The following is a 288,358-nucleotide window of genomic DNA, read 5'->3' as shown; positions in this document are numbered from 1 at the left end:
GGCAGATCACGAGGTTGAGAGACTGAGACCATCCTGGCCAACATGGTGAAACCCCGTCTCTATTAAAAAAAAAAAAAGTACAAAAATTAGCTGGGCGTGGTGGTGCACCCCTGTAGTCCCAGCTACTTGGGAGGTTGAGGCAGGAGAATCACTTGAACCCAGGAGTTGGAAGTTGCAGTGAGCCGAGATCACGCCACCGCACTCCAGCTTGGCAACAGAGTGAGACTCCGTCTCAAAAAAAAAAAAAAAAAGAAAAAGGAAAACAGTTCTGTTTGAGATAGTGGTTCTTGTTGGTAGAATGTGGTATGTTTAAGGTGGAAACACACATATCCTGAGGCTATTGCCACAGATAATTAGGACAGTTTAGCATATTCTAAGCTCCTCAGAATCCTTTATAAATATCTATTTCATATTCATGGGCACTTTTTTTTTTTTTTTTTTAATGAGACAGAGTCTCTCTTGCCCAGGCTGGAGTGCAGTGGTGGAAACTTGGTTCACTGTAACCTTCACCTTCTGGGTTCAAGTGATTCTTGTGCCTCAGCCTCTCGAGTAGCTGGGATTACAGGTGTGTGCCACCACGTCTGGCTAATTTTTATATTTTTTGTAGAGACGGGGTTTTGCCATGTTGTCCAGGCTGATCTTGTACTCCTGACCTCAAGTGATCCACCCACCCCAGCCTCTATTACTGGAGTGAGACACCATGCCTGGCCAATAGGCATTTTTTTATGTTTGGTAATTGATAGTTATTTTACTTATTAGACAATGACAATGAAGCATGAGAAAGAAAAATTAGAGCAAACAAAATACAGTAAGATCTTTAAAAAAATAACAACTTCTATATTAATGCTTTCACAGTAGCTGGATTAGAAGTAGAAAAATCTGGCCAGGCATGGTGGCTCACACCTGTAATTCCAGTACTTTGGGAGGCCAAGGCAGGAGGATCACTTGAGGCCAGGAATTTGAAACCAGCCTGGGCAATAAAGTGAGACCCTGTCTCTTAAAAAAAAAAAAAAAAAAAAAAAAAAAAAAAGAAGTAGAAAAAAATCTTTGAAGCAGATAAATATGAACTATAATGAGACTAGGTTAAGATCATGTCTTCAAAACTAATAAAACAATCTAGAAATACTTTATGGTATTTCATTTTTTTAATCTTAGCATGTCTAATGGAATACATTTAAGAATGGATTATGGCTCAAGCCTGTAATCCCAGCACTTTGGGAGGCTGAGATGGGCAGATCACGAGGTCAGGAGATCGAGACCATCCTGGCTAACATGGTGAAACACCGTCTCTACTAAAAAAATACAAAGAACTAGCCGGGCGTGGTGGCGGGCGCCTGTAGTCCCAGCTACTCGGGAGGCTGAGGCAGGAGAATGGCATAAACCCGGGAGGCAGAGCTTGCAGTGAGTGGAGATGGCGCCACTGCACTCCAGCCTGGGCAACAGAGCAAGACTCCATCTCAAAAAAAAAAAAAAAAAAAAAGAAAAAAGAATGGATTAACACCTAAACACTAAAAATAACCCTAAAAACCTTTAATATAAAATAGAGGTATTACTGATATGCCTAATAGAAAAGATTATCAGATACATTTCTTCATCCTTTTCTCCTTAGGTGAAGTATTTTGTCTCATTTACCTGGGTAAAACAAATAAAAACAATGCTGGTTTATATAGAGAGTACTGTACTTAACAATTAAAATAAGTGTGACTCACACATTGGTAATTTAGATCCTCGCTGTGTCCTACTGAGAAAACCTCAAGTAATATAGTTGGTATTACAAAGAATTTTTTGAGGTATTACAGTGATTTACATATCTTAAACAGAACTTTTTCTTTTTATGTCATTTCCCAGTTATGTATATGGTACTAGGTGCTATACAGGTTGACTTTCCCTAATCCAAAAATCTAAAATCTGAAATGCTGCAAAATCTAAAACATTTTGAGCACAGACATGACAACTCAAAGGAAATGATCATTGGAACATTTCGGATTTTGGATTTTTAGATTAGGAGTGCTCAACCAGTAAGTATAATGCAAATATTTCAAAATCCAAAAGGATCTAAAACACTTCTGGTCCCAAACATTTCAGTTAAGGGATACTCAACCTGTATAAATAAAGGATTACATGGTCAAATAAGTTTGGGAAAAGCTGACTTAAGGTTTACTGTGTTGCTTTATTGTAGGACTTCTGAGAGTCCTGGAGTACTTTAATATACTAATGTATGTTGAAAATATGTAAAAGAGCTATACACTATGCAGCGTTTCCCAATCAATTTTGAAAAAGTGTTTCTTTAGGTTGAGTGGTGGCTCACACCTCTAAACCCAGACCTTTGGGAGAACAACATGGGAGAATTGCTTGAACCCAGAAGTTGGAGGCCATGGTGAGCTATGATCATGCCACTGCACTCCAGCCTGGGCAACAGAGCAAGACCCTGTCTCTAACGAAAATGTTTCTACAGACCTTTTTTCCTTAGATGGGGAAGGTGAGGGACAAGGAAGACAGAGCATCTCCTCAGGGCATATGCCTTGGGGTCGGGTGGAGTAGTGAGAATCAGAATTATCCTGGAAAATCCATAATATGCTATCATACATTGACATGGACATGATGCAGACAGACCATAATGGCTCTGGTGCAGCCCTATAAAAGGAGCTACAATTTCAACACAGCAGCTCTGAGCTTACAGAGCCTGAAGTATGAAGCAGAGTTATCACTAGAGCTCAAGGTGACTCTGTGGGCTAAGAATTATTTCTCAATTTTATTTGATCTTAGAACTTTTATGTATTTTATGTATTTTATTTTATGTACTTTTTAAGAGTATCTTATGAGATTACTGTTGCACAGAATAAATTTTGGGAACTACTGTTCTGATATATATGTTTTCTCTAAAACCTGTCATTTGAGTTTTTTTCAAGGATTAAGATGGGTCTTAACCTTTTTTCCCTGGCAGTGGTTAGTCATATAGCTCAGGGTCTTGGAATGGATCAAAACCAAGTGGCCCAAAAAGATTATGGGAAGAAGAAAGTTCCTTATGAAAGGAATGTTAGTACCATTATGTTTAAATGATAATTCTATAAATGGTATCCTAGAGGACTAGTAAATATATGCTGCTTTTATAACAATCTTTTTTCCTTTTAAGAAATAGGATTAGATCTGGGGAGATGTTAGTATCTTTTTTGTTTGAAGTTGGTAGAAGTGGGTTTTGATTCATCTGTTCATTCAGTTGGGGAAAATGATGTTGAGTGACTTACTAACAATACCTAGAAAGCTTGTGTCTATTTTAAGATCCCACTTTGAAGATAGCTGACATCCATTTGATTTATCAGATCATAGACATTCCACGTTCTTTTTTTCTTAGGAATGTGGCATCATCACCTCTATGAAAAAGTAGATTTGTTTAGAATGGGAATACCCTTAAGTATCATATGATCCTCCACCCAAGTGGTTTGTAGTTCCTTTGCACTGGTAGTCAGGGAAAGAAACAGATACCTGAGTTTTGGCTCATATTGTTTTTTTTCTTTTGGGTTCCTAGTGCATTTTTTGTCCTTTGGAGCCAGTTTTTGTTAGATTGGTACTTGTCTGTTTTCCCCAGAAATAAAAATGGAAAATCTGAGTTGGACTTTGATACAGATCAATATGACATCCTGGTATCAGACTTTGACACAGAAGAAAAAATGACTGGCGGTATTACCTCTGAGCTGCCAGAAACAGAATATTCTTTAAGGGTAAGTAAGAATGGTTTTTCAACAATGAGAGGTAAGATTTCCTATAACCTGAAAATATTATAGAACAAGATCTTCTTTTAGTTATTCAAAGATGACAACCCTCCAGCCATGTGCTAGTATTCCTTTTTATTGTCTCAGGTGAGACAGTTTAGATAATATAGTCAACAGTACTTTAGTGTGGTAGTTTACATAGTGTAAGAAGGTATAGAAATGGAGCCAAATCTTTGCCCAGCATAGAATCAGGTGATAGCAGTGTTTTATGGGGATGTCAGCAGAATTGGCAATATCACATAACTTTCCCTTCACCATTCTATTCCACAGGCATTTTGTGGTATTCTATACATGAAGCCACGGATGAAAATTTTTCTGCGTCAAAAGAAGGTGACTACCCAGATGATTGCCAAGAGCCTGGCCAATGTAGAATATGATACATATAAACCTACCTTCACAGTATCCTTACAACTATACCACTACATGAAGTTGACCTCTTTATTTCAGGATTAAGTTTTCAGGTTGACACAGAAAAACAAAAACTTTTCCTTTCCAATTCAAAAACATATGTCATAGTACACATTCTATTATAGTGTACTCTGAGGAAGTCTTTCTTAAATGCCAATCTATGTACCATTTTTATCAGAAATCACCTGGAAACTGTTGAAATAATAGAATCTTGAGACTGGAGATTCTGGTTCAGTAGTGTCTGAAACCTTTTTTTAAAAAAATAAGAAATATTTATTATTTTAAAATCCTCAGCTGATTCTATTGAGCAGCCAGGTTTGAGAATCTCTACTGTAAGGAATAATACACATAATTTGGTTTGTACTGGGATTTTGATATATATTAAATTTACTGAAATAAGCAAAATACTGACTAGAACTTCTTAATCTTGTAGATACACTGCAGTTTTTTATTGTAACAGGTCCAGACTTACATTGATTGAAGTTAGGAAAGTGGAAATTAAAAGTTGATTTTCTAGAGTGAAATAAATCTTCTTAGGGTTTGACATAAATTCCTGGTACTTCTCATAATGGTAGCCACTCAGAGGAGCCATTGCTTTTTACTTCTACCTCTCCCCCGCATTGCATCGAGAATGGATTTCAGAGACTAGAAAAAAATCTTAAGATGAACTGTGGATATTAGGTACAACTTCGTTGATGGCTTTTGGGGCAGAAAATGTTTTTGAAAGGCTGAAAACTTGCAAGGTTATGAAAAATTGTCCTTTTAATTTATTTTCTAGTAACTAAGCACAACTCTTGGCCTGAGAAACATGCTCACACTCTATTTGCTTTATCAAAGGCATTATGTAGCATGCTTTGTCCTTCCCTGACCAAAAATGAGAAATTGTTGGTCTCTTTTTTCTCCTTTTTGGAAACACATATCTTGGCTACTAGGAATGTTTTCTTAAAGCACTAAACAAATCAATTTAATAAAGCCAGAGCTAGCATTGTTTGCTTCTATAGGTGAATTAGTTATAATCTCACCATATGTAGACTAGGATATTAGTACCATAGGTTTAACAGAGCCAGTCTAAAGAAGTGCTTTCCAACTACTGTTTTAGGATATAACACATACCTGTCTCTAGCTTTTTTCTTTTGTGGGTTTCTATCCGGGAAACTTCTATGCATGCATTCTATATGTTACCTCAGCTCTTCTCAGACTCCCTTCTCATTAAACCAAATTACCTTCCAATATTATAGTTTGGACTAAACAGATTTACTTTAGGCATGGGTAAAATGAAAGTCCTAATAAAATTTTCCCCAAGGTCACTGAGGAACAAGATCATTGATACTAACTTACTTACTTCTCAATTATCAAAGTCCACTTCTTTCATCTTTGTTCTGTCTCCTTGCACTAATTTGGCAAGTCTCCTACCCCAGTGTACCCTCACTCCATAATTTGGAATTTTAAAAGTGCACAACAGAAAGAAAAATTTGACAATCTTTATCTTTACAAAGTTAATTTTATGGCATAGGATTTTGGTTTGTTTGCTTGCAGGAGTTTTGTCTTGTTTTGTTTTTGCATTAGAATAGGTCTTATTTGAGGTTTTATGTGAACTGCTAGAGTCCAGAACATTATATATTCTGAGCCAAACATTACTGTGTTATGCACCCACTTGAGTCATGTCTTTGTGTCATATGTGACCCATTTGTTATAGGGTTTTGATGCAAGTAGCTTGTCTTTTAAAGGGGGCATGGAGATCATTTTTTGAATAAGTGACAAAAATAAATTTTCATTTGACTCATTTAGACATGAAGGTTTCTTAGAATTTGTTTTAATGAAAATCTCAGTTTCTCTGTCTCCCCTTTATCTTTCTCACTTACTTACCTCGGTTTTTAAATTAAGTAGGACCTGTTAAAAACTCATCATTATTCATATTTTACTTGTAATAATCAGTTGTCTTCATTTCATTTATCCAAGCTTGTTAACTTCTTCCCATGAGATGTATCACTACAGGACTATTCATTGTTCTTTACCTTTGCTTTTGCTTTCATTGTGTTTGGTATGGTAAGAAGATTTACTTTATTGGATATAATTTTACAGATTCGTATTGGCCCATTTACAGCTCTTATCAGAACCTATGAGCCCTAGGAGCAAATTGAGCAACTAGCAAGGGCTAAAAAATGTTTTGTGATTATTTGTCAATTTTATAATCACTGATGGTATTTAGGTATCTTTTCTTACAGTCTTTCTATGCATGTGTGTGGTGTGTGTGTGGTGTGTGTGCGTGTGTGTGTGATGTTTTTATAATCTGAGCATTTCCTGATATTCTCACATATTTCAAGGGCATAATTTTAAAAGAGCTGCATGTAGCTGTATCAACATTTATTTAATCATTTCTTTATTGTTGAACATTTAAATTATTTCTGTTTTTCTGCTTTTATAACAAATTGAAAAATCTCTGTAATTCCTAAACCTTTGTGGGCCTCCCTGACTGTTTCTGTGGGATAAATTCTTTAAAAGATAATTACTTGGTCGAATATTAAGAATATTCTCAAAGCAATTGCAACAGGTGTTTAAATGCCCTCTCAAAAGGTTGTACCAATTTATGTCCCTTGGTATTTGATGTTTTTTCTATAATATGGTGCAAAATTTATCGTTGAAGTCCCTGGTATGTTTGTCTCCTTAACAATGTTCTTCTCAGAATAAGCAGGTGAGAATCACCTTTGGGTTCTCTTGCAAGAATAGTAACCAGTTTGGAATAATGATGTATCATAACAACCGACTCATAAAATCCTTTGAGAAGGTGGGGTGCCAGGTGAAGGTGAGTGGTTAATATTTCTTTGTCATAGGAGGCTGAAAAGAGTAGGAAGAGAATTTAAAATTTGCAAAGGGGATAGGCTCATTAATGGCTTTTACTCCCATCTTATGATGCTTTTTGAATTCTGATCCTGGAATTGTGTTACCAGTGAGCTGTCTTGTGTTGAAAAACTCTTTCTACCTCTCATTCTTCAGATGTTAATCAACCCAACAACTTTACTGAATACATTTTCTAAGTAGCTGTTACTAAGAGGCAGAATGAGAATACCAGCAAGTTTACCATGTGTCTCAGCTTATTTGTGTTTTAGGTAACTCTTTCCATTTTCTTGGGAAGACAATAAGGCGTAGTGAAAGGCATATAAAATATGGTGGTTGAAGACCAGGATTTGGGTCCTGAATTTTCCATTTACAAGCTGTGTAACATTGGATAAATTGTTTAATTTATCTGAGGATCAATTTCCTGACCTATAAAGTGGAAACAACAATAATAAACATACCTGCTTTGCCTACCTCGCAGCTTACAGGGTTGAGAGATGTAAATGGGATGAATTATGTGAAAATATTTTTAAAACCACTTTATACAAATTTTACCATCATCTTTAATGTCTTAATGATTATTTAAAGTAGCAATGTCTACAAGTATCCCTTTTATTCCTGTTTTACAGATAAGATTGCTAAAGCACAAAAATGATGAACTGCTTCATCATAGTAAGACAGTTATATAAAGCCCAGGATAACTCATTTTCAGCCTATTTTGTTTTTCCTTGTTATAGCACCTTTAGACAACTCATGTTTGTGTGCCAGTCTAATTACACCTTTACTCGGTTTCTTCCGTTAAAGAATTAGAATATGATTTAAATCTATGAAACTCTTGCATCAACTTGTAATTAATAATTGCTGTGTGACTCTCTTTAGTAGTTGTTTGGTGGCCTATGTATGTGGGAAAATTGTTTATTTTAATATAGGATCACATAGCACCCCTAAAATTGTTTTCAGATGAATATTTGTTTCAGTTCCTTAGAACAGTAGTATATAACCTTGGTTTTTTAGCACGGTAATTCTTTATTCAAATGCAGTCTTATGGTAGTCCTGGAATATAAAGCAGATAAAAGTTGAGGTAGTGTGGGTGAAGTAGAGATGGCTACTAATTGCAGAAGACTCCTAGTGATCTATGGATCATATTTTGAAAATCTCTGCCCTAGAATTTGTCAGAATTTCTAGTTCAGTTTAATGCTTGCAGTCTGTTGATGTACATTCTAAGTGTTTCTCTAGATCTTGATGGTCTTTTCTTGCTCATGAACGTTATGTAACCTTTCTATTATTGTTTGGAATCAAAAGGAAATGCCTGCAGGCAGCCAACAGTAATGTAAGTGTTGAAATTAATATTTTCTTCTAAGCCAACTCGTGGAGAAGGTGTAGGAGTAATTGGAGTCATTGAGTGCAATTTCCTAAAACCTGCCTACAACAAACAAGACTTTGAGTATACCAAGGAGTACCGGTGAGTCACTCCCAACCTGAGGTGCTTCCGTTAGTTTGTTCAGATGTGATTCTATTCTCCAAAGCCTCTAAAACCATCTCTAAAAACCTGCTAAATAAGTTAACTGAGAATTACTTCAAATTTGTTTTCCAAGATTAGAGATAAAATGATTTCATTTTAAATTAAAGTTTGCTGAATGATATATGGACTCTTGTTGAGATAAACCTTACCTTTAGAAATTATGCAAAGAGCATAGGAGTAATTTGGTAAAAGATTTCTGGGGAAATGAAAAGCTTTGGAATTGATCTTAATGGAAACAGATGAATGGATCTGAAGTTATGGAATACATTGGGTAAAAAAAAGCAGATTGAAATTTGTTCCAAAAATTTTTCTTGAAGCCAGTGAACAGATTTAGAGCAAAGTGGTGGAACAGCAGGAAAGATGTGCTTTCTTTAAAGCATCTAGATTTAATAGGGCAAGCAAACAGGTAAGATTCTGAAAGGAACTCGACATTATGGCTGGACCAGTAGGGATATTTTTAGAAGAGAAAGAAAGGAGTTTTTAAAGCCAGGTTAGAATAGTTTGTTTTAAAAATGTCGAGAGGGAAATGAGTTTTATTCGTTAAGTATTATGAGACAGCTTCTATGTGCCAGGTACTAAGGATGAAAAATAAGACTCTTCGACACCTATAAACAAATATGTATGCAAATAAGAAACTTAAATACTTATAATTGTTTAATAGGGGATATGGGCAAAGCAGGGAGAACTTTAAATATGCTTAAGGGTGTCAGGGAAGGCTTCACAAAGCAGATTATATTTGAGATTAAACATGAAGGAAAAGTTTTCTAGGTATACAGTAGAGGAAGGACATTCTAAGCAGAGGGAAGTATCTGTAAGCGCAAAATAGGATAAGGGGTATTCTGGGAGTCTGGAGAAAGAAGGCATGAGGACATTTGCTGTCATTTTCCTTGAAGTCTCAGTAGCAAATATTTTTTCTTAGAGTGGGAGAAAAGAAATTTCCGAAATCTCTTTTGTTTTGTGCCCAGACTGTAATGAAGTCAAGTCTTGTATCTTAATTTGTCTGGAACCGCAAGAATTTTAGGTTTATTGTTTGAGAGAGATAACTATTTGAATGGCAACTCAAAATTAATTTCAGGGTAATTGGTTCATGGTCACTTGGGCTACTCAGTGGTTATGACAACTACCTGCCCTCAGTCTAAGTAAAATGGTCATTTAAATATAAATCTGGCCCATAATGGAAATCTTTGGCCAGGACTTGACTCTTAGGAGTGAAAGCTTAGGAATGACATTAGTTGGACAAAAGTATCCGAGTCATGTTTTTATGTTTCAGTTGAATGAAAAGAATAGTGAATTGCTGATGACTACCTAAATAATTAAGATTTGTGAAATTCAAATGTTAGATATTAAAAATTATTTAACATCTTTCTATATCATCTTTGCCACCAACCCCCCAAATCTACCTTTAAAATTTTACAGGCGGCTTTTGATGTCTAGTTTTGGTATAATGAGGTGATTGCAGTGGATTAGATAGAGATAGTCTGTAGACAGTAGATTTATTCAGTTGAACACACAGGATTTCTGACTTAGCATAACATCTGCTACACACTTTATTAAAAACAGAGAACTAGTATACTATTCTGCGTATAGTCTTTTGAGAATAACAAATTTGCATAACTCTTGTGCCAATTCTGGCACCTTTGCCCTTTTTTATTCAATTTATTTTATATAAAATGAAAAGGTATTTAAATTAAAAAAACAGGAATTTAAGAGAGGGATTAGAGAAGGTTGTCTGCTATAACAAACTCATCCTATGAGTATTATAGATATCAAAACCTGCAAATGATAAAAGAGATACCAGCCATTATACTGCTGGAATGTCTACAAATAAATCATCTGTAATATCACTTTTAACAGTTGTGGAGCTTACAGACATTTGTATAAACAGATTGTAACATATATGAAGTAATTTGGTGAGCAATAAAAAAGCTCTTTGATCAATCAAAGCCTAAGTAGCATGTTATGGGGAAAATGCCTTGATAGAGGAGATGGGGAAGGTTTTGGGTAGAAAGTATGACTTGAGATGTGCCTCACATGTTACAAGACATGGAAGAGAGGAAAGGGAATTCTAAGATGGAATTGTAGCATGAGCTAAGGTACTGACAGGAACTCAGAATTGGTAAGAATATGGGGAGGAGAGATAACGGGATATAACTAGAGTGAAGGCAAATCAAGTTAAATGGGTAGAGTAGAGCCATACCCTAGAGGAGCAGTTGGCAAACTTTTTCTGAAAAGGGCTGGAAGGGGTCACAACTACTCAATTTTGCTGTAGTATGAAAGCAGCCATAGACAATAAGTAAAGGAATCGGCATGGCTATGTCTAATATAATTTTGTTTACAAAAACAGGCAGTGGGCTGGATTTGGCTCCAGTTTGCTGACCCCTGTCCTAGAACCATCATTCCTAAATTACATGCTAAGCTACACATAATGAATTCATAGGAGAGCCATGAGGTATTTTACATCTTTGAGGGAAATATAGTGATACTCAACTTCTGTCTATAAACCACAGAAATTGTCTTCTATTGCTGTCATAACAAATTACCACATAACTTAGTGGCTGATAACAATACTAATCTACTGTAGTAGCGTGCTGTAGGTTAGATGTCCTACACAGATCTTACTGGGCTATAATCGAGGTATTGGCAGGGCCGCATTCCTTTCTGGAGGCTCTAGGGAAGAATCCAGTTTCCTGTCTTTTCCAGCTTATAGAGGCTGCCAGCATTTCTTGCCCCTGGCCTTCTTCCTTCACCTTCAAAGCTAGCAGTGACAGGTTGAGTCCTCATATTTGCATCACTCTGATGACCTTACTTTTGTCATCACATCTTCTCTGATTCTGACTCTTCTGCTGCACTCTTCTACTTCTAAGGTCCCTTGTGATTACATTGGATAATTCAGGATATTCTTTCTGTCTTAAGGTCAACTTGATGAGTAACCTAAATTTCCACTTGCTGTGTAAAGATTATGTTTATCACAGTCTTCCCTTTGTTCTCTCAGATTCCACTTACATCTCATATGCAAAATATGTTCACCCCATCCCAACGTTTCCAAAAGTCTCCACCCATTACAGCATCAATGCAGGGTCAAAAATTTCATGTAAATGTCATCAACTAAAAAGTCTCAAATCTCATTATCTTAATCACATAAGGGCGATACTCTGAGTATGGTACATCTTCGGGCAAAACTCCTCTACATCTGAGGATATGTATTTTCTTTTTTTGTATTTTGCTGTTAAAATACAGTGGTGGGACAAGCATAGGATACTAATTATATATATTCTTTTTCAAATGGGGGAGAAACTAAAAGGAAAAAAGGGGTCACAGGTCCCAGGCATTTTCAAAAATCTAGCCATGCACATTCCATTAAATTTCAAGGCCTTCATCCTCTAGTCTTGAGGCTTTGCTCTCTGGGCTTATGATTCCACCCTCAAAGTTGACTTTCCTTTTTCCTGAAGGGTAGCATGTGTTTGCAGCTGAGTAGTTTCATCAGCCTGTTTCCTGACTGTAGAATTTTGAGGGTCCAACAGGCTTCTCTCCATCCCTTTCAATTCAAGCTAGCTTTTTGTTTTGTTTTGTTTGTTTATTTGTTTTTGAGATGGAGTTTTTCTCTTGTTGCCCAGGCTGGAGTGCAGTGGCACTCCACTGCAACCTCCCCGTACTGGGTTCAAGCGATTGTCCTGCCTCAGCCTCCAGAGTAGCCGGGATTACAGGCATGCACCACCACGCCCAGTTAATTTTGTATTTTTAGTAGAGACGGGGTTTCTCCATGTTGGTCAGTCTGGTCTTGAACTCCTGCCTCAGCCTCCCAAAGTGCTGGGATTTCAGGTGCGAGCTACCGCGCCCAGCCTCAAGCTAGCTGTCATGCTAGTATGCCACTCTTAAGAATCTTGTGAGTCTCCCATGTATGTCTTGTATATTCATGTCATCCAACAAGAGGCTCTGGGCAGGTCTTTCCTGGGGAATCCTATACCTGTTTTTTGGCTTCAGCTGAGATGGCTGTGGAGATCTGTGAGTCATATGCTTTATCTTTCTTCTTATTATTATACTTTAAATTCTGGGTTACATGTGCAGAATGTGCAGTTTTGCTACATAGGTATACATGTGCCATGGTGGTTTGCTGCACCCATCAACCCATCACCTACATTAGGTATTTCTCCTAATATTATCCCTGCCCTAACCCCACACCCCCTACAGGCCCTAGTTTGTGATGTTCCCCTCCCTGTGTCCGTGTGTTCTTGTTGTTCAACTCCCACCTGAACATGTGGTGTTTGGTTTTCTGATCTTGTTATAGTTTGCTGAAAATGATGGTTTCCAGCTTCATCCATGTCCCTGCAAAGGACATGAACTCATCCTTTTTTATGACTCCTTAGTATTCCATGGTGTATATGTGCCACATTTTCTTAATCCAGTCTATCATTGATGGACATTTGAGTTGGTTCTAAGTCTTTGCTATTGTGAATAGTGCCGCAATAAACATAATGTGTGCAAGTGTCTATAGCAGCATGATTTATAATCTTTTGGGTATATACCCAGTAATGGGATGGCTGGGTCAAATGGTATTTCTAGTTCTAGATCCTTGAGGAATTGTCACACTGTCTTCCACAATGGTTGAACTAGTTTACACTCCCACCAACAGTGTCAAAGGGTTCCTATTTTCCACAACCTCTCCAGCATCTGTTATTTCCTGACTTTTTAATGATTGCCATTCTAACTGGTGTGAGATGGTACCTCATTGTGGTTTTGATTTGCATTTCTCTAATGACCAGTGATAATGAGCATTTTTTTCATATGTCTGTTGGTTGCATAAATGTCTTCTTTTGCGAAGTGTCTGTTCATATCCTTTGCCCATTTTTTGATGGGGTTGTTGGTTTTTTTCCTTGTAAATTTGTTCAAGTTCTTTGTAGATTCTGGATATTAGCCCTTTGTCAGATGGATAGCTTACAAAATTTTCTCCCATTCTGTAGGTTACCTATTCACTTTGATGGTAGTTTCTTTTGCTGTGCAGAAGCTCTTTAGTTTAATTAGATCCCATTTGTCAATGTTAGCTTTTGTTACCACTACTTTTGGTGTTTTAGACATGAAGTCTTTGCCCATGCCTGTGTCCTGAATGGTATTGCCCAGGTTTTCTTTTAGGATTTTTATGGTCCTAGGTTTTACATTTAAGTTTTTGATCCATCTTGAGTTGATTTTTCTATAAGGTGTAAGGAAGGGGTCCAGTTTCAGTTTTCTGTAGATGGCTAGCCAGTTTTCCTAACACCATTTATTAAATATGGAATATTTTCCCCATTGCTTGTGTGTATCAGGTGTGTTAAAGATCAGATGGTGGTAGATGTGTGGCATTATTTCTGAGGCCTCCGTTCTGTTCCATTAGTCTATATATCTGTTTTGGTACCAGTACCATGCTGTTTTGGTTACTGTAGCCTTGTAGTAAAGTTTGAAGTCAGGTAGCGTGATGCCTCCAGCTTTGTTCTTCTTGCCCAGGATTGTCTTGGCTATGTGGGCTCCTTTTTGGTTCCATATGAAGTTTAAAGTAGGTTTTTCCAATTCTGTGACGAAAGTCAGTGGTAACTTGATGGAGATAGCATTGAATCTATAAATTACTTTGGGCACTAAGGCCATTTTCACGATATTGATTCTTCCTATCCATGAGCATGGAATGTTTTTCCATTTGTTTGTGTCCTCTCTTATTTCCTTGAGCAGTGGTTTGTAGTTCTCCTTGAAGAGCTCCTTCACATCCATTGTAAGTTATATTCCTAGGTATTTTATTCTCTTAGTAGCAATTGTGAAGGGGAGTTCACTCATGATTTGGCTGTTTGTCTGTTATTAGTGTATAGGAATGCTTGTGATTTTTGCACATTGATTTCGTATCCTGAGACTGCTGAAGTTGCTTATCAGCTTAAGGAGATTTTGGGCTGAGACGATGGGGTTTTCTAAATATACAGTCATGTCTTCTGCAAACAGAGACAATTTGACTTTCTCTCTTCCTATTTGAATACGGTTTATTGCTTTCTCTTGCCTGATTGCCCTGGCCAGAACTTCTAGTACTGTGTTGAATAAGAGTGGAGAGAGAGGACATCCTTGTCTTGTGCCGGTTTTCAAAGGGAATACTTCCAGTGTTTGCCCATTCAGTATGATACTGGCTGTGGGCTTGTCATAAATAGCTCTTATAATGTTGAGATACGTTCCATCGATACCTAGTTTATTGAGAGTTTTTAGCGTGAAAGGCTGTTGAATTTCATTGAAGGCTTTTTCTGCATCTATTGAGATAATCATGTGGTTTTTGTCATTGGTTCTGTTTATGTGATGGATTACGTTTATTGATTTGTATATGTTGAACCAGCCTTGCATCCCAGGGATGAAGCCAACTTGATCGCAGAGGATAAGCTTTTTGATGTGCTGCTGGATTCGGTTTGCCAGTGTTATTGAGGATTTTCGCATTGATGTTCATCAGGGATATTGGCCTAAAATTTTCTTTTTTTGTTGTGTCTCTGCCAGACTTTGGTATCAGGATGATGCTGGCCTCATAAAATGAGTTAGGGAGGATTCCCTCTTTTTCTATCGATTGGAATAGTTTCAGAAGGAATGGTGCCATCTCCTCTTTGTAGCTCTGGTAGAATTCATCTGTGAATCCGTCTGGTCCTGGACTTTTTTTGGTTGGTAGGCTATTAATTATTGCCTCAATTTCAGAGCCTGTTATGGGTCTATTCAGATATTCAATTTCTTCCTGCTTTACACTTAGGAGGGTGTATGTGTCCAGGAATTTATCCATTTCTTTTAGATTTTATAGTTTATTTGCTTAGAAGTGTTTATAGTATTCTCTGATGGTAGTTTGTATTTCTGTGGGATTGGTGGTGATATCCCCTTTATCATTTTTCATTGTGTCTATTTGATTCTTCTCTCTTTTCTTCTTTATTAATCTTGCTAGCAGTCTGTCTATTTGGTTGATCTTTTCAAAAAATCAGCTCCTGGATTCATTGAATTTTTGAAGGGTTTTTTGTGTCTCTATCTCCTTCAGTTCTGCTCTGATCTTAGTTATTTCTTGTCTTCTGCTAGCTTTTGAATGTGTTTGCTCTTGCTTCTCTAGTTTTTTTAATTGTAATGTTAGGATGTTGATTTTAGATCTCTCCTGCTTTTGCTTGTGGGCATTTAGTGCTATAAATTTCCCTGTACACACAGCTTTAAACGTGTCCCAGAGATTCTGGTATGTTGTGTCTTTGTTCTCATTAGTTTCAAAGACCATCTTTATTTCTGCCCTCATTTCGTTATTTACCCAGTAGTCATTCAGGAGCAGGTTGTTCAGTTTCCATGTAGTTGTGTGATTTTGAGTGAGATTATTAATCCTGAGTTATAATTTGATTGCACTGTGGTCTGAGAGACAGTTTTTTGTGATTTCTGTTCTTTTACATTTGATGAGTGTTTTACTTCCAATTATGTGGTCAATTTTAGAATAAGTGCTATGTGGTACTGAGAAGAATGTATATTCTGTTGATTTGGGGTGGAGAGTTCTGTAGATGTCTATTAGGTCTAATTGGTCCAGAGCTGAGTTCAAGTCCTGTATATCCTTGTTAATTTTCTGTCTCATTGATCTGTCTAATGTTGACAGTGGGGTGTTAAAGTCTCCCTTTATTATTGTGTGGGAGTCTAAGTCTCTTTGTAGGTTTCCAAGAACTTGCTTTATGAATCTGGATGTTCTTATATTGGGTACATATATATTTAGGATAGTTAGCTCTTCTTGTTGAATTGATCCCTTTACCGTTATGTAATGGCCTTTTTTGTCTCTCTTGATCTTTGTTGGTTTAAAGTCTGTTTTATCAGAGAGTAGAATTGCAACCCCTGCTTTTTTTTGCTTTCCATTTCTGTGGTAGATCTTCCTCCATGCCTTTATTTTGAGCCTATGTGTGTCTTTGCATGTGATATGGGTCTCCTGAATACAACACACCGATGGGTCTTGACTGTTTATCCAGTTTGCCAGTCTGTATCTTTTAATTGGGGCATTTAGCCCATTTATATTTAAGGGTAATATTGTTATGTGTGAATTCGATCCTGTCATTATGATGCTAGCTGATTATTTCGCCTATTAATTCGTGCAGTTTCTTCATAGTGTCGATGGTCTGTACAATTTGGCATGTTTTTGCAGTGACTGGTACCAGTTGTTCCTATCTATGTTTAGTGCTATCTTCAGGAGCTCTTGTAAGGCAGGCCTGGTGGTGACGTAATCTCTCAGCATTTACTTGTCTGTTAAGGATTTTATTTCTCCTTCACGTATGAAGCTTAGTTTGACTGTATATGAAATTCTTATTTGAAAATTCTTTTCTTTAAGAATGTTGAATATTGGCCCCTACTCTATTCTGGCTTGTAGGGTTTCTGCAGAGAGATCCACTGTTAGTCTGATGGGCTTCCGTTTGTGGGTAACCCGCCCTTTCTCTCTGGCTGACCTTAACAGTTTTTTCTTCATTTAATCCTTGGTGAAACTGACAATTATGTGTCTTGGGATTGCTCTTCTCGAGGAGTATCTTTGTGGTGTTCTCTGTATTTCCTGAATTTGAATGTTGGCCTGTCTTTCTAGGTTGAGGAAGTTCTCCTGGATAATATCCTGAAGAGTGTTTTCCAACTTGGTTCCATTTTCCTGTCACTTTCAGGATCACCAGTCAAATGTGGATTTGGTCTTTTCACATAGTCCCATATTTTTTAGAGGCTTTGTTCATTTCTTTTCACTCTTTTTTCTCTAATCTTGTCTTCTTGCTTTATTTCATTAATTTAATCTTCAGTCATTGATTCCTTTCTTCCGCTTCATCAAATTGGCTATTGAAGCTTGTGTATGCTTCACAAAGTTCTCATACTGTGGTTTTCAGCTCTATCAGGTCATTAAAGCTCTTCTCTACACTGGTTATTCTAATTAGCCATTCGTCTAACCTTTTTTCTAGATTTTTAGCTTCCTTGGGATGGGTTAGAACATTTTCCTTTAGCTCAGAGTAGTTTGTTATTACCCACCTTCTGAAGCCTACTTCTGTCAAGTCGTCAAACTCATTCTCCATCCAGTTGTGTTCCCTTGCTGGCGAGGAGTTGTGTTCCTTTGGAGGAGAAGAGGTGTTCTGGTTTTTGGAATTTTCAGCCTTTCTGCTCTGGTTTCTCCCCATCATTGTGGTTTTATCTACCTTTGGTCTTTGATGTTGGGGACCTATGGATGGGGTTTTGGTTTGGATGTCCTTTTTGCTGATGTTGATGCTATTCCTTTCTGTTTGTTAGTTTTCCTTCTAACAGACAGGCCTCTCAGCTGCAGGTCTGTTGGAGTTTGCTGGAGATCCACTCCAGATGCTGTTTGCCTGGGTATCACAAGCGGAGGCTGCAGAACAACAAATATTGCTGCCTGATCCTTCCTCTGGAAGCTTTGTCCCAGAGGGGCACCCGCCTGTTTGAGGTGTCTGTTGGCCCTTACTGGAAGGTGTCTCCCAGTCAGGCTACACGGGGGTCAGGGACTCACTTGAGGAGGCAGTCTGTCCGTTATCGGAGCTTGAACACTGTGCTGAAAGAACCACTGCTCTCTTCAGAGCTGGCAGGCAGGGACTTTTAAGTCTGCAGAAGCTGTCTGCTGCCTTTTGTTCAGATATGCCCTGCCCCCAGAGGTGGAATCTAGAGAGGCAGTAGGCCTTGCTGAGCTGTGGTGGGCTCCGCCCAGTTCGAGCTTCCCTGCCGCTTTGTGTACACTGTGAATATAGAACCGCCTTCTCAAGCCTCAGCAATGGCAATGCCCCTCCCCCTGCCAAGGTCACATGTTCCAGGTCGATTTCAGACTGCTGCACTAGCAGCGAGCAAGGCGCTGTGGGTGTGGCACCCACCAAGCCAGTCACAGGGGGGTTTCTCCTGGTCTGCCAGTTGCAGAGACCATGGGAAAAGTGCAGTATTTGGGCACCAGTGTACTGCTCCTCCAGGTACAGTCACTCACAGCTTCCCTTGGCTGGGGAAGGGAAATCCCCCGACCTCTTGTGTTTCCCGGTGAGGCGATGCACCACCCTGCTTTGGCTCTCCCTCCATGGGCTGCACCCACTCTCCAACCAGTCCCAATGAGATGAACCAGTTACCTCAGTTGGAAATGCAGAAATCACCCGTCTGCTGCGTCAATCTCGCTGGGAGCTGTAGACTGGGGCTGTTACTGTTCAGCCATCTTGGAAACACTCACTTTATCTTTTCAAAGAGTATTTTGTGTGACTGAATGCTCTGACCTTTTGATTTTCTGAGATATTAACAAAAGATTGTCCAGGCCCAGCCTCAACTTTTTCTCTAGAGCATATTTTCCTGACAGTGAATCTCTAAATTTTAGCATATTTTGCAATGTGAATGGGCTGAGAATTTCCCAAGTCATCAAGTCCTGGTTTCTTTTTGTTTAACAGTTCATTCTTCAATTTGTCTCTTTCCTCTTGCATTTTACATAAGCAGCAAGAAGACATCAGGCCATACCTTTAACACTTTTCCTGAAGATCTCCTCAGCTAAATTTCCAGTTTCATCATTTATAAGTTGTGTTTTCCGCATAACTGTAGGACAGTTCTGCTAAACTTTCTGCCACTGTGTAACAAGGATCATCTTCTCTCAAGTTTTCCAATAACATGTTCGTCACTTCCTTCTGAGCCTTCACTAGCAATGCCTTTAACATCCATATTTCTACCAATAGTCTGTTTACAATGATTTGGGTATTTTCTAAGGTAATTTGTGTTTTCTCTGCCATACTTTTCACTTCTTTCTGAGCCCTCACTAGTGAAAGCATGTATTAACATCTATATTTCTACTACATTGAAGGCAATGTAGGTTTTTTCTGTCAAACTTCTCAAAATTGTTGCAGCCTCTGCCAATTACCAATTCTAAAGCCACTTCCATGTTTTTAGGTATTTGTTATAGTAGTACCCCACTTCCAGATACCATCTGCTATATTCTTTTTCATTATATCATATCTTTGTGAATCTGGATTTAATCCATTTACATTTAAAATAATTACTGATGAGGAGAGACTTACTTCTGTCATTTTGTTGTTTGTTTTCTGTGTCCATTGTAGCTTTCTTTGCCCCTCATTTCCTACATTGCCATCTTTTGTGTTTAGGTGATTTTTTTTATATATAGTGAAACATTTAAATTCCTTTCTCATTTCCTCTTGTGTATATTCTATAGCTGTTTTCTTTGTGGTTATCATGGGAATTACATTTAATATCTTTAAGTTATGACACTCTAATTTGGATTTATACCACCTTAACTTCAATTCCTTACAAAAGTTCTGCTCCTTTAACAGCTGCATCACCATTCCTTTCAGTTGTTGATATCACAGAATTACATCTTTGTACATTGTGTGTCCAAAATCATAAACAAATAATTTGTAATGCATTAGCCTTTTAAATTATGTAGAAAACAAAATGTGGAGTTACAAACCAAAGTTACAATAATACTGGCTTGCAGACTTGTAACTTTTATCTTTTCTTTTCTTTTCTTTTCTTTTTTTTTTTTTTGAGATGTAGTTTTGCTCTTGTTGCCTGGGCTGGAGTGCAGTGGTGCCATCTTGGCTCACTACAACCTCCCCTTCCTGGTTCACGCTATTCTCCTGCCTCAGCCTCCCACATAGCTGGGATTACAGGCATGAGCCACTGCACCTGGCCCATTTTTTTCTTTTAAATGTATTCTCTTACATTATATAGAAAATAAAAAGTGGAGTTACAAACTTTAAGGATTCCTTGAATGTAATATGTTGTTTCTCTCTTGGTGTTTTTAAGATTCTCTGTCTTTGACTTTCATGGTTTGATTACAATGTGTCTGGGTCTGAGTCTCTCCGAGTTCATCCTACTTGCAGTTAAGGTTGGATGTTTATATTCGTGTCTTTCATCAAATTTGGGAAGTTTTTGGCAATTATTTGTTCAAATATTCTTTCTGTTCCTTTCTTCTCTTTCTGGGACTCTGCTAATGCATATGTTGGACCAGTTATGATGTCCTATGGGTCCCTTAGTTTTTGTTCACTTTTCTTCAATCTTTGTTCTTTTTGCTCTTAATACTTGATAATTTCCAATTTTTATCTTCGAGTTCACTGATTCTTTTTTCTGTCTGATCAGATCTGCCTTTGAATTCCTGCAGTGGATTTTTTATTTCAGTTTTTAGACTTTTCAGCTTCAGACTTTCTTTTGGATTTCTTTTTAGGTTTGTTACCTCTTTGTTGATTTTCTATTTTGCTTATGCATTGTTTTCTTGACTTTCTGCTCATCTTCATATAGTTTTTGAGTATCTTTAAGACCATTTTAAAATCTTTGTCGAGTTGATCTATCAGTTCTTTTTCAGGGGTGATTTCTTTTTTTTCCTTTGAATGGGCCACCCTGTCTTGTTTGTTTGTATGCCTTGTAACTTTTTGTTGCAAACTGAACATTTGAATCTAATAATGTGGTAACTCTGGAAATAAAATTCTCCTTTCCTATGGTTTGCTGTTTGTTGTTATTGTTGTTGTTGTTGTTATTGTTGTAGGCTTTCTCCGTGCCAAGGAATAACCTGAGAAGTAAGTTTAAGGTCTTTTCACTTCTTTTTTCAGCTTGCATTTTTTTCTGGGCATTCACAGTGGCTTTCTAATTTTCCCCATATGTGGAATTGCTTTTGAATGTCCTTGTCTTTATGTCTGGCTCACGAAAGGGGAAAATAGAGAAATAGAGGAGGAAAAAAAGATGCCAGGACTTTGAATCCTCTGGATGTCACTTCAACTGGAAGAGGAGAGGGTTGAAACAATGGGGGAGGTTCAACAACAATGGTCTCTTGCTTTTTGTTTTCACATCTGTGATCAAAAGCAGCGAGCAGTGATCAGGGGATAGATTTGCAATATTTGGAGGACAGTGTCCTTTTTGCCCACACTGGCTCCTACAAGTTGCTCTTAGAACACATGCAGGGTTGCTTCTATAGGGCTGGGAGTGGGAAATGGGTAGCTATTACTGAGCTAAGAACTGAAATTGACCAAAATTAACCACAATTTACCATCCAAGCTTTCCCCTGGAAGTTGCAAACTTTCCAATAGACTCCAGAGTTTCAAAATAGTTACATCATGCAGCTTTTGCTACTGCAGTTGTTGTATATGTAAGGAGACAGCTTCCACATGCTTCTTATTCTGCCATCTTCCCATAAGCCCATCTAATCTACTTCTTTTTAAAGTAGATTTTAAGTAGATTTTTAAGAGGAAATGAGGAATAGTTCTTCATCTGTGACTTGAGGGAAGGATACAGACATAGAGTAGGAACATTAATAGGTTGAAGGGGAGTAAGAGTTTATAGGGGAGGTCATATATGATTACGTTAATCTTTTCTGTGTAGTGAGAATCTAATTTAATATGAGTAAGGTTGGAGATAAGAGTTTCTCTTAACAAGAGAAGAGCTCTGCAAAAACCTTGGGGAATGATCCAGGGGGCCAAGATATTTAAAATAATTCTGAATTCTAAGTGTACAGTTTTCCAGTTGTGTATAGCTCTACATTAAGTTGTAATCTCAGGTTATGGAATTAAATAGGAATTAGCAATTCGAAAGTTGGAAGTTTTTAAAAGTAAAATTCAGGTTTTGATTTTTACAAATTACACTTTTTGTTGACCCTGAGTCTTCTGTTGTTCCTTTGGGGAGAAAAATAAAAGAGAAAGACCAAGGGCTGGAACTCAGATATAGCCTCCAGTAACGGCTGTGTAGTAGAATGTTGGAGTGCTTGTTCATGGGCACCATAATGCTACTATGATCAGCATTTGGATGAAGAGGGACTATATAGACATACTAGAGTTAATATTTGAGTGATTTATAATAGATAGGGTACAGTATTTGATCCTCTGATTTTTACCTTGTTCTGAATTATCTACCTGTAGTCATCTGACAATCAAATAACTCCCCATCAACTTATTAATATTTAGCTCTATTCTGTCTCTGCAGTCATAGTCTCTAATGTCAGGTTACCCACACACTCCATGATTCAACAAGCCCTGAAAATTTGTAGAACTCTACTTTTTAGCACTTGTGACCATTTCACCTTTTCAACCAAAGTGACTGTTCAGTGTTATGACTTTGTCATCTTGACACATAGCTTGCAAAGGCAATGGATTCCCATCTTGGTTTCTTAAAGTGTAGATGTTCGAAAGTATGCCAGATACTCTAAATTATTGACGTCTGTTAAATGGGAACTTTTCAAAGATCAAAGAATTGTTCAACAAGTGCTAAACTTTGACATACTTCTTGCATTTTCTTTCAGGTTAACAATAAACGCCCTTGCCCAGAAGCTCAATTCTTACTGGAAGGAAAAAACATCTCAATATAATTTTGAGACCTCAGCTGTAGCCAGGCCAATACCGTAAGTAATAGATATAGAATATGAATGTATTAGGGATAATATCCATAGATCAAATGGAAGGAACAAGGGTAATGTGTCCGGAGTTGGTTTCTGCCAGTGGATTCGTGGTCTCACTCACTTCAAGAATAAAGCTGCAAACCTTCCTGGTGAGTGTTACAGCTCTTAAAGATGGCACGGACCCAAAGAGTGAGTGGTAGCAAGGTTTATTGTGAACAGCGAAAGGACAAAGCTGCCACAGCTTGTAAGGGGACCCGGGTGGGTTGCCGCTGCTTGCTGGGGTGGCCAGCTTTTATTCCTTTATTGTTCCCTCCCATGTTCTGTTTCTGTCCTATCAGAGTGCCCTTTTTTCAATCCTCCCCACGATTGGCTACTTTTAGAATCCTGCTGATTGGTGCGTTTTACAGAGCGCTGATTGGTACGTTTTACAATCCTCTTGTAAGACAGGAAAGTTCCCTAAGTCCCCACTTGACCCAGGAAGTCCAGCTGGCCTCACCTCTCAGTAAGATGGTGCTTTTCACATCAGGAAGTTTAATTGATTAAAAATAGGAAGTCACAGGTACTAATTGCTTCATTCTCTAAACCTCTTCATTCTGCTTTAACACATTTACGGTCTGGATCATAAATGTGAAGAGTTGAGTACTGTCAATTTAAAACTGGTAGTGTGATATAGTAGAAGATTATGGCTATTTAAATCAAACATTCCTGGGTTGAAAATCTGGATCTGCTTTTTAATAGTTGAGTGAGCTTGGGTAAGTAAGTTACTTCACCTGTCTGAATATATTAACTTAGGTGACATACATTTTTAGCACAGTGACTGGCATATAGTAGGTGTTCAGACATGTTAGCAAACTTCCCTTTTTTTTAAAATTCCTAGTGAATATTGCTGGGACTGTACCAGTACATGAGAGTAGAAATAGAGAACCCAGTATGTTAAAGAAAAGGTAGAATTTGGGCCGGGCGCGGTGGCCCAAGCCTGTAATCCCAGCACTTTGGGAGGCCGAGACGGGCGGATCACGAGGTCAGGAGATCGAGACCATCCTGGCTAACACGGTGAAACCCCGTCTCTACTAAAAAAATACAAAAAAAAATTAGCCGGGCGAGGTGGTGGGCGCCTGTACTCCCAGCTACTTGGGAGGCTGAGGCAGGAGAATGGCATGAACCCGGGAGGCGGGGCTTGCAGTGAGCTGAGATCCGGCCACTGCACTCCAGCCTGGGCAACAGAGCCAGACTCCGTCTCAAAAAAAAAAAAAAAAGAAAAGGTAGAATTTATTGACTCTAAGACAAGTCAGGTAAGGAGCATAATACAGAGGATCGAATGTGTAGCAACACATACACAGTCAGTTACACTACCATCAAGACAAACATTAGAGTGGTAGAAGTTCTTTTTGGAGTAGGTACCTGTTATTTTAATTATTAGGTAAATATATGATATAAAATTTTATTTCAAATGCAACCTAATGGCTGTATTACCCTCTTCTGTTTTTTAATTTTATTTTAAAATTTTATTTATTTTTAAATTATACTTTAAGTTCTAGGGTACATGTGCACAATGTGCAGGTTCGTTACATATGTGTACATGTGCTGTGTTGGTGTGCTGCACTCGTTAATTCATCATTTACATTAGGTATATCTCCTAATGCTATCCCTCCCCTCTCCCCCCACTCCACAGCAGGCCCTGGTGTGATGTTCCCCTTCCTGTGTCCAAGTGTTCTCATTGTTCAATTCCTACCTATGAGTGAGAACATGCGGTATTTGGCTTTTTGTCCTTGTGATAGTTTGCTGAGAATGATGGTTTCCAGCTTCATCCATGTCCCTACAAAGGACATGAACTCATCCTTTTTTATGGCTGCATGGTATTCCATGGTGTATATGTGTCACATTTTCTTAATCCAGTCTATCATTGATGGACATTTGAGTTGGTTCCGAGTCTTTGCTATTGTGAATAGTGCCACGGTAAACATACGTGTGCATGTGTCTTTATAGCAGCATGATTTATAATCCTTTGGGTATATACCCAGTAATGGGATGGCTGGGTCAAATGGTATTTCTAGTTCTAGATCCTTGAGGAATTGTCACACTGTCTTCCACAATGGTTGAACTAGTTTACAGTCCCACCAACAGTGTAAAAGTGTTCCCATTTCTCCACATCCTCTCCAGCACCTGTTGTTTCCTGACTTTTTAATGATCGCCATTCTAACTGGTGTGAGATGGTATCTCATTGTGGTTTTGATTTGCATTTCTCTGATGGCCAGTGATGATGAGCATTTTTTCATGTGTCTGTTAGCTGCATAAATGTCTTCTTTTGCGAAGTGTCTGTTCATATCCTTTGCCCATTTTTTGATGGGGTTGTTTTTGTCTTGTAAATTTGTTTGAGTTCTTTGTAGATTCTGGATATTAGCCCTTTGTCAGATGAGTAGATTACAAAAATTTTCTCCCATTCTGTAGGTTGCCTGTTCACTCTGATGGTAGTTTCTTTTGCTGTGCAGAAGCTCTTTAGTTTAATTAGATCCCATTTGTCAATTTTGACTTTTGTTGCGATTGCTTTTGGTATTTTAGACATGAAATCCTTGCCCATGCCTATGTCCTGAATGGTATCGCCTAGGTTTTCTTCTAAGGTTTTTATGGTTTTAGGTCTAACATTTAAGTCTTTAATCCATCTTGAATTGATTTTTGTGTAAGGTGTAAGGAAGGGATCCAGTTTCAGCTTTCTACATAGGGCTAGCCAGTTTTCCCAGCACCATTTATTAAATAGGGAATCCTTTCTCCATTTCTTGTTTTTGTCAGGTTTGTCAAAGATCAGATGGTTGTCAGCTCATGGCCATCCTCCATAGTTTTCAAAGAAGTACAAACTAAGATGAGATGCCATTTTTTGTCTTTCAAATTAGCAGTGATTAATGCAGTGAAACCGATGTTAACATACTGCTAGAGAGTGTGTGTGCTGGAAGCAGAACTGTAATAATGGTAATTATTGAACACTTACTTATATGTCAGGCACTGTTCTAAGTTCTTTACATGGAGTGATTTATTTAATCATCACAACAACCCTGTCTGTTAGATATTATTGTTACTTCTTTATATATGCAGAGACTGATATACCAAGAACTTTAGTAACTTGCTTTAGGTGAGGCAAGCAGCAAGTGGTAGACCTAAGGTTTGAATATAGGTTTGAAATCAGGTCCCCCAAACCTAAGTTCTTAACTGCTGCTTTCTTCTGGAGGGATGCAATGAGGGGAATGTAGTACAGCCGCCTCAGCTACCTATTTCCTGTAAGCATGGGCTAAAAGCCTTTCCTATCTGCCTGGATTGAAGGATCTACCATGATCTGCATGGAACCTGAAACAGACGGTTGCTACCTCTAAGCGTGCCTATCCCCGAGAGAGTAATACTGGCACCCTGCAAGAGACTCTCCTGTGCATATGCATGTAGAACCAAAGCTAATATCAGCTTTCTTCTCCCCTCCTACTACTGCTGAAGATGCTTTTTACTGACTCTGGCTCTAAGACAGTGGCTGTCTAGAAATACATAGACACCAGAGGTCAGGCCTGAGCGTACAGCTTAGAGGTTGCAAGGCTGGAACAGCCTGGAGCTAGAAAATAGGAAGCTGTAGATCCAAAAATGTGCACAAACTTTCTTTGTTCAAACAGGGTTTTTAAAAAAAAGAGGGCATTGTATTTCAATGGTAGAATTATGAGTGCCTTTTATTTTCTGTATATATTTCTCTATTTTCTAGCTTTTAATATTGAGCTTATATTACTTTTATATTTAGAAAAAAGCACATTTTAAAGCCGGGCACGGTGGCTCACACCTGTAATCCCAGCACTTTGGGAGGCCGAGGCAGGTGGATTGCTTGATCTCAGGAGTTCAAGACCAGCCTGGGCAACATGTTGAAACCCCATCTCTACCAAAAGTACAAACATTAGCTGGGTGTGGTGGCGCATGCCTGTAGTCCCACAGCTACCTGGGAGGCTGAGGTGGGAGGATTGCTTGAGCCCAGGAGGCAGAGGTTGTAGTGAACTGAAATTGTGCCACAGCACTCTAGCCTGGGAGACAGAGTGAGACCCTGTCTAAAAGGAAACAACAACAACAACAAGAAAAGTAAAAAGCACAATTTAAGATGTTAAGAAAATTATTGAACTAAGACGTAAAAGAACCGCACCAGTCTGTTGAAATATCTAGTATGAGAGCAGTGTAAATATAACATGCATAAATTTCATCCTGGGCTAAATTACATGTTAGTGAAATTGGCTGAGGTGTCCCTCTTCTTGCTTTGTGTGTCTTTTCTCCAGCCTTCTTTGTTCTCACTCTAGCCTGTCTTTTATACCTTAGGTACTGAGTACTTCTGTCATTATAAGGGCCACTTTCTTTCTCAGAGAAACAAATTCACTCTAAAGTGTAGGTAACTGAGGGGAATGGGAGTGGGTATGCATTTTAAGAGTTGAACTCTGGAAGAGTTTTATCTTAGTTTAGCCCCATTGTTGTCTGGAGCCACCATTTCTAGTTATGAAATTTAATCAAATTTATATTACTTTTTAACATTAACTTTGGGAATATCAACCTTGTAAAATTTTGATTGAAGTATTATAAGCAAAGAGTTTTTCTTGAGAGGGAAACAAAAAGGAATAAGGAATCTCTGTAGGGAAATGGGGGAGATGTTTTAATGGCAATGCTTCCATGACTCCCATAAATGCATTTTAAGCCTGTTACGTGATTGGACAAAAGCAAACAAAATGATTCTGTGTTTTATTTCTTGGTAATATAGTAATAAACAGAATTTTTCCAAGTTAATAAATTTTAGAGTTAAAATTATCCTATTGTTTGCTTGGAACAAGTGCTACCAGGATAAAAATTATTTTAAAAATTTTGTTGCAATAGCTTTTGGGGTACAAGTGGTTTTTGGTTACGGGATAAATATTATTGATGTCCATAAAAGTAGCTCACCATGTTAATACTTATTACTATTTTTCATATCCATATTTGCTATAGTTCTATCATTTTATCTGTGAAGTTAAAAATATATACATTTGGGCACTGAGATGATAACATTCCCAACACATTTCATATATGAAATTAGGTTCTTTCTCTTTTAGACTGCACCTTTCTAATTTAAGACAAAGCACAGAGCTAAGATATACACAGTCACCTTTCCATTTTCCTTCATTCAGGAGGGTTCCTGACCAGACATGGGTTCAGTGTGATGAGTGTCTTAAATGGAGGAAGCTTCCTGGCAAGATTGATCCATCCATGTTACCTGCAAGATGGTTTTGTTATTATAATTCCCATCCAAAGTACAGGTAAGGTTCCAGGACTCAATCTTATGCTCGAGGTAACTACTGATTTATCTCTATAGTCTAAAACATTTTTCATCTCAGGTTCACACCCTTCAGCCTGGCATTCAAGGCCCTGTTCTAACTGACCCCACCTTACCTATCTAGCCTTACATTTTGTGGTATCTTAACACAAACTTTGTACTTAAGCCAGACCTGTGGCTTCACTATTCCCTACACATGCCATGCTTACTCTCATGTCCGTGACTTTGATAGTGTCATTCCTCTTGCTTGCAATGACTTTCCGCATTCCATTTGTCTATCCTAATCACATCCATCTGGGGAGGAAGTGTTTTGTGTGATGCTTTTCCTGTTGACCATAGTTTACAGTTATTTTACTCTGCTTTCCTCTGGTATTTGATTCTTGACGTTTGTTCACATATTGTTTTGTACTTTTTGGATGTTTTTCACATATGTATCTTTGAAGAGCTTTGGCTCTTCAAGAGGTTGTAAACTCTTTGAGACCAAGGACTTTACATTTCAGGTCAAGTCGATGATGTTCTTTATATGCTTCGTATTTGGAATCAGTGTTCTACAGTAGTACCTGTACCTGTTGTATATTCAGTGTTGTTTGTGTGTTTGGCTTCCTAATATACCATATGTTCCTTGCAACATCCAACATCTAAATAGCGTCTGGCATATCTGTGGGCATTAACTTTAATTTAAAAGTTTTTAAAAATTTGACTCAGTAGTCATATAGGTTCATAATAATAAGTCAGTGTGCTTCAATTCAGCTGTGACTTTCTTAAAATTCTTCTTGAAGGATAAATACTGATAGAAAGGTTCTAAAATGGGTATGCGTTTTAGGGGAAAATGTCTAAAATTGAAGAAGTTGAATGAACAAAGATTAGGTCTATAAATACAAACATTTCCTCATAGTCTCTAGATATGCATAAGTATCTTTCCATGAGAGTAAATGAGATTATGTAATTAGTATATGGAACTGAGTACTTAGAAGTCTCATTTGTGAATACTTTATCTTTTAGTACAGGAGACATAACCTTGCAGGCCACTTTGCCCTTTTATAAACTGGGTATAATATAGCTGCCAATTATTGTTAAATTTTGTTTGTTTCTAGGATTACTTTTGACCACTGAATGTATTTTCTAGTACTCCTTTCAGTTTTTACTCCTAAAATTCTCTTTCTCATGCTTTACATATAACAAGGTTTTACAATTCGAATGGAATCTGAACTCTATAATGTTAGAGAGTTGTTAACCTGCATAGTTGTAAGGAAATTAAAAGGTAAAAGTGAAGGACCCAGTTTTTTTCCAAAGCATGATTTCTTCTCTATACTGCAGGAGATGCTCTGTTCCAGAGGAACACGAACTCATTGATGAAGACCTGTGCTTGAGCAAAGCTAAGAAACAGTTGAGTATACATGAGTTGGTGTTCTCTATCATAGGGTAGAGTAGCCTGACACTTCCTTATAGGACAGGGGAGTTTTGAGAAGAGAGAATTTTTTTTGGTTCTTAAATAATTTCCCTCTTCACCTCTCGGCTCTCCCAGTTCTTTATTCCTTCTAATCATCTCTTGAATGTCTCAACTAGTGATTGTATTTAGTCTTTCTCCTCTCTTTCTCTCTCTCTCTCTCTCTCTCTGGTGGGGTACTTAAAATCTCACTTCGGTAACCTAGTTCAGAAAGGCACCCTCAGTTACTCAATGAGGCTCACAGTATTTGTTATTTGGAAGGAATATTATAACCTAAATCTACAATTGGCAGTCCATTTCAAACTGAGAAGTTTCATGAGTGAATTAAATAGCATTTTTGTCTTCTCCTAGAGAACAAACTGTTGAGGAGAAGAAGAAGATGCCTATGGAAAATGAGAACCACCAGGTGAGAGGCAATGTACACCCTTATCGTTCTCACACAACATTTTCCCCAGCAGAGAATATAAGTTGAAGGAAGCAGCAATCTTGAAAGCTGCATAGAAATAACAAACCATTTCTTTTGGTGGTCTTTTTTCATTGAATCTTTTGGTTTTGCTTTGCTCTGCTGTCACTGATGTTTAGATCACCAAAAATAGAAGAGTCAAATCGTTTATCTTCCAGATTTGGATTCAGTACTGAATCTGGACAGTATGAATGTCACATTCAATGTTACAGAATATTCAGGGTTGTGTTCCATCCTCATACAGGCTTCTCCTGTTAAGTGTCTGCTTTTCCTGTCTCTTTTCTTCTAGGATTCAGGGGTGATCCCTTCCTCCTTCCTCTTGGGAAGAAGGGGTGGTTCTTTGTACTTCTCCCCGATCCCTGCTTTCAGGCTGGCTGGCTTTATAAAAACTCTGCTGTTTTGAATTTTCAGGAGCACTGTCTCTCGGACATGGTTGCCCAGCTCCGGACGCTGAAGGGTGCAATAAGGTTGGCCGTCCTTTCAGGGACACTCCTTTCCTGACAGCCACCATAGCACCCATATATCTTCCCCTCCCAACCGTGCCTTTCTGCATGATTTCCCTCTTGACCCTCTTTCCCAGAGAGATCTGCTAGTCGCATGTTAGATTCACCTTCCACCCACTCAATCAGGGTAGGTCAGACTGGTGAGGATAGAGGCAATTTAATACTAACTCTTCTTCTGATATCCTGCCAAGACCCAGGCATATGAATAATCAGGTTTCATACCCTAATGCCTTGGTTTAATTGTCTGATGTAGAGATTGGGAGATTTCCTAGGACTGCCCTGTTCTCATTCAGTTTACCTCCCGTATATTTTCCCTCACCTTAATCATTCATAGTATTTTCATGAGCTGGCTCTCCCACAAGATCCAGATGCATGTCTGTGTGTGTGTGTATACTATGAATATATGTTAGTCTGTCGCATGTATTTCTCCCAAACTGGCACAGACACTTGCTGCAGTGCATTTTCCCACCATCCCTACCCTCATCACACATCTCAGAGGAGTGAAAACTCAGCCTTAAACTGGGTCACAAGAGAGAATTAGACAGTGATTGGGGGCCTGGGTTTATATTGGGGATGGGATAATTCTAGGAGCCAGTAAGTAAGTTGGGGGAGGTCTGTTTGGTGTCCAGCTGATAAGGTTGATAACTGAGTATGCCTGGGTTCAGTGTTCTAGTGTACATTACTGTGCACTGTTTGCTTTGTGTAGGAAATGATTTCTTTTTATTTGGCCAAGCATTCTTTCCTAGCATCAAAAGGATTGACTCATCCTTTGACATTTGGTTTGAATTTGAGACTTTTACAAATCATTTCTGTCTTTTCTAGGTATTCAGTAATCCACCAAAGATCCTTACTATTCAAGAAATGGCTGGATTGAATAACAAGACAATTGGATATGAGGGAATTCATAGCCCTAGTGTGCTTCCATCTGGTGGAGAAGAAAGCAGATCACCTTCTCTTCAACTTAAGCCTCTGGATTCCAGTGTTTTTCAGTTTTCCAGGTGACTAAAAAGCATGATCTCTTGTCAATAGTAAGCTTTAGGGTCTGTTTTCCTGTAGAGTATGTTGGTATGTTTTACCTTGTTTCTATTTTTTCTAAGGCCTAGCATGGAATTCAGAAGTAGAAACACAATTTTAAGTTGATAGAATTGTGTGTTGCATGTACCTCCAGTTTTTCAGTATTATAACTGCTGTATCAGGTCTGTAATTTTGAGGTGATCATTTGCTGATGCTCTTTTTATGTATCATGTATTCACATTATATTGGGAATTGTGCAAGTGAAATAATAGGCAAAATTTGAAAAGTGTAAAATACTACACAAATAAGGTAATGTTATTTCGATAAGCATTGTTCCTTTTCTTCAATGTATGGATATTGAAGTTCTCTGGGGCCTCATAGGCCTAGCACATGTTGGCCACATATAAAAATAACTATTATATATTTGTGCCATTAGGTAAGCTTTATCATTTGTTGTTTCCTATAACAAATTATTAATATAAGTTTAGCATTGGACTTTACTTGTTCACCTTCTAGCACCTCATCAGTGTTATTTTGTGTCTTCATAACAAGAAGGAGCATAACTGTTCTTTTTCTTACATATCAGGAGTATTTAAAGCATTGAAGGATGTGACTGCCCGTTTACTGCCATGGGACTGAACTTAGTACTCCTAATTATGACTCTTTGCTTTCTCCTCTCTATTCTGCTTCTCACTCTTATAGGGCCAAGCCATATAGGGCAGGGACAGGGTTGCTCTCTAATAGTAGAAATGTCTATGTTCATCAGTAATGTGACTATTATATAGTGGGATGTTAATTTTTTTTTTTTTTTTTTGAGACGGAGTTTCACTCTTGTTGCCCAGGCTGGAGTGCAATGGCACAATATTGGCTCACCACAACCTCCCCCTCCCAGGTTCAAGCGATTCTCCTGCTTCAGCCTCCCGAGTAGCTAGGATTACAGGCATGCGCCACCATGCCTGGCTAATTTTGTATTTTTAGTAGAGACGGGGTTTCTCCATGTTGGTCAGGCTGGTCTTGAACTCCCGACCTCAGGTGATCCACCCACCTCAGCCTCCCAAAGTGCCAGGATTACAGGAGTGAGCCACCATGCCCAGTTGGGATGTGAACTTTTTAGTGACTATTTTCAGTTTGGATATCTTCTTAACATATTGTAGAATAGTCAGTGGAATACATAATAGGATAAAGTGACTCCTGGTTGGTGGTTTCTTTTTCTCTGTGTTTCTGAGTTCGAGACAAGCCTGGACAACACAGCGAAATCTCATCTCTTAAAAAAAAAAAAGCACAATAGAACAGTGCCTTGGAATATAGTAGGTACTCAATAAGTAATGGTTGAATCTGAGTCATATTTAAGAAGCAGTTTCTAAGATTGAATTTTGTAGCAATGGGATAAGAAATAGAATCCAACCTTAGTCTCAGGAGCTTGAGCCTAATTATACCGTTTCCATGCATACTTTTCCAACTCCCATTTTAGGTTGGGAGGGGTGTACTGTAAATACTAAGTGTTTTTGAAGCACATTGTTACCTTTTTACCCTGGGCTCCTGGAGATGCTCATATATCACCATTGCTGCTGGAGTGTCAGGTGTCTTTGCTTTTGAAGACTATCCTTTCCCTACTGTGACCACTTTTCCTTTTTTTCCAGTGTTTCTTTTGTAACTGTAGTGGTTTTTGGTAACCTCAAGGGGATTACAAATGCTAATTTATATACTTATTTTATGAATGCAGTACAATAGAACTTCCATTGGGTGGCATACTTCATCAGTCTCTGTTGGAATTTTTATATGAGTCCTTATAGATTGCTATATCGAGAGTGAGGTTTTGGCTGTAGAGGACAGGTAAAGTACATTGACCATTCATGTGTAATTTTTATTTATTGAGAATAAAATTATTTTAAGAGAAAGAGATACATAAGAGGTATGTGATAGTTGCTGTTGCTAATGTCAAATATGTTACATAAGATCAGTAAATGATGATTGTGTCATTTCAAGTTACCCTTTTTGAGGGAATCACATTGATTGGGCTGAGACTACCTTTTTATGGGAGAAAATGGAGTTAAGAGTCTAGTAAAATATATAGGATTTCTGATAAAACATTAAGGTTTAATCAAGAGTTACAAAGGTCTTCTGTTATTATCAGCATAGGAAGCTGATAAGGGTCCTTGGGTCATGTAGTTCAGCTTACTAACTCTAGATAAAATAAAGCCTACAGTATCCAAGAAAACACATTTAAGTTCTAGTGGGGTAGTTTAGCAGGAGCTCCACAGGTGTCACTGGAAACAGCTTTGTGAGTCCCACAAATCTAGCAAGGGAAGGAGAGGACCTGCAATAAAGAATAGGTTCCACCAGGCCGGGCGCGGTGGCTCAAGCCTGTAATCCCAGCACTTTGGGAGGTCGAGACGGGCGGATCACGAGGTCAGGAGATTGAGACCATTCTGGCTAACATGGTGAAACCCCGTCTTTACTAAAACAATACAAAAAACTAGCTGGGCGAGGTGGCAGACGCCTGTAGTCCCAGCTACTCGGGAGGCTGAGGCAGGAGAATGGCGTAAACCCGGGAGGCGGAGCTTGCAGTGAGCTGAGATCCGGCCACTGCACTCCAGCCTGGGTGACAGAGCGAGACTCCGTCTCAAAAAAAAAAAAAAAAAAAGAATAGGTTCCACCAGTATGTAAGCAGGTATAACCTTTTAGGGGAAGACAGCTTATTTCTGTTAAAGGAAATAATCCCTTTCTATTCGTTCATTCTACGTGTATAATCATGCCACATAATGACATCTTGTTCAATAACAAGATGTCACATACACAACAGTTATCCCATAAACTTTCAATACTGTATTTTTACTGTACCTTTTGTATATTTAGATATATTTGATATGCAAATACCATTTTGTTACATTGCCTATAGTATTCACTACAGTCACAGGTTTATAGCCTAGGAGCAATAGGCGATTGCCTAGGTGTGTAGTAGGCTATGCCATCTGGGTTTGTGTAAGGACTATGATGTTTGCACAATGAGGAAATTGTCTAACAATGGATTTCTCAGAGCGTATGCCCATCAATAAGTAATGCACGACTGTATTTGAGTGCCTACTTATGAAAGGCCCTGTTCTAGGGTAGTAATAAGGTCAAAGTTTGATATGTAAGGTATCCCCAATATTTACATATAAAATGCATAAGTTTTCTTTCTTTTTTTTTTTTTTTGACAGTCTCGCTCTGTCGCCCAGGCTGGAGTGCAGTGGTGCAATCTTGGCTCACTGCAACATCCGCCTCCTGGGTTCGAGCAATTCTCCTGCCTAAGCCTCCTGAGTAGCTGGGATTACAGGTGCGTGCCACCACGCCTGGCTAATTTTTGTATTTTTAGAAGAGACGGAGTTTCACCATGTTGGTCAGGCCGGTCTCAAACTCCTGACCTTGTGATGTGCCCGCCTTGGCCTCCCAAAGTGCTGGGATTACAGGCATGAGCCACTGCGCCCGGCCAAATACATATAGTTCTCTTATGGGTGATACAAAATAAGATTTAAAGTGGCCGGGTGCCGTAGCTCACACCTCTTATACCAGCACTTGGGAGGCCAAGACAGGAGGGTTGCTTGAGCCTAGGAGTTTGAGACCAGCCTGGGCAACACAGTGAGATCTCTTCTCTACAAATAATAAAAAACATAGCTGGGTGTGGTGACGTGTGCCTGTGGTCCCAGCTACTCTGGAGGCTGAGGTGGGAGAATCACTTGAGTGTAGGCTGCAGTGAGCCAGCTGTGATTGTGCCATTGCACTCCAGTCTGGGCAACAGAGCAAGACCCTGTCTCAAAAAAAAAAAAAAAAAAAAAAAAAAAATCTAAAGTAACCGTAAGCATTTGAATGAAGGGAAGAATTAGTGACTGTAATTTATTTAGATATTTAGATTTGAGTAAGCTATATGTCAAAGGCTAATTAGTTCATATTTTTAAAGGTTAACAAGAAATTCTGAATTGCACTGTAATGGTGGAGGGAGAGAAGTAGAGACATTCTAATGTGTCTAAAGGAATACTTGAAATAACAAACAAGGGGTAGAAATAGAAGAACAATTTTGCAAATGAATAAGATTGATTCAGGGGCCAGTATTAACATTTAAAAATATGATCTGGGGAAACAACTTCCAGAATGGAGAAATGAGCATAGTGGACTCTCTCACCAACAAATAACTGTTTAACTTGTAAAAAGAATCAAATGGAAATTCTGAAGGTGCAAAGTATAATAACTGATATGAAAAAAAGGGACTAAACAGCACATTACAGTTGGAAGGATAAAGAATAAAAAAAAACTTGAAGATAGATCCGTTATAGATTATGAAATTTGAAGAACAGTGCAAAAGAAAAATGAACAGAGCTTCAGAGAAATGTGGAACGCCATGAAATGCACTAACATATGCATAATAGGAGTGCAAGAAGAATAGAAAATGAAGTAGAAAAAATATTTCAAGAAATCATGCCTAAAAACTTCCCAAAGTTGATGAAAAACATTAATGTATACATCTAAGAAGCTCAGCAAACTCAAAATAGGATAAATACAGAGATTCATAGCCAGACACATCATAGTGCAAATACTGAAAGCCAAAAGCAAAGAGAAAATGATTCATCATGTAGAAGAGAACCCCAAGAAGATTAAAGTTGATGACTTCTCGTGAGAAAAAAATGGGAACAAGAAGGCAGCGTGATGACATATTCAAAGTACTGAATGAAAGACTGTCAACCAAGTATCTTAAATACAATAAAATTATCTTTAGGAAATAAAGGTGAACTAAATACATTGCTAGATAAACAAAAGCCGAAGGAATTTGTTGCCAGCAGACCTGCCTTACAAGAAATACTAGAGAGAGTTTTTTAGGATGAAAGCAAGCAATATCAGACAGTAATCTGAATTCACATGAAAAAGCAAAGAATGCTTGTAAAAGTAATTGTGTAGTTAATTATAAAGCACAATACAATAGCATATTTCTTCCTCTTTCTATTCTTAACTGATTTAAATAATAGCAAAGCAATATATATGTATATAATTGCATATATATATTGATTTATCATTGTGCTTATAACATATACACATGTAAAATATTTGACAAGAACAGCATAAAGGAGGTGGATGGGAATAAAGTTACATTGGAGTAAGGAAATGATGCCAGATAGTAAAAAATTGAAAATAAAAAGGTTAATGAAACAAACTCTAAATATGTACTTGCTCTACTTTCTTCTCTTGGTTTCCTGGGAAGATGTAACATTGCATAAAGTAATAATTATAACAATGTATTATTAGATTCGTGAATGTTATACTAGAAGATATATGACGTAAAAAGAGGAACAGTAAAGGTGGGACAAAGGAACAAAGAAGGCATGACACCTGTAGAAAATTTAAAAACTAAATAGCAGATGTAAATTCTGCCTTATCAGTAACATAAAATGTGACTGGATTAAGCAATCCAATCAAAAGACAGATATCAGATTATATATATACATATGTGTGTGTGTGTGTGTGTGTGTGTGTGTATATATATATATATATATATATATATTTTTTTTTTTTTTTTTTTTTTTTTTTTGAGACAGAGTCTTGCTCTGTCACCCAGGTTGGAGTGCAGTGGCGTGATCTCGGCTCACTGCAAGCTCCGCCTCCCAGGTTCACACCATTCTCCTGCCTCAGCCTCCTGAGTAGCTGGGACTACAGGCGCCTGCCACCATGCCTGGCTAATTTTTTGTATTTTTAGTAGAGACGGGGTTTCACCGTGGTCTCGATCTCCTGACCCTGTGATCCGCCTGCCTCGGCCTCCCAAAGTCCTGGGATTACAGACATGAGCCACCACGCCCAGCCTCAGATTATATATTTTTAAAAATGCAAATATACTATTTACAGGAAACACACTTTAGATGCAAAGATACAGATAGGTTGAAAGTAAAAGGATAGAAAAGATTCAACATGCAAACCTGGTTATACTAATATCAGACAAAATAGACTTTTGAATAAAAAATGTTAATGGGTATAAAGAGGGACATTTCATTGATGATAAAGTCCATCAGGAAGATGTAGTAACTACACTCACATATGGACCTAACTACACAGCCCCAGAAATACACAAAGCAAAAATGTAGAGAGAAATAGACAATTTAACAATAATAGTTGGAGACTTTAATGCCCTACTTTCGATAATGGATACAACAACTAGGAAGAAGATCAACAAGAAAATAGAAGACTTGAAGAACATTCTGAACCAACCAGACCTGACATATATACAGAAAACTTCACCCAACAACAACATAGTATGTATTCTTCTCAAATGCACATGAAATATTCTCCAGGATAGACAGACTGTATGTTAGGTTGTAAAACAAACCTCAGTGAATCTTTTAAAAGGATTGATAATCATACAAAGGATGTTCTCCAATCACAATATAATTAAATTAGAAATCAACAACCTAAGGAAATTTGGAAAATGCACAAATATATGGAAATTAAATGACACATGTCTTAATTTCCAAAATGACAAATGGGTAAAAGAAAAAAATCACATTGAAAATGTAAAAATATATTGGAAAGATGAAAATTAAAACAAAATATATGAAAAGAATGGGTTGAAGCTAAAGACATACTCAGAGGGAAAATTATATTTTTAGATGCTTATATTGCAGTTGAAGAAAGAGACTGGGCATGGTGGCTCATGCCTGTAATCCCAGCACTTTGGGAGGCCGAGGTGGGAGAATCATTTGAGCCTAGCAGCTCAAGAGCAGCCTGGGCAACATGGGAAGACCATGTCTCTACAGAAAATACAAAAATTAGCTGGGCGTGTATGTCTGTACTTCCAGCTACTTGGAAGGCTGAGATGGGAGGATCACTTGCTGGTATAAATGCAAAATGTTGCAGCTGCTTTGGAAGACATTCCAGTAGTTTCACAAAATGTTAAATAGAATGCTGTATGACTCAGTAATGCCACCCTTAAGTTTTTACCCAAGAAAACTGAAAACATGTATCTTTACAAAAACTTGTATATTAATGTTTTAATAGCAGCATCATTCATGGTAGCCAAAAAGTGGATGCAATTTAAATAACCATCAAGTGATGAATGTATATAAAATGTGGCCTATTCATACAATGGACTATTATTTAGCTAGGAAAAGGAATGAAATACTGATTATGTGCTGCAACATGGATGAAACTTGAAAACATTATGTTAAATGAAAGAAGCAAGTTAAAAAAGACCATATGTTTTATTCCATTTAGGTGAAAGAAGCAAGTTTTAAAAAGACCATATGTTGTATTATTCCATTTATATTAAATGCCTAGAATAGGCAAATCTACAGAGACAGAAAGTAGAGTAGTGGCCCAGTGGGGGTATGGGGAGTAACTGTTGATGTGTAGGAGGTTTCTTGCGGGGTGGTGCATATTTTCACAACTTAGATTGTGGTGATGGTTACACAACTCTGTGAGAGTACTAAAATTGTTGAATTGTACACCTTAAATGAATTTATATATTTCTGTCCCAGTAAAGATGTTGAAAAATACATCATCTGGAAGGAGTATATATACACTATTACGGGCTGTGATTTTTGGTCCTTATTCTTGCCTATTCCTTAAACATAGTAGGAAACATTTATGAAATGAGTGAGTAAAAAATGAAATATATTAATTTGAATATATCATTCTCTGTCTTGGTTAATGAAAGAATACAAAAACTGATAGTGGTTAATTATAGAAGCCTCTCAGAAAGCATTTTGAAGGAGCAGAAACATGGTGTATGTCAGAAAATGTAAAATACTTAAAGGAGAAAACCAAAAATGCACCATAAATTGACAGACAATGGAGGAATATGACAAAGAGCAGAAAGGAAATAAGAGGGAACTGTGTAGTTGGAGAATTTCTAGTATATAAAACCCATAATTAATTTCTACTCAATGAGTGAATACAAGTCTGGTATGAGAATTGATTCCTAAAAGGACTTGCCAGACTTTCTGGAGAAGTATAGCACCAATAAGTAAAATCTAGTTATTTTCCCTCATTCACATAATAGTTCTTTTTTTGGTTGCCTCTTATGTGAAAGTTTTGTTCCCTCCTCCCCATCTAGCATGGTTAATTAAGCTCCCTTCTGTGTAGGAACTTATACTAGGAGACACACACACACACAGTAGTAAGTGATGCATTTTAATAAGAGTGTTTGAAGTGCTATAGGAATTCGGAAGTAGCATTTGAGATGGATTTACACATGCAGTGTTGGGTAGAAGAAGGGCACTCCAGTCAAAAGGAGCAGCATGAGGAATTACAGGGCATCCAGTTTGACTCATGTTTGTGAAGGGAGTAATGAGAGATAAAGCTAGGGCCAAATTATGTCCCAGCTCTGATACTTACTAGCCATCTTGGGAAAGTTACTTTACTTCTTCCTGAGCATCCCCTTAAAACAATGGAGATAATAATCCCTATGTTTATTGGAAGAATTAGATGAGGCAATACATGTTAAGCACTTCTTACATGATCTGGTACAGAGTAAGTGCTCAGTCAATGTTTACTATGTTTGGGCATGGAAAAGCTTCAATACTGAGCTAAGACATTTAAGCTTTTATGTTGTGGGGAGCAATAAATAAAGATTTTGAATAGAGGAGTAGCATGATCAGAGCAATGCTTTAGGAAGATTAGCTTGGGACAGTGATCTGGAGGTAAGAGAAGGGGAGACTGGAGATAGGAGGAAGCCATTGCAGTAGTCCAGGAAAGGTAGAGGGAGCTTGAACTTGAGTATTGATAATATATAAAACTACTGTATAAATATTACTGACAGTTTGGTGCTGTTGTAACACAAATAGGAAACAGGGAAAAGGAGCAGGTTTGAAGGTGAAAAATGAAAGGTTGGTTTTATACATACTGAGTTTGAGATATCAGTGGGACTCCAGGAAGAAATATGTGACAGGCAGTTGGAAATTCAGTACTGGGGGTCAGGGTTTGGGAGAATATGGGAGTTGTTGCCCAGAGGTTATAGCCAAGAGGTTGTATAAGATTATGAAGGAGAAGAAACACAGGGTCAGAAGAGAAGATAGTTAAGGACAGAACCCTTAGAGGTGGGAAAACGAAGAGAAGGCAAATAATATGACTGTAATTGCTTTTCACAAGGCTTGGTTGTTGCTATTTAGTATTATATATTTTTCCTTTATACCTGCCAACCGATTGTTTGCTGTCTTCTTCAGTAACACAGCTGAATGGGCCATCACTAGTAGTCCTTATACATCTTCAAAGATGGATACAGTTGTTCTTACATAGGTCCTAAGTCCTTTTGCTTTTACCTAAGGCTAACACGACAAGATCTGTTAAGATGGCAGATCAGTTGTATTTCTGAAGAACATATGGGCATTATAAGAAGCTACAGTTTGGTTTGTCTTACAGGTGTTCTCAGAAAATACAGAGAAATATGGGCAGCCTTGAGGTAGTATGAGGTGGCAAATCATATGTCTGATGCTTTCTCATTGAAAATTTGAAAGTTGATTTTATCTTGAAATGTCTTGGTTATCCAGAGAGAGGGCAGAATACTGTAAGGATAAAAATGGGGTTCCCACCCTGCTGCACGATTAAAAATTGCCAATGGATTTCTCTGGTGCCAGTTGTTTCATTAGTTCTTCAACCCCTAGTGCATACAGCAGCCAGAAATGGAAGGTGACTTAAGGCCATCATCATGGGCTTTCCTGCAGAACTCAGGGAGTGTCTGCTTGTGCTTGAGCACGGGAATTCTTTGTTATAAGGGGGAAATGACTTGAATTGGCTGATTCACTTTCTTTGTTTCTGAATAGGCCCCTGTGATTCAATTAACTTTTACAAGTGAACTGGGGGCATTAGCCACAATCCAGTGGGCTGGTGAAAGAATTGTGTGGTTCTGCTGCAATAAAAAAAAAAAAATGTACATAAGTATTTGATACTGGAAGGCATTTGTGACGCTGTAAAATTAATGAGTTGGCACTGTTCTCTGCATACTCCTCTAGGCTTTTTATGGCCTTTTTATTCCATTCTTGTGTTAGGGGATTTGGGGTATGTGTTTTTTGTCTTCCTTCTAGACTTGCATCTTTAGGATACTTCTAAGTCAGGCTGGTCGCAATCTTATTTTTAGAACTCTTACCAAGGTCAACCTAGTCCTATTATACCCAGATGCTGCCCATTCACATCTTTCAACTTCACCTCTCCCTTAATACCAATTGCACTGGTGAAAGGGTTGAGGCTTGTGGGTAAAGTTGTATCCCTAACCTGAACTTGTCTGTGGGTAACATCTAGAGCCGGTCTGAATATGGGAAGTTTGAGTTGGGGCTCCATAGGATCAGAAAATACTTAACTTGTACTGTGACAGCTTACAATTTAATTTCCTCTCCTTGCAGTAAGTACAAATGGATCCTAGGTGAAGAACCAGTAGAGAAACGAAGAAGGCTCCAGAATGAGATGACAACACCTTCTCTAGATTATTCCATGCCTGCTCCTTACAGGAGGGTAGAGGCACCTGTTGCCTACCCAGAAGGGGAGAACAGCCATGATAAATCGAGTTCTGAGAGAAGTACACCACCATACCTTTTCCCAGAATATCCAGAAGCAAGCAAGAATACAGGTCAGAATAGGGAGGTTTCAATTCTGTATCCAGGGACCAAAGACCAACGCCAGGGGTCCCTGCTTCCTGAAGAATTAGAAGATCAGATGCCAAGATTGGTGGCAGAAGAATCTAACAGAAGTAGCACAAGCATAAACAAAGAGGAAGTGAACAAGGGACCTTTTGTAGCTGTTGTTGGTGTTGCCAAAGGTGTTAGAGATTCAGGAGCTCCCATTCAGCTGATCCCTTTTAACAGAGAGGAGCTTGCTGAGAGACGAAAAGCAGTTGAATCCTGGAACCCAGTGCCTTATTCTGTGGCCTCTGCTGCAATCCCTGCTGCAGCCATTGGGGAGAAAGGAAGAGGCTATGAGGAGAATGAAGGTCGTAATACACCAAAGATGAAGAACCAGAGAGAGCTGGAAGAATTGAAGAGAACCACAGAAAAATTGGAACGTGTTTTGGCTGAAAGGAATTTGTTCCAGCAAAAGGTTAGGGTAATACCTCACCACTAGGAATAAGAGACCATTGTAACCAAGAGACCGGGATGTTGGTGCCCTGATTATTTAATGTTCTGAGGCCTTTAAACAAAATACGCCCTTGAACTATTCTGTGGTGTTTCAGATAGAGTAACTGTAGTAGGCTTCCTGCCCATTTTAGGGTATTGAAAAGGTCCCTAAGTAGAGGAATATGTATAGTGGAATCACAGGATGACCATATGAGGAATGGTTTTGGGCATGTTTTTTTGTGGGGTCATTGAATTTCTGTTTCTTGGACTGCAGGTGGAGGAGCTGGAACAGGAGAGGAATCACTGGCAGTCTGAATTCAAGAAAGTCCAACATGAATTGGTGATCTACAGTACCCAGGAGGCGGAAGGCTTGTACTGGAGCAAGAAACACATGGGTTATCGCCAAGCTGAATTCCAGATTCTGAAAGCTGAGCTGGAAAGAACCAAAGAGGAAAAGGAAGAGTTAAAAGAGAAATTGAAGGAAGCAGAGACACACCTGGAAATGCTGCAGAAGGCTCAGGTCTCCTACCGGACCCCAGAGGGAGATGACCTAGAAAGGTTAATTACTAGGGTTTAGTTATCAGCTTGTGAGTGCTAATGGGAAGCATCCCTCAGGACCCCCTGTTATTGGCCATAGACAAAGGAGGAAGCCTTAATTCACAGGCCACCAAGAATTGAGTAATTACTTCTTAGAAAGCTGCAGCCAGTCTCCCTGTGCTTGGTGGTGTTGTGCTTTCTTCTTTCTAGCTAATGAAAACATAACTGTTGAGAAATGTGGTTCCATTTTGAAGGGGCTTCATTTTTTTCTGTTGGTTAATGACTCCATGTCATCTCTTCTCCTGCCCCCTCACTCCTTCATACAGGGCTTTGGCAAAGCTTACGCGGCTACGTATCCACGTCAGCTATCTCCTTACTTCTGTCCTCCCTCACTTGGAGCTTCGTGAGATCGGGTATGACTCAGAACAAGTGGATGGGATCCTGTACACGGTGCTGGAGGCAAATCACATACTGGATTGAGCACCAGACTGTATACCCTTCTCTTCTCTTCTGTCTCTTCTCTTTTCTCTCCCTCCCCCACATCTGTGTCTTTCTTTCTCTCTCTCTCTCACCCTCACCTTTATGCCTTATATAGAGAATCTCTGTGTAAATTCTGGCTCATAATCAGTCTCCTTCTTATCAGTTTTGGTGTGGAGAAAGAGGCCGGTTTAAATAGACTTTAAAGAGTCTAGGAATAGAAAAGCAATAGTCACCAAGCTAGGTGACCTGAAAGCTTTAATTTTCATGACCTGGATATGTGGTCTATTTTATATCTTTTTCTGAAATGGTTTGTATTCATTTAGGTTAAATCAATCAGCAGATATTGGGTCCGGTATACCAGGTGTTTTGGGGGTAAGCTAATAAGTATAACTCATGTTTGCAGCCTTCGAAGATGTAACAATCTCGTTGGAAACATAAGACATACATCACATTATACACAAAAGTGTATGATATGTACAACTGAGTGGTACAGATATGACATGGAAGATCTAGGGGAGGAAGTTCAAGGAAGGCACCACACCAGAAATGGGACCTAAATTAAGGCTTAAAGAATGAGCATGGCCACACTGTCAATGAGTGTTCTTTAGGTGGTAGGACTATGGTTGATAGTTTTCTTCTTCCTATCTTCCTGCCTTTTTCAGATTTTCAGTATTAAACTTGTTATTCTTACATTGGAAAAAATAAATTGTTTTTAAAAAGATCAAGTAGGCTTGGATTTGAATATCAAATGAGAGATTATGTGAAAATATAAGGTAATGTTATATTTCTAATTTATATTAAATTTAGCATTACCTCTGGAAGAAGAAAAGCATAAACAAAGGCGTGGAAAAATTTGGAATGTGAAAAATGTGTTTGATAGAAGTGGTGGGTTAATGTAAAGGGAACTAAGGTTACATCATGATCTGTTCACCTGCTTTGGTATTTGCATTTTAATAAGGGATTCTTGAAAAACAAACCTATAAGGCTCAAATTAAAAAATATATTTATCATCAAATTAATGGGAGGATTTCGGGTAGTTAGGGAAGTATTTTAGAGTGGAATCTATCTGATGTCCCCCAGAATACACCTACTCACTCTTCAGGCTAGTGCTGAGTGAGGGGTAAACCTCATACTATCAGAAATAGTAAAACTTATTATCTTGTAAAAGGAGACATTGTATTCATTTCTTTATTGTGTTTACATAGCACATACTCTCCAAAGAGTTCAGGATACTTTTCAAAAGACATTGAACAATGAACACATAAAAATATACCAACAGTAAAAAGTAGGAAGTAGAGGAGAAACAATCAAAGGAAGGTGAGATCAAGCAGTGGCAAAAGGATTAGCTAGTCCAGAGGAAATGTCTTGGATATTCATTCTGTTTCTCTCCCACAGAGTTACTTCAGAACACTTTTCCAAATTAATTTTACCTCCTTTGAAAGGGGGTTCATAGTAGATATCCCAGTGAGACTGCAGGGAATGAGGGGAGGCCAGATCCAGGCTTCATCATTAGAATGAGTACTGAAAGATATCCCCTGCCCCGTTACCTTCCACCTCACCCCAGCTCTTGCTTGCCATGTGATTAATTTTCATGTTAGACATTTGGATTATGATAGTCAAGGCCACAGTTGTCTAAATAGTACTGAGGGAAGAGTAGCACATTCTGACATTCTCTCAGTGAGACTTATTCATCAGATGGGGGCTGTGAGCGGGTGGGATTTCACACAGATGAATGGGAGTCTGCTGGAGGAAAAAATTCAGAGCATTGAAGGTTCTGCCTATGTGAGTGAGTGTTGGCTGAATGAAGGGACGGAGTAGGAAGGAGGGCAGGCAATGAGGCTTTAAAGGGAAGAAGGTAGGAAATTTGAACTCTTCTTTCCTAGTGCTTACTCTCAGCCCATTCCTTGGTTTGTGGTCCTGACCCCACACTGCTTTTTCCAGTACCACTATCTGTGTGAGTCCATTCACTTCAATACCAAAGCTACCTCTTTGTTTCCTATTTACTATGAAGCCATACTAGCATGAGATCTCGTTGATAGTGTTAAATCCCACTGTGGAAAGATTGAAAAATAACTCCCAGCCTTACCAGAGGTTATGATCTAGTGTGGAGGCAAAAGATACTGAGAAGAAAAAAGCAGGTGCCTCCTCCTGGCTTTCCTGTTAGGTTAACATAATCATAATTCCCCTTTAAAATGTCTCCCACATTTGCATTTAACTTTCCATTGCCATGATCAACATTTAGGTTATTACCTAAATAACTTACTACCTCATGCCTTGATTATCTAAATAAATTCTTAGATGGCCTCCCTTGCCTCCTGTTCTCCTTCCTCAATCCACCCTACTCAGTGTCACCAAATTTTGTTTTTTAACAACTTTGTCAGGTCATGCCTCTGCTCAAAGACTTGCTAGTGCGTTCCCAATTGCCCACCTTGTATAGTACAAATTCCCTAGGATGGTGCTCAAAGCCCTTTGTGATCTGGCTTCAGTCACCCTTTCTAGAGTCATCTAGTAACATTCCAGATACAAGCCACATTCCGTCTAAACTGAGCAATTTTCCAATTTCTGAGCATGCTTTAAGATTTCTCCCGTCTCCACCTTTGCAATTTCATTCCCTTTACCTGGAATGCTTTCCCTCATCATCTTTCCTTTGGCTCAAATGCCAACTTTTTCCTGCAAACTTCTCTGATTAACCCAGCTAGACAAAAAATTTCTCTGTGAACATTTAACTTTTCAAGGCTTGTATCACAAACATCCGTGTCCTGTCTTCCCTATTAGAAAGCTTTAGATTCTCAAATATTCAGCTGCCTACTTGACATGAACACTTAACATTGCCTCATTAAAAATAAGCAGTGATACACCCTGGGGCTGTTCTCTTTCTCCCAGTTTTCCTCATCTTAGAAAATGGCACCTCCACCCATCCAGTTGCTTAAGCTAGAAACCTGGAAGTTATCCCTAATTTTCCTCTTCTCTTACTCCCTACATCCAGCCTGTCAACAAGTCTGTCAGTTCTACCTCCAAAGTGTGTCTTGACTCTCCTCACTTTTACTATAGCTACCTTAGTCCAAACTGCCATGATCTCCCATGGGTTGTTATAACTCCTAGCTGGAGTCCTTCTACTCTTGTTCCTACAGTTGTCTATAGACAGTGATTTTTTAAAAAGTAATAAATTAGATCACGTGATCCCCTGCTTGAAGCCCTTAAATGACTTCTCATGGACACTTAGAATAAAATCCAAACTACTTACAGTATCCTGCAAGGCCCCTGCCTACTTGTACTTTGTCTCTTGTGACCCCTCTTCGTATACCACTTTCCCCCTGGCTCACTGTAGTCTTCCTATGGACACATGCCGAGCTCTTACCTCAGAGACTTCACCCTGCTATTCCCTCTCCCCAAACATACTTTACCCATACTGCTCCCTCCACTAGAATGCTCCCATCTCCAGTATTAGCATATAGCTGACTAGTCCCCATCCTTCAGGTCTTGGTGTGTCACTTCCTCAGACAGGCATTCTCTGGCAGCCTTTTGTCTCTATCTTCCCTATTATGCTATCACTGTTTCCTGTTTTCCTCAATTCATAGCACCTCACAATTTATCATGATATATTTGGTCATTTGCTTTCACTCAATAAATATTGGGTACCGACTATGTGCCTTGTGATACACAGTAGTAAATACAACATACATGCTCCCTGTCTTCCTCTCTCACTAGTAAGTTCCATGAGGGGAAGGGCCATGCCTGTTTTTGCCAACCACTGTATCTTAGAGCTTATCATAGTACCCGGGATCTAGGAGGTAATTAGTTAATGATGGGAACTGTGTTTTGTTCATATCTTCATCTCCCTCAGGGTCCTAAAACAGTACCTTGTTCATAGAAGGGGTTGGATAAATGCAGTATGAGTGAGGTAGATGACAATCCTGGACATTCAACTTGGAAAATGAAAGACAGATATTAAGTGCTATAGGTTAGAAGGGGCGATCAGCACGAGCTGCAGTGGCCTAGTGTTTCTCTTTAGCTGATCTTTGGTATGGGTAGGTAGAAAGGCTACCAAAGGAGAACAGGAATGTGGGTATTCTTTACTACAAACATTCTGAATCTTTTTAGAGGCTCCCTGGCATGCAATTTTTAAATACTGAGAACTATAAAACATAACCAGGAGATGTCTGTAGAGACCAGATCTTGAGAATGAGAACTAAAAGGAGAAAAAAACATTCTGAGGAGGCGTCTGTTCACTTTTTCCGAGAGTGGTGATAGTTTGTATCAAGAGAAGAAAGGAGCTATCCTCAAGCAAAGAACAGAACAAGTCTCTAGGAAACAAGTTCTGGGCACTAGGAGGTCGATGCGTGCTTGTTGGATGAACTAATGGGCACCTGGTAGAGGGTTAGACCAGGTACCTTGTGGCCCCAGGGAACAGGAGAATTTGCTTGCCCAGGTTTAGTGATTGCAAATTATCTGGGCTAACAATTCAGAGGCAGAGGCTTAATTACAAGCTCTTCATTCCCAGAGGCAGTCTCCATATAGAATGTCTTTCAGAATTCTGTATATGAATTCAAACCCTTTTCTATAGTACTGTATTAAGAGTGAAGCACAGGGGTCTACTGAGGAATGCCAGGTGTGAGCTCAGGCTAAGTCAAGTGTAATTTCCTTCAAAGAATGACTTATGCTTTGTGAAATGGACATCTGTAACTCATGACTTCTATTAGGCAAAGGGGGCATTAAGGAACTATACTTTCTGAATCAAAACTTAGAGAACATGTTTGGATAATAAATTAGATAATTGAAAGAAGAGCTGATTTAGTCTTATGTATGTGAAGGCTTTAGTTACCAAAGATACATAAATGGCATTCATTTTCTAATAGAAAATAAAATCTTCCAGAAGAAATTTTTTTTGTTTCTTGCCCCCAACCCTAAGCCCAAAGTTTTGATGTGATTCACCAGAAATTCGCAACCCAATTTTAGATAAAACCGTGCAAATGTTTTGGGTGCTTTCAACATACCAAACACCTTCCATATATCTGTCCATTGTGCCCTCAGGCAGGCAAGATAACTTTAGACAGAGGCTCAGGAAAGTGTTGCAGAAGGTCTGGTCTTCCAGATAGGCCCTGGAAACCTGGAAGGATTGGAAAGCTGAAGATGTGTGGGGAGGGTTTTACAGGTATGGGGAAGAGTAAGCAAAGTCACAAGACTGGATGGAGAGTGAATACAGAAATACCCAAGAGGGTTTGAGAGAGTGGATTATCTAGTGTGAAGCATAAGGAACAGAATCAACCATGGGCTGGGAAATGCCAGCAAGAGGGGCTATGCTAAACCTGCTTAATGAATTAGGATGAAGTAGCTGTTGAAATCTCTCCAATTGTCCCTAAATTTGGTATGTTAACCGCAGTGTGTAGTTACCTTGGACTGACCTTTTCTCTAGCAGTGAGACCTGGTTAATCATGGTTCTGTTCCAATCCACATGGTCACAGATCTGGATGAGAGCCACCATTATCCCTTCCCTCTGTAACTTCTCAGGTCTGCCTTTCCCCTGGCTTCCCACGTTTTATGAGTGGAAACCCATCCAAAGTCTTCAAGATATTTGAACTTTGGGAAGAATCTTGAGAAGTTTTGGCCTGGGAAAGACCATTCCCTTGATAACATGGATTCAGATCTGTGGCAGAAAATACACTTTGTTGTCTGCCTCCGTGCCCTAAAGACACACATTTTGGTGTGGCTGTGACCCTACCTTTAGGTCGCCAGTCTACTTATTTATTACCCATTTGTTAGTACCCACTGTATGCCATGACCACACTGAGAGGCAGCTCTCATCCACATTGTATAGATGAGGAAACTGGATTGTAGAGAATTGAAGTGGCTTTCCCAAGGCCATCCAGCTAGAGTGCAGAGGCAAAATCCAAACCCAGATTCATCTGACTCCAGAGCCCAAACTCACTGCCTATTACACCATCCTGCCTATCTTGAAAATTGATTACTCTTGTCGTCTTCCTTTTAATAGGAAAATGCTAAAACCAGCCCACACTAACAGCAATTTCCAAGGAAGACAGTTTCACAATCCCACACAATGTTTAACGGCCCTCATGATCAGGAAATTGTTCACTTATATAACGAATATCCCTCCAAACAACGTGGAAATTCATTTCCCCTTGACTGGGTTTTTCACTCACAGCTGTCACTTGGCAGCTTTCCTGATATCCACACAGCCATCGAGATCCTATTCTTACACTCCGGGAGGTCTTGGACTTGCTGGCCTCTGCCCATGGGTGTTCTCACTGGCTGCTTTGAATCCCCCTCTCCAGACAGTGCTGAGTTGGACAAGTCTCTTGGGGAGTGAGAAAGTGACACTTAAGAATATATTGGTTTATTATTACACACAGAGAAGTAAAATTAACCATACAAGGTACCTCTGGAATTGCCAATGGGAGGATGGCACCACCTTTCTCATCCTGTCTGCCTTTTCCTTGATTTGTATCTTGCTTCCATTTTTAAGCTATTGAATCATTTTGGTAAAGGGTGTGTTACTCAGAGAAGTCCCCTTCTCCCCCAAATTCCAGTGTCCATTGTTTCTGAATTTTGGTTCTATTTTTTAAACCCACTGAACTCATCTTTTCTGGCTCCTTTTAGGCTAAACTGAGAAACTAGTGCAAATGCTGGTGTTAATACCTGATCTGTGGCTGAACGTGTTTCTTTTCCCAGCCAATATATTTGCTTTTTTAACCAAAGTGTTCAGTGCCTTTAAACCAAGGGAGTAGGGTCTTCACAGTATCATCAGATATATCCCTCTGTGGGGGATGCTGATCCATCCTCTTGTGTTCCATTGGGCATTTCCAGACATAAATATAGGTGAAGAGGCTGCAAAGAGCATCTTCTTTTTGTAGGTGTTTGTTTGTTTGTTTGTTTGTTTGTTTGTTTTGAGACAGAGTCTCGCTCTGTCACCCAGGCTGGAGTGCAGTGGCGTGATCTCGGCTCACTGCAAGCTCCACCTCCTGGGTTCATGCCATTCTCCTGCCTCAGCCTCCTGAGTAGCTGGGAGTACGGGTGCCCACCACCATTCCTGGCTCTTTTTTTTTTTTTTTTTTTTTTTTTTTGTATTTTTAGTAGAGACAGGGTTTCACATGTTAGCCAGGATGGTCTCAATCTCCTGACCTCGTGTCATGATCCCAAAGTGCTGGGATTACAGGCGTGAGCCACTGCGCCCAGCCTCTTCTTTGTAGTTTTTGTTTAACTGGCCTTTCTCCTGAGCAGCCCACACAGAACTTGGTCAAATATCACAGACTCCGAAAGCACTGGTGGAGAATAGGAGCTACCACTCAAATGCTGGCTTGTCCGCCACACTATTCGTACTCGTTTGGCATCTCATTTCACATCCCATTAACCTCTTCAGTATCTTTTTTAAAGCATGTGAGTGTTCTCAGTGTTATCTCCACAAGGTCATGAGAATTTTCAAACAGAAACTTCTTCAAAACTCCCGAGGAGGTGACCCGTAAAGTGGCAAGGCTGCCATTCTGGAGGAATAGGACTTCAGAGAGGACAGGAAAGCAGCAGCTCTCTCCTAAAATGGACCTGATGATGTGCCCTTGCATGGTGGCTTCCTGCTAAATCAAGCTCAAAGGCTGCTGCTTGTCTCGGGGGATGATGAAGCCCAGAGCAGGGAATTTTAGGTGAGAGTTAACAGGAAATTCCTGAGCTGCAGTTCCCAGGAAAGTGGTGGGCTGTGGGTGGGAGGAAGTGGTCAGAATATAGCCTCTGCATTACTGTGTCTGTTAACAGCCTGTTAATATTTTATCAATGATCACATCACAGCATATAGTGAGCCACCACTTAGGGCAGAAGAGAGAGATAACCTGCTAGACTTCCTGTTTGAGGTTCTTTTCCCTCTTGAGATAACAGAATTTCTCATCAAAGCTGGGAGCCGCTTGAGCAGGGAGACCAGTCTGGGTGAAGGCCAGGCTTCAGCCAGCTGAGGAGAAGCACATGCACTTCCCAGCCTGGGCCTCTGTGTCCCAGAGTGGGCTGCTGCAGGCACGAAAGAATCCCCTGTCCGTGGGCCCAGGGCTGAGTGGGAGGGAACAGAGTTGGCCCTGCCAGGCCTCATCACCTTCCTTTAGCACGAGGCTCTTCTCTTGCCTGTCTCCCTTCTCCCACACCTGCATTTCTCCTCTGGTCCATAGACAGAAGGCCCCTGGCTACCTGAATGGGCACTGCTTGTGCTTCCCCCAGCAAGTTCCAAAGTCTTGTGCAAGGGAAGGAGATGAGGGAGGAGAGGTTGAACCCCAGGGTCACTCCTTTTAAAGTCACATAAGGGTCTTGTGAGGCAAACTCAGAAGGATTCCGGATTAGCTGCACAGCATATCCCTGCTACCTCCTTAGCACTGCCTCTCCACCCGATTGCTCAATTTCCCAGAGTCCTTCCATTGCAAGAAGCAGTTTTCATCATGCTTTCCCCAAAAGCTTATGTAGTGGCAGGCCCTCATTTCATATGGATTGTAATTTAAGGGGACTTACAAGACTATTTTTATCAGCCCTTGACACCCCTATTTTATGTCACTTTTGTCATGTCTTTCACAGGACAGCCCATATGCTGCCTTGTACCACAGTTAGGTGTCCATGTCTTATCTCCTGTAGATGAGCTGTCAGTTTCTACAGGGTACAAACTTTACCTTGTTCACTCTCATCACCCTCAAAGCCCTTTGCACATTTCCTGACACAGAGTAAGAGTTCAGTGAGTGTGGGCTGGCCAGCAGATGGCTGTTTGAATAGCTGGACAAAGGTCTTTCCGAAAGTTGGAGCTTGCCTTTCCACTAAGAAGCCAGTTTCAGTCCTTCCCCCATTAATGATCACATAGCAGTGGGTCACTAGGGCTCCAAGGGGGAGAAAATATGAGTCACATTATTATCAGAGGAATGAGAGAGGGCAGAACATCTCTCCTTGTGCAAGGGTCAGAGCCATGAGGCTGGAGCATTAAACATAGTGGCCTTCACTATCCCCTAGGTCTGTGGCTAATCTAAATTACTTTATGAGGGAAGGCAATGGGATGAACTGAAAAGTGTTTGCCCTGGACCCAGGAGTCGGGAATATTTCTAGGAAACTACTTAGAGCAAATCCTTTCTTGCTTAACCAGCTGGAGGGAACAGTTGCTCTTTGTTAGGTCTTCCCTGGCTTTTCTGGTTGAGGATGAACTTCTAACTCCTTCCACTGAAACTTCCCAGATTAACAAATGTAGGAGGATCCCTCAGGCCAGCCTCCTTCTAAGATGAAGGGAAGCTCTGTGCTCTATATCCAGCAAAGGCCCTTATATTCCAGTGACTGACAGGGACACGAAGCCTGCAAGAGTTTGAAGAGCAATATGTCCTCATACACCTTCTGAGACCAGAATGCTGGGCCCATGTTGCTGTGAGAACTTTCTAAGCTTACGTTCAAACTCTGACACTGACCTGAGTGATATTACTCACATATCTGGGCCTCCATTTTGTCTCTTGTAAAAGACCCACTTCACTGGAGTATGTAGAGAATGCAGTAAAATCAGTGGATCTGCAAGTGCTTTAGCAGCCAGATGGTAGGTCATCAGAGCCCATACCAGATTGCTGCCTACTCAGCATAGCAGAGCCAGCAAGGTGGTTTTATCTTCCAACCTCCAGTGGCCCCCAATCAAGAGCTCTGGGGTTCCTGGTGCCAGACCAGAGACATGACTTCTTGTTAAGCTTTTACCCAGGGAGCCTTCTCTCTCTACCCTTATTCCTGCCTGCTGCCATTCCCTCTAAATGGATTTGGTTGCTGACATTCTAGTCTCTGCACCAAAGAAGGCTCACTTCAGAAGTGCAAGGGTAGTGTCTGATACAACAGGCTATGTGCTGAGGCCCTCTAGATCCAGGGGCTGGTTAAGCTGAATCAGGTAGGGCCCCATTATTGTCAGTGTTGCCACAGTGAACACCCTTATGAATGGGGCTTTGTTATTTCCTAGTGAGGGTAGAACAGGGCCAAATCATTGGTCTCCCGAACTGCCACACCTTCAGAGTTAGGGGAATTGGAATTGAGGTATTGTGTCTTACTCAATGTAAGCCTGGCATGCTCCTGGTAGAGCAGCTAGTGGGGCCCAGGCTGGCCAGCATAGCAGGAGAGGGCAGTTCCAGATGGTACACTTGATGATTTGCCAGATTGTCCTCATGGGCGACCAGGATTGCCTGTGTGCCCTCCTTGTTACCTGGCTGGCTGTGAGTTATTTTCCTCAGGCAGCTTAGGGACCTCTAGAAGGCTCTTCTATTGGCTGTGAATAGTGTGGGATCAGCAGGGTCCTATTTTGGCAGTCAGGAGACTGAGGGAACTAACACTATCTTTGTGGCCCTGGGAAAATCTATTTACTTGTGTGGGCCTTAGTTTCCCCATCTGCCAAATGCAGATGATTAGATCCATTTTCCTTCCTCATGATAGTGGTTCAGAGAATGAAAGGAATAAATACATCATCATTTAGCAAACAACTGAAAACAATTGTTATGAAAAGGAAAGAGCTCTGGGGAAGTTGAAGAGGTTGGAGTTGCCTTGGGGAGGAGATTGTCATGCTTTCTAATTATTTCTAGTAAGGTCTAGAATTGTCTATCCACCCTGTGTAAAGAAATGCCAGTTTCCACCCTCCCCTCCCCTTAGGCGAAATCCCTCGAGTTTCACTTGCCCATTCTGGGCCCCTTTTAATCAGTAAGACAGTTACTCAATCAACAAGTGTTTATTGATCACCTAGTGTGTGCCCGGCACTGTTACAGATACTCTGGGGGAAACAGAGAGGTCTAGGATATGGCCCCCACCCACCGAAGGGTTTACAATGTACTTGTGAGATTGGACACACACACACACAAATAATGATCAATCAAAAATTGTGAATACTAAGCATCAAGAATCAATTTATACATTGAGGGTTGGGGGAGGGAGGGGTAGGAGAGGGATGGAGTGATCAGAGAAGGCTCAATGAAGTAGGTGATGCCGAGGAAGTTCTCCAAGCCTGAGGAGGACTTGGCTAAGGGAGAGGGCCTTCCAGGTTGGGAGAGCAGCTGGAACATGGACAAGAAGGTGGACATGTGAAAGGCATGTTACAGACAACAGATGGGCCCTCTCTGCTGACACTGAGGTTCGAGGAGGTGTGCTGAAATTTTTTAGAAGCCAGTCATGCCTAGACTGGTGAGGGAAAATACTTTGGTGTATGACCCCTCACTCCCACTCCAGGGTAAAGGGAACATTTTCAGACCTTAGAGGTGGAACTGTCTTCCTGGGAACCATTCTCCACTCCCACCTCAGCTACAATCCCAGGCAGCAGTGCAGCTGTCACTCAGATCATGGACACAGCACCGTGGGCATGGATATGCCATGTTGGAGCCCTTAGATGCCCTCTAGCCACTCTGGAACATCTTCTGATGGACAGTGGGGGAATCTGAAGGGACTTGCTTGGTGCTGTGGTCTTTCAGAGGCTCTGTAGTGCTCTGTGGGTGGACCCTGGGGGGGCCTGATCTCAGTTGAGCTGATTTTCCATTACGCCTGCAGACTTTCTAGGGGGCTGCCTGTCGCTGTCAGAGTAGAAACACCCACTGGAGCCACTGCACACATCCACCTGGCTTCTTAGATAGCAAGGTTCTTATTCTTTCTTGGCCACCACCAAGGAATGGTGTCTTCCTCAGTACCCCACAGCTCCCACACTGTCATCCCCCAGCCAAGGGCCATCCCTAGAAAAACTGGTTTACTGTTCCTAAGGAAACCATTGTCTATAGCCCTTAGCCTTGTGGTTTAGGCAAGAGGCCAGGTCAGGTGCCCCAGAGTGAGGCAGGGGCTTCAGCAAAAGTTGTGATCGCAGCTTCTGAGGCAGTTCCTCAGTGGAGTCAGAGTCTGCTGCCACCTGAGCTTTCCACCAGATCTTCTTTCCTTTCCTTGTGCTTTCCTCAAGCCGCAGGCTTGATCCCCAGCCCACAAATATGAGAGAATTCTGGAAAGTGCTCTGGGAAATGGGTTCTGTTTTTTTGTTTTTTTTTTTCATTTTTAGTTTTTTAAATGTCCTGGGCTGCCTTCCTGTCCTCCCATCCTGCATCCTGCATCCTGCTTTCTATTCCCTGGATACCGTAGGATGGTTTTATTTCAGTTCATGTACAAATTAGTCTGGACACTGTGGAGTCATAATGAGAGTGGGATGGAGGTTCCAGGGCCAATCAGTTTCTTTGGAGGGAGGCTTGAGAAGTAGGTTAGAGCAATGCCCACAAAAGCCACTGCTTCTCCTTCCCATCCCCAGCAATGAGCTAAGAGCCAACCTCAGCCAGAGAGAGGGTCTTTGATCACAGAGGGTCAGTAAGTGGGATGTGATTAGTGGGTTTGGGGATGGAGTCCCAGGTAAACCAGAAGGCAAAGGGATCCTCTGAGGCCTGGCTTAAGGTAAGGGGATAGGGTTTCAAGTTGAGGGTTGGGGACTCAGGGCAGGGGAGCGGCAAGGTGAGGAAAACAGAAAGGCTGGCATGGCGAGCATCCTTGGCAATTCAACCTGCATGCTGTTACACTAGCCCCCATTTCTGCCTTTGCTCAATCCAATGGCCAAAGTCAGTCTATCAGCAGCACCTTCTGACATGATCCAGTGGTAATGTCCCTCACCTGTGGCCCTTGGGGTGCTGTCCACTGTTTTTCACGGACCCAGCCACCCCCCAGCTCTGGCCCCTGGTTCTTCACACATACCCTGTCAGGCTGTAGGAATTGAACTCACTCTTGACTTTGGGAAGTTGACCAGGCCTTGGAGAGCTCCTTGTGGCAAGAGGTTGGGCTTGGTAGGCATCATAGTAGTTGGAGCGATTTCTCTGGGATGAGCAGGAAAAGCAGAGGATGATTCCAGCTATCAGGGAGAACAGGGAAGAAATAATGCCCAAGTAAAGAGCCTCTCCAATCTCAAATTTCATGCTGTCAGGCACCAGTGGTGAGTAGAAGTCCCGCAGGATCCCATGAAGATTCCAGGCAACAGGAATGAAGCCCAGGAGGCCTCCAAGGATGAAAAACACTCCACCTGCTACCGCCACTCTGTCTTTGGCTCGGGATTCCTGGCAGAAGACTGTACATTTCATGCCCACCACAGAGATAATGCAGGCCAGGGAGGAGATTGCACTGGATGTCACCATCATGGCCTGGGCAGCCTGGATGTCAGCGGGCAGGCCCAGAAGGGTGCTATAGATGTCACACTGGGTGATGCCTGTGCTGTGTGTGGCACACTCCATCCAGAGGCCCTTGGAGAAGCCGACTGCTGTCACAATGCTGGCACCGACGTAAGAACTTGTTTTCCAGCTGGGAAGCAGCATGGCAACCAGTGTTCCCAAAAGCCCCAGAAGGCCTAGGATGTAGCCCACAAGTTGGAGGCCAAGAGAGGCCATGGCAGACCTCTCAGTAGAAGCGTCTTCAGGGACTGCTCCCTTGTCTTCAGGCTGAAGCTCTTGCTCCTTGGACACCTCTAATCCCTCATTTCAGAGTCTCTCTGCCAGGCTGACTTCTTTCCTCCTTACAAGTGTCTGTGGGTGGCCACAGGCAGGCTCAAGAAGGCATCTAGAAGACCTAAAAAAATCCATAAACCAGATTAAATATTGACCAGAAGCTTATGAGAAACCAGAAAACGCTGGATGCCTTTTGACCTTTGTTATCTTTAGAAATAACACATGAGAAAGGAAAAAAAAAAAAAAAAAAAAAAAAAAAAAAACTTTGAACGTGGAGCCAAAATGTCATCGCCTCCTGCGTAGGCACATGCCTTAGGTTGGCAGCTGGACAAAGCCAGGAGCCAGACAGGTGGCTGCCTTCCGGGAAGGTGATGATGGCTGTGGCGGTTGTGGTGGCTGTGTTAACTCAAGTACTAGTCTCTAAGGCCTGCTGTTTAATACATTGCCAAGCAACAGTGCCATAAGGCCCCTCAATTGCAGACTGAGGTCAAACTGCAGACTGCATCCGGAGGAACAGATCCTAGAATGTAGCCTTGGACTCCAGCTTATTAGAGGCCTCTTGAATCTCCAGGGGCCTAGAGAATAGTGGCCTAGCCCTGAATCATTCTGCCCATGTTGAAAATCTACTCCAGGGCAGATGGGGGTAGGCAGCAAAGCCTTCTGTCCATACTCTGAGAGTTCAGATCCTCCCAGCCATGCCCAAATCCCCCTCTGCAGCCTAGTCTAAGGCCTCCTGCATGTATAACATGCCCAGACATTTCCTGTCCAGTCTCCTAAGAGATGCTCCCATCATCAGCCTCTTGGATGATGAGGGAGCACTCTGGAACAAGGGTTCCAGGACTGAGAGGGAGCCTTGAAATTCCCTGGGACATGTGTTAGGGGGACAAGAGTCTGCCACGGAGGAAAGGGAAACTGCTCTAGAATATAGGGCTTTGCATGAGGTGGGTATCTGAGTCAATGCTTTGGAATCTCAGAGCCATATAACATTTTGCAGTGTTCAAGGAGCCCCCAGTGTTGCCAAGATTCAGGACACTAAGGGTCAAGGGTACACTTCCCCATTCTCTATAAGACCCTCTGACCCACTGATTTTTCTTTCTTTCTTTTTGAGACAGGTTCTCACTTTGTCACCCAGGCTGGAGTACAGTGGCATGATCTCGGCTCTGCAGCCTCGACCTGGGCTCAAGCGATCCTCCTGCCTCAGCACCCCAAGTAGCTGGGACTACAGGAGCATAGCACCACACCTGGCTAATTGTGTGTGTGTGTGTGTATGTGTATTTTTTGTAGAGACCGGGTTTTGCTGTGTTGCCCACACTGGTCTTGAACTCTTGAGCTCAAGAAATCTGCCTGCCTCAGCCTCCCAAAGTGCTGGGATTACAGGCATGAGCCACCGTCTGACCTAACCCACTACTTTTTCAACCCACCACAATCTGGCTATTCCATTTTAGCCTTCTTCAAGATTTCTCTTTCCCTACTCATCTTTTAAATGTGAGTATTCCTCAGAAGTCCATCCTTTTCTCAATTAACACTCTGTCCCTGAGCAAACTCATCTTGCCCCCATAACTTAATCTACTACCCATCCACTGACCCTCCAACTCTGAATTGCCAGGATAGACCCTTCTGAGCTTCAAGACTGGCAGAGCAATCACCTAGTCAGAATCTCCACAGGGAAATCTCATAGACATCTCGAATTTGACATGTCCAAAAGAGAACTCATCACCTCCCCCATGCAGCTTTCCTCAAACAGTTCTTCCCTGGGTTCCCTGTGTTCACTGAATGATACTTCTATCCGTCCCCTTGTGCCAGACCAAAATCTGGAAAGTGATCTTTGGCATCTTTCTTGTACTTACCTCCTGCATCCTATAGTCCCTATGTCCCACCAGTTCAACCTTATGAATATACCTCAAATCTATGGTTCCTTTGTCTCCATTTCCACTGCTACTTCCCTAGTTCAGAGTTTCACCATTCTTTTTTTTTTTTTTTTTTTTGAGACAGAATTTTGCTTTTGTTGCCCAGGCTGGAGTGGGGTGGTGTGATCTTAGCTTACTGCAACCTCCACCTCCTGGGTTCAAGCTATTCTTGTGCCTCAGCTTCCTGAGTAGCTGGGACTACAGGTGCATGCCACCACACTCAGCTAATTTTGTATTTTTAGTAGAGACAGGGTTTCACCATGCTGGCCAGGCTGATCTCGAACTCCTGACCACAAATGATCTGCCCATCTCGGCCTCCCAAAGTGCTAGGATTACAGGCGTGAGCCACCATACACGACCTCCTCATTCTCTTTCACCTGGATTATAACTGGTCTTTCTCCCAATTCATTCTCTACATCATTGCCAAGGTGATCTTTCAACACATTAATCTGATCAAGTCACTACTCTACATAAAGCATTCCAATGGCTCCCCATTTGCTAAAAAGTAAAAGTCCAAACTTGCTTGTACTCCATGACCTCTCAAGCTTCATCTCTTGCCCTTTCCCTCCTCATAGTCTATACCATTGTGGAACTAAATTACTTCCAGTCTTCAATCATGCCATGTGGTCTTTTGCTCCCAAATAGAAATAGAACAGAATATTCTATGCAGAGTGTTAATGTATTCTTCTTCCTCTGTTTAGTGCCTTCTCGTCTTTTAGGATTCAGTGCAGATGTCTCTTACTCTAGCCTGGGTCAAGTACCCCTCCTGTCTATTCTTACAGTATCTTGTGTTTACTTCCATCATAGTAATAATAATAGTAATAGTAACACTTATGTAGTGTTTCTTATGGGACCATTATAAGCACTTTTTACGTGCTAACTTATTTAATCATCACAAGTTTTTTTGTGGTAGGCACTAATAATCCCTATTGTATAGATGAAGAAACTGAGGCAGAGATAGTACATTTTGCATTATGTTGCAACTTCCTGTTTAAACCCTTATTCTTCCCTATTAGCCTGTGAGCTACTTGAGGGCAAGACTGTATCTTATTTATCTCTGTATCTCATGTGCCTTACACACTGCTTTACCCAGAGCAGCAATTCAAAAACTATCTTCTTAATGAATGAATGAAGTTGGCAAAGAGGTTTGAGGGGCTCCATATGACTAAAATATAGGGACTTCCCAAATGAGTCAATAACACTTCGGTGTAAGGGTCATTGAAGTGCTGCCCAATGTTGGGAAAGAAGAAGGAGAGAGAGATGGGGGATCAGAGGAAGAAATAGGTAAAGGGGGAGAGAGAGGGCAGAGCTTTGCCATATATATAATGTATATTATATATATATTTATAATATATATATATTTGTGGAATATTTCATCTCTTCAACCAAATCCTAACAATTTGAGGGTGAAAAAATAAATGTCTATCATGCTTCCACAGCATTGGGCACATGATTGATAGTCAATACGATTCATCAGCATTGGAAACACCAATGCCAGTGTTGATGCAAAGCACTGCAGAGCAGGAGCTGATAAACATTTGATGAATGGAGAGAGACATAGTTTGAATCTCACCTCTGTCACTCATTAACAAGTCTTTCTTGACATTGGTTTCTTATTGCTAACCTTGGCACAATTGTACCTGTCCTGATCATGACTGTGCATCTCATTGAGGCCTTCAGTGCTGCTTGGAAATCCTTTTACTTCTCCCTGGTAAGCACCCTTCTGATGACTACTTCAAATATTTACTACTACTTTTTGAGCTCCCTACCCTACCTCCTCCCTGTGCAGCTGTTACTTCTATCTTGATCATTCTTTTTGCAGTCAAGATCCTTAAGCCAAATTCATTATTGATGTCTCCACTTCTTCACCCTCCCGCTCACTGCTCAGCCCTCTGCAGTCTGGCTGCCACCATTAGCCCTCCACTGAAAATATTCTCACCAAAGTTATCAACTCTTTTCTTGTTCCAAAATTCAATGATCATATCTCTGTCATCTCACCTTGTCTCTCTCCTTCATAAAACTATCTTCTCCCTTGTTTTCTGTAGCACCATTCCATTTTACCTACTTCTCAAAATGATTCTTCTAGTTTTCCTTTATAAGTTCCTCTTCTGCTGCTCACTCTTTAAGTCTAACTATCTATCTCTGCCCCTGTAGCCTCCTCAGGGTTTCATCTTGACTTCTAGATGGCTCTTCTTATCCTTCACATTCTTCATGGGTTATCTCATCCACTCTGTCTCCATGCCAGTGACTCCTGAATTCATACCTCTGCCACAGATTTCTCTCCTGAGCTCAAGATTTGTGTAGTTAACTGTTACTTGGAATGGCCCTACCTGAATGTTTTAATGGCCTCAAATTCAACATTTGCAAAGCTGGAATCATCTGCCCTTTCTCTCCCCATGCCCAAACTGCTCCTCATGCAGTGTTCCTTACCTCAGTGGGGCCATCATCCAGTTAATAACCCAAGCCAGTTATCCTTGCTTTTTCACTCTTGTTGACATATAATTAATTGTAACGTACCATCAGGTCTGCCTTCAGAAATAGACCGTGAATCCATCTACTTCTTTCTGTTGCCACTGCCCAAACCATAGTTCAGACTATGCAACCATTGTTGCTTGACCATTTGGAAATCTCATAGACACCTCAAATTGATCTCTCTAATTTCACTTCTGCCCCAATCCTGCATTAATGAATTACCCACCCAGTAGTCAAAGATCTTTGTAAAGTTGAAATCAAATTGTGACTCTCACCTCACCTTTTGCCATGCTTAAAAATCTTCAGGAGCTCAGCGGGCGCGGTGGCTCACGCCTGTAATCTCAGCACTTTGGGAGGCCGAGGTGGGCAGATCATGCGGTCAGGAGTTTGAGACCATCCTGGCCAATGTAGTGAAACCCCGTCTCTACTAAAACTACAAAAATTAGCTGGGCGTGGTGGCGTGTGCCTGTAATCCCAGCTACTTGGGAGGCTGAGGCAGGAGAATCACTTGAACCGGGAGGTGGAGGTTGCAGTGAGCTGAGATTGTGCCACTGCACTCCAGCCTGGGCGACAGAGCAAGACTTTGTCTCAAAAAACAAAACAACAACAACAACAACAACAAAAATCTTCAGGAGCTCTTAAGTATTTCAGGATGAAGTTCAAACTTGCTAGCCCAGGAAACCAGGAAAGCCCTCCATTATTTCACCCCTGCTTTTCTTCACAGCCTCATCTCACACCATTAACCTCCAACCTCATGCTTTATGCATACACATACATACACATATGATCCAGCCAAACTTAAGCACTTGAATTTCTCTGACTTTGCCTTTCTCTGTGTGTCCAAGCCCTTACGCATGCTATTCTACCATCCACCATTTGCTTGGATAATTGCAAATCATCTTTCAGGACGCATCCTTGCCTTGAAACCATCCTTGGGCCCTCCCTGCTGCTCACCCAGGCTGGGCTCAGTACTTTTCTCTTCCTCCTCCTATTTGTATCTGAGCTTTCAGTGAGAATTGGTGAGATACCTTGAGGTTTTCAGGGGGAAGACCTACTTACTGCTTCCCAGAGGAGCAGCTCCTGCTTCAGCCTTCCTGGGATGGCAGCAGAAGAGCCAAGCTTGAGTTTCTCAAGGGAATCAACAGTGTCCCCAAGAGGAAAGCCTCTCCCCAGAGCCTGTCCTAAGTAGTAGTAAGTAGGCAAGTATTTTGGGGTGAGGGAGAGGACAGAGTCAAGAAAATGCCATTACTGAGGCTTAGAATCTCTAGAGTCTGACTTGACATAGCAGCATGCCCAGGCAGGAGGAAGAACAAGTTATTGAAGCTTATTCGAGTGGCAAAAATGGCCCCATGCAGGGGCGGGGGGCGTGGAGTGATGGGTTCAGCTTTCCACCAGGGTTAGGAAGACCAGTTAAATGGCAAATGGTTGGGTGGTGAGCCAGGCTGGATTCAGCCAGGGTTTTGTTTGTCTGATGAGCAGTAGAGGTGAGGGCAGACAGGGTCCTGGTGTTAGAATCACAAGATCTAGCTTCTTGTTGTGTCAGTTCTGCCTGGAACCTGTTGAGGAAGTCCTATAGCTTCTCTAGGCCCTAGTTTGTCATCTCCAAGATTTTGAGTCTCAAATAAAGGCATGGGGACAGGAAGCCACTTTGACAAATATAGAAGACTGAAGAGCTGTTATTAGAAGCAGCCAGCTTTAATAGAAACCTCTCTTTGAGGGATCCTCCTAGAAGTCAAGTACTGGCTGTTCTGGAGGTACAGAAGACTCTAGGCCTTGCCAGCTGAATTTGTCTTCTGGGCATGGGGCCAACATACTCCATGGCCCAAGGACTGGGCAAGAAAGTTTAACTTAGGATCCTTACTTAATCTTCCCTAGTGGGGGGATTGGAGCTGCAGGAGAGGATTAGGAGGGTCAAGATTGACCGCAGCTCCTGACTTAACCCCTTCTCACCTGGGCACTTTCCCTGCTATTCTCCCCATCTCTTGCTCCAAGAGTCTTATGCGTGGTACTCTTTATTTGACAGTACCCTCCTAAGAGTACATGGGACAGGCACTTGGGGTTCCCAGGCTCAAGGAAGGAACTGATGTGGCCTTCTGGGGCTGATGGTGGCCACCACAGCCCTCTTCTGTCAGTCAGCCTCATTTCTCCATCTCTTGATCTCGCTGCCCCTCATAAGAATCTGAGACACTTGCCCCCTTCTCTGAACCTCACTTCCAGCTGCCAAGGGCACTAGTATGTGGCAAAGCCATTCCCTCGAGGCTCTACTTTCTCAAAAGTTTGTCCTTAGTGCAGTTCATCTTTCCTTCTGCATCAATTGATTGATGGCAGTTCAGAGAATTGCAGCTGGATTGAGAGATTTTCTAATTGTTTGAAAAGGAAGTTGATTTTTGTCCTGATTATCAAAGTAAAGCATTCTCACTTTAGAACACTGGAAAACACAAAAAGGCAGAATTTAGAAAACAAAAATCGCCTACAATCTCCCCAGGCAGAAGTGCTGTGAATGTTTTGGTTCCAACTTCATTTTCAGAGAGGGCACTTGAAGAGAGTAATGCCTCAGTCCAAAGAAGGAATTTCTAATGACAGACTTGCAGACCAGTGGGGGAGAGTTATTGAAGGGCTTCATGGGGAAACTTTATGACTTCACTTAGGAACTCACCTTCTGTTACCTCCCTGAGCCTTCATGCCAAGGAGGGCACTGGAACTGGCTGTGAGGGAGTGCCCCTTCTGCCCCTCCTCAGCCCCCTACACTTAGGCAGAGTGTGGCTCCCTTCCTCCAATTTTTATCCCAGTCCTTTTAACCCCCCAAACCAGAAAATATCTGATTTGGAGAGTGCTTTCTCTGGTCCTGAAGTTTTAAAGACTAGAATCTTTGTGATAGCTTTGAGGAAACAAATACCACCAACCCAACCCTCCCATACCCTTCACTCAGAAACCCAAACTGGCCCAGCCTGGCTCCACCATGGGGTGAATGGATAGTGACTAGGAAGGAAGAGTGCCCACCTCGGTGAATTTAAAAGGCAGCAACTATATCAGGATGGAGATACTTACAGGGCAGTTCTTTGCAGATCCTTGGAGGGGGAGATGCCCCTGGAGAGGGAGAAAGGTATCCTGAGGGAGGGGAGCGAAGTACAAGGGGCCACGGGCTGAGGTGATAAAGGATTTCTAATCGTTAACCACAGCTTTGCAAAATCCATCTGCAAATCTGAGCCGTGGGTCAGAGACTTATTACAGATCAGAATTAAACCCCTGGAGGCTGGGAAAGATTGAGGTACTTTAGGAAAAAAAAAAAAAAAAAAGGTTTGGTGGGTTTTGTGTGTGTGTGTGTTTTTTTCTGTCAAAAACTCCACTCCAGCTGGGCTTTTGTGTGGTGACCTCTGTGAACCCAGGAGAGGTCTTGTGGGGAGGGGATTTGGCCCAAGAAGGAATTCAGAACATTCCTGCTTTGAGGGTGGTGAGAGGAGGGGGCTCTGTCCCGCCAATTAGGTGTCCCTGGCTAGCAGCCCTGAAGCCCAGTGGGGAGTAAGCTGCATAAACACAGTCCTGGTGAGCCAGTGCCCAAGCAGCCCTGCATGGCCTGCAGCCGCACAGACTTTTCTACTCAGCATGATTCTCTGGCAGGCCCTCAGCCCTACCCCACCCCTAAGGTTGGTCCCAAGGCTCAAGGGCAAACATGGGTACTGTAACTTCAGACTCTGAGTTCAAAGAGCAGGTCCTACAAGGTGGAACTGAGTAGGCCAGCATAAGGACAGGGCTCTCCTTTTTACCACACACGGCAGTGCCATGCACTATGTCATTTAAACCTCTCAAAAATGCTGTGAAGGCCAGGTGCAGTGGCTCACACCTGTAATCCCAGCACTTTGGGAGGCTGAGGCGGGTGGATCACCTGAGGTCAGGAGTTCGAAAACAGCCTGGCCAACATGGTGAAACCTCGTCTCTACTAAAAATACAAAAATTAGCTGGGCGTGGTGGCACACACCTGTAGTCCCAGCTACTGGGGAGGCTGAGGCAGGAGAATCACTTGAACCCGGGAGGCAGAGGTTGCAATGAGCCGAGATCACACCACTGCACTCCAGCCTGGGTGACAGAGTGAGACTCCGTCTCAAAAAAGCAAAGCAAACAAACAAAAATCCAAACAACAACAATAACAACAAAAACGTGCTGTGGAGTAGTAGAGTGCAGTGACTGGCTTTACTCTCCCAATGCAAAAAAGCTTTCTTGTTTTTTCTAAGTAGAAAAATACTAGGTGCTATTGAAAAGAATTCAGAAAATGAACTATAAAGAAGAAAATAGAGGTCCTCATAATGCCACCAGCCAGAGATAATCATTGCTAACATTTTGATGTAGAAGATATCGATGGGATTTGTTGTATAAAATTGAATCACACTATACCTACAATTTGTGTAACCTTCCATCATTTGTAAATAACATATCATGGACCTATTTCCATGTCCATTAAAACACAGAACTACATCATTATGTCATGGCTGCACTGCATTCTATATATAAAATATGATTTATTTGTTAACTACTAGACATTTTGTTATTTTCATTTTCACTATAACCTAGCATCTTTGCACATAATACTGACAAAGTCTTAAGAATAGAATTGCTAGGTGAAAGAGTGCATGTTTTAAAGGCCAATACAACATATTACAAAAATAGGGCAGCCGTTACTATTTCCAGATGAGGAAACCTAGGCCCAATGAGATGAAAAGAGTTGCCCAACATCCCTAGTTGAGCAGTAATAGACCTGGAATCTAGGTCTGTAGATGTCTAACTTGGCAAACTTTGCGATGTACAACACCAACTCCCTCCCAAGGATTCCCATGTACGAATGATAAGGTCACTGTTCATTGAACACTTGCTAGGTGCCAGGCACTGTCCTGAAGTGTTTCCTATCCATAGTCTCTCTGTGCTAGTGCAGAGCAGAGTGAGGCGTGGGTACCAAACCTGGCCACCTCTAGAGCTTGCCTCATAATCATTATGCTTGACTCTCTTTTTCAAGTCATATCAAAGCAAACAGTCAGATTTGTTGCCTACAGTGAACTCAGTGAAGCAAACCAGAAATCATCCTCCTTCCCAAGGCAGCCCATCCCTACCTTGCAGGTACAAATGGAGCCCTGACCCCCTGGCAGTGCTCCTGAGCAAGGGTCTCTCCAGGTCACTCCCTCTTGGCAGGCTGGGACACGCTAAAAGGGCAGCCATGCCTGAGCTCAGGCCTGGGGAGTCTTTGGGCATGAAGGCAAGCAAGGCTGAAGGGGTGGGAGGGATACCAGGCTAATCCTCTAACCAACTATGTGACCTCAGGCAAGTCTCTCCATTTTCTTTCTTCAGGCTTCACCCAGCCGAATTCCCAAGGCTGGGTGAATGAATGTGAATGCATTTTGACAAGTAGAAAATGCTGATTTAACACAGACTATTAGAATTTGTAGTAGAAGGGCACCTTATCAGTTCGTAGTGACTGTGCAGTTGAGGATAGGAAAAGGCAGAATCTTAGGGGCAGGTGCCAGGGCGGATGAGGAGACTGTGTTGGCAGGATGTGGTTTCCAGATTGGCAATCATTCAAGGAATGGGTTCTAACACTGTGTTTCCTTCAGGTCGGCATTGTCAGATCCTGGTGGAATCATGCCAAATATTATGACTCCTTAGTGTTGAGCCTGGGAGGTTCTTTAGTAATCCTTCTGCCAAGACCCCTGCTGAGATCCAAAGAGCTTAGATGGGTGCGGGAATGGAGAGGGGGCTAAAAGAACAGGAACAAATAGCAGTCTGAGAAAAGCAGCATTTAGTTCAGGAGAAAAGTGAGTGGGGAGAGAATAAAGGGAGGGAAATAAGGGTATGGAGAAGCGGTGGGTTGGGGAAGAGAAAAGGAGAAGAGAGAAAAAGGGTCTTTGAGGAAGAAAATCGAAGAGCGCTCTGTAGAAAGCAAGGTCCCGAAGGAGAGGGAGGAAATGATGCTATGAAAAGAGGAGTCTAGAAGGAGAAATAAGAGATTCTAAGGAAAAGGGTGCAGGGATGGACTCTGGGAGAAGAAGTTAGGGTCTAGGGCAGAGAGAGGCTTAGAGATATTTCACCCTCACTATTCCACCAAAAGAAGTTCTTGTCACAGTTACCAATGACCACATGTCACCAAATCCAATGGCCACTTTTTAGTCCTTAATTTCCATGACGTCTCTGCAACATTCAATCCCCTTGATAACCTTGTCTTTCTTGAAATGCTTTCTCCTCTTGGCCTCTGTGATAACAACACTCCTCTGGTTTTCCTCTTATCTTTCTGGGTACTTCTTCATTGGTACCTCTGCCTCTGCCAGACCCTTAAATATGGGCGCTTCTCAGGAGCCTGACCTAAGTCCTCGTTTCTCACTCTGCATTCCCACTCTGGGAAGTCTCATTTATCCTCTGTGGTTTCAATTATCCTCTATCATCTGATGACTTCCAAATCATCATTTTCAGCCCAGACTTCTCTGGGCTTCAGACCTTTATATACTGGCATCTCCATTTGGATAGCTGAAAGTTGTCTCAAATGCAACATATCCAGGGCCTTGCTCTGTTGCCTGGGCTGGAATGCAGTGGCATGATCACAGCTCACAGTAACCTTGAGCTCCTGGACTGAAGCGATCCTCCTGCCTCAGCCTTCCAAGTAACTGAGACTACAAGCATGTGCCACCACGCCCAGCTAATTTTTATAATTTTTTTTGTAGAGATGGGGTCTCACCATATTGCACAGGTTAGTCTCAAACTCCTAGGCTCAAGCCATCCTCCTGCTTCAGCCCCCCAAAGCGCTGGGATTACAGGTGTGAGTCACCATGCTCAGCCTCAAAATTGTATCCTTGATTTCCCTTTGAACTGAAACCAGTCCTCCCTCAGTCTTCTCCCTTTGAGAAAGCCAGTTGTTTAAGCCAGAAATCTCGGAGTTAGCCTTAATTCCACTGTTTTCTCTTTCTCTGACCCTCATTGTATCAGACCTGTAAGTCTTTCCCATTCTACCTCCAAAATTTAGCTCTTTCGTCCATCTGCTGGTTTCCACTTCCACTCCCCTTAGCATCATCTCTCACTGGGATGTTGCAATACCCTTCTGATTTTCCTACTTTTCCTTTTGACTTTCTACAGTCCATTCTCCACATAGTAGTATGATTTGGCCCCCACCTAGCTCTCCAAACTGGTTTCATACTACTCTCCTCACTCCCCACTCTCCCAACTGGCTTCCTTTCAGTTTCTCAAGCCTACAATGCTCTCCCTCCCCTCTAGGCCTTTACAAGTCCTGTTCCTTCTGCCTGGAACTCTTTCTGGACCCTGACCCTACTCCACCTTCAGCTGGTTTTGTTTGGAAAACTCCTTATCCTTTAGGGCTCAGCTTAAGCATTGCTTCCCTGATTCCTGGGGTCTGTTGGTTGGATGTTTCTCCTCTGTGCTCCCAAAGCATCTTGTTATCCCCCTGGCAATTGTCTCAGATTGCATTTGTTGTTGCTCCTGCATAGGACTGTGAATGCCTGAAGGGTTTGGCTTTCTTTTTTAAAATTTTCTTAATTTAACTTTTATTTTAGGTTCAGGGGTATATGTGCAGGTTTGTTATGTAGGTAAACATGTGTCATGGGGATTTGTTGTGCAAATTGGGTTTGGCTTTCAATTGTTATTTTCATCACTATTCTAGTCTAATACATAGTAGGTGCACCATTGAATTGATGGGATCAGACTGAGAAGAGATTGTGGTAAGAAGGGAAACAGTAGATGGGTCTGGGAAGAAAGGGGTCTGGGAGAAGAGGAAGGAGAGAGAAAATGATTATGTAAGGGAAAGGTGGGTGAAGAAGGTAAGTTCTGGGAAGGGAGGCAGGAGAAGGGCTCATGAAGACATGTCTGGGAGGAAAGAGAGAATAAAGGTTTGAGAGGCGATGGATAAGCAGATCTAGGAGGAGAAATGTTGAGCAAGTGCTTCCTAAGCACTAATGCACAGACTTAAGATGAAAGGAAGGGAGTGGTAGAGGATCACCAATAGGAGGAAACAAAGGCCAATGTAGCAAGATTTGTAAATTATTTAAAGCTTATTCAATTTAAAAGGCTACTTGTCATTCCGGACTTACTCTTTGAAAAGTTGGTATTAAGGTTTCTTTTGTAAAATAAGAGGTGGTAGTATTTTTCAATGCCCTTAATTACAAAATTAAAAAGTTTGACAACCATATGCTGATTCCCCCTCATTTAAAAAAATTTTGTAATTGCACTGATCCACAAAAATCCCAAATTGAGGAGACCTCTGGGAAGAGCACATTCTGTCAATGGGTCTCAACATTTTGGTCTCAGGATCACTTTACACTCTTATTTAGGAAATGATCTAAATGTCTTTCAACTAGTGAATGAATAAACTGGTACATCTGTGTAATAGAATACTACTCCACAATCAAAAGGAATGTACTATTGATACACACAGCTACATGGGTGAAACTCAAATGTGTTATGCTGAATGGAAGAAGCCAGACTCAAAAAGCTGCTTACTGTTACGTTCTATTTATATAACATTCTTGAAATGACACTACTGTAGGGATGGATAATAGATTAGTGGTTGCCAGGGGCTGGGGTGGGAGAAGGGGTTTACTACAATGGTGTAGCATAAGGAAATTATTTGGGGTGTTGAAACTCTTAATTGTTGTTACATAACTCTATGCATTTGTCAGAATTCATGGAGCTGCACACCCAAAAGAGTGAATTTTATACATCCCTCCACATTTTGTCATTCAGAACCTTAATATCTATGCAAATTTAAAAATAAACAAATAAAAGATATTAGTTAACAAATTATTGAGGACTCCAAAGGGCTTTTATTTGCCTAACCTCCAAAGAGTTATAGCTATTGACATTGAATATATTTGAAATTAAAACTTACATTTTAACTATTTATATATTACTTTAAAATAAAAATTATGAACCTATTACATTATAACATAAATAATATATATTTATGACAATTATAGTTTTCAAAACAAAAAAATGGCAAGAAAGTGGCATTATATTCAATTTTTGCAAATCTACTGTCTGGCTGAGCACAAGGCAGCTGGATTCTCATATCTGCTCTTGCATTCCAGCTGTTGCAATATGTGGTTTTTGGTTGAAGTGTGTGAAGAAAATCCAGCCCCACAAAGATAGGGAGGTAGAGAAGGCAGGTATTTAATAGCCTTTATAGGCAGAATTCCAGAATGACCCCCAAATGACCCTCACCTGCTTATACATTCCCTCTCTTTTGGGAGTGTTTCTGATGAGATATCACTCCCATGTTTGTGTTAGTTATATGGCAAAGGGAAATTATCAAGGTTGTACTCACCTAATCACGGGAGTCCTTTGAAAGAGGGTTCGTGGCCGGGTGCAGTGGCTCACGCCTGTAATCCTAGCACTTTGGGAGGCTGAGGTAGGCAAATCACCTGAGCTTAGGAGTTCAAGACTCCCCTGGGCAACATGGCAAAACCCACCTCTATCAAAAATGCAAAAATTAGCTAGACATGGTGGTGCATACCTGTAATCCCAGCTACTCGGGAGCCTGAGGCAGGAGAATCACTTGAGCCCAGGAGATGGAGGTTGCAGTGGGCCGAGATTGCACTGCTGCACTCCAACCTGGGCCACAGAGCGAGACCCTGTCTCAAAAAAAAAAAAAAAAAAAAAAAAGTTTTCTAGTGGCAGAAAAGGAAGTCGGAAGTCAGAGAGATGCAAACTTGACTATGCTGTTGATGGTTTCCAAATGAAGAGAGCTGCTTAAGAAGGAGTGTAGGTAGCCTCTAGGAGCCACGGGCAGCCTCTGGATGATAGCTAACAAGTCAAGGGGGCCTCAGACCCACATCCTGAAGGACCTGGATTCTGCTAACAACCTGAGTAAGCTTGTAAGGGGCCTTTTCCCCAGAGCCTCCAGATAAGAGCCCAGCTCAGCTGACCACTTCACCTCAGCCTTGTGAGATCCTAAGCAGGGAACTCAGGTGAACACACCTGGATTTCTAACCTATATAACTGCGAGATGATAAATGGGTATCATACTAAGTTGTTAAGTTTGTGGTAATTTGTTATGGCAGCAATAGAGAACTAATAAATGGTGTGGGGATTCTTGATAACTACACCTAAACTTCACAAGTGGTTTTTTCTTAATGTTTCTTTGCAATGCTGAATCTGAAACTAAACTGTATCAGTGAACCTTTTGTACTCTGTTACATTAAAATCTACTGGTCCGCCAGGTGCCATGGCTCACACCTGTAATCACAGCACTTTGGGAGGCTGAGGTGGGTGGATTGTTTGAGGTAAGGAGTTCAAAACCAGCCTGGCCAATATGGCAAAACCCTGTCTGTACAAAAAATACAAAAATTAGCCAGGCATGGTGGTGTACGCCTATAGTCTCAGCTACTTGGGAAGTTGAGGCACGGAAATTGCTTGAACCTGGGAGGCGGAGGTTGCAGTGAGCCAAGATTGTGCCATTGTGCTCCAGCCTGGGCGACAGAGTGAGATTCTGTCTCAAAAAAAAAAAAAAAAAAAAAAATCAGTTGCACTTTGAATGGATCTGTTATCCATGCATGATTTTGTAACATCATGCATTAGTCATCTGGAAAATATCTGTCTACCCAGTTATGCAGATCTTCCCATTGTTGACTCGCTTTTTGATTGTACAATATTAAAAAATCACATTCATTAATATCCCTACTAATCTTATTAGAAAGCTCTTTAGGATATTGAGAAGCTCTCAAGTTCACAGTGGCTGATACAGGTTTTCCAAAATTTTGCTTTTTCCTTGAAAGCTTAACTTTTATCATTGACAACAAATAGTAACAGTTTGTTTTCCTTGAGGTGACAGGATCATTTTGTCCATTTTTAACAAAATACTTGCCAAGCACCCAAGTTCGAATAACCACAATTTATCTGTCAATCATTCAAGTAAAAAAATAAAGTGCTCCCCAGCGCTTTGGGAAGCTGAGGCAGGTGGAACGCTTGAGCCCAGGAGCTTGAGACCAGCCTGGGCAACATAGCGACACTATGTCTCTACTAAAAAAATAAAACAATTAGCTTGGCATGGTGGCACAAGCCTATAGTCCCAGCTACTTGGGAGGCTGAAGTGGGAAGATTGCTTGAGGCTGGGAGATCGAGGCTGCAGTGAGCCATGATGGCACCACTGCACTTTAGCCTGCATGACAGAGCCAGACCCCGTCTGAAAAAAAAAAAAAAAAAGAGTTCCATAAAACATTTGCTAGTTTAGCTTGCAAGTCAATTGTGCAAGTGCTTTTCCTCATGACAATTGCACTTCAGTATGCAAAAGTGCTTTATATATCCATATGTACTTCCTATTTTGTCACACAGATGATTACAAAGACATACTCAAAAGTTTGATATTGAATAAAAATTAATAACTTTTGCTGTTTCATTGAGACATTCTTAAATGAACCTGACATTTCTTCTACCAGGAATACATTGGTGACAAAGAAGAACATGAATACAATGTAGTGTCACTGCCTTGATCCATGCTAAGTCGCCAGCACTTTCACCCACCATAGCTTTTTCATCCTCAGTGCAAATGTCAACACAGCAAAAAAAGGCAAATAACGTCTTAGTACTATATGAAACGAGATCTTTTTTTTTTTTTTTTTTTTTTTTTTTGAGACGGAGTCTAGCTCTGTTGCCCAGGCTGGAGTGCAATGGCCGGATCTCAGCTCACTGCAAGCCCCGCCTCCCGGGTTCACACCATTCTCCTGCCTCAGCCTCCCGAGTAGCTGGGAGTACAGGCGCCCGCCACCTCGCCCGGCTAATTTTTTTTGTATTTTAGTAGAGACGGGGTTTCACCGTGTTAGCCAGGATGGTTTCGATCTCCTGAACTCGTGATCCGCCCGTCTCGGCCTCCCAAAGTGCTGGGATTACAGGCTTGAGCCACCGCGCCCGGCCGAAACGAGATCTTTTTTGTTTGTTTGTTTGTTTGTTTTTAGAGACAGGGTCTCACTCTATCGCCCAGGCTGGAGAGCAGTGGTGCAATCGTAGTTCACTACAGCCTTGAAATTCTAGGCTCAAGTGATCCTCCCACCTCAGCCTCCTGGGTAGCTGGGATGACAGTTGTGCACCACCATGCCCAGCTAGTTTTTATTACTTTTTTTGTAGAGACAGGGTCTCATATGTTGCCCAGGCTGGTTTGGAACTCCTGGCTTCAAAAGATCCTACTGCCTTGGACTCCCAAAGTGCTGGGATTACAGGTGTGAGGTACCATGCCTGGCCCCATGAAAGCAGTTTTGACTGAACCTCCTGAATCTTAGGGGCTCCCTGGATCTTTGGACCACATTTTTAGGGCTGCTGGTCTAGGCTGAGGCTGGAAGGGGAGGGAAGAGGCCTGGGAAAGAGTGGAGATGAAATTTTAATAATGCTTAGAAATGTCCTGTCAGTAGAGGAGACAGCTGGGCATGAAGAGGAGGAGAGGATTCCTAGGTTCCTTCCCAAAGGACCTCTGCTGTTGTTGTGCCCTTTCCTACTCCTGACCTGCCTTGTTCATGATCTGTCCCAGCCAAGTCAACAGCGACCCTCTATAACTACTCGTATCCTGGGATCTTGAGTGCTCTGTCTTACAAGGCCCCAATGTCAACAGAGAATCCCACCCTGGCCCATGCACCTGTCATAGCTGTCTGCCACCCTACCGTGGAGCCCCAAGGCTACTTGCTAGACTAAATCTATTAGTCTTCTCAGACCAATTACCTGTGTCAACACCATTCCATTTGCATGAAATGAATGCCTGCCATGTCCCCAGTCCTGAGCCAGGTGCTGATGGGAGGGAGGAGACGAGACTAAGCCACAGCACCTCAATACAAAGGCTTGCTTCCTATCCAAAACAGTGACTGAAAAGAGGGCTGACACCCCTACATGGGGGAAAGCTCAAATGAGAGGCCTGCAGAAGGAGGCAGATGTTAGCGTGGCTTGGAGGCTTCCTGCAGTCAGTGTGAATTCAAGGAGGACCTGGAAGGGAGGGCAGAATTTGTGTCATGGGGAAGAGAGGTGTTCTAGACTTGGAAGGGGTTAGGGGTGTGGAGATGGTCATGTGCAGGGATACTGTAGTAACAAGCCTGCTGGAAGTAAGGGGGAGAACAGGGTGGAGTCAGAGGTGAGGCTTGAAAGAATAGGGAAAATGTGTAAATGCCTTTTATTCCCATCACTCATGAGCTGCCATTGCGGGTGTCTGAGCAGGATGGAAGCTATGTTCTGGGAAGCCAAATCTGGCCCAGTATGCAAAACACCTGAAAGTATGTGGGACAGAAAAGGAACACTAGCTTCCATACAGTATTTTATTTCATCCTCACTCTAGTCCTGGGAGATGGGTACTATTGTTTTCATCCCCAGGAAATTGAGGCTCAGAAATTGGTTCACTTACCCAACATTACCTGCATGGTAAAGGATCGAGGAAGGCTTCCAACCTAGGCCTGCTTCTAAACCCTGTGCTCTATATAGCCACAATGTATGCAATGATGGAGGGGCAAAAGGAATAATCATAATAGTCACCATTTACTGAGTGCTAACTACATGTCAGGTTTTAAGCAAAATTCATGCACTATTTCTTTTGGTCTTCACTGCAACTCTGTGAAGTAGGAACCATTATTTTTTCCCCACACCCAAGTCTAGCTGTAGGGCCCAAGCTTTTTCCACTTTAAGTTTGACTGCAAAAGTACAGGCATTAGACAAGAAGGCCCTGAGTTAGAGTAGCAGACAAACCTCTCAATAGCTCCTTGAGCCTGGGTAAATTACTTAATCTCTCCATGCCTCAGTTTTGTGCTCACCTTTATTTTTATGGCTTTTTTTGTTTTGTTTTTAGATGGAGTTTCGCTCTATCCGCCCAGGCTGGAGTGTAGTGGTGCGATCTCATTTTACTTCAACCTCCACCTCCCGGGGTTCAAGTGATTCTCCTGTTTCAGCCTCCCGAGTAGCCGGGATTACAGGTGCCCCAAGCCACCATGCCCAACTAATTTTTGTGTTTTTAGTAGAGACAGGGTTTCGCCATGTTGGCCAGGAGGGTCTTGAACTCCTGACCTCAGGTGATCCGTCCATCTCGGGCAGATCACCCAAAGTGCTGGGATTACAGGCATGAGCCACTGCGCCCGGCCTCTGCTCACCTTTAAATGGCAGTAATAATAGTAGCTACCTCATAAGATTTTTGTGAGGAGTCAATAATAAAACAATAAATCACTTAGCATGGTGCCTGGCACACAGTAAGCAGTCAATAGATGTGAGCTATTTTTCTTGTCATTGTTTTTGTTAGTTTCTCAGGATCCACATCCCAGGAAAATAGCTGCCACTAGTTACTAGTATCTTTTGCTTACTTAGCCAGGATCATCAGGACACCAAGACTAAAAGGACAAGAGGAAAGACCGCGCTACTGAGAATTCAGCATCGCTTCATCTTCCCAAGGTCTCAGGCCAGGCTGGGAAAAGGGGCTGTCTCAGAGAAGAAAGGATGAAGAGGCTGGCCCAAGGAGCCAGGGGAGGAGCTGGATGGAAGGACAGGACGGAGAAGGGATGGAGTCCAGCTGGGAGTGACGTTTCCAAACACCTCCCTCCTGCCCACCTTCTTCCTCAGAGCTTTGTTTTTCTAGGCTTCTGCAGTCCAAATGAGGAGCAAATGGGGAGCTGCGAGAGGTTCTGCCAAGAGAATCTGCACCACATGGGCCACAGCCCTGGCTCAAATGGTGGACCAAGCGGCGGAGGGTGTAGGAAGAGAGCTGACCCAGGAACAAACTGTTCTCCAGAGGGGACCCCCTGTCCCAGGAACCCAAGGGACTGCATATAAGAGTTGGCACATTTGGGACATTTGGACTGGAGTGCAGAGGCCCCAGGCACCATTTGCTATTTATGATTTGGAGGCGGGCCCAGGTTGGGGAGAGAAACTTCTCCTTTGCTCCTCTTTCAGAGCAGGCCCTGTGTTACTTCGGGCCTCCACCAGGCACCCTCACTGGATGTTTAGGCCTCCTGCCTTCAACCTCAGGAGCCCCAGCTTGCAAGGCAGAGGCCAGAGGGAAAGAGGAAGAGCTCCTTTCTGGAGAGGAGTTCAGAACTTGTTGCTGGAACTTTCAACCTGGCATTCAACGTTCTCCTCCCTCTATTGCCCGCTGGCCTAGGCTCTCGCTTCCCAAGACAGCCCACTCTCCCCACTGTTCCCCAGTGGCAGGGTAGGACTGGGCAGTGGTTAGGAGCACAGAGACTCCCCGAATTTCAAATCCCAATCTTGTCACTTTTAGTTCTGTGACCCTGGGTAAGTTCCCCAGTCTCATCTTTAAAATGCAGCTTTTAATAGTATCTTCCTCACTGGGTTGTTTGTGAGACTTGAATTAATTCACGCAGAGTGCTTAGAACAATGCCTGGCATATAAATGTTTAACAAATGTTCTCTACTTATTATCCACCTCTGTGTCACTTTTCTCTGCCAGAATTGCATTTCCACCTGCTCTCTGCCTCCTTAAACCCAGTCCAGCTCAATCTCCCCCTCCTCCATGAAATCTTTGGGCAGTATCCAGTCTCCTGACCTCTGTTACACCCGGCAATGAGACCAGAACCATTTTGAGAGCAAAGGACAATGACGTGAGCAGCACTAACTAAATTAATCACAGAATAACATCTGTGCTATTCTCCTTAGTGCTATCAAACTTTTTGACTGTGACCCACAGTAAGAAATATATTTTATAGCATGGCCCAGTCCATGCATTTGGTATCAGTGTATTCATTTGATATACAATGCATTTGTATATAAACATTGCTATAGAATATGAAAAAAAATAGCCGTGGGTGTTGGGACATACCTGTGGTCCCAGCTACTTGGGAAGCTGAGGTGGAAGGATCGTTTGAGCCCAGGAAGTCAAGGCTGCAGTGAGCTGTGATCGTGCCACTGCATTCCAGCCTGGGTGACAGGGTGAGACCCTGTCTAAAAAAAAAAAAGAAAGAAAGAAAAAAAAAAATACACTGTCCCAAGAATGATCCTGAGCCTTCCCTCCAGAGGCCCTAAACCCTGAAAAGTTTACAGGTGAATGGCATGTTTGCGGGATGGAGATAGAGTCGAGGGAGGCTGCAGTGGACGGCGTGTGGAAGGCCTTCTGAGGCAGAAGACCAGAGAGCAGGCTGAGCTCAGATGTCAAAGGGCTTTAACTGCCACATGAAGGAGTTTGGACATTTTCTATAGGCACTGGAAGTTTTTAAGGAGAAGAAGACCATACTTGGCTATGTATTTTAGAAAGACCTCTGGGGCAGCTGTGAGGAGAATGGATTGGAAAGGCTAACTCACAGACAGGGAAAACTATGAGGAAGCTCTGGTTGAGCATCCAGGTGAGAGAGGACGGATGAGGCCATAATTTAAGAAACAATTGGGAGAGTGGAGGAGTGCAGAACATGGAGGAGACAAAAGTCAGAAATGGTGAAGACTGAAATCAGCAGCCAAAGTTTTGAGCTTGAGTAACTGGGTCAATATGATGCTGGTTTCCAAGGTAGGTACAGAGGAGATTTGTCCCGGGAGAAAACAGTTCAGTTTTGGAATAAGTTTGAGATACCCATTGGGAAAATGTCAGTGGGAAACATAACTCTCATTCTTTCATTCATTCAATAAACATTTATGAGACTGACATAGATAAACTAACATTTTGTTTTGCCAAAGTAGAAACATTAAAGAAATAAAGTAACTTCCATCATTGCCATCATTTCAAAGAACATTTTACTACCAAAAACTAGGAAGAGCATAATCTCAGAACGAAGGAGAGTCCTTTATAAATTTTTTTTTTTTTTTTTGAGAGGGAGTCTCGCTTTGTTGACCAGGCTGGAGTACAGTGGCACAATCTCGGCTCACTGCAACCTCCACCTCCTGGGTTCAAACAATTCTCCTGCCTTAGCCTCCTGAGTAGCTGGGATTACAGGTGTGTGCCACCATGCCTGGCTAACGTTTGTACTTTTAGTAGAGACGGGGTTTTGCCATGTTGGCCAGGCTGGTCTTGAACTCCTGACCTCAAGAGATCTGACCGCCTCAGCCTCCCAAAGTGCTGGGATTACAGGTGTGAGTCACAGTGCCCAGCCTAATCCTTTATAATTGAAAAGATTTATTTATTGAAAAACTTTCCTAGTAAAGTTTTTTTCATTTTGCCATGAAAACATCGCTGTATAATATCAGCCTGTTTTGTGGACTGTAATTGGAGAACCACTGATTCGAGGAATGGGCAAAGGAAGAGAGGCCAGCAAAAGAGACCATGAGGAATGGTTCCAGAGGCAGGAGGAAAACCAAGAAAGCGTGATCATGCAGGCCAAAAGAGGGGACAGTTTCAGAAATGAGGACTTGGCCAACAGTGTCTTTTGCCACCCAGAGTTCAAAGAAGTAATCAAATTTGGCAATTAGGAGGTCATTGGTGACAGAGCCCTTTCACTGAGATAATGTGGCTGGAGCCAAACTCCTTTTGGTTGAGGTGTGAGTGGGAAGCCAGGAAAAGCGGAAGTCTAGCATGTAGAGTACTTTCAATAAATTTGAGACTGAGGGAAAGAAAATAGAGAGAGGAAAGGAGGGAGGGAGGGAGAGGAAGAGATCAAGAGAGAAAGAGCAAGTTAAAGGAGCAAGAGAACACACAGTGGAGAGGGAGTTCTTGTTTTTTGGGATAACAGAGACAAGCATTTTATAATTAGGAGAGAAAGAGCTGGTATAGAGAAGCTGAACTTTCCCAAAGACAAGAAGCATAACAAATGGCTGGAGGAAGGGCCCAGGAAGGAGGTGGATGAGGCCAAGGCCCAGGCGAAGGGATTAGCCTTTAACTAGAGGGGCACCTTGTCCCCTGAGAAGAGAGGGCTGGAGGGGAAGGAAGTTGGAAAGGCAGGCCAAGTTTGAGGGGGGAGTGGGGCAGGGCACTGAGGTAATTCACGCTTGAAGGCCTCTGTTTTCTCAGGGAAGTAGAAGGAGAGGTTATTCCACGCAGAGAGGGGAGGGGCAGGAACATGGTAAGGAGGTGAAGGAAGCTTGGAATGTGGCCAAAGCGAAATGTGGAGGCTGGAGCTGGGGCCTTGACAAGGGAACATGCTCAAGGATGACTGAGGTGAGCTGAGATTGGTCAAGTCTGTCTTCCCTCTGGTCTTGTCTCCCTCGCTAAGCTTGAGGCAGAGTCCACGGCACTTTCCTTTCCTGTCTGTCCCTTCGTTAGGCAATGCTAACCCCAGTACTCTCAGAAAGGTCTGGAAAAGCAATCACTGGCAAAACCCAGAAGCACTATAGGGCTGTTACGGGGAACAGAGGTAAGATCTTAATTGCTCTGATAGGCAGATCTCCATCTTGGTTGATCCAGACCTTTTCTGCTGCCTTGCTGACCAGTTTACTCCTGTTTTGTGTTAAGTGAAAAGGAGAACAGCCAACTTTTACCCAGCAACACTTGCAGGCCTTAAATCTTACAGGCCAGGGAAAAGCCAACAAGAGGAGCCAGCGGCTTCATGTCCCACAAGCTAAATGAGGCTGAGGCAATTCCTAGGAGGTAGCAAGACACAGCCATTGTGTAGGGAGGACAAAGACCCATGGAAACAGGACTGAAGGCTCCCTGGGCTCCAGGAGAGCATGCTGGGAGCTGAGTGTAAGTGGAACCCTGAGGCCTGCTAGTCAGAGGAGTGAAGGGACTGGACAGCTCCTAATGTGAAGGGAGTGACTGAAGGAACACAAGTTGAAGATGGGAGGTGGCATGATGGGTGGCATGGTTGAGTCTGGTCAGGCATAAGCCCCGAGCTCAGGAGGAATATCTGCCTCTTAGCCCTCTCCCTCCTTCCTTCTGCTGATTCTCGGAGGCCACTTACAAGTGGAAAAGATCCTAGAGTGTGACAACAGGTATTGTGCTTCTTTCTCCTTTGCACGCCATCTCCTTCCAGCCCAGTCTTTTCAGCCTGACTCCTTCTCTGAGCCACAATCCTCCTTTCAGCCAATGATGCAGTCAGTACAAGCAAATGCTCAGCTCATGAAGGTAAATTTAGCAAGAACTCTCAGAGATTGATAGATGCTCTGGCTCCCCAGCAACCCTCTCTTTCCCCACAAGATTTCCCTCTTCAGGACCTGGGATCTAGCTTGCACTTAGAAAATTCAGGGACAGAGAGCTCTCTCCAGTCCAAGGCAGCACATTCCACTGAACTCATTTCATCTCATATAATAAACCTCTGTTTATTGAGGGCTGGGACTGTGCCAGGTCCTTGGGTTAGGTGGTGACTGAGCCATTAGAAAGTTTTCCTTTGATTGAGCCAAAATGTGTCTCCCTGTAGCTTCTAGCCATGGGCCTCAGCCCTGCCCTTTGAAGTCACCCAGAACAAGTGTAATCTCATTGCAGTCTAATCTTCAGATATTTGAAAATATCTGTCATTTCACCCAGCTTTCTCTCCTCCAGGGATAAACATTTCTTTCTTGGTTTATGTTTATTTTTAGTGCCTTTCCTTTTCACTACTCAAATAATATCAGTTCATTGTGGAACTTTTTAGAAAATTCAGAAAAACATAAAGTAAAAATCCACTCCACTGTTACTCCCAGAAATGACAACCCTAGCATTCTTTCTTCTCACCAGTCTTATTTTTTCTCTGCACGCTGTCCATTCTACATCTTTTTTCTTACCAAAATGGGATCATCCTTTAAGTAATATTTTAGACACTTATTTTGTTTTCACTCTTTCAATATGTTAACTTTTCCCTCATTCTTCTACCATGCCAATTTTAATATGAAATTGTGTAACTGCCCAATGATTTATCTAACCAGCTTTTAAAAGTGAGACATTTAGGTTGTTTTCAATTTTCCTTTGCTGAAAAGAACATAGTGAGACTAGAATTGGAAGTGAGGTGAAGATGAGGGGTAGGTGAACAGAGAAATGAGGAGCCCTTAAATTAGTCATGCTATCTTACCATCTGATTTTTTTCCATTGTCTGTGTTGAAAAATTACACTTCCCAGAACATGATCATGAGCACCTGCTTGGTATTCAGTTGCAAGTATTTGCCCTAATTAATGTAACTGGTTTCCTATTATTGGACATTGAGGTTGTTTCTAATTTTCGACCATTACAAACCGGACTGTGATGAACAACCAAGAAGCTAAATCTGTGCTGGGGCTAGACACTGAGGTCAGGAGGAATATTTTTGAGACCTCTGAAGCGTAAGGTCCCTGCCAGTAGTTGTAACTAGAAGCTTTCTGGCAAAGGCCCAGAAGGCTGGCTAAGGCCGAGGACTGTGCTCAAGCCTCTGGGCTTGCCTAGGTTCAGTACCCATTTATGTAGCCCCCGTCAGAGAGTGTTCAGGCTGGCATGGTCCTATGGGACCACTGGGTCAGCACCCTCATCTTTCATGTGAGGGAACTGAGGCCTAGGGCTGGGGCTGGTCCTTCAGCGGCTCTGTAGTCGGGCAGAACTTTGCCTCTCCCCAGCACCCTGGCTCCTGAACTGGAAGCTGAGCTCTGAGGTTTGGAATCTCACCCAGAGGCCCTGTGAAATCCCGCCTGCTCTCCTTCACTGGGCCACTTACTGCTGAGGCTGGAGGGGGCACTTTGGCAAATGAACTGATCAGTAAGGGGCTGAGGGGCATTGAAAGAAGACTTAAGGTTTACTGTACAGGCAACTGGGCCTGCTCTGCCCAGAATGCCCCCTTTTTTCCCTAACCCAGATGATATGCTTAATGGCAGTCACCCTATATTCAGGTCCACCTGGCAAATCTATTTGAGGTTGAGCTGAAATAACAAGTGAGTCCCTCACTCTCCTTAAAGAAGTCAGTTGTCTCTTCTTGCCAGGAATTGGCTTTGTTAAAGGCCTGTCTATTCAGCCCTCTGTCCCTGACAGCTCTATGGTTTCAGAGTGCTAATGAGCTCCTCTCCTTCCCCTCTCAGGCCTTGCTACTGCCTGGGGAATTCACACAAATGGTGTGCGATTTGCCCCTTCTGTGTTTTCCTTTCTGACTTGGAGGCAAAGCAAATCCCTCACCTCCCACTGACACCATGTTTATTCATCTGGGAGAGATTTCACACCCAGGAACCCAGCTCTCCCTCCTTGAGCCCCTTCCCTAAATCTTTGTCCCCCTCCCGAATCATCCCACCCCTGTCCTCCCTGAATAATTTATAAGACCAGGCAGGGCTTATAAAAGGGTGTCCCAGGAAAGGCCAAAAGAGTGCAGAAGGTTCTGGGAAGTAGGGGACCCCACAGTCCGCCTGGCTCTGGTCCCCTAAGAATGGACTCTGCTGCCTGTGTTGCTGCTGCCAGCCCTGTTCCAGCCCTGGCCCTGGCCCTAGCTCCAGACCTAGCACAAGCCCCACTGGCACTCCCTGGCCTGCTAAGCCCATCTCCCCTTCTCTCCTCTGGAAAAGAAGTAGATGGGAGTGAAAGGTAAGTTGAGCGTGGCCTTTGGCAACCTGAACTTAGGCTTGAGGGCTTCCTGAGAGAGGAAGGAAAATGAGATGTCCAGGGCACCCTGTTCTCTGTGAAGGGGAAAAGCAATGGCCTCATAGCCCTCCCTCCTCATCTCTAGCTGGAATATCTCATCTGGCTTTTCACCTCACTAATCCCGCTGGGTGGCAAGAGGGGACTTGGGGACAGTGGCTGTTGCCAAAGCTGAAGGTGAAGCAGCCAGGTCTTCATAGGCCAGGTGGCTTAGTCCCCTGAGGGGGATGGGGAACTGCTATGAAACCTGGGCTTAACACAATCTAGACTGTGGCGGTGCGGAGTATGGGGAAAGAGGACCAAAGTCTAAAGAGGTCCTTGACTGGGACATTGTCTTTTTCCTGACCATGACATAAGATTTCCATTGGCTTTTTTCCTACCTCTGCAAGTACAGTGGGGAAGCAGTGGGCCCAGGAACATTTCTGGCCCTCTTCCTCAGCCCAGGAAGATGGTAGAGCTCTGAGTTCTACTTCTTGGAGCAGGAAGTAGGAGGCAAGATATTTTCCATCTAACCCCTATTCATTACTCCAAACATTTAGCCTTCAACAAACATTTACTGAAACAGCTGCTGTGTACCAGACATTGTACTAGGTGTTGAGGATTCAGATACGATTGAACATATCTTTGAGCTTAAGAAGCCCAAAGACAAGTAAATAGACAATTACAAAACAGGATGATAAAAGCAATAACAACATTGCTGAAGCTGAGAGAAGGGGCATCTGTCCTGGAAGGGGCTCAGGAGCCTTAGGAAAGGCTTCCTGGAGCAGATGGCACCTGAGCCAAGCTTTTGGGAGGCCTGTTGTTATCTCAGGGAGTCCACCTTTCAGTCTCTTCCTCTACCGATTAATCTCTTCTCTTTGTCCCAGAGGAACTTGTCTCTGGAGGCCCTGGCTGTCTTCCACAAATGATTCCCCAAGGCAGATGAGGAAGCTGGTGGATTTGGTGAGTTCGAGCCCTTGTGACGCATGACATGCAGCCACATGCATTAACACTGACCAGGTCACTTCCCAGAGAACCCCTGACCTCAGTCCAAGGGTGCAGATCTGAGATAGCATCCTCACAGTTTTGCCAACATTTGATTCCAACAGAGAGCAGATCCAAGTTTTCTGTGGCAATTGGAAAGATGAGGAGACCAAGGCTCAGAGTGGACAAGAGATCTGGGCAAGCCCCACATCCCGTGTGGGGCAGTGCTGGTGCTTGAGGCCTGGTCTCCTGGCACCTTGCCCCAGTGCTTTCCCACCCACCCCATCTCCTTGAATCTTTGCTGCTCCAGTAGAACTCTGTCCCCTGGAGAGCCTCCAAACAGGTGCTGGAACAGAAGAGGGAAGCAAACAACCCACAGGACTCTGTCTGCTTGTTTTTTAACCAGAAACAAGAGAGACCCCTTGTTGAGGGGCAGGTACTGGGGGTTGCTGGGTCCCAGAGATGTCTAAGGTCTCTTCAAGATCATTTTACCTGCAGCTTTCTGACCTCTGGTACAGACGAGGAAGTTATCTAGCCATGTACTTTGAACCACATGCTAGCTTTTGCTTTGGACAGGCTGCTGGCGGAGCAACAGCTGCTGAGGTCACCAAGGCTGAATCCAAGTTCCATCACCCTGTCAGGTAAGCTTCTGGCATCAAGCTCCAAACTTGACATAGATCCATTAGCTCTTTGAATCTTCACAAAGGTCTTGTAAAGCAGGAGAAGGGAGGGATTGCTATCTATGATCGCTGTTTCATAGAAGAGAAAGTTGGAGCCCAGAGAGGTTAAGGGACTTGGCCAAGGCTGTCTTCCATGGAGGCATTGTTACTGATGCCCAAGAATGATCCCCCATGGATGGGTCAGTGAAATAATCCTCAGTGGAAGGAGATGGGGGCCACAGGGCTGGAGAATTCTTGGCTAGAAGCCTTCTGGGGTAGGTAGCAGATGGGGTCAGAGCCATAGTTGATAGATGCTGGGGCTGGGCCCCCGCCCCCACCACTATAGGTCCATAAGGGGTTACCTTCCTGCGTGGGGCCATTTTGTAACAATTGCAGAAGGTTCTGTTACAAAACTTTCTTTCTTCCTTTCCCTCTGACCTCATTGTTGCAGCCAAGAGAAGGGGTTTAGGGGCCAGCTTCTTTCTTGGCCCTACTGGCCCCTCTGCACATATGAGACCTGTCTAAGTTAGGGGCCATGTTTCTTCTCTGTCCACAGGCTCTTCTGGCCTAAATCCCACTCCTTCGACTATCTGTACAGTGCTGGGGAGATTTTACTGCAGAACTTTCCTGTCCAGGCAACCATCAACCTATATGAGGACTCAGACAACGAAGAAGAAGAGGAAGATGAAGAAGAGGAGGATGAAGAAGAGAAGTAGGAGGCTGATGAAAAGAGGCCAGAAGGGTGTGTGAGGGTACCAGGGTCCATATCCTACAGCGCCACAGCTCATCCCCCTTCCCTACCCCTAACCTATCCAAATGGAGGCAGCCAGAGCTGATTGGGATTCAATTTGTCTGGCAAGTTTCCACAGACATCAATTAGATAGAGCTTTCTGGACTGAAAATTGGGTCCTCTAACTGCCCAGCTCACCCTGGCTCACATGACTGGCCTATAAGCCCAGGCCTCTGGCATCTCATTGTCTGGGCTGCTGTTGTGTTGACCATGGGAGGGTTCTAGGAGCTCTAGAAGAAGGAAGGCTTGCTGAAGCCTCCAGGAAGCAGAACAGGGCAGAGCATGCCCTTGCGGAGGGAAGTAGTCACTCCTCAGGCCCTTTGACTCCCCAGCCTTCCCAGGTGGGCATGTAGTCCCGTCTCTCTGTGGAAAGCCTGACTTCTGGCTTCACCCCCAGGAATACCAACAGCAGATCCATGTAAGGTTGGGGTGCCTTTTTGATGAGTCTTACAGTAAGGGAAGAGGGCGTGTAGAGAATTGGCTTCCTCTGGGGATGACCCCCATTTTGCCTGCTGTCCATTGAAGTCTGTGTGTTGGCATGAGATGAATCAGGAGAAAAATAAACTGGAGGGTGTTTTCCTTTTTCTTGGAACTGTGCTGATTTCTTAACTGAACTCTGCCCATGCTGTGAAGCCATGGGCAGAGGGTCAGAGACCAGCTCAAGGCCAATTCATTGCTTTTCCTACCTGAGGTCAGTTGACAAGTTTTTCTTCATGGGGTTGTAGGGCTGGGGACCCAGCATGGGGCCAGGCCCCCTCCATCAACTTGTGAAATCAGACTTGATTAAACTTCAAGGACAGCTTGGAAAGGAAACAAAAAGGCCCCCAAAAGGCAGCTTGAAAGTTGGGAGTAGGGATGGAGGTGAGAGGGGAAAAGTGACAGGTGCAGCCTCATCTGAGCCTCAGAGATGGCTGTGTGCATGTGGGGAGGAGGGCTTCTAGGTCCTAGCATTTTTTCCCCTCAATTCCCTTTGTATTTACTGCAGCTCAGACCCTCATGCTTACCCTTGCTCCAATTACTCTTCGACTATTTTTTTTTTTTTTTTGGCCTCCAGTTGTCCCTTTGTGATTCATCTTCCACACTGACCACCAGATTAGACCATATCATGCCTTTGCCAACACTTTTGGGCTTTTTTTTTTTTTTTTTTTTGGTCACAGATCCCCTTGAGAACCTGTGGCTTCTCTACTCAGAAAAATATATGTGTTCACACCACACACACATACACACACACACACTCATACACAGTGCTATATCTTCACAAATCAAGTACTTAACTTGATATTCTAGGCCTTTCAATTGTGTGGGTTTTGCCTGTCTCTTCAGACTCATCTCTCAACTCTTGAAGTTTACACTGCCTCTCCTTGAATGTGGCATGCTCTCTAACACCTCTGTGTCCTTAACCCTGTCTGGAATGCCTTTCCACTTTCGCATGCCTGGTAAACTCTCATTCATCCAACAGAACCAGCTCAGACACCCCTGCTGTAGGAAGCCTCCCCAGACCCCTCAGGCACCAGGTTGGGTGCCCCCACACATTCAGAGCCTCCTCTAACATAGCATTTGCCTCCTTTCCTATGTAGTAATCTGGGGCTGTATTTGATATTCCCATATGACTTCATTGCACAGAACACTGCCTGGCACAAAGGAGGTGCTCAGAAAATGCTGAAAGAGAAAAGATTCTCAAGTCTTCTGAAAGCAGCTCTTGGTGGAACCACCATTGTTCCTCAACTTGCCAGCTTCCTGGTTTAGCTACAAAGGGGAGAGGGTAATGTCATCTCTCTCAGGAGCAAAACGATGACCATCTTTCTTTTCCTCCTCCCTCAACATGAGACAGGCTGCTTCGGTTCTGAACCCTAGCTGGGACTTGCCTGCATTGGACAAAACCTTGAGTAGGCCACCATACTCACACACTGGTGCCATCTATTGGTCAAAATTTAACCTTGTTCTTTAATTAAGGCTTCCAGGCAGTTGACCTTTGACTACATTAATTCTTTTAGTCCATTCTGTTTCTGTTTGCAAGTAAAGTGGAATCTACCATGTGCTAGCAGTATGACCTTGGGCCAGTTACTTATCCACTCTGAGTCTCAGTCTCTTCATCTGTAAAATGGGGCCAATAATACTTCCTTTCAGAGTTATTGTGGGGATTAAATGAGATAATATATGTAAAGTACTTAGCATGCCCCCTGTCGTATAGTACAAACCCTCAATAAATGGTAGTAGTCATAATAATAGTAGTCTTAGTAGCTGCTATTACTGATTTTTATAAAGGAAATGATCTTATAGGCCAGAGTCAGCTAATGACGATTTACTCAACTAATAACTGATTTGTCAGTTATCACCACTTGATCTTCCTGGCACCATTTGATGGTTTACCAGTAAAAGCATCTTTTCAGTGTTTATTCCAAAATAAAAAAAAAAGAAAGAAACCCCAAACAATAATAATAATAAAAAAAAACAACAAAAAGCGGAGGCGAAGTGTGGCTCCCTGGACCACTGTCTACATTCAAATGGTAGCCCACAGGTTTCAGTTCCCTTTTTCCAAGGCCAGAGGTTTGTAAACATATTTTTTGTGCTTTAGCAGGAAAACTTTTCTTTTGAATTGAATGCAGAATCCCAATATATAAATCAAATAAAAATGGAGCTACCCAGGTGGAAGCCATAATGCGGGGGAGGGCAGAATTCTTATGCTGGTGTCTTCTCTGGTAAAGTAGCTGTCTCCACCCCTTTCTGTGAGGCACTTTCAGGGATCCCTAGACTGTGGGAAACACAATTTGGAAACCACTGTTCCAAGGGTTAAACCAGGATTGATTTGAAGTAGAAGGGAGATTAATTAGTACTTCAAAATGTCCAGTGTTCTGTTTAAAATCCTTGTTTTGGGTCCTAAGCACCCAGCATTTCATAGCTCAAAAATTGCTCGAATCCTTATACCATAGGTTATAGGGATTTAAAATCCTTGGAATCCCAATATCCTTGGTTTTAAGGTATTATATAGCATAGAATTACAAATCCCTAAATCCTCAGGGATTTAAAGACCCTAAAATCCTTGGAGTAGTAATTCTTAACTCAGAATGGACTCTTCTCATTTCCCAACCCCACCTCCCTTACTGCACACATGCTGTTGTTTACTGGGCAGACATTTTGTCTCACTGTCCTCTCCGTCCCCTGTCTTGAAATGGCTTCCAATCCTCCTCCCCATACGTGGTTGCTAAGTAATTGGAATTCACTGTTCTGACTAATCAGAGCTCAGTATGAGTTACTTTGTTATGGGCGTTTCCAATGTTTGTACCAACTTCAACTCCAGTGCACAAACTCAGGAGAAAAATCTCTGTGCAAAACTCAAGAGTCCTTCCTCCAGCTCCACCCAGCTGGCCCATTCTAGTGTTCCAGTACTTCCCCCATCCTAGCACTGATTTCCTCCTGTTTCTCCCACCTTGTAGCAGCAGTGAGAGGACATATCTGTTGGGGTGAGGCTGCATTTGAACTGGGCTTTGAAGGATGGGCATGAGTAGTAATGGAGGGAGAAAACTTTTCAGAAAGAGGCAGCACTATGAATTCCTTCATTAAACAATACTTATAGAGCACTTACTATGTGCCAGCCCTTAATGTTGTAATGATTAAGAGCATGGGCTTTGGAAGCAGATGTACCTGGGTTCAAATGCCTTATCTGCTGCATGCTGGCTCAATTCATAGGCCCACTCCCCTCAAGTGTCAAGGTCAACTCTCTGCTCTTAACGCTTTCACTACAACCTCTGTATTTTTTTTTCTTTTTCTTTTTCTTTTTTTCTTTTTTTTTTTTTTGAGACAAGGTCTCACTCTGTTGCCCAGACTCGAGTGCAGTGGTGCGATCTTGGCCCACTGCAACCTTCACCTCCCAGGCTCAAGCAATTCTCCTGCCTCAGCCTCCCGAGCAGCTGGAATTACAGGTGTGCACCACCATGCCCGGTTAATTTTTGCATTTTTAGTAGAGAGAGGGTTTTACTATGTTGGCCAGGCTGGTCTTGAACTCTTGACTGTAGTTCTTTATTGTATCACACCTCTTCCCCACACAGAACATGCTCATTAAAATAGTTGCCTATTCTCCTTTGCCTGGTCATGGAAAGCCGTCTGCCTACCCAGTGGGTGTTACAAAACCTCACCTCTCAGCCCCTCCTTGAAACTGTGCCTGTGTGACCCATCTAGTGGGTAGATACATTGTCTCCTTTACTCCCCACTTCCTTTTTGCCAAATGGTGGCCAATCCCCGTCCCAAACAAGGTTGTTAGCGGACCTGAATCCACTGTTTTGGCCTATCAGGAACATGGTGTTGGTTCCTGTGTTTTTCGTTTATCCCCTGGCTGGCAAGGCTCGTGACAACCTCCATGGAAACCCAGAAACCCAGATACAGAAAGCCAACAAGGAATGAGTGCTCTGAAAGCGGGTGCCACAGCACTTGCTACTGACATTACACCCATCGTCTCGTGTGGTACTTGTAATCACAAGAGTCCTAGAGATAGGTCTTATTATTATCCCCACTTATTAATGAGAAAACTAAGAGTTAGTTGGGTTTCTATGCCTGGGTTTGTGTGCCTGCATGGAAGATGCTACAAACCTTGTCAGCGGTGATTAAGTAAAAAAATACAGGAACCAACACCAGGCCATGACAGGTAAAACAGTGAAGTCAGGTAGTTTATGCCAGGAGACTGGAGAGGAGAGGAGATGAACTGTCTCTCCGCTAGAGAGCCATACAGGCACAGTGGGGTGGGGGTGGGTAGGAGGTGGTGACACCCACAAGTGTGGGAGTGGGGCTTTCCCTGTCCAGAGAAGACTAGACAACAGGATACCTAGGAGGATAAGAGAATAGCTGATAATTCTGGAATTCTTGTTACGAACCTTACATGGATTAACTCCTTTAATACAACAACTTTGAAGGATCGGTATAGTTGGGAAAACTGAGGCTTAGACTGGTTTTTAAAATTTGCCCCAAATCACACAGTTGGTAAACTGTGGCACCTTCTAAGTGTCAGGCTCTTTACACATTTTACCTCATTTAATCCTTATGGCAACCCTAAAACTCAAGCACTATTATTTTCCTTGTTTTATGGATGAGGAAACTGAGGTTCAGAGAGGTTAAGGAATCTTAAGGTCACGCAATTAATAAATGACCGACCCAAGATTTGAGAGATGACAGCAATTGCTCCAGGTTACATTAATGGTAAGTGGCAGAACCAGGATTCAGGGCCGCCTGACTCCAGAGCCCTGAGCTTTCAGGAGGTGGAATCAACAGGGTTTGCTGAAGGATTAAATCTGTGGGAGGGCAAGGGAGAAAAGGTTTAAGTTCTGGCTGCAGGGAAGTGAGTCATAGGATATGAAGAACTCTGGGGCAGGTGCCAGGAAAAACTGAGGGCCTCTGAAAGGTGTCACTGAGGGAGGAATGTTTGGGGACCTCCTGCCTGGCAGTGGCAGACTCTCATAGCACCTGGGCTGCGGGCACAGTGCTACCAGAGGTGAGAGGGGGATGAGGGAATTCTGTTCCTGCCCCTCAGTGCTGTGCTGCCTCAGAGTGGAATGGGCCCTGGCTGGGCACGTCTCATTCTGGCTGAAAAGTGGGAGGAACTACCAATTGCTGAGCTCTCCCGTGCTATCCCAGGCACTGTACTTGGCACCACACACGCTTTATCCTGAACTGGGTGGTGGTGGTGGTGGGGCATCCTAATGTTTACAGATAAGAAACCGGGACTCAGATAAGTGAAGTGACCTATTAGTGGCACAGGCAGTGAGTGGGAAGCTGGGGTAGAACAGGACAGTGCGACTACAGAGTCCTGGCTGTTAACTACTAGTCCCCTCCTTCCCTTCTCCTTATTCCCCCAGAGAAGCCCTGAAAGTCCCTTAGGGCAGGCAGCTCACCTTGGCCTCCTGCAGCCTATGGGGAAAGAAGTGTGTAAACTGTCACACAAAGGCATTGCTATCCCCATCACTGGGGACACCTTGAGGCCTGGGACCAACTATGAATTAAAAGAGGTTGAGGGAGAGACCAGGAACCAGCTGGAGTAAGGCTCTGGGTTCTTCTAGAAGTCTTCCACCCAAGGGAGAGAACGGTGGCCTCCAAGTCCCTAGCGATTCAACTTGTGTTCGCTAACAGCAAGACAGGCAACCCCCTCTAGTGGCTGAACTCTAAACCTACAGCACAAGGCCCGGGATGAGGGGGCTCATCCACCCAGAGGATTCTACGGCCAGCACTGTTTTGTGCCTGGTGGCTAAGGAGACAGACTCTGGACTTAAAACTAAACCTGGGTTCAAATACTGGCTCGACTCCTTGTTAGCTAAGTGACCATGAGAAAATGTCTCTAAGCCTTAGTTTCTTCATCTATAAAATAGGAATGATAATAATACCATTTTAACAGGGTTAATGTAAGAATTAAATGAGACAGCATATGTAAGGGACTAGCAGAGTACTTGGCACATTACAGATGTGATAGAGACATACATATATATTTATATATACATGTTCACACACTACTATATATAGTGCATAGGTGTATATATGAATGTATACACATCTAATAATTGTTCTTTTTGACACATGGTATCATAATACTCGTCATCATTTTGACTTCTCTTGCCTTTCCCATCTGATATGGTTTGGCTGTGCCCCTGCCCCCCAATCTCAAATTGAATTGTAGTTCCCATAATCCCCACATGTCATGGGAGGGATATGGTGGGAGGTAACTGAATCATGGCGGTGGTTACCTCATGCTGTTGTTCTCGTGACAGTGAGTTCTCAGAAGAGTTAATGGTTTTACAAGGGGCACTTCTCCTTGCTGCTCCATGTGAACAAAGACTTGTTTGCTTCTCCTTCCACCATGATCCTAAGTTTCCTGAGGCCTCCCCATCCCTGGGGAACTGTGAGTCAATTCCTTTATAAATTACCCAGTCTTGGGTATGTCTCTATTAGCAGCATGAGAACAGACTAATACACTATCTAGCTCTACTAAGCCCTGGTGCCCCAAGTACTGTCAACACACTCCCTTGAAGCTTATGGGAAAGACATGGGCTAAGATACTTGCTTTTCTCCATGTACACTTTCAAGAATCTTGGACTGCACATCTTTGTCCTTCAGTATTCTGGGAATGTTAATAAGCTTGCTTTACACAGGTTCTAGGCTCTTTCTGTGTTTCAAAGCAGCTTTACCTCCGTGATCTCACTTGAATCTCTTAATACTCCCAGTACTCTCATTTTTTTTCATTTTGTTTTAGAGATGGGGTCTCACTGTCACCCAGGCTGGAGTGTAGTGGCTCAATCATAGCTCACTGCAGCCTCAAACTCCTGGGCTCAAACAATACTTCCAATTCAGCCTACTGAGCAACTAGGACTACAGGCGTGTGGCATCATGCCCTGCTGATTTATTTATTTATTTTTGTAGAGACAGTGGTCTCATTTTGTTGTCCAAGCTGGTCTTGAACTCCTGGGCTCAAGCAATCCTTCTACTTCAACCTTCCAAATTGAATTACAGGTATGAGCCACTGTGCCCGGTAACAATTTTTTTAATGAGGATATTAAAGATGATGACAAGGGAAATGACTTGCTCAAGGTTGCACAGCAAGTCAGTGCAGGAGTCAGGACTAACCTCCAGAATCTCGATGTTGAGTCCAGTGCTTTCTACCAACCCTTGCAATCATCCAGGGCCTTGAGCTCTGACTAAATATGAAGCACTTGTAATCCAGGACGGAGCTTACTTTTGAAGGCCACACCACTACACTTTGACACCAATTTCCCGCTTCTACTGAGGCCAAGGTTGTATTTCCAGGAAACTATCAAACTATGATTCTTCACCTAAAAGAAGTGGCACCATGTTGCCAGGACTGGTGACCCAAGACAGCCACATCTCCAAAACATGCCAAGAATACAATTAAATGTTAGATGATGGGTTTGCAGAGAGGTGAACATTATCTTCTCAGCCAAGCTGCATGCACTGCTAAAGAATTAGCTGCTGTCCCGTACTCACAGCCAACTTGACTTAGCCACTCTTTTCGTGTTGGATATAACCATCAGGGCAGGGTCTCAAAAGGGCAGCCTTGTCCCTAGTCAGCACAAAGATTGGGAGGTGTTGATGCATGTCATCAGCATGGGTCCTGATGGCAGCATCTGTTTGTAGGCACTGAGAGAAGCAGTACAATAATAACTCAAAGCTCTCGGTGTCATTTGATATGACTTTGGGGGCAGAGGATGCAGGCTTGACTGTCAATAACAGTGGCCATGTTTTCTCATTCTAACACACTGGTGACAAAATGAGCACTGCTGAGATAACAAATCATAGAGCCCAAACACCCTCTTCCTAGCCCCCATGCGACACTGGCAAGCTTGGTTCTGCTCAGAGGGAAATCTTGTTACTTCCTTCTGGAGTGCTGGATCTCTGGGTGGCACTGAATTTCTCTTTCTGCTATCATTTGTTTTTCACTTGCTCATCACCATGGCAACTCGAGAGCGGGAACCAACATTGAAATCAATCTCTCCCCAATAGACATATGTGAAACAGCAAGTGTACTCCCTCTCTAATACTAGGGAAGCAAAACATTTTTAACCCTCTCTCCGTGCTTCAGCCTTAGTCCATGGTGAGAGAAAATACTTTCACCTGCAAATTCAGGCACCTTTGCTCTTCCTGCATGGGAGTTTCTAATCTCACTGGTCTGAGGCCAATCATTGGGCCACAGCTCACTGGTGAGCTAGGTCATCACGGTGAAAAGAATTATACACATCTGTGACTAGATAGCCAGTTCCACTTGCTGCTGGATGATTAGGTCAGGCCAAATTTGTTCTGAAGACTTTAGCTTCTCAGTTTCAGAGTGAAGGGAGTAGCTTAAGCTGCATTTTCCAATCCATTTTTTTTAAAACCAAAGAACCCTGCAAAGGAAAGAGGAGAACAAGGTTACCAAGCCTATGCTGAATTCTCAGATCAAGCGTTTATTAATAGACACTTTGCTTACTATTGCTTACTATTGCTCCTTGCACATATAGTTTTCTTGGTGGGAAGGGTTAAGGAGAAGGGTGAGATTCAGGAATTCAGGAATAAAAACTCCAACTTGAACCCACAACATCTAGGAAGGTTTGCCCAAGGTCAGAGTCTTGTCCCAGCCTGTGTCTACACTGGGCAGAAAGGATGCACATGTTCAATTTCCTCACCTTCTGCTGGGGATTTTGGGAGCACATTCAATTGAAAATCAAATTTTATATTGAGCTTTCAGTAGTGTGTAACTCTTTCACAGATACCGAGAAGTGACCTGCCCATGTAGTGAAATTGTTAGCCTGGGAGTAGGAGCTTTGCCTTGGACTAACAGTGGAATTTCCCTCTGCTCAAACACAACCATAGAAACTTGAGTACCAAAATATTCTTAGAAAACTGATGACAATTTCCACGTGTAAGAAAGGCCTGAAATAAAAAGCCATTCTTTGCAAACTTAGCAGATTTTTTGAATGGATATTTAATATCTTCTGAGATGGGGGCAGTGTGGTGGGAAGGAAAGGGCACCAAGCATCAGAAGACTGACTCAGGTACTTGTTTAGTTATGTCATTTATTACTTGTTCGGTTCTCTAATACGTTGGACAAGTGATTTAATTTTCTTATCTCTAAAATGGGGACAACCTTTAGCCTATCAACTGCACAGGTTTTTGGCAATGAGGTTCCAGTATACAGTTACATTATATGAGGTTCCAGTGTATAGTTACATTATTAAACCATTCAGAAAACTGTAAAATGTTATATAAAGTTGTACTTTAATAAGCACTGTGGAAAGAACTTCAGGATAATAGTCTGCCTTTCAAAATGCAGACACAAGCCCTATAAATTTCTGGGAGAAACCCTTGGCGATCTTGCATAGAAGTCATTCATGTAAATTCCTAGAGAAGCTAAACCTCATGGCTTCACTTAAAAAGGTAGTAGGAATAGTTTTTGTCTGCCCACTTTTCCTGGATACCCCATTTCCTAATAAACTTGGGGAAGTTTTCCAAGAGGTCCTGTATGTGAAACTGTAAATGTGGGAACAGTAACTTTGCCTGAATTACTGGGAGTGGTGACATTTGGTGGTTGCCATTGGCAATGGCTTACAAAATCTGAAGTTCACCTTATTTCTCCGAAGCTAGGCTACTTGTGCATTTGAGTAACATGAACATATTATTTCATTCATTTTTTTTTGAGACAGTCTCACTCTGTCGCCTAGGCTGGAGTGCAGTGGTGCGATCTCAGCTCACTGCAACCTCCATCTCCAGGGTGCAAGCAATTCTTACGTCTCAGCCTCCCGAGTAGCTGAGACTATAGGCGAGAGCCACCATGCCCAGCTAATTTTTGTATTTTTAGTAAAGACGGAGTTTCATGTTGGCCAGGCTGGTCTTGAACTCCTGACCTCAAGTGATCTGCCTGCCTTGGCCTCCCAAAGTGCTGGGATTACAGGCGTGAGGCACCGCACCCGGCTACATATTATTTCACTCTGAAGACACTCAGCATGTTGGGAAAATGGACTTTTCTTTCTACAAACAACTTGAAGGATTCATACTATTTAAACTCCAAAAAGGTAGAGGGAAATTTTCAGGGTGTTTTTTTCTCCAATATAGTGGAAAAACTTACAAATAATCCATAAGAGAATCATTCCAGGTATAAGAACACCACCAAAAATGGTAGGCAAAATTCCAACTGACCAAAATGTTTGCTGAAACATAAAAAGTAAAATGAAGATAGAGGAATACAAATAAAATGATCAAAGGTAGGAGAGTTTCTTTTTACTTTTAAGAAAAGGAAGGGTGAAGATACTAGTTTTTATGTAACATATTATACACTTTTTGTGGACTCTTCCCCTATTAGATGTATAGAAAACCATACATAGGCTCATGAGGAGTTAGTAGAAATGAAAACTTTGCTCTTCCTATCTGAATAGAAGGTAAGAATCATAAATGTAGACGTTTGCAATGCTTCCTTATATCTATTTTTATGAGTCCAATAAAATTGCATGCAGCTGGAGACTCCACAACTTTAACCAAATAGAAGGCAGTAGGATTAGACTGGGCATGGTGACTTATGCCTGTAATCCCAGCACTTTGGGAGGCCATGGATAACTTGAGGTCAGGAGTTCAAGATCAGCCTGGTCAACGTGACAAAACCCCCTCTCTACTAAAAATACAAAAATTAGCCAGGCATGGTGGCAGGAGCCTGTAATCCCAGCTACTTGGGAGGCTGAGGCAGAAGAATCGCTTGAACCCAGGAGGCGGAGGTTGCAGTGAGCCGAGATTGCACCACTGCACTCCAGCCTGGGCGACAGAGTGAGATCTCATCTCAAAAGGGGGGAAAAAAACGACAGTAGGATTAAAAAGAAAGAAATAGGCAGGGGATTGAATAATGAACCCTCTTTAAAATGTTTAGTATCCAGAAGCGCAAATCTGTGGTTGTGCTAGGCTGATGACATTAGATGTGATTTTACTTCATTTCCTCTTTTTTTCCAAATGTTCCTTAAAGGGCTTACATTGTTTTTAGACTTTTAAGTTAAGGGTTAAGACAGTTGGAGGGAAAAAAGAAGACACATTAACCTCAAAAGTACAACAATAAAACCAACAGCTTAAGAGAACCAATAAAAGTCAAAGACAATAGAATGAGCTTATCAAAGTGCTGGAAAATTAAAAAAATAAAATAAAAACAAAAAAGTAATCTAGAACTTGATATCCAGCAAAAATATCTTTGTAAAATTAAGGTGAATATCCTCACACAAATATGCAAAATTGATTTTTACCAAGACGTAAAAGCAGCCATTTCAAAAAATGGTACTGGAACAATTGGACAGGCAGAGGCAAAAATAGAAAATGAACCTTGATCTAAACCTCACATCTTCACAAAAATTAACTAAAAATGGATTATAAACAAATGTAAAATGTGAAATTATGAAACTTTTAGAGAAAACTATAGCAGAAAAACTGTGGTATCTACAACTAGGCAAAGATTTCTAGACTTGATGCCAATATCATGATACTATATGGGAAAAATTGATAAATTAGACCTCATTAAAATTAAAAACCTGTGCTCTGTGAAATGTCCTGTGAATTAGATGGAAAGACAAGTTAGAAACTAGGGGAAAATATTTGCAAACCATATAACTGACAAAGGACTCACATCTAGAATAGAAAAATAACTTTTAAAACTCAACAATAAAGAACTCAAACAATTCAATTAGAAAATTGGCAAAAGACATGAACAAATGTTTTTCCAGAGAGGATATATCCATAGTGAATAAGCATGTGAAAAGATGTTCAACATCATTAGCTGTATTCATTTGCTAGGGCTGCCATAACAAAATACCACAGACTGTGTGGCTTAAACAACAGAAATTAATTTGCGTACAGTTCTGGAGACTAGAAGTCCAAGATCAAGGTGTCAGTAGTGTTGGTTTCATTGTGAGGCCTCTCTTGTTGATGGCTTGTAGATGGCCATTCTTGCTGCCCTTTCATATGATTGTCTTTCTGTACATATGTGCCCCTGTATATCTGTCTCTTCTTATAAGGACACCACTTATATTGGATTAATGCCCTAATCTAATGGTCTCATTTTAACTTAATAACAATTTTAAAGACCCTATCTCAAATATGGTTGCATTCTGAGTTACTGGGGGTTGGGACTTCAACATATAAATTTGGAGGGGACACAGTTCATCCAATAATATGTAATAAGAACATAAAAAGATGCTCACATTAGGGAAATACAAAATAAAACTGCAATGAGATACCACTAGATACCTACTAGGATGGTTACATAAAAAGACAGACAATAACAAGTGTTGACAAGGATGTGGAGAAAATGGAAACCTCATACACTGCTGGTAATGTAAAATGGTTCATTCACTTTGGGAAACAATTTGGCAGGTCTTTAAAATGTTAGACATAGAGCTACCATATGATGCAGCAATCTCATTCCTAGGTATATACCCAAGAGAAATTAAATCATGTCCACACAAAAACATACCATGAATGTTCATAGCAGCATTATTGATAATAGAAAAAAGGTGAAAATAATCCAAATGTTCATCAATTGTTGAATGAATATATAGATAGCAATATATCCATACAATGGATAACAACTCAGCAATTAAAAGGAACTAACTACTGATACTTGGCTACAACACGAATAGCCTCAAAAACATTATATGTAAATGTAGCCACATGCAAAGACTAAATGTTGTATGATTTCATTTATATTCACTGTACAGAAAAGGCAAATTACAAAAGGTAGACAATAGATTAGTGGTTACCTGGGCCAGGAATGGGAATGAGGATTGGGAGCTCTCTTTGGAGTGATGGAAATGTTCTAAATTTGGATTTTGGTGATGGTTGTAAAACTGTAAATTTACTTAAAAATCATTGAATCTTACATTTAAAAATGGGTGGATTTGCATTGGGCACAGTGGCTAACATCTGTAATCTCAGCACTTTGGGATCTGACACGGGAGGAGCATATGAAGTCAGGAGTTTGAGACCAGCCAGGGCAACAGAACAAGACCCCATCTCTACAAAAGATTTAAAAATTAGCTGGGCATGGTGGCATGTACTTGTAGTCCCAGCTACTTGGGAGGCTGAGGCAGGACGGTCGCTTAAGCCTAGGAGTTTAAGGCTGCAGTAAGCCATCAACATGCCACTGCACTCCAGCCTGGGTGACAGAGTGAGACACTGTCTCAGAAATAAAAATTAAAACAAAAAACACAAAAGGATGAAATTTGCGGTACATAAATTTTATCTCACAGAAGCTATTTTTAGAAGTATATAAACAATAAAAATCACATCTTATGAAATAAAACAATGCTACATACTGTATGATTCTATTTATATGAAAGTCTAGAAAAACCAAAACTACAGTGATAGGAAGCTGTTCAATGTTGCCAAGGGCGAGGGGTGGAAGGAGGAGATTGCCTCAAAGGGGCCGGAGGGAACTTTTTAAACTGATGGAAATGTTCTATATCTTGATTGGAGTGGTGGTTGTATGAGTGTATACTTTCTTTCAAACTCCTCAAACTGTTTAAAATTGGTAAAATTTCATTATCTATGCATTATATCTCAATAAAATTGATTTAAATATTTTTAATCAGTGAAAGATTTTACCAAGCTTCACAAAAGATGATAAAAGAAACGTCCATAAGTACATTAAGTGACATTGGACTCCATTACATCAGTGAAATGCAAATTAACACAATATGAAATACTCTACACACCCTCTAGAATGGCCAAATTTAAAAAGACAACATTTTTAAAATGCCAAGTGCTAGTGAGAATGTGGAACAACTGGAGCTCACATATACTGCTGGTGGGAATGCAAAATGGTTCATTAATCTGAAAAACAGTTTGGAAGTTCCCTAGGAAGTTAAAAAATATGTCCCATCATTTTCATTCCTGAATATTTACCCTAGAGAAATGAAAATATGTTTACACAAAGACTTGTAAGCAACTGTTCGTAATAACATTATTCATAATTGCCCGAACCTGGGTACAACCCAAATGACAATCAAAGGGTGAATGGATATACAAATTGTGGTATATTTATACTAATGGAACACTAAAAGGAATAAACTTCTGATATGGGCATGGATGATTCTCACAAACATTATTCCAGAAATGGCAGACAGAAAAACTTAGTGTATGACTCAGTTTTTATAAAACTCTAGAAAAGAAAAATCTATGATGACAGAAAGCAGATTAGAGGTTACCTGGAACTGAGGGTGGGGCAGGTTGACCTGGTTGAGGAACAAGGGAACTTTCAGCGTGATGGAAATATTCTGTATCTTGATTGCGGTGTGGTTAGTTACATGGGTGTATACATTTTGTGAAATTCATACATTATACATTTTGTCAAAATGTATACTTTAAATGAGTGCCTTAACTCTGTGTAAATTATACTTCAGTAAAGTTTACTTTAAAAAATAATTAGGAAAACGCAAATTAAAACTGCAATGAGATACTATTATACAGCCACCAGAATGGCTAAGATGTAAAAAGGTAGACGGTATCAAGTGTTGGTGAGGATATAGAGAGATCAGAATTCTTATTTATGACTGATTGGAGTATTAATTGGCACAACCACTTGGAACATTGTTTAGCAGTATCTATCAAAGCTGAACATATACATACTCTATTGACGTAGCAATTTCACTTCCGGATATTTAAATATATACCCAAAAGAAATGCATAAATATAGGCATCAAAAGACAAATATAAGAAAGCTTACAGCCTTGGCCGGGCGCGGTGGCTCACGCCTGTAATCCCAGCACTTTGGGAGGCCGAGGCGGGCGGATCACAAGGTCAGGAGATCGAGACCACGGTGAAACCCCGTCTCTACTAAAAATACAAAAAATTAGCCGGGCGCGGTAGTGGGCGCCTGTAGTCCCAGCTACTCAGGAGGCTGAGGCAGGAGAATGGCGTGAACCCGGGAGGCGGAGTTTGCAGTGAGCCTGGGGGACACAGCGAGACTCCGTCTCCAAAAAAAAAAAAAAAAAGAAAGCTTACAGCCACATTATTTTTATATTCCCAAACTGGAAACAATCCAAATTTCCATCAACGGTAGAATGGATTTTAAAAACCATAATATAGCCATACAATGAATTATCACACACAATAAAAGGGAATGAACTGTTGATACATAACATAGATGAATTACCAAAACAATGTTGAGTGAAAGAAGCCAACTAAAAAGATGCATGTTGTATTATAGCCATAAGATTCAATTTATATAATTTTTCATGGTATTTTTAATGGACATGTAATAATTGCACATATTTATGGAATACAGTGTGATATTTTGATACATGTATACAATGTGTAATGATTAAATCAAAGTATTAATGTATTCTTCACTTCAAACATTTATTTTTTCTCATGTGCTGAGAACATTAAAAATTATCTCCTCTAGTTATTTGAAAATATACAGTAAATTATTAAATATCGTCAGTCTATGGTAATATAGAACACTAGAACTTATTCTCCTATCTAGCTATAATTTTAAATCTGTTAATCAATCTCTTTCTATCTTCCCCTCCCCCTACACTTTCCAGCCTCTAGAAACCACTGTTCTCTATTTCTGTCTCAACATTTTTAGCTTCTACATGAGTGAGAACATACAATATTTCACTTTCTGTGCCTGGCTTATTTCACTTAACATAATATCCTTTAGGCCCATCCATGTTGCCACAAATGACAGGATTTCATTATTTTTATGCTGAATAGTATTCCACTGGGTATATGTACCACATTTTCTTTATCCATTTGTTTGTTGATGGACAATTAGGTGGATTCCACATCTTCACTATTGTGGATAGTGCTGAAATAAATATGGTAGTGCAGATATCTCTTGGACATACTGATTTCCTTTCCTTTGAATATATACCCCGTAGTGGTATTGCTGGATCATATGGTTTTCTATTTTTAGGTTTTTTTTGAGGAATCTAAATACTGATTTCCATATTGGCTAATTTTTAAATTTACATTCCCACCAACAGTATATAAGAGTTCCGTTTTCAGCCGGGCACAGTGGCTGACACCTGTAATCCCAGCACTTTGGGAAGCTGAGGTGAGCTGATCGCTTGAGCCCAGGAGTTTAAGATCAGCCTGGGCAACATGACGAAGCCCCGTCTCTACTAAAAATACAAAATTAGCTGGGCGTGGTGGCGGCGTACACCTATAGTCCCAGCTATTTGGGAGGCTGAGGTGAAAGGATCACTTGAGCCCGGCAGACGGAGGTTGCAGTGAGTGATCATGTCACTGCACTCCAGCCTGGGCAACAGATGGAAACCCTGTTTCAAAACAATAAAAGAGGTCCCTTTGTCTCCACACCCTTGCCAGCAATTTGTTATTTTTTGTCTTTTTAATAATAGCTGTTTGGACTGGGGTAAGATGACACCTCATTGTGGTTTTGATTGGCATTTCCCTGATTAGTGATGTTGAGCATATTTCCATGTACCTGTTGGCCATTTTGTATGTCTTGTTTTGAGAAATGTCTATTCACCTTATTTGCCCATTTTTTCGCATCATTTGAGGTTTTTTTTTTTTTTTTTTTTTTTTAATGTGCTTAAGTTCCTTGTGTATTCCGGATATCGATGCCTTGCTGGATGAATAGTTTGCAAATATTTTCTCCCACTCTGCAGGCTATCTTTTCACTTTGCTGATTATTTCCTTTGCCGTGCAGAAGATTTTTAGTTTGGTATAGTCTCATTGGGTCTATTTTTGATTTTGTTGCTTGTGCTTTTGAGGTCTTATCCATAAAATCACTGGCCAAAGTCCTGAAGTGTTTTCCCTATGTTTTCTTATAGTAGTTTCATATTTTTTGTGTCTGACATTTAAGCCTCTAATCCATTTGAGTTAATTTTTGTATATGGTGGGAGGGGTCCAGTTTCATTCTTCTGCATATAGATATCCAGTTTTCCCAGCACCATTAATTGAAGAGACTATCCTTTCCCCAATATGTTCTTGGTACCTTTGTTGAAAACGAACTCTGCTGTAGGTGTGTGGATTTATTTCTGTGTTCTCTATTTTGTTCCATTGGTCCATGTCTGTTTTTGTGCCAGTACTATGCTGCTTTGTCCACTATAGCTTTGTAGTGTATACTTTGAAGTCAGGTAATGTGATGTCTCCAGCTTTATTCTTTTTGCTCAGGATTACTTTGGCTATTCAAGGTCTTTATTGGTCCCATACAAATTTTGGGATTATTTTTTATATTTTTGTGAAGACTGTCATTGGTATTTTGATGGGGATTGCATTGAATCTGTAGATCACTTTGTGTAAAATATGGTCCTTTTAGCAGTATTAATTCTTCTAATCCATGAGCATGAGACGTCTTTCCATTTTTTATGTTCTCTTCAATTTCTTTCATCTGTCTTTTATAGTTTTCATTATAGAGATCTTTCCTTTACTTTCTTACATTTATTCCTAGGTATTATATTTTTAATAGCTATTGTTAATGAGATTGATTTCTTGATTTTTTTTCAGCTAGTTCATTATTGGTGTATGAAAATGCTATTGATATTTGTATGTTGATTTTGTATACTGCAAATTTATCGAATTTATCAGTTCTAAGAATTTTTGGGTGGAGTCTTTAGGTTTTTTCTGTATATAAGATCATGTCATTTGAAAACAGGGACAATTTGACTTCCTCCTTTTCTATTTGAATACCCTTTATTTCTTTCTATTGCCTATTGTTCTGGCTAGAACTTCTGGTACTATGTTGAATAAGAATAGTGAAAGTGGGCATCTTTGTCCTGTTCCAGTTTTTAGAGGAAGTTTTCAACTTTTCCTTGCTCAGTATGATGTTGGCTGTGGGTTTGTCATACATGTTTTTGTGTTGAGACACATTCCTTCTATACCTAATTTGTTGAGAGTTTTTATCATGAAAAGATGTTGAAATTTATGAAATGCTTTTTCTGCATCTATTGAGATGATAAATAAAGAATGTAGTACCTGGAGTGCTTGCAGGTGATAACATTTCAAGGAAATAGGAAACTGGAGATTAAATTATCTGGTTGAGTTTGAAAGCAGTGATAATTCTTTTAGTATTATAATATGGGACGTTGGTAGTCCATGTGCCTATTGAAGGCAAGGCTAGATGAACCAGGTAACTGCCACTACAGATTATTTTGGCATTAATAATGAACCCAAGAATTGTGAAGTGGGCTAACTTTTTCTAACTGTGCTCTAGAGTTTAAAGAAACAAAATGGCTACACTGGGATTTACATGGTCAGCACAAGAAACAGACAACTATGAGTTTCTATTCCCTTTTTTCTTGTTGATGTAGAACTGACATAGTTGAAAATTGGCCAGAGTCTGATATAATGGGTCATTAAATTATAGTATACATTGAACTCACAGCCTTACTAGCTCATTTTTGTGAAAGTAAGGATATTTATCAAGATAGAGTGAGACCACCCAAGAATAGAAATGGGGACATTTGGTGCCTGTCAATGATAGACTGGATAAAGAAAATGTGGTACATATACACCATGGAATACTATGCAGCCATAAAAATGAATGAGTTCATGTCCTTTGCAGGGACATGGATGAAGCTGGAAACCATCATTCTCAGCAAACTAACACAGGAACAGAAAACCAAACTCCGCATGTTCTCACTCATAAGTGAGAGATGAACAATGAGAACATATGGGCACAGGGAAGGGAACATCACACACCAGGGCCTGTCGGGGGGTTGGGGGGCAAGGGGAGGGATAGCATTAGGAGAAATACCTAATGTAGATGATGCATTGATGGGTGTAGCAAACCACCACGGCACATGTATACCTATGTAACAAAATTGCACATTCTGCATATGTATCTCAGAATTTAAAGTATAATAATATATTTTTTTAAAGAAATGGGTACATTTGGGTAGATTCAGATAACTCTAAGTAGTTTACCAACAAGTGTGCTTTGCCAGCAGAAGCAGCCCCGGTTTGATAAGGCTGGTCCTGCCTTCCTTGAACACTCTGAATTTACTTTTAGGGGAATGTAAACTTTCTTCATAAAGCACCCCTACCCCCTCTTATTGCTTCCAGACTTGTAACTAGAGTCAGATAAGCATGTGCTCCAAGGGTACAAATATGAAGTCTGACCTGGAAGGAGACAAGAATTGCAAAATTTTGCTAATTTACAATGACAGAAGTCTGAAGAATATGTGTAGAAATGTGTCTTAGAATGGTATACCACGGAAGAAAAAAATAATTTTTGATAGGCCAAATAGACCAACATCTGCATATTTACCAGAGAGTCTAAATTCAATTACTAGCTTACCTAATTGGAAGTGGTTCTGTTTGATCAGTTGATTGACAGAAGCCAAGGCTCAAAACTAGCCCATATTAAATGAAGTTGATATGGCAGATATTCCTTGGCATGCTGAAGAGGAAGTACTCCAAAGACTTAAGGAGACAGAAACATTGGAGTACATTTATATGATTCAGTCACTTACATTTTAACCATGTCCCTCTTCCAACAGGGACCAGAGGATGCTTTATTACTCAAGGCATTGAAAATTACCTTAATGAGAGGAGTCCCAGTATCCTTGAAACATGCTACAGTGGCTGTCTTTTGTAGGCTATGATTTATGGTGAAATTAAGTCTCCTTAACTTCTTTTTTAAAATTAATTTTTGACACATAATAATTGTACATATTTATGGGGTGAAGTGTGATGCTTCAATACATGTATACATTGTGCAATGATCAAATAAGGGTATTTAGCATATCCATCACCTCATATATTTATCATTTCTTCGTGGTGAGGACATTCAAAACCTTCTCTCCCATCTTTCCCAGCTATTTTGAAATATATAATACAATATTGTTAATCATAGTCACCCTAATATTCTAACACCAGAACTTATTCTTCCTATCTAACTGTAACTTTGTACTCCCTAATCCATCTCTCTCCATCCCTTCCTCCCCACTACCCTTCCAACCCTCTGGTAACCACGATTTCTACTTTCTTCTATGAGACCAACTTTTTCGAGATTTCACATATTAGTGAGATCATGCAGTATGTGTCTCTCTGTGTCTGGCTTATTTCACTTAACATAATGTCTTCTAGGTTCATCCATGTTGCCATGAATGACAAAATTTCACTTTATTTTATGGCTGAATAGTATTCTATTGTGAAAATATACCACATTAAAAAAATCCATTCATTCATTGATGATTACTTAGGCTGATTCCATATCTTGGTTATGTAAATAGTGCTGCAACAAACATCAGAGTGCAGATATCTATTAGACGTACTGATTTCCTTTCCTTTGGATATATTCCTAGAAGAGGGATTGCTGGATCATATGGTAGTTCTATTTTTTTTTTTTGCTTATAAATTATATTCTTTATTATTTTTATGTTAAAATAGTGTCAAAATACAGTTAAGACTTTACATGTCAGAGAATTCAAAATGACATTTCTTTTAATTGCCTAGTCATATCTCAGGTACCATGTTTCTCATAACTTTAATACATTTGTGACATTTATTTGAAAATAGTTGCTGTGGAATCCTTTATTTTAAATTTCCTGGGTTTGTGTATATATCTCTAATTCTTATCCACAATGCTGCATTTATTCAGGGGTGGATTTTTAAACTTTTTAATTTATTATTATTATACTTTAAGTTCTAGGGTACATGTGCATAACGTGCAGGTTTGTTACATATGTATACTTGTGCCATGTTGGTGTGCTGCACCCATCAACTCATCAGCACCCATCAACTCGTCATTTACATCAGGTATAACTCCCAATGCAATCCCTCCCCCCTCCCCTCGGTAGTTCTATTTTTAATTGAGGAACCTCCCCACTGTTTTCCATAATGGCTATGCTAGTTTACATTCCCACCAACACTGTGTAAGTGTTCTCCTTTCTCCACATTCACACCAGTATTTGTTAATTTTTGTCTTTTTGATAGCAGTCATTCTAACTGGGGTGAGGTGATACCTGATTGTGGTTTTGATTTGCATTTCCCTGATGAAAATGGTGAGCATTTATTCATATATATGTTGGTCATGTCTTCTTCTGAGAAATGTCTATTCAGGTGGTTTGCCCATTTTTCAATTGGGTTGCTTCTTTTTTGCTGTTGTTTGACTTCCTTGTATATTCCGGAATATTAGCTCCATATTAGCTCCATGTCAGATGGATAGTTTGCAAATATTTTCCCCCAGTCTGTAGGTTGTCTCTTTACTCTGTTATTTCCTTTCCCATGCAGAAGCTTTTTCATTTGATGTAATCCCATTTGTCTATTTTAAATTTTGTCATCTGTGTTTTTAATTGTGTCACCTGTGTCTTATTAAAAAAAAAAAAATCCTTGACCAAACCAATGTCATGAAACACTTCCCCTATGTTTTCCTCTAGTCATTTGATCATTTCCGGGCTTATATTTAAGTCTTTAATCCATTTTGACTCCACTTTTGTATATAGTGAGAGACAGAGGTCTAGTTTCAATCTTCTGCATGTGGCTATCTAGTTTTTCCAATACCGTTTATTGAAGACTATCCTTTCCTCAATGTATGTTCTTGGTGTCTTTGTTGAAAATCAGTCAGCTATAAATGCATAAATTTATTTGTGTTCTCTATTCTGTTTTATTGGTCTATGTGTCTGTTTTTGTGCCAGTAACATTCTGTTTTGGTTACTATAGCTTTGTAGTATACTTTGAAGTCAGGTAGTATGACACCTCCAGCTTTGTTCCTTTTGCTCAGGATTACTTTGGCTATTCATGGTCTTTTGTGGTCAAACATGAATTTTAATTTTTTTTTACTGTTTCCATGAAGAATGTCATTTTTTTCATATAAATTGCATCGAATCTGTAGATCACTTTGGGTAGTATGAGCATTTTAACAATATTATTTGTAGGTCTCCTTAATTTCTTAGTTCATGCTGCCATTGTCAGGAACTTGCTAATTCCTATGAGAATAATGGGAACCTAGAATGGCAGAGACCAAGTGGTAGAACTTAATGACTAGAGATGAGGTGAGCATGGTGAGCATGATAAGAGCATGGCCAAGGAAGTAATCTATATGTTTTGAATTACAGAGATGTTTGGTAGTGGCTAATTTTTCTTCAGGTCTCTTAGATTAAAATAAATGGTAGCCTACTAATTCCTACTTTATTTGTATAGGCAAAATATTTGCAGTCTGGTGAACAAAGATCTAATTTGAGTAATCATTATGGAGATTTAAGGTTTTTCACCCAATTTGCAGACCTGAGTCAGTTTACACACTCAGAGGCTCCTGAAGGAAAACCAGGTAACCTTAAGGAAGGATTTTGCAACACCATGAGCATGTGTTGTAAATCTTCTTTTAGGAAGAGGAGCCATTTACCAGGGTAATTTGCACTGGGCAAATGACTTGGACTTTCAGAAATTATTTGACACTGACTCTGAGTTCACATTCATTCCTGGGAGAGATTAGAAGGGGTTTGAACACAGTGGTTAACTAGTGGTCAGAGGCAGGGCTTATGGAGTCAAGAGATACAGTTTTATCTTGAATCAGTCTACAATGGATCTAGTGTATTTGCAAATATATTATATAGCTATTTCCTGGTTCATGAATGCACAACTTGAAATAGCCACAATCAGCAACTGATAGATATACTACATCTGCTCCCTGATCAGTGTAGTAAGAACTTTTTGTGGTAGAAAGGGCCAAGTAGAATTAGTTGGGTCTGTCTAGGGAAATCACAGAGATGAGTGTGTACCAAAGATTTGAAGAACGTGTGTGTATGGCAGGTGGGGGTGATTTCTATCATACCCTCCTTTAACTTGCCTGTTTGGACTATGCCGAAGGTAGAGAGGTCTTAGAAAATGATATTCAATTATCAAAATTTAATCATTTATCTCAAACAGGATTTTTTTTAAAGCTGGATAAATCATAGGAAACTGTAGAACACTAGAAAGATCAAGACCTTAAAAGTAGTCATAAAGAAATGGTATTACCTGCAAAAGGAAGACAAGTAGAATTAGGAGCTGGGAAATACATTGCTTGATGTTTCTGGGATGGGAGAAATATGTAGTTCTGATGGCAGAAGTGGAAACTGCAGCATAATGTGAGAGATAGGATAAAATGTGCTTCTTTTGATGGTTATATGCCTAGGAATGTAGTTACTGGAATAATCTGCCTTGCCTTTAGGGACCGGAGCTACAGGGCCCCAGTGTCACATGCATCAATCTTGCTCCTCTCCCCTTGAGTGTGCGCAGGACCTGTGATTTGCCTTTAACCAACAGAACATGGTGAAGGGGATAGGATGTCATGGCTGTAATTATGTTACATTATAGAAGACACTGTCTTGCTAGCAGATTTGCTCTAGAGACTTCCCTTGCTGGCTTGATAAAGTAAGTGGCCATTTTGGGGAAAGCCGATGTGGCAGAGAACTGTTCACAGAAGGTGAGGGCAGCTGTTAGGAACTGACTGAAGCCTCTAGAAGCTGATGGTGGCTGCCAAGTGACTACCAGCAAGAAGCTGTTGCCCCAGACCAGAAACCACAAGGAAATGAATTCTGCCAACAGCCTGAGTGAACCTGGAAGTGGATTATTCCTTACATGATCCTTCACATGAGAACCATCTTGGCTGACACTTTGGTTGCAGCCTTGTGAGATCCTAAGCAGAAGGTCGAGATAAGTTGAGCCCAGAGTCCTGACCCACTGAAATGGTGAGATAATAAATGTGTGCTGGAATTAGTTATGCAACAATAGAAAACAAACACACTGTTCAATTTGCTTTCCACCCTCTTAGTTTGCCTTTCTATACTGTAGAGGCTAAAAAGCTAAATTTCCCAGATTCCTCTGCAACTAGGATTCTGGATTTATTAGAGGCTAATCAGATGCACACATGTGAGACTTGAATGACAGGAGTGAGGTGTTGGCTATGTTTCTGCCATTTCTGCTGTTAAACATAGTTGTGAAGATGTTTGGCTGTTCTATTGCAATTTAGTCATGAGTTTGTGGGTGATGAGAGGCAGGGTGCCTGTCATCTATTTTGCTGGTGTAAATCACAGCAGTTGAAGCATGGTTCCTGAGGTAGCAGCAGTAGTGATGGCTTTTTATGACAGCAAAGGAAGTAGCAGTGTCCTTATCACTGAAGAGTTAGCAGTTCCCTTGGTGGCCTGATAGTGGTGTGTCTTTGGAAGTTGTTCTTGAAAGCTCAAGTTAGTCTATCCTCTTGGTAATTATGTAAGCCACTTGATATCCAGTAATCAATCTTTTCCTGACTAAACTAACTAGAGTGAACTAGTTCTCTGCAATTGAATTCTGATACAAGAGGGAAGTCCTCAAGTGATATCTGAGTTAAGTATAAGTAAAAATATATCATAGTTCTGTGTGAACTGAAATTTAGAAAAAGAAAAAAAAAGGCTTAACATGGTGACTCACACCTGTAGTTCACACTTTGGGAGGCTGGGGTGGTAGGATTGCTTGAGCCTCGGAGTTTGAGAACAGCCTGGGCTACATAGGGAGACCACATCTCTACCAAAAAAAAAAAAAAAAAAAAAATTAGCCAGGCATGGTGGTGTGTGTCTGTGGTCTCAGCTACTTGGGAGGCTGAGATATGAGGATTGCATGAGCCTGAGAGATCAAGGCTGTACTGCACTCCAATCTGGGTGACAGAATGAGAGCTGTCTGTCTGGGTGACAGAATGAGACCTGTCTCAATAAAAAGACAAAAAAAAAAAAAAAAAGAAGAAGATAGAAAAGAAAAGAAAAAGGAAAAAAAGGTATCATGATAAACAATATTAATCTTTTTAAGTAAACCATTTTTCATGTTTAGTAGATATAATATTTATTTTTATAAAGACAAGTAAAGCCACCTTATAACATATTTAATTTAATGTATAAGGTATAATGAACTGGTTCAGTTTAACACAACTACATAAGATTTTTAATATTATGAACAACCTGTTTGGTTAACAAGATAGCAGCTATAAAAATCTATAATGTTTAGTTTGTTTCTCCTGCAGACTCAGAAAATAAATGTTTTCTTTTTGCTTTGCATTTATAAAATTTTGCAACTCAAAAAATCTCTTTCAGTATTGAATTTTAATTAATCGAGGCTAAAATATACTCAGTAATCTGTACTGTTCTAACTTTAAAATCATATCAAATATTAATAACATATGCTCTTAAGAAAGTACCTTTCTTTGTAAATACAACTGACAAAATATTCAACAAAGTGTGTACAATAGTGCCTTGTATACATGTGTCTTTCTGGAGCTACTTCAGTGTAATTTAACAATCATTGCATAATAGCAGATGTATAGTAGTTTCCATATAAACTATTAACTAAGCTCTAAAATATGGACATAGTTCAGCAAATCATTTCTGAGAAAAGGCATAGATGTTTATTTACCAACTATCTCTTTAAGTGGTAATTTCCTTGAAAAGACAAGGTTTATTAAATCATTTTAAAGATACTACTGGTAAGTGTTTAGCTAAAACCAATTTATGGAATTTTCAAAGGCTCAACTTGAAAATTCTTGAACTTCTTTGAAAATAACATATTCTATGGGCGATGAAGCCCCATGTGTTGAGCTTTGTTCACAGTGGATTCTTCCCAAAGGCTGACTGTACCAACTCCCTCCAAGAAAGGAAGACCTCTTGAGTTACTCTGAAGGAGGTCTGCCCTTTCATGGTTTCACATCTAGAAAAGTCAAAGAGCTTATAACCAACGTCTTTTGTAAAGAAAGACGCTCCAATGAATGATTTCTCCCCCAATTTCCTAAGTCAATTGATTAATAAATTGCCCCTGGTAGGAATAGCACAGGACAGTGGACAAATGTGGTTTGCTGTTTTTTTTTTTTTTTTAAGTGCTAACAAAGCCCATTATCTCCAAATGGACTGTCTGTGTAATGATTGAAATACAAGCAGCATAAAGTATATAGAAATTACACATCTAAATTGGATAGTCAAAACTTTTTAGACTGATGTCAGCAATTCTGTTACCCTGGCAATCATTACATACAAGTATACTTTATGTGCTTGCCAGACTATAAGATAATTCAGTCTTAGTGTAGCCATTCTTTACTATCTAATGTAAATTAACACATGACTGGTGAAAATCCAAAATCTACAGCTAGAACCAAAGCAGTCATAAGCTACTCTGAGACAAATGCCACAAACAGTAGTGCCCAGAATTTCTAGTGATTTCTTAAGACCTATACATTTAATTGAACCATTTCTTAGCCCTTCTCAGAAGGCTGGTTTTATCCAGCTTAAATCCAAATCCAATATTGTTTTTTTCTTAATATCGGCCCAGAATTTAGAGTTATTGATTTGCTTTTATCAGTAACAGAGTTAGCAGTGTGAGTCAGCAGCCTCTGAACCCCTCAGGTAGGAAGACTGTAGAAGGTACTTAAAAAACCATTTATTACTAGAAGACTGAATGAGATTAACTTTAAAAAGTTAATAATATTTCAGTTAGATAACTTGAAAACAAGGGCCCCAAATGGTAATCTTCTAGATAATTTGGAAAGTAGGGTTTATAGATTGACATGACATATCAGCCTCACTAACACCCAAGCATAACACTGTCTTTTCAAAATCATCAGTAATTCATATGTAAATAGCAACACAAGCTAGTAATTTCCTTACTAAAAGTGATATGCTTGTGCCCTCTGGTGGTAACATTTAGCATATTCCCCTGATATTGCATATATTGTGAAATATAAAAAAGTATATTTGTATTTGAGAATATCATCAAAATTTGAGATAACAAATGTGGTTTGTTTTTGTTTGTTTTTTTTTTTTTAAAAAAAGTGCTAACAAAGCCCATTATCAACAACAAAGGAATGATGCATTGTGCTTCTGGATATATATTTTGGCCTTCAGACACATTTTTAACAAGATAAATCCCTGAGCCCTACTCACAGGAATCAAGCTGACAGCTACAGGAATCTTAGTAAACTGGTGGTCTATGATAGGCAATTCCTAGGGATTTACATCTTGGTTCTAGACCTTAACTGAGAAATTTTTGCATTTTCCAGCTTGGCTTTTATATCTATGGGTTTCTCAAAAAACCTCACCAATGCTGGTTCATTCAACAGCGATGCAAGAATCTGTTCAAATGCAAATGACCACTGGCTCCCTGTTTTTTCCTCACTGGGTCCTCCAGAAGCACAGACAGTACCAGAGAATCCTTTGGCTGATGATGTAGGGCTATGTAGTTTCCTTCCAACTTCTTCCATCCTGAGTAAAAGGCTGGTTACAACAGCAATGGCTTGATATAATGATTCTTCTTCAGGGTCCTCATGAAATAAGTTATAGAGGGTCTTTGAAAACTGAATAAACTGAGACTAGAAGACACAAGTTGAAAATATCACATTTGAATATTAGACTTAGCAAATATAAAGAGAACTTAGAAGTGAATAGTCTCCCATATAGGATTTGTACCATAGAAGCTTCACCCTAGAAATTATAAGAACTAGTGATTAATCCCAAAACAAATCTTGGTTCTAGAAAGTTGAGTATGGGCCAAGCGTGGTGGCACATGCCTGTAATCCCAGCACTTTGGGAGGCCGAGGCAGGTGGATCACCTGAGGTCAGGAGTTCGAGACCAGCCTGGCCAACATGATGAAACCTCGTCTCTACTAAAAATACAAAAAATCAGCTGGGCGTGGTGGCAGGCACCTGTAATCCCAGCTACTTGGGAGGCTGAGGCAGAAGAATTGCCTGAACTGTGAAGGCAGAGGTTGCAGTCAGCCGAGATCATGCCATCGCACTCCGGCCTGGGCAACAAGAGAGAAACTCCATCTTAAAAAAAAGATGAGTATGAAGCATGGAAGGAAATTTCATTTAGATGCTCTCACTTATTGCCTAATAGCAGTACCTTTTATCCAGACTAATTCCTGGACTGTTTGCCTGCCAGCATTACTTAAATGTTAGGTGCTATTTTTTTTTTTCCTAGACAAGGTCTTGCTGTGTTGTCCAGGCTTGAGTACAGTGGTGCCATCATAGCTCACTGCAGCTTCCAACTTCTGGGCTCAAGTGATCCTCACACCTCAGCTTCTCAAGTAGCTAGGACTATAGGCACATGCCACCATGCCTAGCTAATTTTCACACTTTTTGTAGAGACAGGATCTCACTATGTTGCCTGGGCTGATCTCAAACTCCTGGCCTGATCTCAAACTCCTGGCCTCAAGTGATCCTCTCCCACTTTAGCCTCCCAAAGCACTCAGATTACAGGCATGAGCCACTGTGCTGGCCAGGTGGTACTTCTAATTAGGCAAAGTCCCTTTGGAGCTGTCCTCACAGGGTGAACAAGAATTCTGGACAGAAATATAGTTATAATTATGCATAAATTAGGCTGTACTTGGACCTGCTTCCATGTAATGAAAAGTCACTGACATTAGAATCATAAGGCTTTTGTTTAAGAATTAAGAAGTTTAATCCTGAATTCCAGCAAAATAGCTGATGCAAACCAGTTTGAAGACCCCGACAGAAGAACAAAACCAGCATGATAATAGTTTCTTCATCTCCCTGTCCAATGATTACACCCTGCATTCTTCGACCAATGGTCTCCACACTATGGCCCACTCCAAACCCCTTAAAAACCCTAGTCTCAAACTCCTCGAGGTGAGGCCTCCTCTTATCTTATTCAGCAACCCTACAATCAAACCTCTTTCTCTGCTGCAACCTAATGTCTCGGTTTACTGACTTGCTGTGTACATCAGGTAAAGGACCTATTATGGTTACACCGTATTTCCCTACACATAAATCATTCATTCATTAACCAATTGTAACAATTAAAAATGAGTTCCACTTAATCCGAAATGGCTGGAGTGGGTAGCTCAGCCAGAAGGTGGGTGGATCACAAGGTCAGGAGATCGAGACCATCCTGGCTAATATGGTGAAACCCTGTCTCTACTAAAAAAATACAAAAAATTAGCCGGGCGTGGTGGCGGGCGCCTACAGTCCCAGCTACTCGGGAGGCTGAGGCAGAAGAATGGTGTGAACCCCGGAGACGGAGCTTGCAGTGAGCCGAGATCGTGCCACTGCACTCCAGTCCAGACTGGGAGAGAGAGCCAGACTCTGTCTCAAAAATAAAAAAGAAAATTTAAGGAAGAATAAGTTTTGGGACTATCTAGTAGTACAAGGTGACTCCAAGTAACACTTTTTTTTTTTTTTTTTTTTTGAGACAGAGTCTTGCTCTGTCACCCAGACTGGAGTGCAGTAGCACAACCACAGCTCACTGCAACCTCGACCTCCTGGACTCAAGCAAACCTCCCACCTTGGCCTCCCAAAGTGCTGGGATAGAAAAAACATAAGCCACCGTGCCCAGTCCAAGGAACCCATTTGGACATGTTTCTCTTTAAAGGCTGAAGTGGGGCCTAAGTTGACAGATAAACGGGTTTGCCTGCTAATTGCACCTTGATGATCCATAGATATTCCTAGAAGATACCTGTCAATTTACAAAAGCAATTCCAACATAAGAATTCTACAAGTCAATCATCCTACCAGAAAAGTTTACTTGTAAATAAAAATCATATACAAAAGATACACTTCATGATAATATATTGTAACATTTTTCTTTCTTAATTAATCTACAGTTTTAGTGTTCCTATATAAATATAAATATATATATAATATATTTTTCTGGGTTCCTAGTTCACAACTCCCATAGTCCTTTGTTACAGTATTGTCTTATAATGTTGGGTGTATTAGGCCACAGGGGCAGGCGTCAGAAAACAGAATCTTCTCCCCACTCTAATCTTCTTCCAACCTTCCTTTCTTCCTTCCTTCTTTCTTTCCTTTCCTTCCTCCCTCCCTCCCCCTTTCCTTCCTCCCTCCCCCCTTCCTTCCTCCCTCCCCCCTTCCTTCCTCCCTCCCCCCTTCCTTCCTCCCTCCCTTCCTCCCTCCTTCCCTCCCTTCCCCTTCCCTTCCCTCCCTTTTCCCTCCTCCTCCCCTCCCTCTCCCCTCCCCTCCCCTTCCTTCTTTTTGACAGAGTTTCGCTCTTGTCGCCCAGGCTGGAGTGCAATGGTGCAATCTCGGCTCATTGCAACCACCACCTCCCAGGTTCAAGTGATTCTCCTACCTCAGCCTCCTGAGTAGCTTTCTGATAGTTGGTCTTAAACCCTCCCTAGAAAGGGTTGTACCTCATATCCTTGGGGGAAGAAATGCTGACATCATGAAGCTTCCATAAAAACCCAAGAGAACTGGGTTCAGGGAGCTTCTGATAGCTGAATGCATGGAGGCTGACAGGAGGAAGGTAAAGAAGAACTCATCCACATGTCGGGAGGGTGACACACCCCAACTCCATGGGGACAGAAGCTCCTGCGCTTGGGACCCTTCCAGACCTCGCCCTATGTATCTCTTCTTCAGGCTGTTTATCTGTATTCTTTAAAATATCCTTCTTAGTAAACCAGTAAATATAAGGATTTCTCTGAGTTCTGTAAGTCTCTCTGTAGCAAATTAATCAAACTCAAAGAAGGGATAGTGGGAACCCCAACTTTAAGTTGGTCAGCCAGGAGTTCAGGAGATCAGACTTGTTACTGAGGGAAAGGAGGGAGCAGTCTTGGGCACTGAACACTCAACCTGTGGGATCTCATACTATTTCTAGGTAGATAGTGTGGAATTTAATTGGAGGACACTCAGCTGGTATCTACTGCTTGGTGGTGGGGAAAACCCCCACACATTTGGCCACAGATGTTTTCTTCTATGTTGATGATTGTTATTGTTGTGGTGTGAGAGTAGAGGAAAAAAGGCACTTTGAGAGAATTTTTCCCTAAACAATAGTACTGTTCATTTATAATAATTCTAGAATAAATATATCATACTGACTCATTTTAGAAAGTACTTATTCAATTGTCAAATGATACAGTCCACTGAAAAATATGAAGTTGTTTGACAGTTTTCATTTTGGTAAAGTTCTTGGGATCCTCCGTATCTGTACTAACCAGATTTTAATTAAAAAAAGAAGAACATATTTTGATTAGGCAGTGTATAAGAAAAAGAGGAACTTAAGATTATGTTCGGATATAAGATCAGTAGGAACCAGGGTGTGACCCATCTCAGTAATTTATCATTCCCAGTACCTAGCATTGGGTTTGGTATCTGGTAGACAGTAAACAAATGTTTACTGAATAAATTAACATTTCCAATAAAGTTGGAAATATATTACACATATATTTTTTCTATAGGTGCATGTCATAGCAGAAGAATTCTCTGAAACACTAGACACATTTAAGTGTTAAAAATAAAAAAAAATCATTAAAAAATTTCTTCCCACTCTTCCATGCTCATCTGAAACTTAGATAATACATAGATTATTTAACTATTTTGGGAATAGCATGTTAGCTATTTTGGAGGTTACACCCACATTCATACAAAAAAGCAAGAACTTAGAATTTTCTTTTTGAAAATGCTATACCTGATTCATTCTTGGTAAATCCTTAATGTTTTCTTCTTTTTTGAAAAGCTCATCTTGCCATTGACTTAGATATGCTTGAATATCAATTTTCCCTTTGCCTGAAGAAAGGGAGTAAAACCATTTCATAAGGAACAGCCCACTATACTTTCTCAAATTTCAAAAATAATAATTATGATTAAAAGGTATTTCACTGAGATATAAGAGTCTATTTTTTTTTAATCCAGGAAATGATCTGAAATTACCTTTCATTTCACCCACTGGCTCTCAGAATACTTTTCCCATTTCTGTTTAGACTAAAACGTTTACTTTGGGAAGGTTAGGAACTAGTGAAGATGTGGCGAGAGAGGGAGAAAGGACATATTTAGATTAAAACAATACACCCCGACTTAATAATGCAAATTTTATGTATTCATTCTCATGTATATTATTAAGTTTAAAACAGCTTCTATATTATGTTCTTAATATGCATATATTGTACCAAAGTGGGCTGGGCACGGCGGTTCACACCTGTAATCCCACCACTGTGGGAGGCCAAGGCGGGCAGATCACCTGAGGCCAGGAGTTTGAGACCAGCCTGGCCAACATGGTGAAACCCTGTCTCTACTAAAAATATGAAAATTAGCCAGGTGTGGTGGCAGGTGCCTGTAGTTCCAGCTACTCGGAATGCTGAAGCAGGAAAATGACTTGAATCTGGGAAGCGGAGGTTGTAGTAAGCTAAGATCATGCCACTGCACTCCAGCCTGGGTGACAGAGCAAGACTCCATCTCAAAACAAACAAACAAATAAACAAAACGAAGTGGTCTGTAGTGGCTCTTTTTCAAAAATTTGAAACACTACTTATTCATTCAAAGAGTTTAAGATACAAATATACTGACATTAAAAGATGTCCATGATATATTGCAAAATCAAAAAAGGAAATTATAAAACAGTACTTATGGATTTTTGTTTTAAAAAGAGAGATGTCTGCATATGTTGTGTATACACAGAAATAGATCTGAAAAGGATATAGGCAAAAATGTTTTCGGGTAGGGTTGAGTGAAGGCAAAAGGACTTATGTACTGTCTGAATTTCTTTTCCAAGAATTACCTATTACTTTTGAAATTAAAAATAAATCTTTTTAAAATAATAAAATTAAATGAATATGGGTCATTTACTATAATATTTTCTATAATTTCTGAGACATCAATAGCCTTTAAAAGGAATCCATCTTTTCCCCCTTTGTAGCTATCCTTATTTACATAAACAATAACTAAATAAATTAAATGATAACTCCTAGATCATAGTACCTTTTTCAGGGCTGTGTTTTGCTGATTCTTCTTCCTTCCCATTTTCAGGCTTGGAAACTAGAAGAAAAGATGCAATTGCATTCTGTAAGATGTTTAACAAATACTCTTTGAAAGTAAAATAATGTTTCGTATAGACATATAAGCACATTACTTTATTCAGTTCTGCAAACAAATTTTAGCTGACTTGACCTATCATCAGAAGACAAAATATTCCAAAACTTTCACAGTAAAAAGAACACCGGGGGGAAATCCATATTTTAAAAAATCTTAGAAGGAAGTATACCAAATATTAAGTATTTATTTCTGAGTAGTATTTTCTTCTTTGTGACTTTCTTTAAATACAGTTATATTACTTTTATTATCAGGTGGAAAAAAGCACATACTGGAAGTCAGAAGAGTGTGCTACAAAGCCCTGACTGTGGCAATAACTCACTGTGAAACCTTGCACAAGTCACTTCTCTCTGGGCCTCAGTGCCTTTATCTATAAAAGGAAGAGACTTAACTTGCCTTTATCTATAAAAGGAAGAGATTTGTAAGGTCCCTTCAAACTTAATGTTCAAACACTTTAACATATAATAACCACAAATATACATTAATCAGGGTTCATCCCTCTATAGGACATTGAATATTTATGAAAATAAACTAAAGGACACAAAAATAAGCTCATATCACTTTAAATTTTGTCTTGGAGACAGACTCATCCCTGTCTCCTACACCTACAGTGATTTATAATAAGTATTCACTGTTTGAAAAATAGCTATGACCTTTAATCATCAAATATTCTATTGTATTTTATCAAGGCATGAAAATGATCTAATACATTTTAGAAATTTCTGCAACATAAGTAGAAACAAAATACTTTTTTGAGTCTCCAATAAGCAAGAAATTCCATAAATCAAAGTCCCAAAATGCAATTTGGTTAACCGGTCAAACATTTATGGACCATGCTAAGTGCTGTGGTAATACAAAAGAAGCATAAGGTAAAATGAAGCCCAATTTTAGCTGGGTAAAGTATATCTAAGTCAACAAGATCTTTATGGGTGACTAATCATCAAAACAGTTAAAGTTTTAAAGAGGTATTTACCATGGAGCTGGCTGAAATAAAGTAATTCTTCCTTGGAAAGTTCATCTCCTTTTGAAGTATCCTTAGATTTCACTTCAGTATAAGCTGAAAACATATAAATAACCCAAATTACATTTATTAACAACCAGGGGCAGAGATGAGGTTCATAATGGGTCAGGAAAATCTGGGAACCGGGTGTTAAAGAGTTTCTGTATAAGAAAGATGTAAGTGAAGAAAGGTAGAGGTGGTTCTACTCTACTGTAATATATAGTAATTATACTGTAATATACGTAATATATATAAAATATAGTAAATACAAGAAGTACTTGATCATTTTGAGTTCTATTATTTTTCCTACTTGTTGTTTTAATTGTTTTCCAAGAGCTATTAAAAGTTGAAATTGTTTAAATCTGGCATTTAGAAATCTCTGAAAATGTGACTTCAGCCATTTAAAAAAACATCCTCAATAATAAGGAAAACAGAAAGTTGGGTGCTTTAGTTTACTTCCTACCTGTGCTTTAACAGGTAAATAATGTTCTTCCTATTTTTTATCTCTCTGTTAAAAGCATAGTTGATGACAATATTAAACATTCTAAACTCCTTTTATAATTAAATTTTTAGGTGATTTGTCTTTTGCTTTTAATACTGTGTTTGTGATTTGAGTGTGTGAAGGGTTAAAGATGGCCTTTAGCTTGTTGGTCTGGTAAAGAATATTTCCTGGCTATCCTGAGAAAAGCTGAAAAGGGATCCCAGGTGTAGCTTTAAACAAATTATGAGGTGCTGTTTGTTTTTGTGAATTACCCAGTCTCGGTTAAAAGGTACTTTTTGCAATGCTCCTTCAGTTTAAAGCCTAAGACTGTTTTCACAAAGTAGGGATCAGGCCTTGGCAAGGCATCCTCTTCAGATCAGTGGGAAAAACAAGTAAACTGAATGGTGTGGTAATTTTGAGGTAGTACGGAAGAATATAAAGAAATGTGAGCTTTGGAGTTAGACTTCAGTTTGCTATGCAATTTATTAGCGATGTGATCTTTGGCAAATTTTAATCTTTCCAGCTCTCAGTTTCCTTATCATCAAAATTGGAAGGATAATACCACCTATCAGGGATATTGTGAGAATTAAATTTAAAAAATGCATGTAAAGTTAATAACTTGTCAGAGCAAGTGCTTAATACATGATAGCTTTTATTGTGCTTCCTTTTAAAAATGTTTAATATCCCTGCTGCCTTGTCCCATTTTTCTGAATAATTTGTAGTATTTTGCGAGTTTGGCAATTTGTCTAAAGTTAATTTCCACTCTAATGACAACAACAACAATTCAACATTATACCAACAAGCAAATGATATGTAATTCTTATATACAAACTATTTATCATTAAATTGACTACTAACAGGAAGGAAACTTGTGGGCCCATATGTTACACAGGATCTCTTCCATAGAAGATCACTGTATCTATATTAGCAAAAGTAGTCATAATATAATTTGAGGGCCACAATGAAGCAACGATCTTATATCATGTTGAAAATTAGTTTAGTTGTTAAAAAAATCTGTAATTATATTTGTTAAAATGGAATAAATTCCTGCTGTACATCATTAAAGACTGGTAAACTCTTACCTGGAGGAATATGTAGCTTAAAAAGCAGCTTAAGCTTCTCAGTAAAACTTCCATTGTACATTATGTCTGTTCAATAAAATTCAATTGTAAATAATCATGTATCTAAAGAACATTGAATCAATTTCAGCAACAAAGATTAAGATATAGATATTAGTCAAAAATTAGGATTTAGAAACCTGTTATTTAAGCTAACAATTAACCACCTAGTCAGTCAGATGCTCTCCTTTAAGTGTATAATTATATAAGCAAAATACTCTTTATCAAAAAAGTAAAATGCTCTCTTTCCTAGCTCCTTTTCCCCAATCTCAGATTTCTCTTTCCTTTTGAATGAGGCCTGTGGAAGACAGAACTGATCTTCAAGGGGTGATCCCCAATAAGAAAGCGTGCTGGGGTATCTGGAAAAGCAAAGGAATAATGTCTACAACATGTTTGTAGGTACAACATGTTTGCTGGGTATTTATCTACCACTCTTCTAGGCTATGTGGTTGAATTTTTATGGGGAGGTCGGCGGCGGTGGGGGTAAGTCCTTCTGTAGTACCCATGCATCTGAGAGTGGGAAAATTGGGACATTGTCTTCCTTATGTTAAGCCTTAAAATACTCACATCTAACAGCTTGCTTTTCTGAAAGGATTGGGGAAAATAACATCAAAATACTTAGATTTAGTAACAAATGCAGAAAAGGGTCCATTTATTACTAAACACACTGTAACCCATGGTGATACATTTGACTAAATTGGCAATAATAGGCAGTACTAAGTATTTCTAGGAGCACTTTTTTTTTTTTAACTTAAAAAAATCATCTTACCAATTGCAGAGGAGAATTCTTTGAAGTTTATAAGGCAATCAGAGTTTTCGTCCAACAATCTGAATGTCCATAAAGCTAGTGAGTCTCTATTTGCCGAATGAGCCCAGGGACTCAACAAGTGATACAACGCTCTGAACTGCTGGCAGTCAATCTGATACTGTTCCAAATATGGCAGACTGGGGTCATGATGCTTCAATACGGGACAACCCAAACACCAATAACAAGATAAAAACAGCTCTTTCTATTAAAAATAAATAAAAAGGGAAAGTTACTAATTAGAAAAAGTAATTTTGGAAGATTTTAAAAACCATGTTTGCTAAAATAAAGATAAAAATAATTAGAATGGCTGTGATACAATTCTGCTAAAAAAGCTTTATTTTTCATTTAAAAAAGAACAACAGTACCTTGAAGATGACATAAAGTTCATCCAATTCATGAAGGCTCAATTTCACATCTTGTGATACAACACGCAACTTTAAAAAGATTAAAAGCAATTTAGTACACAGAATTTAACATTGCAATAAAGAAATTCTCTTTGAATTTACTTAGAGTCTCTCTCTGCTAGAAGAAAATATTTGTCTTTTAACTTCTTAAATGAATAATAAAAAATTATCTTATAAAGTTATTATCTATTTTAGCCTTTTAAAAAGTAGTAGTAGACTAGTTCAATTCTACTGTAATATGTACTTTGCTCTTCATCTCTTCATACTCAGAAATCACTGCCAAAGGACAGCCACTTAATGTCTATAAATATAAGTAACACTATTCTAAGTCTTATTCCATATATTCCTCTCTTGCCACATAAGCAGCATATCTAGTCATCATATGAGGTTGCCATTAAATACTTCAAAGGCATTGGGAGATGTACATTCCCTATCTATGCCAAAAAACATAATCCAATAAGTAATAAGCTTAGAAAATATGTAATTTTATCCTGTTCCATGAAGAAGAAGCACTTCCTTATGTTAACCCTTAAAACACTCACATCTAACAGTTTGCTTTTCTGAAAGGGTTGGGGAAAATAATATCAAAATACTTAGATTTAGTAACAAATGCAGAAAAGGGTCCATTTATTATTAAAGCTAAACACACTGTAACCCATGGTGATATAATCTGACTGAATTAGCAATAATAGGCAGTACTAAGTATTTCTAGGAGCACTTTTTTTTTTTTTGCTTAAAAAAATCATCTTACCAATTGCAGAGGAGAATTTTTTGAAGTTTATAAGGCAATCAGAGTTTTCATCCAACAATCTGAATGTCCATAAAGCTAGTGAGTCTCTATTTGCCGAATGAGCCCAGGGACTCAACAAGTGATACAACTCAACAAGTGATACAATAATGGTATAATCATTATGGTATCCAAGAAATTTGAAAGCAAAGGTAAAGAAAAAAGCTAGAATTGAGGAAATAGGGAAAATTAAAAAAAAAAAACCCAGTAGACTCAGTAAATAAAATTAAGAGTTGGTTTATTGAAAAAATCAATAAGATGGACAAATTTCTGGCAAGTGAGATGAAAAAAATCACAAATGACTATCATTGAGAAGTGGGTAATTTAAGCATGGATACAGAGGTCATTTAAAGTGCCCAGCAGGGGCATGGTGGCTCACGCCTGTAATCCCAGCACTTGGGAGGCCAAGGCAGGCAGATCACTTGAGGCCAGGAGTTCAAGACCAGCCTGGCCAACATGGTGAAACCTTGTCTCTACTAAAAATACAAAAATTAGCCAGGTGTGGTGGCGTACGCCTATAATCCCAGCTACTTGGGAGACTGAGGTACAAGAATCACTTGAACCTGGGAGGCAGAGGTTGCAGTGAGCCGAGATCATGCCACTGTACTCCAGCCTGGGCGACAGAGTGAGACTATCTAAAAACCTGTCTTAAAAAAAAAAAAAAAAAAAAAAGTGCCCAGCGTGGGATGGGCCAATATGGCAAACTAGAAGCAGATAATGGGTGCTGCTCTCTTATGGAGGGGAAACAAAGGGTTTAGTGAACACTGACCCTAAAAGCCGACCATCTAAGAAACCACACTGGGAACCATCAAAGCAGCAAGGGTACACAGAGAGCAGAGAGGAGTGAAGCTGAGCAGTAGCCTATCTGGCATCAATGTTGAGTCAGGAGAAGCTCCCCAATACGGGAAAGGGTAATTCACACTCTCCATGGGGATCTGTGTAAGGCTGGGAATGGGAGAATCCCCCTGCCCTAACCCCCTACTCACGACTCTCATCCTCCCACCTCACCTCTAAACTGAGGCAGAGAGCCACCCAGACGGTTTGTGGCGGCAACTCTTAAGTCCAAGGGGACCTCTACAAGCCTCGGATCCCGGAAGAGACCAACACTAGCGCCACAGACCCAATAAAGGCCACAGTCATGGTGCCTGGGAGCAGTAAGATTGGTCCACCCTCCTCACCAGACAAGGCTTAGTGCCAGCTTCCAACCCAGCACTCCCGCTTCTGCCTGAAATCAGCCAGAGGCTGCAGCCTCCTGTTGTCCCATGAAACACCTACACGGCAGGGCGGACGACCCCACCCACTCCTGGCAGGGCAGATGACCCCACCCACTCCTGCCAATGGTAGCCAGGCGGGCAACACCTGCTAGAGCTTCCAGCCCAGATGTCCCGCTTCTGCCTGAACTCAGCCAGTGGCTGCAACATCCTGTTGTCCCTGGAAACACCCAAAAGGCAGGCAGGTGACCCCACCAAGGTCCACCACTGGTAGCCAGGTGGGCAATGCCTGTTAGAGCTTCCAGCCCAGTGGTCCAGCTTCTGCCTAAACTCTGCTGGCAGTTGCAACCCCGGGTACCCTCGGGATGCACTTGGACAGCAGATGAGGTGACACTACTCACCCCCGCAGCTTCTAGCTGGGCGGGACTTTCTGGTTTAGGTGGTGCCCAAGCATCACTCAGAGATAAGACACCCAGGTTCGCAGGTTGATAGAGGGTTGGTGTGTGCCTCCCTCCACAGGGCCGACTCAGTAAGGATAAGACCTGTTTGCCAACTGTGGCTCCTACCTAAGGGAGCCCTGTGAACCAGAGCACCCAACAAAAGAAATGTGGGCATGAAGCCAGTAATTGGAGGGGGTTCCTCCAAGGCCCAGGGGTGGACTAGGTGAATGGGCCATCTCCCTGCCCCCAATCACAGACCACTACCCCGGAGCCATGCAGCAGAGCAAGAAGCCATCTGCTGGCTAACACTCTTAAGTGCCACCTACCGGATTGCAGCCCAAAACACAACACTAAAATACTCTGCCAGTATATACCACCTGTGAAAACTAAGGTAAAGGCTCCTACCGGCACCCAGCCTGAGCCAATGCATGTGTACGCTGCCACCCTGCTACGGATGCTGGCATGCACGAGCAAGCATGGATTCCACTGCCACCACCCCGATTAAGTGTTTTGGCTAGCACCTCCACTGCAGTGATGAAGCCAATGGACTGGGAACACCTCGGCCTCTCTGGCAGAGCAGGTTCCTAGCCCCAAGGGCCCAGAGAACAAAGCTGGGGGTCTGGTACCAGCCCCACAGAGGTAGTGCACTCATCTCAGGAAAGCTCAGGTGAGCTTTGGCCATCTGAAATCTTCAAAATCAAAGCCAGTCAACTGAACCCACCTTATACCACAATCAAACCCCCAAGGGCATCAAAGAAGATAAAAGCCAAAAAAAAAAAAAAAAAAAAAAAAGACCCATCCAAAGGAAAACAACTTCAGAGATTAAAGGAATATCAGCTCACGCAGATGAGAAAGAACCAGCACAAGAACTCTGGCAACTCAAAAAACCAGAATGTCACCTTACCTCCAAACAACTGCACTAGTTCCCCAGCAGTGGTTCTTAGCTAGGCTGAAATGGCTGAAATGACAGACATATAATTCAGAATATACATAGAAATGAAGATCATCGAGATTCAGGAGAATGTTGAAACCCAATCCAAGGAATCAAAGGAACACAATAAAATGATACAGGAGGTGAAAGACGAAATGACCATTTTAAGAAAGAATCAAACTGATCTGATAGAGCTGAAAAACTTACTACAAGAATTTCATAATACTATCACAAGCATTAACAACAGAATAGACCAAGCTGAGGAAAGAATCTCAGAACTCGAAGACTGGTTCTCTGAATTAGCTTAGACAAAAATAAATGAACATTTCCCCAACTTTGCTAGACAGGCCAACATTAAATTCTGGAAATGCAGAGAACCCCTGCAAGATACTATATAAGATGACCATCCCCAAGCCACACAGTCATCAGATTCTCCAAGGTCAAAATGAAAGAAAAAATATTAAAGGCAGCTAGAGGTAAGGAGCAGGTCGCCTAAAAAGGAAATCCCATTAGCCTAACAGTGTACTATTCAGCAGAAATGCTACAAGGCAAAAAAGATTGAGAGCCTATATTCAGCATTCTTAAAGAAAAGAAACTCCAGCCAAGAATTTCGTATTCAGCCAAACTAAGCTTCATAAGCAAAGGAGAAATAAGATCCTTCTCAGACGAGCAAATGCAAAGGGAATTCATGTTCATTAGATCTGCCTTATGAGAGATCTTAAAAGGAGTGCTAAATATGGAAAGGAAAGACGATTATCAGCCACTACAAAAACACACTTAAGTACATAGACTATTGACACAATAAAGCAACTACACAATCAATCAATTTTGCATAATAATCAGCTAACAACATGATGACAGGATCAAATCTACATATATTAATATTAACCTTGAATGTAAACAGACTAACCAGAATGTAACCAGACTGCCCTAATTAAAAGGCACAGAGTGGCAAGTTGGATAAGATAGTGAGATGCAACTGTATGATGTCTTCAAGAGACCCATCTCACATGCAATGACATCCAAAGCCTCAAAGTAAAAGGATGAGGAAGAATCTACCAAGCAAATGGAAAACAGAAAAAAGCAGGGGTTGCTATTATGATTTCAGACAAAACAGACTTTAGGCCAACAACAACAACACCACAAAACAAAAAAGGAATTATATAATGGTAAAGGGTTCAAGTCAACAAGAAGACAACTATCTTAAATATATATGCAGTCAACACAGCAGCACTCAGATTCATGAAACAAGTTCTTAGAGGCCTATAAAGAGACTTAGATAACTACACAATAATAGTGGGGGACTTCAACACCCCACTGACAGTATTAGACATATCATCAAGGCAGAAAACTAAAAAAGATATTTGGGACCTGAACTCAACACTTGACCAAATGGACCTAACAGACATCTACATAACTTTTCCCCTCAAAAACAACAGAATATATTCTTCTCATCTGCACATGGCACATACTCTACAATTAACCACACAATCAGACATAAAACAATCCTCAGCAAATTCAAAAAACCCAAAATCATAACAACTATACTCTTGGACCATAGCATAATAAAAATGAAAATAAATACTAAGAAGATTGCTCAAAACCATATAATCACATAAAAATTAAACAATCTGCTCCTGAATGACTTTTGGGTAAGCAATGAAGCTAAGGAAGAAATCAAGAAATTATTTAAAACTAATGAGAATAAGGATAAAACATATCAGAATCTCTGGTACACAGTTAAAGCAGTGTTAAGAAGGAAGTTTATAGCATAAATGCTCACATCAAAAAGTTAGAAAGATCTCAAATTAACAACCTAACATCACACCTAGAGGAACTAGGAAAACAAGAATAAACCAACCCCAAAGCTAGCAGAAGACAAGAAATTACCAAAATCAGAGCTGATCTGAATGAAATCAAGACATGAAAAGCCATATAAAAGATCAATGAATTCATGACTTGGCTATTTAAAAGAATAAGTAAGACTGATAGAACACTAGCTAAACTAATAAAGAAACAAGAGATGATACAAATAGACACAATCAGAAATGACAAAGAGACATTACCACTGACCCCACAGAAATACAAAAAATACCCTCAGAGACTACTATGAACACCTCTATGCACACAAACTAGAAAACCTAGAAGAAATGATAAATTCCTGGAAACACACAATCTGCCAAGATTGGACCAGGAAGAAATTGAAACCCTGAACAGACCAAAAGCAAGTTCTAAAATTGAATCAGAAAGCAAAAAACAAAAAACACCAATCATAAAAAGCCCAGGACCAGATGGATTCACAGCCAAATTCTACCAGACATATAAAGAAGAGCTGGTACCATTCCTACTGAAACTATTCCAAAAAATTGAGGAGAAATGACTCCTCCTTAACTCATTCTATTAGGCCAGTATCATTCTGCTGCCAATAACTGGCAGAGACACAACAAAAAAAGAGAAAACTTCAGGTCAGTATCCTCGAGGAGAACAGATGCAAAAATCCTCAACAAACTGCTAGCAAACCAAATCTAGCAGCACATCAAAATGCTAACCCACCATGGTCAAGTATGCTTTATCCCTGGGATACAAGGTTGGTTCAACATACACAAATCAATTAATGTGATTCATCACAAAAACAGAACTAAGAACCACACGATCATCTCAATAGATGCAGAAAAAGCTTTCAATAAGATTCAACATCCCTTCATGTTAAAAAGCCTCAACAAACTAGGCATTGAAGAACTATATTTCAAAATAATAAGAGCCATTTATGACAAATCCACAACCAAAATCATACTGAATGGGTAAAAGCTGGAAGCATTCCCCTTGAGAACCAGAAGACAAGGATGCCCCCTCTTACCACTCTGGTTCAACATAGTATGGACGGTCCTAGCCAGAACAAGAGAAAGAAATAAAAGGCATCCAAATAGGAAGAGAGGAAGTCAAACTATTTCTATTTGCAGATGATATGATTCTATATGTAGAAAACCCCATAGTCTCAGCCCGAAAGCTCCTAGATTTAGTAAACAACTTTGGCAAAGTTTCAGAATACAAAAATCAATATACAAAAATCAGTAGCATTTCTATGTACCAACATTGTCCAAGCTGAGAGCCAAATCAAGAACTCAGTCCTACTCACAATAGCCAAAAAAAGAATAAAATACCTAGGAATACAATAACCATGGAGGTGAAAGGTCTCTACAATGGGAATTACAAAACATTGCTCAAAGAAATCAGAGGTGACACAAGCTAATGAAAAATATTCCATGCTCATGGATAGGAAGAATCAATATTGTTAAAAAGGCCATACCAACCAAATCAATTTACAGATTCCATGCTATTCCTATCAAACTACCAATGACATTCTTCACAGAATTAGAAAAAACGATTACAGAAAATTCATATGGAACCAGAAAGGAGCCCAAATAGCCAAAGCAATACTAAGCAAAATGAACAAAGCTAGAGGCATCACGTTATTCACCTTCAAACTATACTACAAGGCTACAGTAACCAAAACAGCATGGTACAGGTACAAAAACACATATAGTCTAATGGAACAGAATGAAGTGCCCAGAAATAAAGCTGCACACCTACAACCATCTGATCTTTAACAAGGTCAACAATAACAAGTAATGGGGAAAGGACACCCTATTCAATAAATGGTGCTGGGATAACTGGCTAACCATATGTAGAAGATTGAAACTAGATCCCTACCTTTCACCATATACAAAAATCAACTCAAGATGGATTAAAGACTTAAATGTAAAATGTATAACTGTAAAAAGCCTTGAAGAAAACCTAGGGAGTACCATTCTAGACATAGGCGGTGGCAAAGATTTCACAACAAAGATGCCAAAAGCAATTGCAACAAAAATAAAATTTGACAAATGGGACTAATTAAACTAAAGAGCTTCTGCACAGCAAAAGAAACTAGCAACAGAGTAAACAGACAACCTACAGAATGGGAGAAAATATTTGCAAACTATGCATCTGACAAAGGTCTAATATCCAGAATCCATAGGAACTTAAAAAATTAAAAACCAGGCCAGGCGTGGTGGCTCACGCCTGTAATCCCAGCACTTTGGGAGGCTGAGGCGGGTGGATCACGAGGTCAGGAGATTGAGACCATCCTGGCTAACACAGTGAAACTCTGTCTCTACTAAAACTACAAAAAATCAGCTGGGCGTGGTGGCACATGCCTGTAGTCCCAGCTGCTCGGGAGGCTGAGGCAGGAGAATGGCGTAAACCCGGGATGTGGTGCTTGCAGTGAGCCAAGATCTTGCCACTGCACTTCAGCCTCGGAGACAGAACAAGACTCTGTCAAAAATAAATAATAAATAAATAAATAAATAAAACCAAAAATCAAACAACTCCACAAAAAAGTGGGCAAAGGTCATGAACAGACACTTTTCAAAAGAAGACCTATATGCAGCCAACAAGCGTATGAAAAAATGCTCAACATCACTAATCATTAGAGAAATGCAAATCAAAATCACAATGGGATACCATCTCACACAATCAGAAAGGTGATTATTAAAAAATCAAAAAATAACAAGATGCTGGTGAGGTTGTGGAGTAAAGGGAATGCTTATACACTGCTGGTGGAAATGTAAGTTAAGTTAGCCACTGTGGAAAGCAGTTTGAAGATACCACAAATAACAGAGAACTACCATTCAACTCAGAAATCCCATTACTGGTCATATACCTAAAGGAGTATAAATTATTCTACCATAAAGACACATGCATATGTATGTATGTCACAGCATCATTCGCAATAGCAAAGACATGGAATCAACTTAGATGCCCATCAATGGTAGACTGGATAAATAAAATGTTGTCAATATATACCATGGAATATTATGCAGCCATCTAAAAGAATAATATTATGTTCTCTGGAGCAACATGGATGGAGCTGTAGATCGTTATACTAAGTGAACTAACAGAGGAAAAGAAAACCAAATACTGCATGTTCTCACTTAAAAGTGGGAGCTAAACATTGAGTACACATGGACACAAAGAGGTGAACGATAGACACAGGGGCCTACATGAGTATGGAGGGTAGGAGAAGGGTGAAGATCATAAAACTACCTATTGAGTACCATTCTTATTACCTGTGTGATGAGATAATCTGTACATGAAACCCTGTGACACATAATTTACCTATATAAAAAACATGCAGCTGGGTGTGGTGGCTCATGCCTGCAAACCCAGCACTTGGGGAGGCCGAGGTGGGTGGATCACTTGAGCTCAAGAGTTTGAGACCAGCCTAGTCAACATGGTGAAATCCCATCTCTACTAAAAATACAAAAATTAGCTGGGCATGGTGGCAGGCACCTGTAATCCCAGCTACTAGGGAGGCTGAGGCAGAATTGCTTGAACTCAGGAGGTGGAGGTTGCAGTGAGCCGAGATTGTGCCACTGTACTCCAGCCTGGGTGACAGAGTGAGACTCATTCTCAAAAAAAAAAAAAAAAACAAAAAAAAAAAAAACAAAAACAAAACAAAACAAAAAAATAAGGAAGCCTGCTTCTACTGCTATTATTCAATAATTCTCTGAAGATCCTACCTAATGCAATAACACAGAAAAAAGAAAAGAGGTATAAATGTTAGGAAGGGTCAAAATTCTAAGACTGGAAATGACATGCTTGTCTATTCAGAAAATTCGAGGTCAACTAAAAAAAATAGTACAATTAATGAGAGTCAATAATGCAACCACTTAGAAAAGCAACATACCCAAATCAATAACTTTTACACACACAGCCAATAAACAATTAGGCAATGTAAAGGAAAAATGATCTCATTCATACTAGCAGCAAAACCACAAAATATATAGGGGTAGAATAAACCCAAAAGAAATGTGTAAGACCTACATGATGAAAACTAAAAATGCTTACTAAAGAACATTTAAAAAGACAGATTGTTACAATGAATAAAAGCCTTAACAGATTTCAAAATAGACAAACTACAGTAACTGAAACAGTGTGGTACTGTTGTAGTAACAAAAAAAGAAAGTCCAGAAATAAAGCCCAGGTATGTACGTAAGAATTTAGCATATGAAAAAAGTAGAGTACTGTGAGTTAAATAAACTATTTAATAATTGGTTTTTACAAAATAAGTGATTTCAGTTGGAAAAAACATAATATTACATAATAAACAAAAATATGCTCTAGGTGTATTAATGTTCTAAATGTTAAAAAAGCAATACCAGTACTATAAGCCAATATGAAAAAATATTTTTATAATTTATGTAATTTTAAATAGGGAAAGCTTGCTAAGTTTGATATGAAACCCAGATACCATGTAATAAAAAAGAGAAAGACTTCATGAAAATTTGTAACTTGTATAATCTGAAAGACATTATAAAGATAATGAAAGAAATAATAAGACTAGGAGGAAATATTAGGCCACAAATATAGCTGACAAAGAACTAGTACTACTAATAGTCAAAAGAGCTCCTACAAATCAATACTTAAGACAATCTCATAGAAAAATAGGCAAAGGCTATGAATAGGCAATTAAGAGACTAAATTAAAAAGGCTAATAAACATATGTGATCAGTGAATTGAAACCTTAAATGAAAAGTGATATTTGATCTATCACATTGGCACAAATTAAAGATTTTGTTTTGTTTGCTTTAGAGACAAGGTCTGGCTCTGTTGCCTAGGCTGGAGTGCAGTGGCATGATTATAGCTCAATGTACCCTGGAACTCCCAGGCTCAAGGTGATCCTCCCATCTCAGCTTCCTGAGCAGTTGGGACTACGAGTGTGTGCCACCATGCCTGGCCAACAAATTCAAGATTTTAAATATCTGGTGTTAGTGAGAATGTGGGGAAAGGGACATTCTTACAGGCTGCTGGTGGGATTACAATTTGGCAAAATCTTTTGAAGCATAATTTGGCAGGGACCTGTCAAATTTTAAATGGGCATACCCTTTTACCCAGCTTCCACTTCCAGATATCTATCTTGCAAAGAATATATATACAAGAATGTTTACATACAGTATTATTTGTAAGAGCAAAAAAGGGAGACATATTAAATGTACATCAACAATGAGTAAATTATAGCATATCCATATTATGGTACACTATTCAATGCATTAGGAAGAGTGAGGTAGATCTATATTTACTGATATTCAATAACCATGATCTATTTTTGAATGAAAAAAGTTGCAGAGCAAAGTGACTAGTATGATCTCATTTCAAAAACTATATCCTTCCAATACACATGTATGTGTGCAGACACCTAGAGAAAAGATCTGAAAGGATATATGCCAAATTATTTTAAGATGTTTACTTCTGGGGTGGGGAATCTACTTTTTACATTGATGTAATGCTTAAATTATTTACAGTGAGCATGTATTACTTCAGTAAATTTAAAAAAATGCTAACATATAAAAACTAAAACAAGGGGCCCTATGCTAACCATGTCACAGTAACCTCACTGAATTATTCAATTGAAATCTAAACCTGGAATCTTCAGAAATGTTAGTCTTCCCAGATTTGTGTCTCTGAGGACCTTGGCCTTTAAGCAAGTAGGTTTACAAGACAACACATGGCCATGATAAAAGCTCAAACAGTACAGAAGAATATAAACAGCAAAGTAAAACTCTCCTCCTTCTGACCAGCAATCTATTAATCCGATTCACCAAAGGCAACCAATATTAACAGCTGCTTATGGAGCCATCCAAATATTAAAATGACAAGTATTTAAAACATAGTATTTACTTTAGGTATCCAAGGATAATAATATTCATTGGAGCACTGACTACTGTGTAGATCAGCTGTTCTTACTGATGCAGCACATCACAAATATGTTATGCTTAAATGCCAACATGATAGCATTCAACACTGAGCTGCAGGCTAGGTGTGGTAGCTCATGCCTGTAATCCCAACACTTTGGGAGGCCTAGGTGAGGAGGATCTCTTGAGCCCATGGGTTTGAGACAGCCTGAGAAACACACTGAGACCCTATCTCTACAACAAAATTTAAAAAATTAGCCAGGCATGGTGGTGTGTGCATGCAGTCCCAGCTCCTCAGTGGGCTGAGGAAGAAGGAGTTTTTGAGCCCAGGAGGTAGAAGCTACAGTGAGCCATGATCATGCCGCTGCATTCCAGCCTAGGCAACAGAGCGAGACCCTGTCTCAGTGGTCTTGAAGGTCAAATAGTACAAAACATGTTGGAGAAGACAACATAATTCAACCTGAAGAAAATAATTTATTTTCTCTAAAAAATAATTTACCATAGGCTAAACCTTGGCAAGGATCTAGCTCAAAAGTTTAGTCCATTTTATTTGCCCAGAATGATAATTTCTAAAGAAAGTTAAAGAAAAAAATTACTCCAACTGGTTTTTCCCCATTGGTTGCATACTTACCACATTCTGTTTTGTTGTTTCCTCTAGGGTCTGTATCACATACAACCTATTTCGACAGCGCATACTGTGTATATCTTCATAGCGAATATTACCATATTTCTGCAAGAGATATGATTTCAGTAGATATTCATTCATAATAAACATCCACTTCTTCTTTTACAATTCAGTTTTATCAGACTCAATTCTTGGAGGCCTTGATTCTATTTCTAGGTAATTTCCTGACTTATTCAATGATTTTGCAAATTTTCACCTCCCACGTTCAGTTTTTAAATATATTCACTGGAGAGAATTCCATCTACTATGTACATAGACTAAGTACAAAAATATGGGTAAAATTCGTAATCTCTAAGAAGTGAATAATAATAATGAGAATAATTCACCTTTTGATACAGAGATAGATGTTTAAAGTAGTCATTATTTGTGAAAGCAAGTGAATTTAATTTCATTTAATGAAAAACAAATTGAGGCAGAGGAGGTTACACAACCTAGGAACAGTTCACAAAACTCATTTTAAAAGTTAAGTTGGATTTTAAGTTGTATGTCTACTTGCATTATTATCTTACACTTAATATACCACTAGAGATATACCATAGTTCAATCATTTTAAATATGCTAGGTAATATATTTATGGAATGAAAAAACTTACCTCATTTGATTCTCTAATCAAATCTGTAATATCCACTCTAGTATGACTGGTTTTTTCATCACTCACATTTGAACCCTGCTGAACATTTGAAGGCAATGGACTATCCTTATTAGTGACATTGTCAAAGAACCTATTGAAAAGTGATAGTAATACAATAATTAGTGGAACTACCATTATTAAAGCAGAGAAATGACACCTAATTTCTCCCTAGGTAGAGGTTACTTTCAACTGAAAGGACAAGAGAAGGTCTCATGAAGAAGTGAAACTTGTTTTTTGTGTTTGAGATGGAGTCTTGCTCTGTCACCCAGGCTGGAATGCAATGGCGCAATCTTGGCTCACTGCAACCTCCGCTTCCTGATTTCAAATGATTCTCCTGCCTCGGCCTCCCAAGTAGCTGGGATTACAGGTACCCATCAACATGCCTGGCTAATTTTTGTATTTTTAGTCGAGATGGGGTTTTGCCATGTTGGCCAGGCTGGTCTTGAACTCTTGACCTCAGGTGATCTGCCTGCCTCGGCCTCCCAAAGTGCTGGGATTACAGGCGTGAGCCACCGCGCCCGGTCAAGAAGTGGAGTTTGAAGATGGTTGAGCGTTAGGAGGGCATGGGTGAGGGAAATGGGATAGTGAAGGAATCATTTGGGGTTTTGAAGGAAGCAAACAGACTCACAGAGTAATTGGCAAATACCACATAGCCCAGTAAGAGTGGAATATAGGGTATGTAGAAGTGTATAGGGGGAAATAAGTGAAGAAAGGTAAACTGAGCCCTTACCACAGAGCTCTGAATGCCAGAGTAAGATGTTTGTATTTTATTCTGTATATAATGGGATTTCATGTGGCATTACGATAGTTGCCCATTCAAATATTTATTCATTTAGCATACACACATACACACACATACAACACACGTGCTCCAATACAAAATAGCATCCATACAAAAGTTACTAGGAAAATAAAGTTCAACCCACCTGCAACCACATAGAAACCAGAATAACTTCCCAACCACTGGATATTTAACATTATCAACTACCCTTTTCCTGCTCGAACTACTTCTACATAGACACTTTATAGCTCAAACTGGGAATATGAAAGTCCTAGCATACTGAATCAACAATATTAGTGTAAATGTGTACATAATTTAGTAGTTCACTTCAAAGTGATTTATTCTTGCTGTATTTTTTCTGGAGATAGAGGACTGGACTTTAGGCATAGCTGTTTCATTCAAGTGGCTTTGTAATGTCAGGCAAATTGAAATTTCTAGGGCTCAGTTTCCTCTGTAAAACATGGGGATTGAACAACATCATCTCTCAAATTTCCTTCAGATTTAAATGTCATGCTTCTTACAATACCTGTTCAAAGCTGTCACAGCTTCAGCATCATCTTTACAAGTCAGCAGTTTGTCTAAATTATAGTCAAGTATTGCCAATCCCAGTTGCAAAATGGCCTTTATTCCATCATAGAAGAAACAGTCCACCACATTCACTGCACTTTCAATAGGTAGCACACTAATAAAAAGTGTGAGAAACCAAGAGAGAGAAACTGAGGAAAAGAATGTCATATCAGTCATGTGTTCTGTCAGCTGAGGAAGGTGATCCCTGATGAGTTCTTCAAAGACTGCCTGATCCACCAAGGCACCTAGAGAGTATCAAAAGAAGTTTAAAAATAAACGTTTTTCAAAAGGACTTGTTTCCATACCTCCCCACTTCTATTAGCATGCTGATGTATCTCATTTTTCTTCCTTAAATTATGAACTCTTTCAGAACCTTTTCTGTATTTTATACATCTAACTGCTAGTAGTGTCATGTACTTCAGAAACACAATTCAAATTACTTGGAGTTATTTATTGAGTCTTTATTATATGCAGAGACCTGTACTAGTTATTATAAGAGCTATACCAATTAATGAAATAGTCTCATGTTCAGGGAGTTTAATAGCTAGCACAACTCAAGATAAATACACAAATAATTATAATGAAAGACAGTACAATCAATGACCTAACCACAATCCTGAAAGCCTATTACGGTACAAAGAAGAGACCATCCATAAGTTTTAAGGTGAGGGGTCACAGATCTGTAAATATTTGATGACTAAAGAAAATATTGGCCAGGCACGGTGGCTCACATTTGTAATCCCAGCACTTTGGGAGGCTGAGGCGGGCAGATCACGAGGTCAGGAGATTGAGACCATCCTGGCTAACATGGTGAAACCCCATCTCTACTTAAAAAAAAAAAAAAAAATTTTAGCCAGGCGTGGTGGTGGGCACCTGTAGTCCCAGCTACTTGGGAGGCTGAGGCAGAAGAATGGCGTGAACCTGGGAGGCAGAGCTTGCAGTGAGCCAAGATGGTGCCACTGCACTCCAGCCTGGGTGACAGAGGAAGACTCCATCTCAAAAAAAAAAAAAAAAAAAAAAAAAAAAAAAAAAAAAAAAAAAATTAAAATTAAAAAAATATATACAATTAACAAACTAAGAACTTCATCCTTCTTTGAAATCTTGCAAATTATCTATATAATTCATACAAATGTGGAGATTTTAAGCTGATTGAAATCTCCCTCCCATCAAGAAACTACAAAAATTCACCAGTAGCTCTGGATACTTGAGATCGCCATTGTTTTAGCAATATAGAGCTTATGAACTTAATGTTTCCTTTTTTGTTAAGAAACAGACCAGGTATTTTATTTTAAAAAGCAACATATTAAACAATCTTTCTGACTATACATTCAGTACAAAAAGCTCTTCTTTTGAGAATGTCAGTGAATGTGACATTTTGATATTGCTTGCATTTTATACCACAACTGAATTCATCAGTCCTTCTATTTTATTAGTAATTAGACAAGAGACACTAGAATTGTTTAGAAAAGAAATGTACATCTCCGTGTGTGTATGCATATGTGTGTGTGGTTTTTCTTTTACCAATAATTCGACGATTAAAATAATCAGGCAACATTCGTTCACATACAGCAACCAGAAGCCAAAAAGCTTCTTCCTCTTTTGCATATAGAAGCAGCACTGAAGTCAAAATATTCATTGCCTAAAATTCACAGAAAACAGTATTAAAAAGCAAATATTTCTCAGGTAATAATTATACTTTTTCAAACATAATATACTTTGTCAAATTTTTGACAGCAACAAGAATAACTGAGAGTAATAATAATGTAATAACAGTGGAAACATGAGAACTCTGAGCCAGTCCAAGGCAAAACAAGGTGAAGTCAGGCTAACATTTGATAATCAGTTATTTTATAAAGTAACATTCAAGAAAAGTGAAGCAGTAATATAATAAATACAGAATACTATAAGTAAAACCTCTCTAATTTCAAAGAGTGAAAAACCTTAATTATCACTAATCTGAAAAAAGCCTACATAATTTTCAAAGACATACTAAAATGAAAGAAAATGAACTTCATCTGTATTTCCAACTACCTATAAAGAAACAGCCCTCAGATATGAATCATCCTCAATTTTGTCCAAAACTGAACATCTTCTTTCCCCTATCAAGTAGGATTCTTCTTATCTATCCTAGTTTTGATTATGCTGAAAACTCTCTATCTGCTGCATCTGTTTCGCATCCTAGAGTTTCTTCTTATAAAATGTCTTTCAGATTTGCTTTTTCCTTCCCATTCCCACTACCACTCTAACTTGCTGCTGCTTCTTACCTATCTTGCACACAAATGTCAGATCATTACTTTTATATACATTGCCACATCCCTTGTTATAAAGGTAATAAATCCTTAATGGATAGAATTTGGAGAGAATGGAAAAGTATAAATGAGAAAATAAAACCTCTTGTATCCTACGTACCCAGAAATAAACTGTTAAGTTGATATATTTTTCTGCAGTTTTTCCTCCTTTTTCTCCTAAAATTTATGTACTAAATCTTTATTTTTTCACTTAGCACTATATAGTAATATTCAATGCCATTAAATATTTTTCTAAAACAGTATTTTTAATGACTAAAAAAATCTAAGGTGGATATAATATAAATTATTTAACCATTCTATTATTGTTGGACATTTAGGTTAATTCCAATTTTTTGCTATTACATATAATGCTGCAGTGGTTATCTTTTTCATATAAATTTTCATCCAACTATACTTTTTTTCTCAGGAAAGATACCTAGAAATGAAATTGTCTGGTCACATGGTATTTTTAAAAGACTTCATATTATTGCCAAATTAAATTCCTGAAAGAAAATACCAATTTATATTTCTGACCAATAGTGTTTAAACGTTTATTTCACTGCATCTTTGCCAATATTGTGAATCGTAATAACTATAATCATCTTTATTGATTTGATAGTGAAAAATGGTATCTCATTGTTTTAATTTTAATTTCTTTGAGGTTGCACTTTCTTTTTCAGACTTTAACATCAACCTGTATTTTCTCTTTGGTGATTAATCCTTTCATGTCCATTGCTTATTTTTATACTTTGATACCTTTCATATAGATTTGTATATTAATTATGTCAATTTCTTGCCAAATCTAGTACACTGTTTGATGTCAAGCTTAGTTTTTACTGAATCATTTTCCCATGCAAGAAGCCATACTGGGAGGGGATGTAGTAAAAATGGCAGAGTAAGAACTTCTAAAAATGTTCTCCTCTATAAAAGCAACAAGAACACTGACAAAAGTCATCGGAATCAACTTTAGAACTCTGGAAATTAACCAATAGCTTACAGCAATTCACACAGCATTTATTTAAGAAAATGGCTAAATCTCAGTAAAACCAGTAAGCTTTGTGGCATTTTAAATTGCCCTATTCCCACCCCCCTCCCCAGTTTCACAGTAGCCTTAAAAACCAACATCTAGGCCGGGTGTGGTGGCTCACGCCTGTAATCCTAGCACTTTGGGAGGCTGAGGTGGGCAGATCACTTGAGGTCAGGAGTTCATAACCAGCCTGGCTGACACGGTGAAACCCTGTCTCTACTAAAAATACACACACACACACACACACACACACAAAACAGTGGGGCATGGTGGTGCACACCTGTAATCCCAGCTACTCATAAGGCTGAGACACGAGAATTGCTTGAACCCAGGAGGTGGAAGTTGCAGTGAGCTGAGATCGTGCCACTGCACTCCAGCCTGGGCAACAGAGCGAGACTCTATCAAAAAAAAAAAAAAAAAAAAAGAGAGAGCGAGAGAGAGAAAAAAAGAAAGAAAGAAACCAGCATCTAGCAATTACAGTAGAAACCAGTACCTAGTAGCCACTGAATGTAACAGAATGGGGTTGGAACTGCAGCAAAGCCCCATTACCGAGTAACTGTTATTATTTGACTTGTCTGGTGGTTCCCTGGAAGACTCTTCTCACAAGGCTGTCCTTATTGGACTTGACACAGAGCTCCTCTGGTGTAAACAGCCTTTTCCCCAGCAGTGTTTGTTGAAAACAATCAGAGGCAGTTGTTGAACATGTGGCTATCCAAGGCAGTGGATAGCAGTTGGGCCAAACAATATGCTAACAAAATGTTAAAAGAAAAGTGGGGGCTTTGAAAAACTGTGACATATTCCTGGGAACTCAGAAGGCCAACTACATGCATATGGCTTTATGTATACTCATAGCTGTATGTATGCTTAGGAAAGAACAGAAAAGACCTAAGCTCTTATCTCCGGTTAATCTTCCAGCTTTGTGCAAGCAGAAAGTGATAAAGATCAGAAATAGAGAAAAATCAACAAAAGCAAAAGTTGGTTCTTTGAAAAGATTAAAAAAGACAAAAAGGATAAAAAACATAGAAATATCTTTAGGTAGCCTAACTAAAAAAATTTTCAAAAAAAAGAACAAGAACGAGATAGTGTGAGAGATCAAGAGTGTGAAAGTGAGGGTGTGCAAAAGTGTGAGTGAGAAGGGGGACTCAAATTATTCTAATCAGGAAATAGAGAACTATCAACCTTATAGAAGTAAAAAAGATTATAAGTGATTATGATGAAAAATTATATGCCAACAAATTAGATAATCTAGATAAAATGGACAAATTTCTAAAAAAAACCACAAACTACTGAAACTAAAATGGGAAAGGTGAAATAGACCTATAATAAATAAAGAGATTGACTTAGTAACGAAAAAACTTTCCACAAAGCAAACTCTAAGAACAGATGGCTTCACTGGCAAATTCTACCAAACATTTAGAGAATAATTACCACCAATTCTTCACAAACTCTTCAAAAAATAGGAGAGGAGGAAATGCTATCCAACTCATTCTAAGAAACCCAGACACCCAAACTAGACAAAGACATCACAAGAAAACTATATATCAATATATCTTACAAATAAAAACATAAAAATCCTCAACAACATGCTACCAAGCTGAACTTAAGAACATATAAAAAGGATCCCAAAAGGCTAAGTGGGATTTATTCTGGGAATGCAAAAGTGATTCAACATATAAAAATCTGTATATGTTTTTTCCATATATATACACACACATATATTTTTTCCATATATATATATAAACATATATATATGTTTTTCCCATACATATATATAAATATAGGAAAAAATCACATGATCATCTCAATTGACACAGAAAAATCATTTGACAAAATCAATACTCTTTCATGATAAAAACACTCAACAAACTAGCCATATAAGAGAACTTCTGCAACCTGATAAAGATGATCTACAAAAACCCCACAGTTAACATCATACTTTATGGTGAAAGACTGATTACTCCCCTTAAGATAAATAACAAGACAGGGACATGCATTCTTGCCACTTCTATTCAACACTGTACCAAAGGTTCTAGCCAGGTCAATTAGGCAAGAAAAAGGGAAAAAGAGACATCCATACTGGAATAGGAGAATTAAAAGTAACACTATTTAGATGCCATGATTTTGTATATAGAAAATCCTAAGGAATCCACAAAAAAATCTACTAGAACTAGTAAATAAGCTCAGCAAACTTACAAGACACCAGATCAGCCATCAGTTGTATTTCTATATGCAGGCAACGAACGATCAAACCATGAAATCAAGAAAACGATTCAATTTACTATAATAAAAAATTAAAATACTTATAAATAAAATTAACAAAGGAAGTGCAAGCCTTGAACACTGAAAACTATAAAACATCTTTGGATGAAACAAATTAAAGAATAATTAAATAAATGAAAAGGAAAGACATCTTGTCTTTATGGGCTGGAAGAGTTAACATTGTTAATATGAAATACTCCCCAAATTGATCTACAGATTCAATACGATGACTACCAAAATCCCAGCGGCTTTTTTTTTCTTGTTTGCAGAGATTGACAAGTTGATCCTAAAATTTGTATGGAAGTACAAGGAACCAAAAGAGCCAAAACAATCTTAGAAAAGAACAAAGTTAAAGAACTCACACTTCCTGATTGACAACTTTCTACACAGATGCAGTAATCAAGACAATGTGACACTGGCATAAGGGTAGACGTACAAATCAATGGAATAGAATTGAGAGTCCAGAAATAAACTCTAACATTTATGGTCAACTGATTTTTAACAAGAGTGCCAAGGCACCACTTCACGTTCACTGGGATGGCTGCAATCAAAAAGAAAAGACAAGAAGTGTTGTCAAGGATGCACAGAAATTAGAATCCTTGTATATAGAATGAAGGGGAGATTTGGTAAAAAAATAAAATAAAATAAAGACAAAGAAAAAATAAAACCCTCATACATTGCTGGAGGGAATATAAAATGGTACAGTCTCTTTGGAAAATAGTTTGACAGTGCACCAAAATGTTAAACAGACAGTTATCACATAACCCAGAAATTTCACTTCAAGGTATTTACCCACAAGAATAAAAAGCAATGTCCATACAAAAACTTGTACATGAATATTCATAGCAGCATTATTCACAACAGCTGAAACAAGAAAATATCTCAAATAACTATCAATGTTGAATAAACAAAATGTGGTATGTATCCATATAATGGAGTATTATTAAATCATAAGAAAGAAATCCTGATACATGCTACAACATGGATGAACTTTGAAAATGATATGCTAAGTAAAAGAAGGCAGGCACAAAAGATCACATATTGTATCACTCAATTTATATAAAATGTGCACAATAGGCATATTCATAGAGCTAGAAAGTAGGTTAGCAATTGCTTGGGTTGGTAGTAGGAGAAATGGGGAGTAACTGCTAATGGATATGGGGCTTCTTTTTAGGGTGATGAAAATGTTCTGGAATTAGATAATGGTGAAGGTTTGCACAACTTTGTGAATATATTAGAGACCACTAAAGGGGTGACATTTGTGGTAAATCAATTATATATCAACATTAGATAGATACAGATGATAAGATTAGATAGGATAGATAGATAGATAAATAGATAGATAGATAGATAGAGTGAGCAAGCTAGCCAGCCATGTGTCTCACGTAGGTTTTTGATCAAAACCAACAAAATCTGTTTACCATATTAAGTTTAAACTGTTTTCCCAGGCTTTGAAGATTCTTCATGATCCTGTCCCATACAAATTTACTTTTTTATTCCAATGTGAACCTAGTGAATCTTATCTCCCAAGGCAGGCTTATTCTCACCTGAATGGTATCACTCATACTTTAACCCCGAATAACTTTCCTCCTGCCTGCCATGTTTCTAACTTTGCTCTCATCTTTTAGAAGTCAATATTAAGTGCTGCCTATTTTGAAGCTATCTCTAAACTACTGCTTACAGACAGTATCACAGGGTCTGTGAGTATAAGCTCTTTGAGAAAAGAAGCATTATGCTTCTTTTGTACCTTTCAGAGATCCTAAAATATGCTAAAAATCCTTGCCATTTAGATGTTCCATTCACTTAAACAGTTTTTCAAAAAAAAAAAATATATATATCGACAAGTTACAGTGGATAGGTAGTATTGGCATGCAACAATTACAGGTATTCAACCCATTATAAATAAATGTATGGCACAGAGTGCTATCTATCCATGACATTCTAATCTCCTCTTTTTCCATAGTAGCTGCACATGTCTGTTCAGCCACACTATACTCTACAGACTGCCTTGTGAATAGGTGTATCCACGTGACTACGATTATCCAATAGAATGTGCATGAAGTGGTATCTGCCCCTTTCAAGCCTAGCCCGAAAATCTTTTAGTTGTTTCTCCATGCTCTTTCCCTGTTCTTGTGAGTGCTAATGGTAATGAAAGTGTACTCGGGAAGCTCTGTTTTGAAAATGACAGTCTGCTGTCAGCCTACAGTCTAAGTTCCTGAATAATCTCATGGAGGAGAGCTACCTTCTGACCTGAAGAGTAAATCTCCTTTGTTTATTCCTTCAAGAAATAAAATTATACTGTTTCATCTATTATCTGTGTTTGTGTTAGCAGTCTAGCCTACCCTAATTGATGGTGTGCTCCTAAACAATTTGTTTTCCAATGATTCCTCCACTGCCTGTAAAATAAAATTCAAACTCCAGCTCTATCCCAATCTACCTTATTGATTTGTTTCTCCAACTACTTCACTTCATCCACCCTATGTTTCTATCAAACTAAACAAACATGGTCCTATATAAACTTTAGGTTTACACCTACCTGTGTTCGGTTACATGGATTCCCTCACCTGGCATGTTCTTTTCATTCTATTTCCATATGTCCAAAATTCACCAATTTTTAAGACCTGCAAATGCTACCTTTTCCACGAAGCCTTCTCTGACGCCTCCAGATGAAAAATAGTTTCTTCTAATTATAAATCATGACAGGACTTTCTATTTCTCTAACAGTTTTTCTCACTTGATTTTTGTTTCTTAATGAATATGCTTTAACATCTCCTGGTCTACATACTTTTAAGGGAGGACCCTTATCTGATACATCTTTCTTTATATAGCCTTAAGTTCCTAGCAGAGTATCTTTTATAGAGCAGAAGTTCAATAAACATTTGTTAACTGAAAAAGAAAAATAATGAAATATCAATTCTCCTAAGTATTCCCACTACCATCCTACTTAAATTAATACTATCCTCTATCTATCTCACCCCAATCTCTTTCCTTATAATCATCACTTCCAAATTAGTGGAGTTGGATTTGATGTGATTTTATTTGGAACATACACATACAGTTGGGCTCATAGTTAAGTCATACCTGGCAGTATCCAATTTTGGGATTCCTGTATGCATAAGCAGTGAGTACCCTTCTCAGTGCAGATATGCCAGTGTCACTCTGAAAGGCTGGGTGCTCAGGCAGAGAGCGACGTAAATCACGTTCAATTTCTTCAGTAGCCAAGTTGCAGGTCCCTAAGGACTGCTCAACTACTTCAGCATAATAGCCAGGATTAGTAGCCATGTCATTAACAGCACCTGTGAAGATTATTACATTAACATACAACAGAAGAGGGATAAAATTAAGCTATTATTTCATATATACATAAAGAATTGGATTTCATTTCATTACCTTGATATTTAGCCTTATGCTTAAGTGATTCCTGAGCACAAACAGAAGAGCTTTACACTAGAATCTATGTCAAGCTACTAATTTTATCCAACAGAATACCATTTTCATGAGCTTTTTTCCCCCTTAACTGACTGTTGACACTAGAGATAAAGATTCTCCCATTATACATATCTTGCCTAATAAACTAATCTGCTCAGATGCTGGATGTGTGGATAGATAGGTAAGTTATAGGTAACTACTTACCTTTCTCTCTTTGACTAGTCTGAACTCAAGATGAGTAAGACTTTGTACTAACCATCTTTGTAATTCTTTCGCTTTAGCTTACGGCATAACTCCTAGAAAGGCATAGTTAATATCTGTTAAATAAATAAAGTGAATAAATGCAATACCTGAAAAAAGCATCCAGAGTTCTCCTCTTAAGGTTTCTGGAATCCCTCTTACAACAAGACCTCGAGTCTTTTTGGTTCGAAACATACTAACACCACGCCCACATTCTGCAAAGAGTATTTTCCATGACTGTTCCTTCATTTTTTCTTTCAACTGTAATGACAGAAAAATCAAAACAACTAAATCTAGTGAGAAATTAACTGTAAAATAACTTGCCCACTCTCTTTACCTTGAAACAACATCTATAGAAATTAAGAACATAGAAAACCAAAATCAGCATTCACCCAGGGGTGAAACACTGAATCCTTGTCATCATGAAAATCTTGTAAACTCATGTGAGCACAGCAGCTTTAATTTACTATTTTAATTCTTAGCTAAATTCATATAAAAATGGTAAAAGTGTTATACTTGGGAGGCAAAGCTTTAAACCATCAGTCTCCCCAAATCACGTCTATGTCAGGATTAGAAATCTATGCAAATAAAACCCAATGTCAATAAATATGTACAACTATTATGTATCTGTAAAAATCCCCAATGTCCAACTTTTATCTTTTATCTTCATTCCTGATAATAGTCCTTGTGTATAGTGGAACTAAATAAGCTACACAGTAGTACCTGCTGGAAAACTTTTCAAGTCCCAAAAGAAGAATTTTCAGTTGTGTCACCTTCTAGTCTGCTTTTAAAATTTTTACTTTTCACCAACTGTTTCAGCCCATAGGTTTAAATATTTTGTTTTCCTACCATTTTAGAATTAAGAGTCTCCAAATTCTGAGGGTGAAATACCATCATTAAGGCTTCAGTGTTCACAGTTTTACCACATTCCCTCTGACTTGTTGAAGACTGAGCCTCAAAATTATCAGATGGCTCTGTAGACTCAGAACTAATAGCAAGCTGAAAAAGAAAGAATGCAATTATCCCAGATGCATGCTTAAGTTTCTGCAAGAAAAATATTCTAATGTTTACTGTCATTTATAAGCCACAATCTATATACATAACAAATATTAAAGCAATATCTCAGAGACATACCTATCAAAATTAGATATGTCAACAACCTGACTTCTAGAATGGCAAGCTCAGAATCTCTATGAACACACTCCCCAACAAAAGCAACAAAATAGTGGCAAAACATTAAAAATAAACCATTTCAGAACACTGGAATTAACCAAAGGCACGCAATAAACTGAAAAGCATCTATTCGAGAAAAGCTAATGAGCCTGAGTAAGACCAGAAGAGTCTGTGGGGCTTTTAACTCTATCTACCTGCCCAAGCTCAGAAACGAAAGCCAGTAGTATGGCAGCCAGTGGATCTTTTGGAGTTTCATTAAAAGCCTTATCCCTAGGGCATAGACAATATTTGACCAAACTTGCAACTCCCTGGAAAATCTCTATTCCCAGGGTGTTGTTATCATTTGATTTTATTCACAGCTCAGCTTGGTGAAAAAACTCTGTTCCCAGGGTATTATAGAAAACAATAGCAATTGGCTGGTGACAACCTAGCTGTCCAAGGCTATGATTTCAGCTAGAGCAAACAAGAGCCTGGCTAAAGATTTAAAAGGAAGACCTGAAAAACCAGATGTGACATGGAATTTTGAAGGGCTGCAACATAGTCTTGGGGATCTAGAAGAATGAATACATGTACAGGGCTGTGAACATGCCTAGGAAAGAAACGGGACAGAAGAAGGCCCCAGTCACTCAACTCTGGCTATCTTTGAAAGCAGGGAAGAAAAGCTAAAGCTGATGTGTAAATTGCCTGAAGTTTGACGTATGCCTTGACACAGATATCCTTGAGAAAAAGGTGGAATATTTGATAGCATAAGGCATTTAAGGAAATCTAACCCATCACTGAATAACCACTAAATTATACTGATTCAGGGGGTGATCCAAGGAAGTCAGGCTTAAAAATAGAAATAAGAACTTAAAAAAGCAACCAATAGAAAGTGTCTTATTGCAGCACTATTCACAATAGCAAAGACTTGGAATCAACCCTAATGTCCATCAGTGACAGATTGGATTAAGAAAATGTGGCACATATACACCATGGAATACTATGCAGCCATCAAAAAGGATGAGTTTGCGTCCTTTGTAGGGACATGGATGCAGCTGGAAACCATCATTCTTAGCAAACTATCACAAGAACAGAAAACCAAACACCGCATGTTCTCACTCATAGGTGGGAACTGAACAATGAGATCACTTGGACTCGGGAAGGGGAACATCACACACAGGGGCCTATCATGGGGAGGGGGGAGGGGGGAGGGATTGCATTGGGAGTTATACCTGATGTAAATGATGAGTTGATGGGTGCAGCACACCAACATGGCACAAGTATACATATGTAACAAACCTGCACGTTATGCACATGTACCCTACAACTTAAAGTACAATAATAATAAATAAATTAAAAAAAAAAAAAAAAAGAAAGTGTCTTGAGGGGACCCACTTGTTGGATTTCATAAACAAAGACTGTAAAGTAGCTATTATAAATATATTCAAAGAATTAAAACTATGTTTAAAAAAATAAAGTACCCATTAAAAAGTAGGCAAAAGGTCTAAATAGATACCTCACCAAAGAAGATATAAATGGCAAATAATCATATGAAAGAGGTTCAACATCAGATGTCACTGGGTAATTGTGAATTAAAACAACATTACACACCTATTAAAACCCAAAACATTGAAAATACCAATTGCTTATGAGGATGTGTTGATACAGGCATGCAATGTGAAAGAAGCATAAATATATAAACTATACCCCTATGTTTCTTACATCACTACTCAAAATAGCCAAGATATGAAATCAACCTAAATGTCCACCAACAGATGAATGGATACAGAGAATGTGATAAATTTTTATAATGGAACACTATTCAGCCAAAAAAAGAATGAAACATTTTCATTGGCAGCAACATGGATGAACATGGAGAACATTATGTTAAGTGAAATAGGTCAGGCACAGAAAGATAAATACCATATGTTCTCACTCATATGAAGGAGGTAAAATGTTGAGCTCATAGAAGTATAGAGTGGAATGATGATTATTAGAGGATAGAAAGTATGGGGGGGGGTTGTACCATTTTACATTCCCAACAGCAATATATGAGAGTGTCAATTCTTCACTTTCTCCTCAACAGTTATTATCTGTCTCTTTAATTATAGCCACCCTAGTGGGTATGAAATGGTATCTCGTTAGGCTTTTGATTTGCATTTCTGTGTTGACTAATGATATGAAAAATCTTTTAATGTGCTTATTGGCCATTTCTTTATTTTCTTTGGAGAAAAGTCTATTCAAATCCTTTAACCATTTTTAAAATTGGGTTGTTTGCCTTTTATTATTTAGTTGTAAGAGTTCTTCATACATTCTAATTAGAAGTCCCTTACCAGACATATAATTGGCAAATACTTCCTCCATTCTGTGGGTTGTCTTTTCACTTTCTTGATGATACCATTTGTAGCACAAAAGTTTTTAATTTTGATGTAATCCGAATTACCTATTTTTTCTTTAGGGTCACATGCTTTTGGTGTCATATCTATAAACAATCACCTAATTCAAGATCATGAAGATTAACTCCTATGTGTTCTCTGAGAGTTTTATAGTTTCAGCTCTTACATTTCAGTCTTTGATCCATTTTAAGTTAATTTTTGTGTATGCTTTAAGAAAAGAGTACAACATCTTTTGGGGGGTGGGGAGTATGTTGCTATCCATTGTTTTGGCACCATTTGTTGAAAATAGTTCTTTCCCCCATGGAATTAGCTTGGCTTTCTTGTTGAAAATTAACCGACCATAAATGTGAGAATGTATTTCTAGAGTCTCAATTATATTACATTGATCTACATGTCTCCCCTTATGCCAGTATCACAATGTCTTATTTACCATAGCTGTATAATAAGTTTTGAAATTGGAAAGCTTGAGTCTTCCAACTTTGTTTGTCCTCATCAACACTGTTTTAGTTACTCTGAGTCTTTTCTTTTTTCACATAAAACTTTATGAACTCCAAAGTTTTACTTTTAAAACATATCAGTTACCCGGCCTCTATGGATTATAACTACACCAGCTATTGCAAGTTATTACTAGGAGTGGTAAAAAATAAAAGAAAAGAAAGACAAGACTCACTAATTTCATCTCTTAAACTTTAGCAAACCTTAGTAGCTTAAGTAAGATAAAGAATGCCCATGACTGAGGCAGAGGAAAAGTAGCAGCTTAGGGTGGACCAATCCAGTGGTATTTTAGTTTGAAATCCAAGAAGCCAGTACAAGCCCTAGCAGGGCTGGACATTAAGATTGGCTCTGAGTCCCCACCCAAATCTCACCTTGAATTGTAATAATCCCCATGTGTCAAGCATGGGACCAGATGGAGATAACAGAATCAGGGGGATGGTTTACCTCATGCTGTTCTCATGAGTTCTCAAGAGAGCTGATGGTTTTACAGGGGGCTTCCCCCTTCGCTCAGTACTCATTCTCTCTCCTTCCATCCTGTGAACAGGTGCCTTCTACCATGATAGTAAGTTTCCTGAGGCCTTCCCAGCCATGTGGAATTGTGAGTCAATTAAACCTCTTTGCTTTATTACCGAGTCTTCGGTATTTCTTCATAGCAGTGTGAGAACGGACTAATATAGTAAATTGGTACCAGGTAGTGGGGTGCTGCTGTAAAGATATCCAGAAATGTGGAAGCAACTTTGGAACTGGGTAACAGGCAGAGGCTGGAACAGTTTGGAGGGCTCAGAAGAAGACAGAAAGATGTGGGAAAGTTTGGAACTTCCTATAGACTTGTTGAATGGCTTTGACCAAAATGCTGATAGTAATATGGACAATGAAGTCCAGGTTGAGGTGGTCTCAGATGGAGATGAGGAACTTATTGGGAAATGGAGCTTTAGCAAAGAGACTGGTGGCATTTTGCCCCTGCCCTAGAGATCTGTGGAACTTTGAACTTGAGAGAGATGATTTAGGATATCTGGTGGAAGAAATTTCTAAACAGCAAAGTGTTCAAGAGGAAGCAGAGCAAAAAATTTGGAAAACTTGTAGCCTGATGATGTCATGGAAAAGAAAAACTCATTTTCTGGGGAGAAATTCAAGCTGGCCACAGAAATTTGCGTAAGCAACAGGAGCCGAATGTTAATCACCAAATTCGGATGTCTCCAGGACATGCCAGAGACCTTCACGGCAGCCCCTCCCATCACAGGCCTGGAAGCGTAGGAGGGAAAAATGGTTTCATGAGCCTGGCCCAGGGCCCCCCTGCTCTATGCAGCCTTGGGACATGGTGTCCTGCATCCCAACTGCTTCAGCTTCAGCTGTGGCTAAAAGAGGCCAAGGTTCAGTTTGGGCCATTGCTTCAGAGGGTGCAAGCCCCAAGCCTTAGCGGCTTACATGTGGTGTTGGGCTACAGATGCACAGAAGTCACAGGTGCACAGAAGTCAAGAACTGAGGTTTGGAAACCTCTGCCTAGATTGCATATATATGGAAATGCCTGGATGCCCAGGCAGAAGTTTGCTGCAGGGGCAGAGTCCTCATGGGGGGAAACTCTGCTAGAGCAGTATGGAAGGAAAATGTGGGGTCGGAGCCCCCACATAAAGACCCCATTGGAGCATTGCCTAATGGAGCTATGAAAAGAGGGCCACCATCCTTCAGACCCCAGAATGGTAGATAACATTGACAGCTTGCACCGTGCACCTGGAAAAGCTGCGGGCATTCAACACTAGCCTGTGAAAGCAGCCAGGAGGGGCACTGTATCCTGCAAAGCTACAGGGGTGGAACTGCCCAAGGCTGTGGCAGTCCATCTCTCTCATCAGTGTGACCTGGATATGAGACATGGAGTCAAAGGAGACCATTTCAGGGCTTTATGATTTGGCTGCCCCGCTGGATTTCAGACTTGTATGGGGCCTATAGCCCCTTTGTTTTGGCCAATTTCTCCCAATTGGAACAGTATATTTACCCAATGCCTGTACTTCCATTGTCTCTAGGAAGTAACTAACTTGCTTTTGATTTTACAGGCTCATAGGCAGATGAGACTTGCCTTATCTCAGATGAGCCTTTGGACCTGGACTTTGGGTTAGTGCTGGAATGAGTTAAGACTTTAGGGGGCTGTTGGAAGGGCATGATTGTGTTTTGAAATGTGAGGACATGAGATCTGGGAGGGGCCAGGGGTAGAATGATATGGTTTGGCTCTGTGTCCCCACCCAAATCTCACCTTGTAATAATCCCCACATGTCAAGGGCAGGACTGGGTGGAGATAACTGAATCATGGGCAGTTTCTTCCATGCTGTTCTCATGATAGTGAGTGAGTTCTCATGAGATATGATAGTTTTATAAGGGGCTTCCCCCTTTGCTCAGCACTCATTTTCTCTCCTGCCACCCCTGAAGAGGTGCCTTCCACTATGATTGTAAGTTTCCTGAGGCCTACCCAGCCACACAGAACTGTGAATCAATTAAACCTCTTTTCTTTATAAATTACCCAGTCTCAGGTATTTCATCATAGCAGCATGAGAACAGATGAATATAGATGGGATTCAAGGAAAGGTAAGGAGGAGTATTCAAATCAATGTGTAAATAAAAGGGTAAGGTAGAAGAAGCCAATAAAGGAAGAATTAATGATTAGAGAGCATAGGTCTCAAATTGCAACAATTCCCTTTTTTTTTTTTTAAAAAAAAAATGCTTATTTTGACAAATCACATACTTGACCACTTAATATTTTAAGTTTAGCTGTTTGAATGAGGAGCTACATTTTTGCAAATACAGGTTGGAAAATTAATGGTTGTAGTCTGGATCTCAAGCACAGCACATTCCTTTAGTTTGAATGACTGAATCATCAGTTTATCTATTGTTCTAAACTACAGGAAAAGTATCCCAGAGGAAAAAAAAATAACCTCTTAAGTAATGAAACCCTAAACATAAATTTATAAGAGTGATGACAAGTATGCCAGTCCTATCCATTATTACCTCTTAAGTATTCATAAAGTCATGTTAAAACATTCACCTTCATCAACAGGCAGTAGGTGGTCAGAAAATTTAAAAAATGACAAAAAATAAAATAAAAAACACTTACCTTCAAAGATGGTAGTTTAAAATAATGTTTAAAATTTTGAAGAGTATAATAAAGTAGATTATTCAAGGAACTAAACTTAAATTTTTTGAACATTTTTGCTCTGGCTCTTTTGAGTGGAAAGTTTTACCCATGGTGTTTTATATATGTACTTGGAGATAAATATATATTTCTCTCCATTTGGGTGTTCACACTTATGACAAGTAAATTTGGCACTCATCAGACTTTTAGTGCCTGAGCAAAATCCAATCACATCTAGAAAGCAATATAGATTGTTAACTCTATAGCAGCTATTCTTAATCAGTTTCATTTTTATTTTCTGACATTGATTTTACAATTATCATACGGCTCTAAAAGTGAAGGAAAGACAATGAAGAGATGAACATTTCTTTATGTGTAAATTTAAATTAGAATACTTCTTAAACTCGGTATAATAAATGGTTACAGAGTTGACCTGTAAAACCAATAATTAAAACAAAAAAATATAAACAAATACTTTTCTCAAATATCAGAAGCTTATCTTAAATAGGATCCTGTTCATAGTCCACAATTTAATGGGTGTGAATTTCATTTTCAATAGTTTCTGGTTTCCCAACTTAGAAATAAATCTACCCCCACAGCTAAAAATCATTTTCCAAATTTATATTATAGTCATAAGAAACACCTTATTCTTATCAAGGCAAGAAAAAATCAGTCATGTTGGTTAAACTATTATTTGGATCTACATTATCATGTAGGAAACCCATTACTTCTATTTAAAAACTTAGTAAGATAGTCCTGGTTATGAAATTATCTTATTAAGATAATAACTATATTTCATATAGTTAGTAAGTTACTATATGTTTACATGTTCTGTGATAATCTGTAGAAGATACTTATTTTCCCATCTAAAAACTTTAAGGCATGAACTCAATTACTACCTTTCTTGACATTCCATAGTTTCCACAATTCATTCATAATGTAGTTTAAAAGCATCAGGCAACGGATCTTCAGTAGTGCTTTCCATTCTTAGGTCACTTTGCTTAAAACTAACCTAAGAGGGCCCATTTTTCTTTCACTGAGTGGTTTTGAAAAATTACCTTATCTAGCAATAGTTCCTGATTATATGTGTCAATAAAAGTAAAAGATTCATGTATTTTTCCAAGCAGTTTATTAGAATTTTACTAAATCTCTTTATATGCCCAGATTTTAGTATAACTTATTAAAATGTGGAACATTTTAATATATACCTATATAAAAACTTGGATAGAACTGATACTCATGCATAATTTCAATTACTTCTGGTAGGATTTGTTCTTTGTATCATGTCTTTGACATTCTCATAGGAAAAATTTCCTAAAGTACTTCCTGTATTCATATTTAGACTTGTTGAATTAGACTCCTGGAGATTTAAATTAAAAAGTCTTGCTGTTTGTACAAAGTCACCAGGTTTATGAAAATAGAATGCAATTTTTCTCTTCGTTTCAGAATAAGTGTAGTTATAAAAGGATATAGCTATAATTTCTGTTACTTAGAAATCAAATGGAACTAGCTCTTGTTTAAAAAGCTTTCTCTTTACTAATTTTTTACATGTACTATTATTAAAGCTAGATATATACAGATACTAAAATGGGTTAATATTCTTCATCATTGATAAGATAAAAATCTTAAGTGAAAACAATATTATAGCAATTTAAAAATACATATTTCCAAGCAGATACTATACTAGCTGGTATTTTGTACATATATTTATTAAAACCTCTAATAAAGAGTAAGAGAAACTAGAAAACTGTAGAATTCTGATGCATATTTGGAAAGATGGTAAACTCATTTTGAAACAAAATCTTTTCTTGACAACTGAGCATACTCAGCTACTAAAAGCACATGAAAGTTTTAAGGGGAACAGTTACAGCTCTCCAGGTTTTGGAAAAGCAAATTAATTAAAGGAAAAAGAAAGATATGTTGAGCTTTGAAGCTAACACATGGACTGAATGTGAAATAGAACAGAACAAGGAAAACATGATATAAGTAAGAATTTGGGAGCACTGGGAGAGAAAACTACTAAGGCTGGTGAGATTTTACTTGTATTCCCGCATCAAACTAAGGAATATCCTGGGTACATACTAAAAGAGAATGAGAGATAATAAAGTTGGGGCAAGAAAAACTCTTGATGGCCAATGTAGAAAATCTGTGTCTGGAATTGAGATGGAAAAAAAATTTAATTACATGTTTTCACTGTGCTTTTTAATTATCAAAGGGAAAATTAATTTTACCAATACTACATTATAATTGACTTAGCGTATTATTTTCAATCTCTACTCTGGAGATAGCAGTAAAAGGCTCTATACTCCAATTCAAATAAAATAATATAGCCAATAAAGACATATTTAGCTTTTCTTTGAATTTTACTTAAAATATAAATAGCTATAATTTGATAAGTTTTATCAATCTATTAAAACATGGGGTTCCTGGACATTGAAAAAGAAAATTCATTTGAATTCGGCCTGTCTGCATTTCCATGAGAGACATATGAAACATCAAAATCCTCCTTATCCTCTCTAATATTTTACTAGTAAACAGATATACTATTATTTTGCTTTTGGCCAGATTATGTAAATAAGGCTGACCTACAAGATATTAAATAAAAGATATCCAGACAGGTTTAAAATTGCTATCTCTTTGCAACAATAAGAGGAGTCCTTTTTCGAGGCCTCACTGAATTCTCAAATATATTTTGATTTCTTAAAAACCAAACTATATGAAAGTACAAGGTATATTTATATGGTAAACAGCAAATATAGTAAAAGAAAGATCAAATTATAATAATTTTATAAAGTATGAGTTTCTAAAAATGAATGAGTTTCTAAAAATGAAGTCCTTAATTCTCACTTCTGCTTTAGGATGTGAGTTAGATAATATACTTTCTTAGATTCTATCTTTAAAAAAAAAAAACCTGGACATAAATAGGAAAGGTACTATGAATTCCTTTTGAAGAATGGGCTACACTAAACACACACCTTTTTTTTCAAAATGATTTGATTGCTGTATAATTAATTACCTCTGTGCTAATATCATGATATTGAGCTGAAGCTGCTCCGCATCTGAGCCTGAGTTTTGCCACCAGTTGTTCAAAGTCTTCAACTTCATGGAAGCGAAAAGCTGTTTTTCCTTTGATGCTAATGATGACAGATTTGCTGGAATCATTTGTCTTATCTATAGCTAAGACCTAGGGGGTGAAAAACATAGAGATGAATTAAATTTTCCTTTATTGTTGACACCTTCAAGTAAATTGTGTTTGGCTTACCCTTTTGTGGGCAGAAGTTTTGGTCTATAGGTATGACTTATTAAGAAATTGACTTTGGGTACTAGTTGAACCAATCATACAAGTAACCTCAGTGCAAGTTATTTCACTTCTGAAGAAAAAGGTCTAACATGTATCCTTTAAAAATGACAATACAAATGTAAAACTTCAGTATCAAATGCCAACAATTTATTTCTGACTTACATAAAAGATGTCAATGTTATTTTTTCTGCCAGAGTACATCAAAAGTGATAGTCTAAATTTGGGTATTGATGTCATACATTTTTGAATGATCAAACTTCATTTTGCACTAACCTAAATGCTTATCTTGTTTTTAAATTTTAAAGTTTAAAAATTTTCACTTTCAGTAAGAGCTGTAAGACTTTACTAAATGGAACTGAGAATATCTCAGAAGGTTGTACTCTTATCCTGAAGAATAATTATTTTAAATTACTAAAAGGATATTGCATCTTGAGGTTTTAATAATTTATAGAATTAAAGGACATTTTACTCTGTGGAAGATATCATTTTCAAACTAAAAACTGATATGTAACCAAATTCACATTACCTCTCGTAGTGGAATGATTACACTATACTGATTGCCATCTTGGCTAGCAAAGCAGATATAATTTTCTGAGATGCACATTTTTCCATGAGTATTGAAGTGGCTGAATGGTACCCATAAGAAACATTCATGTTCCTCTTTCAAACTCTCTCCTTTGGGCAGCCTAAAAAAGGCATTAAATTGCTCACTGTGGGCTCTATTTTCCAGATCTCTGTAGGAAAGAAAAAATGGGATGAGGCACAAATGAATTCTCAGAAATGAATTCTAAGGTGTACATATGCCTGTATTGACTAATCTACATACACTGTGAAGCACACAGATTAAACACTAAAAATGCTGTATTTTTCAACAAATTCTGAAATAGAAAAAAATACACTGATTCCTTGCAAACTTCTTTTGTTTGTTCTTTTCTTCCAATTTCATTTTATTAGTAGATTAAAATGCACAAAAGTTAGAGATCATGTAGGTCTTCAAACTATCTCTAAGGGGTGATTTGCTAGAAGACTATTATTATATTATCATATAGGCATAATATGTGACTATGGTTAAAACCAATCCTGGAAGACAACAATGTTCCTATCTGGTTACCAGAAAATCAAGCGAGTTACCCAGTTCAAGTAAAATAAAATAATGAAAATTTGTGGCATAAAAATTTATAGGGAAAGAGTAGTCTATTAAAGACAATATTAAAAATTAAGTGAAGTAAAATTTTAATTGAATGTTTATACCTGATGTAAATGACGAGTTGATGGGTGCAGCACAGCAACATGGCACAAGTATACATATGTAACAAACCTGCACGTTATGCACATGTACCCTACAACTTAAAGTATAATAATAATAAATAAATTAAAAAAAAAATCTAAAGTAGAAGTATGATAAAATAATACTGCTTGCACTATGTTGGACACAGGATAGGTGTCAGTAAATACAGAGGACTTATTAACTGATAGACAAATGTAGCCTTTGTGTAAAAAGCAATTGCTTTAAATAGTATAATTTTTCTAGGGACACAAAACAATTGCATTAAGTATCAATGCCATCTGGGATAATAAGTAAATAATGCAAGTTCTAATTCAAATCCAACAGCGCTAAAACTAAATTCATTCTTCCTGCATATACTATTTAAATATGTGGTAGTTCATCATGTCTTTCAAAGTACTTCTGATAAACATGAACAGAAAACCACAATCCTGTTAATTTTTACCTCAGTTAAATGGTATTTTTTTCAACCTGGGAAAGCTGATAAAACAAATGAACTGTAATTTGGTGGGTTCACTCTTATTTAAATAAAATAAAGTCCACTTATGTGAATGGAAAGATGTCCATGATATATGAGGAGAAAAAAAGCAGATTGTAGAATAATGTGTGATGTTCAGACCTATTTTTGCAAATATTTTTAAATTCATGCATTAAAAAGCCTAGAAGGATATACACTAAATTTAACTATCATTACTGTGCTTCTGTATTGTTTAAACTATAAAAGTAATATATATTTGTAAAAACAATAAGCAGAGCAATAAAGATATTCCATTTTATAAAAAAGCCATTTGGAGACTAAGTCCCAATACATTACTGTTCTTTTTAACTTACTAGGAAAAAAGATGTAGATATATACAATTTTCAATGGGCTCTCCTAAAAATGCACACAGACAAAAATGGATTTATTATATCTTAATTAAATACAGATTTGGTGATGAATAACTCATTGATAGCCTTTTAGACTATATTTTAATGGAAATAAAATGGCAAAACAGTTTATGTTTATGGTTGCCAGTCAAGGAATGAAATACAAAAACAGATGCCCACCTATAACATAATACAAACAGGATTCTTAATCCTTATAGAATTCTATTTATAAATCATGTGTACTGAGACCTAATTTTGGTAATGAAGTGTAAAAAATTTACCTTGCTGATCTAATTTCCAGAAAAGCAGGGAGGTTTACAAACAAATCCTTATGTATATGAATTTTAGGAATGGTTTAGGAATAGGCAAGAGGAACAACTGTACCCAATCAGGGCTGTGTAGTGATCATACAACCTTCTAGGTCACTTGTTCTGGTCTAGCCATAGGACTGCGGCTTAGGTTCCTCTTATACTTTCCCATATAGTCTATACCGTCATCCTCCTTGCCAGAAGCTGCTTTCACTAGCTATTTCTGGATCCTCTCCTCTCCTTTTCCCCTTTGGCATGTTCATTTTAGTCAACTGTTTAGAATGTTCAGCAGGATAAAAGATATCTGGTCAGTTTCAACAAACCAAATATAATGGCAAACAGCTGTCAGACAAGTACTTCTGAAGGGAGGCACTAATAATGATTAACATTTACCTCATATTTTATATTTTACAAAGTGCTTTCACACATATCATGCTCATTTCTCATAAGTGCCCTCTGAGATAGAAATGACAGATAAGGAAACTGAGGTCCTGAGAGATATGACTTATCTAAGGGTTGTTCTACTTTCATTCTAAAGTCCATGCTCCACTGACTCCACGAACTTGCCTCTTCATTTAAAAAAAAGTTTTCTATAAGTTATTTTAAAAAATAAATAACATGTTTAACAATTTCAGACCCAAACTGTCTAGACTATTCATAGAGAAATTTAGAGTTAGACTAAACACACACAAAAATCTCTGCATTTCTAAAAGCATTCCAGGGCAAGTCCTATCTGAATCTCAAGAAATAATTTTCAAACCTAACTTTTATTATTTCTTACAATTAAATTTCATGGAGAGAAGGGTAGTATTTATGCAATGCATATGAATAAACTCACAAACACACACACACCCACAATCAACTCCAAAAAAACCTCTGTCATAAAACATAGAAGAGTTAACTTTTAATGGTAAGCAATACTATCATTCTTATGGTCAAACAATACTTTGAAAAGTAAAAATTAAGCTTTGAATACCTTTTGGTGATCTGTAGAGGATTATAAAGGACTGGGTCATTATCAAATGTTTCCTTATCAAAAAGTCTTCTAATGGCATAGTTTGCCAGCTGTTCCATAAGAAGGTATGTTTGGTTAATGTGCAAAAACATTGAAAAGTAGTGATTCTCTCCTTGGGAACACACGTGAATACTCTCTGTCAGTATGACATTTGAAGTCTTTTCAAGTTTTGAGACTTCATCCCAGGAGATAATGAGTTTTACTGCAAATAAGAGGTATAAGCAGGTATGATTAAACTCTCATGCTGATTTATGTTTATTAATCAGGTCTTCTGAAACAATAGTTAACCCCTTGAAAAATACTATAAACAGCTAAAATAGTTTAGAGTTCCAGATTAGTTAAAAATTTGAAGCATCAACATGAACATGCAAGAATTGGTGATTCCAGGAAGAGATCTAATTTTAAATAATTTCTTTTGAGATAGAGTCTCCCTCTGCTGCTCAGACTGGAGTGAGTTGATGTGATCATGGCTCACTGCAGCCTTGACCTCCCAGGCTCGAGTGATCCTCACATCCCAAGTAGTCCCCCCCGAGTAGCTGGGACTACAGGCATGTGCCACCACGCCCAGCTAATTTAGACTTTTTTTGTTTTGTAGAGACAGGGTCTCACTATATTGCCCAGGTTCATCTTGAACTCCTGGGCTCAAGTGACCCTCCTGCCTTGGCCTCCCAGAGTGCTAGGATTATAGGCATGAGTCACTGTGCCCAATTTAATTTTAAATAATTTTAAAAAAATGATTCTGATTTGATATTTAAATCTATTTATTTATATAATTACATAATTGTATAACTACCAATGTAAAAGCTGTTTGTATGTATGCTATAAATAGTACTGTTTGATTCTTCTTTGTGGCTACAAAGTGAGATGTGGGTCATTAGGTACTATGGCCACTATATTTAAACTGTGTGTTTAAAACAGATTAAAACACAGACTAAAGCAAGTAGGTAGTTTATAACAAGGAATTTAAAGCAGTCATATGCCAGATCATCATCATCATTTAATACTGACTCACTTCCCACGATATGCAAGGCATTCTATATATACTTCTAAAGGTTTTATGTTAAGCAACCAGTCTTAAAAGTGTTCTTTCCCTAGATGAAATAAACTTTTATTATACAGTTTAATTACCTTTAATATCAATCCTATTATTTTATTTACAACCTAACATCATTAGAGTTGATAGGTCAGACAGCAAATTCAAGGCCATAGTAAGCAATAGAAACCACTTACTTTCTGATCCCAACAAAAAAGAATAGAAGCTCAGAAAGTTGGTGCTAAGATAAAGCCAGCCCTGACAAGGAACCCGTCCTTTCCAATAACTGCATGAATAATAGGTCACTAACTTCTCCTTCTCTGGTAAACCAAAACATTTTTCAAATTTCAAAAGGGCTTCTCGAAATTTCTCAGGATCATCTTCTTTTGCAAAACAATGTTTTCCCTCTTCAGCAATTAATCCCTAAAGGAGACAAAATATTTTCCGAAAATTCATCATCACTTACCAACAAAAATATATTTCATACATTCAAATAGTTGATTGAATACAACTGTACAGTCAGCCCTCCATATCCACGGGTTCTTCACCCATGGATTCAACCAGCCAGGTATTGAAAATATTTGGGAAAAAAATTCTACAAAGTTCCAAAAAGCGAAACTTGAATTTGCCATGCACCGAGGACTATGCAGAGTTCACTCAAATGAAGTGATGCATAGGCATTGTATTAGGAATGAGTAGTCTAGAGATGACTTTAGGTATATAGGCAGATGTGCATAGGTTATATGCCAATACTCTGCCCTTTTATATTAGGAGACTTGAGCATCTGTGAATTTTGGTATCTACAGCAGGGGCCAGAACCAATCCCCATGGATACCGAGGGATGACTGTATATATCTATATAGGTACACATTCATATGTATGTACATAGATAATTCTCTTAGGACAGAGGTAAGCATATTTTCTTCAGTTGTGTACTTAGGTTTTTTTCTGAATGCCTCACAAGGAGCTACTACAAATACAGGTGCTAAATATATTTGCTTGAATGAACAAATGGTTTATTCAACTTAAAACTCAAGAGATATTGAAATAAAAATGCCCCTAAGAGTACTCACAAGGGCGCCAAAGACAAACATTTAATGAAAGGGGAAATAGTAAATCCAGCTCATCAGAAAATATATAAAATTCCGAAAACAATATGTCAGTAATTGGTACCTAAAGAATAACCAGTATGTTTTAGAGAATATTTCAATATCTATCAATCTTCCCCTGTGCTAAAGACTTTACAGTTTTCTTTAGCACACTGATTCTGAAATTCATATGTTTGTTTCTACCAATCCTGAAAGGTGCCAGTGAAACAATGACCTTCCATGCAAACTTTGATCCTCATATACGAGAGTCAAAGATTTTGGTACTCCATCTACGAGCTATATCCATGCCACTTACTCTTATTTTTCCTTGTACAAAATTAGTAATATCTTCATTTGAATCAAATACAGATAAGGTCTTCATAATATTTTGTTCCAACCAATCCCAATGCTTGGTTATTTCTTCTCTGTTGGCTCCTGATTAATAACACAAGAAAATAAAACACTCAAGGAAAACTCCACAACAAAACTGCTCTTGTTATTTAAAAGCTTAGTTTAAAAAGAAATAACATTTTCACTTTAAAAATTGACGGTCATAAAGGAGTAAAATAATTACATTTATTCTCTACTTTATCCCTCTATGTGGGCATGAACAGTATTTCTCATAAATAGAAAGAATAAAACATTTAATGAAAGGGGAGTAAAGTAAATCCAGCTCATGAGAAAATATATAAAATTCTGAAAACAAGATGCTAGTAACTGGTGCCTAAAGAATAACCAGTATCTTTTAAGAAAATATGTAGAGTACCAGAAAATACATAATGCACAATTCAATCCTTGGTCTACAAATAATGCAGTTAGTACTGTGTCTATAATATGTGTGGCTGAAAACAGCATGTATGTGACAGTCCTATGCATGCTAAGTAAATGTAGATCTCAACTGTGACCACTCTACTTATTTCAGAAGCCATGAAACCTTTGCTCAGAGCCACCCCATTCATCAAAAGACCTAGTAAACTTATAGAAATGTCATAAAGGAGGTTAAAAATTCTGTAGCAAGGTTAAATCCATGTGACCCGCTGAATCAGCATTAGGAGGTTTGCAGAGGGTGAGGTTAAACATTATTAGCCCTAGTTGCTTTGGCTTGAAGAATATTTCAGTATTTATCAATCTCCTCCTATCACTCACATACCATTAAAGTCTTCTCAGCACTGTGTATTATATAAATATTCAAAATAAATATGCTGACTTTTTAGTATATTTTATAATATATGGAGACTGGCATATTAAAAAATTTGTTGACATTGCAAATGGTCTATTTCCTACAATTCAATCAGAATTTCATTCATGTTACTAAGTCACCATACCAAGAGTAATAACTGTCTTTAATAAACCACAAATAAAAGCCATGGGGGAAATGTTAAGGCCTTAAGTTTGATTCTTTTGGTATAAGGAAGCTTCATTAGTAGGTAATTACACTATTTCTGCATCAGGTTAATTTGGGGAAATAAGTTATACAATCATCCTTTTTTTTTTTAAGTAGAAAGGCCTTTTTCTTTTTTTTAAAAAAAATAATTTTTACTAACTAGATTTAGAGTTGAGGTTACAGAATTCTTGTGATGTCAGCAGGTACAATGTCAACCTCATTTAGGTTAAACGACATTCAATTTAAGAGGGCCAGGAGGAAAGACTCACTGGCAACACTAAAATAAATTTAGGGGAAAATATAAAAAACAAGCCACACATCCTAAAAAACTAATTGTATGCTATATGTTCACACATATGAATGTTCCAGAAACTCATGTGCTTTTGTTCTGTTTTAAAAAGTATAATATATCTACTTTAGAAGAGAGGGGGATAAGAAGAAAGGCAGTTTTTCAGGGATATTGGTCTAAAATTCTCTTTTTTTGTTGTGTCTCTGCCAGGCTTTGGTATCAGGATGATGTTGGCCTCATAAAATGAGTTAGGGAGGATTCCCTCTTTTTCTATTGATTGGAATAGTTTCAGAAGGAATGGTACCAACTCCTCCTTGTACCTCTGGTAGAATTCAGCTGTGAATCCATCTGGTCCTGGACTTTTTTTGGTTGGTAGGCTATTAATTATTGCCTCAATTTCAGAGCCTGCTATTGGTCTATTCAGGGATTCAACTTCTTCCTGGTTTAGTCTTGGAAGAGTGTAAGTGTCCAGGAAATTATCCATTTCTTCTAGATTTTCCAGTTTATTTGCGTAGAGGTGTTTATAGTATTCTCTGATGGTAGTTTGTATTTCTGTGGGGTCGGTGGTGATAAGCACTATTCACAATAGCAAAGACTTGGAATCAACCCAAATGACCATCAGTGACAGATTGGATTAAGAAAATGTGGCACATATACACCATGGAATACTATGCAGCCATCAAAAAGGATGAGTTTGCGTCCTTTGTAGGGACATGGATGCAGCTGGAAACCATCATTCTTAGCAAACTATCACAAGAACAGAAAACCAAACACCGCATGTTTTCACTCATAGGTGGGAACCGAACAATAAGATCACTTGGACTCAGGAAGGGGAACATCACACACAGGGGCCTATCATGGGGAGGGGGGAGGGGGGAGGGGGGAGGGATTGCATTGGGAGTTATACCTGATGTAAATGATGAGTTGATGGGTGCAGCACACCAACATGACACAAGTATACATATGTAACAAACCTGCACGTTATGCACATGTACCCTACAACTTAAAGTATAATAATAAATAAATAAATAAATAAATAAATAAATAAATAAAGAAGAAAGGCAGTTTTTCAATAGCAAAAGGGCTAGAAATCTGGGATTCTAATTTAGGCCAACATTATAATTGCATCATAAAAGGAAGTAAGAAACTGTCAATGCAGCTTTTTAAAAATTTATTTTGACTTGCTTTATTAGAAAGTATTATCCTAATTCCTTTTCTACCCATAATATATATGTTGAAGCATCTGAACCACCCTGGCATGAATGAATATGTAGCATTAACTGTAAGACACTCCTTCATATTTGAAGGATATGATGCTTTTTCTGAGAAGGTGGGAGTGAATAAAAAAGGTTTAATTTTCCAGGCTTATACTTCCTTAGGAGTCAACCTTTATGTTTTGGGTTCACAGATAACTTCAGATTCTTCTCATTGGAGTTATTAGTAATGAAACAATTTATTTCATGGAGAAGTTCCCATCTTCCCAGTAGTTGGATAAAGCAGAAGTTGAAGAAAGGAGTTATGTAGCAGTAACACTGACCAAAATCTGTTCAGAATCAGCCCTGCTAGACCACATGCTTCAGGTCCCTCACACCAATGTATTAAAAAAAAAAACAACTTAATAACCCATATCCTTTAAAAATAAACAAAGGTCTTGCTATTCTCTCAAAGTAAAGTTACACATTTAATTTGTTTTTAAATCTCAAAGCAACTACAGAATATAAATAAATATGAATACTCAGCTTTGTAGTACCCTTATTTAATTTGAATTATGTTTTAAAAATCATACTCACCACATGCAATTGACAAGTAAACTTGAGAATCTGGCGTCTGGTGTAGGATGCGAAATGGAGCTACTTTAGCAGTAGAGTCTAAGACTGAATCAAGAGTCCCAACCAGAAGCCCTGTTGTAATAGGAAGATTGTTGAAATAAGGACTTTACAAGAGATAAATCAAATCTGTATCACTTCATATAACAAGCTAATAAATTTATTTTAAAACTTTTCTAGTCCAAAGAGTCCTTATAGTGGTTTTTCTTAAAGAAAAAATATATTTGGGATAAAGAGAGATTACAGTATGCCAATGTGAGTAGTATCTGAGAAAATTATCTTTCAATAAAAGAGTTAAGTCAGCTTCAATTGTCCAAATCTCAGAATGTATCTGCAGCACTTAGGTATCTCGCTCATAAGGTTGTATGTATATTAGATAAGAATGTAGAATCTAGTACTATAGACTAACTGGATTTAAATTCTGGCTCTGTCACTTGCTTGTGTCAACTTGAGCAAGTTAAAGTACTTACCCTTTCTGCATCCTCATTTGTAAAATAAGGTTAAAACAGATCTTACTACAAAGGGCTTTTGTAAAGATTAAATGAGTTGTTACATTTAACGCACTTAGAGCAATGCTTAGCACACAGTAAAACACCCAATATTAGCTAATACTATTATTATTTAAGAAAATCTTAGATATTTAAACAAGATAAAACCTTGATTAAATAAAATGCTTCTGTACAGGGATTTTCTTTTCAACAATTCTTAATTCCTCAATTAGGAATTCAAGGCTCTTGATCAATTAGTTCCAGTTTAATAATCTAATTATATTTCCTAGAACAAAGTTCACTGTTTTCTTAAACAACCAGCTAATTTCTCCCATAGGGTCTTTGCTAAGCAATTATCATTTTACCTAGAAATGCTAATGAAGAAAAAAAAAAGAAATCCTAATGAGAGTCGTCTAGCCCAGTCCAGCTAATCTGAATCCTACATTTTCTTCAAGACCCACTTCCCCTGTGAAATCCTCACTGGCAATCCCAAGCAATAATAATTTCCCTTTTCTCTGAATATTCATAGGACTTAGGTCTATACAGGTTGAGTATCCCTTATATGAAATGCTTGGGACCAGAAGTGTTTCAGATTTCAGATTTTTTCAGGTTTTGGATTAAGTGCGTACACATACCAAGATATCTTGGGGATGAGACCCAGGTCTGAACACGAAACTTATTTGTTTCATATATACCTTATACATATAGCCAGAAGATAATTTTATACAATATTTTAAATAATTTTATGCACGAGTTTTGACTGCATTTTGACTGCAACCTGTCACATGAGGTCAGGTGTGGAAATTTCCCATTTGTGGCATCATGTCAGCAATCAATGTTTTGGATTTTGGAACATTTCAGATTTTTCATTTTCAGATTAGTGATGTTCAACCTGTACTACACAACCTAGTATATATTAGGCTGGTTATTATAACTACTTTCTAAGAGCTTCATGTATATAATTTTTGTCTCTTTATCCAGATTATTTGTCCTCTGAGGAAAATAACCATGTTTTCTATCTCTGTGTTTATATCCATAACTTTCAACATATTGCTGCACAATAAGGATATAGTTTGTTGATTTAACTATAACAATGGGATGGCTGAAATATAAAAATTTACCTTCCTTTTCTGGAAGCTCTGATTGGTTGAGTGTTGGTTTTGCTTTATGAGGCATTTGCCTTTAATTTAGAATACAGATTTTTAAGAAAAATTTAAATCAATTATAAACCAGGCTTTTGGCTCTCTTCCTATTTTTATCCACTTAAAAAGAATTAAGATTTTAAGCAAGGTTTGAATGAGAATACAGATAGGTTGGCAGATGCTCACATCTGCCTCACATCACTTCCTATCACGTTAGGAAGTTACATGCATGGAAGGAGGTAAATTAGAAGAACAGGAGATAAGACAAAGACATAAAGAGAAATTTGGCTTAGCTGAAAGGAAAGGGTAGAAGAGTAGATAAAGGAATTGATAAAAAGTAAAAATAGGGGTCACAAATGCAGCATAGTATCAATTAGCAATTTTCAGAGGATTTTGATAGTGAGGGCAAAGTTCAAGAAAGAAGATTTTGGCAATGGCAGTATGTGCAGATTATAGAGGTAAGAAATTATCTGATATGAAAAAAAGTTAGGGTATGAACTGAAGTTTTTAAAAAATAGAAATGAGAAAACTGACAAATATTATGAAAGAGAAAGTATTGGGGAAAAGACAATGGGAATGAGGATGAGGGAAACAGGAAATAATTATGCTTCAACTAATGAGGAGGGAATTACTGATAGGTTTGGGGATAAAAGGGAAAATAATTCTATCACTTTTAGCATTGAAATAGTGACTATGAGAAATTGGAGATTTCGTAAAGTATAAAGGAAGAAAAGTAGAGCTAAAATATGCAGATGGTGTCTTCAGAACTATGTGATTAAAATTACTCAGGAAATGGAGAAGAGGAGAACGTTTTCAATTTGAAGCTAGGAATGTGAAAATACTCAAAAAAAGGATAAAAGAGTACTTGCAAAAGACAACCAAAAGAGCTATCTCTACATTGAAAAACAGAATTAAGTACATAAGTGTGTGTGTATATAAATAAACATAACTTGTCAAATTTGTCAAAATAAAGGAATTACAATTTCAAATGAACGCACTTTATTGAATACAGGATAGCTTTAGCAGATAACAGATAAAGATAAAAGATAACTATCTTTTTGAAGATACTGTTTAAAGATTAACGGTGGCTATGTGGATGTGAGAAGAGTAGTCAAAATCACTGGCAAGAAAGGTCACATTTGGCAGCAGAAATGTTCACAAGATTATAAGCGCCTTGTACTATGTAGAAAGAAAATTGCTCAGTTTTTGTAAGTATGAAATCAGGCAGTTAGTATAAAACTATGCAACAAATAATTTGGAAGCTAGTGCTAGACTACATTTGTAGTCACTTGGGGAACTCTTCCAGCTCATTAAGCTGTAATCATCATCAAGTCCCTGCAAGTCATTCAGAAATTAATATGTACCAATTTCTGGGTTCTAAATACTCCCTCCTGGAGTATTTTAAAGTAAATTCTAGACTTGTATCATTTCATCCATGAATAATCCAGTATCTTTTAGTTTATTTTTAAAGGTCCTCAGAGGCCGAGCTTGGTGACTCATGCCTGTAATCCCAGCACTTTGGGAGGCCGAGGCAGGTGAATCACCTGAGGTCAGGAGTTTGAGACCAGCCTGACCAATATGGTGAAGCCCTGTCTCTATTAAAAATACAAAAATTAGCTGGGCGTGGTGGCGGGTGCCTGTAATCCCAGCTACTCAGAAGGTTGAGGTAGGAAAGTCACTTGAAGCTGGGAGGCGGAGGTTGCGCCACTCGGAGTGAGCCAAGATTGTGCACTGCACTCCCGCCTGGGCAACAGAGTGAGACTCATCTCAAAAGTAAATGAATGAATGAATCAATGAATGAATAAATAAATAAATAAAAATAAAAGGTCCTCATTTGAATCTAACATGTGGCCAATATTGAGAACACTGATCTATGGCATTAATTGCCCCTTCCAATATTTAGACACCTGCAAATTTTATAAACATTTCTTTTTTTGCATTAGGTCAATGGTAATGATAAACAGGGCAATGGGCTGAGTGCCAGAGGAAAGACCAGTAAAACAGTCACAGCTTGAAAATGGTACTCATTATCAATGTGCTAGTTTAGTACACAAACTAAAGTGTCCTTTAGTTTGACAAGTGGCTCTTTCTGTTTGTAAACTGGATTGAGGGCACTGTGTAAGTGAATACTGCTCTAGCTGCAGAAGAGTCATGTAATGAACTTCCTAATTACAAACAAGATTTATTTCCATTCTAAGTAAAATGTTCAATTATAATTTTTTTCCATGGTAATGATTACTGAAACCTTACAGTGGATTCTTTATCTTGTCATAAGTTGTCATGCTTATAAAGTCAAACAAGTACACCTTTACTGAACTTAGCTTCATTATATGTTAATAAACAAACTAATTAGTAAACTGCCAATACACTTAGTAGGAAATATATTCAAACAAGAGAAGGTAGTGTGCTTAATAAAGTTTGTGGATTTTCCTGATTCTATTACTTTGCTACCAGATCTAAGTCCTTAAAATGACACTATGAATGCTTATTTTGGAATAATTCAATAGCCACAGCTGGCATTTTGAAAGCTGCCAACTTTATATTAAGAGCTTTGGAAAACAGTTAATAAAAATAATTCTTCTTTGGTCCTGTTTTCCCTCTCCCTGAATTCTTTTAAAGGCACTTACTTGAAAACTGAATATATATATATATACACACACACACACACACACACATACACACACACACACACACACACTCATTTCCTTCCCTAACTGAAATCTATTTTTCATTAAAGGATTTAGAATTTTTTAGGGAAGCAATTGATATAACAAACAACAGATTACAATGCCTTGTGGGAAAAAAAGAATAGATGAATTATTAATCAAACCCAGCTACATTTCTAAAGATTGAGACACAGAAAAATATGAGAATTGGTACTATATTTACAGCCACTTCTTACTCTTCAAGACCTATGCACCAATGCACAAAAAGAGTAACCCTCAGAAAAGCAAAGAAATTGCAACACCTGAATTTCTAGGTACAAAGCAGAAAGCAAGTATGATAGCAAATGAATAAACTGGTATACAGTGTAGTACTTTTAAACATTATTTAGAAGAACTAAACCAGGCCCATCATTTTGGTTACTTTAAAACAAGAGAGCAACTAATACTATAATAATAATCAGAAAATGTGATTACACCTCATTTTATGTGTTTATTTTGAGACAAGGTCTCATTCTGTCGCCCTGCCTGGAATGTAGTGATGCAATCTCAGCTCGCTGGAGCCTCCACATCCCTGGCTGAAACAATCTCCCACCACCCCAGCCTTCCATATAGCTGGGACTACAGGCACACACCACCATGTCCTGCTAATTTTGTTTATGTTTTGTAGACATAAGGTCTTACTATGTGGCTGAGGCTGGTCTCCAACTCCTGGGCTCAAGCAATTCTCCTGCCTTGGCCTCCCAAAGTGCTGAGATTACAGGCATGGGCCACCATGCCCGGCCCTATACCTTGTTTTAAAACTTCACTTCTTTATAGTGTAGTAAGGGAGGGGGAAAAAAGGGGCAAGTCGCACTGTGTATTCCTCTCCCTCCCTCCCTGGAACATTTTATTCTCTGAAATCAAGCAAAAAATTACCTTTAAAGATCTCTTTGCACAAGAAAGGGCAGCCTTGTAAGAGATTTTGAGAAATAAAGTATGGCCAATGTGATGACTTTTCAGTCTTTTTTTTTTTTTTTTTTCTTCCCCCATTAGAATGAAATATACTTGACAGGAAATATTCGTTTTCTACTTAGGTATGCAGTCAATAATCTTTCTACTGCTACCAAAAAAGGGGGGAGGGGGTTAACACTGATCATCCTTCATTTTTCAAAACCTCCTACAAGGTTGCCCTTTCTCATTCAGAGATGTTTAAAAGTAATTTTTTACTTGATTTCACAGGCACCAAGATGTTCCAGGGAGGGAGGGGAGCACACAGTGTGATCTGCCCTCTCTAGGGGTTGCCCTATGTTATTTTCTTTTTAATAAGCCAAAATGTTAATTTATTTGGCTTATGAGTTGAAACACTTCTAGTGGATATCTGATAGATTACTGACTATTTGCCTAATTTTATCTTACTTAATTGTTCTGGCTCACAGCAGGATGGAATGTCTTGTGGAAATTTTTGTTATACATAGGCTATTTTATGTCCACTGAAAGAACAGTGGACACAAAAAACAAAGGTTTAATTCTTAGGTGCCTTTAATTCTCTATCTCAGGTTTTCCTCTGGTATAGATTAAGACATTGCTCTTCAATAACCTTTTTCTAGTCGCTAAGTGCATTATATATTAAGTCTCATATTTTCAACTTCACGTAAATGAATCTAGAATATTTGCTGTGTCCACAACAACTGTTATCTTTTGCTTTTGCACTATCACATTATTCTTTCCACTTAGAACATCCCACCCCCACTTCTACCAAACCACCTCTCAGATATTGTTAGTGCTCATAGATAGATGATTTAATTTGAAAACGCCCCAAATTGGTTTTTGGCAAGATGCTTCACAGATGCCACACTGGAACTTTGCCACCAGTACACCACCTATTATTAATCACTGCTTTTAGGAAATATTTGTATCTTTAATAGGACTTCAGATAAGCATACTTTACAAGACAGCTGGCCTTGGAAAATTGCTTTGGGGGTTTCCCTGCATTATGGAGATTTCTAAGCCAACAGAACAAGGCTGTTATTACTACTGACTACACTAGCAATTGTATTTGTTTGCTTACATATTTATCAACTGTCTGACCCATCACATTATAAACTCTGTAAGGGTTGGAACTATTTCTGTCTTCTTTTATTTTATTTTATTTTTTTGAGATGGAGTCTCACTCTTGTCACCAAGGCTGGAGTACAGTGGCGTGATCTCGACTCACTGCAACCTCCACCTCGTGGGTTCAAGTGATTCTCCTGCCTCAGCCTCCCAAGTAACTGGGATTACAGGTGCGTGCCACCATGCCCAGCTAATTTTTGTATTTTTTGTAGAGATGGGGTTTCACCATGTTGGCCAGGCTGGTCTCGAACTCCTGACCTCAGGTGATCCACCTGCCTCAGCCTCCCAAAGCACTGGGATTACAGGCATGAGCCACTGCACCCGGCCAGAACTATTCCTGTCTTAGTCACCATTGTATACTCAACACCCACGACAAGGGCCAGCTACCACCCTATTTCTCTGTTTCCCTTCACAGAAAAACTCCTAGAAAAAATTATATGTATTCACTCTGTTCCCAAATACTTGTTTGGCTCATATACTCTAGTACCACCAGTCTCTGCTCATAGGTCACCCTAAAAGGCCTTCCCAGACCAGTTTCTCTAATATACCAATCTCCTCCCCTCTCTATCATGATACCTTACTTTATTTTTCTTCATATTGCTTATCAGCACCAGTCATATAATATATTATTTGTTTATTTGCCTCCCCCAACTGCACAGTATTAGCCCCATGAGAGTAGGGACTTTGTTTTTTTTTTCATTGCTTTATCTCCAGCACTTAAAACAGTGCTTGGTTTTTAAAAGGCACTCAGTAAATATCTGTTGAATTAAAGTATTGTATACCATCACATTTAGGATTTACTCTTACCTTTTGTGGTTACATAGCAGTAGCAAAAGGTGGAAAACTGGGCAAACGTTCTATCATAAAGGCAATATAAAATCTGTCATAGCTGTAGAGCAATGTGGCAAACATTGTTATGCCTTTTACTTTTTAAAATATTTTTTATCTCACTATATTGCCTAGGCTGGCCTCAAACTCCTGGACTCAAGCAATCCTCCACCCCACTCCAGCCTCCTAAGTAGCTGGGACTACAGGTGTGCACCACCACGCCTGACTGCTTTTTATTTTTAGCTTACCTTATAGCCATAAGCCTTCCACAATTGTTCACAAACAGCATGAGTTTTCACTAGTTGAATGATTATTTCTTTTTTAAGTATTGTTTTGAAAAATACCACTAAGGTAACCGGTGTTATATGTACTCTTTATCACCACTCAGCAAGACAAGTGACGCTGATATCTGTGGAAGCACTGTTTGAGAACTTCTAGGTTTTGGGCGATGAGACATCAAAAGGAAATGATGTCCTGATAAGTTATTCTAATTATTGTACATTATTCTGATTATAAACCATAAATGCATAATCACTATCATGCCCAAATTCTTCAATTAGTAACTATCAGTGTTTTGTTTCTGTAGTGACATCATTGCATATCAGATATAATCCATGTTACCACTCCAAATCAATTTATATATTCAACATGGGGAAAGTAATTACTAGGGAAAAGGACATAAATATATAGCCCCCTTTGGTCTTCAAGCCCAGAAAATGGCATTTTAACATCTCTCTCTTTCATTAATAGATAAATGTCAAGTATTTGTATAGTTGCTCACAAGTTTCAAAACTCATTTGACTCACATAAAAAATGCTGTGAGGTAGAGAAGACAAGTTTTATCCCCATTTTACAGATGAGGAAACTAAGCCTTTATAAAATAATTATAGCTGAATAGAGACATAAAACTATCAAAAAATCAAGGAAGATAAAAGAAGCAGGGTTAACGGGGCAAGTGGAATCACTGAACTTGGTGGTATATTCATATATTTGTGGATGTTGGCTTGTAGTTGGTTTATTTATTTTTTATTATTATTATTTTGGAGATGTAGTCTCTCTGTGTCACCCAGGCTGGAGTGCAACAGCACCATCTTGGCTCACTGCAGCCTCCACCTCCTGGGTTCAAGTGATTCTCCTGCCTTAGCCTCACCAGTAGCTGGGACTACAGGCACCCACCACCAAACCCGGCTAATTTTTATATTTTTAGTAGGAACAGGGTTTCAACATGTTGGCCAGGTTGGTTTCAAACTCCTGACCTCAAATGATCCACCTGCCTTGGCCTTCCAAAGTATTGGGATTACGGGCGTGAGCCACCATGCCCAGCCTGGTTTATTTATTTTTTATTTTTATTTTTTAATCCCATAGGACAATACCTAGGGAGGGCAAATCACACTGTATTCCTCTCCCTCCCTGGAACATTTTGTTCTCTGAAATCAAGTAAAAAATTACCTTTAAAGACCTTTTGAATAAGAAAGGGCAGCCTTGCAGGAGATTTTGAGATATAAAGGATGGTCAATGTCATGACTTTTCAGTCTTTTTTTTTTTTTTTTTTTTTTTTTCATTAGAATGAAATCTACTTGGTAGCAAATATTAGTTTTCTACTTAGGTATGCAGTCAATAATCTTTCCACTACTTTTTAAAAAAAAGGTGAGGGGTAACACTGATCATCCTTCATTACTCAAAACCTCCTACAAAGTTGCTCTTTCTCATTCAGAGGTCTTTAAAAGTAATTTTTAACTTGATTTCACAGGGACCAAGATGTTCCAGAAAGGGATGGGAGCACATAGCGTGATCTGTCCCCTCTAGGGGTTGCCCCATGGGATTTTCTTTTTAATAAGCCAAAATGTTAACTTATTAATTTTGTGTGTGTGTGTGTGTGTGTGCGCGCACGCGCATATGTGTGTGTGTGTGTGTGTGTGTATGGCGGGCGGTAGATCTTTCCTTACCTTAAATGAAATGTCATGCTTACCATTTGGGCACCTTCGTCTCAGTAAACAGGTACTTAGAAGGCCAAAATTTGTTATCATGAAATGCGGGGATATTTTGCTAATAAATATCTAAGGCGAACATTTTCAGAGTTGGACTCCTTGAGTCTGGGGTAAGGAAATAGGGGAAAGAAGCTTTATATTTTCAAGGGATGGTCATTAAGAGGTTTTTATAAGGCTACCTTATTGTTTATTATGTATGTGTTTATGACAAATTGTTTATACAGTGATTTGCGAAGTCTATGTAAATATAAAATGAAAAGCTTATTTCAAACATTATCATATTCTGGTTTTTACAGATGATTTAATTTCAAAGTAATGGTACCAAGACGAAAAGGGAAATAAACAGAATATCTAAAAATTCTCCATTTTAATAAGTTTTACTTCCTAGTTTTGTTCTATACCACACAAAAAAGGTCTACTGAGGGAGCTTATCAATCTAACACCCAAGAACCTGCTTACACTATTCAGATATGGAAAATTCAAAAGTAAAATACTCTTTAAAAACTACCTATATGAAGGCTTCCTGATTGGCAGACCTTCCTAAATCCCATATACTAGAGTACTTAGTAGAACGTAGCCCCATAGCTCCATTCATGTAGTAGTTCCCATCTGCCAAGCAAAGCAAATTGATTTGTGCTTAATAAGACAAATATTCATAAGTTAGTTTTAACTCTATAAAACCAGGTGCTAAATGTAGGTGCCACAGAAGAGTCATTATTAGCTGGGAGAAGCAAGAGATAACATAAGGGGACCGTAAAATCCAGAAGAGTAAATTATTTCTCTAAATGAAGGAAAATCGCTTTATCTATAAAACAGCTTATGCATAACAAAAATTTCCACAAGATATTCCATCCTGCTGTGAGCCAGAACAATTAAGTAAGATAAAGTTAGGCAAATGGTCAGTAATCTATCAGATATCCACTAGAAGTATTTCAAAAATTTAAAAGAGGTACCTCAGAATTCTAACTTCAAAACTCATCTCTTGTTTTAATAATCCTTGGGTTCTCTGTGGCTGCTATTCCATTATTAGAAAAAAAATGGAGTCAACTAACTTTATCAAGTCCACACTTAAAGTCACTACATTGCTGGTGATTACCGCCAACTATCATATGGCAAAGAAATGAAATCTTAAAGTATAACCATTAACATTTCTAGATGATCATTATCATTTCTTCATTAAACAAAATGCAAACTAATCTTTTAAAGGGATAGCACGTAACACTGGATTTTAGCAAACAAAATGCACAGAGGCAAACTTATGCTGGCACACAGTTAAGCTCCTGTGAGAGCTAATCCAAATGTGGATTTGTGGTAAAGCACAACAAAGCTTTTGGCTTCATGATTTTAAGTAAGAATACTGTAATTGAGCAGTCAGGAAAATCAGCACACACTTTTGCTCTGGACAAAAAAGAACCAAATGAACCTTAAAAGCACCTCTTTGTTCCTTTCTGATCCATTTTGTTTAATTTACATGGAATTACAGTGGTAGCTCTCATGTGGTAATTTCAAGCACCTTGTCAATACCACAGGTAAAATAATCATGAAGAGATATAAACTGACCACTAAATGAATGGGGATATCACTAGTCACAACATATATATGTGGTAGAAATCTTAGTTTATTTCTTCAGACAAATTCCTCTTATTCTAGACTATGGGAACTAGTAAATGGAGTGGGCAGGATAGAGGTAAACTAGTGCAGTTGGTCCACGCTTTAAGAAGAAACCATGTCAAGCTGGGTGAGGTGGCTCATTCCTGTAATCCCAATCCCAGTCATTTGGGAGACCAAGGTGGGAGGATCCTAAGGCCAGGAGCTCAAGACCGTGCCTGGGCAACACAGCCTGTCTCTTAAAAAAAAAAAAATTAAATTACCCAGGTTTAGTGGCTTGTACCTGAAGTCCTAGCTACCCCAGAGGCTGAGGTGGGAAGATCACTTGAGCCTAGGAGTTCCACGCTGCTGTGAGCTATAATCACGTCTCTATCACTACCCTCCAGCCTGGGCAACAGAGTGAGAGACCCTGCCTCAAAAAAAAAAAAAAAAAAAAAAAAAAAAAAAAAAAGCATGTCAAATGAAAAAATCAAACACAGAAAACAAGGAGTGATTGTTTAAAGGAAACTTGCAACAAGTTTAAAAACCATGTAATACTACATTACAGTGATTACATTTTCAAGAATTTGATTTACCTACTTAAAGGAGCACAGTTTTATTATGAGGAACAAAAATAAATTATAAGACTATTCCTGAGGCTGTAACACAGGATATAAAATCTATTTTTTTTTTTTTTGAGAAGAGTCTCCCTCTGTTGTCCAGGCTGGAGTGCAGTGGCCCTGTAGCCTTGATCTCCCAGGCTCAAGCCATCCTCTCACTTCCGTCTCTTCAGTAGCTGGGGCCACATGGCCGGCTAATTTTAGTCTTTTTTGTAGAGATGGGTTTTGTCATGTTGTCCAGGCTGGTCTTGAACTCCTGGTCTCAAGCGATCCACCTGCCTCACCCTCCCAAAGTGCTGGAATTACAGGCCTAAACCACCATGCCCAGGCTGAAATATATTTTAAATATTTCCTAAACTATTCTCAATGGACTCAAGAGAATAATTTATGTCACTGGGTAATTATGAACATCGATTCTAAAATTTTGATCTGAAAAATATCTGCATCTACTAAATGGAAAGACTCTTCTGTAAAATAGCACTTGTAATTTTTAAAAATTAGAAAATGACAAAATGTCACATTTAACAGGGCAATTTTTGTTGCCATATCTTCAAGAGGGCCTTTTTAGAAGTTGGGTAAGATTAATAGGTCTAGCAAAATTTTAAAAAATGTCCTGTAGAACCTCAGAATTCTTTGCACCCTGGGAGTGGCTTGAAAACGAAATAACAGCATACGTTTATCACCATCTTAACGACATACATTGATTTGTTGCCATTATTTTTCGTTTGATCCTCTCAACTTTGTGAGATAGGCACCATTTTCCAAGAGAGAAAAAGCAAGGTCATCTCCTCCATGAATTATAACTTGCCTAGTTTACTAGTTGGTCTTCTTTTTCCCTTAGCCCATCCCACCCTTCTTATCCAGATTATAAGCACTGCAAAGCCAAGGAACTGAATCTTGTGAACCTTGTGGCACACAGTAGGTGCTTAAGGTTGAGTAAATGAAAGAATTTGAGGAATGTCATCCAACAAGTAAGAGAGTAGGATGGGACTAAAATGCAGTCCCATCTTTTGGGGACTCTTGGAAGGAAAGGACTCTTCCCTCTTTCCATTTCATCACGCTGCCTGGTCCACCACTTCAAGGTCACAATACCAAATTAGAGATTGATTAGAAAAAGAGCTCTTGTTTTCCCAACGTCCAAAACTTTAAATGTCCCTACCCAAGATGAGTGGTCTCAAAATAACATTCTTTGGAAACTTTAAATATTTGGCCAAAAAAACAGTTTTTAAGAATTGGGGTCAGGGTGGGTTAGACAGGAAGAGTTAAACTCTTACCGTCTGGCTTACAATCACAGCTTTGAATGAAGGGGCAGCACCAGACACTCAAGAGATTAATTTATTACGACATTGTTAACAGACTTTGAGAGGGAATCCCAAAGATTTAAAACTTGGAGACAAAGTAAAAGATGCTAAATTGGGAGAGGTCAGCAATTCTGAGCCTACCCCTCCACCTCCCCTGACTCCAGTTCTCCCTCCTCCCTAATCTTTCTTTTGATGTCTATTTCTCAGGATGTGATGGGGCGCCTCCCTTTCTCCGAACCATCCCCGCGTCCCCACTCCATCCCATCCCCCATACACTTAAACTCCCCAGGGTGCTGATGATCAGTATGGGCTCTGTGAGAAAAGTTAAGTTCACAACTGCGAACTGGCCCCTGTCACCAGCCTAAATGCGACCTGTCTAGGTCTAACACTCGTCATCAGTCCCCCTCCCCCCATGGGAAGCGACAAGGTAGGTGCCCGTTTCTTCCTTGGCCTCAGAAAGAACAGCGCTCCTCCCTTCACCTGTCCCAACCAAAGAGCAACTCGTCGTCCAGTGAGACATTCTCAGGACTTGGAGGTGGTGGCGGAAAGGTGGTGTCGGGAAAAGAACCCCAGTCCCTCCGCCCACGATTTAGGATAGGGAAACCGGTACGAGTAACTGTTGTCCTCGCCACCTTTTAAGTAACAGCGAAGACAGCCCAGAGGCAGGTAGGGTGGCCACAGCTTACCTGTGAGCCCCCCTCCGCCTTCCTCCCCGTAGCCCCGACGCCGCTGCAGCACGAAGTAGTCGTTGGACCTTTCCATCAGCCACAGCTTCAGCGCATTTTTCAGAAGCACTTCCTCAGGCTTCAGCCACATCGCGAACTTTGTGCCCCCCGGGAGCAGTGACCTAGATGCCCTCCTCGCCTCACCCTCAACCCGTCTCTTCCTCTCTGCTTCTCCTCCTACCAAATCTTCCTCAGGCGACAGCAGCTCAGGTTCAGGTTTTCCACACTTCCCCCAACCCTCCCTTCTCTCCCACGTAGGCATAGAGATTGCCAATTCCCTCCCACAGCGCTACCGCCAGACTGGGAAATAGTCCCGCTTCTTTACCTCTTGGGAGTTGTAGTTTCCTACGCGCTTTTCTGTGCTCACGCAACTGGAACATGGGACTACGCTTCCCACAATACACTGGGGTGAGAATGGGTGGGGGTGTTTCAAAGCGGGTCCCAGCCACCAGTTAAGTGTGTTTTACCTATCTGAAGTTTAAAGCGTTTTTTTGGTTCAAATAAGTGAGTTCCAGGTGTAAAGGTGTTGCTTCTTTTTATCGTTTTACAGCCGAAGGCATTAAACTGTAGAAAACAAAGTTTCTGGAATTTTGGAATATCGGCTCATTCCAGGAAGCAGCAGTAGCAACAACTAACACTTAATGAGTTCTCACAATAAACTCAGGCGATCTCACGTAATCCTCACAGCAGTCTTGCGAAGTAGACATTCGTCCCCGCTTTGCACATTAATAAAGGAAAGCACTGTCGGGTGAGGGAACTTATCCAAGGTCACACAGTCAGTGATACAATTCCTTCTCTAAATCCAAAATTCATGCCTAGATTAAGCTCTTTTTGGTTGTATAGGAAGAACATAACATTTCCAGAAGCCACGCATTTTCTTCACTCCGTGCACCCCTCTTTTCCTTCACTGTCGCCCCTATCTGCTTATTAAACTACTGTAATGAACCACAGAAAATCTCTTGTCCAACTTCCTATTTTGGAACCTATACAATTTACGAGCATTTTTTTTTTCTTTCTTAAACTCTTAAGAAAAAAAATCCCTTTGGGAGCAACCTTTACCTCTTTGTATCTTGGCAATGACGCGCAGCGGTTTGAACACTAAGATGAATGAGGTCAGTAATTTGCATGATATCGCTGTGAGGAAATATTTGAGAGATGTTTTTATTTATTGCAATAACTAAGTCCACCGGAATTAAAGAGTGCACTAAAAGTGAAAACAAGTTTAGAGGGAGGAAGGAGTTGGGAGGCAATGTATAAGCAAGGGGCTCTTGGCAAGCTGTTTTGAGAACACAGCCTCAAAGCCATGTGGATTAAAAAAAAAAAAAAAAAAAAAAAAAAAAAAAAAAAAAAAATGGGGTGGGGCACACGCAGATGCCAAGCCAAGGAACTCTGCCCTGGAGGAGCGTCTCTGGGGTAACCTTCCAAGATGTGAGCCATCTCGAGTGAGACAGGCGTGTGCTCCAAGCAGGGATTTTTCTTGTGAATGAGAAAAGGGGCAATCTGGGATTCTCTTCTACTAAATGGCAGTAAGTAGTCCCAAGGCAGCTATCTGGACAGTTTGGAAAGAGATAATCCTTTCGGAGTCCAGACTGTAATGTATCTTTGGGAAAAGTCTTCGCAATTTGAATGTGTACTAAGGGAGGTAATTTCTTCTTCTCTTCCTGGAGAAAGATCAGTAAATGTAACAAACGTTGAGAGATGTCTTCCATTCTTTTTACTTTTCCTTCCTCTTTTTACTTCCTTCCCCATCAAACCACATTCTTTTCCAATAACCTTAAAGGTTATAGTGTGTCAAAGGCTATCCAGAACTGGATGGTTTTTCTACCTGTTTACTCTGCAACTTCATCCAGGTATTCCCACATGCTCCCTGTTACAGGATCAGGCCCACTTTTGGCTTACAGCAGGGCATTTAGAGAGCTCCAACTTTTGTAAGTAAACATTTCACCGATTATGTAAACATTTTTTTCTAATTAAATTGCTTATGTGATCTAAATTTTTGGCTTGATCATAACTTATTTCACACCCTTGCAAATAAAAGTATTTTCCTAGAAGCACCTTAAAAAACAGAGCGTGCCACTCTATTCAATGTCAATATAAATTGTTTGGGGAAGGAGGACTGGGATTGCACACTGCATTGCTGGTACTGTACTGGTGCTGTACTGGTTCTGTATATGTATTATGTCATTTAATTTTCATTAATAAGCTTACACATTTTTACATGCTTACTTTACGAATGAAGGAAAGGAGGCTCAGAGAAGTAATTTGCTTAAGATCATATAGCTAAATAAACGGCAAAGCTGGAATTTGAACCTAGATTTGTCTGATTACAAACCATGACACTATATTGCTTATGCATATGGTCCATAGTTACTTCAAATACAATATGTTCAAAGCCAAACTTATTTTTCCAATATTCCCCCTGGTTGATGTTTCTCCTACTAGGTTTCCTAGTTCAAAGGCCACTGATTACCAAAACACTGAAGGTAAGAACTTGGTCGGTCAGTCCATTGGTCCGTCAGTCTCTCTCTCTCTGTCTCTCTCTCTCTTTCACACGCGCACACACAAACACACATTCCTCTACTTCTTTTTCTATGGCTTTAGATTAGCCTCACAACACTTTCCTGCCATATGATAATATAGCTTCCCAACTCATCTGTCTGCTTCCATTCTTGTTTTCTGACTTATCCAAGCCACATATTAACAGACCCAATAATACACCATGTAGAGATAAATAATACCTCATTTTTCTGAAGATCAGTTTTTCAGCTGACTCAGCCTTCTAAGAGCCTCAAACACCTATAAGAAAAGGTATTTGGAAACCCCAAATAGCAATTCCAAACCCTGAGCTATGGAAAGACTGGAGCTGTCACTCAGGATTTTACTGGCTTTTTTGAAAGGAATATCACTAGCTTACCTTATACTTTTTTGCAGTCTGCAGCTAGTTTAGAAGCAGTAAGATTCAAAACAGGTGGACTACTGCTACAGGAGAGCCATTTAAAGCTTTGCTACTGAAAGTGTGGACCCCAGACCAGCAACATTTGCATCACCCTGGAGCTTGCTAGAAATTCCGAATCTCATACTTCCTTCTACACCTGCTGAACTGGAATGTGCATTTAAACAAGATCCCCAAGTAACTTGTAGGCATATTAACGTTTTAGGTGCACTGATTTAAAGCAAATTAGGTATTTGAAAATCAAACTCTACAACAAATTGGGGGTACTCATGTTTCTATTAAGACCCACATAGATATCTTCTTAAAAAATAGGCTATTAATGAATTTTAGATCACTGAATTGCTTTTTAAAAAAATTTTTTTTTATTATTATACTTTAAGTTCTAGGGTACATGTGCATAACGTGCAGGTTTGTTACATATGTATACTTGTGCCATGTTGCTGTGCTGCACCCATCAACTCGTCATTTACATCAGGTATAACTCCCAATGCAATCCCTTCCCCCTTTTTAAAAAGGTTTATGACAGGGGCCGGGTGCGGTGGCTCGCGACTGTAATCCCCGCATTTTGGGAGGTTGAAAAGCGGGTGGATTGCTTGAGCTCAGGAGTTTGAGACCAGTTTGAGGAACATGCCAAGAGAACATGCCTGTCTCTACAAAAAGTACAAAAATTAGCCTGGCATGGTGATGCGTGCTTGTAGTCCCAGCTACTTGCTAGGCTGAGGTGGAAGGATTGCTTGAGCCTGGGAGGCACAGGTTGCAGTGAGCCGAGATTGCACCACTGCACTCCAGCCTGGGTGACAGAGTGAGACCCTGTTACCCCCTCCAAAAATAATGTTTATAACAGCACAGGACCATTTAGTTTTCTAAGGCTGTGGTTTAGATGTGGGATATCAGTTGGTATTACAAGTAGAAGGGGAAATTGCCACTAACCTTCCATGCTAAATCCTATTTATCTATACTACTCTCTTAACTATCAGTCTAGGTATGCCTATTAATGTACCACATTAATGAGACTGTTGATGTAGAAAAAGGTTGAGAACTAGTGGATAGTGTTTCTCAGACATTTCACATTAGCTCTGATGGTAGAGGATAATGAACATTTATCTCTGGAGGTCAAAGTGTCCATCATAATAATGAATTTCTTTTAAGTCTCGTGTAGTATATTTATTTAAATTTTATATTGTTCAATGTTTAAAAATATAAAAAATTAACTACAAACGAAAGCAATGAACAAGGTAAATAACTCAAAATTTGTTACAGCCTAAGGTGATAACATTTTTCCAGACATTTTAGAACTTAAATGTTTCATAAGTGAACAGAAACTAGATGTAGGTGGGGGAAGGAATCTTCCTAGCATTCCAATTGTATCTCTAAATATATTTTTACTGATTGACTTGGGAACCATGTATATTCTTATTTATAAGATAACACAACCTGGGTTCCATTAAACTTACAAATAAACTGTGAAAACCCTTCTTAAGTTGGAGACTCCATAGACATACGAATGTTACTGCCACTGTTAAAAAACACCAGCTTATATTTTTACTACGATGTGAGAGTGTAGCATCAAGTCTGATGCTCAAGCTACAGAATGTCAAACGATAATAACAGGAAGAAAATTCACAAGTGTTATGGAATTTCTCACCTTGGTTTATAACCAAGAGAATCTAAAACATATATCTACACAAATACTTGTATGTGAATGTGCATAGCAGCATTATCCATCCATAATGGCCAAAAAGAATAGTCCAAGGGTTCATTAATTGTTGAATGGATAGCCACAAGTGGTATATCCATACAATAGAATATTGCTCAGCAAGGAAAATGAAATACTGATATATGCTACAACATGGAGGAACCTTGAAAACATTATGCTAAGGGGAAGAAGCCAGTCACAAAAGGCCATATAATGTATGATTCCATTTATATGAAATGTCCACAATAGACAAATCTATAGAGACAGAAAGCAGATTGGTGGTAGTGTGGGGCTGGGAATGGGAGGGGGAACTGACTGTAAATGGGCATGAGGGGATGTTTTGGGGTGATGGAATGTTCTAAAACTGGATTGTGGTAATAGTTGTACATATCTACACATTTGCTAAACATATTCCAATGATATATTTACAACGGGTAGATTATACTTCAGTACAACATTTAAAAATTTAAAAAACACTTAAAAATGCCCCAAAAGAAGTCCCACAAAACTTGAAAAAAGGTTAACTCTCTAAGATTATATGGCAAGAATATAGGCATCACACATCCACCCGTCCCCGGCATATCGTCACATAAGACACATGTACCTGGTTTAATAATCATAGTGCTGAGGCGTTCCAGGCATCTGTGTATTCTTAACATGCTTGACAAAAGAAAGATGCACTTAATTCATTAACAGCATACTGACAATCACACTGCCAAAGAGAAGGCTGAAGAAACACTTTAAGGTAATAAAAGCTCCTATGTCATTGATAGCATGAAGATGGACTGGCATCAAGGTCTATTTTAATGTTATATTATTACTGGTCAACCTCTTTTTACCTTGCTGACATTTAACAATAACTCCTGGTAAGTTGAATGATACTACAATGGTATCCATTCCTCTCTATGTAATATGTAAATATATCATACTAAAGTTTTAGTGTTTATTGATCAAATAGATAATTGACCATTTACATCCAACCATTTTCTTACCTCCCAAATCCAGACATATTATATGAGAAAAGTTAGTGTATGGACAGTGATAAGGTTTGGATATTTGTCCCTTCCAAATCTCATGTTGAAATGTGATTCTCAGTGTTGGGGGTGAGGCCTAGTGGGGGCGATTGGATCATGGGGGTGGATCTCTCATGAATGATTTAGTATCATCCCCTTGGTGATAAGTGAGTTCTCACTCAGCTCATGCAAGATCTGCTTGTTTAAGAGTCTGGGACATCTTGCTTCTCTCTGTCTTCCTCCTGCTCTTGCCATGTCGTGTGTTTCCTTCCACTTAACCTTCACATCATGATTGTAAACTTCCTGAGGCCCTTACCAGAAGTGGAGCAGATGTTGGCCCCATGCTTACTATACAGCTTACAAAACCATGAGCCAGTTAATCCTGTTTTCTTTATATATTACCCAGTCTCAGGTATTCCTTTATAGTGACACAAGAAACATCCTAATACAGACAGTTAAACTAACACCAGACACAAACGTTTATTGGAATATTTTATTTACATTTTATATTTAAAGAGAATCAATACAAATCGGGACATATTTACAGCATTTCAAATCAGCGTAAAAGAATGCAATGGTTTCATCCATTCAGCAAACAAAAATACATGTCTGTTTTATTTTTGCCTAAATTCTGCTAGAATTTGAACAGAATTCTAAAACAAAAGATAAGCCACACAGAGTACAAATAAAGTGCATTTTTAAATAGCTCTATTTAACTTTGGTGGATGAAGCTTCAAACTTTGTATTAAGGCACCTGGAATTCTCCCCTGCTTCTTTTTCAAACACCAGGAAAATGCATTCACAAAATTTATAGTTACATGGACAGAATTTTAGTTTATCTAATGTAATTTTAGCCCATTTAGGTCAAACATAAACTCAATTTGCAAAGTAACATTGTTTGGAAAACATTTTCAACAGACTAATTTTACAGAACATTTTTTTCTGTAGACTAATTCATGCACAAAGACCAATATTAGTGTTACTTACTCTGTCATTACCATTTTCAAACAGTATGATGATTCATATACTGTGCTTTTGAAAAATCCCACAAGTTTGAGAAATAGTTACACAGTATTTTTATAAGGAACCTTTTTGTCTAATCTTGTGTCAAGCTGATGTCACTAATATACCAATCAATTCAGTTCATAATCTCTGATAAACTATGGTTGACACTCACATGAAGTACATTCAGCCTAATTTTAAAAACAAGAAAAAGTTAAAATGAATATTTTGCTTTAATCTTGTTCTGTTAACTTAAAGTAGCTTAAATAGACATTTCAAGAAGAACTAGCCTAAGTTTGCACTGCTTTTTACATTACAATTCCAGATCAATATAAGCACCTGGAGAAAAACCCTGACACATATAGCCCAAGCTAAAGTAGTAGTATTTTTCATTAAGATACTATCATAAAATAAAGTGATTACAGCTACTCCACATTTTAAAAGCAACATGTTTTTATAAGAAAATTCTTATAAATGAAAAACATGACTTCTTAAAGACAGTTTTGAATGTCTAAAAATGTTGCTATCACTATTGAGAGGAAACTTGCCTATGAAAAACATTATAATGAGTTTGTGGAAAAAAGTTAACAGGTTAAATATTTTAAGCCATTTAACTATAGCATAATATTAGTCATCTCTGCACTTTCAGTATCACTCTTATTTTATTAAATTTATCCAGTTTATTAATAGAAACTAGGCCCTGATTGGCAGTTCTGTTATTACTAACGGTTCAAGTTTTCTATTGACACAGACTTTAAGATTTAATTTCTCGAACAGCAGTCTCTTGATCAGGAGTTTCATCTTCTTCAAAAGTTGGGTTGTCAACATGAGGAACAACATCCACTGACACAGAATTTGCTTCATGGTTTACCAGCTGTAGATTTTCATCTAAAAAAGAAATAGCAATTTTAGGATGATTTTGCCCCTCTCTTCTTTTAAGACAAAATTCATCATTTAGTTCCAAGAAGTCTTTCTTATTTCATCATACTCTGATTATCATACTCATTCTCTGTACCTTTAATAATTATATGATTTATGCTATATCTTACATAAAGCATATATGGCATTATTATATTGATTTATAATTGCCCCTTTTTTGATTCACATACATGGGTTTATTTCTACCCAGATTATAGCCTCCTTAAGAGCAAAAATTATGTCTTCTACTTCTTCCTTACCTTAAATATAACAAGCTGTTAAATCTGGCTATACATTTTTTAAGTGTCCAAACCTGGGAACTTAAAAAAATTACCAATGCTTCTTCATACACATAAATATAGATAGATAGATTTAAAAAATCAACCAGGAAGTTGGAAGGATGCCCAAAATTGAATACAAACAGTAATAAATGAACTTAATTGTATTATAAATGAAATACATAACCATGTGAAGAGCACAGGGAAGAAAACAACTAAACTTAAATAACATTGGAAAACAGTATTTTGACTCTAACCTGTAAGGCTAAAAACAAAAAGAACTGTACACTAGTTACTGACATTGTTTTACACAGGGGTATGTGTTAGCAACGCTGAAACTATTTTATGTATATTCTATAATTGAACAAATAAGTAAAAATACTGTGGATAAAAAGAGTCTTTCTCCTTTCACTGTCGGAGAAAGGAGTTACAAATAAATAAAGGGAGAGGCCAGAATGAACCCTGTGGTGTTGGATTGGAATCAGACGTATTAGTAGGGTCATTGTTTTTCAGATAAATAGATGAAATGACAGATAGAGAAATAATGTATATGTATGTGTATATTTGTGAGAGTAAATATATATATTTTCTAGTCTTGTTCACTAAAAGGGCCAATAGCAATGACACCCCAGTAGCAATAAACATGCCTGTTGCTCAGATTCTGGTTTTGAAATACCATTCTCCAGTAAAAGGCCTCCTGAAGAAGTGGCTGATTCTAGGGCTAGGACAGGGAAAGTACAAGGTTAACCTAGATTTTAGCCTAGGGACCAGCAAACTCCAGCCTACCCGCCATAGCTAAAAGTGTTTATCATGGTTGTAAAAGGTTGTAAAACAAACCAACGAAAACAAAAAATAAGAGTATGAAAATGAAGACTTACGGCCTTCAAAGCCTAACATATTTACTATGTGGCCCCTTACAGAAAAAGTTGGCTAATCCCAGACCTAGAACACCTTGTGTTACCAGAAAGTAAGAAAGTTGAAAGAACACAGAAATCAACTTGAACAAGTTCCCAATGACCAAATCTAGGATGATATGAGCAAGGGATAAACGATGAGAATGATATTATAGAATGAAAGAAACATCTAGGATCCTATAGTATAATAAATAAATAATTGAATAAATAAATGGAGGAGAAGGAATAGTTCTTCCTTACATTAGAAGTTTAATCAATAAATGTACAAAGAATGATGGAAACAGAAAATCACCATTTGGTAAATACTTCAGCAATAATTACTGCAAGCAAGAAGCATCAATGACTGCTAAAAGTAGTGGGTAGAAGTATGATGAGAACCAGGACATTTGTGTAGTCTCCAAGTATCTCTCTATAAGATATTTAATAATTACAAAGGGAAAAATAGTAACTTTAAAGGGAAAAACCTGGCAGACACCACCTTAACCAAGTGGGCAAAGTTTGAATCATCAGTAATAAGACACCAACATCATGTGCTTCCTGGAATGATATGGGGGCACTGAAAGGGGCACAACATCAGTTCTGTAGTATTCTTGACAAAAATGGACAATAAATTTAATCACTCGGAAACAGTAGACTTGCCCAAATTGAGGGACACTCTAGAAAATAACTGACCAGTAATCTTCAGAAGCATCAAGGTCGTGAAAGACAAAGAACGAAGAAGTGTCACAGATTGGAGACTAAGACACATGACAATTAAATGCAATGTGGGATCCTGGGACAGAAAAAGGACATTAGTGGGCCAACTGGTGAAATTTGAGTCAAGTTTATAGTTTTGATAATAACATTTTATCAGCAAATTTCCTGGTTTTGATAATTGTATATGGTTACATGAGATGTTAACATTTGGAGAAGCTGGGCAAAGGGTATATGGGCATTTTTTGTATTATTTTTGAAATGTTTTTGTCAGTCAGTCTGAAATCATTTCAAAAGTAAAATAAAAAATACCTGTGCCCGGGCCCTGCACCTCATGTTAAATCACAGTTGCTCTGAGGTACAGCCCAAACATCAGCAAAGTTTAAAATCTCTCCAGGTGATTTTCATATACAGCCGGGATTGACAGTAGGGCCCTTATTCAATGGTTCTCAAAATGTGGTCCCTGGACTAGTAGCATCAGTATCACCTGGGAACCTGTTAGAAATGAAAATTCCTAGGCATCACTCAAGACCCACTGAGTCAGAAACTCTGATGGTGACCTCTCTGTTTTAATAAGCCTTCCAGGTGACTCAATGAATAGTTTGAAAACCAGTGCTCTAATAGAACTTAGCCCAATGATGTGACACACAACATGAACTATGTGTATTTACAAAGTTATGCAAATCAACTATCACCAAAAGAATCAATGGCTAATACAAAAGATGAAAGATTCTTAAACTAGTAATATGTAATCCCAGACAAAATGAAATCTGGTTTAAGTGGTCATTCATTCAACACAAATTTGAGTATCTACTATGTGCTAGGTGCTAGATAGACAATAGCGAATATAAGACACTGTTCTTACCCAAAGGAACTTTAGAAGTTTTAATACAATTCAGTGTAGTAAGTGCAATGATTGAAGTTCTATGGAAGCCAACAGCAGGGCCATCACATCTAGTCAAGAGAGGCTTCTCAAAGAGGTGTCAGTCTTAAAGGAGAAACAGGAGTTATACTGGGCTCCCCTAATTTCTTGGGTAAGGAAGAATGGAAAGAATAGGCAAAGAGAAGATAGTGGCTGAAACTATGACTGTGGAATTAAGGTTGGAAATTAGGGGACAGAGTTGAGAACACAGATGTTTAATCAATAGGAAGGGGAAGTGGGAAGAATTTGGGATATCCTTAGTTTCTGTTTTGGGGCACTTGGGTGAGTATTACTATTATCCAAATTAAGAATACAGGAGGAGGAACATGGATCGCTATTTCATTTGCTTTTCAAATCTCTGCAAAATCTATTGTGCTTACCTCTTCCCCCATCCCACCCCTACCCACAGAAGAACAGAACACAAAAAGAGTAGATTGGAATGTTGTTTTTTAAAAGACTAGCAATAAATTATCTTGTACACTCTCTTTTATCTTTACTGAATTCTATTACTACACAATTATGAGAGTACAAGATCATCTGGAGCAATCAGACAATGATTCTCTATTATAGGTAGAATAATCCACCCATTATTAAGATACTTATAACTAGTTTATATTCAAGGGAAGATATATACAAGAAATACAAAGTTTGCCTCTGCATGGTTATATTCATTGTGCTATCTTCAGAAGTGGTATCTATGGCACTGATAAGCCTATGAGGACAAAGGTTTATATCATAGGAAGCTGAAAGTTTCATAAGTCATCTTGACAATCAGTTTTTGTTTTACTTTTATGCTAGAATTAAATCATCTCAAAACGAGGATTGTTGAGAGAAGACTTTCAAACCAACAAAAACATGGAAAAGATTGAGGTTAAAGGGAAAATAATTTTTACAGGGGTTTTATCTTTATAGGGAAAAACAGAACTCCCTAAAATTTCTCATTTGGCATAAAATTACTAAGTTGCAATATGAATTCATATGAATTTTGAAAATGATATATTCAATTTTAGTTTCTAACAGTTTGTTCATTTCATGGTAAATAGTCAACAGGTGGCAGCACATACCATTCTTAAACAGTTTCCTATTTGCAAAACATGGTTTCTGGAGAAGCTGGGCATAAATCAAGCTTTTGTAAATTGAATTCCATTTTATCATTTCAGAATTCCTTTATCTTAACTTCTGCTTTATCTGCAATGAACAATGGCTTCTAAAGTTTAAAGTTTCTCCTTACCCTCTGTAAGTAGTTAATAAGCCAAGATTTAAATGCATCAGAGAGAAGCGTTGCAATAAATCTTTCTTCTGTAAATAATCCCCACTCTGATGCATTTCATCTATTTCAAATACATTTGAATATATGAATATTAAGGTAGGGGTGCATCCTTCATGGCATTATTTTAAGCAGAAAAAACTTGGATCATGATAATGGCTGAATAGAACAAACGCTAAAAAGCAAGAGTACTATATAGGCATATGATCCACAATGAATTGTAGTGCACTCATTAACCTTTAGTATGCTTACTTGTTGACTGCACGTGTTCCTCCAGAGGTGGTTCATCTGCTCCCTGTACTGAAGCATATCCAGATGATGCGGTCTCGCTGCGATTATCCTCTTCATGGGAGGAGGCACTATTGGATGTTTCATTGGATACAGGGACTTGTAAGGACACTGATCCATCTTCAACATCCACCTTTAAAGAGCATTTGAAAAAATTAAAAGCCTTTCAGTGTACACGCTTTACCTCGACATATCACTTCAAAGTTTCTTTATAGGTGACTCATTGCAGCAATATTTCTTAACCTTTTAAACCTATGATCCCTTTTGATGGTCACGGGTCTCTTGTTTGCCCCAGTCAAAATAGAGTAACTGGGTCCACCAATGGGGTGAAAGATGCTATAGGCAGAGTGTACTCTCATCTGATATGTTCATTTGAGTGATCCCAGCACTTCATAAAATAATGCTGGGTACAAGTTAGGCCCTAAAAAGTCATGCTGTTCCCTATGGAACTTGAGAATCACTGTCATCTATGTATCGTCCCATGTCAAGATCTGAGCTTGATTTTATGTTGTATCTTGAAAATAGGCCTTTTTTTCATTTACCAAATATAAAATTATAATTTAGTATTTATTATGCTTTCTCAAATTATGTCTGCTTATTTAACTCCAAGTTTGGTCATTATGCAACATTAAAAGATTACAAAAATAGAAAAAGGGATGCCAAGTTGGTGGTTTACATGGTTATCATTTCAAATTCTGACCAAATAATTGAGTGTATTTGGAAAGAGGGAGGAAGAAGGAAAATGGAGATGGCCCAAGATGGCACCTTATTGTCTATATGATATAAATATAGATATATGATATGATATATGATATAAATGGTTTTAGGTATAAACTGTAAGTATGGCATATTACATAGCTAAAAAATAAGGATGTTATTTTGTTGTTTTCCCCAAAGCCCAGGCATATATTCTTCATATAAATAACATATTAATGTTTACCTCAATTCCCAAAGCTTTGAGTATGTCACATTTGCACATGGGGCAAGTCCTGTGTTCTAAGAGCCATGGGTCAACACATGTCTTATGGAAAATATGGCTAATGCAGAAAAAAACATAATTATCAGTTGTGAAGTAGCAACACTTTGCCTAATATACATTAACAGATTACTTAGTGTAATTTTTAGTCTTTGAATGGATGCCTTTTCTTTTAAACACACTATTCATACAATGAAGGAGCCACAGAAACAAAATTTGGAAATTCCATAATACAGTACTTTTAAATGTAAAAGCCTCACTACTCTAGCTCCAAAAAAAATATTTTCAGTACTCATTTGAAAATGGCTAGGATGCTACCTGACCTAAGACTTTGTTCATTATTTCAAATCTTAAACAGTTATAATTCCCTAACTGATAAATGGTACAGTCATTCTCAATAATATAGTCCAATATAGTATTGAGTACAACAACACTGTACTGATGCTTTAGGCAATGTGATATGTTCCAAGAGCATTACTATTGTATTAAATAGCTAAGAGAAGGAGTGTTAAGAACAACCTTCAGGAGAGGGATAATTTATAAAACTAAGGAATGAACACTTCCAAATAGATGCTCATGAGTTGATTTCATTTTATTTTTTTCTCGATGGATTAGAATACATTAAAAAAAATATATATATATAGTGCTGGCTAGGTTCTCAGTTTTCTATGGAATTAGTTTAGAACAAATTGAACCAGATTACAGTTAGACTTATACCAATTTCAGTAGTATTAATAAATGAATGAACATAAAAATAAACTATTCTATATTTAAATGAAAATAAGTTAAAAATAAACATTTTTAACATTAATGTGGAAATATTCAAAATAGTTTTCTTCCATCACAATCATTTTTGTGAGTCAGCTATTTTTATTGAAGATATAGAAGAAAATCAAACTTACTTGCAGGTTAAGATGCGTACCAAATCATTTGGTTTATACAATTCAATGCACACAGCACAACTGTCTCCATCAGGGCCAATTTCCTACAAGCAAGTAGTTATTGTTACTCTGACAGATAAGAAAAAATATATTAAACTGCAGAAGAAGATCAGAACATATATGTACTTAACCAGCCTAAATTCCTATAAAAGGAGGAGCATTATATCACCGAATGGTTATGTAACTGTAAAGTTCCCAAAGGTGATTTAAAATTATCCAGACTTTAAAAAGGTAAAAGAATAAAGTGAAACAAAAGGGGAAAAGAACCAAGAGAAACATGTAGCACTGATTTAAACTATTTTTCCTGATTTTAGAATTCATAAAATACCATTTGTACAAGTTCTATAACTTTTCTCATTAAAAAAAAATTAAGGTATAATTCATATACAGTAAAATTCACCCTTTTAATGTACAGTTCTGCACGTTTTGAAAAATATATAGTCACTTAATCCTTATCACAATCAAGATACAGAATAGTGCTATTACTCCCAACAAACTCCTCCAAACTCTTTGTAGTTATCCTTTCCTCTCATCCCCACCTTCTGGCAACCACTGATCTGTTTTTATAGTTTTGGCTTTCCCAGAATATCATATAAATGGAATCATGCATTATCTAGCTTTTGAGTTTGGGTTTTTTAAACTTAGCATAATGCATTTGAGATTCATCCATAATGCTGTATGTATCAGTGGGGTTCCCATCACACTTTTATTGCTAAATAGTATTCCATGATATGTATGTACCACAGTTTATCCATTCACCAGTTGAGCAATATTTGGCTTTTTTCCAGTATTTGACAATTATGAATAAAGCTGCTATGAACAGTTGTGTTTTTATGTGAACATAGATTTTTTTCTCCCTTTAGAGTAAATATCTAGTAGTGATTTGCTAGGTGTTATGGTAAGTGTATTTTCAACTTCAGAAGGAACTGCCAAACATTTTCAAATTGGCTATACATTTTGCATTCTTACCAGCAAATGAATGAGAGTACCAGTTGTTCCAAATCTTGACCAGCTCTTGGTATTTTCAGTTGTATGTATTTTAGCCATTCTAATGAATGTACAATGGTATTTCATTGTGGCCTTAATTTGTATTTCTTTAATTATTAATGATGTTGAACATCTTTTGTGTGCTTATTTGCCATTCATATTTTTTTGGTGGATTGTCTGTTTTGCTTGCCAGTTTTCTGTTAGGTTGTTTGTATTCTTACTGTTACATTTTGAGAGTTCTTTATATTCTAGGTACTGCTCTTTAACAGACATACGATTTGTAAATACTTTCTCCCAGTCTGTACCTTATCTTTTCCTTCTTCTAACAGTGCCTTTCAAAGAACAGAAATTCATTATTATTATTATTATTATTATTCTTTAAGTTCTAGGGTACACGTGCATAACGTGCAGGTTTGTTACATATGTATACTTGTGCCATGTTGGTGTGCTGCACCCATCAACTCGTCAGTACCCACAACTCGTCATTTACATCAGGTATAACTCCCAATTTTGACAAGGCCAAATGTACCATTGTTTTTTCTTTTTTGGACTTGTTTTTGGAGTTATATCTAAGAAATATTTGTCACCCAAGTCATGAAAATATTTTTCTTTAAAGTTTTCTTCTAAAAATTTCATAGTTCTAGGTTTTATGTTAAGGTCTATGATCTATTGAAATAATGCTTACATAGGGTATGAAGAATGGATTTAAGTTCTTTTTTGTTTGTCTGTTTGCTTGTTTTTTGCTTAAGGATATCCAATCACTGCATATGGATATCCAACAAGTGGCTATCCTCCTGAAAAGGCTATCCTTTCTTCATTGAATTGCTTTTGCACTTTTATGGAAAGTCAATCGACCATATATGTGTGGGTTTATTTCTGGACTCTCTCTTCTGTTCCGTTGATCTATAAATCTATCCTTTTTCCAATACAACACTATCTTGACTGCTGTGACTTTAAAATAATTCTGCAAATCAGGTAGTATGAATCATCCAAAGTTGTTCTTTATCAAAATTGTTTTGTTTATTCTAGTTCTTTTGCATTTTCATCTAAGCTTAGAATCAGGCTGTCAATTTCTATCAAAGATTTATACTAGGATTTTTATTGAAACTGCATCAAATCCATAAATCAGTTTGGTGGGGAACCGACATCTTAACAACAGCAAGTCTTCTGACCCATGAACATGGTATATGTTTCCATTTATTTAGATCTTTTTTGATTTCTCTCTTTCATTAGTGTTTTACAGTTTCATGGCTTTGGTAAGATTTAAAATGGTGTATTATTTCCATAAGTTCTATAGCTATTTTTGAAATACATGTTTTACCCATCAATGGTAGTTTTCAACTATCCTAAATCTGAAAATACATATTCAAGCAAAGTTACACTAAAGTATTGTATTAGTTTCCTGTAGTTGCAGTAACAAATTATCATAATTCAGTGGCTTAAAACAACACAAGTTTATTCTCTTACTGTTCTGGAAATCAGAAGTCTATAATCAAGGCATTGGCAATACTGTGCTCTTTCTGGAGTCAGCAGGGGAGAATCCCTCTCCTTACCTTTCCCAGCTTCTAGAGAGTGTCTGCATCCCTTACCACCTAGCCCCTTCCTTGTATCACCCCAACCTCTTGCTTCCACTGTCACATCCCTTACTGTACTGTGGTCAAATCTCCCTCTCTCTCCCTCTTATAAGGACACCACAATTATATTTTGAATCTACCTGGATAATCCAGGATAATCTCCCCATCTCATGACCCTTAACTTAATCATATCTGCAAAGTCCTTTTTGCCATATAAGGTAATATTCACAGGTTCAAGGGAATAGATATCTTAGATATCTTTGGGGGGGCATTATTCAGCCTACCTCTAGAATCAAATACATATAAAAAGTCAATAAGGTTCATAAATGACAATAAAAGCATACTTAGGAAGAACATTTAGCCTGAACAATGGCTTGGTAGCACTGCTTTAAAACAAGTAGCATTTAAAAGTCATGAATGTACCTTGTCTCCTTGTTTCAGTGTGCGTAGTTGAAGCCTTCCAATAGCTTTTTTAGCATCTGCCTTTAATTGCCTCTGTAAAAAAACAGCAGGTATTAGAAAAACTATTTTTTAAAAGAAGTATGATGAAAAAGATAGAGAGGATCAATAAATATTTATCAGGTAAAAGTCAATATACAAACGAATTTTAAAAGATAAAACTTAATTATCCATAATAAATGTCCCATTTACCTAATATCAGGCAGGATTTTCCAAGTTACTGAGACTTTTCACTTACTATGTTTCCCTACTTTCTTAAACAATACTGTTGGGACCATAATGGTAAAAATACATTTCCCCCACCCCTAATGGATTCAAATGCTATTAATTTTCAAAGCAATCTTCCTATTTGTAAGCTCAGAGGACATTAACATGCATTTTTTCCAATTTCCTTTTTGAATCATGTCTTGTTTGGTGGAAAGTGCATAGGATTTGGATTCAAATGGTTCAAAATCTGACTTTGTCACTTACTCAATGAATAACCCAGCACAAGTCATTTAATTATTTGAGCTTGTTTATTTATCTATAAAATGAGGGTAGTACCAACCTTTACACTGTTTGGTATTAAGAAAAATATTGGTGTTTATAACCACGATTGCTTTGTGAAGAAGATTGATTCTGAGAGTGGTCACCTTTTATTGTTTCACTGAGCATATATCTAGATGTGTCTGGATATGCAAAAGCAAGCCACAGGCTCATTTATGGAATAAAAACTAAAACATTATGCATAATTGAGTCAGAAGTGAAGTTGCGGTGTGGGAAGAATCTCCCAGGTGAGGGAAAGACTATAAAGAGAGTCTATATAGTCCAATAACATTGTTCCTCTAGGTGGGGTGAACCAGCCAGAGGAAAAAATCCCAGGTGATATTTGTTAAGATATTTGGCATCAATTTGAAGTTATTGGTGATGCTGCAAATACTTCATTCCCCTTCACTAAAGTCTACTACATACACGAATGCCTCAAGTGAATATAATACACATATGAATTGAAGTAGAGGCTAAGTATAACACTTGGCAGATGCTGTGTTGATATGGTGAATATTTGTCCCCTCCAAATCTCATTGAAGTGTGACCCCCAATGTTGGAGGTGGGGCATGGTGGGAGGTATTTGGGTCATGGAGGAGGATCCCTCATAAAGGGCTTAATGCCGTCCTTATGGTAATGAGTGAGTTCTCAGTTCACGCTGGTTGTTTAAAAGAGCCTGGCATCTGCTCCCTCTCTCTCACCCTGTGACACACGTGCTCCCTCCTTTCCTTTTTTCCATGATAGGTAGCTTCCTGAAGCTTTCATCAGAAGCTGAGGTTGGCACCAAGCTTCTTATATAGCCTGCAGAACCATGAGGCAAATCAACTTCTTTTTTTAAATAAATTACCCAACCTCAGGTATTCCTTTACAGCAACACAAACCTGACTAATACACGTGTGGAATATAACAGTAGCATGTGCAGGATGGCAAGATAAGTGATCTTTCTATTTTGAACTGTAAAATGAACATACTTAGAAATTCGGCAAAAAGTAGGCCCCCAGAACCAGAGATCATTGTAAGAATGTAAGCAGCTTCCTTCCTATATGTACCCCCATCTCCAGCTGACATTTATGTTACATGAAAATTAAGAGATAATATAAGTATTTAGTATAATGTCTGGCATATAGCAGACACTCAAGAAAATGTTTATTACATAAAATGTAAACTACCATCCATCAATAAGCATAACAGGTACTTGCCAACATATATTTGCTACAAATGCTACAAATATTTGTAGCTACAAATGCTACAAATGCTACAAGTATTTGTAGCAAATATATTTTGGAAGGTAGGAATCCATAAGTATCAGTATGTGAGAAATCTCCTTGATGTTCAAATCTGTCTCCTATGTAAGATATCATTTTGTGAAAGATATTTAACTTAATGCCAAGGAGAATATTAGCCAAAGTATTTCTTTGCTGTCACAGGAAAAGCAGAAACCTCTCAGATTATTACCTGACCAGCAAATAAGCCTATCAGAAACAGTGAATAGGAAGGCCTAGATCCTAAGAAGGAAAAGAGGTGATAATCAAGGTACTTTCACTCCCATTTTGGGACATAATTGTGAACTAAAAAAAATTCTATGATGGGACTTAATTTCAGCACAAATATCTTCCCTTCTATTTTGTTACTTGTAAGATAATAATAGAGTGACAGTGAACAAAGGTACACCTAGGATCTTTAGATTACCGAGCCCAACATCTAATCAGACAGAGAAGAAAACTGATGCTCAAAGAGGAAGAATGTCTTGCTCGAAATATTAGAGCTAGTGTCAGCCCCACTGAAGTGCAGAGTTATATCAAAGTAGCTATTTGTTTTGACTGTAGCATGGAGTAGGAAACTACTCCTACCATTTCCTTACAATATACAGTTGTTATACAGTTTAAAAATTTTTTATATCCATTACCTCATTTAATCCTCACAAAAACCCCCAGAAGAAGGTAATATCCTCATTTTAGAGATGCTCAAGTGGAGGTTGAAAAACTAAAATAACTTATTCAAAAGGGAATGCAGCATCTAAATAATTAAGCTGGTACTGGAACTCTGCTCTTCATATTCCAAAAGTCCATTACAATATAACCATCCATAACTCAGCTGTCTTTTGATGTTTTTCTAGCTTCTGGATTCCAGGGTCTGTCAAACTGTGGCAATCCTTCCACCTGTATGCCTACCGGGTCCTGGCCCTGGCCCACACACCTACACTTCACTACTTTCTTTTCACATAGATCATGAGTCAGTTGGACATCGAGAGGAGAAAAATGCAAATGAGAAAAAAAAAAGAGCCAGCAAGAAGAAATGGGAAAAAAATGTAATGTAGTTGATGATGTCTTTCAGAATCATTTTGCTCTTTGTCCTTAAAGCAATTGTAATTTAGGTTTAGGCAACAAGCTGTATAACACAGTTTGGGAAAGCTCTCATAAGGAAGTGATACCTCTCTAGGGTATTTACTTGATTCAGTCTATACAGTCTGATTTCTCATTGCAAAATATTCCATTCAATACAATATAAATGTCCGAATATCCAGTGCTAGTGCTTATCAATTTATCAGGCATTAATGCCAAATATATAACTTTCTTAATTATAGCCAAGACTATAATGCAAATTAATTTGAAGTGTAGGATCAAAGGGAAACTTTGTATATAATGTCTGAGTCTATGCCCAGGAGAACAGCAGAACTTGCATTAAGGCCAATGCTAGAAAATGATGGTGGGTGACAATACAAAAAATAAAAAAATGGGGCCAAATCTAAAAATACCAGAAGACACTAGACAAGAGATTTGATTTTTAAAGGATCTCTAAAAGATTTACAGCATAGCATAAACTAATGTTTAACAAAGCAGCCTTAGAATAAAAATGGGTTTAAAAGAAAATTTGAATATTTTCAACAGCTCTTACTGGGCTTATATAAAGAAAAGTTATTTTCTTTAAATATGGATGCAAGACAAGTGATTTTAGTAAAAAGCACAAACTGTATTTTTAGAGCTTAAAGGAAAGTCACTCACAAAAAAACTGCCTCACGATATTCAAGATAGTACTCAAGATATTTCACTGTGACACTGATAGCAAAAGATCCAAGATGCATGCTTCCCTCTAAAAAAAACCCTGAAATATGGGAACACCATTAGGATCCAGTAGATTATATTCAATACATATGTTTGAACAACATTATGTCAGCTTTTGAGTGCCCAAATATACCTCAACATTTAAAGACAATATGCCCCATGCGAACTGTAATTTGTACCTTACTCCTTAAAAAACAGAATTTCAAGAATGCATCTATATTATTATACAAATTACATGGGATACTTTTCCAATGCCTTGCTACCATATCAGAATTTCCTTAGTCTATAAATTCCAATAACACGTCATTTCCACCTCTTATCTTGTTCAGTAATTGTATTATTAATGTGCCTTTCTCTCTTGAGTAGCAGGAGGACTGGGCCTTAGTCACTTAGAAAAAAATTTCCCAGTGGCTAGAGTTTGCTCAAAAACTATTTTCTGAATTTAGAAAATATAAACAGACTTTCTTGATTTTCTCATGCAAGACACTTCTCATTTCAATTATTAAAAGTCTCTACTCCATTAAGTTTGGGGAAAGAAAGGTTTAGACATTAATTGAGCATTTGCCATGTGTCAGGTTGTAAGCTTTTTACATGTGTCATCTTGTTTAATCATTAACAACATTGTGAAATAGCTATTTCAACATCCAAGTTTTACAGACAAGAAAAGTAAGGTTCAGAAGCTTGACTAAAGTCCAGACAGCTGGTTAGTTTCAGAGCTGTGATTCAATTCAAGCCCAGGTTCTATCTGGCTTTAAAGCCCATGATCTCTCCACTATTGTACACTGCCTCCATTGTGTAATGGCAAAGAAGCCTTTCACATTCCTTGTGAAGAAGACAAACGAAGGAAATTTAAAAAACCCCTTCAAAGCCAGCAATTATCCAATCTTAAAATTCTTCACAAACTAGCTATTTACTGTGATTTGGGGAATTTTAAAAAGCAAGTACATTATGTCAAACGCCTTTTGCCTTTCCCCTCCTCCTCTCTAATCCTAAGAGATACCTGGTCTAAGAATATTTGGCAGTAGAACTGAAGACTGATTCAAAGAAGCTGGTTGTTGGCCAATTTTCTTAACAGAAGCTTAATGTGACTATTCTGACTAATCAAAAGCTGAATTCGCTCTAGTTAGTGAAGAATCTCGACTATATGGTTTTTTTTTTTTTTTTTTTTTTGGTTCTGAATGGGAATGTATTGGGGTTGAAGATAAAATGTCAAACTAATGATCATTCTTTATTACAATGTTCAATTTTGAAATTATGGTGAATGCAAAGATATTCTACCTAGTTCATTGGTGTATTTATATCCAATTAGGTAAAATATATGTTTCAGTCTAGTGATTTGTCAGCCTGATTTTTGGTCCCAGGGCATTCAGCTTTTAACTTAACTGAAACCCACATGAATAGTATTAAGTATGTAGTCAAACCTAATTACTTGATGGAGGACAGGGTGTGCAAAAAGCAAGAAAGGAGAGAGATATAAGCAAACTATATTTTTCTGAAGTCACCATATTTTACAAACAAACATTTTCCTAAAAATGTGGTTAAGAGTTTTAACACAAGATATTTAAAATCAAGAATTATAGTAAGAGGATTCTTTTCCTCAGATATATTCCTAGGACAAAATAAAAGTCTGAGCCATGTGGCTGTTTAGGTATATGAGAACTGAAAGAAATCTATTTTATTCAATAAAAACCTATCCATAATATTTGAGTGAGTGAAAGTATTCCTAAAGGTAAGAGGAGGTGCAGGCTATAAAATAGCTTCCCATAAATCTATGGAACTACAGACCACTCCCATGAAGAACATAACTGTGAGCAGTGTAAGAAAATACACTGTAAGGAAGAACCATGAAGAAAGGGGGAATTTGACTCAGTAGATAGGTTATAGCTCAGATTATAGCAGTTTTTCAAAGAAATGTGATTAACACCCTTTAGAATTTGTGGTCTAACTTCAAGTTTGTATCCTTTGACCAACATCTCCCCATTTCCCCAACCTCCCTGGCAACCACTTCTCTGTTCTCTGCATCTATGAGTTCAAAATTTTTAGATGAATAAATCCTGAGGATCTGTTATACAGCATGGTTTACTTGAAATTTGCTAAGAAAGTAGATCTTAAGTATCCTCACCACACACACATAAACACACACACACATGTAACTATGTGTAGGGATAGATGTGTTAATTAATTTATGTTAATCATTTTACAATTTATATGTATATCAAATCATAATGTTGTACACCTTGAATATATACAAATTTTATTTGTCAATTATACTTCAATAAAGCTGGAAAAAGAATTAGTGATATAAATGTAAAATTAGAGTAAGTGAATATATAAAAATCCTGAGACCCATTATAAGAGCTTTCTTTTGTTCAGTAAGAAAGTAAGAAGAAAGACTGTAAATCTAAGTCCTATTTAGACAAGGATTTAATCTACTCTTCTTACACAAGAGTCAAAATTCTCATGGTTTCTGTAAAAGACCCTGAACTACTCTCAAATGTAGGCAGAAATAGATACATACATGTGAACACACGAACTGCAAAAGTATGTATGTTAATAGTGGTACAGTGTGCAGGTACTTAATGAATCTTCCAGGTAATTTCGTGTACTAGTGGAGTAGAAAAAAACTTAATGTAACCAGAAATAGTTTAGATAATTTTTAGTAGTGCTTTAAGTTGAAGCACAGATTTTAAGATATTAATGTAGCCTAGTCCTTCCTCTTCTGAGAACACACAGGAGTGCTCTTTCTCTCTGGCAGCAAACTACAGAAATGTGTGGCATATCTCTGCCCAGGGAACCAATTTAAGTGTTGGGGTCCAAGACTCAGATGAAGGGACTGCTTACTAGGTGCATCCCTGCTAGCAACTGGCCATGTTGCCTGAAACTCAGGACCCCAACAATGAAACTAGGATATCATCAATCTTGATTGTTGTGAAAAGCAACTCTGACAGGCTGGTATAACATGGTCCATTGTTCCAGGTGTATATAACAAAATTATCAATCACTAACGTAAAGACCACTTTGAGAGCCACATTCCCAGGGTTGGCCAGGGGCCAATCATGGTTCCCTTGAGGACATGCCAGGAGTAAGCAACTACATCTGTTGTGTTACCTTTTTCCTCACAATCCATCCAGTTGGTCAAAGACTTTTTATAATAAAACTTTCAATGCAGTAACTATTTATACAGTATTTATATATTATCACTTCAGTTAGTACAGTAGTCAGTATAGTTACTATACAGTAACTACACAGTTAGCATAGTATTTATATACAGTGTACTATATACAGTATACAGTTGACCCTTGAACAACATGGCAGTTATGGGCACTGACCCTCACACAGCCAAGACTCCACATATAGCTTTAGACTCCCCCAAAACTTAACTACTAATAGTCTACTGTTGACTGGAAGCCTTATTGATAACATAAACAGTTAATAAACACATATGTTGTATGTTATATAAATTATATACTGTGTTTGTACAATAAAGTAAATTAGAGAAAAGAAAATGTTACTAAGAAAATCATAAGGAAGAAAAGAATATATATTTAAAGACAGGGTCTCACTGTCACCCAGGCTGGAGTGCAGTGGCATGATCTCGGCTCACTGCAACCTCTGCCTCCTGGGCTCAAGTGATTCTTCCACCTCAGCCTCCCAAGTAGCTGGGACTACAGTCACATGCCACCATGCCTGGCTAATTTTTCTATTATTTGTAGGGACAGGGTTTTGCCATGTTGCACAGGTTGGTCTTGAACTCCTGGGCTCAAGTGATCCACCTGCCTCGGCCTCCCAAAGTGCTGGTACGACAGGCATGAGAGAAAATATATTTTATCTTAATTAAGGGGGCGTGGATTATCATGAAGGCCTCCATCCTTCTTTCTTCACATTTACTAGGCTGCAGAGGACGAAAAGGATATATTGGTCTTGCTGCCTCAGGTATGGCAGAAGTGGAAGAATATCCACATATAAGTGGATTCACGTGGTTGAAACCCAAGTTGTTTAAGGATCAACTGTATATACTGTTCAGTTAGCACAGTATTTATATATAAGGTGCCATAAGAACAACATAAGTCTACCTAATACTTGCAGAAGCCAACAAGGAGTGGAAACAGGTTCAAAGGAACAATTCATCCCGTGTATAAGACCATCACAAACATCTTTACATTATTATACCAATTTAATTATCCATTTATTCCCTTGATCTATGGCCACTTGAACTTTGTGATAAACTTGCACAGAGCTATTTAATATAGTAATGAACTAAATCATTCTAATTCTTCTTCATGCCAGTCACTCTCCCTTGGTATCACACTGTGAGGAGTTTTTAGTTCAATTTCTCAAATACATTTGATTACCATATGATTTATTTATATAAGATAGTTGAATTTTACTAACAATACCAGTATTACACCATATCAGAGTATGGTTATGATACAGTTTGGTTTGGTTACAAAAAAATCCGGAAATGTCACAGAAATATTTATTAAACCTTTCTAGAAGAATTAGCCTTTACCCATATGCCAGATATGAGGAGGAACAAATGCTGTCACCAGTGGCAATCATTCTGTCATTTCTAGGTTCCATGTTAGCTGGGGACAAAGTCAATCATTTGTCTCAACTTATTATAAAGTTATAGGTTCCTGTTAACTTTGTACAGCAAGGCCATTTCCCTCCCATGGGAGTACATGGGTATCCTTCAGTATTAGTTCTATTCCTACTAGCCTTATTTTGGTCCATCCTTTGGTCAAGATCAGTCAGAGATCAGCAGTGCAAGTTGCAATTTTACAAGAAAAAAAGAATCCATAAATTTGGGGATCTGCATGTGTCTCAGTGATTCTCTGCCTGAGCTTCTGCAGCTAAAAATGGAAGGCCATTACCCCCATGGCTACTTGGGGATCACTTTTAAGTAAAATAGTTAATAGATTCTGTTGTGTTAGAGTATATTCTCTTTCCCAATATTGATTCCTAGCATTCTCTAGCATTATGTGTTGGGTCTGTGTGATCAGTTTAGCAAAGCTTTATGACATTTCCAAGTGGATTCCCATTCTTTTCCCTCCTCTTGGAAGATGATTTCCTTCAAATCTATTTTAGTTAGTAAATCATTTTCCTCTGAAAGTCACTCTTCATTAAAAGTAAATTCAGCTTTTCACATTATATCTATGCCAGGTCCTATTTCACCTACAGCCCTCTTTTATTTCACTGGTCAATGTTTAATCCAACACATGCATTGTTGCTATTGAGTATTAACTACTTGAATATAGTTAGGATACATTTACTGTATCCGAAAATGTTTGGTCCTCCGTGCTAGAGTCAAGTGTATAGTAGTTACTCCTAAATGTAGTTTAATTTGTATATGCCATAAGGTTTCCCATAATCTTTCTTGTCTCAAGTTAGGGTTGTCCCCGGCAGGGACACGAAACTAACTTATAAGGCCTAATATGTTATTTTCATTTATAATCCAATGATACTTTTTTGTTCTGTTTAAAAGCTTTGTATCTACAAAACAGGGATGATATGTGTTCTTACACATCACACTACAACATATGAGGCTATTCCATCTGGGGGCTCATCTGAGCATTCAGTCATCAGAATTTATGGTTACAGTTATCAGTTTCCTGACATTATATATCATGTATCATAACCTTCAGAAGGTTATGAAATTCTTGAATATATTAAACTTGCCTAACATTCTAATGAAGCCAAATTTCCCTAACACAGCTTCATCGCCATTTCTACCAGTAAAATGGAGATAATATAGTTAAATGTTTACTGATAGTTATAATCAGCATATGCATTAAGTTCCACCTTTTAAAAATTAATACTAAGTCATGAAAATTAAATATATAAATGACATTCTAGCACTCTCAAATATTTACAAGCAAAAAGGATTATCAGCCATAATCTTTTAGTCCCCAAAGGATAAACAGATATAGTCCAATAAGTAATTTTTAAAAGCCCCTTCAAAAGCCTTCTCCAATAGATGAGAAGTTTTAATGCTATTCTTGACCATTTCTACAGAGGTTAATTTTCATAAGATGTATTATAAACTATGAAAATTAAATGAGCAGACCAGAGCTAAATGTCCAATGAAGCTCTGTAACACCAGACAAAGTTCTTTATAAACCTTATTATTTTTTGATGGGGTTTAATGCCATGTCAATAAATTTATTATAGCACCGAGAATACAGAAACCCATGCCCCACCATGAACATATTCAAACCAAACACTCTTGTCATTGTAACTATAACCTTTGAATAGTTAGTCACACTGGACACCAATTTCCTTCCAGCCTCGCAGATAAAAAAACAGCACAATATACAAATGTCAAATATTAACACAGTGTGATACTACTGAGTGGCCTGGTACAGGAATTTTAAACATCTTTTTGACCACAGCTAGTATCAGGCTGAACCTGCCACCAATGTGATAAGCTGCTTCTCCAAGGAGGATAGAAGTCAATTAACTTTAAACACTGAGATAAACATCACTTATTACCATATGCTGGTATCTAATCTTTGTGAAGTTTTTATAATAAAATTTCAATTTCTCATCTATTCCTAAATTAAATTAACTTTCTTGCTATATAAAAATCCTCACTGCTCCTTCCACCCCCTAAATAAATTGAATTTCTTTTCACTTATTGGAGGAAGAGGACATGAAGTGGCCAGAAATCAACTGCCTTTAGAGAAACTTCTCAGTACATATAAAAATGTATTTTCATCTGAAAGCATTAAATCCCTACTGAGCTTTCTAAAGAAGTGGCACACCATTCCGTTGTTATACTGAGAACACCTGAAGGGAGGAGGAGGTAAGAAATCATGGTGGCCTTGACTGGGGTGGAAGCAATGGAGGTAATAAGAAACAATCAAATTCTGGATATATAACGAAGGTAGAAATAACATGATTTGCTGATAGAGTTTACATCGGAGGTGAGAGAATAAAAGGAATAAAGAACAACTTCAAGGTTTTTGGCCTGGGGTCAAGAGAAAATCTTTTGAAAATGGGAGCAATAATACTATGTTTGCATGTTGGTGGAAAAGATCCAGAGGAGAGGGAGAAATTGTTAAAGTAGGAGAGTGAGAGAGGGCAATTTCTGGAGTGATGTCCTAGAGTATATAAAAGACAAAAAGAAACTTGTACCTGAGTGAAAGAGCCTTTGCAAAGGAACAGTTCATCCATAAAAACAGAAGACAAAGGGGAATAGGATAGACTCAGATGAAGATAGATGAGAGGATGTGGAAGTATTATTGATTGCTTCAATTTTCTCAGTAAAATAAAATACAAATTGAGAGTAAAGTTGGAGGAGGTGTTGGAGAAAGGGAAAGGAACACATATGGTTAGTCAACAGTAGGAAAGTAAATGACCACGGAAACATACTGTGATTCCTGGGTAGCATTAAGGGCCCACTCTGATTTTATGGTCACAAACTTAAAGTGAGATCAGTCAGTACAGCTGTAAATGCCTTTCTGATACTTCAGCTGTGCAGGGTACAGATATAGAGTAGGTGGGAAGTAGATTTAACCAGGGTTGGATTTGTTTTGCCAGCAACTGTAACAAAGAGAAACAAGGGCCAAGGGAACTGAAGATGTATGCATGGGAGTGACCATGGAATTTAAGCTGGGTAAGGAGAAATGTGAGGATATCAGGGGGCTGAGGGGGACAATTTAATGGTGGCAAGATCAATGCCATACAACCATAGGTACTTTACTGTTCAATAATGCTTTGGTATTTTTGCTGTTGTTTCTATACCTTGTACCTTTTTATACACTGTTATAACATGGTAGAAACTATTAATATTTGACTCCATTTGAAGCCTAACAGTATATCATGCACAATTAGATCTTCTAACCTGCCTTCTCAGCCTAGTCCCTCTTCTCAGCCCCATCCCCACATGCAAATACAGACATACACATAAAATAATAGTGGTTACCTTTGGGCGATGACTATAGTTATGTTGTTATATCAGGTTTTAGGTGACTTTTTTCCTGTGCGCTTTCTAATTTCTAAGTTTTCTATATTGAGTATGAAATATTTTTGTAATTTAGAAAAAAAATGTTGATTTAAAAGAACATATGTGTTTACACCCATATATAATTAAATGCTGGATGTGCTCTCTAATGAGGTGTTACAAGATTTAATCAGGTAGGATTAAGTTCTTTGACAAATATAGAAAATAAAACATTTGAGAAGAGCTGACATACTTTAAAAACTACCAGATTTTGTAAAACATATGGGGAGATCATTGTCTAGCAAGTAAAATGTATTAAAATGTAGGACCCTGAAACAACAATTAGAATAGTAAATTTTTTTTTAATATTGGAAGAAAGGACCATTACAAACCTGCTTCCTGCTTTGAGCTCTTGCATTCCGTAGCCTTCGAGCAGAATAAAAGATAAAATAGCCCACAGTTGCTGCCGTAATAATAAAAAAGGACACAGAAACGAAAAAAATTGAATAGTGATTCACCCAAGGGCCATGTTTTTTCCCGACTTCTATGACCATTGTCACTTGTATGCCTCTTTGAATAGATTGTAGAATTTTTGTGCCTTTCAGATTGCCGATCATGATTGCAACAATGTCTCCTGCACCTGTAAAGGAAAACAAATTCAGTTTTAGTTTGGTGAAACATTCTTAGTGTAATAACCCAATTGCCAAAATGATTTTAAATGGGTCTCAATGAGACAAAGGATGGATACTCATTCATTCAATTAACATTTTTGATCACCTACTATCTATATAAAATTTGTAGACTATATAAACATCCATGAGATTTTGTTACTGATCTTAGGGTACTCATAACTTAGTAAGGAAGCTATTATATACAACACTTCCCCCTCCTCAGATTAACTAACTATAGTTCAACAGTATTGCCTTTGAGACCGAATTTGCATCTTATATGAAGGTTTGTTTAAAGACAAATAGTCTCCCGAATTGTAGAAAATAGGGCTTGTATTATAGGGAATCTAATATTTGGGGAATACAGAAATATTTCCCAATTTATAAGATGATAAATTATCTCATGAGCTCACTACTAGCATGTATACGGATTTACATATTGGGATAGTAATTTGAGCCAAACAATGTTTACAAATCCAAATGTACAAACTATACATACGTCCATGATGTACCATTTTTCTATATTCTCAAAAGCAATATAAAACTTGCTCAAGGTGTTCTAAGGTTTTACATGGACCTAATCAGGTTAGCAATGAAGATAACATATAGAAATGCACATTTCTATTCACTACCAATTAAAGACAAGCCTAAAATAAGACTAATCTTATTACTAAAGGTCTAATTATCTATAATACTTACCTCTGCACCAACAATTATATAAGTTTTGTGGAAAAAAATAAAGTACAAAAGTTATCTTTCCCAATGTTGTAAGAATGTCAGATTGCTCATGCCATTCCAAGGCTTATCAAGGTTTATATTCCTTCTAGTCTATATGACCTGAGACCAATAATCTTAAGCAAAGGAATAGCACTTATTTAATGTTAAGTTATAACCAACCAGGGAAACCTCCCACTGATATTAACTTAAGGAGCTAATCTGAGTTAAAGATCAAACTCCAATCTGGAATAAATACAAATACACACATACAACTCTAAAAGGGCTTTTAGAGGAGGATCCAAGATGGCTGAATAGGAACAGCTCCAGTCTGCAGCTCCCAGTGTGAGCCACACAGAAGATGGGTGATTTTTGCATTTCCAACTGACATACCGCATGCATTTCACTGGGGCTTGTCAGACAGTGGGTGCAGCCCACAGAGCAGGGTGGGGCATCGCCTCACCCAGGCAGTGCAAGGGGTCAGGGAATTCCCTTTCCTAGCAAAGGGAAGCCCTGACAGACAGTGCCTGGAAAATCGGGACAGTCCCACCCTAATACTGCACTTTTCCAACGGCCTTAGCAAATGGCACACCAAGAGATTATATCCCGTGCCTGGCTCAGAGGGTCCCACGCCCACGGAGCCTCGCTCACAGCTAGCACAGCAGTCTGAGATCCAACTGCAAGGGAACAGCAAGGCTGGGGGAGGGGCGTCCGCCATTGCTGAGGCTTGAGTAGGTAAACAAAGAGGAAAGGAAGCTCGAACTGGGTGGAGCCCACGGCAGCTCAAGGAGGCCTGCCTGCCTCTGTAGACTCCACCTCTGGGGGCAGGGCATAGCTGAACAAAAGGCAGCAGAAACTTCTGCAGACTCAAATGTCCCTGTCTGACAGCTTTGAAGAGAGTAGTGGTTCTCCCAGCACGGAGTTTGAGATCTGAGAACAGACAGACTGCCTCCTCAAGTGGGTCTCTGACTCCCAAGTAGCCTAAATGGGAGACACCTCTCAGTAGGGGCTGACTGACACCGCATACAGCCATGTGCCCCTCTGAGATGAAGCTTCCAGAGGAAGGATCAGGCAGCCACATCTGCCGTTCTGCAATATTTCCTGTTCTGCAGCCTCCGCTGGTGAAACCCAGGCAAACAGGGTCCGGAGTGGACCTCCAGCAAACTGCAACAGACCTGCAGCTGAGGGTCCTGACTGGCAGAAGGAAAACTAACAAACAGAAAGGACATCCACACCAAAACTCCGTCTGTATGTCACCATCATCAAAGACCAAAGGTAGATAAAACCACAAAAATGGGGAGAAACCAGAGCAGAAAAGCTTAAAATTCTAAAAATCAGAGTGCCTCTACTCCTCCAAAGGAACGCAGCTACTTGCCAGCAACGGAACAAAGCTGGACGGAAAATGACTTTGATGATTTGAGAGAAAAAGGCTTCAGATGATCGGTAATAATAAACTTCTCCAAGGTAAAGGAGGATGTTCAAACCCATTGCAAAGAAGCTAAAAACCTTGAAAAAAGATTAGACGAATGGCTAACTAGAATAAACAGTGTAGAGAAGTCCTTAAATGACCTGATGGAGCTGAAAACCAAGGCAAGAGAACTACGTGATGCATGCACAAGCTTCAGTAGCCGATTCAATCAAGTGGAAGAAAGGGTATCAGTGATTGAAGATCAAATGAATGAAATGAAGCGAGAAGAGAAGTTTAGAGAAAAAAGAGTAAAAAGAAATGAACAAAGCCTCCAAGAAATATGGGACTACGTGAAAAGACCAAATCTACGTCTGATTGGTGTATCTGAAAGTGATGGGGAGAATGGAACCAAGTTCGAAAACACTCTTCAGAATATTATCCAGGAGAACTTCCCCAACCTAGCAAGGCAGACCAACATTCAAATTCATGAAATACAGAAAATGCCACAAAGATACTCCTTAAGAAGAGCAACATAATTGTCAGATTCATCAAAGTTGAAATAAAGGAAAAAATATTAAGGGCAGCCAGAAAGAAAGGTCGGGTTACCCACAAAGGGAAGCCCATCAGAGTAACAGCAGATCTCTCGGCAGAAACTCTATAAGCCAGAAGAGAGTGGGGGCCAATATTCAACATTCTTAAAGAAAAGAATTTTCAACCCAGAATTTCATATCCAGTCAAACTAAGCTTCATAAGTAAAGGAGAAATAAAATCATTTACAGACAAACAAATGCTGAGAGATTCTGTCACCACCAGGCCTGCCTTACAAGAACTCCAGAAGGAAGCACTAAACCTGGAAAGGAACAACCAATACCAGCCAATGCAAAAACATGTCAAATTGTAAAGACCATCAATGCTAGTAGGAAACTACATCAACTAACGAGCAAAATAACCAGCTAACATAATAACGACAGGATCAAATTCACACATAACAATATTAACCTTAAATGTAAATGGGCTAAATGCTCCAATTAAAAGACATAGACTGGCAAATTGGATAAGAGTTAAGACCCATCAGTGTGCTGTATTCAGGAGATCCATCTCAAGTGCAGAGATACACATAGGCTCAAAATAAAGGGATGGAGGAAGATCTACCAAGCAAATGGAAAGCAAAAGAAAGCAGGGGGTGCAATCCTAGTCTCTGACAAAACAGACTTTAAACCAACAAAGATCAAAAGAAACAAAGATGGTCATTACATAATGGTAAAGGGATCAATTGAACAAGAAAAGCTAACTATCCTAAATATATATGCACTCAATACAGGAGCACCCAGATTCATAAAGCAAGTCCTTAGAGACCTACAAAGAGAGACTTAGACTCCCACACAATAATAATGGGAGACTTTAACACCCCACTGTCAACATTAGACAAATCAAGGAGACAGAAAGTTAACAAGGATATCCAGGACTTGAACTCAGCTCTGCACCAAGTGGACCTAATAGACATCTACAGAACTCTCCACCCCAAATCAACAGAATATACATTCTTCTCAGCACCACATCGCACTTATTCCAAATTGACCACATACTTGGAAGTAAAGCACTTCTCAGCAAATGTACAAGAACAGAAATTATAACAAACTGTCTCTAAGACCACAGTGCAATCAAACTAGAACTCAGGACTAAGAAACTCACTCAAAACTGCTCAACTACATGGAAACTGAACAACCTGCTCCTGAATGACTACTGGGTATGTAACGAAATGAAGGCAGACATAAAGATGTTCTTTGAAACCAATGAAAACAAAGACACAACATACCAGAATCTCTGGGACACATTTAAAGCAGTGTGTAGAGGGAAATTTATAGCACTAAATGCCCACAAGAGAAAGCTGTAAAGATCTAAAATTGACACCCTAACATCACAATTAAAAGAACTAGAGAAGCAAGAGCAAATACATTCAAAAGATAGCAGAAGACAAGAAATAACTAAGATCAGAGCAGAACTGAAGGAGATAGAGACACAAAAAACCCTTCAAAAATCAATGAATCCAGGAGCTGGTTTTTTGAAAAGATCAACAAAAATGATAGAGCACTAGCAAGACTAATAAAGAAGAAAAGAGAGAAGAATCAAATAGATGCAATAAAAAATGATAAAGGGGATATCACCACCAATCCCACAGAAATACAAACTACCATCAGAGAATACTATAAACACCTCTACACAAATAAACTAGAAAATCTAGAAGAAATGGATAAATTCCTGGACACATACACCCTCCTAAATGTAAAGCAGGAAGAAGTTGAATCCCTGAATAGACCAATAACAGTTTCTGAAATTGAGGCAATAATTAATAGCCTACCAACCAAAAAAAGTCCAGGACCGGACGGATCCACAGCCAAATTATACCAGAGATACAAAGAGGAGCTGGTACCATTCCTTCTGAAACTATTCCAATCAATAGAAAAAGAGTGAATACTCCCTAATTCATTTTATGAGGCCAACATCATCCTGATACCAAAGCCTGGCAGAGATACAACAAAAAAGGAAACTTTTAGACCAATATCCCTGATGAACATTGATGCAAAAATCCTCAGTAAAATACTGACAAACTGAATCCAGCAGCACATCAAAAAGCTTATCCACCATGATCAAGTTGGCTTCATCCCTGGGATGCAAAGCTGGTTCAACATATGGAAATCAATAAATGTAATCCATCATATAAAAAGAACTAAAGACAAAAACCACATGATTATCTCAATAGATGCAGAAAAGGCCTTTAACAAAATTCAACACCCCTTCATGCTAAAAACTCTCAATAAACTAGGTATTGATAGAACATATCTCAAAATAATAAGAGCTATTTATGACAAACCCACAGCCAATATCATACCGAATGGGCAAAAACTGGAAAAATTCCCTTTGAAAACTGGCACAAGACAGGGATGCCCTCTCTCACCACTCCTATTCAACATGGTGTTGGAAGTTCTGGCCAGCGCAATCAGGCAAGAGAAAGAAAGAAAGCGTATTCAATTAGGAAAAGAGGCAGTTAAATTGTCCCTGTTTGCAGATGACATGACCGTATATTTAGAAAACCCCATCGTCTCAACCCAAAATCTCCTTAAGTTCGTAAGCAACATCAGCAAAGTCTCAGGATACAAAATCAGTGTGCAAAAATCACAAGCATTCCTATACGCCAATAACAGACACACAGAGAGCCAAATCATGAGTGAACTCCCATTCACAATTGCTTCAAAGAGAATAAAATACCTAGGAATCCAACTTACAAGGGATGAGAAGGACCTCTTCAAGGAGAACTACAAACCACTGTTCAACGAAATAAGAGAGGACACAAACAAATGGAAGAACATTCCATGCTCATGGATAGAAAGAATCAATATTGTGAAAATGGCCATACTGCCCAAGGTAATCTACAGATTCAATGCCATCTCCATCAAGCTACCAATGGCTTTCTTCACATAATTGGAAAAAGCTACTTTAAAGTTCATATGGAACCAAAAAAGAGCCCACATTGCCAAGACAATCCTAAGCCAAAAGAACAAAGCTGGAGGCATCATGCTACCTGACTTCAAACTATACTACAAGGCTACAGTAACCAAAACAGCATGGTACTGGTACCAAAACAGAGATATAGATCAATGGAATCGAATAGAGCCCTCAGAAATAACACCACAAATCTACTACCATCTGATCTTTGACAAACTTGACAAAAACAAGAAATGGGGAAAGGATTCCCTATTTAATAAATGGTGCTGGGAAAACTAGCTAGCCATATGTAGAAAGCTGAAACTGGATCCCTTCCTTATACCTTATACAAAAATTAATTCAAGATGGATTAAAGACTTAAATATTAGACCTAAAACCATAAAAACCCTAGAAGAAAACCTAGGCAATACCATTCAGGACATAGGCATGGGCAAGGACTTCATGACTAAAACACCAAAAGCAATGGCAACAAAAGCCAAAATTGACAAATGGGATCTAATTAAACTAAAGAACTTCTGCACAGCAAAAGAAACTACCATCAGAGTGAACAAGCAACCTACAGAATGTGAGAAAATCTTTTCAATCTACCCATCTGACAAAGGGCTAATATCCAGAATCTACAAAGAACTTAAACAAATTTACAAGAAAAAAATCAAACAACCCCATCAAAAAGTGGGCAAAGGATATGAACAGACACTTGTTAAAAGAAGACATTTATGCAGCCAACAGACACATGAAAAAAATGCTCATCATCACTGACCATCAGAGAAACGCAAATCAAAACCACAATGAGATACCATCTCACACCAGTTAGAATGGCAATCATTAAAATGTCAGGAAACAACAGATGCTGGAGAGGATGTGGAGAAATAGGAACACTTTTACACTGTTGGTGGGACTGTAAACTAGTTCAACCATTGTGGAAGACGGTGTGGTGATTCTTCAAGGGTCTAGAACTAGAAATACCATTTGACCCAGCCATCCCATTACTGGGCATATACTCAAAGGATTATAAATCATGCTGCTATAAAGACACATGAAACGTATGTTTATTGCGGCACTATTCACAATAGCAAAGACTTGGAACCAACCCAAATGTCCATCAATGATAGACTGGATCAAGAAAATGTGGCACATATACACCATGGAATACTATGCAGCCATAAAAAAGGATGAGTTCATGTCCTTTGTAGAGACATGGATGAAGCTAGAAACCATCATTCTGAGCAAACTATCACAAGGACAGAAAACCAAACACCACATGTTCTCACTCATAGGTGGGAATTGAACAATGAGAACACTTGGACACAGGGTGGGGAACATCACACACCAGAGCCTGTCATGGGATGGAGGGAGGGGGAAGGGATAGCATTAGGAGAGATACCTAATGTAAATGATGACTTAATGGGCGCAGCACACCAACATGGCACATGTATATATATGTAACAAACCTGCACGTTGTGCCCATGTACCCTAGAACTTAAAGTATAATACACAATAACAACAACAACAGCAACAAAATAAAATAAAAGGACTTTTAGCCTAGAATTTTAATACAAAAATACTGAATATCTGAAATGTAGATACCCTCTGTTGTATCTTCTTCCAATATGAGTATATGACCCAAATATTCGTTATGGGTGTGGAGGTAATTTTGCCAGAGAGTGCCCCTTTTTTCTATTTATTTGGGAGCTTTAAGTTTTTAGCTACAGCACTAAAATCACAGACATTATTTGTCTTTTCTCTAAAAGCCATCTCTCGAGAAAATATTAAAATAGTATTCACAGTTTTAATTTTCAAATTAAGGGTAAAAACCTTAAATGGCAATGTACATGGTAAAATTGTTACTCAAGCAACCCCTTAAATTTATGGTCCTCAGTAACCAAAGTTTTCAAAAGATGAGGCCAAAAAGAAATATCTCATAGTATGCTAAGATTCTCTCTTTATTTGAAGTTATTAACTTAACATTTTTTTTCAAAGGGTTTTATTATAGATCCTTAACATTCCAAAAGACACTATTTTTACATAATAGCCATTTAGTTAAGCCCTTTTTAATAACTCTACTGACTCATGTGTGATCACTCAGCTTGATAGAGGTTAATGACTCACCTCGTTGTCATTTGCAACAGGAAAATCTCAAAAACAATGGGGAGTGAAGGAGTCTGAAATGTAGAGACCCTCTGTTATATTTTCTCCCAACATCAGTATATGACCCAAATATCCCTTATGTGTCTGGAGGTAATTTTGCCAGAGAGTGGCCCTTTTTTCTATTTATTTAGGGGCTTTAAATTTTTAGCTATGGCACTAAAATCACAGACATTATTTGTCTTTTCTCTAAGAGCCATCTCTCAGGAAAATGTATGGTAATAAAGTTGTGATTAATTATATAATGTAGCATTCATTTCTGATATTATAACCTGTATAATCTTTGAAAGCATAGATAATTCTAAAAGTTAGGCTTTGGAATGTATTTTTAAAGATTTCCTTTAAATTAAAGATGTGTACTGCTAATAAGTTGTTTTTGTTGTTGTTGTTGTTGTTGGCTGTTTTTATTTTTTTGAGACGGAGTTTCGCTCTTGGCACCCAGAGTGGAGTGGAGTGGAGTGGCGCGATCTCAGCTTACTGCAACCTCCCCTTCCTGGGTTCAAGTGATTCTCCTGCTTCAGCCTCCCGAGTAGCTGGGATTACAGATGCATACCACCACGCCCAGCTAATTTTTGTATTTTTAGTAGAGTCGGGGTTTCACCATGTTGGCCGGGCTGGTTTCAAACTCCTAACCTCAGGTGATCCACCCACCTTGGCCTCCCAAAGTGCTGAGATTAGAGGCGTGAGTCACTGCACCTGGCCATAAGTTTTTAATATAAATAAGTTTTGTTCTTTTAGAACATATGGGGTAGGTGGCAGGGGTGGATACTCAGGAATATGTGGGCCATTGTGGTTAGATGAAGGTTAAAAAACAAAACAAGGTTGGACATGGTGGCTCACACTTGTAATCCCAGCACTTTGGGAGGCTGAGGTGGTCAGATCACGAGGTCAGGAGATTAAGACCATCCTGTCTAACATGGTGAAACCCCGTCTCTACTAAAAATACAAACAAATTATCTGGGCGTGGTGGCGGTGCCTGTAGTCCCAGCTACTCGGGAGGCTGAGGTGGGAGAATGGTGTGTACCCGGCAGGTGGAGCTTGCAGTGAGCTGAGATCATGCCACTGCACTCCAGCCTGGGCGACAGAGTGAGACTCTGTCTCAAAACAAACAAACAAACAAACAAAAACAAACAAAAAACAAGGATAGGCAAGAAATGTACATTGTGTACATCTTATGAACAATGCTGTGTTTCAGTCCTCACAATCTATATTCATACATGCTATATACAGTCCAACTATTAAAAAACCTGAATTGGCCAGGCGCGGTGGCCCATGCCTGTAATTCCAGCACTTTGGGAGGCTGAGTCGGGCAGATCATGAGGTCAGGAGATGGAGACCATCCCGGCTAACGTGGTGAAACCCCATCTCTACTAAAAATACAAAAAATTAGCCAGGTGTGGTGGTAGGTGCCTGAAGTCCCAGCTACTCGGGAGGCTGAGACAGGAGAATGGCCTGAACCTGGGAGGTGGAGCTTGCAGTGAGCCAAGATCGTGCCACTGCACTCCAGCCTGGGCGACAGAGCGAGACTCTGTCTCAAAGAAAACAAAAACCAAAAAACAAAAATCCCTGAATTAGCTTCCTAATCACGTAAAAGACCTATTTCTAAGCATTTTGATATTTCCCACACACTTGAAAATATCTAAACTGCTCCTCCTCCACTGTTCTCAATTGCAGTTAACAGTGTAACAACCCCTCTGGTCACCTAGTTTAGTAACCTCAGAATCATGTTTGAATCCTCACTGCTCACCTAGTCAGTCATGGAGATGCTATTTACTTTCTTCGTGTCTCCATTATCAGATCTTTCTATTCCTGCTGTCTTAATATAGACCCTCATAATTTCTTTGAAATAGGGTACTGAAACTATTACAGTAACCTCTTAGCTGGTCATCCTATATGCAGTCCCTCCCTTAAAGTTTCATTAGAGTTGATCTTCCTGTTTGACTTTTGCCATAACACGGTTGAATCATGCCTCTTTTTCTGCCCAGGAGTCTTTAGTGGCTTCTAATTACACATTACAGTCTGACTCCTTGGCCTAACATGTAAAGCCTTATATGATCTGATCTCAACTGATCTTGCATATGTGTTGGTATGTTATATAAGCAAACTGTGTGTCACAGGGGTTTGTGTACAGATTATTTCATCATCCATGTAATAAGCATAGTGCCAGATACGTAGTTTTTTGATATTCACCCTCCTCCCTTCCTCCATCCTCAAGTAGGCCCCAGTGTCTGTTGCTCCCTTCTTTGTGTTCATATGTACTCAAAGTTTAGCTCCCACATATACATGAGAACATGTGGTATTTGGTTTTCTATTCCTGTGTTTGTTCACCTAGGATAATGGCCTCCGGCTCCATCCATGTTGCTGCAAAGAACATAATCTGTACACAAACACCTGTGACACACAATTTGCCTATATAACAAACCAACACATGTGCCCTTGAGCCTAAAATAAAAGTTTAAAAAATTTCAAGGCTGGGCTCGGTGGCTCACACCTGTAATTCCAGCACTTTGGGAGGCTGAGGTGGGGCGGATCGCCCGAGGTCAGGAGTTCAAGACCAGCCTGACCAACATGGAGAAACCCTGTCTCTACTAAAAGTACAAAATTAGCCAGGTGTGGCAGTGCATGCCTGTAATCCCAGCTACTTGGGAGGCTGAGGCAGGAGAATCACTTGAACCCGGGAGGTGTTGCGATGAGCTGAGATGGTGCCACTGTACTCCAGACTGGGCAACAAGAGCAAAACTCCGTCTCAAAAAAAAAAAAAAAAAAAAAAAAAATCAAAAGTAGAGAATGGAATAGCGTTTACCAGAGGCTGGGGAGTGTACGGGGTAGGGAAGGATGGAGAGAGGTTGGTCAATGTGTACAAACTTACAGTTAGGCAGGAAGAATAAGTGTGGTGTTTGTTTATGCAGTAGGGTGACTACAGCAAACAGCAATGTAGTGTGTGTTTTAAGATAACTAGAAGAGAAGATTTTGAATGATGTCACCACAAATAAATGAAAAATGTTCAATGTGATGGGTATGGTAATTGCCCCCATTCGATCATTATACTATATAGTATACTTACATTGACAATCACATTACACCGCATAAATATATACAATTGTGTGTTAATTATAAATTTTTAAATTAAGGGTCTTAAAAAAAAAAAGACAGCCTCTGCCCAAAATAAAAAGTTCTTAATTTGGAGAGGCATGTCGATTGAGATGCAAAGTAAAATGAAATATTAGATAGAGGTTAGAAGACAAGTGACAGGGGACCAAAGAGGAAACATTTATTCTCTCACTTGGAGCTTAGGGAACCTGTATAGAAGCATCATTTGAGCTGGGACTTAAGTAATACATAGATAAGCAGAGGACAGGGAGTGTCAGAGCAAATATGGGTATTTTAGCCAGAAGGATCAGAATGAACAGTTAAGAAAAGTGAATGACAATAGTCCCATGTGGCTGTGTCTGAGTACTCATGAGATCATAACATGATCTTATTCTTTTTTATGGCTATACAATATTCCAGTGTATTTGCACCACATTTTCTTTATTCAGTCTACCATTGATGGTCATTTAGGTGGATTCCATGACTTTGCTATTGTAAATAGTGCTGTGATGAACATACACATGCATGTGTCTTTATGGTAGAATGATTTATATTCCTTTGGGTATATACCCAATAATGGGATTGCTGTGTCAAATGGCAATTCTGCTTTGAGTTTTTTGAGAAATCAGCAAACTGCTTTCCACAATGGCTGAACTAATTTACATTCCCATGAGCAGTGTATAAGCGTTCCCTTTTCTCTAAAACCTTGTTAACATCTGTTATTTTTTGACTTTTTAATAATAGCCATACTGACTGGTGGCAGATGATATTGCATTATGATTTGGATTGGTATTTCTCTAGTGATTAGTGATGTTCAGCAATTTTTCATATGCTTCATTTGTTGACCGCATGTATGTCTTCTTTTGAAAAGTGTCTGTTCGTGGCCTTTTCCAGTTTTTAATGGGGTTGCTGGATTTTTGCTTGTTAATTGAAGTTCCTCACAGATTTCGGATATCAGACCTTTGCTGGATGCATAGTTTGCAAATATTTTCTCCCATTCTGTAGGTTGTCTGTTTACTCTGTTGACAGTTTCTTTTGCTATACAAAAGCTTTTTAATTTAATTAGGTTGCATTTGCCAACTTTTGTTTTTGTTTTTGCTTTTGTTGCAATTGCTTTTGGCACTTAATTTCCTCCAGGTTCATCCACATTGCTGCAAACGACAGGATTTGCTGCTTTTTAAAGGTTGAATAGTATTGCATTGTATATATGTATGACTTTTTTTTAATGTCCACTCATCCATTGATGAATATTTAGCTTGATTACATATCTTTGCTGTTGTGAATAGTGCTGAAATAAAAATGAGAGGGAAGATATCTCTTGGATAAAGTGACTTCCATTCCTTTGGATAGATACCCAGTAATTGAATTGCCAGATTATATGGTAGTTCTATTTTTAACATTTTTAAAAACTCTCCATACTGTTTTCCACAATGGCTGTACTAATTTACATTCCCACCAACAGTAAGTATATAAGAACTCCCTTTTCTCCACATCCTTTCCAGTATTTGTTTGTTTTCTGTCTTTTTTATAATAGCCACCCTAACTGGGGTGAAGTGATATCACATTGCAGTTTTTATTTGCATTTTCCTGATGACTGGTGACACTGAATACTTTTTCATGTAACTGTTGGCTATCTGTATGCTTCTTTTGAGAACTGTCTATTCAGGTAAGTCTTTTGCCCATTTTAAAATCAGATTATTTGTTGTTTTGCTATTTAATTATTTGAGTTAAGTCTCCTAATGACAGTAATGCCTTTATCTGCTATTTTTAGGAATTAGATGTTCCATAAAAGTAAAATTTACAGGTAACAAAAGGTTTTACACAAATACTTATTTTTAACAATTTTGAATGAACACTCGAAAAAGTAATCTATATTATCCTAAATTTGTTTTTTATTCTTTTTATAAAATCTTTAGTTTTTATGGGTGCATATCAGGTGTATATATTTCTGGGTTACATGAGATATTCTGATACAGACATACAATCTGTAATAATCACATCAGGGTAAATGGGGTATCCATCACTTCAAGCATTTTTATTTTCTTTGTGTTACAAACATTCCAGTTATGCTTTTAGTTATTTAAAAATGTACATTAAGTTATTGTTGACTACAGTCACCCTTTTGTGCTTTCAAATGCTAGGTCTTATTCATTCTATCTAACTATATTTTTGTGCCCAGTAATAATCCCCAATTTCTTTCTACCCACCTCTACCCTTACAAGCCTCTGGTAACCATCCTTCTAATATCTATCTCCAATTGTTTAAAATTTTAGCTCTCATAAATGAGTGGAAAACATGCAAAGTTTGTCTTTCTGTGCCTGGCTTATTTCACTTAACATAATAATTCTCCAGTTCCAGCTGTGTTGTTGCAAATGATAGGATCTCATTCTTCTTTATGGCTGAATAGTACTCCATTGTGTGTAAGTACCACATTTTCTTTATCCATTTGTCTCTTGATGGACACTTAGGTTGCTTCCAAATCATGGTTATTATGAATAGTGCTGCAATAAACACGGGGGTGTAGACATCTCTTTGATACCCTGATTTTCTTTCTTTTGGGTGTATACCTAGCAGTGGGATTGCTGGATTACATGGTAATTCTATTTTTAGTTTTCTGAGGAACTTCCATATTGTTCTATATAGTGGCTGTAGTAATTTACATTACTACCAACAGTGTATAAGGGTTCCCTTTCCTCCACATCTTCACCAGCATTCATTATTGCCTGACTTTTGAATAAAAGCCATTTTAACTGGGGTGAGATAATATCTCATTGTAGTTTTTATTTGCATTTCTCTGATGATCAATGATGTTGAGCATCTTTTCATATACCTGTTTGCCTTTTGTATGTCTTCTTTTCAGAAATGTCTATTCAGATCTTTTGTTAATTTTTAATTGGATTATTAGATATTTTCCTATTTAGTGATTTCAGCTCCCTACGTATTCTGGTTATTAATCCCTTGTCAGATGAATAGTTGCAAATATTTTCTCCCATTCTATGGGTAGTCTCTTCAATTTGCTGATTGTTTTCTTTGCTGGTAGAAGCTTTTTAGCTTGATGTGATCTCCTTTCTTCATTTTTGCTTTGGTTACCTATACTTGTGGTGGGGTATTGCTCAGGTAATCCGTGCTCAGTCTAATGTCCTGGAGCGTTTCCCCAACGTTTTCTTTTAGTGGTTTCATAGTTTGAGGTCTTAGACTTAAGTCTTCATTCCATTTTGATTTGATTTTTGTATATGGCGGGAGACAAGGGTCTAGTTTCATTCTTCTGCATATGGATATGCAGTTTTGCCAGCAGCATTAATTGGATAGCCTATCTTTTTCCCAGTGTATGTTCTTGGCACTTTGTTGAAAATAAGTTCACTGTGAATGTATAGATTTATTTTTGAATTCTCTATTATTTTCCTTTGGTCTATATGTCTGTATTTATGCCAGTACCATGCTTCTTTGGTTACTATAACAGTGTAGTATAATTTAAAGTCAGGTAATATGTTTCCTCCAGTTTTGTTCTTTTTGCTCAGGATGGCTTTGGCTATTCTGGGTCTTCTGTGGTTTCACATAAATTCTAGAATTATTTTTTTCCATTTATGTGAATGATGTCATTGGTATTATATTTTAATAGGGATTGCATTGAATCTGTAGATTGCATTGGGTAGTATGAACATTTTAATAAAATTGAACCTTCCAATCCATGAACATGGAATATCTTTCCATCTTTTTTTGCCACCTTCAATTTCTTACATCATTGTTTTACAGTTTTCATTGTAGAACTCTCTTCTTTGGTTAGGTTTCTTCCTAGGTACTTTATTTGTAGTTATTGTAAATGGGAATACTTTCTGATTTCTTTTTCAGATCGTGTGCCATTGGCATATAGAAATACTACTGATTTATATATGTTGATTTTGTATCCTGCAGCTTTACTGAATTTATCAGTTCTAATAGTGCTTTTTTTTTTTTTTTTTTTTTTTTGTGGAGCCTTTAGGTTTTTCCAACTATAAGGTCGTATTATCTGCAAACAAGGATAATTTGACTTTTTCCTTTCCAATTTTGTTGCCCTTCTTTCTCTTGTCTGATGTCTCTAGCTAGGACCTCCAGTACTATGTTGCATAATAGTGGTAAAAGTGGGTATCTCTGTCCTGTTCCAGGTATTAGAGGAAAGGCTTTCAGTTTTTCCCTATTCAGTATGATACTAAGCTGTGGATCTGTCACATATAGCTTTTATTGCATGAGGTATGTTCCTTGTATACACAGATTTTTTAGGGTTTTTGTGAAAGGATGCTGAATTTTATCAAATGATTTTTAGCATCAATTGGAATTATATGCTTTCTGTCCTTCATTCTGTCGACAGGATGTAGGACATTGATTTATGTATAAATGTCCTTGCATCCCTAGGATAAATCCCCCTTGATCATGATCAATTACCTTGTTAATGTGTTGCTGAATTTGGTTTGTTAATATTTGGCTGAGGTTTTGCATTGATGTTCATCAGAGAGACTTGCCTGTAGTAGTTTCCTTTTTTTTTTTCCAATATGTCTTTGTCTGGTTTTGGTATCAGGGTAATACTGGCCTCATAGAATGAGTCTGGAGGCACTTCTTCCTGCTCTATTTTTGCAGAATAGTTTCAGCAGGGTTGGCATTAGTTGTTCTTTAAACATTTGGTAAAAATCAGCAGTGAAGTCATTGGGTTCCAGGTTTTTCTTTACTGGGGGACTATTTGTCATGGCTTTTTTCTCATTATTTGTTATTGGTCTATTCAGGTTTTGGATTTCTTCCTGATCCAATCATGGAAGGTTGTATGTGTCTAGGAATTTATCCATTTCTTCCAGGTTTTCCAATTTATTGGCATATAGCTGCTCACAGTAGTCTCCAGGAATTCTTTGAATTTCTGCAGTATTGGTTGTATGTCCCATTTTTCATCTTTATCTACTTGGGTTTTCTCTTTTTCTTTATTCTGGCTAAAGGTTTGCTGCTTTTATTTATCTTTTCAAAAAACCAACTTTTCATGTCATTGATGTTTTGTGTTGTTTTTTTAAATTTCAATTTATTTCTGCTCTGATCTTTATTAATTCTTTTCTTCTACTAATTTTCCATTTGGTTTGCTTTTGCTTTTCTAGTTCTATTATTAGGTTGTAATTTGAAGGTTTTCTACTTTTTTGATGTAGGCACTCATTTTTATAAACTTTCCTATTAGTACTGTTTTTGCTACATCTCATAGGTTTTGGTATGTTTTGTTTTCATTTCCATTTGTTTCAAGAAATTTTTAAATTTTCTTAATTTCTTCATTAACCCACTGGTCATTCAGGAGCATATTGTTTTATCTCCATGTATTTGTATAGTTTCCAAAGTTCCTGTTGTTATTGACTTTTAGTTTTATTCCATTGTGGTTAGAGAAGATACTTGATATTTCAATTTAAAAAACAATTTTAAGACTTATTTTGGCTGGGCATGGTGGCTCACACCTGTAATCCCAGCACTTTGGGAGGCCAAGGTGGCAGATCGCTTGAACCAAGGAGTTTGAGACCAGCCTGGGCAATATGGTGAGACCCTGTCTCTAAAAAAAAAAAAAAAAGCCAGGTGTGGTGGCATGTGCCTGTAGTCCCAGCTACTCGGAAGGCTGAGGTGGAAGGTTACCTTCAAGCCTGGTAGGTTTAGGCTGCAGTGAGCCGAGATCATGCCACTACACTTCAGTCTGGGCAACAGAGACCTTGTCTCAAAAAAAGAAAAAAAAAGATTTGTTTTGACTTAACATATGGTTTATCCTTGAGAGTGATCCATGTGCCAAAGAGACAATTGTGTCTTCTGCAGCTGTTGGATGAAATGTCCTGTAAATATCTATTAGGCCCATTTGTTCTATACTACACATTAAGTGCGATATTTCTTTGTGGATTTTCTGTCTGGATGATCTGTTCAATACTGAAAGTAGGGTGCTGAAGTCTCCAGCTATTATTATATCAGGGTCTATATCCCACTTTTTAGTTTGAATAATATTTGCTTTATATATCTGGGTGCTCCAGTGTTGGATGCATATATACACTTGTTCTATCTTCTTGCTGAATTGATCCTCTTATCACTATATAATGACCTTCTTTGTCTCTTTTTATAGCTTTTGTCTTGAAATCTACTTTGTGTGATATAAGTATAGCTACTCCTCTTTGCTGTTTTCTATTTGCATGGAATAGCTTTTTCCATCCTTTTATATTCAGTCTATGTGTATCCTTATAGGTGAAGTGTGTTTCTTAGAGACAGCAGCTAGTTGGGGCTTTTTAATACATTCAGCCATTCTATGTCTTTTGATTGAAAAGTTTATTCTATTTAAATTCACTGTTATTATTGATAAGTAAGTTCTTAGTCCCTTGCCATTTTATTATTTGTTTTCTGCTCGTTTTGTGATCTTCTCTTCCTTTTTTCCCTCTCTGTCTTCCTTTTTGTGAAGGTGATTTTCTCTGGTGGTATGTTTTAATTTCTTGCTTTTTATTTTTTGGTGTATCTGTTGTAGGTTTGTTGATTTGAGGCTACCATGAATGTTGCAGATAACATCTTATATTCCATTATTTCAAATTGATGACAACAGTGATTGCAAAAACAAACAAACAAAGAGAAAACTAATTAAAACTCTAACTTTATCCCCTCCCTGGCTTTTTACATTTTTATTGTTTCTATTCATATCTTATTATATTATATCTTCAAAACTTGCAGTTATTATTTTTGATAGGTTCATCTCTTAGTCTTCCTACTCAAGGTATGAGTAGTTCACACACCACAATTACAGTTTTATATTATTCCTTTGAATATGCTTTCTATCTTGATCTCTCTACCTCCTCTTTAAGGCAAATAACTCTTAAATCTGTACTTTTGAAGCTATTTTCTAGATGTTGTAGGTGTGCTTCATTCTATTTTATTCTGTTTTTTGTCTCCTCTGACTGTGTATTTTCAAATAGCCCCTCTTCAAGCTCAATAAGTTTTTCTTCTGCTTGATCAGTTCTGCTGTTGAAAAGACTCTGATGCATTCTTCGGTATATCAATTGCATTTTTCAGTTCCTGAATTTATGCTTGACTTTTTAAAAGTATTTCAATCTCTTTGTTCAATTTATCTGATAGAATTCTGAATTCCTTCTCTGTGTTATCTGGAATTTCACTGAGCTTCCTCAGAACAGCTATTTTGAATTCTGTCTAAAAGGTCACATATCTGTTACTCTGGCATTGGTCACTGGCTCCTTCTTTAGCTCATTTTCTGAGGTAATGTTTTCCTGGATGGTCTGGATGCTGGTGGATATTTCTTGGTGCTTGTGCACTGAAGAGTTAGGTATTATAATCTTCACAGTTTGGGCTTGTTTATACCTGTCCTTCTTGAGAATGCCTTTCAAGTATTCAAAGGGAATTGAGTGTTGTGATCTAAGTTTTTGGTCACTAGAGCCATATATACATTAGGGGGCACCCCAAGCCCAGTAACGCTGTGGCTCTTGCAGACTAGTAGAGGTACTGCCTTGGTAGTCTTGGGTAAGATCTAGGAGAATTCCCTGGATTACCAGGCAGAATGTCTTGTTCTCTTCCTTTACTTTCTCTCAAACAAAACGAATCTCTCTCACCATGCTGTGCTGCCTGGAGTTGGGGGAGAGGTGATGCAAGCACCCCTGTGGCCATCACCGCTGGGACTGAGCTGCATTAGACCAGAAACCAGCATAGTTCTGGGTTTTGCCCAAGGCTTATGGTGAGTATTGCTGTTTGTTCAAGGCCCAAGGGCTCTTTAATCAGTAGGTGGTGAATCCAGCCAGGCTTGTGTCTTTCCCTTCAGGGTGGTGGTGTCCCTTCTGGCCCAGGGTGGGTCTAGAAATGTTGTCTGGGAGGTAGGGCCTGGAGTCAGGAACTTTAGGAATCTATTCGGTGCTTTATTTTACTGTGGCTGAACTAGTACCCAAATTGCAAGCTGAAGTCCTTTTTACTTTTCACTCTCCTTTCCTTAAGCAGAGAAAAGGAGTCTCTTCCCTTGGCCACCACAGCTGGGAATGTGCTGGGTCACACCTGAAGCCTTGCCCAAGGCCCATGGTGAGTACTGCTTAGCTACTATTAATGTTTATTCAAGGTCCAAGGGCTCTATAGTCAGCAGGTGATGAATCCTGCCAGAACTGGGTCCTTTCCTTCAAAGCAGTGGGGTCCCTTCTGGCCCAGGGTGTATCTAGAAATGTCATCCAGGATCTAGGGCCTGGAATGTGGGCTTCAGGACTCTGCTTGGTGCTTTATTTTACTGTGGCTGAGCTGGTATCCAAATGTTAAGACAAAGTCCACTTTAATCTTTCCTCTCCTCCCAGAGCTGTGAGCTGCCTTGCCTGGGGTTGGGGGAGGGGTGATGCAAACGCTTTCTTGGCCACATGTACCTCAAGTCCTCTGGTTCTGAGCCCAGCACAGCACCACCAGGACTTGCCTCAAAATTGCAGTCCTTTTGGTCTAGACTGCCTTTCAAATTTATCTAGGACCCCAGGGTACTTTAGCTCACAGTGGTGAGGCTTGCCAGAGGGATAGACAATTCTCCTCTGGCTAGGGCTGGTCTAAATGCTCCCTCCATGGGTATCAGCCCAATTCTGCCCCATGTTGCTTTCCTCTGTGACAGGGTAGCACTGAGTTCCAATGCAAAGTCCCACAATCACTGTGCTCTCCTTCCCCCCAAACACACAGATTTTCTCTCTGTGCCATGCTGCACCACCAGGGGATGAGGGAGGGGTGGTGTAAGGAATTAATGACTGTCTTTCCTATCCTATCCAGTGCCTCTTTCCTTGATATGATGTTAAAACAAGGTACTGTTATTGCTCACCTGATTTTTGATTCTTACAAAGATGGCTTCTTGTGTGGGGAATTATTCAATTTGGTGTTCCTGTGGAGGGGATGATCACTGGTGGGTTTTATTTGGCCATCATGCTCCCTGTCCTATTTTCTTAACTGAGATACTGATTATGATTTATTATTGACACTGGATTATCTTTGTATGCCATTATTTAACATAGTAATAAGATTATCTGTTTCTAAACTGTTGCAGTTTTTCACTCTTGTCATACATTTTTGGAAATGGAACAGACCTTAGCAATCAAGCAGTCTGACTCATTTTTGAGTTCTCACATTGGATAATATTCTTTCAGGGAGGAAGGTTCTCACTTCAGTTGTTGCTTCTAGCAGCATCTCTCCTCTCTTTTTTTTGTGATGTCATGCTTCTAATAAACCTTTGGCTCAGAAAACACAATCAAGCTTGGTTCTACAGAAAGAGTAAAATAAGCTCCTAGAGAAAACTTGTGGGCTTCAGGGCAAGTACCCTCTGTCTGATGTTTATATTGCTTGCTCAGTGATGTTTTTGTTTATTTCTTGAATCCTGGCTATTCTGTGGATTACTGAGGTTGCCAGATAAGATTTATCTATAAAACAGGCCCTTAACATATTTAATCCTCACATCAACCCTATAAGGTAGGCATTGCTACTATCCCCATTAATGATAAGATTGACTAATTGTCTAGGATAACACAAGCTAGTAAATGAAATGGTATTGATACCCAGATAGTTTGGCTCTGGTATTTCTGCTCTTCATCATTCTACACTAGTTATCTTCAATGAAACCTAAAGCTGTTATTTAACTTTAAAAGTGAAAATTAAATAGGCGCATTCTGCAGTAGTAAATGTTTAGAAATCCGCTCTCAGGGTTGTAGAAAGCCCTAATTTCTAGTTGTGCCAGTTTCTGTGGTGTAAATACTCCCACCATAGCCACATAAATGTGGAATTAGGACGAAATGTGTACAATTGACTGAACAAGCTCACCACTGGACATTACAGATTCAAAACTTAAGTACAATTAATTTTTCAGTCAGTTACAGACTGAACTGCTTATTCTACTCTTTCCCCACTTCTCACTACTGAACTTACCTAGTCTTAAAAAAGCTTAACCACAACTAAATACAATTCAAAATTTGTAACTATTTTACTTTGCTATTCTTTTCACTTGTGAACACCTAATTTCCTTTTTTTTTTTTTTTTTTTGAAACAAAGTCTTGCTCTGTTGCCCAGGCTGGAGTGCAGTGGCACGATCACTCACTGCAGTCTCCACCTCCCAGGTTCAAGTGATACTCCCGCTTCAGCTTCCTGAGTAGTTGGGAATACAGGTGTACACCATCACACCTAGGTAATTTTTTTATTTTGTAGAAACAGGGGTCTCACTATATTGCCCAGGCTGGCTTCAAACTTCTGACTTCAAGCTATCCTCCCACCATGGCCTCCTAAAGAGCTGGGATTACAGGTGTGAACTACCATGGCTGGCCTCATACTTATGTTTAAAAACTAGTGAAAATCCATGCACGTTCCCAAATTAAGTGTCTCTACTTGCTACCCTTTTGAAAACCACAAAATATGTACCCTGAAACTCCAAGGAAGAACAATCAAACTTCCTTTGTGGAACAATAAAAAAAAACCCTTTTAGTGTGTGTGTTTTGTGTGGTGTTGTGTGTTTCTGTTGCTACAGCAGGCCTTGTTGAGCCTCTTTATCCCTTTAGCTTTCCTCTATCCTTAAAATATTGGAAAGGGGCTCTTATAATGCACCGGCGAATTCCAAACCTCTCAAATTAAAATTAGTGACTTTGTAAGTTATCTTTTTAAAGGAACCCAAAACATTCAGTATCTAAAGTTAGCTATTTATTATAAGCAATATAGATGTGGTCATGTTCAGAATTTATCATAGATATTTAATCTCCCTGATTTTCAGTCTGTTAGGGAATAGAAAGCGAAGAGAACATTTAAAACATACACAGGACCAGAAGCTTTTCTCATATTAAACAAGATTTGGAAAATGTGAAGGATGGCATTTTTTTCAAAGATATGATTGAAATATAATCTTTTGCCTGAGAAAAAATTCATTTCCTTTTTTACAAATTGATATATCATAGTTGTACATATTTTTGTGATAAGTGCGATATTTTCATAACTGTATATAATATGTAATGATTAAATCAGGGTAATCAGGATATTTGTCATCTCAAATATTTATTTTTCTTTGTGTTGAGAATATTACAATTCTTTTAGCTATAAGTTATTCACTACTGTATTACTGTATATTAGAACTTATTTCTTCTGTCTAACTGTATTTTTGTACACTTATCTTCATCCCTCCCCTTCCTGGCCTCCGACAACCAACAATCTACTCTCTATCTTCATGAGATTCACTTTTTTAGCTCCCACATGAGTGAGAACATGTGATACTTGTCTTTCTGTGCCTGGCTTATTTCATTTGACACAATATCCTCTAGTTTCATCCATGTTGCTACAAATGACAGGATTTCATTTTTTAAGGCTGTATAGTATTAAATTGTGTATACATACCCCATTTTATTTATCCATTCATCTTTTGATGACTGATTTCATATCTTGGCTATTGTAAATAGTGCTGCAATATCAAAGCATTTCTTTAAGTGCTCATAAAAATTGATCTTTGACAACAGGAGTTCAGGCCCTCAAGAACACAGGTCCCATGAACAGACACCATATCACTGAGTCTATGTTGTTTATATTGCTGAGTTTTGCTTATCAGTAAATTTTGTTATTCTCTCATAATAAAACAAAGCCATATTATATAAATGGAATCAGTTTTACCACAGTCTGTAAAATTATGGTTTTTTTCCTCAAAACGTTGACTGCTGACCTTTAAAACCAATGTTGATATGCTAAGACATAGATTCCTTTACAAGTTCTAGAGTTTTCCACTTTTCTGTCCAAAATTTAACTGTAACAACTATTTCCTTTGGAAAGTACCAGGATTAAGAAGCCAAAAATGGGTTACATAGCTTAGTTGATTAAAACGTAGCACTAATAAGATCAAAGGTATGGTTCAATTAACTTTCTTGTGGATCAGTTATACAGAAGAAAGACAGTACTCTTAATTTCATTCATTAAGTGTTTTTCTGAATATCTATACAAATGCCTGGCACTATGCTAGCCTGTGGGACTACAGAGAGTAATAAAGTGCAGTCCCTGCCCTCTAGGTACTTGCAAATATCTTCTGTATATTAGATATTCACCACTAGGAAGAATATGATCCAAGCCAGTGAAATGAATTGTATATATCTACTATTATGGCCAGTAGTAGAAAAAAATAATTCCCAAATCACATTTCAAACTGATACAAGTAGAATAAAAAGGAAAATTTATTTTCCTTCAATGTCCAATAATTTGTAAAATAACAAATTGTTTTGCATTGGTTTTGATATTTCTTAACTTGATAGTGTTCTTTATTTAAAAACTGGTAACATGAAACAGACTACAGTTTGGGAGAAACAGTATAATGTAGCCAAAGTAACTCAAATGGGATCAGAAGATTGGGTTGCATCTTCTGCATGAAGGAGGTCAGGCTGTGCTACATTTCTAAAGTTCTATAATCAAGTCTGGCAAAGGAAGATCACTACATTTCTTCTTCTATCCTTATAGAATCTCCAAATCATTTATTAATTTCATCCTATTTTTCTAAACAAACATAGCACTCATCTCAAAGAAAAGAAAAAGTCCTTAATTTGCTAAAAGTTTCTGATGAGAAAAACTGATAATTGGACAACAAACTTATAGTCTAAACTCCGATCACAGAACAGCTGTCTTTTCAAGATTTCAATCTTTCTAAATCTGTACTTTGTTTCAAAGGTAATTGTGAGATCACTCACACCCTTTTCTTTCATGGACTGTTAGGCAAAAATCATTAACACAAACTATAAAATTTATTTGTTAAATGCCTATCTGATTTGTGGCGATCAATCAAGGATTTATTCATAAATCTTATATCTAATAAATACATTTTCAGAGTTGAATAGCAGAAAAAGCTGTCATTTTTCTAATTCCAGTGTATTTATACCACTTTGTATTTGACAATTTAGTCATCAGGAGTAGTTAATCTGGACTCTTATTACTTAAATACAAATTCCTGAGTCCATTAGAATTTAAAGAACACTTATCTTGATACAACAAATGTATATAGTAGTTACAGATTCCAATTCTATGAGAAATTCTCAAGCTTAACAGTCATTAATAATAACAAGACATGGCTAGAATTTTATCACATTTTCATTCTGCTATCTAAAATATCTTAGGAGAAGGGGCACATTAGAAATACATAGCAATTAAGTAGAAGAAGAAATAGAGATTCCATTTCAAACGTTTAACAGTGAAAAAAGGTTTTGGCATGTGCCTATCTTGGGAACAAAGGTAATGAAATAAGCTATAGCAACTCTTATTTATTGTTGTTGAATATCATTCTATTAAAACGTTAATACAAAGAATGTCTATCTTGGGCATTATTGGGGAAAAATTATTACTCACAACTTATAGAAATCTGATGTAGGATCCTGCTGGTGGCCAACTTCTTTCATTTCTTTCAAAAAGCTAATGATATTATGGTTTTTTTCTAATCTTATTTGTAAATACAAATTCACTGAACAAATATTTATTAAGCACCAACTATGTAGTAAGTTCTGTGCTTCTGGACCTTTTTTCCCCCATATTTAATATTAATGTGTCAAAATGTAAAATAAATTCTAAAACATTTTTACAATATATTAAATATTCGAAGCATAGTGATAGCATACTTACAGCACCTTGGCATTGAAACACAAAATACAAGGTGACGGAAGCTGTTCCAGTATCTGTTTCAACCAACATTTTCTAATATGTTAATATTAGAAAATATTCTAATATTCTAATATGTTAATATTAGAAAAGAGAGGTTATTCACAATGAGAATAATAAGGGCAACTGACAGGCAAAGTAGTTCTTCTAAAATTACATTAAATACTGTCCAAACATCCTGATAATACAATAGGGTCAGCACTTCTGAATTTGCTGATATCCAGAATGAACAAGATCTAGGTGTAAAGAGTTCCAACATAACAAACATTTCCTCCATTATAAAATCTGGAACCAATTCAAGTGGACTTCTAAATATTCATTTTGTCCACAGTAGCTTTTCAAAGGCTTGGCTTTTCCTCTTATATCCCAAACTCTTCAGGTAACTGGGGAAGGACAACTATTTCAAAGGGTGATACCAAACCTCATCAGACCAAGAATCCTAAGTAGTGCTTTTTCAAAACAGAAAAAAAATAAAAAATAAAAAATCTAAACTTTTAAGCCAAACTAGCCTCTCTTTCTTCAAAGTCCTGTTTAGTGGCAACTTTTTTTGTTTCCTTTTGACTGGTCTCAATCACAGATGAACCAAATTTGCGTTTCTTGATTCCTTCATAGCAGTTCTTGCAATATATATTTTTTTACTATCAGTGTACCTCATCAAAGAAACAAATACACAAATGATTTCTTAAAAGTATCTGGAATATATATCAGTGTTTCACTAGGAACCAGACCAAATCAGTACTGCCTACCCCTGTATACCTGTATAAAGTGATTATCCTCCTGCTATGGTTTGAATATGGTTTATTTGGCCCCCAAATAGATTTCTTTTCTTTCTTTACCCGGCCTCAGGTGTTAATTTATAGCCACACAAATGAACTAAGACACCTCCTATCTAGCCTTTTGTTAAAATCTAGTCTGTTGCAGAATAGGCATTAGTACAGATTAGCTGTTGATTAAAGCAATGGTTCTTAATATTCTGGATTACTACAGATCATCTTTTGGAGGGAGGGTGTGTTGCAGGGAATGTGACCCAAGTCACCTTTATTACCATTTTTTTTTAAATCAACAAAGGCACACAGCTAATGCAGAGTACAGCAAGTTGCCTTTCTGCCCTGCACCTCTAGATAATTTTGTTATAGTTTTTGAAGGCGATAATACATTACGGAATGGGTCACATACTTGATATAGCACAAAAATTATCTGGCAGATGGAGTCCTCAGGAAACAGTATATTAAAGACATTAGGGAATTAGAAATGACACTGTTTAAAAGGTCACAGATGAATAATTTATGGATGACATGTCACACTCATAGGTAAACAATTCTTAGAAATATTATATAAAACACCTGATCCTGCTTGAAGTATTCTGACTTCCACTAGTGGTTATGTTTAACGTATCACATAGAACCTAAGGGCTAGATCAGCAATTCTCCAATTTTTTGGTCTCAGGACCCCTTTACACTCTTTAAAGTTATTGAGAACTCCAAAGAACTTCTGTTTAGAGTATTTCTACTGATATTTACCACATTAGAAATTAACATTGAGGAATTTTAAAAATATTTATTTATTTGGCTGGGGGTGGTGGCTCACGCCTGTAATCCTAGCACTTTGGGAGGCCGAGGCGGGTAGATCACGAGGTCAGGAGATCAAGACTATCCTGGTTAACATGGTGAAATCCCATCTCTACTAAAAATACAAAAAATTACAGTGAGACTCCATCTCAAAAAAAAAAAATACACACACACTCATTTAAAATAATCATAAATTCATGTTAATTAACCTAATTGTATTAAAAATAACTACATTTCCCAAAAAAAGTCACAAGGAAGAGTGGCATTGTTTTTCATTTGTGCCAACTTCTAATGTCAGACTTAATAAAAGATAGCTGAATCTTCATAGCTGCTTCTGCATGAGATCTATAGTGATATGTTGTTTTAATTAAAGCACAAGAAGGAAATCTATATTCAGATATGCAACTGGAAAATTGAGGGATGTCTTAATAGCATTTTCAGATAACTGTAGATATTCTCCTTTGATACTACACTGAAACTCAACAAATGGTAGTTTCTTAAATAGTATGTGCAAGGTAGAATTTGAAACAATATCAATGAATTCTTTCTACTTGGTTAAATGAAAATCCATTGGTCTATCTCACACATTGAATGGATCTTTTATTTATATTGGGGTTTTGTAATATCATGCATTGGTCATTTGGAAAATATTGGCTCACTGTGTTACGTAGATCCCAGTTACGCAGACTCAGTTATGCAGATTCGCTGAGTTGTGCAGTTATATGGTGATTCATTTCAAGATAAAACAATAACAAAAAAGTCAGTTGTTAATATCACCATTTATCCAATTAGAAAAGTCTAAGTATTGGGAAGTTATGCTTACACAGTAGATAAAATTTTTTCAAAATTCTGACTTTTGCTTAAAAACTTAAATCTTATCATTGGCAACAAATACTGTCATTTATTTTCCTGAAATGACAGGCTCACCTAGTTAACTTTTGAGAAAATGTCTTCCAAATAGGACTAAAGTCTGAATAACTGTTGTTTGTCAGTAGATCTTCAAGTTAAAGAGGAGTTTGAAGTGGCTATTTCATCTCATGACTCAACCATACAAGTGCTTTTCCTTCAGATAACCATCATACTTTGGTATGCTGTAGAAGTGCTGTATGCCTACTTCCCATTTCGTGACATAGAAATACATATGTATGTGTATATATGCACATGTATATATATGTGCATATACATATACATACATCAATATGTACACACACTATATACATAGTTGTGCAGGGTAGAGATTTAATAAAATTATTCTTTTTGATTCATCAAGGGCATTCTTAAGTGAAACTAGCATTTTCTGTTTCCTGAAGTGCATGGAGGTAGAGAATACAATTGATACAGTTTGGTGCCACAGTCTTAATTTGTGTTAAGGTGCCAGCAGTTTTACCCACCATTCCTTTTATATCATCTGTGTAAATATTAACACAGTGAATAAGGCAAATAATGTGTAAGTATTACTATAAAAATAGTTTTGATCTCATGGACCCCTGAAAGAATCTCAGAGACTAGTAGTCCCCAGATCATAATTTCAGAACCATTGTGCTAGATCGATGATCCTCAAATGTTAATATGCAGGATAATGACCGGGAAAACTTGTTAAAACACTGAGCTCTCTGGGCCCCATTCCTTCACTCAGTATGTCTGGGGTGGGGCTTGGGAATCTGCAGGTTTAACAAGTTCTGTGGGTTATTTTGCTGCATGTGGTCTGTGGAAAATACATTGAGAAATACTGGACTGGAGTTTGTTTATAGCTTTACCAACATTAAGGTCAAAGAGTTTCAAGATAGCAGTCCAGTCCCTCTGTCCAGATCAATGTCAATCCTTTACCATGCAGAGAAAAACTCTGCCAATAGAATTATTTTGTTTTCATCAGTATGTAATGTACTTCAAATAGAATTTTAAAAATTTGCTATATCAGAAATAGTCCCATTCCTTTCCTGTTATAATATGTCTCCATTGTCACCATTATCTTTCACTAAAATCACCATTAACAACCCCTTAAGCGGTCTCTAAGCACCAGTCTTCTGATTCATTCTCCTCATGGCTACTAACGAAATATTTCTAAAAGGAAAAGTACATTATTTTTTTTCAAAAGACCCTTAAGGAGCTCCATTTCACTTACAGAATAAAATTAAACCTCCTTTTATAGGATTCTGACCTGACTGCGTTAAATGTCCTGCTTTTACACTATTTACTACAGACTTCCCTTGAAGTTATCTGGTTTATTTGTCCTTCATAAACTATGAACATCATGTTAGGGACCAGGTCTTTCATCATTGTATCTACAGCAACCAGCAGAGTGCCCACCACATAACACATGTCAAATAAATTTCTGATGAATGCAATTTTAAGTATAATATATTTAGTGATAATTTGAATTTTGATTTAATCTGAAAACAAATTCATCTTTTGAAGATAACTGTGGTTAACAGTCTAAGGTGTGCCTCCTCTCTCTATATAAAGATGGCATATCTAGACAAGACATGTCTGCCTACAGCAAAGACATATCACAAAAACAGATAAAAAATTAAATACCAATTCTATCCTATAGATCTTGGGTTTAGTGGAATGCTTATTGCTACAGTGCTGATTCTGTTGAAATTACTATACTTTCAGAGCTGCACTAATGGGTGACAAACAATCCCTTTCCAACATGGGGCTTTGTTACACCTCTATTTCAGACTTCCATTCAGATGCTGGTACAGATGCCATTTTAGCCCAAAGCTCAAGTTAAAACACAGTCATCCTGGTTCACTAGGAGTCTGATGGCTTGGGCAGTTATGAGGAATTTCAGAGGGCATAAAAGAGAAGCATTGAAGCATCCAGAACAGGTTGAGTCTCTATAAAACCTTAAATTTGTGCTGATACTGAGGAAAAAAATAAGACATGCCATTTCAAGGCCATGCAGAAGTTATAGTATATATGTTATTATATGAGTAAATAGGGTATTCTGTAATTAAATTAAAATTTTTATGCCAATGTTTTCTATTGTTATTGTTTTTGTTTTGGGGTGGTAAGGTTTCTAGAAATCAGATTTAACATTTGCAGTTGCTATTTATTTATGTTTTCTGGAGGAATGCTAGTCAGTAAACTCTACAGCATCAACATTTTCAATCCCTTAGGATTATAAACTATGAAATATAAAGAGCTATTCAGAATCTGATAGGACTATTTAATGAGAAAAGGTGAAACAATTATGACTAATAAGATATATACAAGTGGTTAAAAATAATTAGATTATTTGTCGGGAAGTTTTAAAAAAGGAGTAAACAGGAGATTTTGAGGTTTTAGGAAGAGAAAATTTATACAAATGATCATTAGAAATTATGGTGTTCCTTTTGTACTTTATTTTTCAGTTCTAGCCAGGTGTGGTTGCTCATGTCTATAATCCCAGCACTTTGAGAAGCCGAGATGGGAGGATTGCTTGAGCCCAGGAGTTCAAGGCTGCAGTGAACTATGATTGCACTACTGCACTCCAGTCTGGATGACAGGGCAAGACCCTGTCTCTAAAAATAAAAACTAAAAAATACTTGTTGGTTGTATTTTCCTACAATGTGAGCCCTTGTAAAGGAGAATTCCACTGATATTCAATTGTTTATTTAGGAGCAAACATATGGGTACAGACGTAGGTCATAGCCTAGACTTACAATAAACTGGGACATGATCTTCACCACTTTATCCTGAACCTTTCAGACCAGGTGGAACTAGTACAACAATGCATGAAAGGTCCCGGTACTCTGTACCTTAAATGTTGCCAAACTCTAGTCAATGCAACTTTTTGTGTAGATCTGAAAGCCCTACCTAAATTGACAAATATTTAAGTGCCAGACTAAAATATTATTAGGCAAAACAAACAAACAAACAAAACAACAACAGAAGCTAAAAATGTGAGGTCCCAGGAAGGAAAAAACAGTATCATTGTTGTTTTGAGCATGCTGCTTACTCACACCCCTTCTCCTACTACGACATTCAGCACAATGCTGGTCATAAAGGGGCATTCACACACCGGGGCCTATCATGGGGAGGGGGGAGGGGGGAGGGATTGCATTGGGAGTTATACCTGATGTAAATGACGAGTTGATGGGTGCAGCACACCAACATGGCACAAGTATACATATGTAACAAACCTGCACGTTATGCACATGTACCCTACAACTTAAAGTATAATAATAATAAATAAATTTAAAAAAAAAGGGCATTCAAACTTTTATTGAAATTGGAGCTGCTTCTTATATGCATTCTCTTCAGGTATAGTTTTTAATATGGGGATTGGGTTGGAAATTGCATTTGTCATTAAAGTTAGGAAGAATATTATGTTGAGAGATTAGGTATTCATTTTGACCTGGCCACAAAATCCAAGGGTGCATGAGTTCCAGTAGTCCAATTAGTTATTATTCCATTATGTATCCAAATTAGAGAAAAGGAGAATTTGGTATGCCTCTGCATGACTTTTGATATGCTACAGGTACCAAAAATTTTATAAAAAAGAACATTCTAGTACTTGAGTATATTAAATTTCCTCCTATATGACATATTTAAAAAGCTAGCTTCTACACTAAGGCCCACCCACTAATTATAAAACCAAATATGAATCTGTCTTACTTATGTCCTTATCTTTTCACTACAAATTGTTTCTGAAAGTCAGTAAAGAGAATTAACACAGCAAGTAGAACTGCACTTTAAAGCCACATAAACCTGATATAAAAGCTACCATATTAGTACAAAAAAGAATATTTGTCATCACAGTTGAATATATTCTGTTCCTATCATACCGAGGTTAACTTTATTGGTTAGTCTCTGACATTGACAAAACCTTGATACAGTTAAAATATGAGGACCGGGCATGGCGGCTCATGCCTGTAATCCCACCACTTTGGGAGGCCAAGGTGGGCAGATCACTTGAGGTCAGGAGTTTGAGACCAGCCTGGCCAACATGGTGAAACCCTGACTATACTAAAATCCAAAAATTAGCCAGACGTGGTAGCACACTCCTGTAATCCCAGCTGCTCAGGAGGCTGAGGCAGGAGAATCGCTTGATCCCAGGAGGTGGAGGTTGAAGTGAGCCGAGATCGTGCCACAGCACTCCAGCCTGGGTGACAGAGCAAGACTCCGTCTCAAAAAAAAAAAAAAAAAAAAAAAAAAAAAAAAGTCAGAAAAAAAGAAGGAAGGAAGGAAGGAGAGGAGGAGAGGAGAGGAGAGGACAAGAGGAAAGGAGAGGAGAGGAGAGGAGAGAGAAATTGTTAAGTGCCTGACAATCAGTGCTACCCAAATCATATTTCAGATGTTAAGTATTTGGAAAGACAAAAAGGGCTCTGCAGATAAATTTAGAAAATAATGCATTGAACAAAGTCAAACAAGGTTTCTTTTGCATATTAGAGGCTCTAAGAAGCCCTGCAGTGATATACACTGCCAATCTCCAAAAGGGGGCTACAGATGAGGGTGAGGAGATGGTTAAGCTATCCTTTAATAAACCAGGATGTGCACTGTACATACATTATTTAATTTACACTTTACAATAATCCTATGACATAAAGACAATTATATTATCCATTCTGTGGGAGAAGAAACTGAGTCTTAGTTTAATTTGGTTAAGGTCACAAAGTTTTACATGATAGAGTTGGGACTCATACCAAATCCATTTGATTCCTAAGCCCCCTCTTCTTAACCACTATGCCAGCAAAAAGGTCATAGCCATTTCCATTGTTAGAGCTCAATATCTTGATTTTAAGGTTTTGCTTTTGCTTAAAATGGAAATACACCAGGGAGAAGGAAGATAATATAGTCGTTTCAGTTTCTTGATTATGTGATTTCTTCTTGCATTTTTCAGGAACTGCCCAGAAAAATTGCAATATTGATGTTAGGTTTTTCTGCTTCTACATATGAAACAATTACATATTTCAAAATGTGGTAGTAAATATCTATAATAACCAATGGAGAAGTATTACGTTTACTAGTAATGAAATTGTTAGCAAAAGTTTCAAGAGAACCAGCATTTACTAAGCGCTCACTACCTGCCAAAACACTTGATTTATAATATCATAGAATAAGTAGGTATTATTATCCCCCCTTTGATGAACAAGATAAATAAGGTCTAGGTTAAGAACTTGCCCAGGATCACATATTTATTAATTGGTAGGGCTGGAATTCAAATCAAGTTTTCTGACTCAAGGACACCTTCTTCCATTGCAATATGCTGTCTCCCAATTTCAAATGGAACACATTCACCTTGGTACAACAGGTTGAAATAAAAACAGAGGAATCAAATAGCTTTCCTTACCATCAAAGGATGATCTGTTGGCCTTTAATTACATTACTCAAAGAAAGTCAATTCTTTTGTCTTGTTAGCCAGTTCAACCAAAAAGCATCAGCCATAGAGGAGCAGCAAAAATAATGGCAGTTATGGTTTGTGCGAAGGGAGGTAATTAATTTCACACCAGCCAGTTTGAGTCTTTCCTACATATCCTGCCCTTTTGCCAAATGAACTGGCGATGAAAGAATCTGATTGAAACACACCTATAAAAGTATTTTGGAATTGTGTTCAATATAGATTGCTCATGGTTCTATGAATGAAAACCTCACTCAATATAATCACATTTCTTTCTAGCTTTCATCCAAGTGACTGTTGAAATCTTCAAAGATAAGAGATGTATAGTCAGCCCTCCATATCCATGAGTTCTGCATCCATGGAGTCAACTAACCAAGGATCAAAAATATTTGGGAAAAAAAAGTGCCTCTACTGAACATGTACAGACTTTCTTTTCTTGTCATTATTCCCTAAGCAATGCATTTTAACAACTATTTACATAGCATTTACATTGTATTATAAGTATTTTAGAGATGATTTAAAGCATATAGGAGGAGGTGCATAGGTTATATACAAATACTATGCCATTTTGTGTCAGGGACTTGAGTATTTGTGGATTTTAGTATATGCGGGAGGTCTTGGAACCAATCCTCCATGGATACCAATGGACAACCGTACTTGAAAATCTATTGATGGCTAACTAAGCCACACATCAAGTTAAGATACATTCTTAAGACTTTTAGGGACATTACAAATGCTCTTAAGATAAGTCAATATCTGAGATCCTCAAAGATTAAGAAAACAAAATGTAGTCTTTAAGGTGAAGTACATGGAAAAAGTGAGATGGAACTTTGGTCAACATGACAAAGAAACTGAATTAAAACTCCCTAAACCAGCATGGTTGGGAAGAATATAATAATCCATACTCGATGGGGCTATCATAATGAACAACCACAACAGAAACACTAATGGGTTATGTTTCAAAAGTTCATTTGTAAACTAGTTCTTTGGAAGTAGAGACAACGTATTTTCCCATAGTAATGTTGCTAAACACTGGGTTCTCAAATGAGCCCAAAGATTATTGAGGACAAAAAACTGCAAAGCAAATATAAATTATTATTTAACCCATATTTGTAATAAAGCTTTTCAGAAAACAGTATCACTGCAATATCTAAAGTAAAACAAACAAAAGCACATAAAATTTATCTTGAATACTGGTACATGAAGGAAATGCATATTTAATCAGGAGAATTATATGGTTAATGGGTGGTTTTTATAGAATTTATGGGAGTAAGTTATGGGCACATTCAAGGTCATTAGATTTTGAGAGTACCAGTTTGCTATAATGTTTACTACTACATCAAAGAGGTGGAATCACATAGAAGGAAGCACAAAATTTTTGAAAAGGAAAAAGAAGCTCTAAGAGGGGTGTGTATGTATGTGTAAGATTACCTAAGGTAAAATTAACCATGTTATGAAAGACAGAGGAAGAGGGTAGAAAAGTATGACACAAAATACATTCTAAGAGGAAAATAAGTGGTACCAAAGCAACCTTTGAATTTGACTGTTTCTTGTATAAACCGCCAACTAGTGGAATTTTATGTAGCAGAATAAAATCCCAAGGGAAATGCTCATTTTAAAACCAAGTAACTCAATTTAAATGAGCTTGTATGTTCTATCATTAATAAAGTGTAAAATAAGAATATCATGATTCCCTTCTGCCCTTAATCTAATACAATTTCCTCCTATTTTCTAGAATGACAAAATCTATCACCATCAGATGAAGTCAGTGTCTCATGGATGAAAATTACCAATATATTGAATTCTTCATACTAAGCTATTAGCACTAATCTTAACATTATTGAGTAGAATGGATACTGAAGGGGGCTAATGAGGGTAAGTAGGCCTCTTATGGGAAAAAAAACCAAAAATACAAAGAAAGTCATGGAATGTGCATTTTTTTATGTATGTGTGTGTTGGGGGGGGATCATAAAAAAGCTAGTGATACAATGGGTAAAGAGAAGAGAAAGATTCCATATTAAAATAAGAAAAGTCAGTCCTGAAAATTCTTTTAGTGGTCAAGGCACATGAAGAAACCAGTGTTAACAATAAAAGGTAACACCAACTATCATATGGATTAGATAGCTATATTCAAAAGGCCAAAGCAATTCTTAAATTCTCATAATAGTTTATAAATCATTTCTATGATCAGATATGCTTTGTTCCTGTTGTCGCTATAGTCACATTAGTAATGCTTTCTTTAGGATCTATCAATAATTTTGGAATATTTTGGGTTCTTTAAAATTACTATTTTTTTCTGATTATAAAAGTAAAACATTCATTATAAAAAAGTCAGAAAATATAGAAAAGTAATAATGAAGAGAACAAATACTTTCTCCCACAATTTCACCAATAATATTAACATTATGGATATATTTTCTTTTTAAAAGCTAAGATGCTTTAAGTTGCAGGCAATATTTAACTAAGCTATTGCAACATTTTGTCGGAAATGACAAGTTAACATCTAAAGAGAAACATATATCAACTATTGACTTCAAGGACTATCTTCTTTCAAAAGGTCAAAATGAATAGGGTTAACTCAAAATTACTGATTTGTACCTAACTTGGTCATTCAAATATTGAAAGCAAGTAATTCATGAGCAGATTCTGGAGCTAACAACCTTCATCAAATACAGTTTCCCACAGGTCAGCATGAATCACCAAACTTTCCTTAAGAAAGAAATCAATATTGCACTAAGCCTAGGGGTAAATTCAAGCAGTAACTACATGCTATGATGCATAGAAGGACACACACACAGCTGAAAAAGGAAAGGACAGAACAGGAAACAACATAACAAAGAGCCCTTGTGTTCCACTTTGCCCATAGGGCTCCAAGGTGGTGGTGTACAGCAAAGTGTGGCAATTCTGAACTGGCTTAGTAACTGCATGGAAAGGTACATGTACTCTGTGCTTGGTAATAACTCCCTACAGTATGTAGCTGAGAATCACCACCATAAAATAACTCCAATGCAGTGAAGAGAAGACTATTTCTATGGGTGATTGGGCTCCTACCACATTCTGCAAGAGGTCATTCCCTCAGGAAACAAAGTTGATAATTGTGCTACATCAAAAATTCTTCATATTGGAGTGTGAGGTGCTCGTCTGGAGTTTGGTACTATTTTATTTCTTGAGCTGGGCGCTGGTTACACAGGTGTGCTCAGCTGTGAAATTTCGCTAAGCTATAAATCAATGATTTATGTACCTTTTTGGGATGTATATTATACTTCGATAAAACTTACATATACAAAAATTATTTATCCCCAGGAAATACCTATGGTGCCTTATCAAATAAACTTTGGGGCAAACCCCAACAATAGTTTATAGTTCAGCAGCCATCATTATAATAGAAAAGCTAATTAAAAGCAACAGGGGAAACCACGTGCAAACCTCAATTGTGAAGAAGACATAAAAAAACAAAAAAGAAAAAGGCATTACCTATGGGAATATTGGGGGAGAAAATGAACTGAAGCACAAATGGTGATCAAATCCTTAGAAATACCAAGGCCACAATAGGCAATGCATATGGGTTAGATCAGACCATGTTTTTGGCTAGCAAGTATATTTCAATGTAAACGTCGGTGGAGCATATTTTTTATTTAAATGCCCCAATTCACAACCCTCCCCATCTCCATTTTTGCACTTCCTTTCTGGTAGCTAAAGAAAGAGGCTCAATCCCCAACTCTCAGTCAATGACCACAACCTTCAACTACAAGAGGACCATCTTCTATTTCTAGATACATGAGAAATTCTTACAACAGAATGCAGTATACAAAACTAGTATATATAGTATATAATTCTTTAAATAATATATCTACATACAGAGCAAAATCATAAAATGACAAGCTGGGCGCGGTGGTTCACGCCTGTAATCCCAGCACTTTGGTAGGCTAAAGCAGGCAGATCACTTGAGGTCAGGAGTTAGAGGTCAGCCTGGCCAAAATGGTGAAACCCCGTCTCTTCTAAAACTACAAAAATTAACCGGGTATGTTAGCACAGGTCTGTAATCCCAGCTACTCGAGAGCCTGAGGCACGAGAATCACTTGAACCTGGGAGGAGGAGGTTTCAGTGAGCTGAGATCGCACCATTGTACTCTCCAGCCTGGGTGACAAAGCGAGACTCTGTCCCAAAAAATAAAAAATAAAAAATAAATAATAATAAAAAAAATGACTGAAAAACTCCCCAAAATGCTAAAACAGATTTGTATGTCTTTTATTTTCCGTTTTTTCTGTATTTTATTAATACTACATTAATATTTATAAAAAATAACTGTTATAAAAGTAGAATACAAAGTTATGCCTATGTACAGAAATCAAGATAAGAAGGAATATTAATGGTGTCATCTGTCGTAGAATTATGGGTATTTTAGTTTTACACTTTTCTGTATTTTTCAAGTTTTCTATAACAGTTAGAAAATTACTTAGAAAATGTCTTTAGTACTCTCCTCTCTTCTGTCCATTTAAGAGTGTGAACAGAGTTAAAATGTGGCATTCTGTATTGAAAACACGTATCTTTCAGGGACTGAGGGTAGAAAAGTTATTTATGTGCTTAGAAAACAATTCACTGATCAAGCTATACAGTCATCCCTCAGTATCCATGGGGGATTGGTTTCAGGACCTCCCAATGATACCAAAAGCCACAGATGCTCAATTTCCTTATACAAAATGGTTCAGTGTGTGCTTATAACCAGTGCACATCTTCCTATATATTTTAAATCATCTCTAGATTATTTATAATACCTAATACAATGTAAATGCTATATAAATAGTTGTTATACTATATCATTTAGGGGATAATGACAAGAAAATGAGGTCTGTACATATTCAGTGTAGATGCTTCTTTTCCCCCAAATATTGTTGATCTTCAGTTGGCTGAATCCATAGATGTGGACACAGATACAGGGTGCTGACTGTATTTTCCTTTTTTTAAAAAAAAGATTTTTACTTTATGAAATTTCACATTCACCAACATGTTCAATGGAAGCATTTTAATTGGAGACATAAAGAGAATGCTGGTGTAGTTTTTAAAAGATAAAAAAAAAAAAAAACAGCACAGGGAAAGCTCAATATGAAAACTCATCTGTCATTATTTTCTTGTTACCTAGGGCATTTTGCCATTAAATACCCATAAAACCAGCCTAATCACCATAGAAGTTAGCCAGCAATCTTGAAGTATGTGTGCACTCTATTCCTGTATGCTCTTCTTCCTTCTACCAGATTCCACATTGCTTAAGAGGGCAGGGACTTTACCTTAATTATTTTGTATACTCAGGCAAGAAGCACAGTATCTATCAGACAGCAGACCTTTGATAAATGCTCAATGAATTGAATTCCAATCCACTAGATACTCTTCTAGTGAATCTTGTGACCCTTCTGGCATTAGAGTTCTTGGGTGTTTTAAGACAATTCAACAAGCATTTCTAAAGCATGTAGAGCACAAAGGTTTCTATAGGGATTACAAAGATTAACAAAACATTAAAATTATTATAATCCAGTAGAAGGTAAAATATGTAAACAAATAGTTTCCCGCAAAATGCAGAACGTACTATAAGAGAGGAAGTGCTATTGAACAAAAAGAGATCACTACACTTTTTTTGGATGTGGGCTGTGCTGGGAATGGGAAAAGAAAGAATTAAGAAAAGCTTCAAAGATGAGGAGGCATTTGTGTTGTGTTTTGAAGGATGTGTAAATTTTTGAGCAGCAGAGCTAAGAAAAAAAGATCTGTCGGCAATAGCAGAAGCAAACGAATGTTAGTGGAAAAGAATAGAGAATGTTTAGGGACCAACATGAAAGAAGAGGCATATAAAGCTTTGAATGTAGTTTGGGATCAGATTACTAGGAGTTTTATATGCCATGCTGAGAAATGTAGTCTAAAATTTATAAGTAATAGCATATATGTGATCAGAGCTGTGTTCTGATGGCATGGAGGAAGAACTGCATACTAGGAAAAAAACTACTGGAGGGAAGGAGACCAATCAAGAGGCTAAGTATTTTTTCCCATGAGAAGACACTGGAACTGAAAGCAGGGTATTGAAAGCAAGGAAGAAGGAGACATATGTGAGAATGTTTAAAGTGCCAGAATCAACAGGATGTGGCAGCTATTTATTGGAGGAGGAGTACTAGGAGTCTGGGAACTAAGTGAGAATAAGTGTCAGATGCATGAATTAATAAAATAGTAATGAAACGAAAGAGAGGCAAGGAAGGAAGACACTACTTGGGATAGTTTTGAAGAAGTAGTCAACAGTATCAAATACAGTCCTGCAGAGATACCAAGAAGGCTACATCTGAAAATGGCTTTGGGAATAGTATTTTACATTGGTTAATCATCACTGGCCAATCCCTTTTGAGCTTCTCTACTAAAAAAAAAGAAAAAACAGATTTATTTTCAAAGTCAACATTCTAGAAAAAATAGAATAAAACTTAAATATAAAATGGTTGAGAAGGGATTGGGTGGTGATTAAGTAGTACAAACATACTATTCCAAGGTCCTCTGTGAACAGAAAAAGATTGGTAGCAGGAGGGAGAAGCAGTTATTTGAGAAAAGTACAACAAACATAGGAGGACCAAAAGATATTTTTCCTGTTAAAATTCATTCTACCCTCCGTACCTCAAGGGATCAAATTAGAATTTCAGGTAATGTGGACTCTGAAGTACTCTAGACTGTTCATTTCCAATTATGTTCTACAAACACAGGATTCAACTTTCATTTTCTAAAGCATATTTACCTTAACTGTGATTAAAACATAATAGTAGCTTCCTATATGTCAGATACTGTGCTAAACACCTTATATGCATTATCTCATTGAATCCCAGCAACCTTAGGAGGCAAGTTTACTACTATGCCTGCCTTACATAGGAGAAAACTGAGACTTAGAGAAGTAAAATAACTGGCCTAAGATTTAAAAAACACTAAGGGGCAGAGCCCAACCTCTTAACTAATCTGTTCCACTAACTTTCAACAATGTACACAAGCAACTGTGTTATATATCAAACTGTATCCCATTGAAGACCCCCAAATCATTAATTAAACTGCTTGGTTCATTCACTTTTTTTTTTTTTTTTTTTTTTTTACAGCCCTCAGGAATAATGCTTCTCCTGACATCCCTTTGCATATGTTTCAAGCTCTTGTAAACGTTTCATGAATTATGAAGGTTGTAGTTCTGCACCGGTCTTTCAATAAATTCATGCCTACAATGTTGACTCAAGGAAAATTGTACAAGCAAGTATACACACCTCTTCAACCTGTGGGTTGTGCTCAATTAGACACCAGGCAAGGCTCAGGCCCATCTGCCTGGCGAAAGCAGAACAGTTTGTTGTGCCATAGTGAGAACATGCTTAACGTATCTCGTGACAATCTTACATTTTAGATGGTTTTAATGCTTACTTTAAGATTTGGCCACTTCTTATCTGATTTTCATTTTTAAGATAAGAAATTCGAATAGTAATTACACTTTGGAATAAAAATTTTCTCCTAATTTCCTTTCAGGTTTCTGCACTGATTTGACTGAAATATATCCAGAGATTGCAAGCCAAACTGCCAATAAGCATCTGTCATTTGCAATTATTTATCTGTGTGAATCAGAATTTTCTGAATACTCTGCAAACAAAATACAGAAATAAACTGCATAAGTTGATGCTAGGCTACAATTAACTTTCGTAAAATTTTGGTATACATAAAAGTCTCATTTTCCTAATTGATTGCTCTTATATAGTGGAGTTTCTTTCTCCTAAACAAAAATTTTAAAGCTACTGTTCTAAATCAGTTAGGTGAGAGTATAGACACTCAGCACAAACTCTAACCAAGGGCAAACAATTCAAGTGCAGTCCCCTATGACAGTGAATGAAGAGAGATTTTGTAAACAAAGAAGATACAGAAGGCTTTTCTACATTTGGTGGCCCCTTTGTAATTCACAGCAATATATAATGAATTAATCCATACTTAAAATCTCAGTCCTATCTCTCTGCCACTATGATCCAAGAGAAGTTTCTGACCAGAGATTAAAAGGAAACCCTAGGCTTACTGTGAAGAATGAGTAAAGCAAACAATATAACACTTTGCAAACAAATATTCAATAACACATGTGGATAATATGCAAAGTGATTCTCCACCTATATTGAAAAATAGTTTTTCCAGGAGTTCAGGGAGAAATGTGATTCCTTACCTCAAGTAATTTGCTAGTTTTGGCTAGTTAGCTTGATGGCAAACTTTGGTATAGCCTTTATCTCAGATAATATTGTTTTTAAAGTATCAAAATGCTTTTCTGAATGTAGTGTAATTTAGTGATCAATATTTAGGGCTTTATTCCTATATGGTATCCTGAAACACAACAGCCATAATTAGATTCTCAGTGTATTCGTGTCTTCAAATCGACAGTTACACAATCATATATTTGTACATTAATTTTTTGCATCCTGTTAGCATTAACCTATTATAACATTCAGTGACTATTATCAGCTGGGTAGTATATATGTATATTATCCTTAATAATCACAGCAACATAAATATTATCTCCATCTTACAGATGAGGTATCCAAGGCTCAGTAAAGTTAAATAATCCGACCAAGGACACAAAGTTACTGTGTGGTAAATCCAGAATTTTATTCCCAATCTTGACTAAAATGCCTGTGTTTTTCTTAGTACACCATTTTGCCTCTCAATAAAGTGTAAGTATTATGTATGTAGAGTGCCTGGCACATAGTGGGAGCTCAGCAAAAGTTAATTTTATTGTCTCCTAAAACTATCAGATAAATACCCTTAACAGAAGTAAAAGGAAAATTGTCTAAGTAGGACTCTGTAATTAAATACTCTTCAATTACAAATCATTCGTACAAATGAATCTCATTAGAAGACAAAGTCAAACCCTTGCTATTAGACAGTCAACTGAAATATAAAGACTACAAACTTTATTACATCTTTATTATTGATTTTCAGTAACTTCTAAAAGCTACTAATTCATTCTAATCAATGAATTATCGGCCAAGAGAGATACAGTTTCTCCTTTAATCAATATAAAATCTAAAAATCATAGCATTTTAGATCCGAAAGCGATCTAGTTTTGTTTTGTTTTGGTACAAGCTTCTAACTTGGCCGCCACTGCCTATACAACCATTTGACATGTGAGTAACTTGTACACGGTTATAAAGTTGGTAGAGGCAAAGAAGGGGCTAAAAGAACTCAAATCTCCTGAGTTCCAATTCAGTGTTCTTTCCGTTACGCCATCTAGCCACTCAATACAAGTGCTCTCTAGGCAGGTTCAGTCATAAGGTTTTAAGATAAACAGAAAACCTCCAGTAGTCAAATAAGAAGCTTCATCCTTCCAGTGACTCCCAGAAGGCTAATCCTATCAGCTAACCCTTACTGAGAGTGGATGATGTGCTTTACTGCACTAAACTCTTTAAGGCATTATTTAATTTTATCCTCAAGGCAAACTTGTGGATAAGTTTTCTTATTATTCATTCTCATTTAACTGATGAGAGAACCCAGACTCTAAGACTTCAAATAAGTTGCCCAAGGTCACAGGACTAGTAAGCAACAGAGTAGGAATTTAAACCAAGCTCTGACTTGAGGCCCAGCTCTTAAAAACTATGATACACTGCTATTACACGTGTCTCTTCCTTTTTCTCCATTTTTCCCCCTTTGTCCTTTAGAGTCTAGGATAACTATATACATAAGGTATGGATACCTAATCACAAATAGGAAGGTTTCTGGAAGGATAACCAAAGGGGGAAAAATAGTAACCCCACACCATTTCCAAGAATTCAGAACTACCTGGACTATTTTTTTTCTCCAAAGTCTAGGCCTTTGCTATCCTCATGCAGAAACCTCTTCTTTTTCAAGAACGTTAGTCACCTGTTTTGCAACTCAACAACCTAAATCAGATTTTTCAGGAGCAAACAAAAGCACTGATACCAACAGTCACTTGGGACTTGAGACCACTGGGCAGAGAAGAACCCAAGAACTAAGCAAAGTTTCCACCAAAATTGCAATGAGGTTAACAGGACACAGTAGCACAATCTAGTATTTGATACCCAGGAAACATGGAGAGAAAAACACGGAGAGGAGGGGAAAATCTGCTGCCAGTCTGAGGTTGTTAAACAGCAGAGTGAGGAAGAGATTTCCAGGTGATCTTCTCCTCGGTCATTTAAGACCCGATGCCCACCGCCACTTAATCCAAGGCTAGACACCCTTTTGAAAAACCAGGAAAAGGGAACGCAAAGAGCTCAAACAGTCCTCGATTTGCCAGCCTCTGCACCCGGTTTGTCTTACCCTTTTCCACCAGAGAGGCAAATGAAGGATTTTTTCTGCCCAACCCCCAGGCCTGGTGAATTCGGGGAGGACCCTGCCCCACTCCGTGGGGACAGAAAGAGCACCCACTTTCCTTGGGAGCAAGGGGATAGGGCGAGGAGGGCAATGAGGAAAATAAGAGAAACTGGCCATGGCAGAGGTCTGGAGGGGTGTAATCTAGTAGCTGCACTCACCCGGGTGAGACATGGGGATGACCTCATTGCGGGTCCCGGGGAAGTTAAAGATGACGGCTCCAGACGCCCCTCTCTCATAAGCCAGATGAATCTTGTCTGCGAAGGTGCAGCCCCCGCCGCGTTGGATGAGGGCCAACCAAGAGACTTGCACGGTGCTTCCCCAAACCGTGGGCACCGTGAAATTCGTGTGCGGGTTACAGGCGTTAAGCGCCCCGGGCCCGTCGGGCGGTACCAGGACCCCAGACACAGGCTCCAGCGGCGAGTCCTGGCCGTACACGCCCTCCTCGCTCAGCTCCCACACCGTACGGTTCACTCCGGTGTGCGGAACCCGCCAGGACACGTTGAGGTACGCGGTCCACACTGCTTCGGCCCCCCGGGAGCCGGGGGCCTGCGGACTCAGGGCCAGCAGGAAGCACCACGCCAGCAATCTGGAAGAGCCGCAGCCACCGCGGCAGGAGACCCCGGCCCTAGGCGGCGGCCCCATGGCGCGCGCTCCGCAGTTCCCTAGTGCCCCTGGCACGCGCCCTCCTAGCGCTTGGCAGGACCCTGGCCTTGAGCAGGTGCGCACCAGGTGGGGAAGGAATGGAGTGAGACTGGGGAGCTGCGAGCTAGGTCGGAGCCAGGAGGCACGTAGCGTCAGCACACAGGTTGCCGCAGATGCAGCTCCTCGAAGCTCCAGCGCTCTCCGCTACCGCGGCTGCAGCGTCGGGCTCTGGGGCTTTAGCGTGAAGCTCCGCCCAGTCGACTGGGGGTGGAGGTGGCTGGGAGGGAGGAAAGGACACTGCGGGATCCGCCTCTTAAAAGGGTAACAGGATGGAACGATGTTAGAATAGGATCTGAGGCTGTGTGGCCAGGTGTGTCGCGTCGTTTTATAAAAAACGGACAGGCGAGGAACGATAAAGTCCGCAAACATAAAGCTTTCTAGTAGGATTCGAGTCGGTTTTGAATTGCAAGAATACATTTTTCTCTCCTATCATTTGCCTAAAGGACGTTTCGGGCTTACGGTGCCAGAATGTGAAAGTACAGTACTTCTAAAAAGCGCAGATCCAAAAGGTCTGAGTTGTAGTCAAGGGAATTTGGGTAGGGAAAGAATTTGAGTAGAATCAGGCTATTTACTGATCCTCTAGATGGGGGAAGGGCAGGAAAAGCGCGTTGTTACCCTTTCTTACTGACTTCAAATGGCACCTTTCTCTTTCCCTGCTCCTAAGAAGCCTCATACATGTGTATTTCCTTACCGTTACCCTAGGTTTAATGCACCGCATCAGATGCCTCTTCTAAAAGTAATCTTAGTCCTCACAAAAGAATGACTGTTTTCACACACCTCAGAACCAAGCCTTTTTTCTGCATTTTTCACAAACCTGACTTACCCAAGTGGATATTCCTGCGCTATTCATAACCTTAACTACATAATCTTTCTCCATTTCCCACTAACTGAAAGGAGCCTGACTCACCTAGGCGATTCACTCATGGCACTATTACATTATGATTTATCCTTGCTTAAGTATACAATTTTTGTCTATCCTGTCAACTATTACATTTACTACGTGGTTAACAAATGAGCCTTGAATTAAGCTGAATTAATACACCTGGTGTCTGATAGTTACGAATAACTTTTGACCTTGGGGAACTTCCCTGTGCCTCACTCAGTTTCCTCATCGTCTGTAAAAGGGGGATAATAATGGCACCTACCTCACAGAGTTTTCAGATGATTAAATGAGTCAATACATGTAATAAAGCACTTAGAACAATGCTTAGCAATATATAAAAATTACATGTTAAATATTAAAATTATTAAACAGGTTCAGGGACACAATTCTAAAATAATATTAAAGTTGTTAATTTGAGGTAATATCAGAGAAAATGATGTTCAGGATGTTCAGTTTTAGCCACTTTTTCGGTTCAAAGAAATACAATCTACTTTATGCAGCTCAACATTGTTAAATTTCTGATCAATTACTCCCCTCAATCCCTGGCCCAGCGTTTACTTAATCAATGTTATTTCCAAAGATTAAGCATGGAACAATTCTGTACTTGATACTCTTATGGCTTGAGAGAAACCTAGAGGAAAATTAACATCATATACCAAACAACACCTAGAACATAAATAAATGGGCGATTTTGTGAAACATATACTCTAGGTATTGAAAGGCACTTTAGAGGTCAAAGTGGGTATATGAGACCAATAGCATGGTACCCCCAAATACTGATTGTAATCTCTGAGATAAAAATTACCTATGGGAAAAGTGGGTAGGACCAACCACCTCTAAGAAATGGTACAATTCCAGAAATTGTCTGATTTTGCTGGTGAAGAGCATTCAAAATTCAATCAATATTACCTGAATGACAGTCAAATATATTGTACTTTGAAGAGACAACGTGTTCAAAAGAAAGAAGATATTTTATAGCTACAAAAATGAAGTTCAGAGAGACATTTATTAATGTTTATCCATTCATTACTTTCTCAAATATTTGTTGTACATCTGCCATAAGCCATTGGCTGAGCATTTTGGTATAAAATCAAATAAGACATCAACTCTCCTATCAAGAAGCTCATAAATTAGTTTTGATGAGAAGGACAAGTAAGATGATAAGTGCAGTATAGAGTGACATATGTATATAGTGTAAGCACTATGATGGAGATATGACAGGGTAGTAGTGGATAACAGACAAGCACCTAACCCAGACTGGGAAGTAAGGAAAAGCTTCCCAGAGGAGGTTACACCTGGGCTGAGTTTGAGAGGGTTAACTTTTCTAGGCAGAAAACAACACAAGGAAAGGCATTGAAATATGAAAAAGAAATGTTAGGAAGCTGCAATTACTATAGGCCCAGTAAATGCAAAATGGTTGGAGCCTAAAGTAACAGAGGGACGGTGGTAACAGATCGTGTTGGAGAGGTACATGAGGGTCAGTTCTTGAGAGTCCTTTGGGTAAAGCTAGGGAGTTTAGACTTTATCCAAAAACAAGGAGTAATATAATTAGGGTTTAATCAGGGAGTAACAGAATCAGATCTGAAGTTTAGAGATCCTTCTCTGTGAATAATAGATTGGAGGGAATAAGAATAGCAGCAGGGAGCCCATACAGAAGATGGTTGGCAGTGCTACAGGTGAGAGATGAAGGTGGATTGGATAGACAGGTAGTGGACATGAAGAGAAGTGGGCAGAATGGGAATGTTCTTTGGAGGTAGAATCAACAGGACTTGGTTTGGGGGATGAAAGAGAAGGAGGAGTTAGAAATTACTCTGAGGTTTTTGACTTGGAAGACTAGATGACATTCAATCAGGGAGTATAGGAGGAGGGTTTTAAATGTATAGAATGGGTAGAAGGAGAGATGAGTTCACTTTAGATGTGTTGATTTTGAGGTGCCTATGATGTAACCAGGCAGAACTGCGTGATAGGCAGTTGAGTTTCTGATTACTGAACACCTGCTAAGTGCAAAGTATGGAAGAGACAGGGGTGTAGAGAGACAAAAGAAACAGTCCTTGCCCTCAATGAGCTCATGGTCTAGTGAGACAGTCAGAGAGATAATCAATAACAGTACAGTGTAATACATGTTATGACCGAGAAAAGTATAAGGTGCTAGGGCAACACGGGTGTGACTGAGTCTTTAAGTACAAATGGAGTGACCCAAGCAAAGAGAGTAAGGATTTTCAGGCATAGGCAAGAGTGTATTATATGAGAACTCCAAAGAACATTCAGGGAACTAGCATTCAGTAGTTTGGTATGGTTGGGATGTAAAGTTGCAATATATATATATATATATTTGAGACGGAGTTTTGCTCTTGTTGCCCAGGCTGGAGTGCAATGGCATGATCTTGGCTCACTGCAACCTCTGCCTCCCAGGTTTAAGCGATTCTCCTGCTTCAGCCTCCCAAGTAGCTGGGATTACAGGTGTGTGCCACCATGCCCAGCTAATTTTTGTATTTTTAGTAGAGACGGTGTTTCACCATGTTGGCCAGGCTGGTCTCGAATTCCTGACCTCGTGATCCTCCTGCCTTGGCCTCCCAAAGTCCTGGGATTACAGGCGTGAGCCACTGGCCTGGCCAGAAATTATATTAAAGAGTATGGACTCAATATGCATGCACATGTATATACACATACATAAAGCAAATATGGCAAGATGACAACAAGTGATAAATCTAAATGGTAGGTATATGGGTGCTCATTGTACTTTCTTTTTCCAACTTTTTTTATACAGTATTTTAAACATTTTGTAATAATAAGTTTAAAATTGTGAATTTCTATTGAAGTCAATGGAGCAAATGAATGGTATGATCAGATTTGAACTTAAAGAGATCATATGGATTGTATGAGGACAAGACTGATGAAAAAGAGACTAGTGAGGAGGCCAATATCTCCAGAACTATTCTGGAGTTCTAGACAATTATGGAATGGAGGTATCAGACTACCATAGCTTGATAATGTGAGTCATTAAAATCATCCTATGAACTCCCCTTGCTCTGAGTTCATCCTCACCAAGCAACCCTACTTATTATCAGTTAGCTCCTCATGTAAATATGCCTACAGGGAGATAATGTACTGATTAGCAAACACTGGTATCTGGTCCACTTGGAAGTTGTACTTCTCATTATAAATTAATCAGTTGGCATTCTGGCTTATATATTGGTCTCTTGTGAATTTGGTTAAGTGTGAGTCAGTCCCCAGGAACCCAGTCTCTGGTTATATTACCAATCAAATTTCAAGGCTTACAAAGGTAAGAACCAGATTGTAGATCATGACTGCAACAAAATCCTTCCACTCTATGGAGACTTGCCTGGGCAACCCACTGGCTTTCCCCAACCATATTCCTCTATTTCACTGTAAGTTATTTTCTAACTATAACAGTGCCTTGCTACCAAGAGTGAGGTCTGTTGATCAGGAGCATCAGCATCATCAGGGAGCTGGTTAGAAACGCAGAATCACAGGTTCCACCCAGACTAACTGACTCAGAATCTGTCTTTGAATATGATCCTCAGGGGATCTGCATGTACATATGTTTGAGGAGCCCTAGGGTAGACTAGAGTATTCCTGACAGGTAGCTAGCATCCAGCATCTGCTTGAGAACTCCCACTGTCAGAGCTCACTACCTCACAAAGCATCCCATCCTGAGTAAGACTATACTTTTCTTGCTGGGAAGTTAATGTAAGTATAGTTTGAGCCTGTTTCAGTCCTTCTTCTTCTTTCCACCCTCCCCTTCCAAACCCAGGCCCCCAGAATTTCCATGCTACTACATGGCCATATCACTACTCCACCAGGGCCTTTTCTCTGAGCAGTCCCCCTATACCAGACTTCACCTTGTATCTGACAAACCAAATTTACTAGTCCCAAATATATTCCCTCGGAGTCCTACTCTCCCTAAGACTGATAACAGCTACTGTTCATTAGCATTTACTATATGTTTTATATGCATTATCTCATTTAATCTTCCCAAGTATCTACTATTAACCCCAGTTTTACAGAAGGGAAAACTGGCCCAGAGAGAATTACAGCAACCTGCCAAAACGCATATAGCTAGGAACAGAAGAAGGATTCCAATGCCGTTCTGACTCAAGTATTAATAGCTGATAATGAGTTAACTATTTTCCCTCTGGAGAACGCCATTCGCATTTGGATGTTGCTTTATACCGAAAAGAGAAAGTTCAAGTGAAATGTCTCTTGTATGCGTTTCAGGCACTGTGACCATTAAGGAAGATATATATGGGCCAGGAGCCTTTCTGAATTCTTCAAATCCTACCACAAAGGCCTACCCTGCCAAATATTTGTATCAGCAATACTAAACTGAAAGCTGCCCTGAGCACTTCACTATCTAATGATGAACTGATAAGCAGAGCAGCATCCTGCAGGAGCAACAGTAGGGAACCATTGTGGCAGATTTAGTTTCCCATCACACTGTCTCTATAGAGATGTTGAGGTGGACGATAGTGTTCAGGCTTTAATATGTTTGCAAGAAATGAGACATTACATCTGGCTTCTCACCATTAAATGAATGGCAAAGCACAACTTGGGACAAACAGTATCCTGGCATCTAAGTGATGCTGGATACACAGCTCGACAACGTAGGTATAGAGAATGTGTAGACAAGGGATGACAATAAATCTCCACTCCAGGCAGCTGCTCTGTGGATAGCAAGAAGAAAATAGTGGGTGTATGGAGAGAAGCAGCAGCCAACAAAACAAAATGAAAAGCCAAAGCATGATGCCAACAGCATACTTCCAAATAACATAATGTCACTTGCAAATGAAGACTAAGCCTCAGTCAGCTCAAGTTAGTATATAGCCATTAGGAAACAGGGGATTTTTTTTTAAAGCAAAGCTTTCATGCACCCAAAGAAAGGGCAGAATTACAGAGAGTGGCTTTACAAACAGTAGATACGCTATATCTAAAACTAAGAACAATCTTTTCATATCCATAACTTCAAAAACTACCATTGAGATCCTACTATGGGCCAGGTACTTTACATATATTAATGATATCATTTGATTTTCACAACAGGCAATGATATCCTATTATAATTTACATTTTTTTCAGATGAGGAAAATGAGACTCAGAAAAATGAAGTATCTTGCTGAAGGTCACACGGCTGGTAGGTGGTGGAGTTGGAATTCACACGGGTATATATGACTCCAAATTCCATGTTGTTTTCATTCTGCTGTACTACCTCTACACATACATAGGGAGAATATTATTACAAGGTGGAAAAAATGGGTGTTTGTCAGCCACACATTTTACCATGCTAAGAACCCCCTCACCAGAATCCTGCTGAGCAGCCCCAGAAATCCTAGATAACAGAGATTATGAGGCCGGGTGTGGTGGCTCATGCCTGTAATCCCAGCATTTTGAGAGGCTGAGGCAGGAGAGTTGCTTGAGTCCAGGAGTTTGAGACCAGCCTGGGCAACACAGCGAGACCCTGTCTCTACAAAAAATAAAAAATATATATTTTTAAATAAGAAAGAAAGAAATTGTGTTGGTGGAGGGCATTGCAGAAACCTGAGCTAAATTGTATGCACTTGATTGCTACTGGGAGATCAAATTAGCTATCTTGAGTTTAGGGAGGTGATTGAGAGGATCACAGATTGCTGAGAAGGAGAGAGACAAAGAGTGGGGAAAGTCCCAAGGTATGGGGGCAAGTTGAGCAAGGGAGGTGCTGGAAGGAACTATGGAGATGAGTGGTCTTTACTCCCCATTCTGGTATTGGGCAAACCTACTTGGGAAACATCTCGTCTCATGCAGTCTCCTATCTTTCCTTTTCAGGTTTCCAATAAGGTGAAGATTCTAAAAGAATTAAACCTGTGACCACAAGAGAATTTCTGTATATCTTATTAAAGAAAGAAAAACAATTATTTGGGGAAAGTGGGAGAGGAAAATGTTTTTAATGAACTATGCCCTGCAAATATGACCACATATTTGAGGTTCATTTCCAATCCCTTCATCAGATCCAGTATGACACTTAGTATACTAGATCCACAGAATCCCCCCCATTTTGGTCTCTGTTCCTATTTTTAACTCTGCTGTTAACTGGTTATGTGACATTGAGGGAGTCTCTGTTTCTTCTTTCTCAACTAAAATAGCAATACCAGTGACAAAAAATTGAACAGATATATTCTGAATCACTTAATATTCCATTAGATGAAAACCTAACAAATCAGATAGCATATCTAAAACAAATATCTGTGATCTTGCCATTGCTTAGGACAAATGAGAGAAGAGCTGTAGAAGGAAGTGGACCTCTCAGGCATGGATAAAATCAGCTTGGTAAATTAGGGAGAAATTAAGTTATTAAAAGTGCCCATGGCCAGGTGCGGTGGCTCACGCCTGTAATCCCAGCACTTTGGGAGACTGAGGCAAGTGGATCACCTGAGATCAGGAGTTGGAGACCAGCCTGGCCAACATGGCGAAACCCCATTTCTACTAAAAATACAAAAATTAGCTGAGTATGGTGGAGCACACCTGTAATCCCAGGTACTCGAGAGGCTGAGACAGGAGAATCACTTGAACCCAGGGGATGGAGGTTGAAGTGAGTTGAGATCATGCCACTGTACTCCAGCCAGGGCAACAGAGAGAGACTCTGTTTCAAAAAACAAAACAAAACAAAAAAAATGCTCATGGGCAGTAATTTTTTTAAATCTACAGGCAATGGGATTCTTTTCTGATAAAAACCTAATTTGATAATTTCTAGTAAGGCTGGGGCTCCTGAAAAAACAATTTATGAGTAAATATCCTTCTATTGTATGTAATCACAATCACGTACTAAGCTAAGACTTACCCGTTAGAAGTTAAAGTCTTCATGAGTGTGGGCAAAGGCCGCCTTTGTTTCCAAGGGGCAAAGTCACAAATTCGCAGCTGCCAACTATATGCATTAGGATTAGTGGCAGCTGCCCAGGACTCAAACTTGATCAATAACTCGGAGTAAACAAGTATCTGGCAATAAGTGACCAGGTGCTAGCACGTAGTTGGGACAACTGAAATTGGCTGCCTTGCCACTCATGATTCACACAGTAATTAAGTTCTGTCACACCAGAATTAGACAAGTGTTATGGTTATGTTGGTAGCAGGAAACAGGCAAGGAACAAGCAGGCCTTCAACAATAAGGTATTTTATGGCTACAAAAATGACTTTGGTTTTGACTTCACCACAAATCATGCAATATAAAGTACAAGAACTTTAATGGGGAAAATACTAATGGGAACATCAAAAGGAAAAAAATAATGTCCAGATGCATTGAATCAGAGCACACCCTGGCATCTATAAAATCACATTACCCTTAGCCAACAATCTTCCAATTAGCTGGGGGGTGGAGGGAGGTACTTTTTTTCTAAGCTGTCTCTGTGCAACTTTGGGAGCAGATAACATCAAAATATTTTATCTTCTTCATAGTAAACTAGTTCAGACACAGAAATCTGTGACTGCTGAATATTCTGAATGTTGTCAAATCTAGAGCCACAGAAAGTCTTTTATCAGAGGCAATGAAGTGGCTCAGCAATGTTTGCTTTTTGAGAGGGGAAAAAGAGGGAAGAAATAGAAACCCTGAAGCTCTTGTTTGTTTGAAGAAGAGGCTCATTAAGTTTATCTTCAATGATCCCACTAGTTCGCTAAATGTCTTAGTTTTCTTAGGTGATGATGGAGGTATTTAGAGACCTGATGAGAGCATATGTTTGGCCTCTGTACGGTGTTTAGGGCATAGCTCCCTCCTGGTTTTAGGGCCTTCTATTGATTAGATTTAAAACAGAATAAAAACTCTTCAGTACACACATTCCAGTAAGCAGGCTAACATGTCAGTGCTTTCAATATGCCCCATGTATGGCATTTTAGGTAGAGGTTTCCAAGTTATAAGACAGAGGCAATAATCAATTGCTTAAGAGCAGTCTACTAAAGAGTAGATTTATACTACCTGCTATCATCCTGTTTGCAACAGGGTCTTACCCTTGTCACTCATTGCAAGTTGTAATAGGCAGCAGTGAATAAGCAAAGAACAGACTTTCAATAAAACAGTATTGCTAGGGGAAAATGTGCTAGACTAATCCCACTTAATCTCTACATTAAGTATACAAATTAAGGAATAAAACATTTTTATCAACCTTAACCCCCTGGGATTTCTAACATAAAATTGTAAGCAATAACTATCGTTGGGCATAGAGGAATTACAATTTTCTATTTTGGAGTTTCAGTGATTTAAAATAAAATTCATCCACTCTATTCATTAGAAAAAACATTTTTAGAGCTTCTGCTGTCTACAAAGTCCTACAAATTTGCTGGGGAAGATAAAAAGATGAATGTGACTAGGTCCCACCATTAAAGATCTCAGTTTACTGGGAGTAAACTGTATCAAGAAAAGATCTGTGGGTCCTCTCTTTGTTTTTACTTAAACGTATCTAGATTATCAGCAATAATAAGCTTTAATTGAAAGTGTAGTCTGATCTCAATTGTCTACTACTGGAGAAGAGAAGTGATATTAAATTTTTTAGACTATTGTAAATAGCCTTCTAATTGATTTTAGTCTCTTCCCTATTCCAAATCATCCTTCATATTATAGCCAAATTATGCTTTCTAAAACCTAGGTATGATTATGTCACTTTTCATTGCATATTGAATAAAATATAAATTTCTTTTTCTTTTTCTTTTTCTTTTTTTTGAGACAGAGTCTCACTCTGTTGCCCAGGCTGGAGTGCAGTGACGCAATCTCGGCTCACTGCAAGCTCCACCTCCTGGATTCACACCATTCTCCTGCCTCAGCCTCCCTAGTAGCTGGGACTACAGGCACCCGCTACCACGCCCGGCTAATTTTTTTGTATTTTTAGTAGAGATGGGGTTTCACGGTGTTAGTCAGGATGGTCTCGATCTCCTGACCTCGTGATCCGCCCACCTCGGCCTCCCAAAATGCTGGGATTACAGGTGTGAGCCACCATGCCCAGCAATATATAAATTTCTTAACTTGGAATTCTAGACCTTCAACAATCTAAGTCAATCTGACCACTTCCTCCTTTACCTCTTCACTGTATTTTACACATACTTACAATATATATAGCATCTTTCATACTATATTGCATTTATTTGCTTACATGCCTATCTCCTTCATTAGAGACAGTTTCTTGAGAGAAGGGACCATGTATCTTCTTTGTAGCCACAGATCTTACTTTGGCACATCACTTGAAGAGCAAGTAAATGATTGGGCAAGAAGAGCGAGTAAAAGAATTTGAGGGCAGGCTATCTAATTTGCTGCCTAGCTGGTATGATTTTTTCCTAACATTTTTGTTAAGGTATAATTTACATAGAGTAAAATTCACCCTTTATAGTATATGTTTATATAAGTTTTTACAAATACATACAGTCATTTAACCGCTACCACCACAATCAAGATATGGAACGGTTTCATTACCACAAAAACTCCCTCATGCTATGCCTTTATAGTCAAAATCCCCTCCCACTTTTAATCCCTGGTAACTACTCACTTGTTTTCTTTCCCTGTGATTTTTGCCGTTTCTGGATTGTCATATACATGTAGCCTTTTATGTCTGACTTCTTTCACTTAGCAAAATGCAGTTGAGATTCATCCATGTTATTGCATTGGCGTGGCATTTAAACAAAAGAGTGGTCAGAAAGATAAGTGCTGTGAGGAAGTACAAAGTCCTGTGCTAGAATAGAGGCAGGAATGTTTGCTTCTGACTCAAGGAAGTAGGGGCTGTTTCATGAAGAAAGTAACATCTGAGCAAGGCCTTGAGGGATAGGTGGGATAGGATTTTGATAGACACAAATGGTGAGGGAAGGTATTTCAGTAAAAGATACAGCGGTAACTAAAGCTCAGTCAGGACAGAGCAGAGCGGATTTGGAAAACAGTATTTTCATTTGGTTAGAGTACAAGAGGAGGAGTAGTGGGAGATTGGGCAGAAAAGGTAGGTTAGGGCTTTGTTGACCTTGAATGACATATTTTGGAGTTGGTCTTGATTCACTGGGCAGTGGACTGTCATTGTAGGCTTTTTATTCAATCTTTTTTATAAGGAGAAGAGTAGGTTAGCCTGCAGGTAATTCTGTTGCCCTGCCTGAACTGTAGTAGACAGCTCTCTGTCCAGGTGAGTATACAACTTGGACTCCTAAAACAAGGCAACAAACTACATCTAAATATATCCAAAGCATACCAAGGACATAAAATATCTGCACTACAGATACTTGTTAGAAAATGCATTCATGAAATTATTGAATCCGATACCTGCCAAAAACTCTCTTTTATCTCCAGTTGTATTCTCTCAATTCTGTCTACAGTCAAGGTATCAGAAAGGCAAGTGTTGTTCCTGATCCTATTTTCCTAGTCCTCCACAAAAACATCTTCACTGAGGTAAGTAAGAGTTAATGTTAGGGCATCTGTCTTAGCAGATAGCCAATTAAAAAAATCCCCATTGAACAGCATTTCATTCTTTTGTAAAACCATATTATCCACTGATTACTTGAATTCCCATGTAAAAAGAACTTTTTCCTATTTTGGATGCTTGTGTCTGATTATAAAAGACATGAATAAACATTTCACCAAAGAGGAAATACAAATGGAAAATAAGCATATGAAAAGATGTTAAATGTCATTAGCCATTAGGGAAATGCAAATGAAAATCACAATGTGATATCACTGCATACCTACCAGAAAGGCTAAAATTAAAAAAAAAATGTGTCTACACCAAATGTTGTCAAGGATGTGGAGGAACTGGATCATACGTACATTTTTTTTGGTGGGAATGTGAAATGGCATGGCCAATCTGGAAAACAGTCTGGCAGTTTCTTATAAAACTAACATCCAACTTACCAATTTCAGTCATGGACCTTTATCTCAGAAAAATGAAAAATTACTTTCACAAAAACCCGTTCACAAATTTTCACAGCAGCTTCATTCATAATTGCCAAATCTTGGAAACAACCCAAATATCCTTCAGTGAGTGAATGGTAAAACAAACTGTGGTACATCTATACCATGGAATATCACTCAGCAATAGAAAGAAAGGAGATATTAATATATGCAACAATCTGGATGAATCTCCCAAGAATTATACTGAATGAAAAAAAGCCAATCCCAAAAAGTTTACGTACAATAAAATTCAATTTATACAACATTTTTTGACATGATAAAATTATATTAATAGCAGATTAGTGGTTGCCCAGAGTTAATAAGGGGTTATGGGGTGGAGGTCCTTTTGGCTATAAAGGGACAATACGAGGGAGCTCTGTTGCAATGGAATTGTTCTAAATCTTAACTGTGGTGATAGTCACATGAACCTACACATGTGATAAAATTGTGTAGAACATGCATATAATTGCATGTAAAATTAGTGAAATTCGAATAAGGTGGGTGGATTGTATCAACTTCAATTTCCTGGTTGTGATATTGTACTATTGTTATACAAGGTGATACCACTGGGGAAACTAGGTAAAGGGATGAAGGGTATACAGGATCTATTTCTTACAACTGCATGTAAATCTACATTTTTAAAAAATAAAAAGCTTTTTTTTTAAAAAAATAAAAAGCTTTTTTTTTTTTTAAAAAAAAAGAGGAATACATGTTGATTGTAGAATTGTATAATGCATTATTTGAATTCAACTTTAGGAAATTATTAGTTTTGTTGAAGATTTTGCATATTTTCTTAAAACATAAAAAAAAAATCACTGTGTTTTTAGTTTTAACTTTGTGTCAGGAAACATAAAGCCCATATTGCTTATCCTATAGCAGTTTTATTTTTTTATTTTTTGAGATGGAGTCTCACTTTGTGGCCCAGGCTGGATTGGAGTGCAGTGGTGCGATCTCAGCTCACTGCAGGCTCTGCTTCCTGGGTTCACGCCATTCTCCTGCCTCAGCTTCCCGAGTAGCTGGGACTACAGGCGCCTGCCACCACGCCCGGCTAATTTTTTGTAGTTTTAGTAGAGACGGGGTTTCACCGTGTTAGCCAGGATGGTCTCGATCTCCTGACCTCGTGATCCGCCCGCCTCGGCCTCCTAAAGTGCTGGGATTATAGGGTTGAGCCACTGCGCCCCACCCTGCTATAGTAGTTCTTAACCTTTCTGAGGTCAGAGTTACCTCTGAAAATTTGATGAAACCTAGGTACAAAGTAAATCAACACACACAATTTTGTGCACAATTTCAAGGAGTTGTATGGACCTTATGAAAGTTATCCAACGACCCCATGTTCATGTTCATATACTGTTCAATATGGTAGCCAATAGGCTTATGTGGTTATTTACATTTTTTATATTAAAAATTCAGTTTTTCAGTTGCATTAACTATATTTCAAGCACTCAGTAGCCACAGATGGCTCGTGGCTGCATAGTCAACACAGAAATAGAATTCTGTATAATTGTAAAATGTTCTGTTGGACAGCATTGCTCTAGAACATTCGGAATAAGATTTGCTTTTAATTAATTTTTTGAGACCGAGTCTCACTCTCTTGCCCAGGCTGAAGTGCAGTGGTTGATCTCGGCTCACTGCAACCTCCATCTCGCGGGCTCAAGCGATCCTCCAACCTGTCTCCGGAGTAGCTGGGACTACGGGCTGCGCCACCACGCCCTACTAATTTTTGTATTTTTAGTAGAGACGGGGTTTCGCCCTGTTGGCCAGGTTGGTCTCCAACTCCTGGGCTCAAGCAATCCACCCGCCTGGGCTTCCCAAAGTGCTGGGATTACGCGTGTGAGTCACCCCACCTGGCTGAGATTTGCTTGTATTTTTTTTGTTGTTGTTGTCAACTTCATCAGGCTGGGGACAGCGGCTCACACCTGTAATCCCAGCACTTCGGGTGCCCAAGGCGGGGGGTGGGGGATGACTTGAACTCCGGAGTTCGAGACCAGCCTGGCCAACATGGTGAAATCCCGTCTCTAATAAAAATACAAAAATTAGAGGGGCGAGGTCGCAGGTACCTGCAGCCCCAGCTACTGGGGAGGCTGAGGCGGGAGAATCGTTTGAACCCAGGAGGCAGAGATTGCAGTGAGCCCAGAGAGTGCCCCTGCACTCCAGCCTGGGCCACAGAGTGATACTCTGTCTCAAAAAAAAAAAAAAAAAAAAAAAAAAAAGAGTAAGTTTATCTACTTAATAACTTCAAGAATATTAGGAGGTAGTCAAGACTCGGGCTTATCTACATAACACCAAAACAATTGGCTAAAAGTGGAATGTTCAGTGACTTTGTTCAAATAGTATATCTTTTATTTTAGTAAACATATACGATACTAACTGTGGCAAAGGATTATTAAAATAGCCCTTTTACTTAACTTTTAACTCAGTTAAGAGGGAAGAGCAAAATTTTAAATCTATGATGGGAAAAATAGCTGAGTTTAGTAACGTTTTAAATGTGTAGGCAGAAAAAACGTGGAGAAGGCGTAAGGGAACTTGTGTCTTGCAAAAAGTAGTGTTCTGGTTCATTGTAGTTTGTCAGATATTTAGGAATAGAAGGTGCTCTTGCTCAAAGTTTTAGTGATTTATCAAAGCTCTAATGATCTTTCTCTTAGAAGAATTATACTTTTAAAGCATTAACAATAATCTTGCTTTACTAGCTTTCTTCTTGAGATATTAAAATTAACTTTTTCTTTTTTGAATTGAATTTCATTTTCCACCTAAAGCAATGTATAGTTTTCGCAGAGTTGCTGCTTATTAGTCCTTAAAAAGGAATCGAGTCAGTTACAGATACCAGTAGATGGGAAGCAGTGATGTAGATGATACAAAGGAGCAGATAATAAAAAGACACTCGAAGTTGGCTTTGAAAGGCATTTTTCAGCACATTTTCATCTTCTGTTTTATGCAGGCATTCTCTTCAGACCTATAAAGAGGTGACTCTGAAGTATGTTGAGTGATCAAAGAAAGTTAGCCTGAAATTTAAACATCACCGGTGGGCTAGCCACATGCAGGTAATTAAATTAATGGCAAAACTTAGCATATTTGTATTCTGTATGTCACCTTACTCCCACGAGCATGTAGCCACTAAAGAGATTCTATGAACTTACTGACCTTACTCATTCTGGGAATTTATTCCCATCTTCAAGATGCTTAGTTTTAAAATAATCAATTAGATTGATTTTTGTTTTATTTAAATCTATTTGGATGACCTTGGCTGAGTGTCTTGGTGTTCTCATAATTGAAGCAGTTGCCATATGGTGTCAGAAGACATTGGAAATTTGATTTCAGATGTCAGTATAACAAGTTACCCAAACCTTCACGTCCTGCACATGTATCCTGGAACTTAAAATAAAATAAAATTTAAAAAATATGGAAAAAAAATATGCTTGAGAGAAGTACTGAAGTGTTTGAATTAGCCATGAAAATGCTCAACATGCCCTCTGTTGGGCCTTTGTTTTATAAGGTTGGAACAAAAAATGCTGTGTCATCCATTGTACAGTGGGTTGAGAAAAGGAATTCCACTGTAACTATGATATGCAATGAATAAATCCTAAATACAAATTCACAGATTTTTCTGGTATGGATAAGTCTGGCTCACTTAGCTAGTTTCAAAAGGAAGATTTAAAAAACCATCTAGATCCAAATAAATGAAAACTTTGTTACGTGCTTAGGAACTCTCCTGTGTTTTATGAAACAAAATGGCCTTACTGTCTGGTGATTGCTCCATAAATATGTAAACCAACTAAATAATTCTACCATCCACAAGAAGATATCTGTGAAGGGGTGGATAATAATTCCAGATTTTTGCAGGGTTTGCAAAAGTGAATTTCCACTCCAACCCTCCACTCCCATGGGGCTAGGCGGTGGGTAGGTGGGGAGAAAGCCTGGCTCCTATAAATAAGCACATCTTCCTATAAATTAAGTGGGTGTTTTGAAAAATGAGGAATTAGATTCGATGTTTTTTTTAGCAAAAATTATTTTTATATTTGCTGTAGATCAAAATATTTTTCAACATCCTGTGTGGCAAAGTAGCAAATACTCAGCAAGTATTTTCCCACCAACTTCCTTCACAGTCAAATGGGGTTGTGCACAGTTCAACTGCATACATTGTACACATATAAGTCACATTTTAGTTGACCACATATTTCTGCTTATAGCTTCAGAAGAGGCAAATCATGAAACTAGTCTAAGCCTAGAGAGACTATTGTTTCTAAATAAAATTGGCCAGAATATAGTTGGCTATTTTCTTTGTGAATTTTTCCCTAAGGCACCCAGATCAGCTTTTTTTTTTTTTTTTTGACAGACTCTCATCCAGACTGGAGTGCAGTGGCACCATCTCGGCTTACTGCAACCTCTGCCTCCTGGGTTCAAGCAATTCTCCTGCTTCAGCCTCCCCAGTAGCTGGGATTACAGGCACCTGCCACCATGCCCTGCTAATTTTTGTATTTCAGTAGAGACAGGGTTTCCCCTTGTTGGCTAGGTTGGTCTCAAACCCCTGACCTCAAGTGATCTGCCCACCTCAGCCTCCCAAAGTGCTGGGATTACAGGCGTGATTCACAGTGCCCGGCCAGATCACTTTTCATATCCCTGAAACTCCAAAAGGTTTTAATTTTATCAAACTGAAAGTTCTTCTGGCTCATTTAAGTCAATATCCTCAATAAATTGTAGTTCTCTGAGTTTCCTAATACCTTATCCATAATTGCTTATATCATTTTAACAGAATATATAATAACAGGTGCAAAAGTAGTGCTTGGAGGACTAGAAATTTGCCTTTTGTTGTGTATATCTTCACTGCTTTCCTTTTGTTCATAACAAATTCTAGTGGTATATCAAAGACAAGGGTGAAACTGACTCAGGGTCAGGAAAACAACCATATTAAAGGAATTGAGATTATCTATGTTTTTCATAGTTCAGTAGAAACGGTACTTTACTGCTTAGCTTCTCAGGAATCAGAACACAATTTATGCAGTAATTAAAATTTATATGAAAGTAAATTTAGGACATTGGAATGTTTGTTCATTTTCGCCATTTTGTTTGGCTGAAGGTAAAAGCCTTATATTACCCTTCTATTCTGAGTAATATTTTCTTTCCCTAAAGTACAAATAGAACATGTGATTGAGGAAGCCTTTCAAAAAAATATAGACTATCTCCAAGATCTTACTGTAGGGAAAGAAAAATATTCCCATAAGAAGTTAAAACAGGCTGGGCACAGTGGCTCACACCTGTAATCCCAGCACTTTGGGAGGCCGAGGCAGTGGGATCACCTGAGGTCGAGAGTTCGAGATCAGCCTGACCAACATGGAGAAACCCCGTCTCTACTAAAAATACAAAATTAGTCGGTCATGGTGGCACCTGCCTGTAATCCCAGCTACTCGGGAGACTGAGGCAGGAGAATCGCTTGAACCCGGGAGGCAGAAGTTGCGGTGAGCCAAAATCGGGCCATTGCACTCCAGCCTGGGCAACAAGAGCGAAACTCCATCTAAAAAAAAAAAGAAGTTATAACAGAAAAATGAAAAATGTTCCACATAAATACAAAACAACACAAAAACCACCATAGCTTCATATTATAAAAATGTAATTACATTTAAAGGGCACAGTTCAGTGAAATGAAAGTCTAAAGTAGAAGATTCGTAACATATTATTGCTTGAAGGAGACATGTTTTATCAATATTTATCACTTTGCTAACATTTTAGGTATTTATAGAGTAAGGATTAATGGGCTGTGGACATCTATTTCTTCAGAGAAGCATTAATAGGATATCCAATAATTTAAACAATATCCACAAATGAGCAATGGGGATATTCTTTTAGATATAACTTTTTTCAGTGTCGGAAGTACAGTCTGAGCATACAAAATGAAGGAAATAGAACCCTACTTTCACTATGAAATTATTTTGCAATTAGAGTTAAACTATACTAATAAAACTTGCTTGAAGTAGGCAAATTCTATAATTGGAATTATAGAATATAGTAGTATTTTATTATTTTGGAGAATGGTTAGTACTCATTCCATGATAAAGGAAATTCATACTGTATATAAGTTCTGCACTGGGAACCTTGCACAAAAAAAACCCCACAATTTTTCTAATGCTTTAGGAAGTATTCATTTGCATAAAAGCAACTGAACTATTAATTCAAATCATTTACGTTGTTCTTTGAAGCAGATTTCTATATTTCATTAGCTTTGATTACGTTACCATATAGCCTTAAAACAGGCATTTTATGTATTTTTAAATATATCCTTCCATTGTTAAGAAAACTGCTGTCAGGTAGGCCTTCCTCTTAAAGATTTTTAAAAATACAAAATGCAGCTTTATTATTTTCAAGTGATATAATAACACAAATGAATTGCTACTAAAACGATGCCAAAGAGAAGCACTGCTGGATCTGCTTTATTGAATAGGCAAAGATTGTTTGCAGGAAACAGTTGCTTCTATATACTACTTAAAAGAGTTTCTATTCTCTGAAGGCACTTAATAATCTCCTCAGTCCTCTAAGCGCTAACCCCGCAATTTAAACTTAGATTAAACACTGGTGAGAATTAATGAGGTTTTTAATACTCTACTCAAATTCACATTGTATGATGGAGATCACTACATCTACAATAGCTTATGTAGATAAGTAGAGAGTAATGTTAACTAATTCCACAATATTGTGCAGTGAAATAAGATCTGAACTGGAATCTGGTTCCTTCACTCCATGACCCTGTGTGGGTGTAAGCACTTTATGTAGCTGTGTGAATCACTGTTGGTAATCTAGGCAGTTCCTACTGCCAGAGCTTTATATAGAAACAGTCTCACAAAGAAGTCATGTCTCCAACTGCCAGCTAAAGATGAGACATCAAATAGCTGTGGGGAGAGCAGACCAAGATTAAAAGAACATTCTGTTAAGAGTCAGCATGGTGTTATTAAGCCAAGGAACCCCAATCTTTCTGGTGTTATCACACTTAAATGGTTCTATATAAGATTACCAAGTAGGTAATATTTGACTGGGGGGATAGATGCTCACTTTTCCAGCCTCATTCATTCATTTTCATACCCTTATTTATTCATTCATCAGTGAGGGCCTGATATGAATCAGTCACTGTACTATAGTGAGATGAATGAAACAAAGTCCGTGGATCTCTGTCAGTCTTGTACTGTTTCCAGATCACACCTCAATCAATCTGCTATTTTACACTCAGGTTGCCATCAATGAATTAATCCCTGCTAAGTTATTAGTAGTACTTTTTAGTTGGTGTTTTGTTTCCTGGGACCATTTGCCTTTTTAACAAGGACTCAAAAACCTTATAGCTTTTAAAACCCGAAGGAATGCTGTTTTAATGAAGGATGAAATTTTAGACAGCATATTAATAGGGAGGAGAATATTGTTGGGCAGGGGGATTCCTGAGACCCCAAAAAACCCCACATCGCACAGGTGACTGGCCCCCAAATCCTTCTCCAAGACACAAAAGTAAAGTCATCCTCAAAAATATGTGGAGTATCCCCCATCCCACCAAGAGAAAATTTAAAAAATTTTGTTTATAATTAGTGTATTTATTATTTATAATTAATAAAATAGTGGTAAAAACATTGAAATTCTAACATTAGTTAAGGAAAGAGCCAACATGTCAATACCACTGATTAGGAATTGACTGGATGATACAAAGTAAATAGGAGACAACTTACAATATGTCCTATATTGTTCAGGAAGGCACAACAAGGAAAAAAATGTGTGAAAGTTAGAGGAAGGCATATTTTGGCATAGTTTGAACAATAACTTTCTAAAAACTTGAGCTGTTCAGCAATGAACTGAAATGTCTTGTGAGATGGTGAACTCTCTGTCCCTGACAGTGCTCAAGTAGTAAATGAATGACCACTAGACAGGGTTTTAGTTTAAGGGATTCCTGAAGTACATGGAAATTTTATATTTTTAAATGTTTAATCTATGCATCTATTAGTCTATGATAATTAGGAATTCAGGAATTATACAAATGAATACATAAGAATACATAAAAATAGGGAAAAAGGCAAAATTAGCATGACCTGAACTATGTATGTGAATTTTGAATAGGTGCCAAGTAAAGGAAATATCAGGATAAACTGTTAGCCAAAAAGACTTCTTGTAAGACAAACATTTTTGCCCAAGAGTTTAAAGTGAGAAAGAGACATAGATAGGTGAAGAAGAGGGAGAATGAACTGAAAATAAGGATGACTTCATGAGCATCATCTTGCTACTACCGTAGTTTTTACTGTCTACTATAAAATAGACATTGTGCAAAGTGCCTTCTTTATATGCATTATCTAATTTAATCCTTACAACCACCCTATATAAAGTAGTACCACATACTCTTATTTCTTTTGAGATCCTATACATCTTTCGCTGTTTAAAGTAGTATTGCTAGTATACCCATTTTACAGATGAGATCACTGAGATAAGAAGACTGAAATTCAGAGTGGTTAAGTAACTAGACCAAGGTCACACAGCTAGAAAACAAACAGTAGATCTGGGATTCAAACCCAGGTCTATTCCCCTACAAAGCCCATGCCTTGAATCACTACTACATCTCACTGTTTCTGGTAGAAGTCATGCATGCTTGAAGTTTCAGAGATAGAACTATGAAATGTAAAACTTGGGAGGACAAATAGTTGGCTCTCAGTAAACATTTCTTGAGTGAATAAGTAAACCCTTGTTTTTTAGATTTACAAAAATCACAGTTTTGCCTTCTTTATTCCCAAGTTAGAAAATCCAGTTTTCAACCAGAACTTGCTCTCCCTAAGAGAATTCCTCCTAGCTACACTGCAAAGCTACACTTGGCCAAGGCTATGGACAAGTAAACCAAAATGAATAAGCAACCCAGGGGTTCATACCTTAGGGTTTCTCTTCACCCCTTGGTCTGCCAGGCCGCGGAGGTATCATGCAGTAATGCATCAGGTTAGAGCCTTAGTATTTCTCTTTAGGTTTTCTTTAAGCTGCACTTGTTGAGGTAATCTTTCAGGTGATTACCTGATTGTTTCATTGTGAAACAATCAAATTACACACCTTCTTTTAACCAACATGTGATTTACCCACCTCTCTCTGAGTTCTGTTTCAAGAAGTCCTCACAAAGCCCTTTGATAAATATGGTCATTTTGCATATCCTGGCTTTTTGAGAAAACTAATTTTCTAAGAGCATTTGCCTGTGTGTATGGTTGAAATGGTACTACATTTCTCAGATGTAACCACTGTGGCCTCCAACTGCAGCTGATCTTGCTATACATAAGTTAACTGAGTATTTAGATGCTGGCTGCATCCTGTATGAGGCTAAAAAAAATCAGTTGAAAAATTATTTCTGAAAAATGGTTATTCGGTCCATGCTGACATTTTTAGAGCTAAAACAATATCAAACATCCTATTTGACTGATTGTACACTTCTCTTCCTCTGCTGAATTGACTGCTTTGAGGAAAAGAACTCAATTTACATTTCCATTTAAAAGCTAAAAATATGCACAAGTAAATGTCGATTGGATTTAATTCAATTCTGGAATGCAGGGTATCCAGGCATTTAATGATTGCAATTTTGACATCTTAAGGCCTTGACTAAGTTTCTGCCAGTTTTTACTAAAATTCTAATCTCCTCAATGCAGATAGGTAATTAGCATTAGTCATAACAAACAGATCATTTTCCAGCCATTTGATTTATTAAAATGGCCCCAAATAATTTTTCATGTGCTTGTTTTTTATAATGATTTCCTATTTTTATGCAACATCCTCCAGATACCCAAGTCAAGGACCAACTTGTACCTGGATTAAGACTATAAAGCAGTTCCATTTGGAACCCTAGGGCAGGTTAGTTTTACATTCAGGTCATTTAGCACCCGTTACCCTCCACTGTACCCCACCTCCCTGCCCAAACATTGACATACTTCTCCATCCCTGTGATCTACAATCATAGCTCTAGGAACAAACCCTTGTGATTTAAATTTATTCACATTTTCATCTCTAATCTGTTCAGCTCTGCCCTTGCCAGCTCCTTCAAGAGTGGCTGCTCCCTTGTGAATAATGCTCTTACATTTTACATACAATGCCAGCCCTTTACATTGATAAACCAAGTACCATACTTGCTTGAGACAAATTTACTCCAGAATTTTGTTTCAAATCTTTACATTGTTGCCACCTGGTATCACATTCATTCCATCCTTAGCTAGTGCCCCAAATGGAAGCTAATTTGTTTACTATTCACTTCTCTGCTCCCCTCTCCATACTGCTCATTACTTTCATCTTTTACTTCTCCTCTCCTGAAATTTTCCATGTGTCTTCTAGATCTCTGGTTACATGACAGATGTTTAACTTGTATACTTTCCTCATCTTCTCTTCACTGTGGGTTCCCTGTGCTTCCTCACTCAACCCAAACCCATCTTATCATGAGGACACGACTTCTCCTTCAGATATTTTCAGTAAAGGCAGATCATCTGTTCTTGCCCCCTATATTTCAAGGAATAGGAGTCTCTTCACTCCCACACTGTTGTTTCCAGACTACTGCCCCACTTTTTTTTTTTTTTTTTTTTTTTTTTGAGACAGAGTCTCACTCTGTCGCCCAGGCTGGAGTGCAGTGGCGCGATCTTGGCTCACTGCAAGCTCCGCCTCCTGGGTTCGCGCCATTTTCCTGCCTTAGTCTCCCGAGTAGCTGGGACTACAGGTGCCCACCACCACGCCCGGCTTTTTTGTATTTTTTTTTGTAGAGACGGGGTTTCAATACATTAGCCAGGATGGTTTCAATCTCCTGACCTCGTGATCCGCCCGCCTCAGCCTCCCAAAGTGCTGGGATTACAGGCGTGAGCCACTGCTCCCGGCCTACCCCCCCCCCAATCTTATGAATCAAAATCTGCTTCTTGGAGACTCACAGCATTTGGTTTTAATAACCTCTATTACTTTCCTCTCTGCTGGCCCATGGACCAACTTCCCAGTCATTTCCCCACATTAATGAAGACATTATCATTTGGATCACAGCCATCCTTTTCACCCCCAAATCTTTCCATCATCCAACATTCTGTCCTCAGTGTGGTTTAACTTCAGGAATTTTTGTCTTCATTCCACTTTATTGACCCCACTACCATGGCCATACTCTGTATATTATCAGCATCCTAATCTGCGAAACCTCTGAAATCCTAACAGAAATATCCCACTTTCTGATTGGTTATCCTATAATTCTCTCATTTTCATATTCCCAGTACTGGTCTTTGACTTCTCCGCTATCACCTTCTATGTTGATGATCCTTCCAACACTCTGACCTTTACAGTTTTTTAATTGCTTCAGTTCCAATAACCTTAACATTTCCATTCCGCCTTTTACGACTTATATAAATATTAGTCCTCCGACTACATTTCCCTCCTTGAGGGCAATGATGGTATTTTTTTGTACCATTTTTTACAGTGCCTTCCATAGTATATGCTCACTAGAGGTAGTATTGTGTACTGATTAAGAGCACAGACTCTTAATTATTAGGATATTAGGTTTCAAATCTCAGCTTTGAAACGTACTAGCTATATGACCATGGCGAATTTAACCAATCTCTCTGTGCCTCAGTTTTCATATATATAAAATGGAGATACTGACACTATGTACCTCATAGGAGTTGTTGGGATGATGACACTGAGAAGAATGCTTGGCACATAGCTAACAGAGTACTTACTACCAGCAACTGCCTTTATAAAGGGGAAGGAAAAACAGATATTTTAACAGGTACATTACTGAAAGAAATAAAGAGTTCCAATTTATTATGAGAAATGATGCTGAGACAGTAATTTAAAATATAACTGGAAAGCAAGTGAATTATTAAGGGAAATTTTCATTTCTCTTTATTCTTTCTGCAGGGGAGATGTCAATGTATTGATTATTGCTAGAGATGAATTTACTTAACTGCATTGTGTTACTATCATTGCATATTGAAGTCATTAGATAGGTCATGCTGAGAATATATGTCATTAAAAATTTAGACAAAAATATGATATACATCTAAAACTCTAAAAAGTTACAGCTAACATTACTATATTGTTAAATATTTACATTACAATTAACATTACTATACTGTTGAATATTTATATGCTCAAAGCAGGTCCTGAGCATAGGTGGAACAGGTTGTTGCTTACATGATGTGATGAGGGACACTCTGAAATATCATCCCTGGAATTCACTCTTCCACAGTTCTGTCAAAGGTCCTGATGTCACCAGTAAGAAATCTGTTTTGTTTTTCCTTTAAGGCATGTTGTTTCTAGGTGCAACACGTAAATATTTTCCCCAACTTTATCAAAATAGCACCTGAATATCGAACAATTTTCTAAGTAAGTAGTACATAAAACTTGCAAGTTTAGACAGAAACAGATATAATTTGTTTATATGATGTCCTTGCTGCCTAAGGAATGTACTCTTGAATGAAAGAAAAGGGGTAGCTGGGGTAAGAGCACTTATGAACTGAGGACTGCTGAAATGAGAGAGACAGAGAGAGAGTACTTAAGAGGAAGTAGCCTACTTTATACAGTCTTGCTCAGGCATTGTTCTGTGTGTGTTTGCACACACACTCTTTTCTAACAATTGCAAGTAGTTCTGGGGGAAATCTAAGTCTGAGCAGCAAATCATAATATAATAAATGAAACATTAAAAATTTAGGAGGAAGAGGCCAAGAGTTAAGCAAAGGATATGTTAATGAACAAATAGCACATGTTGAGATGCTTTCAAAATGTTCTTTGATTTTAAAATTGAGAAAAGGGAGATGAAATGTACTTGAAAGGGCTCACAGTAAATTTACTCATTTTGTTTTTATCTGGAAACTGGTGCCCAGAGGTACTATATCTTGATTTCCTTATAAACATACATTTTTATGCATTTATGTTTGTATATGCCTATACCCAGGGGAGGGGGGACCTGGGCATTTGTGTGAAAGCATAAAAGAGGTACTGAAATCATTTGTTATTGTAAGTCAGGTAAAAAAAGAAACAAAGCTTATGATGTTTTCAGAGATTCATGAATTCCAAGCATAGCTGAGTTATTTTCCAGGCCTAACATGTTATATACTGACTAATATATCCCGTGATCATGTCAATTTTTAAAATAACTCTGTCATTCTTTAGTTGACTTGTGGTACAATGTAGTTGTCAAATATTTTGCCTACAAACCTGTCTTTTTTGACCATATATTTCTATTTTATGTCTGTCTCTACATTTATTATTCTTTACTATTCACCATGGTACTTCATCTTGTTTTTAATAAATAATTTTCCTAATTTGTCAAGATGCTTTTACTGTTTGTTTGTGTCTTACAACTTGACACTCAACTTGGAATTATATGTAAATGCAATGAAATTTCTTTTTCAATTGTCCAGGACACTAATAAAATTATATTTGGAAAATAACCCCAAATTGTCCCTTTTACCGATTGTTTCTTCTTTCCGTACCTAATTTATGGAGATCATCTATTGTTTCTGTATACCACTTTATTATTTCTCCCAAGCTAACAGTAAACTATTGGATTTCCCTTTTGGGCATATCCTACAATGGTGACTATATCTCTATCTATCTACACACAAACATATATGCATATATACATATATATTCACATTCTAGTTTACCCATAAGAATAACAAAATTCAAAAATCTTACTGAAGTCCTGAACCTTGATAAAGACTGTCTCCCAGAAGCTTCTATCAAATAACATACTCAGTGATAGAACAGTGGGAGCATCTTTTAGTAAAGTCAAGAACAAGTCAAGGATGTATACTGTTACCACTATTGTAGCCCTAGACAATGGAATAAGACCATTGGAAAAATTAAGAGGTAGAATTAGTATAAAAGAAGAAGCCAAACTTTCTAGAGAAAATGATCACTTATTTTGAAAATTCAAGAGAATCAATGGATGAATTATTAAAATTAACAGGAGTTCAACAAAGTGGTCAGATGCAAGGCCAACAATAGTGAAACAAGATCAATATCAATAGCTTTCTTATGTATCAGCAATAATTATGTTAATTGAAGTATTGTTTGTAAAAGAGCAGCACTGAAAACAACCCAAATGGCCATTACTAGGGGACTGGTTAAATAAATTATGTTTGCATATGCAATATTAATATAATGCAATAATTAAAAGAATGAATTTGATTTAAATACAAATTTAATGACATGAACATACTCCAGTTCCTATTGTTGAGTAGCTAAAGCAAGCTACAGAATAACTTTGTTAATATTAAAAATAAAACACAAATTAACTATGTGTTTTCTGTACGTATATGTGGAAAAATGAATAGAAAAAGTCTGAAAGGTTACATACTCAATGAATAGCAATAGTTATCTCTTGGAAGGGTGCTGGAATTGGGGGTGGTAGTCAAGGGGAGACTTTAATTATATTGTTAGTATTTTTTATACGAGAAACTACTCATTTATTATTTGTATCAGTAAAAATAAAAACAATTTAAAATGCAATAGTTTGCCGAATTTACCAAACTTCATTTAAACTTCTCCATCTTTTCATATATAAAAGATAATTGCTTTGTAGTTTCTTAAACTTTTATTCATTGAGCAAATAGTGAAGGCCATGCACTATGCTCAGTACAATGGATACAATGGCAAACATGACAGAGGCAGTCTCTGTCCTCCTGGAACCTAAAATCTAGTGGGAGACACAAATAATAAACAAATAAGAAAATAATTAGGCCAAGTGTGATGGCTCACGACTATAATCCCAGCACTTTGGGATGTCAAGGCAGAAGGATTGCTTGAGACTAGGAGGAGTTCGAGACCAGCCTGGGCAACACAGTGAGACCCCTGTATCTAAAAAAATAAAATAAAATTGCCTGGTGTGATGACACATGCCTGGGGTCCCAGCTACTTGGGAGGTTGAGATGGGAGGACTGCTTGAACCCAGGGAGTTCGAGGCTTCAGTGAGCTTTGTTTGTGTCACTGCACTCCAGCCTGGGTGACAGAGCAAGACTCGTCTCAAAAAGAAAAAAAAAATTAAATTAAATAAATAAATGTTAAAAATAGATTTAAAAAGAAAATATACATTAAAATAAATTTAAACAAGAAAGAGCTGAAGGTTTTGATAGAAAATATTATGAATAGGGTCAAGGGAGACCCGTTAGAACAAACATTTAAACTGGAATATGGAGTACCTGTTATGTGTGATAATGATGGTGGTGAGAGAGATCAAAGCAAGTAAAAAGCATCCCACATGGAAAAAGCTTCACATGTTGGAGAAAATGTCCAAAGATCAGAGTGGTTAAAGTATTGTGAGGGAGAGGGAAAGAGTAGACTGTTATGTTGGAGAGATAGGCAGAGACCAGATCATACAACTCCTTTTAGGCCTGATAAAATTTAAACTTTATTTGAAGAACAATGGAAAGTCACTGGGGAGCTTTGAGAAGAGGAGTGATGTGATCGACCTACATTTTTAGATCACTCTGGCTTCTGTGTAGAGAATATATGGGGTAGGTTGAGCAGAATCAGGGAGCCCAGTTTGGAGGCTATTTGCAGTAGTCAGTGTGAGAGCTGGCAGTAGCCTGCACTAGACCAGTGGTAGTAGATAGACATGGTTATATTTTGGACGCAGTGTTTTGTGAAAAAAAAAATGAAGGAGAAGTGACTCAGGCAGAGGAGGCAGCAAGTACAAAAGCTTGCGCTTATTTCTCTTAGCTAAAAAAGAGAGAGAAGCCCAGAGTGGCTGAGGCATGGTAATACAGGGGGAAGGGCATAGGATCAGGTCTGATTGTACATGATTAGCATCAAACCTTGTAGGTCTAGACTCAAGGCCTGGATTTTATTCTAACTGAGGTGGAATTACATTTTCCACACGATCACTCTGGCTGCTATGTGCTACAGAGGGACGAGAATAGCAAGGGAGAACACTTAAGAAGCTACTGCAGTGGTGCAGGTGAGAGATGATTTTGGCCTGGGCTTGGATGGAGGCAGCAGAGGAGAAAAATGAATGGACTTAAGAAATGCTTGGAGGTAGGATCAAGGGAACTTTATGTTTAATTAGATGTGGGAGCAAAGATGAGGGAGGTATCAAGGGTTACTTTCGGACTGTCTGGCAGGGAAATGTTTAGTGGAATTGAGGCATTGAAAGGAGTCCAGTGTGACAAGAGTTCAGTGAGTAGGAGAGGAGGGAATGAGAGGAAATGAAGTCACAGCAGTAGGCCATATGATTCAGAGCTGGATAAAGTCTTAGAAAGAAGTTTGAATTTACCCTGAGTGTCATGGGAAGCCATGGAAGGATTTTAAACAGAGTGAGATTTATTTTCTCTAAAAAGCCACTTTGGCTTACAGTCTGGGGATTGGGCTTGGAAGGGGACAAGAGTGGCAGGGAAATCAATTAGAAAGCTATTGTAGAGATCTAAGATAGAGTGAGTGGTGTCTTGGAGATGCACAGAACTAGACAGATTTGAGGCTCATTTGAAATGGAACTCATTAGTTTTCTTGAATTAAGCTCTTCTTTATGTACATATCTGAGTTAGTCTTACTGAAGTTTTTATCATCTTCTCACTTCATTTATATACCATGCTTTTATTTCTCCTTTTACTTCTAGAAAAACATTTTTATAAAGCATGTGAGTTTGCTGCTATAATTAAACCCTTCCTTTTCATGCACTTCACTACTCTGGAATTGGTGAGTTTTGGGGATTCTGAATGCTGCACACTTCACTCTAATCCACTTTGCTGGACACAGCTGAAATGATAAAACGTAAAAACCATTTCATCCCTCCCAAATTACTGACCTTGTTGTTATAAACTACATCAAAATCTAAGCATTTCTCAAGACATTTTACCTAAAAATAGCATATTTAACTTCCAAAGCTGTCTGCTCAGCAAGCAAGTACTTAACATGTTATGCATCTTCTGCTTGGATAATTCAGGAGTCCTGAATTTTCTCGCATCTCTAGACTAGAACTGAAAGACCATGTCTGCAGTGTTTGGAAAAGATTGTTAGGAAGTTACATACTTACTTAAGAACATGGTAAGCATATCCTTTTATTTCCCACTTCATCAAAATGCCAAGTCAAAATCCCATTATTCTTTCTGGTAAGCTAGAATATGAAAATATATGTATATATACATATATGTTTGTGTGTAGATAGATACGGATATATTCACCAGTGTGGAAAATAACCCAAAGGAGAAATCCAAGAGCAAATTAGGAAACTGCTACTGGACACAGCACAATGGGAAACTGAGTTCGAAGTTTATCCCCCAGTATTAGGCTATACACTGTTCTTCCTCAGTGGAAGCTATTCTCAGACTGAAATTATCCCCTTCAGAAAAAGAACACTCTTAGTAGGGAGGCTGTAAATAGACTGGATTCAGGAGTAAGGACATTCTGTATTTAAATCATGAAACCATGCGAGGCAAGGGGTGCGGAAGCATCCCTTAGACTTACCGCGTCCCTTGAAGGCAACCTATAGGGGATGGGGAGGCACAGAAATGTGAAAGGACATGGGGGAAGAGAATATATTTGCACAACAGTACGAGGGTGGATGAAGTAGACTGTCAGTGAGAAAGAGAAAAATTGCCCCTGATATTTAGGACTTAGCCTGGCACTCTCAATTAAGCCTTGATATTTTCTTGTTGAACATAAACCATCTCACAGAACATCAACATTAGAGAAGGTCAATCTGTGACGATGACGGATCAAAACAAACAAACAAACAAACAAACAAACAAAAAACCACTCCATAATCAGGTGTGAACACAGACAAAATATGGACAGTGTCCACACCACAAAAATTACCAAATATCCCTCTATTCTGGCTAATAAGGGTAACTACCAAATATCTCTCTATTCTGGCTAATAAGGGTAACTATTTCTTCTTTACCAATTACAGCTTTAGCCATGGGCTAGTCTTCCCCACTTATAAAAAAGATTTATTTAGAAACCTAAACACAGAATTACCTTAACTTACTGGCAGGCTCCAAGTTCAGAACAAAGCCAGCTAGGGTGGCCAACTTGTCACAGTTTTCCCAGGAGTTTCCTGGTTTAACATTGAGATCCCGCATCCCAAGAAACCTTCAATCTCAAGCAAACTAGAATGGTTGGTTAACAGCCACATTCCTTCAACTCTCCCCCAAAACACCTAAAGCAAGCCCAAATCCTGCAAGTCCTTTTTAACACCTTCTTACTAGGATGCCCCATGGTTTTCCACGGTGTGTGCTCTTCCAGTTGCTGCAACAAGTAATAAATCTAACTTTTTAAACTACGGGTCTGTTGCTAGTGGTCTTTGGCTGGAATGCATTGACATTAGAAAGAAGTAAAGAGATATAATATTGTGGAAGTGCTTAGTAAGACCTAGTACAGGAAAATGGGACTGAAGGAATGAAGAGGTAGGGGGAACCAGGGAAGAGTAGAAGGGTATAAGGGCCTGAGGGGGCTACAGTGTGATTTTCTGAAAAGGTGGTTTTTAGGGGGTAATACAAGATGAGATGACAGAAGGTGAAACTGTGACCTTTATTATAGGAGGATTTCCCCCATCCTCTGTGTCAAAATAAAACAAAACACGAATGAAAAGACAGGAAGAACAAACAAAATGTTGGCATAAAATAAGGACAGTCTTTAATGATCTAGGGTCTGGTCATCTAGTGTTCATATCCACACTTGATTCCTTGTGTTTGTCAACTGCATCACTGAATAGTTTTTATATAAGGGAAATTTCTAGGAAGGAAAAAATCCAACGGCACACTAGTTGGCAGGTCTTAAAAAGGCAAAATACCACCAAATTTAGTTTTAATTCTTTGGGGTTGATATCATCATATATTATAAAACAATGTTCATTAAATAAACATGCTATAACAGTGCCTGAAACATAATAAATGCCAATAAATGTTAACCGTCACAACTATGATCATTATGCTATCTTTATCAATGTGTTTATTTTAAAACAGGTGCAATACTGTAGCTTTAAAAATATTTTTGATCATGTGTCTTTGGTTATATTGGAAGTATATATTGAATGATAAGTCTAGCTGCCTCCTTTTTAAAACTCTGTTCAGTCACATATTCAAATGATTATGCACATGTTTCTTTTGGAGAGATTTACTGTGAGTGATCTTTGGTAAATATTTCAAATTTACTGGCAGGGTACCTACATTCTGCTAGATATTGGTCCCTAATGCAGATTGCAAAGAAAGTTTTGAAAACAGGACTACTGTTTAGTTTCATACCGTTTATATTTTAAAAATAGCAGGAGAGTGAATAAGTAGAATGTGTGCATGCAAAAGGCAACCCAGAGTATTCAGGATCTCTAAGTTTAAATGTATAACAAGTGGGTTCCTTAGAACAGATTTAATTCCCAAGTTTTATCAGAAAATGGCATTGGTTTCTTTCTACAAAAATGAAAGTCACTCGTAAAAACATAGGAACAGGCAGGGAATGCTTATGAAATGCTCTTAGCTAGAAAATAATATAAAATGTGAATGCTCGAGCTCTTGCAATGTCCAGGATGTGTCACAAAAGGTAGTACATGAAGTTTTGTTACATCTACAATAACTTTGTGCTGCTGAAGTTCATCTTACCTGATTCTTTGATGCTCAGCGAAATAAGCAGTTTGGTTTTCAAATGTTAGTACTAAACTGCCATATTGTATGTGTACAACTTGGAACGTTCCAAGCACCATACTATTCTTAACATAAGTTTGATTTTCTCCTTTTCATAATTCTAAAATCTGTTTAATTTAATTTGCATTAATTTTCTTAGAGGCTAAATTTGGCAGTGATAACACCAATTATCAAAATTTTGTATTCATTTACTGTCAGCTCTTGCCTTGATTGAAATTATTCCTTTTTTTAAAGACCAAGTCTGATCTGGGAAAAAACACACATACCTATCCTCAGTGAACAAAATGGGATTCAGAAGTTTACTTCTTCATTGGTTTAAAAATCTATTTACTTGGAAACTGTTTTTTAAAAAATAAATAAAATAAAAACCTGTAATTTTCAGAAGTAACTCCTTTAAAAAGTTAATAAATTAGAAGATTCTATTTACTTAAGAAGCCATTAGCAAATATTTCTAAGGGAAATCTTTATTTTCTTTGTGAATTACAGTGTTATCCTATTTCTGCCATACAATTTTCAATGGATAACATTTTTTGCAGAGTAGTTTCATATGTATTAGTCCTGCAAAAAGATTCAAATCTTACAAGCATGCAGTAGAGTCAAGTTCTCATTTCTATAACATTTTACACACTTACAATATGCTATTGTTTAATCATAATGAAAGTGTTTTGCAGTTTAACATACTTGAAAACATACAATCCCTTTTGCAGGAGAAAATAAACTGAAAAGTACAAATTAATAATAAAATTAAATTTTTTAATGTTTAGAGGTAAAAGTACAGTTTATTAAAAAGCAATTCATGATATAATGCCCACTGAGGAAACTTATATTGCTAAGAAAACATGAAAGAAAATAGGAATCACTTCATGAATTGCTACTGTCTTTGGAACAAATTAATTAAAATATTAAATAATAATAAAGTAATTACAAATCGTGCCAGGCAAGAAAATTTAAAGTAAAATTATTTTGCAACCTTGTTGCCAGATCCTAGAGCAGTTCTAGATGGAAATACCATTCTAAGATAAACAGACACTAATGCTCTTTGTGAATCAATTATTACTTACCAAAATTTGCCATCTGTATCGTCTGATTGCCAGTATCTGGAGCATTGTAAATCACAACAGCATCAGCATTTCTTCTGCCCGCTGTTTGAATTTTTTCTGAAAATGTACAATTACCTCTTTCTATCAGCGCAATCCAGGGCTTCTTAGTATTACTAAACTCAGTGTTGTGGTCACAAGCTTGGTAGTCATTATTCTTAGGGATGCCTACCACCCCAATAGCATTAGCCACTGGTGAAGCTAATCCATAAACACCACATTCACATGTCTCTATTGCAGTGTAGTTGCTGGTTTCATTGTAATAAGTCACAGTCACATAGGCGTTCATTGAAAAAGATGCTGTAATTTTAAGTAAAAAGGTAAAAATTACAAGGAGCCAAAAAAAACTAGACCTATTCTCCTGGTTCATTGTTCATTCACTTGAGCATAAAATTTAAGATGTTTGCTGATATTTCCAACTGTCAGTCACCATTGTCCACTCACGTCCCTGCTAAACAGAAGTTTGAAATTTCAGTTGCACGTAGGTAACTGATCTCACCTCTAGCAACATAACCTCTGAATACATCAGCTCTATTTCACTTTAGTTATCTACATTCCCCTTTGCCTGCCCCTCCTCCAACTGTACACACATGTAACCCTTAACCAGGACTACCTTAGTAATAAATAACACCATCAACTTTATTCTACATGTCAACTTATTAGGATTGGATGACTTCCTGCAGTACATATTTTTTCTTCTTACTGTTCCAGCTAATGCACTTTCATAAACATGGAGTGGATTGGAATGAGGAACTGGACTCTGGGGAATCCCACGTGACAAGGCTGAAAGTTACCTCTCTCAGAATATCTAAAACACTAAACTGGTTTTCCAAGCCCTGCTGAAATATGCTATCAACTAGTTCAGCAGCGAGTAAGTTAAGATCCATAAGTTTAATTGCTATGGCGTTAGTAGAATGAATTTTACTGCTTTTTTCTCTTCTAATTTCTGTGTGTGTGTGTGTGTGTGTGTGTGTGTGTGTGTGTTTTCTTAGCAGGCTCCCCAAGGGATATCCTCTGTTACCTTGTTTATTCTTTGGAAAGCAAACATATTTCAGTGGCTAGAAATCCTTTCCTTTCAAGTATAGTGCCTTGCCCATGGCAGGCACTCAAATATTTGTTGATTGATACCTGTGAGTTGCTGCATTCCATTAATTTTTGTGCCCCATGTGTTATACTCTAAAAAAGATTGTTTAAGGTTTAATTTTTAACATTTATAGTTTTAAATTTTTAGTTCTCCCAGATGTATAGACAACTTTATTTATTTCATTGCTTCCTTTAGTTCAAGCTCTGTTTTTGTTCAGGAGCACACTGGACACTAACAGCATTAGGACACACACACAACGGGGTCAACTGGTCTGTGAAAATTGCTGGGATGGGGAGACTGCAGTGTGTGCCAAGGACTGGTGAAGGAATAGATGAACGAACAAGGCAAACAGAGATATCAGGAGTCTGACTGGGCCAAGAGTCAGCAAACTAGACGAACAGGCATCAGGCTGCCAGGGAAGCAAAAAGCTACCAGGTCAAAAGGAAGGTAGGCACAATGGTAGTCCAAGATACAAGTCAGGTAATCTGGAATCAGGAAGGTTTACTAGAGTCAAGGGGACAGGACAACCGAAAATAAAAAAAATAGGAGACGTTGTTGATGGAGGTGGTCAATGCAGTTGTTTCTTCTCCCTATTGCTTGTCCGCTTTTAAACATCTGAAATATCAGTGTTGGAGTGGACCCTGCAGGTGAGAATTAACAGTTCACACCACCCAGCAGAGGGAAGGAGTTCAGGGAATCAGCAGCAGAACCTGCTGAATAAATCCCAGCAGACGTATAATACAAATATGAACCCTGCTATCATGTCATACCTGCCAATTACTCATTAGCGTACCCTCCCATAGTACTTGGTATTACTAGCATCATATACATATTAATAACCTGGTAATTCATATTATTGAACTGAAAAGATTAAAGGTTTTGTGTATTAGCTTATGGTCAATTTAAGAGTAAATACAAATAGTTCATTATTTTGCTACTAGCCCTATCATTTTGATGTGTTTTTAAGATCACAATAAAGCCTGTATTCACCAGAGAAAATTATCAGACTAAAAACAGAAATGCTATTATTGTTATTATAAATGTTGTCAAAACCATTAGCTTAGAGATTGCTGATGGACGGCCTTTTGTGATAAATTCAGCATCAAAATTCAACATTTAAATAATTAGTAAAATCCCACAAATTTGATTTATCCTTTTCTGCCAGTTATTAAATTACTCCTTAAAAAAACTTCTCACAAAAAAATTTAAAAGCGGATTAGTGAGAAGTTACCTAAATCCATTAGAAGTTAAATTTTTTAGAAAATTTCTTTATCTTAACATTTATTTTCATTATTTTGTGTAGGGATTTTTTCTTAGTTACATAATCATATTTATATATTTTAATTTAGTTTTTCATTTAATATCTCGGTCATTATATATTTTATCCTATAATCTTTGTAGATTATGCTTTGTTGGATAAATGATATTCCATTAATGGAAATACCTAAGTTTACATAGTCATCCCATTTTTGTTTGTTTGGTCAAAATTTTAAATAATATTTTTGCTATTATCATTTTGTTATAATAGCTTTTTCTCTATTTAAGATTATATCCTAACGGATTGATTCTCAGTGGATTTAATAGGTTGAAGTTTTGAACATTTAAAAAATCTTAACACATTTTACATATTCAGGAAACAATTCAGGATAAAAATACACTAAGGAAAAGCTCTCCTGCCTCATTCCTCCTCCCATGTCTCCAAAGTAGTTACCAGAGGCTGGGAAGGGAAGGAGGAGGGAGGGATGAAGAGAAGTTGGTTAATGGGTACAAGAATACAGTTAGCTAGAGGAAGAAGTTCTAGTATTCGATAGTACAGAAGGGTGAATATAGTTAGCAACAGTGTATGGTATATGTAAAAACAGCTAGAAGAGAATTGTAATGATCCCAACATAAAGAAAAGATAAATGTTTGGGGTGATGGATATCCCAATTACCCTGATTTTATCAATATACATTGTATGCATCAATATATCACATGTACCCCATAAATATGCACAACTATAATCTATCAATACAAAATACAAAAAGGCCAGGCGCGGTGGCTCATGCCTGTAATCTCAGCATTTTGGGAGGCAGAAGCGGGCAGATTGCTTGAGCTCTGGAGTTTGAGACCACCCTGGGCAACATGGTGAAACCCCATCTCTACCAAAAAAAAAAAAAAAAGGCCGGTGTGGTGGTGTGCATCTGTGGTCCCAGCTACTTGGGAGGCTGAGGCAGGAGGATCGCTTGAGCCTGGGCAGTCGAGGCTGCAGTAAGCTGAGATTGCGCCACTGCACTTCAGCCTGGGTGACAGAGTGACTGTCTCAAAAAACAAAACAAGACAAAACAAAACAACTCAAAAAGGCACCATTCAATAAAGGGTGATGGGACAATTGGCTAGTCAGTTAAAGAAGGAAAGTCATCAGTTTGCTCCTCATTTCCTCCTCACGAAACACCCAAATAAATTACAGTTGGATTAAGTAATAATGTTTTTTGAAAAATTAAGAATTTTTTAAAACCAGCATACAGAGACCTGGGTATTTATTAAACCTTGTGAAAGGGAAAAGACTGTCATATCAGTGGAAAAAATTAAAGTGGAACATCTGCCCACTCAACAATGTTAAAACTATTTTACATGGGCAGTGATACATTGGGGAAATATTTGTAGCAAATGCCCCAAAGGTATTTTATTACATGTTATTAAAGATCTTATACCCATGGAAAGTAAAGCAAATTAAAGAATAATATGCATGCTATGACTTTCTTTTGGTACTAAAACCAAGCCTTCCTTGTATCTTTAAAAAGAAGTGCAATTGTATGCACAAACAAGGAGAAAGGTAGGAAGGCACAACCAGGCCTTTACCACTGACTCCCTGTTAAATAATCTGAACATACTAGTTTCAAATCTTGACATATTTTTGCACAAGTTAAATCATTAAGTTCTGAAAACAGGACAACTTGGTTGGGTGCAGTGGCTCATGCCTGTAATCCCAGCACTTTGGGAAGCTGAGGCTGGTGGATTGCTTGAGCTCAGGAGTTCGAGACCAGCCTGGGCAACATGACAAAACCCCGTCTCTCTCTATATATATTAAAAAAATAAATACAAATAAAATAAATTTTAAACAGTGACAACTTTCCCATAACATGTTGTGCCACTGTTGATGTAATAAGAGAACATTCCTAAACTATTTTGTTAAATTGCACTGGAGGTTGAAGTACATAACTTAAACTTAAAAAATTTTCTTTGTGTGTGTGGGTAGGTGTATATAATTATGGGGAGCATGAGATATTTGAATACAGGCATGCAGTGTATAGTAATCACATCAGGGCAAATGGGATATCCATCACCTCAAGCATTTATCTTCACTTTGTGTTATAAACAACCCAATTATACTCTTCTGGTTATTTGTAAATGTACAACAAATTGTTCCTCTGTTGTGCTATCAAATACTAGATCTTGTTCATTCTATCTAACTATATTTTTGTACCCAACAACCATCCCTGCTTCTCCCCTCCACACTACTCTTCCAGGCCTTGTAACCATCCTTTTTCTTTCTATATCCATGAATTCAATTGTTTTAATTTTTATCTTCCACAAATAAGTGAGGACATGCAAAATTTATCTTTTTGTGCCTTGCTTATTTCACTTAACGTGATGATCTCCAGTTCTACCTATGTTGTTGCAAATGACAGAATCTTATTCTTTTTATGGCCAAATAGTGCTCTATTATGTATATGTACCACATTTTCTTTATTCATTCGTCTGTTGATGGACGCTTAAGTTGCTTCCAAATCATAGTTATTGTGAATAGTGATGCAATAAACATAGGGGTGAAGATATATCTTCAATATATTGAGTTCCTTTCTTTTGTATATAGACCTAACAGTGGGATTGCTGGATCATATGGCAGTTCTATTTTAGTTTTTTAAGGAACCTCCAAACTGTTCTCCATAGTAGTTGTACTAGTTTACATTTCCAACAACATTATATGAGGGTTCTCTTTTCTCCA

The 288,358-nt window shown here is 38.5% G+C and overlaps 5 protein-coding genes across 8 annotated transcripts in view; 2 read left to right on the top strand and 3 right to left on the bottom strand.

The window, feature by feature from the left end:
* Positions 1–45,974, top strand: part of MORC4 (MORC family CW-type zinc finger 4) — a 61,989-nt gene extending 16,015 nt beyond the window's left edge. Inside the window, exons 6-17 of one of the 2 annotated variants that reach the window (XM_050777312.1) lie at positions 3,587–3,719; positions 4,041–4,169; positions 6,862–6,981; positions 8,375–8,475; positions 22,760–22,858; positions 28,021–28,149; positions 29,484–29,552; positions 29,965–30,019; positions 31,402–31,577; positions 41,946–42,636; positions 42,928–43,173; positions 43,517–45,974. In XM_050777312.1, coding sequence (XP_050633269.1) covers positions 3,587–3,719; positions 4,041–4,169; positions 6,862–6,981; positions 8,375–8,475; positions 22,760–22,858; positions 28,021–28,149; positions 29,484–29,552; positions 29,965–30,019; positions 31,402–31,577; positions 41,946–42,636; positions 42,928–43,173; positions 43,517–43,597 — 2,029 coding nt within the window. In that variant the 3' untranslated portion in view covers positions 43,598–45,974. Of the gene's footprint in view, positions 1–3,586; positions 3,720–4,040; positions 4,170–6,861; positions 6,982–8,374; positions 8,476–22,759; positions 22,859–28,020; positions 28,150–29,483; positions 29,553–29,964; positions 30,020–31,401; positions 31,578–41,945; positions 42,637–42,927; positions 43,212–43,516 lie in introns of both variants that reach the window. The other variant, XM_050777310.1, reaches the window with a different exon arrangement.
* CLDN2 (claudin 2) overlaps positions 1–57,542 on the bottom strand; it is a 70,540-nt gene extending 12,998 nt beyond the window's left edge. The window contains exons 1-2 of one of the 2 annotated variants that reach the window (XM_050777305.1): positions 56,358–57,542; positions 54,363–54,700 (exon numbers count right to left, since the gene is read on the bottom strand). In XM_050777305.1, coding sequence (XP_050633262.1) covers positions 54,667–54,700; positions 56,358–57,040 — 717 coding nt within the window. In that variant the 5' untranslated portion in view covers positions 57,041–57,542 and the 3' untranslated portion in view covers positions 54,363–54,666. Of the gene's footprint in view, positions 1–54,362; positions 54,701–56,357 lie in introns of those variants that run through there. The other variant, XM_050777304.1, reaches the window with a different exon arrangement.
* Positions 57,543–81,709: 24,167 nt separating this feature from the next.
* Positions 81,710–85,853, top strand: RIPPLY1 (ripply transcriptional repressor 1). The gene is made up of 4 exons (XM_050777284.1): positions 81,710–82,795; positions 83,716–83,791; positions 84,389–84,453; positions 85,028–85,853. The coding sequence occupies exons 1-4, from the start codon at positions 82,641–82,643 to the stop codon at positions 85,185–85,187; spliced, it is 456 nt and encodes a 151-aa protein (XP_050633241.1). The 5' UTR covers positions 81,710–82,640; the 3' UTR covers positions 85,188–85,853.
* Positions 85,854–110,495: 24,642 nt separating this feature from the next.
* TBC1D8B (TBC1 domain family member 8B) lies at positions 110,496–178,563 on the bottom strand. 2 transcript variants are annotated; one of them, XM_050776079.1, is made up of 22 exons: positions 178,275–178,563; positions 164,842–164,952; positions 161,695–161,813; positions 160,488–160,713; positions 159,219–159,459; positions 156,309–156,516; positions 155,498–155,665; positions 146,170–146,319; positions 145,431–145,581; positions 144,733–144,947; positions 137,599–137,716; positions 136,037–136,322; positions 134,691–134,820; positions 134,045–134,143; positions 122,273–122,341; positions 121,869–122,109; positions 121,064–121,129; positions 119,474–119,557; positions 118,823–118,870; positions 118,390–118,446; positions 117,104–117,201; positions 110,496–113,030 (listed from the first exon to the last, which is right to left on the bottom strand). In XM_050776079.1, the coding sequence occupies exons 1-22, from the start codon at positions 178,402–178,404 to the stop codon at positions 112,674–112,676; spliced, it is 3,372 nt and encodes a 1,123-aa protein (XP_050632036.1). In that variant the 5' UTR covers positions 178,405–178,563; the 3' UTR covers positions 110,496–112,673. The 2 variants fall into 2 exon arrangements, with proteins under 2 accessions (XP_050632036.1, XP_050632037.1); XM_050776080.1 differs by lacking the exon at positions 118,823–118,870 and having other exon boundaries at positions 178,275–178,540.
* A 5,891-nt stretch (positions 178,564–184,454) lies between these two features.
* On the bottom strand, positions 184,455–251,037 carry RNF128 (ring finger protein 128). Its single transcript, XM_050775974.1, has 7 exons — positions 250,292–251,037; positions 207,119–207,366; positions 195,159–195,230; positions 192,136–192,218; positions 191,198–191,294; positions 190,222–190,390; positions 184,455–185,865 (listed from the first exon to the last, which is right to left on the bottom strand). Exons 1-7 carry the CDS (start codon positions 250,773–250,775, stop codon positions 185,732–185,734), a joined length of 1,287 nt encoding a protein of 428 aa, XP_050631931.1. The 5' UTR covers positions 250,776–251,037; the 3' UTR covers positions 184,455–185,731.
* Between the last annotated feature and the right edge of the window lie 37,321 nt (positions 251,038–288,358).

This window comes from Macaca thibetana, chromosome X (assembly GCF_024542745.1).
Source record: "Macaca thibetana thibetana isolate TM-01 chromosome X, ASM2454274v1, whole genome shotgun sequence".
Taxonomy (NCBI): domain Eukaryota; kingdom Metazoa; phylum Chordata; class Mammalia; order Primates; family Cercopithecidae; genus Macaca; species Macaca thibetana.
This window is presented reverse-complemented; position numbering and strand designations above follow the sequence as displayed.

Excerpts from the sequence above, each read along its gene's own strand:
- RIPPLY1 (XM_050777284.1), top strand. The coding sequence starts at position 82,641 with ATGGACTCTGCTGCCTGTGTTGCTGCTGCCAGCCCTGTTCCAGCCCTG. Across the intron at positions 83,792-84,388 it reads TGAGGAAGCTGGTGGATTTG|GCTGCTGGCGGAGCAACAGC; the intron begins GTGAGTTCGAGC and ends TGCTTTGGACAG. Across the intron at positions 84,454-85,027 it reads AAGTTCCATCACCCTGTCAG|GCTCTTCTGGCCTAAATCCC; the intron begins GTAAGCTTCTGG and ends CTCTGTCCACAG.
- TBC1D8B (XM_050776079.1), bottom strand. The coding sequence starts at position 178,404 with ATGTGGCTGAAGCCTGAGGAAGTGCTTCTGAAAAATGCGCTGAAGCTG. Across the intron at positions 118,447-118,822 it reads GACTTGTGCAAGGTTTCACA|TTTCCAAGCCTGAAAATGGG; the intron begins GTGAGTTATTGC and ends CTTTTCTTCTAG. Across the intron at positions 117,202-118,389 it reads AAAACACAGCCCTGAAAAAG|GCAAAGGGAAAATTGATATT; the intron begins GTACTATGATCT and ends CCCTTTCTTCAG.
- RNF128 (XM_050775974.1), bottom strand. The coding sequence starts at position 250,775 with ATGGGGCCGCCGCCTAGGGCCGGGGTCTCCTGCCGCGGTGGCTGCGGC. Across the intron at positions 192,219-195,158 it reads CACTGAAACAAGGAGACAAG|GAAATTGGCCCTGATGGAGA; the intron begins GTACATTCATGA and ends ACTTGCTTGTAG. Across the intron at positions 185,866-190,221 it reads GGAACACGTGCAGTCAACAA|ATGAAAATCTACAGCTGGTA; the intron begins GTAAGCATACTA and ends TTTCTTTTTTAG.